The sequence below is a fragment of the Pithys albifrons genome, chromosome 26 (assembly GCF_047495875.1).
Source record: "Pithys albifrons albifrons isolate INPA30051 chromosome 26, PitAlb_v1, whole genome shotgun sequence".
NCBI classification, from domain to species: Eukaryota; Metazoa; Chordata; class Aves; order Passeriformes; family Thamnophilidae; genus Pithys; species Pithys albifrons.
This window is the reverse complement of record NC_092483.1, coordinates 3,557,005-3,845,362: the sequence shown is the minus strand read 5'-3', so window position 1 is coordinate 3,845,362 and position 288,358 is coordinate 3,557,005. Positions and strand designations below refer to the sequence as shown.

General features: G+C 44.3%; 1 protein-coding gene and 1 long non-coding RNA gene across 17 annotated transcripts; one reads left to right on the top strand and one right to left on the bottom strand.

Annotated features, from left to right (window-relative positions):
- Positions 1-52,028: 52,028 nt before the first annotated feature.
- LOC139683011 (uncharacterized) lies at positions 52,029-80,313 on the bottom strand. Of its 7 annotated transcripts, none has more exons than XR_011699713.1 (5): positions 80,071-80,313; positions 78,374-78,476; positions 56,753-56,881; positions 56,213-56,407; positions 52,029-55,430 (listed from the first exon to the last, which is right to left on the bottom strand). It is a non-coding gene; the product is annotated as an uncharacterized lncRNA (long non-coding RNA). The 7 variants fall into 7 exon arrangements; XR_011699716.1 differs by lacking the exon at positions 78,374-78,476 and having other exon boundaries at positions 52,033-54,033; positions 55,191-55,430; XR_011699712.1 differs by lacking the exon at positions 78,374-78,476 and having other exon boundaries at positions 52,033-54,020; positions 55,191-55,430.
- Positions 80,314-80,561: 248 nt separating this feature from the next.
- Positions 80,562-284,053, top strand: LOC139683048 (zinc finger SWIM domain-containing protein 6). 10 transcript variants are annotated; one of them, XM_071577788.1, is made up of 15 exons: positions 91,738-98,314; positions 111,236-115,238; positions 165,438-165,794; positions 182,540-182,688; positions 183,211-183,361; positions 227,128-227,307; positions 228,840-229,016; positions 229,295-229,441; positions 237,851-237,997; positions 240,827-241,087; positions 244,219-244,354; positions 249,036-249,193; positions 249,692-249,855; positions 277,937-278,018; positions 281,534-284,053. In XM_071577788.1, exons 2-15 carry the CDS (start codon positions 115,229-115,231, stop codon positions 282,394-282,396), a joined length of 2,982 nt encoding a protein of 993 aa, XP_071433889.1. In that variant the 5' UTR covers positions 91,738-98,314; positions 111,236-115,228; the 3' UTR covers positions 282,397-284,053. The 10 variants fall into 10 exon arrangements, with proteins under 10 accessions (XP_071433882.1, XP_071433883.1, XP_071433889.1 ...); XM_071577787.1 differs by having other exon boundaries at positions 111,194-115,238; XM_071577790.1 differs by lacking the exon at positions 91,738-98,314 and adding an exon at positions 134,770-134,796 and having other exon boundaries at positions 107,645-111,375.
- Positions 284,054-288,358: the final 4,305 nt, after the last annotated feature.

The following is a 288,358-nucleotide window of genomic DNA, read 5'->3' as shown; positions in this document are numbered from 1 at the left end:
TTCCAGTGTTCTGGGTCACTGCCCCATGTTTATGTCTTCTTCTGATACCTTTCAATCTTGTACCTTGAACAACAGACTAAACAGCTAAGGAATTTTAGCTCCCTGTTCTGGAGCAGGGGTAGCGATAGAAAGACATTAAACTTAAGCTGCTAAAATATTAACCCACTAAAAGTCTACTTTGCTAGATCTACTGTGTTCCTAAAATCTATAAAATGTGAAAATCAAAAAATCAAAAATCCTTCCTGCATCACCATCCTTCACACAAGTACAGCAGAGACCTGATGAGCTGGTTTTGGACTTTGCTGAACGCCTAAAAGAAGCCATCTGTAGGCAGATTCAAGTCCAAGAGGCTCAAGATGCCTTATTCCTAAAACTAGCTGGAGAACAAGCAAACAGTGAATGCAGGAAAATTCTCAGGACCCTAAGAGACCCCACTCCCATGGACATGTTTAAAGCATGTTGTGATGTCACCCCACAAACCTCACTCGCACCATACCTAGTAGAGGCACAGACAAGCATGACATCACACCTAGTGGATGTACAGACAAACATGACAGATAGGCTGGTAGAATCCCAGGCACACCTTGCAGATAGAATAGCAGAATCACAAGCTAACCTTGCCTGTCAAATAACCCAAGCCTTGGTGGCCGAGAGATCAACAGAGACTTTATGCTATAATTGTAAACAACCAGGGTACTGCAGAAAGGAGTGTCCTTTATTGCAAAAGAAGGCCCCTACTATTCCGCCAAGCCTGTGCCCCAGGTGTAGGAAAGGGCTGCATTGGGCTAAGGACTGTAGATCTCTCCTGGATAAAGACGGGAGGCCTCTATCCCCAAGGTTGAGACCTTTCTCTGCTAGGTCCTCTCCCAGGTTTGCCCCTAAACACTCAGCTAATTCGGGAAACTGGGAACAGAGCGCGAGGGGCAGAGTGAAGACAGAAGAGGTCCCCCAAGCCAGCCGCCTACTCCCACCAATCCCAGAGGGAAACCCCGAACAAGTGTCTTTAGGGTGGACCTGGCACCTCCCCAGACAATAATCCTGGAAAATGATGAATACCAACCTGTACTGTTAACACCTGTTACTGATCTGCAAAACCTGCAGGGAGAGTGTATTATTACAGGAACTTCAACATCTAATGACATGGGACTGACTGTTGTTCCACAGCAGGTTACCTTGTACTACCTCAAGGCTATCCAAGTGGTGGTAAAAGCCCATTTTCCACCCCTGCAAGTGACTGAGCAGTTACCTATTGCCCAAATTACTGCAGCAAATGCTGTGACAACAAAGGACACGCCAGGTGACAGCCTTATCGTGCAGTGGTCCCAAATGATTATGCATCAGAGACCGATGTTAACATGTGATGTTTTCTTTCCTAATTCAAAGGACTCTATTTCTGTCAAAGGTTTATTGGACACAAGTGCAGACGCTACCATTTTCTCCAAGAAGGACTGGCCAGCAGAGTGGAACGCCACAAGGACACTTGCTAACATCCATGGGGTAGGAGGGGAACAGTCTCCCCTCCAGAGTGTTTTCATTTTGCTGGTAGAAGGTCCTGAGGGGAGGGTAGCCTCTATCAGGCAATATATTCCTGACATTCCTATCACTCTTTGGGGGAGAGATGCCATTGGAGAATGGGGAATGCAGCTAACTACTTCAAATTTATAGCTAGGGCCACTGAAGAGCCGTGATCTCCTCCACTTACCTGGCTTTCCAACAAGCCTATCTGGATACCACACTGGCCCTTAAGAGGAGAAAAACTGCAGCAAGATAATTTACTAGTCTCTGAGCAGTTGGCAAAAAAGCGCATTGTACGCTTAGACAGTCCCTGGAACTTTCCCATATTTACCATCAGGAAATCAAATAGGAAGTGCAGATTACTGCATGACCTGAGGGAAATTAACAAGATTATAGAGCCCATGGGAGCTTTACAGCCTGGCCTTCCATCGCCTAACCTGATACCATCTGACTGGCCTATCATAATCATAGACATCAAAGACTTTTTTTAACATCCCTTTGCATCCTCAAGATTCTCGCAGTTTTGCATTTACAGTCCCCTCGGTCAATGCTGCTGAACCATCATGACGCTACCACTGGACTGTCCTTCCCCAGGGCATGAGGAACAGCCCCTCCATATGTCAGCATGTAATCGCAGACATCCTCTCTCCTATCTGTAAGAGACATCCAAACTCTGTCCTGTACCATTACACGGATGATATTTTGGCCGAAGCAGAGACTGAGGACTCCCTGTCACAAATACACCATGAGGTAAAGACTGTTCTGTTGCAGCACGGCCTGGAGATTGCACCAGGAAAGGAGCAGACGACAGCGCCCTGGAAATATCTGGGCTTTAAGACAGACTGTAAGGAAATCAGGCCACAAATCGTGATGCTGCCTACAGACATTGAGACTTTAAATGACCTACAATCTTTATTAGGAGTGATCAACTGGGTCAGACCAATACTTGGACTAACCACTGACACCCTGAGGCCATTATTTTAACTCCTCAGGGGTGATTCCAGCCTAACTTCTTCCAGGAAATTAACACCAGAAGCGACAGCTGTCCTGGAAGAAATAAACCAAAGACTGACCAATTGCCAGAGCAGGAGGATAGTGGGAAACCTGCCTGTTGCACTAGTCATTGTCAGGGGAGAGAGACAGCCCTACAGAGTAATTGGGCAGGTAGACACTGAGCACAAAGAGTTTTTGCTGTGGGAATGGGTCTTTCTGAGTTTCCAATTCTCTAAGTCCATCACAACTCAGCCCGAGATGGTTTCTAAAGTCTGACATAAAGGTGGAGTGAGACTTTGGGAACTCTTGGGAAGAGACCCTGAAACCATCTACATTCCACTGTCTAAAACTCAGTTGACACAGTTACAGACTAACTCCTTTGACTTTCAGATTGCTATTTCAGATTTTACAGGACAGTTGCTGATTCATCTCACCGCCATTCTTTTTCTACAGTTTCTATCTCTGTCTCAGCCCAGGCTGAAAAACAACTATTCACCTGTTCCACTCGCTAATGCTCAAACTGTTTTTACAGATGGGTTGGGTGGGACGCACCGTGCGGTGGTGGCCTGGGAAAAGGAAAAAGAGTGGGTGTATGTTGGAATTTCATATGGTATTTCACCTAAAAAGCAAGCTATATGCTGAACTGCCTATGTAAATTAGTGTAATGTAGCTTTAAGAACTAATTAAGGACATCAGAAATGGCTGCTGCCAACTTTCTCAGCAGATGCATATAATTAGCCAATTACAAGAAGTTTTGTAATGTAAACAGCATTGTTAGCCAATAATCAGTGCCAAAGTGTCAAGCAGCCGCAGAAGAATACAGTTTTAAAGGTGTATATAAGTGTGTGTGTGTATGAATAAAGTGGCCTGTTGCTGCTAACTCCTGTGGAGTCATCTCTCAGGTCCAAAAACCTGTCTCCCTTGGTTACAGGTGTATGATGTTCATGTGGTGGAAGGGTCCTCTCAAATAACTGAACTCTCTGCAGTGCTGAGAGCATTTCTGCTGTTCCCTGGGCCCCTTGATATCATTTCAGACTCAGTATATGTGGTTGGTGTGGTCCATAGAATAGAAAATTCCTATCTAAAAGACATTTCTAACCAGCAGCTATTCCAGTTATTTAAGCAGTAGTTATACACAATTAACAACTGCACACACCCATTTCACATTATCCATATCAGGTCACACACCTCATTATCAGGGCCCATAGCAGAAGGCAATCACATTGCAGATCAGGTTTCTAGTGCTGACATACAGGCACATACATTTAGAGTCCCCAATAACCTGGAAAAAGCTAAGCTCTCGCACAGCTTCTTCCACCAGAATGCCAAGTCACTCAAAAAGATCTTTAAACTCACCTTCACACAAGCCAGGGCTATCATTTCTTCCTGTCCTGACTGTCAGAGAGTCACCCCTATACCATCAGAGGGAGTGAACCCCAGAGGAATCCACCCACTGGACCTTTGACAGTCAGATGTCACACATTCTGCCCCTTTTGGGACACTTAAATACATCCATGTTTCCATAGACACCTGCTCAGGAGCAATGGTAGCCACAGCACATATTGGAGAAAAGACCCAGGATGCCAAGAGACATTTCTTAACAGCTATATCAATCCTGGGCATTCCTGAGACCATCAAAACAGACAATGAGGCCGCATATACACCTGCAGCCATGAAGGAGTTCTTCAACTTATGGGGAATTTTCCATGTAACTGGGATTCCTCATTCTCCAACTGGTCAGGCAATAATGGAGTGAGCACATCTATTGCTCAAGAACAGGCTAGTAAAACAGCAAAGCACTACTGCTGGCCTTTCCCCACAAGAGAAGTTAAACAAAGCTCTCTATGTGCTGAACTTCTTAAACAGGTTAGAACAGGACACTTCACCAATCCAGAGACATTTTCAGGGCCCTAACAACATCATAGATGAAAAGGCAACTGTAACCTATAAAGGCCCCATAACCGGAGATCGGGTTGGTCCTGTCCCACTCATCACCTGGAGGAGGGGACATGCTTGTGTCTCCACAGGAACTGGCCCAAAGTGGATCCAGTCCAGATACATCCGGATACATTATGGAGAGTGTATCGAGACAAGGAAAGGAAAAACCATTCAGGATGAGGGAATTTCGTCGCCATCATTCTGATCCTTTTCTTGGCACAGTCCACCACTGACCAAAAACTTCAGCCTGCAGATTCCCCAACACTTCCACTGTGGGCATTACTTCCGTATCAGAATGTGTGGCTGTGCTGGTTTAAAGGTGAACCAGCAGGGAAAATGAACTTACCACGAGAGAGATTATAAGTCAGAGGCTAAAATTTAATAATAATATTACAATAAATAGACTGACACAAAGAGAAAATGCTTTCAACTCACAAAACCTAGCAGTATAACCCAGTGTCCTGGGGCACAAACCCAAAGGGGTTTGTTAGCCCTTATGCTGAGACCCGCGTGGCTCCCCCCAAGTCCAAAGCAAAAAGAAGTGAGAAACCTGTTGGTGCAGGTGAGGGCTGTAGTCTGGTCAAGAGTGGCAGTCATAGTCTGGGCGAGAGCGGTGATCTCCTCCTGTCGAGGTCCTGCTGCTACTCTGGATCCGACAAGAAGTTCCTGAGGTCTTCTTACCCACCACTTATGTACCCTCAGGGAGCACCCAGTCCCTCCCCCTGGGCGGGGACTCACACAATGGGTGATTAACTCTGGGAGCCAAGGGGGTATTGTTGAACTGTTGATGGCCCATTAGCAGCTCCGCCCCCTCAGGCTTGGTGTAAAGGTGCTAATGACTCCCTGGGCAGCTGCTGCTAATGGTCCATTGTCCCTGGGGAATGAATAGAGGGGGTAGAATACACAGCTTTGATCACCCCCACACAGTGTTAACTGGTCTCTCCTGCTGAACTAGGACATTATCCACACCTTTTTCTGCACCATCTAGTCATTCCCAAATTTAATCCCTTTTTTACCTATATATACATATATATATATATATATATACATATATACAATGAAACATTACAAGCATTATTAACTGGTCTCTCCTGCTGAACTAGGACAGTGGCAAAACCTGGCTTAGTCCCTAAACCTTGATACTGTTTGTCTTTCCACTGTTGATCCTTCCAGTCCTTTCAGGACCTGTATTATACGGATCCCTTGGATATCCACAGAATGGGGTGGGTTTAAGCACTAGTATACACCTTGGTGTGATGATCCTGACCGATAAAACAATCCCATCATTGACTGCTTTACACGTGCTCCGAGAGTTCCATCTGTTAAAAAGGTATTTGGCTATCAGTGGCAGCGGACTGAAGAATTGGAAATAATAGGTTCCGGTGTCTCCCCATTCTGTTTTTCTTTTGTTGATACAAGGGAACACAATCCTGCACAGCTTTTTGATGTCACCTCAGGGAGCATATTCCAAATTTGATTTCTGGTGCAGGAATGAAATTACTTTCCAAATTAATTCCCCTGCTAACACAGTTACCCTCCCTAAGGGAGTGTTTCTGATTTGTGGCTTCCGTGTTTGGAAAACCATCCCCAGACTGGCCATCGGTGGACCTTGCACCTTTGGAAAGCTGACCTTCTATAGTCCCAACAATTTAACTGCCTCTCTCCCAGCAGGCCTCCCCAAAAAATTAGTGAAAATGAGTGCCAGCCCTGAAAGAATCCAAAAGACCTTAAGAACTGAAAAGCCATTATACCCTCAGCAGAAGGAACTCCTTAGGGTTAGAAGGCAATGGCAAAGTTTGTCTCCTTCCCTTCAGATCACAGGGAAGGACTTGCCTGCAGCTTACCCAGTTGAGACAACACAGTCTGTTCCAAACCAGCTTGCTCCACCACTGGCCACTGCCTTGCAGCACCCCCTGCAAAAATGCAACACCTGCATGATTTCATCACAGAGTGTAACACCAACACGCATTTTAAAAATACTCCGGGCAGTGTAAGGCCCCCTACAGGTGGCGCTACCCAGGCCCTTGATCTGTTAACAAAAATGGTGTGCATGTTAGCAAATGAGGCTAATTCCACCAGCGCTTCCTTGGAAACATTGCTAGTAGACACACAACAAAATAGCAAGGCCACCTTCCAAAACAGAGCTGCTGTTGACTTGCTCTTATTGGTAAATAGCCACAGTTGCCAAAACTTTGAAGGTTTGTGCTGCCTCAATTTTTCAGATCATCTTACATCTATCCAATCCCAGATTAACTACCTATACTCTCTGGTCCAAGAGATCCACGAGGATGACATTTTCAGCTGGTTACCCCTCAGGGGCTTTTCTGAAAAGCTGATGTTGTTAAGCTTTTTTATGTTACTGTTCCTTGCCTGTGTCTCTCCCAGCGTGGCAGGTTATATTTGAGCATGCAGGTCAGCTGGAGAATATGCTGCTATAGAAAATAAAAAATGGGGAGATATAGATATACCTTCCCTTGACGACGGGGAAGAAACAGAGGCAGAGGTTTAAGGTTTAGTTTGCACTGTTCTAACCTGGTTCTGTTAGTTTATGTTCAGTTCTCTGAGGGTTTTTCCAACCCCCCCCCCCGGTGAGGTCCCATCCCGGTGTTGCCACGGCGATGCCGAGGGACCCTACCGCACATGTGCGAAGAATACCCGGTCCCGGCTGGGCCCAGGAGAGCCCCCTCTGGGGGAGCTCCCCGCCGTCCGCGAGTGCGGGCGGGGACGGCTGACAGCGGCGCCCCCAGGAGATGCCGCCGCCCCTGGGAACGGCGGGAGCATCCCGATGGCGGTGCCATACAATGCCGCTGCCGCATAAAAGATCAGCATGAGCCCCAGCGGGCTTTGCGCGGGTCGCAGAGCCCCTGGGGCCCCCAGCGGCAGGTCGTGCGGTGTAGCGTGAGCTCTGGCTAGGCTGGTACCGGCCCTCGGGGCCCTCCGCCATGAAGTGCCGGCGCCAGGCTGAGCAGCGCAGGTCCCGGCCAGACAGAGATATGGCATTCACAGCTGGCCAGCAGAGGCGGGTTGCAACCACCATGACCACACGGTCGCCACACGGTTTCATCCCTTCTGCCGGTTCTGATCTCCCACCCCTGATCCAACCCTCAGGTGCCTTGTTATTGGTTGTATTACGTTATTGACTGTTTCATTATCAAACCTGTTTCAAGTTTACACCCCTTTGCCAAGCCACTCCCTTATCCTTACCCTTAAATCCAGTCCCCCACCGAAAATAAATGCTTTTGGCGTATCCACCACCTCTGCGTATGTCTGGATTATTCTGGGAGCAGTCCCCTACCCGGTCCCGAAATTCCCTCACTCATTTTTTAAATTATGTACCTAATGCCTTCAAATTCAGCTAACACTGCTTTTTGCTTCAAACATCTAAAAAAGTGTAGTCATCAGAAGACAAGCTTCTGTCATATGTTTCCCCACCAATTAAAAGGAAGACGCGTTACAGTGAAAATTGTTCATAGTCTGAAGTCCACAAAAGTACATAAAAGCGAACTTTCGCTTGAAGTGTTAAATTTTTATGCTAAATACTTTTCAACTATCAGTCTTGCATTCTTCTACTGCACTCCTTTTTATAATAGCATTTGTTCTGAAGAAACAATGCCTTTTTCATACTAGAGTTAAATTTATTTTCAATTACTAAGTATTTTTTATTATTTCTTGATCTAAAACTGTTGTCTTTCATTTTTCCCTTTTGATTATTACATTGTTTTCTGCACCTAAAATAGAAAATGTGAATATAAAGTTTTTCAAGTTCAAAAAAGTTGCAAAACACATTATGATTTTGTATTTTTTAAAAAAAAATTAGTTTTTACCTTTTTTATTGACTGTACCTTTTAAATACTGACTTTTTCATAGATTGCCTCAAGTTGGTTTTTTGTTTAAATAAGTAATCACCGTATGTAGACAAATCCAAAAAGTGACCTTGTTAATTGTGCTCTACGCTACTTAAATACATGTTAATATGTATGTAATAGTTTTTACTAAGTTTGCAATAACCATGCCAAGTTTTTTTTATAGATCTAAAATCAGCAAATATCAAATGATACCTATCCCCTTTGCCATAAACAAGAAAAAAAGAGGGAGTCAGGAGTTATCTCAGATCTATAAGAATGTTTATGAACAAGTTATGTAATTTTTGAATTTTTAAAGCTGAACATGAGAAAGAGATATGTTTATGTTTTATAGAATTTCTGTTAAAGTTGTTTCCTCATCAAAACAGCAATTCAGAGACCAAAGAAAAGTGGAGCTACATGAAAGATGAAAAGAGAATGCGAATTTCTCAAACACAGCAAACCAACATTCAAAAAATCTGTATGTGTGTGCATGTGATTGCATGAATGGAGGCTGGCCTGTAAATGTATGAAAATATGTTTCAGAAATATTGGGTGTATGAACTTGTGAAATTGTGACGCACCTTACCTGATACACAACCACTGTGGAGACATGGCTAGCTGAAAAGGGACATGTAGGTATGGAACAGTTAGATATTTCTGGTACACGGACCACAGAAATGTAGAAGTTAGCACATCCATTGTGCAGATGAAGCAGAACCAACTATCAGAAATCACCAACGGTTAAGAACAGGATCTTAAACAATGAAGCAGGATCTGTGAGCAGACAAGTCTTCTCCAAGTTAAGCAATGTTTAACCATAGGTTGCATACCTTTGTTATCCAATCAGGGGCTTAGAATTATATTATGTATAGCTTAATTATCATATGCATGAAGTAATTATCATTATGACATAAAAGAGCTTGTTGCTTGATAATAAATCGAAGCTTGCTGATTCTCATATTGAGTGTCTCATGCTTCCCGCGTCGCGACAAATGGTGCCCGAACAGGGACCCCTTTGAGGCACGACTGGGGTCTCCTGACACGGTCCGACGTAGTACCTGGCCGGTCTCGACTCGCAGCACGAGAGGTGAAAAAGCAGGACTTTGCGCTCTGAACGACCTCACTGGGGGGTTCAGCCGGCAGATGCCGCCGACACCTGCAAGGGCTGCAACGGCTATTACAGTTCAGGTAATGGAAAGGCAAGCGGTGTCTGATCTCCTTCGATGCTTTTTAGAAAAGCGGGGAGTTACTAGTTTAGATATGAAAAAGGAACTTTCGGGCTTACTTGCTTACGGGTTTACTTTGGGTTTCTTTAAAGATCCCAATACTGTTTTTGATGAAAGTGAGTGGAGAAGTTATGGTGATAAACTTTGGGAACAGTCTTTAGATGATAACAAAAATGCTAAAAAGTTTGGCAAACCATGGCGAGCAGTATTTCATGTCCTGCAGCAACATCAGGTTGAACAAAAGGTTGCTAAAGAGGCGGCTAAGCATTTAGATTCTCCTGTCCAATCCTCCCCTAGCGTCCCCCTGCCCCCTTCTACTAATACTGTTTTTGTTCCTGCTGAGCTCATTACTCCCTGCGTGCCTCCCTCTGCCCCCCCGCTGCCTCCGTCCACACCCCCCCCCCCCCGCCTTCTCCCCCTCCTGACTTCTCTGCTAAAAACCCCTTCCGCCCACCTTCTGTTCAGTCTCTCCCTCCAGAAAGGGGTGATGATTTGTTCCCTCCAATGGATGAATTAACTGTCATGTCTAATACTAGTTGCAATCTTTGGAAAAAAATAGCTAGAGAAGCTATGAGTGCTAGTGATTTAGAAGCTGCAGAAGACATTACGCGGCTCACTAATCTTGCTTTTCCTGTGCTTTATATGCCTAATGCAAACGGGGGAGCTGCCCTAGCAACGGTTTCTAACTTAGATTGGAAACTTTTAACACAGTTGCAAGCTACTGTAACTGAAAGTGGCATTCAAGGGGAACCCACTAAACAAATCTTAAATTATATTTGGAGTGGTAATCTTTTGCTCCCTGTTGATGTTAAACAAATTACAAATTTAATTCTTTCGCCTCACCAGCAGATATTGTTCCATCAATATTGGTCTCAATTGTGTGCTGAATCTGTTAATACAGTAAGACAACAGGGTAACCCCTTGCGAAATGTCACCCTTGATGAGCTTTTGGGGCAAAATCAGTTTTCCACGGGAGATACACAAGCCGCTTTGGGTCCTGATAAAATCAAAGAATCCATGCGCTTAGCTAAATTAGCCCTAGAAAAAATTAAAGCACCAGGCTCTTCGCCCTCTTTTATGAATATCAAGCAGGGGCAGGATGAGCCATTTGGCACATTTGTTGATCGCTTATCCACAGCTATTAAAGCTGCTGGAATATCGGAAGATGCACAACCAGGGTGGCTCCGACAATGTGTTTTACAGAATAGTAACAAAATTACAAGAAATGTCATTATTTCTTTGCCAGGGAATTGGGCCATTGAAGATTTATTAGAACGAATGTTACAAATACCTCAAGGTCCAAATGCCATGCTTGTTGAAGCTATCCAAAGATTGGGGAAGGGTTTAGAGGAACAGGCTAAAGTTGCCAGTAACCAAGTTTTAGCTACTAGTAGTCAGGTTTTAGCTGCTCTTGCTCCCTTGCAGGCGGCATCACGGTCTGCCGCTGCACTAAACAATAAGAATCCCCTTCGCCGCTGTTTTCGTTGTGGCAAAAATGGTCACATACGGCGTAACTGTCAAGCGGGACCAGTGTGGTGTTCAACATGCCAATCTGATACTCACACTGCCTCTGCCTGCCGAAAGGGTTCGGGAAACGAGAAGTCCAGCGCGAAGGGGCCCCGCGCAATGACACAAAATGCGACCCCAAGCCCACCCCTCAATTCATGCCGGCAACAATTCCCAGTGCCTCAGCAAATACAAATGGGTCAACAAATGCTTGCCAACCAGCTACCAGAGGGAGCCTCGGGGTGGACTTGGCAACAGCAATAGACTGTACATTACTTGACTCGCGACCTTATAAAATTCCAAGCCAAACAAAAGGACCGCCGTATATTAACAACCAGCCTGTGGGAGCCCTACTTATTGGAAGATCGTCTTCTACGATAGCAGGACTTAATGTTTTAGTAGGACTAATAGATGCTGACTATACAGGGGTAATTCAAATCATGGTCAGTACTTTGTTTCCGCCTATTCATATTCCAGCTAACTCTTGCATTGCGCAGCTTGTTCCCTTGCCGCAGCTACTGCCACCAGATCCAGCTTTACCATCGCGAGGAGAAGCAAGCTTTGGCTCTACAGGAGCGGCAGCTTTGCTGACAGTCGAGCTATCTAAAAGACCTCGGAAAAACATCATTGTGGTATGGGACTCAAGGGTTTTACAATTAACTGCCTTGCTTGACACAGGTGCCGACGTTAGTATCATTAGCACCACCAAATGGCCTGTTAATTGGCCCTTAATAACTGCGGATGCGCCGGTTGCTGGAGTCGGTGGGTTAACAGTAGTGAAAGTCGCCTTTAGTTTCTGTTACAACGGATGGCATGACAGTTAATGCTTGTTTTTCTATTCTCCCCCTCCCCGATGGAGTTTTTGCTGTTATTGGCAGAGATATCTTAGCTCAGATGGGAATAGTACTGACGAACGAGCACCCTTTATCATGACGGCCATTGCATGGACTTTCCCGATCCAGCTGCGATGGAAAACAGATCAGCACGTCTGGATTGAGCAGTGGCCGTTACGCAGGGAAAGTCTCATACAAGCACATCAGCTAGTTGAAGAACAGCTGAGACAAGGACATCTGCAACTTTCTGTGAGTCCTTGGAACACACCAATTTTTGTTATTAAAAAGAAACTTTCTGAGAAGTATCGATTGCTGCACGATTTGCGTGCAATCAATCTACAAATGCATTCCATGGGAGCCTTACAGCCAGGGCTACCCAATCCAGCAATGCTGCCCGTTCATTGGCATTTATTGGTTATTGATTTAAAAGACTGTTTTTTCAATATACCCCTCCATGATGAGGACAAACAGCGTTTTGCCTTTACTTTGCCAGCCATTAATAAAGAAAAGCCTACCCAAAGGTATGAATGGACAGTCCTCCCACAAGGGATGAAAAACTCCCCCACTATATGTCAGATATATGTTGATTCTGCCTTACAGCCAATACGTCAGAAATGGCCTGATGTTGTCATCTACCATTACATGGATGATATTCTTTGTGGGAGTAAAACCCCCTTTTCTGAGGCTCAAAAGCAAGAACTTGTGTCCCATCTCAAAAGGGCGGGATTAAATATTGCTGCAGATAAAATTCAAGAATCAAGCCCATGGAAATATTTGGGGTGGGTCATCACTGATACCTTTATCGCCCCACAAAGGTTAACGATTGACATAAACATTAAAACTTTGCATGATGCACACCACTTATTAGGTGATTTACAATGGCTGCGACCTGTTGTCGGTATCCCAAATGAAAAATTAGATCCCTTACGCTCTCTCCTAAAAGGAACAGATCCTGCCTCGCCTGTGCACCTGACACCCCAGCATCGTCAAATTCTTCACGAATTAACAAACTTTATTTCCTCCAGAACTGTGTCTCGTCGTTTAGAAAATGTCCCTATCTCTCTCACCTTCATGATGGGAGAAGAATTTCTTATGGGAGCCGTCACACAACGAAAACCCGATACAGGAGAATTTGTGGTACTGGAATGGCTCACTACACCACTGCAGCCTAAGACAACGATTCAACAAAAGATTTCTGCCTTAGCAGACCTCATTAAAAAGGGAAGAATTAGACTGTTACAAATAACAGGACAGGAGCCCTATGAAATACATGTTCCAATTTCAAAGGTTGATTTAGAATGGTACCTATTTCACTCTACTCAGCTACAAAAAGCCTTATTGACTGTAACATCACCAATAATTTTAAAACCTTTGCCTTCTATAGTTATGTCCTGGATGATTAATGAAAAATGGATTGAGCTCCCCAAAAAATCTGATAAACCTTTACATCATGCTTTAACAGTCTTTACCGATGCCGGTAGATGGACAAGAAAAGCAGCTGCCACCTGGAAGGAGAATGACGAATGGCGCTATCACCTCCTAGAAGCACAGCCCGGAGACACTCTGCAAACACTGGAGCTTTTAGCTGTTGTGTGGACATTAGCGCATTGGGTTTCACAACCGCTTAATATTGTCACTGACTCTCTTTATGTTGTAGGTGTAGCAAACCGCATAGAAGATTCCACTATTAAAGATGTCAAAAATCCACGATTAGGGCAGCTGTTGCGACAGTTGCGTGCCGCTATAGCACAACGCCAGGCCAGATATGCAGTATTGCACATAAGGAGTCATCAGTGGGAAATAGGGCTTGGAGAGGGTAATGCCAGAGCTGATCAGTTAGTTTCTACTGCTATTCAAGCTCCTCTCTCTCCCTTTATCCAAGCCAGGGAAACACATGCAATTTTTCACCAAAATGCCAAAGGTCTTGCTCACATGTTTGGTATTCCCTTAGATGAAGCGAGAGCAATAGTAAAAGCTTGTCCCACCTGTTGTCAAATAAACTCCGGTATAGGGTTAGGAGTAGGAGTTAACCCTAAAGGTTTGCAAGCGAATGAACTTTGGCAGATGGATGTCACTCATTTTGCGCCTTTTGGGAAGCTTAAATATTTGCATGTTACAATTGATACTTATAGTCATGCTATTTGGGCTACTCCTCAGTCCGGGGAAAAGGCTAATGATGTCAAGCAACATCTGACACAAACATTTGCGGTATTGGGAGTACCAAAAACCATTAAGACCGATAATGGTCCAGCTTATATTAGCAAAGAAATCGCCTCCTTTTTTCAATTGTGGAATGTTAAACACATTACAGGAATACCGCATTCACCTACAGGACAGGCAGTAATAGAAAGAGCCAATAAAACGCTGAAAGATTATCTTAATAAATTCCAAGACATAAAAAATGTGCGTTTGCGATTGGCCAAGGCATTATTTGTTTTGAATCACCTTTGTGTTTTTGCAGATCATAAGGACCCCCCCCTTGTTAGACACTATCAGGGAGATCCCTCTGAACACCTTCCAGAGATGTGGGTCACCTACAGAAACCCTAAGACAGGCATTTGGGAAGGCCCGGCACAAGTTGTGTATATCGGTCGAGGCTATTTTTGTGTCCCCACTCCAACAGGTACACTTTGGGTGCCCGCTCGCTGGGTTAAGCTGGTGAATGTACGCCCTCAGGACCCTACAAGAGACACAAGCCCTCAGAGACCATGAACAACTCGTGTTTCTTCGCCTGAAGATAAGGCTGACACCCATCTTGCTGTCGGTGGAGAGGTATCTGTGGAGACCCTTAAAGGATTGTAGGAGTTTGAGAGATCTCTCTGAAGTGTTCTCTTATCTAGCATTTTTTGAAAAGAGAGGACCTTCCTATTGCCCCTGTTTAAGCTGTAACAATCCAAATTGTGCAGCTTGGTTATTGTTTTACTGTGGAGGCTGTAAGCAGAAAAATTGGGTTCATCAATCTACATTACAATTATTTTGGTGTCAAAATTCTGATTTTTATTGGCACTCCCGTACCCCCCTTCAAGCTTTAGCTCAAGATTTAAATATTTCTGCTGCAGATTTTCAGATCACAGACGCACAAATTGCGTATGAATCAATAGAACAGGAAGAAATTGCATTTACCTGTTGGCAAGTAACACATAACGTAGAAAAGGTTTTAGCCCAGACTAATAGTGCTGTGCTAGATGTCTTTTGTGGAAGACATGTTAACATTCCCTTTCTTTGGACTATTTGTCCCAAAAAGTTTAAGCGTATTTGTCGGCGTTTTCGTCGCACTTTGGATAGCCCGGACTGAGGAGAACCCCGCAGTACACGACATTAATCCACGCTCTAATTTGTGGGTAACCTGGGCCAATCAATCGGGACAAACTGATTTTTGTATCTCCCTCGCTCAGGTAGGAGACCCTTTTCGAACTTGTTTAATTGGCTATCCCTATGTCCATTGGCCTGACTTTAAAGGCTATGGTCCTGATGCCTCCTCCTGCCTTAAAAAATATCGTGCTTGGCAGATGCTTCCAAATCAGGAAGGGTCATGTATGGCGAGCAATACATTCCCTCATCACCTCAATGCCTTTTGCTTGTCTGAACTAGTAGTAGCTTTAAATATTTCACTGCCCTTACCAGCACAAGAGTTAGAAATTTGGGGTTCCTTTCCACCTGTGTATGGCACTCCTGAAAATCTCACCTCCTATCCTAATTGCTCCAACCTTCACCCAGATGCACAAATACTCTATCCTAATGGAACCGGATCTTTGTACTTTGGAGATCCCCTAGAGGTTTACTATGCCAAACCGGGAGCGAGATTTTTTGCTAACTATCAGAATCTTACAGGTAACAGTGCTCATTGGAATGTTTCCATATACATGGGTGCTTCTCTTCTTGGTGGAGGAGTTATAGGAGGAAAAAAGCTGCCTCCTGGATATTTCCTCATCTGTGGTGATCGAGCCTGGCCTGCTATACCCCGGAGACCGGCGGGAGGACCCTGTTACATTGGAAGGCTTGCGATGTTTGCCCCCAGCATGAGACACCTTTTCCATCATCCCCACCGTCGTGTTACCAGAGCTCTAAAGGACTTGTCACCTGACTGTAAGGATCATGTTAATTTGGGGACTATTGCAGGAACTGTGGCTCTATCCTTTTTTATTCCAGGAGCAATGGCAGCATCAAATTGGAGGAAAATAAAAAATCTTGCTTGTTGGGCAGTGAAAGAATTTAACACCACTTCAGACATATTATCAGGCTTAGCTACAGATGTTGATTCGCTAAGACATGCTGTTTTGCAAAATCGTGCCGCTATTGATTTTTTGTTGCTTGCACGGGGACATGGTTGTGCTGAATTTGAAGGGATGTGTTGCATGAATTTGTCTGATCACTCAGTTAGTATCCATAAGCAAAATACTACCTTAAAAGAAATGATTCACCATGTTAAGGAAGGAACTTCAAGTTTTGATAACTGGTTAAAGGGTTTGGGATTATCAGGATGGCTTTTAGATTTATGTAAACAAGGATTTATTTGTTTAATTGCTGTTTTTGTGTGTTTAATGATCTTAGGATGCTTGTTTAGTTGTTTTAAGCAGATGCTTTTAAAAACTTTTAGTCAAACTTGGTTAGTGCAAAAAAATACGGGGGGAATTGTGGAGACATGGCTAGCTGAAAAGGGACATGTAGGTATGGAACAGTTAGATATTTCTGGTACACGGACCACAGAAATGTAGAAGTTAGCACATCCATTGTGCAGACGAAGCAGAACCAACTATCAGAAATCACCAACGGTTAAGAACAGGATCTTAAACAATGAAGCAGGATCTGTGAGCAGACAAGTCGTCTCCAAGTTAAGCAATGTTTAACCATAGGTTGCATACCTTTGTTATCCAATCAGGGGCTTAGAATTATATTATGTATAGCTTAATTATCATATGCATGAAGTAATTATCATTATGACATAAAAGAGCTTGTTGCTTGATAATAAATCGAAGCTTGCTGATTCTCATATTGAGTGTCTCATGCTTCCCGCGTCGCGACAAACCACTACTTAATATACCCCTCAAAAAAGGGTCAAAATGAACATAGCCCTGAACTAATTAAAACCATTCGTTTGCAGAAATATGTAGCTTCAATTAAAAGTTTTCAAGAAATGTTAAATATGAACCCTTGCATTAAACAAGTTGCTTATAGTAATATCATTCAAAATTTTTGTCCTTTTCTGTTTTGTTCCTTATGTTCCTTGTGTGTTTTCCTGTATCCCACAAATAATTGATCAAAATTTTTCTTGAGTTTTCATTTTACAAAAACAAATTTAAAAGGGTGAATTGTTGGGATTCAAAACTGAAAAACACCAAGACCCAAGAAGCCTTCCCAGATGATAAGACTTAATCTATCTTGCAGACATCACTTATCTCCTATCTTTTGCATTTAAAAAGAACTGTAGGGTGTGTGTCCCTTGCTCTGTACCAAGACCTGTTTTGCAATATTCTTTGTTCCCCTCTGCCTTGTGTTCCTGAATAATGGATTAGCTTTACATATCTGCTCTCCTCAGGATAAACAAACAGTAATCCCTTAGTTAGCCTGGATCCTCCCCTGTTTAACATATCCTAGCCCTTATACCTTTAAATTGCATGTTGCTGTTCAATAAAGTATTCCAGTTTCTACCCCCATATCTGGGATTGAGTATTTTTTGACCCTCTCAGAGGCTGGATAGTTATGAGTGGCAGGGTGTGTGGGATAGTATGGGCAAGTGCTGAGGGCATTTGGCAGCTCCAGTGTTTAGGAACTTCACCCCTGAACAAGTGCAGAATCCAGAAAAACTAGTAATATATTTGGAAAAATTATGTTGTTGTCCTGGTAATTCTAGAGACACAAATCATTGCAACGTGCTGGGGCCTGGCCCTGTTCAACAGTGCTCAGTGCCCTCAGGGGAAAAGAAGGTCTCTGGACCTGACAACATAATGATAGGCATTATGGCTACTCCAACCCCCATGACAGACATTGCAACTACTCCAATCCCGGTAACAGGCACTGCAGTGGAACCAGAGAACCAACCTGTGCCAGTATTAGTTGCCCCTATACCCAAGAAGAAATGGACATGAAAGACATGAGCAGACATGGGACAGGAGCACAGGTAGTAACTGCTTCAGTTCCTGTGCTAGCCAGGATGAATGAGGAGATAAATGAGGAGAGGCATAGGAAAGCCCAATTTACTAATAGGTGGCTTAGGGACTGGTGCTACCGTCAAAATTTTGGGTTTTTTTGATCATGGAGCAAACTTTACATTCCCTAGTCTCCTCAGACCAGATGGGCTTCATCTATCTAGGAAGAGCAAAAAAGCTGGTAAAGGATCTAGAGAGTAAGTCATATGAGGAATGGCTGAGGGAGCTGGGATTGTTTAGCCTGGAGAAAAGGAGGCTCAGGGGAGACCTTATCACTCTCTATAACTACCTAAAAGGAGGTTGTAGCAAGGTGAGCGTCAGCCTCTTCTCCTAAGTAACTAGCGACAGGACAAGAGGAAATGTCCTCAAGCTGCACCAGGGAAGGTTCAGGTTTGCCATTGGAAAGAATTTCTTCATTGAAAGGGTGGTCAGGCTTTGGAATGGGCTGCCCAGGGTGGTGGTGGAGTCATTCATGATTCCTGGAGGTGTTCAAGAAAAGACTGAATGTGGCACTTTATGCTATGGTTTAATTGACATGGTGGTGTTTGGTCAAAGATTGGACTTGATGATGTTGGAGGTGTTTTCCAACCTTAAGGATTCTTTGATTATATGAGTATCATTGCTATTATATTTTACCTTGTTTTAATTATTAAACTGTTCTTATCTCAACCCACAAGTTTTACTTTTTTTCCTGATTCTCCTCTCCACCCTACTGGCGGTAGGAGGTGAGGGAGTGAGTGATCCACTGTGTGGTACTTAGTTGCCAGCTAGGGTTAAACCACAGCACTCTCTTCTAGCTCAGCCAAGCTTATGGCCTTTGCCAAGAGAATGTTGTCTTTTGGATCTCCCAGCAAAGTTGATGTCAGGAACTATGATAGTCTCTGTTCAACTTTAATTTTTTATAAAATACAGGATACAATCCCAGTTACTCAGAAACAAGGACTTTAATACTCTAGTAAGTGCTAGTCTCCTGGCAGCTGAGTATCAGATATTAAAATATCTAGACTCAGAGACATACCAGGGAATTATTTTTTCTGATTAATTAAAGTAGCAGCTGCTTTTCATTAAAGAGTTTTCAGATGCAGATCCTCAGATGGTATAAATTATCATTGAAGTCAACTGGAACTATGATAATTTACACCAGATAAGAATCTGAGCTATCATGGGAAATACAGCCTCACTACAGGAATATTCTTCTCTGGGGACACCCCCTTGTCGCGGGGGAGAAGCTTACATGCCCTCATGATGTTGTGTGCTATGACAGCGGTGGTATGTGCCTCCAGTTGGGTCTCCCATGCCAGACAGGTCTCAGCTGAAGGATCAGACAAAGTTTGTCCATGGGCAGGATAGGCTCGCTAGCCCTCTGGAAAGCATCTAATTCCAAAAGCATCTAATTCCAAAACCTGGGCAGATGGAGCTTGCTCAGCCCTGTAAGGCTATCTATCTAAGAGAAGGATACTCTAACCAAACCTACATCCTGAGGTATTCGCTGTCACCATCCAAGCTCGCTAGGCCCTGGCAGATGAACCTTAGGAGTAAAGGGTAGGGCCAGTTCCGCGCGCGCTGTGCCTCACCTAAAAAATCCATTGTGCAGGCTCAAAGGGTTCACCCACATTGCAAAGCCCTGTAGCAACAGGCGAGGGTTGAAATGGCAGGTGATAGGAAGCAGCTGGAAGCCGCAGACCCAACCCTGCATGCAGGCGGTTCAGGATATTGGTCATTCGAGACTTGATCCCAGAGATGACAGTCTCTTGCGGCAGCATCCTGAATGACCAAGTAACCTTTTCTAATGACAGCACTGCTTGCTCCACAGGGAGAGGGGCCTAGAAAAGGTGGCCTAAACAAAGCTTATCTCCACACCCGGTTGGATAACTGCGGCCAACCGTCATCTTCTGATGCAGTCAAAAAAAAGCAAAGTCAAAGAGATTTCAAAGGCATACACCTGCCTCCAAAGGTGTGTTCAAATTGACACCCGCGTGTTGGAACATCAGAACCACGCTTCATATTGCGGATAGTGGACGTCCTGAGCATTGTTCTGCTCTAATTGCCCACGAACTGTCACGACTCAACATCGACGTTGCTGCTCTCAGTGAAGTTCATCTTCATGAGGAAGGCAGCCTTAAAGAACATGGTGCCGGCTACACACTCTACTGGTCAGGAAAACACAAAACCAAAAGACACCTTTCAGGAGTTGGCTTCATGATTAAAAACTCCATTGCCTCCAAACTTGAAAATTTGCCGACAGGTCATTTTGATTGCATTATCTCCTTATGCCTCCCACTACACAACAAGCAACATGTTGTCCTTTTTAGTGTATATGCCCCAACTCTCCAAGCTGACCCAGCGGAAAAAGACAAATTCTACACCGACCTGCGCTGCCTCACCCAAAAGGTTCCTGTAGATGATAAGATCATACTCCTTGGTGACTTCAATGCCAGAGTAGGTAAGACCTCTGAAGCCTGGAAAGGAGTACTGGTGTTATGGGTTTAGCACAGTAGGCCTAAATTTAGGCTTTAAAGTTCAGACCAGGCCTGGGATTGTCAGCTGACTTGAGCTGAGCTAGGCTAGCTAACAGCTGACTTCTTCTAGCCAATAATATTGTATTCCATACCATATTACATCATCTCAAAAAGGGTAAAATCCAGTGTGTGGGAGTGGCTTGTTCAGTTCCACCATGGCTGCACTAGAAGAAGAATGTGCCACAGCTCTTCTACAATGCTAGGCCCCTGCTCCTGCTGCCACTACTTGCATTTTGTTTGAGTTCAGGGAAGTAGAAATATTTTGTTGTTATATTTTCTCTTTCTTGCAAGGTGTCTTTTTGAGTGCTTATGAATCTAGAGTAATGGGCTTTGTATTAACTGGGGAGTGGGAGGTTATTTCTTGTTATACTATACATAACTTGTGTAAGTGTGTGTTATATTGTAATTTTCTCTTAATTTTCTCTTTTCTGTATAAATACATATAGTTAGTTCCAGCATAAACCTAGTTTAGAGGTTTTGTTTTTTCCCTCTCCCCCCTCTTCCCTTTTCACTCTGTCTTGGACAGTTGGTGTTTTGCCAGCTGAACTCAAGACAACTGGGTAAGCATGGTGTTGGAAACTGCAATGACAACGGACACCTCCTGCTAGAGCTTTGTGCAGAACAGCAGCTCACCATCACCAACACTATCTTTCAACAGAAAGACAGCCTGAAGACAACCTGGATGCATCCTCAATCCAAGCACTGGCACCTCATTGACTATGTCTTAGTGCAACAGAGAAATGTTCACAATGTCCGTCATACCTGAGTGATGCCTAGTGCAGAATGTCAAACAGACCATTGCCTTGTGCGCTGCAAACTTAACCTCCACTTCAAGCCCAAACGTAAGAGAGGCGGCATTCCAAGGAGAAGGCTCCAAATTAACAATCTTCAAACAGCTACAGTGAGAGACAGCTTTCAGGTAAACCTTCAAACTAGACTTAAAGATAATCCCATAGATCCCTCTCCTGAAGCACTTTGGCAACATATTAAAAATTGCATCCTGCAGTCCTCTGAAGAATCCTTAGGATTCTCCTCCAAGAAAAACAAAGACTGGTGTGATGAAAACAATCAAGAGAACCAGGAATTGTTGAAGAAGAAGAGAACTGCTCACCAAGCACAAATTGCTCAGCCATCTTGCCATGTAAGAAAAGCCACCTTTCGTCTTGCATGCAGTAAGCTCCAACAGAAACTTCGAGACATCCAGAACAAATGATGGCTCAACCTAGCAGAAAAGACGCAATTATGTGCAGATTTGGGTGATGTCTTGGTTTGAGATAAGCAACTGCCAACCCCCCCAAGCACAGAGAGAAAAGCCTCCCTCCTAACACCAGGGAAAGGGAGGAAAAGAGAGGGGAAAGAAAAAAAACACTTCAAACTGCATTTATACTAAATCTACATATATTTTTCACAGAAAGAAAGAGACAATTAGAAGAGAGTACAAATATACACTCACACAAGTCTGCAACAAGTTCCCCACCTCAACTTCTTAAAGAACACACAAATTCTACTGTCCTAACTACACATTACTTAAGAAGAAGCTTATTCCCCAGGGAGACAAACCCAAGCAGAAAGGAGAGAACCAGAACAACACATTTTACTTTCCTGAGGTACCCTGTGAGCCAGTGGTGGGCCTGGTCCTTTCCATCCCCCCTGGGACAGCATCGTGAGTCCTCCCAAGAGGAGGGCTGAGAAGCGACTGGCTTAACCACTCCCACACTGGTTCCTACTTCCCTGGAGATGATGTCATAATGTGGTATGGAATACAAAATTACTGGCTAGAAGAGATCAGCTGTTAGCTCAGCCCAGCTCAAGTCAGCTGACAGCTTCGGCCTAGTCCACACTTCAGAGCCTAAATCTAGGCCCACCTAGGTGAACCCATAACAGGTGACCAAAGAGGATTCTATGAGGCCCTGAAAGCAGTGTATGAATCCACACACCAGGTTCAAAGCCCCCTACTCAGTGCAGATGGTCAAATGCTTCTCACAGATAAAACCTCCATCCTGAACCGATGGTCTGAACATTTTCAGACTCTCTTCAGTGCCAACCGTGTAGTCCAAGGCTCAGCAATTCAGCACATTACACAACAATTGGTGAAAAATGAATTGGATATAGCCCCTACTATGGGAGAGACACTTAAGGCCATACAGCGGGTGAAAACTGGCAAGGCAGCTGGGGTTGATGCAATTCCACCCAAAGTCTGGAAGCATGGAGGTCAAGCACTCCATGCTAAATTTCATGAGCTTGTTGTGCATTGCTGGGAGCAAGGCGAAATACCATAAGATCTCCGTAATGCAGTCATCATTACCTTGTACAAGAAGGAGAAAAATCAGACTGCTCAAATTACCGAGGTATTACTTTTCTCTCCATTGCTGGTAAAATCCTTGCAAGAATACTTCTGAACAGATTAGTATCTGCTATTGCAGAAGAACTTCTACCTGAAAGCCAGTGTGGTTTCAGAGCCAATAGGAGCACCACAGACATGGTATTTGTTCTCAGGCAACTGCAAGAGAAGTGTAGGGAACAGAACAAAGGTCTCTATGTAACCTTTGTTGTCCTCACCAAAGCTTTTGCACTGTGAGCAGAAAAGTCCTGTGGCAGATCTTGGAACCTCGATGAAGAAAACGGCATCTACATCCGATATTGTACCGATGGAAGCTTATTCAACCTAAGGTGACTGAAGGCCCACACCAAGACCCTGAATCACCTTATCCGTGAGCTGCTTTTTGCTGATGATGCCGCCCTCGTTGCTCACACAGAAGCAGCTCTGCAGCGCTTAATATCCTGCTTTGCAGAGGCTGTGGAGCTTTTTGGGCTGGAAGTCAGCTTGAAGAAGACAGAATTTCTCTACCAACCTGCACCATCATCCCCACATCACCATAGGCGAGTCAGAGCTTCAGTCAGTCCAGCAGTTCACCTATCTGGAAAGTATCATTTCCTCTGAAACAGGCATTTGGCTTTAAAGAGTTAACTGAGAAACTGTGAAGCTCATGTGAGTGGTACTACCAGTCTTATCTTAATACCGGATAAATTGTACTACCCTAGAAATGTGTCAAAATGTATTTAAAACATCCTTTTAGTCACAGATTGACAAGATGTTCACTTAAGGAGGACATGAATCAGAAAACTCCCTGATGTCAACTACCATGAGTCAAGAGAACAAAGAAAGTTGAAAAGTTCAAAGTGAAGAAGATGAGTAAGAAGCCCCGTAGTGAGGCCGAAGGCACCGGAACCACCCTACAAAGTATCCCCTAAAAGATTCTAGAAAGACTCCTCCTCTAACTCCGCCTTAGCCCCACCTGCTATGAATATGCCTGTAAAATGTTGTCACCCCATCCTAATACTGTATAAATTCCCCCAAATTCCTACCAAAAGTTGGAAGTGAACTTTTAGCAGTACCCACTGTCTCACTTCCCCTGCGCAGCAAATAAATACCTTCTGCTAAAAGATAAAAACTTTCTCTTAGCAGCATTTATTTTGGCCTTTTCTCGGCATCACCTCAGACAGGAAGATTGATAAAGAGATAGACAACAGGCTAGCAAAGGCACAGAGCCTTCGGAAAACTCCATAAAAGAGTCTGGTCCAATAAACACCTGAAGAAAAGTGCAAAGATCAGTGTCTACAAAGCCATTGTACTGTCTACTTTTTTATATGATTCTGAATCATGGGTCATCTACTGCCACCACCTGCAGCTCCATGAATGCTTTCATCAGCACTGCCTCCATACAATCCTAAACATCCACTGGTCTGATTATGTGACTAATGTGTCTGGTTTTGAACAGGCAGAGGTCACCAGTATTGATGCCATGCTGATGAGAACGCAGCTGCACTGGGCAAGGCACATCTCCAGGATGGAGGATCACAGCTTCCCAAAGATTGTGCTCTATTGTGAACTCGCCACCGGCTGCCGCATGAAAGGAGCCCCAAAGAAGAGATACAAGGACTGCCTGAAACAATACCTCTGCCTTGGCCATATTGACTGCCATTAATGGTCTACTCTGGCCTCCAATCGGGATTCATGGAGACACACCATTCATGACGCTGGTGCTTGCTTTGAGAACGCATGCAGAATCAGTCTCGAGGAGAAAAGACAACGCAGAAAGAACCGTTCCTCGCCAATATCGCCTAAGGAGACGATCTGCTGTGCCTTTTGCGACCGGACTTGCCTATTCCGCATTGGCCTTTTTAGCCACCAGAACACTTGCAGCAAGCATGGGTAATGCCCTTCCCAAATCTTCATTTGTGAAGCCTAGCCGTGATGATAGGAATATTAAATGAGAAATGCTGCATAGTTTCTTTTAATGCAAAGACAGAAAGTAAAACAGGAGAAAGGAGAATGGAGAAGGTTTTGCCTCCTTTCCCCACTGCCACAGACCAAAACATGTTTCTTCAGATGCCTATGAGAAAGTGGGAAATGACAGTCAAGGATATTTGTGCATAAACCAGCAAATGCTGTGCTGAGTGCACGTGAGAAGTTGCTTTGCAAAGTCTCACCTTATATCTTTGATGCAAGACAAAATATATGTTGTGGTTTAATCCCAGCCAGACACTAAATCCACACAGCTGCTCACTCACTCCCCAGCCCCTCCAGTGGGGAGGAGAATCAGAAAAAAGTAAAGCTTGTGGGTTAAATATGAAAACTTTAATAATTGAAAAAAAGTAAAATCTAATAATACTAATGATAATAATAACAACAATAATAATTGTAATAGAAAAGAGAGGACTAAACCCCAAAGCCAACAAGTGATGCACAATACAATTGCTCACCACTCACTGATCAAAGTCTAGTCTGTGAGCGGCTCATCCCAGCCAACTCGCTCGTTTATATACTCAGCATGATGTTCTATTGTACGGAATATCATAGAATCATAGAATGGCTTGGGTTGGAAGGGATCTTAAAGAGCATCTAGTTCCAACACCCACACCATGGGCAGAGGACACCTTCCACAAGATCATGTTGCTCAGGGCCCCATCCAACCTGGCCATGAACAATTCCAGGGATGGGGGCATCCAAAACATCCCTGGGCAACCTGTTCCAGTGCCTCACCACCCTCACAGTAAAAAATTTCTGACTAACATCAAATCTAAATCTCTCCTCTTTAAAACTGTTCACTCTTGTCCTATCACTTTCTGCCCATGTAAAAAGTTGTTCTCCCTCTTTCTTATAAACCCCCTTTAAATACTGGAAGGCTGCAATGAGGTCTTGCCAGAGCCTTCTCCAGGATGAACAATTCCAGGTCTCTCAGTCTGTCTTCATAAGAGAGGTGCTCTATCCCTCTGATCATCTTTGTGGCCCCCCTCTGGATCTGCCATAACAGGACCATGTCTTTCTTGTGCTGAGGACCCCAGAGCTGGATGTATTACTTCAGATGGCGTCTCATGAGGGCAGACCAGAGGGCAAAGAATCACCTCCCTCGACCTGCTGGCCACACCTTTTTTGATGTAGCCCAGGATGCAATTGGCCTTCTGGGCTGCAAGTGCACACTGTTGGCTCGCATTCAGCTTTTCATCCACCAGAACTCCCAAGTCCTTTTCCACAAGGCCACTGTGAGAGTCTGGATTTGTATCTCATTGGGTTGTTTGATTGTTGTGTCAAATCAACCATCTTGTCTCTGTGCGTGTGTGGAGGGAGTGAGCAGTGGGCCAGGCCTGTCCACATGGAAAGGCCTGCAGCCAACATGGCAGACTGCATGGAGCACACGTGGTATGGGAGCCATGTGGCTGGCATGTCAATCAAATAAGGCCCGCCTGGTAGCCTACCCACACCATGCCCCCTGGAGCCTCTGATTGGCTATGGCATTCCTCACTTTGGCTAGGAGGGCAGTGAGTGGTCAGTGAATCAGATGTCTTGCCTGGGAGGTGTGGCCACACTTGCCAGGGCATATAAATAGAGGTGTAAAGGGCCTCCATTTTTGTCTTGCCTTTTCTCTTGGAACTTGCCAATATGTGATCTCTGGTGGTAGCTATACAAGTCTTTATTATAGCCTCTTTCTCTCTCCTTTCTTTACTCCTTTCTTTCCGTGATCTCTTCTGGGTAACTTAAAAACCAATGGGTTGTATTTTACTTAAGTTGTGGTTGTTGTGTGCTTTGTGTCATCTGCAAACTTGCTGAGGATGTACTCAATCTCACTGTCTATGTCACTGATAAAGATATTAAAGAACTCTGGTACCAAGACAGAGCCCTGAGGGACATCACTCATCACTGGCCTCCACCTGGACATAGAGCCATTAACCACAACTCTCTGGCTGCATCCATACACCCAATTCCTTATCCACTGAAGAGTCTACCCTTCAAATCCATATCTCTGCAATTTAGAGATAAGAATGCTTTGTAGGATCATGTTGAAGGCCTTAAAGAAGTTTAGGCAGATGACATCAGTCAGTCTTTCCTTTGTAGTCACTCCATCATAGAAGGCCACCAGATTAGTCTGGCACAATTTTTCCTTTGTGAAGTCATGCTGGCTGTCTCCGATCACTTCTTTGTCTTGTATATGCCTTAACATTGCCTTCAAGAGGATATGTTTAATCATTTTCCAAGGCACAGAGGTGAGGCTCAACAGTCTGTAGTCCCCAGGTTCTTCTTTTCTCCCCTTTTAAAAAATGGGAGCGATGGTTCCCTTTTTCCAGTTACCGGGGACTTTGCCTGACCACCATGACTTTTAAAATATCATGGAGAATGTCTTGGTAGCCACATCAGCCAGTTCCCTCAAGACCCTGGGATACATCTCAACAAGCCCCATAGGCTTGTGGCTATTCAGTTTCATCAAGTGGTCCTGAGCCTTCTCTTTGCTTACAATAGTGTCCTAGTTGAGCAGGTGGGACCAGTTTATCACTGTGTGGCTGTGACCAAAGGTGTGTATTCTACACCCTCTATTCATTTCCTATGAATTATTAACAATGGACCATTTTCAGCAGCTGCCCAGGGCACACCTGACCCCTCAGGGTGTAAACTGGGTGTTAAAGAAGCCTGTGAGATAAGAGCTGTGATATCTCCCCTCCAGGAAGTTGTTAGCACCTCCACACCCAGCCTGAGGGGATGTGTCTGCTAATGGGCCAGCAACAATTCCAAAATACCCCATGACTCACAGAGTTAGATCACCCATTGTGGAACTCCCCGCCCTGGGGGAGGTACTGGATGTTCCCACCTGAAACAGAGGGTATATAAACTTGGGGTTTGAAGACCTCTGGGACTATTCATTGGATCCAGAGGAGGAGCAGAACCGCGACAGGACTGCGACCGTCATCTGTATCAACAGGTTTTCCCCTTCCTTTTATTTTGGACTCAGAGGAACCATGTGGGGCTCAGCACAGGGGCTAACGAATGCCATTCTGTTTGTGCTCCAGGGTGCTGGGTTATACTACTGGGTTTTGTGGGTTTGTCACATGAAAGGGAGGAGTGAGACAGAAATTCAAAGATTTCTAGTCTTAACTGTATTAATAAAAGTTATTAGCTGTAAACACTTCTAGACAATCAGAGCCTTATGTCCCCAACACTGTCTGTCAACTAACGGACAGCCCACAGGTTGGAAGGGTTTTTGACCTCTAATATGAAGCCATACTTAAGCCAGAAAAGAACTTTTCCCACAACCGCTCCCGAAATAACATTTATTAATACAAATATGTGACAGTTATTGTGGGTTCCGCTTTGCCGGTGATAAGGTTCAGCTGCAAGATTGTATTTAATTGATAATAAAAGACCCCAAAAGAAACCAGCACAAAACACATTCTACAGAGACAAACACACTAAACTCAAGTTACAATACAGCAATGTATCCCATTTTCACAACAGACAGAAACTAGCAACAAAGAACTACTCACTAAAACCACAGCCACCTAAAACACTTATCTGTATGTATGTATGGCCAAACTTCGCGAACGAAGATTTGGGAAGGGCTGTCCCCACGTGGGTGTGCCCTTCCAGCCTGTGCAGTGGATTTTAGGTGAGGCTCAGCGTGCGCAGAACTGGCCCCACCGTTTAAGTCCTGAGGTTCATCTGCCACGGCCGAGCGAGCTTGGACGGTGCCAGTGAAGTCCTCAGGACTAGAACCTACAGCACCCGGCATTTCCTAGGAGGTCTCCCATCCAAGTACTAATCCGGGGCTGACCCTGCTTAGCTTCCGAGATCTGACGGGATCGGATGTCAGGGAGGCATTTAACTGCCCGTAAAACACTTATCTAGACACTCTCTCAATAACATAGGACAATAAAATATCTTGCACACCACTCTAACACAAAACAAAAGGAAAGAACAGAACTGTTTCTTATCAACACACATGTTAAAAAAGAAACTGCGCTTTGAAAGTAAAGCAAGTTACTGTAGTTGCAAAACAGAACTGGTCGTATAAAGTAAGAATAGCAAAAAGCAATAATCAATATAAAGTAGCAAAGTGTGAAGCAAGTTACTGTAGTTAGTATTAAGGCAGCAAAACACAGTCAGGAAAGAAGATGCTTATAAAGCAAGAATCAAAGTAGCTGTTAGCATAAGATGTAAGATAGAATGTATAAAGGAATTTAAGCTTTGTAAGAAAGTAAAGTTAAGAAAGTAAAGTGTAGAAAAATAGAAAGCACATGGTCTTCTCACCCCTACATTGTTCCAGGAGGTAAGAGGAGACAGGACAAGCTGCAGCAGTTACCCTCACAGAGTCATGGCATTTTCCCCTCTCTGCTGGAGTTTAAACTCCACACTTTTTATACCTTTTTTTTCCTTCATGTGGTTTTGTGACTAATAGTCAATCTATTGGGGGGGTGATGCAGATGCTTGAGGGGAGGTGGCTCCTAGAGTGGTTATAGAAGATATCGCAAAGGGGGGCCATGTCATTCCTTAAACAACACTCCACCCTATGTTAATCTTATCAGTTTGAAAGCCTTTGTCCTTGGTCAGGAGCATCCCTCCAGGGGGCTGAGACATCTCCCTCAACCCATCAGGCCTTATCAGGGGCCATCACCCCACAGGGTTAAAACCAATTTCTCTTTGTGTCATTGTATTTATTGTATTATTTTTATTAAATTTTAACTCTGACTTATAATCTCTTTTGTGTTGAGTTCAGTTCTCCTGCTGGTTTACCTTTAAACCAGCACAAATGGGAGGGACTTTGCTCCCCCAACCCCCATCTAGAGGTTCAGAGACTTGAGAGAAGGGGGAAGCCTGACTGACAGTGAAGACTGAGGTAAAGAACTCATTGAATACCTCAGCCTTCTCCATATCTGTTGTCACCAGTTCTCTCTTGTCGTTTATCACAGTGGTATACTCTCCTTGTCCTTTCTTTTTTGATCTTTGTACTTATAGAATACCTTCTTATTATTCATCACATCCCTTGCCAAGTCCTGTTCTGCAGCGTTGTAGGGAGAGGGGCCAGTCCCCGCGTCAGGGAGCACAAAGACGAGAGTTTTCACTCAGGGAGACATGAGGCGAGAACCTTTGTTACAAAGTTACAAAGCATTTTATATGTTCAGGCAACCAAGGGACAGGACACAGAGCTGTCCCGCTTGGCCACCTCAGCCCTGCCCCCAGCCCCTCCGCTACCTCCCCAGCAGCGCAGGGGTGAGGGAGGGCCGGGGCTGCCACAGCCCCGGGGCCCCCCAACCCTGGGAGATAGAGAGGACAGGCAGGGCATGGCCAGCTGCCCTGCCTGAAAGCGATACACAGCTTTTTCAGGTCTTAGATAACTCTTCGGCACTGCAGCCTGGTGTATCTCCACAATTCTTCCTTTTTTTGTTTTTTAAGGACACAAAAAACCCTGAGCAGTGTTCCTGGACTAATTGGTGCAAATTTTGAAATTTAGAATAGGGGCATGCTGCTGAGCCGAAGGGTGAGTGGTGTCTTGCACATTTTATCATTATTATGGGTGGATTAATGTTTAGGGCAGGAATTATTTTTGCAGGGTTGTACAAGCTCAATTGACCAAAGGTGCAATGTCCTCTGACCGCACGTTTTAGGAATTGATTTCCGTATCTGAAAATCGCAGCTAAGAAACATCCCCCCCCTTTTTTTTTTTTCATGGAAAATATTGCTCTTGGAATACAGTTTATTCTTGAGGGGACTACGGGATTAGAATTATGCATGTTTTGAGTGGGTTACAGGGGTCTGTAACTGAAAGGCACAAGGAATCAGTTTTTAAGGATTTAGCCAGGGGAAAGCATAAGTTTCTACTATTAGCTATGACTAAATTTGAAAGCAGAGGTGAGGAAGAAGGCTGTGATGATGTGACGACAGGATGGATCAGGATGATGGAGATGATCATGATGATGGTTTGGTGTTGTGATGAAGGTTCACTAGGCATGACAGAACCCACTTTGGACCAGAACCTGTCGAGACACAAACATGCCCTCTCCCCCAGGTGATGAGGGGAACAGGGCCAACCCATTCACCTGTTATAACATCTTTGTAGGTAACCTTGGCATCAGTACTGACTTGGTTTTGGTGTACCTTAAAGTGTCTTTATATAGGTGATGTGTCTTGATCTAATCTGCTAAAAAATTAATGACATATAATGCTTTATTTAATTTTTCCTGTGGTGTGAGTCCAATTGTAGTGTTTTGCTGCTTGGTTAGCATGTTTTTAAGTGTTCTATGGGCACGGTCTACCACTGCTTGACCAGTGGGAGAGTGTGGGATCCCTGTGACATGGGAGATACCCCACATGTTGAAGAATTCTTTTAAAGACTGGGAAGTGTAGGAAGGCCCGTTATCTGTTTTTATCTTTTTGGGGATGCCCAGAATGGATATTTCTTCTAAAAGATGTCTCTTGACATCTCAGGCCTTCTCCCCAGCGTATGCTGTTGCTACAGTAGCAGCTGAACATATGTCTATGGATACGGGAATGTATTTTAATTTCCCAAATGGTGAATAGTGTGCTTTGTCTGTTTGCCACATATCAAGTGGCTTAATACCACGTGGGTTTACCCCCTCAGATGGTAGAGGAGTGAATCTCTGGCAGTCAGGACATGCAGAAATAATTGCTTTTGCTTGAGCCATTGTGAGGTGGAATTCTTTTTTGAGAAATTTTGCGTTTTGGTGGAAGAAGCTGTGTGACAGCTTTGCCTTTTTGAAATTGTTAGGGACTACTGCAGTTTGTGCAAGGTGTTCTGTATTTGCTATTTGGTCTGCCATACGATTTCCTGGGAGAGTTGTATGAGAACAAATATGGATTATGTGGAATCTGTGTTTATGATGGCTAATCTCAAACAGTAGCATTCTGAACATATGGGCCAATTGTAATTTAGAGATATCTTTTAGATATGAATTTTCAATGTGTCGGACAATGCCCATGACATAGGCCGAATCAGAAACAATGTTCAAAGGCTCTGGAAGTAACCAAAATGCTCTTATGACTGCAGAGAGCTCTGCTATCTGAGAGGAACCTGTTACCTTGTGTGTGTCATATACCCATTTTCCTGCTTTTAACTAGGTGGCGACTGCATTAGATGTTTTTCCAGAACCATCTGTGAACACAGTTCTAGCATTTGTTAGTGGTACCGGTGAAAAGTTGTATGTTAGTTCTGGTTGGGTGAGGGCTAGCATCTGCAAAAAAGGAACAGAGGGAAGGTGAACAGAACTGACCACTGTAATCTGCAATAGCTAATTGAAAATCAGAGCTGTGGATCTGCAATTGGGTTAGTTCAACAGTAGACAGTGGAACATAAATAACATCTGGATGCTTTCCTGAGAGCACCCATAGTCGCAATCTGCCTTTATGGCAAATTTTGGAGAGCATCTCAGGATAGGTAGTGATGGATTTAGAAAACTGGAAGCTTGAAAACACCCATTCCCATAACAGAAAGTCTTTGGGTTTTTATGTCTAATTATCCTATTACAGCATAGGGCTGGTTGACACCTTTTAAAATTACTAGCACCACTTGTAAACCAAACACTTTTCTTCTACTTTGGCAGGAAGTCAATTTTTGGTTTATCTCTTCTAGAACCTCCTGAGCCTTTGGTGTAAGATGTCGAGGGAAGTTTAAGTCAGCCTCTCCTTTTAGGAGTTGGAAAAGGGGTTCTAGTGTGTCTGTGGTTATACCCAGGATGGGCCTAACCCAATTTATTAAACCCAAGAGGGACTGTAAGTCATTTAAGGTGTGGATTTTGCTGGGTAAAGCAACAGTCTGAGGCTGGATGGTGGTAGTGTTAATTTTAAATCCAAGGTATTTCCGTGGAACAGTCACTTGTTCTTTTCCTGGTGCGATTTCAAGGCCGTGTGTGGAGAGTGCAGCTTTCACAGATATGTGTACTTGTGTGAGAGGTTCTTCGGATTCAGCAGCCGGGAGAATGTCATCCATAAAGAGGTATACGATGGTCATTGGGAACTGCTGGCGGACAGGTGACAACATATCTGCGATGATTGGCTGGCACACGGATGGGCTGTTTCTCATTCCTTGGGGAAGAACGGTCCAGTGGAAGCGACGAGAAGGTTCTTCTGCGTTGATGGAAGGCATGGTGAAGGCAAACCTGCGAGAGTCTCTAGGGTTTAAAGCGATGTTAAAGAAACAGTCTTTGATGTCAATGACAACAATAGGCCAGTGGGAGGGTATCATTGCTGGTGAAGGAAGTCCTGGCTGGAGAGCTCCCATTGGCTCTATTATTTTGTTAAGTTCTCTTCAGTCATGCAGCAGTCTTCACTTTCCATTGGATTTCCGTGTTGTGAAAATGGGAAAGTTTCAAGGACTGTCTATTTTTACGAGATGTCCTTTGGCGAGTTGTTCGTCTACTAGCAAGTTTATTTGTTTCAATTTCTCTCCCTTGAGAGGCCACTGGGGGACCCAAATACCTTTATCAGAAAGCCATGTAAGGGTGGGAGACTGTGGCGTGCCAGTGGCCATTAGACTAAATTTGATGTGGTTAGATGGACTCCCCATTGTCCTAGAATATCCCTTCCCCACAGGGTCCTGGGTATATTAAGGACATGGGGCTTGGTAGATGCAGCTTTACCTTCTGGCCCCTCGATTAGCAAGGTGCTTTGGAGCGGTGACTGGGCTCCTCCCACCCCTTTGATGTTGATGCAGGGCTCGGTGGTTTCCCATTCCTTTGGCCAGTCCTTTTCTGCAAAGATCCTCAGGTCTGCTCTGGTATCTAGAAGACCTTTAACTCGAATGGAGTGGTTAGTGTTGGGAAAAAACACAGCACAGGTTAGCATTGGCCTTTCAAGTAAAATGGATTGTGACCACTGAACCAAGGGCATTGAGTCCAGAGTGTTGTCTGTAGCAGGATCAATAGGAGTTAGAGTAGCAATAGGTGTCTCTTCATCAAGCTCTAGTGGTGGAAAGAGAGCTTTCACTGTTATCTCTATGGCTTTTGGGTTGTCAACAGTGTTTGAGGAATAACAGCCAATGCAGCATCATTTGAAGCAGCAGTCCCTGTTAGAATGTAGTTTCCTGCTGGTATGGGCAGACTGTCTTTTGATGTCAGGAGAACTGTTTGGAGACTGTCATTGTCTATTATGACTTTGATCAGAAATGCCAAGTCCATCCTAGGGACACCTGTTCGTTCTGGGTCTCCCTCTGGGACTGCTGGAAGCAACTGGGTGTGATTTACTTGCAGAGCATTTTTTATCATTGAACTACCCTTTGCGCTCTGCTCCGTTTCCCTGCAGTGAAAGCAATTTTTGGGCTGCTTTGGGTGAAAGAGGCTTCCCCTCCAGATCGAATAGCAATCTGCATTCACTCACCCAGTGGAGCCCCTTGCGACAACGAGGACATAAACTAGGTGGTGTTGCAGGTGTTTTCTTTTTTAGCTCTGGGCAATCCTTTTTGAAATGTCCAGTCTGTTTACACTGGTGGCAGGCAGTGTCTTTTTGTTGCTGTTGCACATCCATATCCTCTGTTATCAGGGATTTGGTGTATGTATGTGACCCTATGTTTTTGCATGCTTTGACTATATCCATTGAAGTTGGATCTTTCAGGGTTTTTAATATTGCTTGACAATCATCATTGGCTTGCTCCACTGCTAGTTTTAAAAACAGTGCTTGTGGCTGTTTAATTTGCTTTGAAATAGCATCTTTCAGCCTCTCTGCAAAGTCTATAAATGGCTCTGTAGGTTTTTGTTGGATTTGAGTAAAGGAAGGTGAGGCTTCAGACACCTCCGCAATGGTTTGAATCGCTTCAAAGGCCAAATTCTTTGTTATTTCTAATGCATTTAAAGGAATTCTTGTTTGTGCCAAATTGGAAATATATGGTCCAACTCCAAACAGTTTGTTAAAAGTGTCCAGTACTGGCATGCCAGTGGTGGAGAAGGTAAGCTCAGCTTGTTTTTGAATCAATCTTTGCCATTAGTCTTTAAATAGTGAAGCGTGAATGTGTGTGAAACATGTGTGAGCTATTGTCTTTATGTCATTTGGTGTGAATGTGTATGCTGAGAAAAGTGACTTTAAAATACTAAGGACATAAGGGGATTGCAAACCATAATCAGAAACTGCTTTTTTCACATCTTTCAGAACAGGGAATGCCTTAACGACATGTAAATTTTCCTTGACTGTGTTTTGTTGCCTGGCATTATACAAGGGATAAGCTTGCAGGGAGGTGCCCCTAGGTGGTATAGCAGGGGGGTACCGCGCCACCTAGCGGCGCGACAGGATGACTGCAGTTCGGTGGTATTACGCAACCAGCCATGTTCCCGAGCGGCTCTGCAGAAATGCCACTGAGAGTCACTGCAGGAGGGAAAACTTCTCCCGGTGACCCAGCAGGGTACACCACGCCTGTGGGTGGTGCCGCATGGGGGACCGCTCCGCCCTGTGATGTGACGGGATATGCCATGCTCCCGGGCGGTGCAGGGGGCTCCACGGCTACACCCCCCCGATGCAGTGGGATGCACTGCATCAGTGGATGCCACCCCAGGAGGGGCTGCGGCACCCAGTGGGGTGGTGGGGTAAACGAAGCTGCTCAGTGGTGGTGCGAGAGATGCCGCGCCTTCTGGCTGTACAGCGAGATAAGCGCTGCCGTCTGGTGACGTAACCTGTGGGCGTGCGATTTGAATCCTTTGTGTGGGGTAGGGAGGAGATGAGTTTGCCATGTGGCTGCAGCCATCTTGGGTGGGGTGGGGGGTACCGGGAGTGCCTTTGTCTGTGTGTGATGAGAGTGTTGGAAATGTATTTTCTTTCCCTAATTCTGTTCCCGTCGTTTTTTGCGCGCTACAATCGGAATTCTGATCCCTCCCTCCCTCACATGCATACGTTTTGTTTCATTTTCTTCTAATGAGTTCAGAATAATTCTCCAAGCTAGTATCGCCTGAGATGCTAGAAAATCGCTATTTTGTATAGCTCCCCAAAGTTTTTTTCCCAGCTCGTCCCATTCCGTATATGTTATTTTGTTAGGAATGGCATATTTGTTGGCAAAAATCCATTTTGTAAGGGCTTTAAGAGATTCTTTGTCTATGGGGTGTCTGTGGATATATATGATTGCTTTTAGCCGTTTATAAGTTTCTCTGTGGCGTTTGGAGGGCAGCGCTCAAATTTTTTTCAGGGTTTTTTTTTGTTTGGTTTTCAAGGCTGGGGTGAGGGAAAATAAGGAGGGGGGTCTGCGCAGCTACTGCCTACCTTTTCCTTGGTAGGTTTATCCAACTCGCTGAGCTGCGGATGCTGCACTGAATGAGAAGGTCCACACTTCTCACTTGAGCCAGGAAATCGGGAGAAAAATCTACATGGTAGAAATTCTGCGTGGGTCTGAATTCCATTGGGCGTCCAATTCTGCAACGTTGGGGGGAGAGGGGCCGGTCCCCGCCAGTCCTTACATCAGGGAGCACAGAGATGAGAGGTTTCACTCAGGGAGACATGAGGTGAGAACCTTTATTACAAAGTTACAAAGCATTTTATATGTTCAGGCAACCAAGGGACAGGACACAGAGCTGTCCCGCTTGGCCACTTCAGCCCCACCCCCAGTCCCCCCGCTGCCACCCCAGCAGCGTGGGGGCGAGGGAGGGCTGTGGCCACCCCGGCCCCGGGGCCCCCCGACACCAGGAGACAGGACAGGCAGGGCACGGCCAGCTGCCCTGCCTGAAAGCAATACACAGCTTTTTCAGGTCTTAGATAACTCTTCAGCTCTGCAGCCTGGTGTATCTCCACAGTGTTACATCTATGCCTTGGCTTTCCTGATCCTATCGCTACACATCCAAACTGTATCCGTGTATTCTTCCCAGGACATATGTCCCTGCCCCCACTGGCTGTGAATTTCCTTCTTGCTCCTCAGTTTGAGGAGCAGATCCTTGTCCAGCCATGCTGGTTTCCAGCCTTCTTGCTTGATTTCCTACACATGGGAATGGAAAGCTCTTGTGCTCTAAGAAAAGTGGCCTTAAAGAGTTGCCAGCTCTGGTCAGCTCCTCTGTCCCTAAGGACAGTTTCCCAGGGGATCTCCTCCACTGATTATTTAAACAGCTCTAAGTTCACCCTTCTAAAGTTCAGAATCCTGACTTTGCTCTTTGCCAAGCCCATGTTCCTTGAGATCAGGAACTCCATCAGGGCATGGTTGCCACAGCCAGAGCTGCCTCCGGTCTTAACCTTTTTAATGAGTTCATCTGCATTGGTGAGCACCAGGTCTGGTAATGCCTGACCTCTGGTTGGTTTGTCTAATACCTGAACCAGGAAGTTATCTTCAACGCACTCCAGGAATCTCCTAGATTGCTTACAGCCAGATGTATTGCTTCCCCAGCAGATGTCCAGGTGGTTGAAATCCCCCATCAGGATGAGAGTTTGTGAGATCAATGCTTCCTGTAGCTAAAGCAAGGAGGCCTCATCAACAGGCTCTCCCAATCAGGGGGCCTGTAGTAGGCCCCAACTACAATGTGTCCTTTATTGCTCTCAACCTGTTCATAGCTGTTTCTCTGGTGCAGCTGTTCACAATCTATCAACTTCTTTACATACAGGGCAACACTCCCATCCCTCTTTCCCAGTCTATCTCCTCTGAAAAGCTTGTAGCCCTTGATTGTAGTGCTCCAGTTGTGTCATTCATCCCACTACATTTCCATGACACCAATTAGGCCATGGTTTGTTAATTGCACCAGGGCTTCCAACTCCTCTTGCTTGTTACCCATGCTATGTGCAGTGGTGTAGAGGCACTTCAGCTGACCTCATCAGGTTTTCCAAGAAGCCCTCCCTATAGAATCATAGAATCATAGAATCGATTGGGTTGGAAAAGACCTCCGAGATCATCGAGTCCAACCCTTGGTCCAACTCTAGTCCATTTACTAGATCATGGCACTCAGCGCCACGTCCAATCTGCGTTTAAAAATCTCTAGGGATGGTGAATCCACCACCTCTCTGGGCAGCCCATTCCAATGCCTGATTACTCTCTCTGTAAAGAATTTTTTTCTGATATCCAACTTAAATTTCCCCTGGCAGTGCTTAAGCCCGTACCCCCTTGTCCTATTGCTGACTGTCTGGGAGAAGAGACCAGCCCCCACCTGGCTATAACTTCCCTTCAGGTAGTTATAGACAGTGATGAGGTCACCTCTGAGCCTCCTCTTCTCCAGACTAAACAACCCCAGCTCCCTCAGCCTCTCCCCATAGGGCTTGTGCTCCAGTCCCTTCACCAGCCTTGTTGCTCTTCTCTGGACTCGCTCCAGCACCTCAATATCCTTTCTGAACTGAGGGGCCCAGAACTGAACACAATACTCAAGGTGTGGCCTCACCAACACAGAGTACAGGGGAAGGATCACTTCCCTGGTCCTGCTGGCCACACTATTTTTGATACAGGACAGAATCCCATTGCCCTTCTTGGCCACCTGGGCACACTGTTGGCTCATGTTGCGCTTCCTGTCAATTAGTACCCCCACGTCCCTTTCTGCCTGGCTGCTTTCCAGCCACTCTGTGCCCAGCCAGTAGCGCTGCAGGGGGTTGTTGTGGCTAAAGTGCAGGACCCGGCATTTGGCCCTATTGAACTTCATCCCATTGGAATCAGCCCATCTCTCAAGTCTATCCAGATCCCTCTGCAGAGCCCTCCTGCCTTCCAGCAGGTCGACACTCCCTCCCAACTTGGTGTCATCAGCAAATTTGCTGATGATGGACTCAATCCCCTCATCTAAATCATCAATAAAGATGTTAAACAGGACTGGACCCAACACAGACCCCTGGGGAACACCACTGGTGACTGGCCGCCAGCTGGATGCAGCTCCGTTCACCAGCACTCTCTGTGCCCGACCCTCCAGCCAGCTCCTAATCCAGGAGAGGGTACACTTGTCCAGGCCATGGGCTACCAGCTTTTCCAGGAGTATATTATGGGAGACAGTGTCAAAGGCCTTGCTGAAGTCCAGATAGACCACATCCACAGCTTTCCCCTCATCCACCAGGTGGGTCACCTGATCGTAAAAAGAGATCAGGTTGGTCAGACAGGACCTGCTCCTCCTAAACCCATGCTGGCTGGGTCTAATCCCTTGTCCACCCTGAAGGTGCTCTGTGATTGCACTCAGGATGATCTGCTCCATAACCCTGCCAGGGACGGAGGTCAGGCTGACAGGCCTGTAGTTGCCAGGGTCCTGCTTGCAGCCCTTTTTATGGATTGGGGTGACATTGGCCAACCTCCAGTCATCTGAGACCTCCCCAGAGAACCAGGACTGTTGGAAGATGATGGAGAGCAGCTTGGCAAGCTCTTCTGCCAGCTCCCTCATCACCCTGGGATGGATCCCATCTGGTCCCATAGACTTGTGAGGATCCAGCTGGCTCAGTAAGTCAGTAACTATATCCTCCTGGAATACAGGAGGGCTATTCAGGTCCCTCTCCCTGTCTACCAGCTCCAGAGGGCAGTTGTCTTGAGGGCCACCTGTCTTACTGGTGAAAACTGAGGCAAAGTAGGTGTTAAGTACCTCAGCCTTCTCCTCATCTTCCTTAACTATATTTCCCTCCAAGTCCAACAGAGAATGGAGGCTTTCCTTGCCCCTCCTTTTGTTATTAATATATTTATAAAAGGACTTTTTTTATCCCTAACTGAAATAGCCAAATTTACTTCAAATTCCACTTTTCTTTCCCTAATTTTTTTTTGCATGACCCAGCTCTATCTGTAAATTCTTCATAAGTAGCCAGCCCTTTTTTCCATAGTCTGTAAACTTTCTTTTTATCCCTGATTTCTTTCAGAATCTCCCTATTTAACTAAGCTGGCTGTCTTCCCCTCTGGCTGGCCTTTCGGCACACTGGTATAACCTGTTGCTGTGCACTCAAAATTTCCTTCTTAAAACATGTCCAATCCTCCTGGACACCCTTGCTGTTAAGGGTTGTTTCCCAGGGTATGCTCTGAATCAGTTTTTTGAATAGGCCAAAATCTGCTCTCTGGAAGTCCAGAGTAGAGGTTTTAATGGTGGCTCTCCTTACATCCCTGAGGATTGAAAATTCTATTATTTCATGGTCACTATGCCCCAGGTGGCCTCCAACCACTACATCATCTACCAGCCCCTCTCTCTTTGTAAACAATAGGTCTAGCAGGGCCTTACCCCTGGTAGGCTCATTTACCAGTTGATGAAGGAAATTGTCCTCTATACACTCCAGGAACCTCCTTGACTGCCTCTTCTCTGTAGTATGAAGCTCCCAGCAGATATCTGGCAGGTTAAAGTCACCCACAAGAACAAGGGCTGGAGATTTTGAGACATCCACCAGCTGCTTGTAGAACAATTCCTCTCCTTCATTACCCTGGTTGGGTGGTCTGTTATAGACACCCACGAGGGTGTCAGCCTTGTTGGCCTTGCCCCTGATTCTGGCCCACAGGCACTCAACCTTGTCACTGCTGACCTCAACTTCAACAGAGTCATGAGACTCTCTAACATATAAAGCCACCCCTCCACCTCTCCTTCCCTGCCTGTCCTTTCTGAAGAGCTTGTAGCCCCCCATAGCAGCACTCCAGTCGTGTGAGTCATCCCACCACATTTCTGTGACAGCAACTATGTCATAGTTTTCCTGTTGCACTATGGCTTCCAGCTCCTCTTGTTTGTTTCCCATACTGAGTGCATTGGTGTACATGCACTTCAGCTGGGCCATTGATTTCATTCTCAACTCGGGCTCTACGCCCTTAGGCTTATCTCTGGAGAGCCCAGTTGCTGTCCCTTCCCCCTTCAAACCTAGTTTAAAGCCCTCCTAACCAACCCTGCCAACTTATGGGCTACAGTTCTTTTGCCCTTCCTAGATAAATGAAGCCCATCTGCTTTGATGAGATTGGGCAACACAGAGTTTGCGCCATGATCAAAACACCCAAAATTCTGATGATAGCACCATCCCCTAAGCCACCTATTGGTAAGCTGGGCTTTCCTAAACCTCTCCTCATTCATCCCGGCTAGCACAGGAACTGAGGCAATTACTACCTGTGCTCCTGTCCCATGAAGTGATCAGGTCAGTGCCTTGAAATCTTTTTTAATTACCCTGGTACTCCTTTTATTAATGTCATCACTTCCAACCTGGACAACCAACAGCGGATAATAGTCTGAGGGTTGGATAAGCTTAGGAAGTCTTTTGGTAATATCCCTCACCCTGGCCCTGGGAAGGCAGCAAACTTCCCTGTGGGATGGGTCTGGCCGACATAGAGGGCCCTCAGTTCCCCTCAGAAGGGAGTCACCGATTACAACAACCCTTCTCTTTTTTCCTCTTACCTGTAGTTGTAACCCGTCCGGTAGACTGGGGGTAACCAGAAGACCTTGTAGACAGATCTTCCTCCAGACTGTCCGAGTCCAGGGCCATATACCTGTTTTTTAAGGGCACCCTGGCAGGTGAAAGGGGTCGAGAGGGGGTGTTTTTGCCTCTACGACCAGGCACCTGTTTCCATTCGTCCCCATCCATATGGTCCGTTCTGTCTGCCTGATGGCAGGAGGAGCTGGGCTTCACCACCTCCTGCTGGGCTTCCTTAGGAGTCAAAAGGGTGTGACTCCATCAGTCAATTTCCCTTTCACTCTCCCTTATGTTTCTGAGCCTGTCCACCTCTTCCTTTAGCTCTGCCACCAGACACAGCAAATTGTTCACCTGCTCACATCGTATGCAGGTGCTTCTCACACTGTCCTCTGGTAGCAGTTCCAGGCTCAAACAGTCTATGCAGCCAGAGGCCTGAGTGGCTGCATCCTTTTTAGAGGGTTCTGTCTGTATTGACACCCCTCTACTGGTAACAGGAGCAACAGCTTTCATTTTTTTGGGAGGCATGACTGCCTTGAGCTATGGGGAAAGGTAGAAAAGAGAAACAAACAAACAAAAAAAAAAAAAGGCCGCAGAAATACCTGACTGTGTGAACTGCCGTGCAAACTGCCGTGCCACGCCCTCACTGACGTGCCACGCCCCTGTTTGCCCGCTCCTGTTCGCTGCGCTCCTGTTCGCTGCGCTCCAGGTCGCTTGCGCTCCCTAGAGATGTTTTTAAAGCCTTCTCACTCTCCTGCTAACGAGGAAGCCACACCTCCAACTCGCCTCTGAGTTGCCTGCTGATAGCTGAAGGAGCAGCAAACAAAGCCTTGCAGGAAATGCCACAACAACCCCATGCAGCGCTACAAGCTGGGCACAGAGTGGCTGGAGAGCAGCCAGGCAGAAAGGGACCTGGGGGTACTAATTGATAGGAAGCTCAACATGAGCCAATGGGATCCTGTCCTATACCAAAAATAGTGTGGCTAGCAGGACCAGGAAAGTGATCCTTCCCCTGTACTCTATGTTGGTGAGGCCACACCTTGAGTATTGTGTTCATTTCTGGGCCCAGAGAGGTGGTGGATTCACCTTCCCTGGAGGTTCTTAAACTGAGATTGGACATGGCACTGAGTGCCATGATCTAGTAAACGGACTGGAGTTGGACCAAGGGTTGGACTTGATGATCTCAGAGGTCTTTTCCAACTCAGTTTATTCTATGATTCTATGATTACGTCAGCCTTCTCATCCCTTGCTACCAGTTTGCCAGTTGTGTTAATGAGGGGAGGGTACACCTTCTTGGACCTTCCTTTTCTGGTTAACATACCTGTAGAAGCCCTTCTTGTTATCTTTGCATCCCTTGCTGAGTTCAGCTCCACACATGCCTTGACCTTCCCTCTTTCCCCTTTGAGAAAGGTGAATCTAATCTGATGCCAGCACACCTGGTGCTGTGAAGGCCATCCCATCATCAAAAATCATGAAATCGTGGCAGTGACATCAGCCGCAGAGCCATGTGTTAATAGACCTGGGTCTATTTGTTTCTTCCTACGTTGCTGCCTGCAACTGGAAGGACAGAGGAAAAAAGTTACCTGTGCACCAGATTACCTCATCAACCATCCCAAGGCCCTGAAGCCTCTTTTGATCACCTTTGAACTACATGTTGCAGCTTCATTGCCACCCACATTGAAGAGCAGTAATTGGTAATAGTCCAAGGGCAGTACTATTCTAGGAAGTTTCCTAGTGAAGTCCTTAATCCAGGCTCCAGGGAGGCAGCAGCATTCCCTAAGAGGAGGGTCTGTCCAGCATACTGGACCCGCTGTTCCCTTCAGAAGGGAGTCACCTACAACTATAACCCATCTTTTTTGCCTTGTGGAGGTGGTTGCGATACAGGTGCTAGGCCTTTCTGACCTTAGCAACAACTCAGGTGTAGATGGACCATTGTTCACATCATACATTGACTGGCCTTTCACATCCAAACCCTTATATCTGTTGTACAGAGGCACCTGGGATTACAAGGTGGGCAAGGAGGGGGCTCACCTGTGTTGTAGTTTGGGATTATTATGTAAATTCTCTCCCCTGCCACTTAACTGCCCAGGCCAGCGGTTAACAAAAGAAGCAGTTAACTGTTGATCGCTGGGGTGGGGGCAGGTTTGTCTCTTTTGGTTTTTTTTTTTTTTTTGGATATTCTCCCCAGTCTTGGCTCGGCGGAACGGGGGAGTGGGGGCTCGAAGGAGGCAGGCTGCCCTGCTGGTTACTGCTGGGGTTTTCCTGGCTGTTTTGCCGCTGCCTACTTCGGACTACTTTTTCGTGCCGTGCTGCTGCTGCTGCCTTCCTTGGATTTGCTGCTGGTTGCTCGTATCTTTCTGCTTCTTGGATGGGGAACACAGGGGGAAGAGACTGAGTCCATCTGAAAGCTCACTGCTCATCTGTCTCGCTGGAGAGGGACTGAAACTCACTCTGCAGCCAGCCGGGCTGTGATATGAACACTTGAGTATAACCTTTCCTCCCGGAGAAAAAAACCTGCTGGGTTTTGTTGTTGCTTTTTTTTGGTTTTTTTTCCTCTCTTGTGGTGTTGGGGAAGTGGGTTGCACTAGTCTGTTTACATATATATATATATATATATATCAGTTATCCTTCTTGTATTAAAATTCCTTTTCTTAAATTTGATAAAGAGTGGTGTGATTATCGTGGAGGAGGCCCCTCCCCTGCTTGTGGGTAAAACATTTTGGTTTTTTCCCCTCAAACCGAGACAACCTGCCATCCCAAGAATGGACTTGCCTCTGTTCCCTCCTTTCCTTTAAGCTGCTGCCTTCAGCCTGGTGGGAGGAGGATACAGAATCCCCTTGATCTTGTTTTTTTTTTTCTGGTGGCTGTTCCTGTTTCTGTCTCAGGAAGGGCAGAGCATGGTTCCACCAGTTTCTTTCTCAGACTAATATGAGCAAAGAGATTGCAGTTTCATTTCCAAGTTGCCAGTTTAGGGGACACCATCCCTTTCAAGAAATGCTCAAACTTAGCAAACAACTTTTCACTCCTAGGACCATCATTGCAGACAAGGCAAAAGATTCTGAGCAAAGGGACAAAGTTACCTTCTTCCCCTTAGCAGATATGGTGACTGTGACTCATGAGTACCAGATGGAGGTTGTCACCAAAGCATCCATTAGCGGGATAGGAAACTGCAAGTTCTGTAAGGCCCAGTGCTGTTTTAGGAGGATTTTCCTGATGCTAGAAACAGTTCAGGGTGGATCCAATTTCCCTGGCCATTTAGAGGGTGGAGTTAACAAAGGACTGGGTTTATAAACTCATCCTTGAAATCTTACATTAGTTCTACCCTTGTTTTCCTCAGTTCTTCCACTCCTAACACATATCCTAGTGATTTCTTATTTTCTTTTTAAAGAAAAGATCTCTAGCTTTGCTAGAGAACTACAAAAGCAGACTTTTAACTGCAGCCAATGAACTTTTGTTTTAAAAAAGTGTGCTGGTTTAAAGGTAAACCGTCAGGAGAAATGAACCCAACACAAAAGAGATTATAAATCATAGTTACAATTTAATAAAAATATTACAATAAATGCAATGACACAAAGAGAAATTGGTTTTAACCCACAAAACCCAGAAGTATAACCCAGCACCCCGGAACACAAACAGAATGGTGTTCTTTGAGTCCAAAGTAAAAGGAAGGGAAAAAACCTGTTGATGCAGATCATGGTCGCAGTTTGGTCGAGACTGGTGGTCTCCTCCTGTCAAGGTTCTGGTCCTCCTCTGGATCCAATGAGTGGTTCCAGAAGTCCCAAAACCCCAAGATCCAGGTGGGAGCACTCAGTACCTCCCTCAGGGCAAGGAGTTCCACAATGGGTGATTTAACTCTGTGAGTCATGGGGTGTTTTTGGAATCATTGATGGCCCATTAGCAGAGAGGGTGTGGAGGTGGTAATGACTCCCCAGAGGGGAGTTATCACAGCTCCTATCTCACAGGCTTATTTATCACCCAGCTTACATCCTGAGGGGTCAGGTGTGCCCTGGGCAGCTGCTGCAAAATGATCCATTTTTAACAGTTCATGAGAAATTATGTAGAGGGTGGAGAATACACAGTTTTGGTCACACCCACACAGTGGTAAACTGGTCCAAGCTTGCTGAACTAGGACAAAAAGAAAACCCAAAACCTTTATGCTTGCAGAGATAAACTGAAAGGTCAGAGTAGAGTGTAAACTCAGTACTAGTTGTCCAAGTGTGCATATAAAGAGCTTTGGTGCCTGTGCTGCTGCCCTGAGCACAGTGAGAACTGGACAGCATCTGTCAGAATTACTGAAACCACAGAAGGACAAGGTCATTTTTGTGCTGGCTGTAACAAAGCTCTGAGAAGCACATTAAAGTTACTAACTGTGAAGCAGTTCTGACTTACAGTACTGGAGAGATTCTTCCTTCTTAGATTGGGGGAGCAGTAATATAGCATCAGATCTTCACTACAAGTGGATGAATTCAGAGGCTCCATTGAGACCTGTTCCTTCCCAGATGCTTAATTTTTTTTGAACCACTAAAAAATATGTATTTTACATAAACACACCAAAATAGTTTTCTCTTCCTCCTGCTTGTGGATCACAACATCTGCAGGATGACAGACGATGATATCTGCCTACAGCCACAGTCAGCCTGACATAGTATCTCCTAGAGCATTTGAACCACACCACACACAGTGTCTTTACCTGTTCCTTCTGACAGACCCCAATACAGCCCAGCAGAGGACAGTGTCTAGCCATAAGACAGTTGTCCCATGAGTCCTGCCTAATTTATTGAAGGAAAGAAGCATGAATAAGTACTAAGTATCAAGGGATCCATTCCTTTCCATTAGCAAAACTGACAAGTTCTTGCAACTCATTAAGAGTTGCACAGAAAAGGCTCAAAGCACTAACTTTACAGAAATATAAGAATACACTCTAGTACTATTATTCCAAGTGGAGAAGTGCAGCAGAGGCATATCTCTCAGCTCATCTTAATCCCTGGAGCACAGTAGAGGAAAAGGAAGAATGTTCTCCCTTTCTATTCAGAACAACTTCAAAAGCTGGGTGTTGTTTAGGAACAGACCAGTAGAAAAAAGAATTAAAACCCTGCTCCAGGAAATGGATTCCAACAAAACCTTTGAAGCTACTACTCAGAACAGAGCAGTACAGTTTTACTGTAACTAAGTTTTACTTAGTTAAACCCAACCCACAAAAATACCATCACCTTTAAATGGCACTTTGCTTAAGGATGAAATTGACACTGAATACTGCTATACAGATACAAATAGAAGATGGAATTTGGGGAGAAGAGGGGAAGAAAAAAATTCAAAACAACTCCCCAGAATGTTATACCTTCACACTGGGTCTTCATTAATTATTCCTCAGTGCATAGTCCTCTTTGACTAAATGAAGCTTAACCAGATGGCACAGCATCATTTTTCTGCCATAAACTCAGTCTCTAATTTCATTTAATTGCTACATTATACAGAAGCATCTATATTTAGATCACTACCTTGTAAGTTTTTCTTTGATACAACCCAAGAAAAAAGTAGTCTGTAAGTACTGACTGTGTTTCAGCCACAGCAAAGCTAAAGGTAGGTTTGTAATATTTTTGAATGCTTGTAAACTAAGAATTTAAGAACCAGTAGGAATCAAAGTTTAAATGGACTGTTAAGAAAAAAAAATCTTGAAGTCCAGCTCCATTTCCACAGCTTGCTAAATGCAATCACTGGTGACTGAGAGGAAGTAGACATTGTACCCAAGCTTTTTAAAACAGGAATGATTTGTGTTGTTTAGCTATCTCTGCATTTTCTCTGCCCTTATACTTTCTGCAGGTTCTCTATTATAATTTATAAAGGCAGAGTTCACAGAAGACTGGCAAGTATCTGAAGCAACTGATGGCCAGTTAGGTATACATTACTCTTCCTTGCACTGCTGTCTTAGCTGCACTGGTAGAGACGAGTGCACCAGAACAACAAGGTATCCTACTGATTTGCGGAAAGAAGACTCTATATCCAGTAAGGTTATAGAGAGGTACGTTTATTCCAGGCCCCGGGTGCATGGGGGATATTTCCTCCAAAAACATGCACATTTGGTCAAGTTAACAACTGGTTTATATGCAAGTAAGTTATACATATTTATTATTTCTTCATGCATAAACATTATTTTCTTAGAGAAGGCAAGGTTATTATAATGAGTTTCAAGAACTGATTTCCATTTTCTCCGCCTCGTGCCACTCCTTCCTGCGCCTGCACCTTTCCTTCTGGTAATTCAGGGCAGGGGTCTTTGGGGATGAAATCAGCACTCTTCCTCCTGTGAACTTTTTACCTTTTGCTCAAAACTGCTTCGAACCGGACTTGTTGGCAACTGTAACTGGTCTAATGGGTGAATTTCTCTACTTATCTTGTTCTTTTGACATATCTTCTGATTTATCTTCGTTTCATAGGGTGTCTTGGCTGTTTTAATTAGTCCAAGAGGCACTGGGGCCTCTTGGTATGGCATTGTTCTTTTATTACGGGGACCTTAAAGGGTTCCCCTTTTGCTCCAATTACACATAATTTCTCCGAGGATGGTGAACACTCCCAGAGAACTTGTTGGACAGTTGATCTTTCTGCCCCGGAGTCTACTAGAAACTCCACTTCTTCTTGCTGGGGACCTAATTTTAATTTTATCAAGGGCTCTGATTCTTTTGGGGTCCCCAGCACATAGAGCCCCTGACCCCTCTAATCTTCTTCAAAGGCCTGCTCATCATGTATGCGTTTCCTGCAGGTCCTTATCAGATGCCCCTTCTTTTTGCAATAAAAACATTCAATATCTTTCAAGTCCTTTTGCTCTTTTTGGTCTCTCTTGTCATTTCCATGTACTCGTTGGGGTATCCTACCCTTTTTACCATTACTAATTTCACGTTGCCCTTCTTTAACCACTGCAACTAAAATTCTTGCTTGCTTCCTTTGACTTTCTTCATCTCACCTCACATAAACCTTCTGAGCCTCCTGCAAAAGTTCATCTAATCCCTTCTCTTGCCAATCATCTACTTTCTCTAACTTCCTTCGTATGTCTACCCAGGACTTGGCCACAAACTGGGTCTTTAATAAGGCTTGTGTGCTGGTTTAAAGGTGAACCAGCAGGGGAAATGAACTCACCATGAGAGATATTGTAAGTCAGAGCTAAAATTTAATAATAATATTACAATAACAACACTGACACACAAGGAAAATTGCTTTCAACTCACAAAACCCCAGCAGTATAACCCAGTGTCCTGGGGCACAAACCCAAGGGGGTTTGTTTGCCCTTGTGCTGAGACCCCTGTGGTTCCCCCAAGTCCAGAGCAAAAGGAAAAGAAAAACCTGTTGGTGCAGGCGAGGGCTGTGGTCTGGGCGAGAGCGGGGATCTCCTCCTGTCAAGGTCCTGCTGCTGCTCTGGATCCGACGAGAGGTTCCCGAGGTCTTCTTACCCACCACTTATGTACCCTCAGGGAGCACTCAGTCCCTCCCCCTGGGCGGGGACTCACACAATGGGTGATTAACTCTGGGAGCCAGGGGGTGTTGAGCTGTTGATGGCCCATTAGCAGCTCCGCCCCCCTCAGGCTGGGTGTGAAGGTGATAATGGCTCCCTGGGCAGCTGCTGCTAATGGCCCATTGTCCTTGGGGAATGAATAGAGGGGGTGGAATACACAGGTTTGATCACCCCCACACAGGGTTAGCTGGTCCCTCCAGCTGAACTAGGACAGCTTGTCCTACCGGGGTCTCTGGGTCTAAACCAGAATAAAGCTGTAAGCTTTTTCTTAGTCTTGCTAACCATTCTGTGGGGCTTTCATCTTTCTTTTGGTGTTCACTAAAAGCATTGTTAATGTTTTGTCCTCTGGGGACGATTTCTCTAATACCTTGAACAATAATATCCCTCAGATCTGCCATATGTGTCCGATCTCCTGGGTCTTGATTATTCCAGTTAGGCCGCTGTAAAGGCCATTTAGTGCCTGCGGCTGGGCCATTTTGATGTCTTATATCCCAATTTCTCATTCCAGCCCTTCGAATAATTTCTCTTTCTTCTACTGTGAATAATATTCTTAAAATAGATTGTATTTCATCCCACGTGTATAAAATGGGACCCAGGAATTGGTCTAACCTTTCGGACACAACAAGTGGGTCTTCCAACAAATTTCCCATTTCTTTTTTAAATTCTCTTACGTCCCCTGAATTTAAGGGAATTGACACAAATCCCACCCCTGGTTGGGGACCTCCCATAGCTATTTCCCTTAAGGGCTATAATTTATTCTCTGATCACCCCTTCTTCCCAGTCTGACTCCTAGTAACTCTTCTAGCTGGTCCCGGAGACTGTGATGGTGAGGATGTTGGGGAATCCTCAGAGTCTGTTAAAGGATCTGGCTGAGGAGCAGTAGGTACTGCAATGGGTGCAGAGGGTGGAGCGGGGACAGGAGGGACATAGGGAGGAGGGGATAGCAGGAGTTCCTCAATTTTCAAATTCTTTTTCTTAGTTTCCTTTTTCTCTTTAAGTGGATATAGATATGTCTCGGTTTCTGATTTTACCCATAAGCTTGCATACTCACTTTCTTCAGGATCAAAAGGTTCTTTGTTTTTAACATAATTATTTAATGCGTTACATAGGCAGTCTTCAAATGTCCCAAATATGGGCCAATAAAGACTGTCTCCTCGGATTTGTCTACCTCCCCATACCTTCAAACAATAATTTACCATCTTTTCTCTACTCTTTCCCTGGTTAGAGGGCCAACTATCCCAACAGGTCATCATGAACCCTAAGGGGCTATCAGGGGGTATATCCGGGAGCCTTACTTCAAACCCTCCTATGGGATCAGAAAATTTACTCTTTTTCTGTCCCATCTTCTAAAGTGCCTTCACACACACACACTCGTTTCCTCTCATTCGTGGCCCATGCCTTCACAGGCAATGAGAACTGCACTACATAGAGAGTCCGCATTCACTTGGTTCTGTAAGAACCTCCCATTCACTGCACTCCAGGAAACCCTTCCCCAACCGAACAGAATCGCACAATACTTACTCGTCCTTGGGTCTCTTGTTTGGGCAGTGTGCACCAGGATTACGGGGTTGTTTATGGCTGCTTTCGTTGCTCCTTCTACTTGCCCTCTAGGTTCGGGTGTCCAGAGTCTTGTCCCGTAGAATCTGCGTCCAGGACCGTCTGTTGGGATGACAGGAGCGCTCTTCCTGTCGATGATCCCACGTCCAAGGCCTTTGGATCCGAGTCACGGCACCAGAATTGTTATAGGCACCTAGGCGTTGGCTAGAATATCAGCGTTTATTTTATTTAATAAGGATAAAATAAGTAATATTATTTATTAAGAAAAAAAGAACAAACAGAAATTGATTTTAATAAGTGATATCAGTGTCCAGCTCTGTAAGCCCCAGCCTCAGTGATTTCATCTTTTTGTGAAGGCAAGAGAGGAGCAATACAGTGCTTGCAGCGTGGCAGAACACTGAACGACCTAGGAGACCAGCTCCCAAAAGGTTCATCCTGGACCTGGGCCAAAACTTCGCTTATATTCACTTTTCTGGCATAGGCCACGCCCCCTTGCGCAGACGCAGTTCATGTATTTCGCAAGAGTTGTGCAACCTATTGCTCTTTTGCGCATGCCCAGTTCCTGTATTTCGTAAGAGTTACGCAAACTGTGTCCCTTCTGCACATTTTCAGTTCTGTGGCGCAACATTCTGCGTTGTGTAAGATTGAGGTATTGCGCAATAGTTGCTGTCCAGCGGTCGCTGGGCTGGTCTCGTGACCTTCCATTTGGCAAGCTGGAGATGGTGGTAATGGAGCTTCCAAGACGGCCAGGCTACTCCAAGCAGGGGTCTGGTCACAGCACTGCGGTGGTGGTTCACCCTGATGCGGCCGTGGGGCTGAGGTGGCTCTGGGAGGGACGTGGTGGCGGCAGCAGACGTCCTGAAGCAGCGTGGGCACGGCGACCACTCTAGGCGGTGGCTGGCCAGTGGCGGGCTCGGCGGGAGACCGGAATTTTATTTATTAAAAACGGGGGAGAACTGACAGGGCTGCTGTGAGACTGTGCAGGTTTGGGGAAACGGTGAACCGGAGCGTGGACAGCCCGGGATGGGGAGAGCGGACGCGGCGCCAGTTCCATGTAAGGGAGGAGGGCGGTTGGGGGGAAGCCAGGATGGACCGGGGTGGGGAGGAGGACGGGGACCGGGGGCTCAACAGAAGTTTTTTGGCCTGTGGGGCTTTGGTGCGGCACAGAGCTGCGCTGGGGCTGTGCAGGGCCGGGGCCACGCGGGCTTGGGGAGGACCGGCATGGCTTGGCAGCCAAGGGCAGAGCCGGGCCGGCACAAGCCGGTGGCTGGCACGAGCAGCCTTGGGGCTGGGGTCAGCAGCAGCGGCGGCGCCGGCTGGGGCGAGAAACCGGGACGGACCGGGGTGGGGAGGGGGAAGGGGACCAGCGGGGCCAGCAAAACCGGGCTGGGGGTTTACGGGATTTTGTTCCCAGTGGGGTGGCATTGAGGTGGGAATGGGGTTATGGAGTGTGGAAGGGTGCTTTAGCCGGCGTGGGGTCGCACAGATCTGGTGCAGGGACCGTTTGGGGAGATGGTGGGCAGCATGGGTTTGGAGAAGGGCTTTGCCGGATTTGGGGAGACCAGCAGGACCGAGACAGAGCACAGGGCCGGGGGGGGTTGTCCGGGCGCTGGCTTGGGAAGGGGGGAAAGGGCACTATAGCGAAATTCACGTTGGAGGGTGGGGGAGGCTCGATAAGGGAAAAACTGGGGGGGGAGAAGGGGGTAAGCGCCGGGCTGAGAGATACCAAAACCAGGATGGACTGGGTTAGGGTTAGGGTTAGGGAGAGGGGGACACGGGAATGCAGACTCCAGAGATCCAAGCCGGAGGCAGGCTCTCCCATCCCCCTGCGGTGGGGCTCTGGCAAGCTGCGGTTTCAGTTCTTTTGTTCTGTTGCCGTAAAAGTCTGTAAAAAAGACTCCAAGCCAAGTTTTGTAGGAGATAAGATAATGGGCAGGCACTTTAATGAGCAACTCCGCTCATCCAGGAATACATAGATGCGCGCACGCCTGCAAGCTCTAAGTTCTATAGCTTTTATAATATAACCTATCTAATCACTACTGTTCACATGTCCAGTTCTACTTCTGTCTTTTCCCAGTTCCTACCCGTTGAATTGGGGCTGGGGTCGTTGGGACCCTTTGTCTTCATCTACCTCTTCTTCTTCAGCACACAAAGGTTCTTTGGACGCTCTCCAGGGCTTCGGGTCACACTGCTCCATGTTTATGTTCTCTCTGATATTCTTTAATCTGGTACCTTGAGAAAGAGACTAATTAGCTGGCAGATCTTAGCTGCCTGTTCTGGAACAGGGGTAGAGATAGGAGGACTTTATACAATAAGCTGCTAAATATTAATTCACTAAAATCTACAGCATTACATCTACTGTGTTCCTAAAATCTACGAAATATGAAAATTGAAAAATCAAAAAAACACTTCGGCATCAAGTCCCCCCTTTTAGAAACGGACAAAACTCAAAATTTTGTTCGCTTCTACTTTCCATACTTGAAATTGTACTTAAGAGATGACCAGCATTTGCAACATTTGATCATGCAATAAGCAATTATGCAAACACTAACTACATATATCACTAACAAAAACAGCTGTTTTATCCAGGTCCAGTTCGGCAACCATGACGTGAGCTTGTGGAAAACATCGTCCAGGCCTAATGAGACATTATCAAGGGTTACCTGATGCAGAATTTTGGTTTGCTTCCGAATTGCAGCCAGATCTTTCTCAATTCCTCCACTTTGGTCTATGTAGGAACAACAACTAGTGTTAATGACTTTACACACGCCTCCCTGTGAGGCTAGTATCAAATTCAGGGCCATTCTATTTTGCAAAACTACACAAGACAAACTGTGGACCTCTTCTTTTAAAGCTGTAATAGCATCTGTGGTTTTATCTTGGAGGTTTTTGAGGATAGCTGAGATGTTGACAACTGCTTTCTCTAATTCACTTACTCCCAGGGATGGAATTGCAGCCCTGACTATGCTGTGGAAAAGTGTGGGATGATCTATAAGGGGATTATTGGTTCTCTTTACCCTTCTGGGATAGATTCTTCCCCACTCCTCTTGTTCATCAATTTGGTCAAGGATTGTTATGTTTGGTATCACAGCTCCTAAGGTACAGACCCTGTCTTTATTGAGGGGTAAAACTTTCCAGGCTTCATTTTCGCAGATCCAGTACCACCCTGAGCCCTGTTTAGGGACTATTCTCCAGGGTCGTGCAGCCATTTTTATTACCATTATTGGGGTTAACCCTTTGGTAGCTGTGCTGCTGTCACAATAGGTAGGAAGGGTGACATTTCCGGTAACATTAATAAACAGACAGGGAAGAGTCTGATCGTCTTGACTGAGAATTACATTGCTATGGGGTATTGAATAATAGGCTCTCTCAACTAGTTTCCATGTCCCTGGGACTCCGAAAGTCTCACCAAAGTTTGTCTCGTTCATTAGAATGCCAATTAGGGGCCAATCACTTTATCATCAATCGCTGGCATTTGTGTACAAATCCAGCAGTCAGTTTTGTGAAGGATTTTAGACACATTTTGCACCAGGGTCACATGTAAATTTTGATTCCACACTCGCATCATAGTTACTGACTGTACAGACCACATGTACAGAAGAAGCAGTCTAAGCCGCATCATCGTCATCAGTGTCCGGTTCTGCTTTGTCAATTGTCTCAGGAATCGATGCTTTCTTCACTCTGGAGTAATGGAACCAGGGTCCTTTCCCAGCAACTTTAACTGCAGTAAAAGAAGTCAGCAGGACTTGGAAAGGTTCTTTCCAATTAGCTCGCAGTGCATTGTTGTCCCACCATTTGACGTAGACTCAGTCTCCGGGCTGGAACTGATGAGCAGGTGTGTCTAGTCCGATTGGTCTGGATAGCTCAACAAACTTCTGGAGTTTCTGTAAAGTAGAGCTTAAAGCCATTAAATACTTTTGTAAATCAACTTTCCCTTTTATGTGAATGTCCCCCGGGAGGTGCGGAGCTTGGTATGGTCTCCCATACAGTATTTCATAAGGGCTTAAGTTATCCTTCCGCCTTGGTTGTATACGAATTCTCAGGAGAGCCAGAGGCAGAGCTTGAACCCATGACATGGATGTCTCTTGACAAATTTTACTGATTTGCATTTTGAGGGTACCATTCATGCGTTCAACTTTGCCACTCGCCTGAGGCTTGTAGGGGGTATGCAAGTCCCAAACAATTCCGAGGGTGCGACACACCTCCTTAACTATGGTTGCAATGAAATGTGTCCCTCTGTCTGATGACATTCCCAGAGGAACTCCAAATCTTGGAATTATGTGGTTAAGTAGAGCTTTTACCACTTCCCTTGCTGTGTTTGTGCGACAGGGGTATGCCTCAGGCCATTCACTGAATGTGTCAACTAGTACCAGTATGTATTTGTACTCTTCCCTGGGTGGTAACTCAGCAAAATCTATTTGCCAATAATCTCCAGGAAAGTCTCCAGCCTTTGTTACCCCTAGCACCACTCTCTTAGTTGTGTCAGGATTATTTTGCCTGCAAATTTCACATTTGCTAATAATGGATTGCACGACCTCGGTCATGCCTGTCCCTATGATTACCTTTTTTAAGTGCTTTAGAAGGTTTTCACCTCCCCAGTGTGTAGCTTCATGTTCCTCCAGAGCTATTTCTCTAAGGATTGGGGCTCTAACTATGACCTGTCCTGTGGGTGTAACCGCTTATCCACTTTCTTTAATTTCTGCATTAAGGGACTTAATTAACTGCTGGTCTTTTTCATGGTATTTTGGGGTAAATCCTGTCAAGTCAATTTCCTTTTGTGGTATTACTGGCAGGATGCCTTTTTCTGCAGCCCTTTTTGCTGCTTGATCAGCAAAATGATTTCCCAATTCAGGGGCTGTTTTCCCCTTTTGGTGAGCTCTGCAATGAATGATAGACACCTTTTCTGGTTTCCAAATGCTTTGCAGAAGTGCATTAATTTGGTCTGCGTGTTTGATTCCACCGCCCTGAGCAGTTAACAGGCCTCTCTCCTTCCAGATTGCTCCATGGGCATGAACCACGCTGAAAGCATATTTAGAGTCTGTCCAGATATTTACCTTCTTTCTTTCGCTTAGTTCCAGGGCTCGCGTTAATGCAATTAGTTCTGCTTTCTGGGATGATACATCTGCTGGTAAGGCTTTTTCTTCAATCACCTCATCTTTCGTTGTGACGGCATATCCTGTCAAACGCTTATCATCCTGCATGAAGCTGCTCCCATCTGTGTACAGCTCCCAGTCTGGATCCTCAAGGGGTGTGTCCTTCAGGTCTGGTCTGCTGGCGTAGACCTCCTCCAGTGTCTGTAAGCAATCATGTTTAGGCACACTGTCAGTTAGAGTTGAGGACAGAAACATGGCAGGATTTACATTGGATGTTGTTTTCAGGGTAACATCATCCTGTTCCAACAACACAGCTTGGTACTTGAGCATTCTGCTAGGGGACAACCAGTGACCCCCCTTTTGCTCAAGCACTGCCTGAACTTCATGGGTTACATACACGACAATGCATTGTCCCAGGGTGAGTTTCCGAGCTTCTTGGGTCAGGAGAACAGTAGCAGCCACAGCTCGCAAACATCCTGGCCATCCCTGGCTCACATTGTCTAGCTGTTTGGAGAAGTAAGCCACAGCCCTGCGCTGGCATCCTAGGGTCTGTGACAGTACCCCCAGGGCAACACCCTGTTGCTCATGTGTGAACAGTTCAAAAGGTTTGGTTAAGTCTGGCAGTCCCAGTGCTGGAGCTGACATCAAGGATTGTTTCAGCTGTTTAAATGCAGCTCTAGTTTCATCTGTCCATTCCACGACTCCTCCCCGGGCTGCCTTCAGTGCTCCCATATAGGGGTTTGACTAATAGTCCATAATTAGCCACCCAAAGTCTGCACCATCCTGCCATGCCCAGGAAAGCCTGCATCTCTCGGACGGTGTGGGGCTCTGGGAGACGGCAGATGGCTTCTTTTCTGTCTGCACTGAGCCGTCGATGTCCCTTGTATATTTCCAGCCCCAGGCAGATGACTAGTTCCTCTGCAATTTGTGCTTTCCCTTTTGAGACTTTATATCCATTTAGACCCAAAAAATTTAAGACTTACAGTGAATCTGATGCATTCATCCTGGCTTCTCGTGCCTAGCATCAGATCATCAGATCATCGGATTCCCTCTGGCTCCTTCCTTCTCCATTCCTCCAGCTCCTTTCCTAGTTGGTTCCCGAATAGCGTTGGGCTGTTCTTATAGCCTTGGGGTAGAACTGTTCAGGTGAGTTGGGTCTTTCTTCCTGTTCCAAGGTTCTGCCATTCAAAAGCAAAGAGCTCTTGGCTATCTTTATGCACAGGAATACAGAAGAAGGCATCCTTGAGATCAAGCAGAGTAAACCACCCTAAATCATCAGTTAATGTGGTGAGCAGGGTATATGGGTTGGCCACTACAGGGTGTATGTCCTCTGTTATTCTGTTAATTGCCCTTAGATCCTGCACTAAATGATAGCTCTTGGAATCGGCCTTTTTCACAGGCAGGATAGGGGTATTATATTTGGATTCACATTCTAGTAATAGCTTAAATTTTAGAAACTTTTCAATTAGGGGTGCTAATCCTTTCAAGTTCTCTAGGCTCAAAGGGTATTGTTTTTGTCTTACCGGTGATGCTCCTGGCTTGAGAGTGATGCTTACTGGTTCTACTTGCCTGGATCTTCCAGGGTAATCAGTGGCCCATAATAAGGGGATGACAGCATCCTCTACCTCTGCTGGGATCTCCTCGTGGCTTTCCTGTATGAAAAAGGTAGCTGCTTCAATATATTTAGTATCAGGAATTATGACTTTTATTTTCCCCCCTTTGCAGAATTTAATCTCAGCCTCCAATTTCTCTAACAAATCTCTGCCTAGTAAAGGCTTGGGAGAGTTTGGCATATAAAGAAATTGATGAGTTACCCAGTGCTTGCCTAATTTAAACTTCAGAGGCTTAAAGAAAGGCCTGGTTTCACTTACCCTGGTAGCACCAACCACAGTTATAGAATCATGACTGTTTCCCTTCCAAGGGGTTTAACACAGAATAAGCTGCACCTGTATCAACCAAGAATTCAACTTCTTCTTCCCCCAGCTTAGCTATAACCAGAGGTTCTGCTGGGGTAGTAACCTCAGGTCTGCTTCATGCATTCTGACTCACAGTCAGCTGCGGGGCTGGAGGGGGAAGAGGAGGGTTTTCATCCTTTCTCCGGTCTGGGCAATCCCTTCTCCAGTGCCCCTTCTTTCTACAGTAGGAACACCTATCATATTGGCAATGATGTTTACACTCCTTATGTTGGGTATTGTGTTTACGACGCTCCTGGCAGTTACAGTGTCCATGACCGTCATCTTCCTCCTCCAATTCTAGCACCTTTGTTTTACCCTTTTGTTCTCTATTCCGGTATACCACCCAAGCTATATCCAGCAACTCACTAATATCCTTTTTGTCCTTTGCTTTCTGCAGTTTCCTCCTTATGTCATCTGCAGACTGGCCTATGAACAAATTAACCAAATTCTTTTTCCCTGTGTCTGATTCTGAGTCTATATCTGTGTATTTGTTTATGACATCTTTCAGCCTATTCAAGAAATCAGTAGGAGACTCATTTTTGTCCTGTTTTACTTCATACAGTTTAGCCCAATTCACTGCTTTTGGGATAGCATGTCTGAACCCATAAACCACATACTCCTGGTATCGTGTCAGTGCTTCCCTCTGTGCTGGAACATTAGGATCCCATTTTGGATCCATTGGGGGAAATATCTGCAGAACTTCCCTCAAAATCTGCCCAGCTGCCCTCAGCAGCTGAATTCTAGGTCTTGCTGCCCTCTTGACCATTTCTTTCTCTGTGCTATCTAGTAGGGTGTCCATCATACCTTCAAGGTTGAACCAATCCAGGTCTTGGGTCTTTATTGCCCTTTCTACATAATTAGCAACCTTATCGGGATTGTCTCTATATGACCCCACTGAAGCCTTCCACTGCTGCAGCTCTACCAGTGAAAAAGGAGTTTTTATATACATAGGACCTTGGTTTCCCATAGCCTGCCTTAAAGGAGCTTCTAGCACAAGCTTTTCCTTCCCTTTTCTTGTTCTCCTAGCTATGGGATCTGGATCTGATAAGGCAGTCAGCAATCTCTTCCCTACTTTCTTAGTGGTCGCCACAGAAGCTTTCACTTTCGGTCTTACTACGGGAGCTTCCTCCTCCTCTGAGCTATCCGATTCATCACCTGAAGGCTCCACGTCTGATTCCTTATTCCTGGGGAACAAAAGTGGGGGGAGGCTTCCCCTCCTCTGTTCCCTTGCTCTCTGTTGCTGTGAGCTTGAAGCAGGAAATTCCCCCGCTGCCCCCCTGCCTCTGCTCCGCGGCTCTGTATGCCAAGGCGGAGCAGTGGGGACAACCCCGCCTCCACTGTACCCACCTGGGTACAGATATAAACTATACGGGTAAGGAATGGGAGGTGTTAAGGGGAAGGAGGCGTGCCTGGCCCTGCCCTAAAAGGCAGGATCGAAAGCTCCTATGTTGTATGGGGAGGGTCTCTCCATTTTGGGTGCCACCCCAACTTCTCCTGCAGCTCCTCCCACCACACCATCGCTCGCACTGAAGTCTATGAGATCAGCTGGTCCTGCCGGCATTGCCGTCCCTGGGGGGTCAAGCACAGCCCCTCCAGGTCTATGATCTCCCCTTCCCACGGGCTGATCCGTTCTAGCCGTGAGATGTGTTCCAGCCTGAGCCCCTGCCCCGGCTCCGGCCGCTCCTATGGCTCCTGTTGCTATGGTAACCGCGCCTGGCTGATCGAATGCCCCGGCTTTCCCCGCCGTGCCTGGCCGCAAAGCTGCAGCCCCATCAATCGCTTGCAGAGCATCAGCTCCGCTTCCACCAGCCTGCCCGCTCTGTGCCGCCAGCTCTCCCGGTGTCGGTAAGGGGACAAGTAACTCCCCGTCTCCAGCAGCCACCCCTGCTGCTGCTCCACCAGGTCCCGCTGGCACCCCTGGGCTGGGAACTGCTGCTCCAGCAGCCCCTGCCCCCATGCTGGGACCAGACCTAGCAGCCACCGCTGCTCCCACCCCGGGACCGGATCCAGTAGCCCCTCTGGCTGCTCCAACTTTCAAGTTTGGAGCAATTAAGAGGTCCCAATCTTTTTCCTTAGGGATATAAACCTGGCTAATATCCTCTTTCTTGCTTTTTCCATGCCATTTCCCCTTTGCCTTTCCCAGAACAAACACAGGCTCTCCTGAGTCCCCAGCTGGGGAGTCAGCCTTGGAATTACCCTTCTCATACTCTCTCATCCATTCTGGATGGGACAAAAAGGCCAAAAACAACTCAGCATACTTCACTTCATTCCATCTTTCCTCTGTATGCAAGATCGAAATTAGCTGTAACACATTCTCTAGCACAAAAGACCCAGTTTTGGGCCAAACCTTTCCCCCATGCTTACAATGGAGTGGCCACATATTAAGACAGAGCCTACACAGTTCCTGTTTCTTCAAAGATGTTTCAGAACCAGTAAGAGGACTCCAGTGATCTAAAACCAAGCCTAAAGGGGAATCTTTTGGTATCTCTTCCACTGAACTCTGGACACAGCCCATAGTGATTCTTTTACCAACACCACCACCAATGCCTCAGGCTAAACCAGACAGCTTTGACTCCAGAGTTTACAAGAGGCGTCCCTCCTGCTGTTGTTACAGTAAAATCAAAAGTGAGCAATTCAGATCTATAGAAAAACCTTGTGAGATTGAGCTATCAGCCAGAAGCAGGAAGGAGCTCAGCTGCTGCTGGCTGATAGGGAGGAGGTTACTCCCCAAGAATTCACATAGTAGGAATTCACAGGACTCTGCAGGGGCACGAAAACAGCCAGGATGAAATAATATAAACATGGGACTTGTGAGAGATAGGCTTTAACCAATTGAAGTATCTGGCATGGTGGTGTGTTAACTCTTTTAGCCAATAAGCTGTAGTCCTAACCCTATATCAACTGTGTGCTTTGTGTAATAAAAGGTCTTCACTATAAACTTCATAAGCTTGTTGGTGAGTCCAGTTCCTCCGCCGTTTATAAATTGTTTACTTTAACTGGCGCCCTAATACGGCTGATACCCTCGGACATGAGGAAGATAATTCCCTCGGATGGCTGCACTTCCCTAGCCCTGCACCCTGAAGAAGAAGCAGTAGGACACGAGGATGAGGCGGAGAAGTTTCCAACCGAGAGGGACCACTGCCCCGGTGGTCAAGCAGGACCGCTGTGCCCCGCGGAGCCTGAGGCAGAAAAAACGCGTCATGGAGCGACAGGAAAAGTCGTCCGGAAGATCTTGCTCAAAAATTCAGGTGGGCAAGCGGTTGGGGAAGAGATGGGGATAAGCTCTTCCGTTTATATACTTTCTAAGAAAGGGATTTGCCATAATTTTTGGACTTTAAAGTAGTTTTGAAAGTGGGCACAAGATGGAGACTTTTTTCCCGGTGTTACGGCGTTTAACCTGTTTACGTGGGAAACTCAGAGATAGGAAGAAACTTGCAAGGGATGTGTTGCGGGACATTAGAACCGAAGGGACTGCCGTGGTTTTCCGCGCTGGCCGCGATCGGCTCTCGATCCCGCCGCCCCCCCCCCTTCCCCGCTGCGAGCTGACCTGGGGGACACCTTTGGAGGTCGCGCGCAGGCTCTGGCGGACGCCTCGCCTCTCCCCCTGCTCCCGCAGGCTCTTGCTGTGGCTCCGTTGTGGCTCCGGCTGCGAGGGCACTGCCGCCCCGCCCCGCGTCCCGCCGCCTCTTCTCGCTTTTGCCGCCTCCACCCCCTCCAGCCCTGGCAGCCATTGCGCGGGTCCAGCTCCCGCCGCGTTCAGGGAACGCTGCACTCCCCGCCACTCCTGCTCGCCACCCCTACTCCCCGCCGCCCTGCGAGGAGTCCCGGAATCGGGACAAGACAGAAAGCGCGACACGGGAACTGGGAGGAGAGCTGTGCTTGCAAAAACAGAAAGCCCCGTATTCCAGCTTTTCGATCCTGAGAGAATTTTTGCTGTGAAATTTGAAAATGGCGCTGCCACTCTGAGATGGGAGGGGCCAGCCCCCCCCTCTTATGGGGAGGGAGGCGGGTCCCTTGGACATGTCACCGTGGACAGGCGGAGCTTTGCATACGACATCAGCTCCTTGCACAGACCCCTGGGTAATGTAGTCTCGCAAAGGACTCTGGTTGTTGTGGTTCCAGCATACCCCTGACAGTCTGCAAGCCTGTCAGTTGACCAGAAAGCAGCTTGAGTGACCTTGCTTTAACAAACATCAGCCCAGCTTGCCTTTGAGACAACGGGACACAGGCACCTGATTCCCTGTGTCACAGCCTTACAATACATCATGCACAGACAAAATGCAGCATCTTTCTCCAGCAATTCGGAGCGCAACAGAGAAGCCTAGGAGAGATCTGTTGAACTGATTTCTCTGTTAATTTTGGCTTTTGTTAAATGGTTATAGAGTGTTCTAAGCTTTTAATAATTTGGAGAAAAGTTTCTATTTTTGTCTCCACAGGTTGAGGTCAGCGATGGATAAGAACAGCCAGGTTCCTCTGACTGAATCAAGATCAGTTAGCTGAACATCTGAGTGACTGATTAAAGCTTTTAATTTGATCCTTCGGATTCAAACTTCATAACACCTGATAGTAATTGATGTGTTTCCATTTGTTAGTATTAGGCATTTTCAAAAAGCTCTTTTTAGGAGTGCCAAAATGAATTACAACACATAATGGTTTTAGTTCTATAGCATTAAATTGGTTAGGATATGTTCTTTTAAATACAAGAATGCATATTTACCACAAGTAACACTAGAACTGCAAGACTTGGAAGTGTTAAGATCTGTTTTTATGAATATAAGACTTAATGCAACATAACAAGTTTATAGAAATATTGTTGTGTGGTGTTGTTCTATTTCTGTTAAGGTTTCTTAAGTTTCTTGATGCATCGATGACAATGCCTGCAAGAATGTTTTTTCATTTGTTACAGATAATGATGTTAAGCAGATAGGATAAAGTTTCTTCTTTTGTTAAGATAGTTAAGTTGTTAAGCTAATAGAATATTATTTTTAATTTGTTAAGAAAATAAGGATTTTAGGTAAAATCGAATAGTGTTTTTAATTTGTTAATAAATTAAGATGTTAAGCAGAATAAGTTAAGATTTAAAGTGTTAATTGAGTTAGCACAGTAATGTTAATTTGGTTAAGGTTTAAGTCATTAGAATAAGGTTGCATTTATAGCTTTTAAGTGTATTGTCAATTAGTACTTTCACTACAAATTCTAAAAATAAAAAAGGGGAGAAAACTATGGAAAAAGCAAAAAGAGAAAAAGAAAGATGATAATAAATAATTTGATGGATCCCCCCAAAAAAATCAGGGGAGAACACTAGTGACATTAACATCAGAAAAAGAATAAAGTAGTAGAAGTGACAGAACTGCAAGTAAAAACCAAGTCAAGATCAACAAATGATAAATGAAGTTAGCAAAACAAATTGCTCTAAAAATGACTTACAGATTTTTTTTTGGTGAATTTTTTGATGGTGACAATTGTGCTGCAGTTAACATCAGCTAAGGGCCCATGCTGAAGTGCTGCTGTTATCAGATGGAGTAGCCTTTTCCTAAAAGCCCATGCTGAAGTGCTATTGCTATTTTTGTGGCACAATTACAAAGAATTGTCAAGACGCCAGGATGTGTGTGTGTATCTATTCTCTGATGTCTGAAATGACTGATGAATGCATCTTTAAAGACCAAAAAACCAGCTGTAGAATGTAGATGCCTTGTCTTACCACTGATTTAAATATGCATTAGGCATGCATTATTGCAAAATAAAGTAGTTGCTTTTAATTTTCTTTGCTTTCAGCACAGCTTTTAGCTCAAGGCCTTAGTTTTGAGGAATTTGATGGATGTGCTGCATGAATTTGTCAGATCAGTGTCTTTTCATGCAGATTTAAGATAGCTAAAAGACTATATGAAAAAGCTAATGGTAACATCATCTGCTTTTGATATTTGGTTGAAAAGGCTAAGATTTAATGGTTGGTTATTCAATTTTCTGAAAGAAGGCCTAACAATTGTGTTGCAGCCCTGTAAGGTGGTCCTCCAGACCCACCTGAAACAGGGCTGCAACATCTTGTTTTAATCACTGTACTTGTTTTAGTTCTATTGCTTTGCCTATTGTAGTGTGTTGTAGACATACTTCACAAGTCAATGCTATAAATCTGAATTGCTCAAAATAAAGAAAGGGGATTTGTTGTTACAGTAAAATCAAAAGTGAGCAATTCAGATCTATAGAAAAACCCTGTGAGACTGAGCTATCAGCCAGAAGCAGCAAGGAGCTCAGCTGCTGCTGGCTTATAGGGAGGAGGTTACTCCCCAAGAATTCACATAGTAGGAATTCACAGGACTCTGCAGGGACACGAAAACAGCCAGGATGAAATAATATAAACATGGGACTTGTGAGAGATAGGCTTTAACCAATTGGAGTATCTGTCGTGGTGGTGTGTTAATTCTTTTAGCCAATAAGCTGTAGTCCTAACCCTATATCAACTGTGTGCTTTGTGTAATAAAAGGTCTTCACTATAAACTTCAAAAGCTTGTTGGCAAAGTCCAGTTTCTCCGCCGTTTATAAATTGTTTACTTTATCCTGCAGCCGGCCTCCCAGCCTGATACCCTCCTGCAAATGCTGCGTGGTTTGCCCTTCCCGAGGCTCAAGGGAAAACCCCATCACTCCCAGGCGAAATCCCTCGCCCTCCCAGGCCAGGAAACTGGCAAGGCCTAAGGCCAGTTCTCCCTCCCGGCCCGTCCGTATTCCTACCAGGGGCAAAAATCCCCCCTTTCCGTAGCCAAATGCCACAGAAACCCAAAGTAACTGCCCGTTATCTCACCTCTGTGGTCCGGACCAGGAATTTGAAGCGAATCAGGTCCTGTTTCCACCTTCTGGGCAGCCAAACTGTTGCCGTAAAAGTCTGTAAAAAAGACTCCAAGCCAAGTTTTGTAGGAGATAAGATAATGGGCAGGCACTTTAATGAGCAACTCCGCTCATCCAGGAATACATAGATGCGCGCACGCCTGCAAGCTCTAAGTTCTATAGCTTTTATAATATAACCTATCTAATCACTACTGTCCACGTGTCCAGTTCCACCTCTGTCCCCTCCCAGTTCCCACCCCTGTTGAATTGGGGCTGGGGTCGTTGGGACCCTCTGTCTTCATCCACCTCCTCTTCTTCAGCACACAAAGGTTCTTTGGACGCTCTCCAGGGCTTCGGGTCACACTACTCCATGTTTATGTTCTCTCTGATATTCTTTAATCTGGTACCTTGAGAAAGAGACTAAACAGCTGGCAGATCTTAGCTGCCTGTTCTGGAACAGGGGTAGAGATAGGAGGACTTTATCCTATAAGCTGCTAAATATTAATTCACTAAAATCTACAGCATTACATCTACTGTGTTCCTAAAATCTACAAAATATGAAAATTGAAATCAAAAAACCCCTTCGGCATCAGTTCGATAATCAGTTTCTTATCTCTGGGGCTCCTGCAAAAGAAGCCTGTCCCGTGCTGGGTTTCAACAGATTTTTAAACATACATATACTTCTACATTCAAATAAAAATCATCAAATTCAATTTCAATTTGAGTTTAGGAAATTAATAAATTTCATCTATCACAGCATCTTCAAGGACAGGTCTGTACCTTGTGATTTTTGCTGTATGTTATAGAGTGAATTTTATAATAACTACTAAGGAAATTCTATGATAGGTGTATCAAATAATAACATTATCATGTAATAAGCATAAGTCCCCCCAATCACTACAGATATGCACTGCATCTCTAGCACATAGAACGGAGCTTCAGTTTTTAGCATATTAAGCTTGTAAGTACAGCTCCCTCACCATCACAAATAAATCTGGTCTCAGACTTCTTGAAATGGGAGAAAGAGGGTCCTTTTTGTTTGTGGGGGTTTTGTTTGTTTGGGTTTTTTGAGTTTTTTTTGGTTTGGTTTTGGTGTTTTGGTTTTTTGTCTGTTTTCTTTTGGCTTTAAAGCCATTTTACCAGCACTTAACATACTGGAAAATGCACTTCTGAGAATTTTTACTATACGTTGTTGTTATAGTTTCAAAATCTTTCATGGATTTTTTTTTGTCCCTTACCAACACAGCGGTTTGGGGGTTGGGAGCCAGAACGAGGTAGCTTGTTGGAGCTCAGTTCTCTCTCTGCCTGCTGGAGCCAGTTAGCTGTCTAAAGCGTAAAGAAAGCAGTAGCTAATAGCTTTGCATTCCAAAGTGATAGCAGGGGAGAGGAGTGGGGAAAGGGTTTTTTTCTGGGACTTCACTTTTTTTTTCCCCTGGCTTGGGAAGTGGTCAGAGAGAGGTTTCCCCGTGCTCATTTTCTGCTGGTGCCCCATGCCTTTGTTTTCCATCTGCTTGGGTGCCCAGCCACTGCTTTGCTGGGCTAGCAGCAGCAGTGGGAGGGGTCCTGGCTCACCCCCAACTCCCCACGTCCTGTGCTGTTTTCCTGTGAGGACAGCCACCACTGCCTGGATTCGCTCCGGACTCATTGAGGGCCAGCGCCATCTGCAGAGGAGTTTCAAATCCCCCAACATGTTTGGACAAAAGACGGTGAGAGGTCCTTGCGCTACCCATGGGAAGGGGCCCAGCCCGTCTCTGTGGCCACCATTCCTATGGGAGCTTTGGAATTGGCACCACTCCCTCGGCTGTGCCTTTGCCTTGCCAGAGCCCAACAGTGCTCTCTGCTGACTGTGAGTCACTGCAGTTTCTCCTTCACTGGAGCCCAACAGCGCCCCCAGTGGCCGTGAGTGAGTCACTGCAGCCTCTGCCTCCCGAGGCACGACAGCGCTCCCTGCTGTTTGTAGATATAACTACACCAAAGGGGCAAAGATGGGACTTGATTGTTTGAAAGTTTGGTTATGGTGTTGCTGTTTGTTCTGTTCTGTTTTGGGTTATATATATATATTAGTAAAGAACTGTTATTTTCCTTTTCTACATTTTGTGCCTGAAGCCTTTTAATTTCAAAATAATAATAATACCTTGGAGGGAGGAGTTTTTTTCTTTTCTATCCCAGGAAGGCTCCTCTTCCCCTTAGCAGACATTTTTGTCTTGTTAAATGTAGACAGTTATCTTTCTTTGTCATAGGTGAATATCTGGGTAAGCAGTGTCTTTTGTTCCTTACATTAGTGGATTGATGCCAGTCTTCACACAGAGTTTCTGCCTGAGAATTACTATGCTGCCTGGCATGGCAAAGTAGCTGTTTGGTCTAATGCAAGGAAGCCTAAAGTAAAATGGAGTTTAAAGGAAGGAAGCCAGTGAAGATAAAAAGATTTGTTAGTGTATCCACAAGAAGGCAGTCCAATGATGTTACCATTTAGACTACCAGTCTACTTCACTTTCTGTACATTATACATGCCGAGGTGTTCATGATAGTAGATCAGTCTAGCATTTTGCAACTGGTAAACTTGAGAAAAAATAGCTAGAAGAAAGTTATTTTAAAACATGAAGTTTTCATCAAATTTGCTTTTATTTTTACATTAGGAAAAATAGTAATTTAAAAATAAAGTTTAGAAAAGCTTGTGAGAGTAATAAGATTATTTTTACTTTGAAAATCTGATTCTTCTAAATCAGTTAAACATGTTTAATTTTAAGAATTTCACGATATCATTTTACTTGTAACAGTGATGTTTTTATCCCTAGTAACTTACTAGTGAGCTAAACTGTCCCAACAGATATCCTAACACAAGGCTCCGTATAAGGAAGAAATAATTCATTCCCAGAGTCTATTTTCAATAAATGTAAACTGAATGTGCTCATTCCTTGAGAAAATGCAGAACAACATTAATTCACACAGCTATGGGACTCTGGCACACACAGTGCCCTCTCCTTCAGTCCATCTCAGAAGGATTTCATACCTCAAGTATCAAGCCACAAAAAGGCAGAGGACACAAATGAATGTCAAGAATTAGAATGTTTGTATCTTTTCATTAATAAAGAATACTCGTAAAGCACACCTGGTATTTTAAGTACATTTTCCTAAATGCTTTTAGATTCTAGCCTGACTCGAGTTTCAGAATCATCATGGAATTTAATTAGAATAAAAACCTGCACTTTGAAATGGCTCATTCACCACTGCTGCTGGTTTATTTTCACTTTAACAGAGAGACTCTAAAGAGCTGGCAATATTTATCCTAGAGTATTTGGTTTAAAAGGCTACTAAAAGGCAAACATTTTATTTTGAAGTCCTTAAATTAAAAATAATTTCTGAACATAACAAATGAAACTATTTAAGAAAACATTGTAAAACCAAAGATATTGACCAAGCACATTATTTTCTTCATTGACTAATCTTAAGACTATAACTTCATCAACACATCACTATTATCCATTTTTCCTCTATTTAAATTTCCAGAGTCACGACACTGCAAAGTGTAGTAATATTCCCTACCTTTACCTACAGCAGTGTTTTTCAAAATTTCAAATGATAAATCACAGCAGACATTTGGAATCTGTAAAACCTATAGCTTTCTTATAAGAACTGCTTTGTTATCTAAAAAAGTAAAGGAACAGGTTAAAAAGTACTCATTTTAGCATTTTAAAATCAGCTGTTTCAGTAGGCCCATCAGTCACTTTGTATTTGATTATTTTAGTGCCACCACCCCAAATAACTGTTCTTGGTTTTTTCTTAAAGCTCTAAGAGCCCTCTGATCTCCCTTTCTGAGTTTCTTCCTCTTCATATCTGACCCCCTACTCTTCCAGCACATGAATCTGGCCTCTTGTTCGGCTTAAATGCCATGTCTCCTCTTAATGGTTGTTTGTTGTTCTTGTTCTCATATTTCCAGATAATTTTTACCACCAGGGTGACTTGTGTTGGCCATCATTAGGTTATCTGCAATCCATTCTTCTGCATTTAGACCATTGTTTGTTTCATAGAAAAACAACTGCACAGCTGTATATGATCTTTCTTTTAAATCACCATAACTGGTAGAATGCTGAAGTCCTGCATGTATTACTGAAATGAGAAAAAAATGCCTGCAAGTGGCCTAATGCTTTGAAACATTATTAAGAATGAATTTCACCAAGTGGTGGTCAAGTATTTTTCCAAGTAGCTCACAGAATAGGCTTCTATTATGTGCAGGAAGTTAACCAAGTGTGTTAGGTTGAGCTGGCAAAATGCCAACTGCCTAATACAGATTCTCCCTCCCCCCACTGAGAAAAGGGAGGAAAAAAATCAACTTAAAACAGGTTTATATATTTATACATAAAAGTAGACTACAATACAACACACACCTACACAAGTTAGATATAACAAAAAATTCTTTCACCTCCCCATCAAATAAATCCCAACATTCTAGCTATAAATCACCCAAGAAAACTCAATCCCCTGAGGGACAGACCCAAGCAGAGAGAAAGACTAATAATAAACATTTTACTCTCCTAAGATACCATAGCAGTAAGCAGCAAGCAGCAGTGGAGCCTGGTCCAAGAAAACAAAACAATATGTCCTTCCCAGACAAGAAGCCATGAAGGAACTGAACTAAGCCCCTCCTACACCTGCTTTTATATTTGAGACGATGTCAGAATATGGTATGGCATACTATTGGCCAGTAGAAGTCAGATGTCAGCTGGCCTGACACAGCTCGAGTCAGCTGATAATCTAAGGCCTACTCTGAAAACTAAAGGCCTAGCTAAACCCATAATATCAAGTCAAGGTTGCTGCTTTGCAGCCATTCCTTTCTGCAAAGCTCTGGAATAGAGACCTCCCAAAACCATGAGGAAGAAAAAGAAGAAATGAATGCTCAGCTCAGCAAGGTCTTTGCACAAGAATATCCATTGAAAGATAAAACTAACTATAAATTTCAATACAGTTCAGGTATGTGTGAGACTGAAATGTTAATGGTTAACAACTCAAAACAATTGCTCATTTGTGGAGGCAGTAGGGTCCTTTCCTGAGGCCAGGTTTGCACCCGAGGAGAAGGTGAATTTTTGGGTGTGTGGTGGCAAAGCCTCTGGTCCACATAAGACAGAGGGGGTGAATACCTACCACCAGAGGTTACAAGCTGGGCTTTAAACCAGATAAGAGGCAGAGTCTGTGGAGACAGGATGGTGCTTTTTATCATGCCAATTGTCCTCCCTTACACACATACAGACACATCCCCTCCCCCTGGGGAAAGTCACATTCACACAGGACATTCACATACACATGTAAGCCTGAGGGTATTCATCTCTTCTGATGGGACATAACTGGCTCAACTATGCTGACATGAGAAGCAGCTGTCATGTCTTAGAAGAGGCTGATGCCGAAAGGGTTTTTGTTCTGATTTTCACATTTTGTAGATTTTAGGAACACAGTAGTTGTAGATTTTTAGAGGGTTAATATTTCTAAAAGTTTAAGTTTAATGCCTTTCTATCACTACCCCGTCCCAGAACAGGGAGCTCAAATTCCTTTAGTTAATTAATCTTGTTTAGACTCCTTTCCAAGGTAAAGAGCTGAAGGATATCAGAAGGCCTACAGAAGGAAACATAAACATAGGTCAGAGTGACCCAAAAGCCAGAATCGGATGAACTCCAAGAGACCTTTGTGTGCCTGAGGAAGAAGAGTTGATGAAGACAGAGGGTCTTGACGACCCCAGACCCAATTCCAAGGGGTGGAACAGGGGTGGGACTGGGGCTGGACTGAGAAATGTGTAAAGCAATGATTGGAAGGATCTTATTATAAAAGCCATGGAAACAAGAACTGAGACACATGCATGTCATCCTGTATTCCTGTGGGCTGTAGGCCCTCTGTTATTAAAGGACCTTTACTTTTTATCTTACCCTACACTAACGTGTGTTGCAGCCCCTGATTCAGGTGGGTCTGGAGGACCACATTACAAGTTTCATTTTCCCCTTAAAAGGACATGTTTCCAGCCTCAACCAATTGGAGTCAGACCACCGCACCTGGGGCGGGGTCACTTGAGGTCATATATACCTGTGTTTTTGAATAAACTTGGGATTTGCTTGAACATCACATTGGTGTGTGCAGTCTCACTAGAGCTTGGTCGGCAACAAACGTGGCTCGAAGTCCTGTTTTTGGGGGGGAAGGGTCATTCACGGCATCAAGGCCATCACAGTCACAATATTCTGAGGTGGAAGGCACCACAAGGATCATTGAGTCCAACTCTTAAATGAATGGCCCGTATAGGGATCAAACTCTCAACCTTGGTGTAAACCATCAAAGACTACTGAAGCACCCCCAGACTCATTTCTGAGGCCTTCTGCCAGAGGACTTAAAGCTCGTCCCCAGGGGAGGTATCTGGGCCTTCCCACCTAGCCTGAGCATACATTAACCCATCAGACTCTGTTTTACAGGCTTCCCCCACTCCCGACCACTCTTCGACCATCACTTCGACCAACAGACATTGAAATTGCAACAATCAGGTCTTGTCATAGGATCATTGGTGGTGTTACCTTTCTACTCTTATCCTTTCTTTCTCTTTCTTCCTTTCTTTTCCCTTATACATTTTCTTTATATGCTTTTATATTGCTATATTACTATAGATAATAATGACCAAAACAGCTACATGTCTTCCACTGATGCTTAAAATCTGCTCTTAAAAGAAATCCTCCAAGACTCAATTTATGAGTTTTAGCAGGCAGCACTCCTTTTATTATGTCGTATGCATGAGAATCTAATTTCTTCAAAAACGTGAATACAGTTACAAAAGCCTCCTACTTTTATTTAGTTACCTAATTAACAATTCAAAGCATTGCCTAATACTGTTACACCCACTTCCAAAACTGTCCATCCCACAGTACCCCCTTCACCCCACCCCTGACATGCCTTCCAAATTTGAGTCAGAGGTCTCAATGACCCTTATCTTTACTTTGTCTTCCTCATCATCTCTGGCTTTCTTGGAAAAATTTCAAGGTTTCTGGGTCCTCTATGGGTAGTTAGAATCATAGAATCGATTGAGTTGGAAAAGACCTCCGAGATCATCAAGTCCAACCCTTGGTCCAACTCCAGTCCATTTACTAGATGATGGCACTCAGTGCCACATCCAATCTGTGTTTAAAAATCTCCAGGGATGGTGAATCCACCACCTCTCTAGGCAGCCCATTCCAATGCCTGATTACTCTCTCTGTAAAGAATTTTTTTCTGATATCCAGCTTAAATTTCCCCTGGCAGAGCTTAAGCCCGTGCCCCCTTGTCCTATCGCTGAGTGCCTGGGAGAAGAGACCAACCCCCACCTGGCTATAACTTCCCTTCAGGTAGTTATAGACAGTGATGAGGTCACCTCTGAGCCTCCTCTTCTCCAGGCTAAACAACCCCAGCTCCCTCAGCCTCTCCCCATAGGACTTATGCTCCAGTCCCTTCACCAGCCTTGTTGCTCTTCTCTGGACCCGCTCCAGCACCTCAATATCCTTTCTGAACTGAGGGGCCCAGAACTGAACACAATACTCAAGGTGTGGCATCACCAACGCAGAATACAGGGGAAAGATCAATTCCCTGGTCTTGCTGGCCACACTATTTTTGATACAGGCCAGGATCCCATTGGCCTTCTTGGCCACCTGGGCACACGGTTGGCTCATGTTGAGCTTCCTGTCAATTAGTACCCCAAGGTTCCTTTCTGCCTGGCTGCTCTCCAGCCACTCTGTGCCCAGCCTGTAGCGCTGTATGGGGTTGTTGTGGCCAAAGTGCAGGACCCGGCACTTGGCCTTATTGAACTTCATCCCATTGGAATCAACCCATCTCTCAAGTCTATCCAGATCCCTCTGCAGCGCCCTCCTGCCTTCCAGCAGGTCGACACTCCCTGCCAACTTGGTGTCATCTGCAAACTTGCTGCTGATGGACTCAATCCCCTCATCTAAATCAATAAAAATGTGAAACAGGACTGGACCCAACACTGACCCCTGGGGAACACCACTAGTGACTGGTCACCAGCTGGACACTGCCCCGTTCACCAGCACTCTCTGGGACCAGTCCTCCAGCCAGCTCCTAACCCAGCAGAGGGTACACTTGTCCAAGCCATGGGCTACCAGCTTTTCCAGCAGTATATTAAGGGAGACAGTGTCAAAGGCCTTGCTTAAGTCTAGATAGACCACATCCACAGCCTTCCCCTCATCCACTAGGTGGGTCACCTGATCGTAAAAGGAGATCAGGTTGGTCAGACAGGACCTGGCCCTCCTAAACCCATGCTGGCTGGGTCTAATCCCTTGTCCATCCTGAAGGTGCTGTGTGATTGCACTCAGGATGATCTGCTCCATAACCCTGCCAGGCACGGAGGTCAGGCTGACAGGCCTGTAGTTGCCAGGGTCAGCCTTACAGCCCTTTTTGTGGATTGGGGTGACATTCACTAACCTCCAATCATCTGGGACCTCCCCAGAGAGCCAGGACTGTTGGAAGATGATGGAGAGCGGCTTGGCAAGCTCTTCTGCCAGCTCCCTCATCACCCTGGGATGGATCCCATCTGGTCCCATAGACTTGTTAGGATCCAACTGGCTCTGTCAGTAACTATATCCTCCTGGAATACAGGAGGGCTATTCAGCTCCCTCTCTCTGTTTTCCAGCTCCAGAAGCCAGTGGTCTTGAGGGCCACCTTACTGCTAAAAACTGAGGCAAAGTAGGTGTTAAGTACCTCAGCCTTCTCCTCATCTTCCTTAACTATATTTCCCTCCAAGTCCAACAGAGAATGGAGGTTTTCCTTGCCCCTCCTTTTGTTATTAATGTATTTATAGAAGGACTTTTTGTTATCCCTAACTGAATTAGCCAAATTAACTTCAAATTGCACTTTTCTTTCCCTAATTTTTTTCCTGCATGACCTAGCTATCTTCGTAAATTCTTCAAAGTAGTCAGCCCTTTTTTCCACAGTCTGTAAACTTTCTTTTTATCCCTGATTTCTTTCAGAATCTCCCTATTTAACTAAGCTGGCTGTCTTCCCCTCTGGCTGGCCTTTCGGCACACTGGTATAACCTGTTGCTGTGCACTCAAAATTTCCTTCTTAAAACATGTCCAATCCTCCTGGACACCCTTGCTGTTAAGGGTTGTTTCCCAGGGTATGCTCTGAATCAGTTTTTTGAATAGGCAAAAAATCTGCCCTCTGGAAGTCCAGCGTAGAGGTTTTAATGATGGCTCTTCTTACATCCCTGAGGATTGAAAATTCTATTATTTCATGGTCACTATGCCCCAGGCGGCCTCCAACCACTACATCATCCACCAGCCCCTCTCTGTTTGTAAACAGTAGGTCTAGTGGGGCCTTACCCCGGTAGGCTCATTTACCAGTTGATGAAGGTAATTGTCCTCTGTACACTCCAGGAACCTCCTAGACTGCCTCTTCTCTGCAGTATTTAGCTCCCAGCAGATATCTGGCAGGTTAAAGTCACCCACAAGAACAAGGGCTGAAGATTTTGAGACATCCTTCAGGTGCTTGTAGAATAATTCGTCTCCTTCATCATCCTGGTTGGGCGGTCTGTAACAGACACCCACAAGGGTGTCAGCCTTGTTGGCCTTCCCCCTGATTCTGGCCCACAGGCACTCAACCTTGTCACTGCTGACCTCAATCTACAGAGTCAAGAGACTCTCTAACATATAAAGCCACCCCTCCACCTCTCCTTCCCTGCCTGTCCTTTCTGAAGAGCTTGTAGCCCCCCATAGCAGCACTCCAGTCATGTGAGTCATCCCTCCATGTTTCTGTGACAGCAACTATGTCATAGTTTTCCTGTTGCACTATGGCTTCCAGCTCCTCTTGTTTGTTTCCCATACTGAGTGCATTGGTGTACATGCACTTCAGCTGGGCCACTGATTTTATTATCAACTCGGGCTCTACAGTCTTATGGGCTACAGTTCTTTTGCCCTTCCTAGATAAATGAAGCCCATCTGGTTTGAGGAGACTAGGCAACATGGAGTTTGCCCCATGATCAAAAACCCCAAAATTCTGACGATAGCACCATCCCCTAAGCCACCTATTGGTAAGCTGGGCTTTCCTAAACCTCTCCTCCTTTATCCCAGCTAGCACAGGAACTGAGGCAATTACTACCTGTGCTCCTGTCCCATGAAGTGACCGGGTCAGTGCCTTAAAATCTTTTTTAATTATTCTGGTACTCCTTTTATTGATGTCATCATTGCCAACCTAGACAACCAACAGCGGGTAATAGTCTGAGGGTTGAACAAGCTTAGGAAGTCTTTTGGTAATATCCCTCACCCTGGCCCTGGGAAGGCAGTAAACTTCCCTGTGGGATGGGTCTGGCTGACATATAGGGCCCTCAGTTCCCCTCAAAAGGGAGTCACCAATTACAACAACCCTTCTCTTTTTCCTCTTATCTGTGGTTGTAACCCGTCCAGTAGACTGGGGCTAACCAGAAGTTATTGTAGACAGATCTTCTCCTGACTGTCCTCTATCAGACTGTCCGAGTCCAGGGCCATATACCTGTTTTTTAAGGGCACCCCGGTAGGTGAAAGGGGTCGAGAGGGGGTGTTTTTGCCTCTACGACCAGGCACCTCTTTCCATTCCTCCCCACCCATATGATCTGTTCTAGCTGCCTGATGGCAGGAGGGGTTGGGCTTCACCACCTCCTGCTGGGCTTCCTTAGGGTTTGAAAGGGTGTGACTCCACCAGTCAATTTCCCTTTCACTCTCCCTTATGTTTCTGAGCCTTTCCATCTCTTCCTTTAGCTCTGCCACCAGACACAGCAAATCGTTCACCTGCTCACATCGTATGCAGGTGCTTCTCACACTGTCCTCTGGTAGCAGTTCCAGGCTCAAACAGTCTATGCAGCCAGAGGCCTGAGTGGCTGCATCCTTTTTAGAGGGTTCTGTCTGTATTGACACCCCTCTACTGGTAACAGGAGCAACAGCTTTCATTTTTTTGGGAGGCATGACTGCCTTGAGTTGTGGGGAAAGGTAAAAAAGAAAAAAAAAAGCCGCAAAAATACCTAGGCTTATGCCCTGTCTGTTCTCCCTGCTTGTGCAAACTGACGTGCCACGCCCTCACTGCCATGCCATGCCACGCCCCTGTTCGCCACACTCCAGGTCGCTAGTGCTTCCTAGAGATGTTTTTAAACCCTTCTCAATCTGCTAACGAGCAAGCCACACCTCTAATTCACCTCTGAGTCACCTGCTGACAGTTGAAGGAGCAGCAAACAAAGCCTGGCAGGAAATGCCAGGAAAGATGTCCTAGTTTTGACTAGGACATATCAAAGGATGTGCCTGTTATGTTCTAGATACACCCTTTACAAACAAGATGTTCTCTGCTTTGGTAAACAAATCTCTATCTATTGAAATCCTTGACGAGAAATATTAAAGAATATTTGAAAAATTTGGTACAAGGGGTGGTGGTTAGTTACAAGTCCTTATTCTAAAGTGCTAAAAGAGTTATACTAAAATCTATATCATCTAGATTTTAAGGTATCACCACTGCAACCAAAATGTTCTAAAATAAACCCTCTATATATATATTTACAAACACCAAACATTCAGTGTCATTCCACTCTATTCTGCCCCAAGGGACCTATTAACTAGAACCTGGGTTACCTACACCTTCTGGGGCAGGTCGTAACAGTATGGCTTTAACACATTTTAGTTTATTCTCCGGAATTAACACATCTTTCCACTTGCTTTCACAAAGTTAAAAGAACTCAAGGGGCAATACTAGCAGAACAAAGGAACTTCAGACTCATTATGGAGCTAAACCAATGCAGAGGGAGCCTAAGGAGAAGGATACCTGGTATTTATGACTGAATTTCAAGAGCAAAGATGCCATTACTTCTTCACATACTCCCTAGCCCATAAATGAAAAATGCTTTGAGAATATCCTGTATAGCTATTAATATTCTTATTTAACAGGAAGTAGATAGTCCTGCCGAGTAGTTTTAGTGGGTTGACCCTGACTGGACACCAGGTACCCACTAAAGCCACTCTCTCCCTCCCCTCTGCAACTGGAGAGAGGGGAGAAAAAAACAACAACAAAGGATTCATGAGTTAAGAGCTGGGAGAGGGCACTTACTGATCGCCATCATGGGCAAGAGACTCAAAGTGGTGATATAATATTTATTACTAACGGGAGCAGAGCAAAAGAGTGAGAAGTAAAATAATCTTAAAAACACCTTCCCCCCACTCCTCCTTCCTTCCAACTTCTATCTCCTCCCCCCCAGCAGTTCAGGGAGATGGAGAATGGGGGTTACAGTCAGTTGTTTCTATTGCTGCTCAGGGTGAGGAGTCTTTCCTCTGCTTCCCATGGGGTCCCTCCCACAGGAGATAGTCCTTCATAAACCTCTCTAGCATGAGTTCATCCCACAGGCAACAGTTCTTCACAAAACTGCTGTCCTGTGGGTCATTTCTCCATGGGGTACAGCCCTTCATGAACAAGTTGCTTCAGTGTGGGTCCCCCACAGGGCCACAAGTCCTACTAGGGAAAAACCTGCTCCAGTGTGGGCTCCTCTCTCCATGGGTCGTAGGTCCCTGCCAGGACCCTGCTCCATCATGAGCCTCCCATGGGATCATGGCTTTCTTCGTGTATTCACCCGCTCCGGCGTGGGCTCCTCCATGAGCTGCAGGTGGATCTCTGCATCCCAATGGTCCTCCATGGGCTGTAGGGGGACAGCCTGATCCACCATGGTCTTCACCACAGGCTGCAGGGGCCTCAGCTCTGGTACCAGGAGCACTTGCTCCCCCTCCTGCACTGGCCTTGGTGTCTATGTTGTTGTTCACATGTTCTCACTGCTCTTCCCTTGCTGCAATTTTCAACTGTGCAATAGCTTTCTTTCTGTTCTGTTCTTAAATATGTTATCACGAAGGCATTACTATGATTCCTGATTGGCTCGGCCTTGGCCAGCGGCAGGAAGCCCATCCTGGAGCCGGCTGGCATTGGCTCCACCAGACATAGGGGAAGCTTCGGACAAAAGCCACTCCTGTAGCACCCTCGCTACCCAAAACCTGGCCGCAGAAACCACATACAGTAGGAGATGGATGAAAAAGGTGAATCTATGGGCTTTTCCACCTGCTTTTATTTGGGATTTCTTAAGTGAATTTGATAGTTTCTGCCCAGATTTGAAATGACAGAAGAATAACTAAGTAGAGATAACTTCTGCTTATCATGGAAGTTCTATTTTTCATTGGCACATCTCCACTTTTCTAATTTGTCAATTTTCATTATAAAGCTTCTTTACTATGACAGGAAGAATTCTTCCAGTGGCATTAGTGCGTTATCTTTATTGCAGCAGGCGGCTAAGACCTGGTAAAGAATAGCCATTACTCAACTTAGAAGACCATTTTTTACTGACTTACTAGACACTTGTGTAAGACCCCAGGCTTGCACTCCAAGCTCATTGAAGGGGTTTTTCCTTAAAAATATACAAGGCTCCAAAAATTCACCTGCCAAATTTATTAAAAGGGCCTTCAGTTCTTTTATACCTTAAGAGGGCACAAGGGAGAAGATGTTACACACATTTTCTCAGGAGGTAAAATAACACGCTTTTACTGGCAAACTTTAGAACATAAGGGAAATTTAACCAAATTAAACATTTAACCAAAATAAAGCATTCTACAAAGCATTGACTTAACGCATGCTAACCCATACAACTTAGCAAAATCCAACCTGTCTGGTTTTAAGTTACCCAAAATATCAAGAAAGGAGATTAGGAGAAGTAAAGAAAGAGAGAGAAAAAAGAGAATTATAGCTACCACCTGGAGTACCGTGCAAGTCTAGCTTCCATATGTCCAGATGGTAGGATCCAACCACATGGAGACCACATGTTTCTGATTTTTATCTGCTCTAGCCCCCTGTGGCCACTCCCCTCCCAGGCAGGACTTCTGGCCCACTGGCCATTATGGGGCTCCAGGGTGGAGTGAGGGGCAATACTCACAGTGTGTTGGCCAATCTGAGGCTAGTTTAGGGGCATCAGGGGGTGTGGTATGGAGGAGTGCTCCTGGGCTGCTTTTGACTGACAGCTGCTCTGGGCCTGCCCAAGGAGGCTCCAAGGGGCTGGGGTATGGAACAGGACACCATCTCACCTTTGTGAAATTCAACCTGTTCCTCCCACACACAAACACTTGAGTTGGTCCAAGCCAATAATTAATATAATAATCCAGTGTCTCACAACTTGTTTAAAACAGAAACACCGCTAGAAGAACATTGAAGAAAAATTATTAACAGAGTGATAGTGTGAAAATTAAATATCATTTTCCTTTGCTCTTGTACACATGCAATCATGAAGTTCTCATTTTTTACCTTCTACATATTCCATTTATTTGCTCTCAGAAATACTGAAATCAATACCATATTAATAGCAAAATAAAGTACCTCATCCTTGTCTCTTGTCTGTAGTAGTCAGGCTCCCAAATACCTCCAAAAGTTTGTTGGAATCAAGGATATAAATCCAGTAGATCACTTGTAAAATATATGCCTATAATGATGATTATGCAAGTTAATATCCTAGCAAGGTATCTGTGAATTTATGAAACTGGCACCTCAAGAGTAACTGTTTTGTGCGGTCTATACCTAGAAGCACAAGCATCAGTTTATACTCATTTCCTGGTCAGAAGGTAACTCTCATGATCCCAAAGAAAAAACACCTTGTAGTATATACAGAAAATGAACTATGCAGAACACAGTTTAGTCCCTGCACGTAGACTGCAGTTTAAACTCCTTGACTAAAAACCATTAGCCATTTTCTTAGTATAAGCAACTAACAGCAGAAAAAGGAAAAAAAAAGTTCTATACCTAAATGTAAAAAGATTCTCTACCTGTGAAATTACAAATAAATGGTACTGTCTATGAGCTTAGTATTATATTAAAAAGCAAATACTTGCATATCTTAAACCATCTTCAGGTTTTCTGCTGATCTTTTATTAAAAACCACTCAGCAAGTCTTATACAGTTCACAGAATTTCCCATCCATTTTTAAGGGAAAACAGTTTCTGCAAAGCTCTTCAATCACCTGTTAAAAAAATAAACTATTGGTGCAGTCTGTTTTTGGTGGAAACAAAAGTAGATATTAAGTTTCAAGTCAACTTGTTGTTATTGGTACTTCTTAGATAATTACACCTGACATTCTTTCCTGATTTCCCTGATGGAACCATCTCCCGACTATGCATCTCCCAGATGAACAATTGCATTGCATCATGGAAAATGTAGTCTAGCTGGGTAAAGTAGCCTGTGTGAATGAAGCAACTAGACACTCAAATCACGGCTTCTGCATCATATACTATCAAGTGCTGTTCATTGTTAAATTCAAGCAATATGAGTAAGTTTTTTCAACTGTAATTTGCTATGCAGGATTCTTATATCCTCAGCCTGCTACTGTGGCTCATCAGCATTTTGTTTCTTTTTTAAATTTTTTTTTTCAGGAAGGCCATTTGATTTGAGGATTTAGTACGATCCCATATGTCGGTATGTTTTCTAAATGAATACTGAAAATAAAAAGAATCCTTGTCACTTCACGCTCTGCAGCAAATGAGAACATTATGCACCACATCGTTTGCAAAAAGTTAACCGGGACAGATGGCCAACACTAGCCTTTTTATAGATCTTTTCGACACCAAGGCAAACACAACGCGTTAATTGCGTTCAGTTTACTCACTGCAGGTCGTGGCACGGAGCCCTTCATCTTGGGCTACCAGAGCGGTTCCAAGCTGGACCACCTGTGAAGCCAGTCGGCTGCGTGGAGCTCGCACCAGGCCACAACCAACCCGCACGCAAACGCGTCCAGAGCGTGCGCGCGACGAGCAAGCCAACACCCCATGGGACGGGGGCTCACCCTGCGGACCAATGGCCGTAGATACCGTAGTGCCTCTAATAGAATGGAAATTTGGGTCGCGCCTCACTGAGCCACCTCAAGGACTTGTTGCGGGAACACGTGGGTTCAACCATCCCAGATCCTGCCCCAGCACCCCGACGACACCACCACGCAGGCTTCGCTCATGTCAACCCGCCTCTGACGCAGGAGCCCAAGCCAGGCCACTCGACCCCACGCGGAGCCTCCCACAGGCACTTTCTACCTGCCGTCCAAAGCGCCTCAGCCGCTTCCCAGCAGCCCTCAACTGCCGCGGAGCTCCAGCGAAAGGCGGGCGTCGCTCTGTTTCCCCGGGCGAGGCGCTAAGGGCCGGCCAGCCCCCACCTTTTCGCAGGCGAGAGTGGCCACCTCAGCCGTTACTGTACTTTCCAGCTACCACAATCCTCCTAACCCGCCTCCATCACGTTTCCTAGCGGAGGTGACTGGGCTGAAGCCGCAGCAGCCCCGCCCCCGCGTTCCATTCCTTACATGGTGTCAGAGAGAGCATGCGCACACCATCCCACGGAACTAGCCGTCTTCGGGCTGTTCCATTTATGTTTATGGGGCCGATTTGCATAAGGCCCCGCACCCCACTGGGGGCGAGGCAGCTGGCACCGCCCCTCACGGCCATGTAAGAGAAGAGGGGGCGTGATCCAAGGGGTGGCTCACGGCCTTCCTTGTGCCGTTTATAGGATATATCCACTTCCGCCATCTGCTTAGAAGCAGTGCGATCATGGCGGAGCGTCGTCAACTCCCTTTTCCCGCTAAGCGTCTCTGCTGCAGACCTGGTTATAGTTTGGCATGCAGGCCGGGCCAGCGGGTGGGCGGCACTCAACTCGGCAGTGGGGCGCTCTGCGCCGGACCCTCCTCCGCAGCTGCTACTGTAGCCGCTGCCGCCTCCGCTTCCCTGGGGCTACTACCGCTCGGCAAGACCCATAGCCCCGAGTCCCTGCTGGACATCGCGGCTCGCAAGGTGGCGGAGAAGTGGCCCTTCCAGCAGGTGGAGGAGCGGTTCGAACGGATCCCGGAGCCGGTGCAGCGCAGGATTGTCTACTGGTCTTTTCCCCGCAGCGAGAGAGAGATCTGCATGTACTCCTCCTTCAACACTGGCGCCGAGGATCTCGCCACCGCCCCCCGGGGAGCTACCGCCGATACCGCGCCTGGCGGGAGCGCGGACACCGCCGCCGTCGACGAGAATCGCCTGCCCTTTCGCAGGGGCATCGCTCTGCTAGATGGTGGCTGTGTCGATAACGTCCTGCAAGTCGGTGAGTTACCGGCCGGGACTGCGTTGCGGAGTCGGGCCGCGGCCACCTGGGCAGGGTGCTGTAGGTCTCCACAGCCGCGGGTCATTCGCCTACTATCGGGGGAGCCGCCTCTCTTCCTGTACGGCCTAGGGGCCAGAGCCACCCCACCTCCTTGGCGCGTGCGGCTGGGGACCTCCCCCAGCCCCCCTTCCGCGGTACAGCCTGCACTCAGGCTGTAATTCGGGCCGGGCAACTTCCTCTGCCAGTCTCCTCCTCCTCACGTTCAGAATACGGAATAACTCTTTCGCTCTGCTCCGTGACGTATCCACGGCGCCCGCCGCCAACGGTCGGCCTGGTCTCCGACAGAGGAGCCGAGCACGCTGCCCCTCGCCTGTCCTTTTAACTTTCCCGACGCGTTGTGTCCGCTCCCTGAAATCCAGAGTGTGTAATCCCGTTTGGTTCTGCTCCCTCCCAACTCCCCACATTTGGCAATCCGGGTCATCACCATACCCCGAGCCACAATGGCAAGGAGATGCCTCCTCCCCCCCCCCCCCCCCCCATCCCCGCTTCGGGACCGCTGGTGGAAGTGAATCAGCAGAAGGCGGACGACAGGGGGAGAGGGCGTGATGCGCCGCGGTCCAAAATAAAGAATTCAAAGAGGGTGCGGTGTGGGGGAAGCTGCAAACACAGGCATTTCTAGGACGGCGGCAAGCCAGAGGGTGGAGGCGCGATCTGCCCAGGTCCCACCGCTGGGGGGAGAGGGGGGTGGATAGATGTGATGGCGGGGAGCTGCTGCAGCTCTGGCGCTGAGGAGCTCACGAAGGAGACGAACCCCACTCCGTGACGAGGGGGAGGTGAGGAGAAAAGCGCTGCGCTTTCTTCTGGAACAATACTTCCCTCCCCCCTTCCGCTGCTGCTCCCGCACCCAGCGGCCGCCTCCTGCCACTGTTCTTCCCCCTCTGTTGGCTGGCGCTCCTGGTTAACTCCTCCCTACCTCTGTTAAAAGGGCACTGGAGGTTGGTACTTTCTGTCCCGACGGGGGAGGTACTGCCTGTGTGTGAACTGCTACCCCCACCCGCAAGCAGGCCCCGTTGGGGTGGTGGTACTTCTGTGGGGAAGGGGTTTATGGCTTCCCCGGGAAACTTCCGCGGGGGGTGCTGCGCTTACGCGCTATGCGGCCAGGGCGCATTGCTGTGCGGCGGTGCCTCGCGGAGGAGGAGGCGGCGGCGGCGGCGACGACTGGACACTTTGTTCTCACTTGCGTGTTTGCGTTCTTACCAGTTTTCTGCACCCCCGCAACCCCCTCCCCCGAAATGGGAAACCGGACAAAAGAGTCTATTGCTTCTCACTGCTGGCTCGACAATCGGGGGAGGGCGGGACGGCGGCTCCACACGGCCGGTCATTCTGTCCCGCCGTGAGCTGGGCTGGACCGGCTTCTGGCGGTGGCTCGGCTTGGCTGCGACTGCTGCTCGCCTTTTCTTCGCAGCGCCATGTGGGGCTGAGCCGTGCCGAGTTGTGGCGGCAGCCCTGGTCCCGGTGCTGCGGCTCGGGTTCGGACGGTGCTGGGCTCTCCCTCGGCCTTGTCTGCAGCGGATTTAACTTCGCGGGCATCCTGCAAACTTGCCTTCTACTTTCTGAAGGAAAGCTCTGTTGCTGTTCCTGGGTTAAGCACCTTCTGCCTAGATGGAGTTCAGCTTTAGACGCGGGGGGTTTTTTGTTGTTTTTTTTTTTTGTTTGTTTTATTTCATTTTTTCTCATTCTTAAGAGTTTTCAAAGAATTTAAGGGTTTAAAAAATAAGTTTAATCTTTTGGCTTTCTTTTTTTCAAAGGTCTGAGGTGCATCTGTGGTTCCTCAGGACTGGCAAAACCAGAAGTAGGGCCTTTTTAGTTTGATTGGCAGTGCTGAGACTTTTTTTTTTCCTCTTGCTTGCACTTGATTGTCTTTGCAAGCCGTGTAGAATGACAGGAGTGCACGTAGGGAGGGGTTTTTTTGGTTGAATTCATTTAATCTAGGAATTCACTGTGAAAATAAAGCCAAGGGATGATAAATCAAAGATGAAGTCTTTTCTAGGACACCCGGTGTGAATTTGGCTTTGCTTGCCTTCAGTAGTGGAATAGACCTCAATGAGTAGTTGTGAAAGAAAAAAAAATAATTTTTTTCTATAGCTTCAAGAGGGTTTGGCAAGGGTCAATGCGAAGAAAGAAAATATGCATAAATATGACTGAAGTGTTGACTGATGCTTCTGGACTCCTTAACTGCATTCTAAACAAATGGTATACCTACTGCTGAAAATACTTTTGGTTGGATTTGGTTTTGGTTTTTTTGTTTGTTTGGTTGGTTTGTTTGGGTTTTTAAATTTTTTGTTTGTTTACCTTATATGAGCCTATTTTGGAGGGCTGCACAAAAATAGTGGAAGCTGGTGATACGAAACATGTAAATTATATTGTCAAGGTCATTGCCCAAATGCTTCAAACACTGATAGGCATGGGACGTCGTTCCTGCTGTATTTAGCATTGGTGCAGCGTCACCTCTGGTACTGTTCTGGGCCCCACAATTTAAGAAGGATGGGAAGGTTGTTGAATTGCCCCCAGAGGAGGGCAACAAAGCTGATGAAGGGGCTGGAAGGTGTGTCCTGTGAGGAGCGACTGAGGACTCTGGGTTTGTCTAGTTTGGAGTAAAGGAGGCTGAGGGGCGACCTCATGGCTCTCTACAGCTTCTTGAGGAGGGGAAGTGGAGAAGGAGATGCTGAGCTCTTCTCCCTGGGATCGAGCGATAGGACGCATGGGAACAGTTCAAAGCTGCACCAGAGGAAGTTCAGACTGGACCTGAGCAAGCATTTTTTTACAGAGAGGGTGGTCAAACACTGGAACAAGCTTCCTAGAGAGGTGGTCGATGCCATAAGCCTGTCAGTGTTTAAGAGGCATTTGGACAATGCCCCCAATAACATGCTTTAACTTTTGGTCAGCCCTGAATTGGTAAGGACTAGAGTTTTTCATTTTTTAGGGAGAAATGAATTGTAAATCACTTCCTCTCCTAGTTTTTAAAACAAGGAGTCTTCTTTTATAGAAAAGTTTATATTGAGTTGACCTAACAAAACTTTTCATTGTTTGTTTTGGATCAGTTTTCATGTTTCTCACATTTCATTTTCCCCCTAAATTCAACGCTTTTTTTGCTCCCAAGAAATCAAAGTTTGCTTTCAGTTTAGGAAAGTGATTCCATCTCTGTATATGATCAGATGTTTTGGTATGTAGCAATTCTTGAATTTGAGCTACTTGTCATGCCAACAACTGATGCATTCGTGCTTTCTCTGCACTCTTGAGAGGAACAGTTAATTTAAAGCAAAATCCATGAGGGTAGGCTGAAACAATTTAAAAGTTGGCATTGGACAAATTGGTTTCCTTAAAAATCAGAAACTAGTTGCAATGTTTTGCCATGTAATTTGTTTTTTTCTGATGAACCTGTTAGATTGCCCAACACTAGAGCAGGTTTTGTCTCCTTGAAATTCCAGTTTTTCCTTTTGGTTTACTATCTAAAACTACCTATGTAAAAACCTTCTCTTAGCTGAATATGTATGCAGCTCTTGACATGGTTTCATAACGTTCTGTGACCTGTATCACTAGAGATATTGGCTGGTACTGTATGCTGGTTTGCATTCTCCTTCTAGCTACACACCAATGATGATTTATGTGATGCCCTTGTGATACATTACCATGCTGTCTCCTGATGAGGTAGCAATATGCATTCAGTCTTTGTTGCCTTAGCCCAACTAATGAAGACAAGAATGTCTAGAAAACTATCTTAAAATAGGGTTTTTTTCTGACTTAATTCTGCAAATGTGTAAACAGACTGGAGGAGTGTAGCTTTTTAATAGTAACTAAAGTATAGAGAATTCTTTTATGGTCAAGTGAGAACTGGTAAGAGGCCTGCTGTAGGAGCTGAGCAGTCATACAGGATACTTTAATGAATTGTGTCAAATCAGAAATAGACTGAAGTGTCTCCTAATGTGGGATTTTTAACCAATGCTTGTCATAGTTGTAGCGGACAAAGGGTACAGGGTCACAGGTGTCACACACAAAACTAATTTATTAATCTACAGGTCACACACCAAAAGCACCACAATCTACAAGTTACTCTCTATATAAAACTTGATTCCCTCCCCCGGTCACTTCTCATAGGTCTACGGCTGTGTCCATGCACTCTGCCACAGCTTCTAATCGGATATCACGTGCTCTCCACATGTAAGTTAGTTTCATGAGAAATTATCAAAACACATCCCGTTCCCACAGCTTGCTTTCTTCTCAGCTTCTTTCTTATCTCTTGTTGTTCCAACTATTCCAGCAGTTTTCTCACAGCTCTTTTTTATCTCTTGCTGCCCCATATTTCATCCAGACTAAAACCACCTGCAGTCTCAATCCCCACAAATGCTTTTTATTAAACCCTTTGGAAAAATGAAAAAATAACTGTAAAAGAGGGGAAACTAACTTCATTTGAGGTATGTTTTAAGATAGTTGTCATGTGCACCATCACATTCTTTAAAAAGGAGAGCTTCATTTTTTTAATTCTCTTTATTCCTTGCTGCAAGTTTATATTTGAGAGTCTTGAAATATCTGGAGATTTTTGCTTTGGAAATGGATGGACAATGACTGTGAAGGTCTGCTGTTAATTGGAAGGATGCAGTAAAACTTCTCAGTAAGCTTAAATTCACAGTAGCAGAACTAGCTGATCAGATAAATGAGAAGTTAATTTACTGAATTAATGTGCTAAAATTTCAGGTGATTTACCTTTTTTCCTGCTTTATTTAACAATCTGCCTGTTTACATAAGTCATCTTGCATTGTTAATTGGTGTCAGACCTTTAATAAATTAAAAAATTGTCAGAAAAATAAGAGGGGGAAATGACATGATAGAAAGAAATTTCCCAGAAGTGAGCATTAATTAATATATATCCATTTTTTGGTTTTTTTTTACAAAGTTATTTGCGTTCAAATGACCATAAAAGGCTGGGAAAATCAAATGTTACGTAGTTGTATGACTTTTCAGAAGTGGCACTGTACACATGCTAAGTTTAACTGCTAGCTGGTTATTGACATCTGGGTAGTAGTGCAGGAACTGTGCAGCTGACTACTGTGTTTAATTTATAATGACTAATGAAATAAAAAACATGTAACCATTGAGGCACTTAAAATTCAATCAAGTGTGAGACAAATTTACAAGTTGTAATACAATAGAGAGGATCAAGTTTGCATGTATTCTAATTATTTTTGTATTTTTAAACTTGTGTTAAAAGCAAGATTTTGGGTTAAAGGCTTTTATTGTTACTGTCTCTCTTGGGTTTGTTTCCTCATGCTGAAAGTTTCATTCTTTTATACTAGTGGCTTATATTCTCTCTGCATACTAATGTTCAGCTATGTGTGCAAGCCATAGTGGCAGCACAAACTCTTCAGAAAATTGGCTTCTAGCTTACCCTTGTCAAGAGCAGCTGGTGTGCCTTATTAATATTTAAGTTTTACATTCAGTGTTGATATTTTGACTGGCCTAAAGCTCATAGAGCATCAATCCACATTCAGTCATTAATTCTGGTATTGATAGTGCATTTATGGTAAGTATAATTAAATGTAGATAGTATGGTCTTCAGGATTTCATATGCTTAGGGGCTGGTAATTTTTGCCACTTACCTGCAGTTTTGGCCATAAAAGGATGGCAGATAAAATGACTGTCAAAAATTCATTGATAAAACATCTACAAATAATCTTCTGGAAAACATGAGCTAGTCAGCCAAGTTTTGTGAAGAGCTTTACAGTAAGCTATTGATTACTTGCACAGTAGTTGCCTCAATGAAGCACTTAGTTTTCCTTTCATATTTGAGGAAAACAGTACACTGCTTTGGGAGGGTGACAAAACAGTTAGTGAAACTCATTTGCATATTTACAAGGGTGGCCTCTGTGACCACATTAAGCGTGACTTGTGCTTCAAGACAATGCTGCTGAGTCGACTGATTTCTGAAAGTTCAAGAACAGGGAAAAAACAATTAATTTAGACTATTGATATATTAGCTAAAGGAAGGAAACTTGGAATGTTTTTATTCTGAAATACTGTGCTATGACCAGTGACAACTGGCTGTACTGCTGCTGTTGTACATGCAAAATGAGTCTTACTTCCTTCATTGATTTAGGTTGTAAACTGAAACCTTGCACACTGACTACAATTAGTTTCTTGGGGATAAAATATCAGTTCATTGTATTTTTATCTGGATTTAGTGTAGCTATATTATATAAAGCATGAAACTTCAATTTTGCTTCTTCTAGATCAGAGGGATGAGGATGGCAAAATGTGTAACTTTTTAAGCTTGTTATTGAAGATGTGATATGTAAGAGAGCTGTCATGCAGCTTTCTTGGTCAAATCTAAATGCATGAATTTATAGAGGTGGCTTCAGCTAAATGGGCTACTAATGCATGAATGGTAGGCAGTGACTATGCAATGGGACTTGCTGTAACAGATACATTGGCAGTCTGATGGGATGAGGAAGCTGAGAATAACTTGTTTAGTCCTACTTTTAGAAGCAGCATACCACTTAGTTTTACTGTCAGTTTTCAGTGATCAAACTTTACATTGTCATGTATTCTGTCAATAATTTAAAGACTTACTTTCTAGGTAGTTATGTAGATGATAATGTAAGTGGCTGTTTGGTGGTAAGAGTGAAGAAGTGTTTAGGATTAAACGAGTTTGGCTCATATGATAAGATATACTTGAAGAGAAGAGAGAGTAAAATGCTGAGTCAACTTTTATAGATGACAGGCTGAGAACTGGGTAAGTGGTGAGGCCTGAGATAAGGTAGACATCAAAGAGCTCAGTAGATTCCTGAAGAGGTGTATTTAAGGAGGATATAGTCTGAATGACTGCTCCCTCTACATGGTCTGCTTTCATTGGCTATTAGTGAAGGCATGGAAGCTGATTGTTTAATTTGTAAGAAATTAAGCTTTCAAAATGGAAAGGAGGTTGGCAAACTGTAATTTAGTTGTCCTGTAGCCTTTGAAATTGTAAAATGCATTTAAAGTTATGAAGTGGGTGTTTTCTTGCTCTTTTTAAACCTTATGTCCCAATTAAAATTTTATAAATATTTCCTTTTGTGTCAGATGCATCCTGTTTTTCAGAAAGCGCCAACTTTCTATTTAATTGAAGGGTATTTGTTGAACTGTACTTTATCAGAAGCAGAAGCTAATTCTGTTGGGTCATGGCTGAGACTTCATCATTACACTGGTAAAACAGAGCCATTGACTTAATTTTGTGCAACTGTTTGAAACAGATTTATGCATAGAGTTAAATGTGCATTGATAAGATCATAATGGAATTTCTTTTATTATAAGGTATAGTCAAATAATGTCTTAATTCTCATCAACATGCAATAAATGGCTTAATTTTAAAAGAGCAGTAGTGAATATTTGTGATATGTAGACTTGAGAAAAACTGAGAGGTTTTTTTTTTCAAGGCTATATGTTGTGCTAAACTGGGAATAAGAATGGGGGGAGTTCAATGTTAGCCTGGATAAGTGGAAAAAGATGTGAATCTTGAACATGTACTTCAGTGAATCATGCCTGTTATGAGGTCCATTTCCCCCTCTCTCCTTGAATAACAAAATAAAGTTAAGTAAAGATGATTATTGAAAAACATTTACTGAAAGGAGGAAATGTAGGAAGATGTGCAATGAGACACAGCTGTGATTTTTTAGGAAGTAAAAGGAGAGTCACAAAAGACAGTAAAGATCAAAAGTTCTGAGAGAGGAATTGTCAATTTATAGAAGCGCTGAAAGGTAAAGGAATATAAATCCTGAAGCATTTCCAGAAAAGCTTTCTACTGGGGACCTTGGCAAGAACCATCCCAGTGTGATGCACTGCACTGGAACCAGCAAAGGCTTAATAGTAGAGTAGCATTCCAGGCAAGTACCTCAGTGTACTCAATTATTTGGCAATGGGAGTGAGAAATTGAGGTGGGGCAGAGGATGTTATGATATAACACAAGCACATCAGGCAGAAGTTACATGTGTGAATGAGGTGGAGGAGTCAGCAGCATGAATGTAAAAAGAAGTCTGTATATTAGCCTAGCATACATGTAGCTTTATTGGTGGGTAGGGTGTTATCTGTAGCTGCGTTTTGGGCCAGGTAGCTTGGAAGGGATAGCATTGCATGTGACCTTGGTAAGGAAATGAATGTTCTGAACCTGAGGATGGGGGAGTAGGGTGTGATGGAATAAGCACATCCACCTATATTTCAGTTCCTGCCATCTGATGCTGTTTTGAAGTGCAGTGGGAAAGGTACATTTGCAGTGTGGGCTGGCGGTGGGACTACTGCTGAGGTAGCCCGCAATTTAATCTTCCATCAGTAGCTGGGTACAAGTAGTGTAAGTTGCTAGCAACATGTTAAGCATAGGTTGGAGGGACCTTTGACAGGCTCATCCCCCACAGAGCTCAGTGCTATTACACCCTGCTCTCAGAACTGAGCAACTCCTCTTTTATGCGCAAAAGCACTACCAGGCCTTTGTTCAGTTTGCTTTCCTTTGGAAATAAATATATTTGTGAGCAGGAGGCTAGCAATTGTGAGGTTTGCTAGCAATATGTGCTCTGGATGTCTAATTGCAGTGTCCAGCAAGGTGGTTACAACTCTGTAGCTGACATGGGCATGCTGGTGCAGTGATATATAGGTACTAGGAGCTGGTGTTATGATGAAAGGGCCTCCATTAACTTGAGCTGTGCATGTCAGCTGTTCAGAAACTACTGTGTGAATTGCTGGGGAGTAACCTCCTCCCTACCACCTAGCAGCAGCTGTGCTCCTTGCTGCTTCTTAGCTCATAGCTACCCCAGTTCTCACAGGGTCTGTATAGGTCTGAATTGCTCACCCCTGAATTTTCTGTACCTACAAGTAACCTTAGGTTGCCTGACAAATATAAATTACGTAAAGCTTTAATTTGAGAGAAGTTGAAATTGTATTTCCAGTTATAATTTAGCAGTGTGATCACTCTTCCCCCTCCCTTTTCTAGCACATTCCTTGTTGACCAAGCCTGCTGCTCTGAGAAAAGCCATTGATACAGCAGCACAGTGTGGTTGTAACACTTTCTTATGAGTGGGAGTCCTCCAGGAGCCCATTTCAGCAAGCTTGCTCCCTCTTGTCATTTGGTGAATTCCTCCAAGGATGGATTATGAAACAGGCTTAAAAAATGTTTTCCACTGTAAAATACTCTAGTCATGAATATTCTAAATAATACTGATAGCGAAAATGCCACCAAAAAAGAACTGCTAAGAGAAAGTTTTGTATTCCGTTAGCAGCAGGTATTTATTTATGTGCAGGGAAGTGAGGCAGTTAACGCTACACAACTCACTTCAAAGCACAAGTGCCAAAGCACATTAATTTATACATTTGAATCTAAGTGATTACAATATTTTCTCATACCTTATGCATGTGTGTTAAAGGTTCAAAGACAGGAAGGTGATGTTGGGAGGAGTCCCTCAGAGAATTTTTCTCACCTTACCAACACAAAGGTTTGGGCTTGGAGTGCCAGGACTGAGGACAAAAGATGGCTGATGACTTTCAGATTCCAGCTGAATGGTGGGATGGAGGTGAGAAAACAGAACCCCAGCACCTGGAGGTGGGGAGAGGTTTTTTTCCCTGTGTGCTGGCTTGACTTTTGGGCTTTTCTTTGGGCAGCTGCAGTAAAAGAGCCACTGCTTGCTGGTGAAGAGCTCTTTTTCTGGTTCTGCTCTTTGCTTTTCCTCTTCCATCTCTGGACACCCTGAGCTTCGGAGAGAGAGGGAGAGAGACTGAGAGAGTGAGAGTCACAGCTGCTTCGGGACACGCTGCAGACCCTTTTTTTTTCCTTCCTGGGGACCGACTTAGACTGCAAGGAAATTCCTGGGAATTATCACCATTCCTCCACTCCCAGCTTTTCCTTCTTCTTTTTGAACAAAGGACAAGGAGAGAGAGAGAGAGAGTCCATGTGAGTGTTCACCCCTTATCTCTGCTTTGCTGAGAATTCACCTCGCAGCCAGACGAGGTGTGACACTGACACTGTCCATAAATATAACTGCACCAAGAGGAACCTACTGTTTGAAGGTTGTTCTCTTTTGCTTTTACATTCGGTGATGGGGGAGTAGTTTGCTCTGGTCTGTTTACAGTTATATCTATATCTACATATATAGATATAGTGGTTAAGAACAGTTATCCTTCTTATATATATTTTCTAGTTAAAATTCCTTTTTCTTAAATTTAATCAAGAGTGACATGATTATTGAGGAGGAATCCTCTTCTCTGGTCTTTACTAAATATTTTGGTTTTCCCTCAGACTAAGACATTCTTCGGCGCCCAATGTGGGGCAGTTGAATCCAGAAGGATAACTCTTCTTGTGCCACCACGTGTGTATTGAGTTTAGGGTCCATCTGGATCATCCTGTATAATATATTGGCTTTTTGTTGGTACAAATTCATGCCAAAAGGAGTGGCAGGTTTAAGTCTTATCAACAAATCAATGAGTAAAACTCAAATAGCTGCAATTATTAGTGAGTTCTTACTTTGGATTTATGGTGCTATGAATTCAATGCCTGTGGGTGTCATTTGGATGGTGTTCTCAAGGCTGTATTCCTGCCCTAACCTAAATTGTTACCTCTGGGGATTTAGTGATAATATTACTGACCCTTGGGAAGGAACACAGGGGAGTGTTTTCTCCCAACCCTTGGTCTACTCCCCCTTCAGGTTTCCTACAATGGCTTTTGAGATGTTTAAATTCTCACTAGATGCCAGAAATTGTTTGTTCTTTATGGTTTGTCTGCAAGGTTGTATCACTGTGGCCTACCTTATGTTTGAAGGTAGGGACAGGGCTTTTCAAGAATGCATTCAGAAGTCCAGCCCAGCGCAGGAGGAAAAGGAAGAATGTTGCAAACCAGGGCCTAGAGGGACTACACACACCAATGTGATGTTCAAGCAAATCCCAAGTTTATTCAAAAACACAGGTTTATATGACCTCAAGTGACCCCGCCCCAGGTGCGGTGGTCTGACTCCAATTGGTTGAAGCTGGGAACATGTCCTTTTAAGGTGAAAACGAAACCTGTAATGTGGTCCTCCAGACCCACCTGAATCAGGGCTGCAACATCTCCCCCTTTTGTTTCAAAGAACAAAGCAAAAATGCAAACAACATAATACACATCATGCATATTGCAACTTGAACAGAAAGGCTGAAAATTTTGAAAATTGAGAAATAACATTTTGAAAATCTCAAATTTTGCTAATTCAAGACTTAACAGGGTATTTGCAGGTTACACATCCCTACCTCCCCCTCTCTTTTCAAAATAGACTTTTGGAAGGAGGTACAGTAACCTTTGTAAACTCACACAAACTAATACATGACTAAGACATGTATGTTTGGAATTTGAAAACTTACAACTAGTGCAAAACAAGAATTTTATTAAATTTTGTGCAAAGTGTCCAAGAGTGCAGAGTGACTTAACTTAGTAAAGAAGCAAATTCAGTCCAGCTGAACTAAATCTCCTTATGTTCAAGGTCCATTCTCAGAACTTCTGTGTGGCCATCACAGAGGTCTGAGAATGAAGCTTTGACTTTTAGTCCTTATACAATCCTGGTAAAGCAGTAAACAAGTGTGAATTTACAGAGGAAATTCACAAAGGCTAAACATAACTACTTACATTCTGCAGAAAATGTTCAGCAGCTGAGGGGACAGGTGTCCTTATCCCTACAGCCTGCTGGGCAACTTGGCAGTGCAATAAGCTCAAAACTGCACTTTAACTGAAAGTTAACAGAATTTTAAAATACAGGCTAAACAACATGCTAACTTGAACTGGACTGTTCTTGTTTGATTGGACAGTTAATGACTAGTCCTGCAAATAAGAACAATCAAACAAATCATAATAACAACTAGGATCAATACTCCTTGAATCAGTGCTGCTTCTTGCCAGGTTATTAGGCTTAGGGAATGAACCCATTTCTTTAAAGGAGAAATGTTAACTGTTAGCTTGTCAGAATTATTTTTCACTGCTTGTACTTCTTTGGAGTGTTTGCTTAGTTCTGTGGAACATATTCCTTTAAACTCATCACATTGGTAACCATGAATCATCAACAAGAATCTTAGGGCTTCTCTGTTTTGTAATACTGCTTGTTCTATCCTATCAGCGTCTGTTGAGAAATCATTAAGCATTTTGGCAATGATGTTTAGTTGTTCCTGCACCCAGTAGTTAAGCATTTGCACTAAACGTAATGCTCTGTCTACACCAACTGGGGAAAAAACTGATGCTAGCAAATTTCCTGTATCACTCCAATGTTCTATGGTGTTTTCCTCAGCTTGAGGACTAGACCACTTAACATGCTCTTGTATTGATTGTGTAAATTTGGTCAGCTGGCCTAAGTAACAAGGTCCACTTTTTACCTGGGCAGGTATTCCAGGCCATGCTCTATTACCACAAATTAAGAAATATCCAGGAGGCAGCGCTCTTCTCTGGTTACCTTTTGTGTGAACCAATCTTGTTTTGGGGTAACTTGTATTTTGTGAACCAATAACATTCCAACACCAACTGCTATTGGTGTAACTCTTATTATGAGGAGTGACATCTGTGCTTCCCACAGGAAAATATTGCTGTGACCAGTGTTTGTTTGACCATTCAGATACACTGGAATGCACAGGGTGAAATTCAACACATGACTCATTTCCAGGGAGAGCTCCTGCTAACTTTAGCTCTTGCGGATCTCTCTCTAAGGAAGTATTCAATTGCCATATGATGTCTGCTATGGTTTCTCCAGTACCACTGCAGGACACTTTTGCTTCCTCAATACCAAAAGGAATAAAATCTTTGATGTTATGATAAGGTATTCCTATAAGGCACACTTTGTTTGGTTCTCCTGCTTTAACCATGTTATCTGAGCAGAAATTTTTTAGATTTGCTTGTTGAGAAAGCATTATCCATACATTTTGATTAGTAACAGCAACAAGAGAAGTTACAAATGCAAGAGATACACTTAGATACTCTCTGGATTTAACTACCCTTTGAATTATGGTGGCTAGATGCTTTTCATCTGGCTTCACCATAGCTGTGAAGGCTTCTGAAATGGTCTTTTGAGTTACCAGAGGCTTCCCTGTTCTAGGAAGGTTAGAAAAGGGAGCTAAAGCAGCATTTTTGGATCTTTCAAATCCCTTTTTTACTACATCGTGATTCCCAGCTCCCCCCAGGATGTCCCAAACAGAGGCTTCTTTTTCTTTTAGTGCCATGCTTTTAAACAGCTGTGATGTTGCTCTCCATTCTGGGATGCAGCTGGTGGGTGTGGCTGTTGGTGATGGACACTGCAGGTACCAGGTTGCCGGCGCAGGGCAAGTCCCTACAGGCGCGGGGGGTTCCGGTGCCTGTGTTGGCAGCTGCAGGCAGCGCGAGGCTATCGGGGAGAGGGTCCCCGCTGGTGCTGCAGAGCTTGTCTCCTGCGCGACCGGTGCTGTGGGAACTCGCTCTCGGGACACTTGCATTAGGGAGGGCTCCGGTGGCTCCGCTCCACTGGGGAGGAGTCTCTCCCCTCTCCATGACGCGGTCGATCCACGCAGGAGGTGGTGGGGGTGGCACGGGAACTGATCCGCCCCCGGCCCCTGCGGGCTGCGGCGGACCCGCGCCTGGCGCACGCGCTGTGATTGGCAGGCAGTAGGGAGGGGGCTTGGGCGATCCTGGCGCCTCGTGGTAAGGGCGCACAATTCCTTTGTTTGATTTCGCGGGCTTTGCCATCACGTGGTCTCTTTGTTTTCCTGGCCACGCGGTTATGGCGGGCGGCTGTAACCCTGCTGAACTGTCTGCCTTGGCCGCCTCTTGTCGCAACGGAGCGACTCCGACGTACCCGCGGGGCGGCGGGGAGCGCGGCGGCGAGGCGACCCCAGCCCTGAGGTACCCGCAGGGCATTGGCGGCAGCGGCGGCGGTGGCGGAGCCGGCGCCGAAGGTGGATGGACAGGGAGAGAGAAACTCCATGGGGTTTGTCCCCCCCTCCACATGTCTCTCTCGGCTGAGGGCATTCCCCATCGCGCCTTCTCGGAGTTAGGATTTAAATAAAAGTCACTCACGGTTTGGTTTTCTGCGGCGTGTCTCGTGGGGTTCCAAGGTTGCTGCTGAGGTCCGGCCGCTTCTACAGCGGCAGCCGGTGGTCTCATTTGCTGTGCATAGGCTGTTTCTTGGTAGTTGTAAGGCAGTGCAAAGACGACTTCTTGGCTTTTTGCGGCGACGAACGGCGTGGAAAAGCTTTGATTCCATGGTTGCTGTGATTCTGTCGGGTTTTCCGGAGCGGGAGCGGGCGGTGCCGCGTGTGGGTACCACGGCGGGGGTCCCGCAGGCGGCACGGGCGGAGAGGGGTACCGCGGCGGCGTTTCTGCGAGCGGCGGTGCCCACGGCGGTGCAGAAGGATGTTCAGGGGGAAAATCGCCCTGCAGAAACTGACTTTTTTCCCTTCTCTCCGGTAGCTCGAGGTTTTTACGGGCTCGTTCTACCTCTAACAGCATTTTCCTGACAGGTGCATATGACGAAATGTGCGGCAGAAATTCTTCGGGTGCAGTTTGCACTAAATTCCACAAATCTGCCCCAATTTTATCACACAATTCTATGGAAAGCGTGGAATTGGCATCTGTTAGGTGCCTTTGAGTGAAACACCAATCCAAAAATTCCTGTAAGGCTTGCCTTTCAATGTTTGTTTTTGTAACATGAGCTAGTTTTTCAAATTTATCAAGGAATAAGTTTGTTTTAGTTGAGTTGGAATTTCCCATGTTTCTTTAACTCACCGGTTCGAAGGTCGTGGTTCCTTCAGTCCACGTTCTTCCAGCAGCTCTCAAGGCCACTACACAAAACTCCCAAGTTTACGGGAGACAGAAGCTCTCGGCGGCTTCTCCACAAAGCACCCAAAAAAACTGGGGCATAGCAGCTCTCAGGGGCCACTTCTTAAGGTTCTAGGCAGGTCTGCAGGTGGGTTTCATGTTCTGAGACACGTCGGGTTCACCATTGTTGCAAACCAGGGCCTAGAGGGACTGCACACACCAATGTGATGTTCAAGCAAATCCCAAGTTTATTCAAAAACACAGGTATATATGACCTCAAGTGACCCCGCCCCAGGTGCGGTGGTCTGACTCCAACTGGTTGAGGCTGGAAACATGTCCTTTTAAGGGGAAAACGAAACCTGTAATGTGGTCCTCCAGACCCACCTGAATCAAGGCTGCAACAAAGAAAGTCAGACCCCTGATGTCACAGTGAAAGGAGAAAAGGAAGAGAGTAAAACCCGTGGTGTCACAGTGATGCAGGACGGGGCTAAACCAGAAGGACAGTCCAAGCCTATGGAAGTTTTCCCTATCCAGAAAAGGAAATATAAGACCAAATCAGTCCATTCAGTGGATGATGAGGGGGTAGCGGCACCTTCACAGCCAGCAGATCCAGAGCCAGAGATCATCACCGAGTCATTTTCATTTGATAACCTCAGTGGTTTGCGGAAAGACATTGTTGGACCCACGGGCGAGCCCATCCTGACTTGGTTGATCCGAGTTTGGGGCCTTATGGGTGAAACCTTACAATTGAATGGTTCTGAAACCAGGTTTTTGAGGGTTCTGGCCCAGGATGTGGCTATTGAACAGGTGTTTGTAAAGGAATTAAAGCCCCTTTCACTCTGGGCATGACTTCTAACGAGTATAAGAGAGAAGTTTGTTTATAGAGAAATCCTGCAGGAACATCACATTAAGAAGACTTGGAAGACCATGGAAGAAGGAATTCTACGTCTGAAAGAAATGGCACTGTTAGAAGTGCTTTTTGGAAGGGGTGGGCAAACCAGTAATGACCCTGAGAAGGTCAGATGCACATCACAGATGTGGTGGACCCTTTCACACCAGGGGCCAGCTGAATACACCAATTTCCTGGCATTCATGTATAGGGAAGAGAACCAAGAAACAGTGGGCTCTATAGCAAATAATCTCTGGATATATGAAGGCATGACCCACAGCCCACTACAGGCCCGTGTTTCTGCTGTAGAGACATTGGTTGAGAGTCTCAAGATGCTGCCTGCAGAGGTAAAAGTGATTAGAGTGGAAATTAGGGAAATTCTCCAAGTGGCACCAGTGTGATTCAGAACCTCTGAAGTCAGTGCCAGATGCCCCCAACCAGAGGAAGCAGACAGACCTCACAAACCGAGATGTGGTCAAACATGGAGAAGACATGGGACGGTGGGATGGGAAACCCACCCAAGCCCTTGCAGCCTGAGTACAAGAACTGAAGGAGAATGGAAGAAGGGCAGTAAGTGCAGTCCCAGTTTCCCATGGGCAAGAATCTGACCCAATGGAGGGCACCTCCCAGATGTATTCATCAAGAAAAAGCTCTGACTGCTAAGACCAAGACCAGTGTTAGGGGGGCCCTGCCTCTAGCCAGGTAGAGGCATGAGACAACTGTGTCTATTGGACTGTGTGGATTCAATGGCCTGGCACGTCAGATCCACAAAAGTGTAAAGCTTTGGTTGATACTGGCGCTCAATGCACATTAATGCCATCAAGACGTGTGGGCTCAGAAACCATTTCTATTTCTGGGGTGACGGGGATCTCAAGAGTTGACTGTGCTAGAAGCTGAAGTGAGCTTGACAGGGAGAGATTGGCAGAAACACCCCATTGTGACTGGTCCAGCCGCCCCATATATCCTGGGCATTGACTATCTCAGGAATGAATATTTTAAGGACCCAAAGGGGCATAGATAGGCTTTTGGAATAGCCACGGTAAAGACAGAAGGGATTGAACAGTTGAACTCATTGCCAGGTCTCTCAGAGAGTCCTTCTGCTGTTGGACTGTTGAAAGTTGAGGAACAGCAGGTGCCAATTGCCACCACAACAGTGCACCGTCGGCAATACCGAATGAACCGTGATGCTGTGATTACAATCCATAAAATGATCTGTGAACTGGAGAGCCAAGGGGTGGTCAGCAAGACCTGCTCACCCTTTAACAGCCCCATCTGGCCTGTTTGTAAGTCTGATGGAGAATGGAGATTGACTGTGGACTATCGTGGCAGAATGAAGAAGAGGAGGTGACACACGCGGAAGAAGCTCCACCATACAGTCAATTGCCAAAAGAGGAAATACGCTACCCCATTTTCACTGATGGCTCCTGTCGCATTGTAGGGACTAACCGCAAATGGAAAGCAGCTGTATGGAGTCCCACCCGACAAGTTGCAGAAGTTACTGTAGTGGAAGGTGAGTCAAGTCAGTTTACAAAGCTCAGAGCCGTCTAGTTGGCCCTGGACATTCCTGAACAAGAGAGGTTAATTACATTTATCATGGTGTTTACACAGACTAATTTTGCAGGCTTTCACCAAATAAGTGTGGGATGGAAAAATAAATCTTTCAGAATTTATTGAAATGTTTATGTTTTGGAGGTTTTCTTCCATTATAAACACAGAAACTATTTGCCACCTTTCATTTTCTGCCAGTAGTAATAGGTTTTCCATATATCCACAGCTGTTCATCATGTGAACAATCTGACAAAAGCTCAGGCTTTCAGGGGTAAGGTGAGCTGGCCTCTGGGTGGAACAAAGACATTCAGTGGGTGAAAAAGGATTTTTTTTCTCCAGAAGCGCAAGTTTAAAGGCAGCTGGCAACATGAGTTCAAATCAAAACCACATCTGTAAATTTAATTCTCCTGATTGTGGTGTTACTGAAGTGTAAGAATTTATTTTTACCTTATTGTCTTTAAGGATGTTGACATTTAGCAAATAAAATTGTATACTATTGCTTTTTGGGTTGTAAAAAAGTGTTTTAATGCACCGAGAATAATCCTTTTAAAATAGAGGGAAGGACAAATTATGTGATTTGTCTTGTTGAGGAATTGGGGGTCACTAGGGTTAAACGAGATTAATTAAACTCTAGAGCTCTTGGCTTTTCCTGAATTTGGCATTATGTGGTAGTGTTATGGAAATACTCATTGAAACAAGCAACCTCTTCTGTTTGTAAACCAGTATCTTGATATGCTTGCTTTTGTAATATTCCTTCCACAGCCATTGAACCTCTTATTTTGCATATGTGTTATTACTTAGATATACTTAAAGGAATGCTTCTTATTTTCCCCTTAATTGGCCAAAGCAAACAGCTCTGGTTTAGGCACATCCCGCAGCAAAGCAGGGGATTGCAGGTGATCACAGCAAACAGGGCAACGTTCTAGAGGCAAGGCAACCCCAGGAGAGCACTGAGACCCATGTGGAGCTGGCAGCTTGCCCTAGATTGGCTGCCTCAGCATGGGCAGGGCCAGGAGTGACTTCTTCCACTCTCATAAGGAGCCCCTAGGGAGGAGGAGCGACCAGGGTGTGGCACAACAATAGGAGGCCTTTCCACTAGGTGAGTGGGAGAATTGAAGTACATGCAACCCAGCAACTGGGCACTAGTCTGTGACCATCTGGGAGCATCTAGCAGAGGCAGTGGACAGACATGTAGTGGGCTGACCTGGTGTGCTGGTTTGAAGGTGAACCAGCAGGGGAAATGAACTCACCACGAGAGAGATTATAAGTCAGAGCTAAAATTTAATAATAATATTACAATAACAACACTGATACACAAAGGAAATTGCTTTCAACTCACAATACCCCAGCAGTATAACCCAGTGTCCTGGGGCACAAACCCAAGGGGGTTTGTTTGCCCTTCTGCTGAGACCCCTGTGGCTCCCCCAAGTCCAGAGCAAAAGGAAAAGGAAAACCTGTTGGTGCAGGCGAGGGCTGTGGTCTGGGCGAGAGCGGTGATCTCCTGCTGTCGAGGTCCTGCTGCTGCTCTGGATCCGACGAGAAGGTCCTGAGGTCTTCCTACCCACCACTTATGTACCCTCAGGGAGCACTCAGTCCCTCCCCCTGGGCGGGGACTCACACAATGGGTGATTAACTCTGGGAGCCAGGGGTTGTTGAGCTGTTGATGGCCCATTAGCAGCTCCGCCCCCCTCAGGCTGGGTGTGAAGTGATAATGGCTCCCTGGGCAGCTGCTGCTAATGGCCCATTGTCCTTGGGGAATGAATAGAGGGGGTGGAATACACAGGTTTGATCACCACCACACAGGGTTAGCTGGTCCCTCCAGCTGAACTAGGACATTATCCACCCCTTATTCCACTCCATCTAGTCATTCCCAAATTAACCCCGTTTTTACCTATACATATATATACACATGTATACAATGAAACATTACAAACTCTTCTCGCTCAAAATTAGGTCCCCTTGTGGTACACAACGTGTTTCTCCATCTTTTTGCATTACCCACCAAGTGCAACCAGGTCCTTGAGCAAAGACAATCCCTCGGGTGGGTTTGCCTTTGTTTGAGGTGGGACTAACCCAAACAGTCTTTCCTAACATACCTCTCATATGGACCACAGGGACTTTATCTCCATCTACAGTATTCAAGAGTTCTGATTGGGCAGGGCCAGCTCGATTGATGGAGCCCCGGGTGTTGACCAACCAGGTGGCCTTTGCCAAATGCAGCTCCCAGTGTTTGAAAGTTCCCCCACCCAACGCCTTCAAGGTTGTTTTCAGCAGTCCATTACACCGCTCAACTTTCCCGGCAGCTGGAGCATGGTAGGGGATATGATACACCCACTCAATGCCGTGCTCTCTGGCCCAGGTGTCTATGAGGCTGTTCTTGAAGTGGGTGCCGTTGTCAGACTCTATTCTTTCTGGTGTGCCGTGTCTCCACAGGACTTGTTTCTCAAGGCCCAGGATGGTATTCCGGGCAGTGGCGTGAGATACGGGGTATGTCTCCAGCCATCCAGTGGTTGCCTCTACCATGGTCAGCACGTAGCGCTTGCCTTGGCGTGTTTGGGGAAGTGTGATGTAGTCAACTTGCCAGGCTTCCCCATACCTGTATTTCGACCACCGTCCACCATACCATAGAGGCTTCACCCGCTTGGCCTGCTTGATGGCAGCACATGTGTCACAGTCATGGATAACCTGTGAGACACTGTCCATAGTTAGATCCACCCCTCGGTCACGAGCCCATCTGTATGTTGCATCTCTGCCTTGATGACCAGAAGCATCATGGGCCCATCGGGCTAGAAACAATTCACCTTTATGCTGCCAATCCAGATCTACCTGAGAGACTTCAATCCTGGCAGCTCGATCCACCTGCTTGTTGTTACGATGCTCCTCATTAGCCCGGCTCTTGGGTACATGAGCATCTACGTGACGGACCTTCACACTCAGCTTCTCTACCCGGGCAGCGATGTCCTGCCACATCTCAGCCGCCCAGATGGGTTTCCCTTTGCGCTGCCAGCCGGCCTTTCTCCAGCGCTCCAGCCATCCCCACAGAGCATTGGCCACCATCCACGAGTCAGTGTAAAGGTAGAGTCTTGGCCACTTCTCTCGTTCGGCGATATCCAAAGCCAGCTGAACAGCTTTCAGCTCTGCAACCTGACTTGATCCACCTTGTCCTTCAGTTGCTTCTGCAACTCGACGTGTAGGACTCCATACAGCTGCTTTCCATTTCCGGCTTGTCCCTACAATGCGGCAGGAGCCATCTGTGAAGAGAGCATATCGCTTCTCCTCTTCTGGTAGCTGGTTATATGGTGGGGCCTCCTCAGCTCGTGTCACCTGCTCCTCTTCTTCTTCAGAGGACAATCCGAAACTCTCACCTTCCGGCCAGTTGGTGATGATTTCCAAAATCCCAGGGCGATTAGGATTCCCTATCCGGGTTCGCTGTGTGATCAGAGCGATCCACTTACTCCATGTGGCATCAGTGGCGTGATGGGTAGAAGGAGCTTTTCCTTTGAACATCCAGCCCAACACTGGTAGTCGGGGTGCCAGGATGAGCTGTGCCTCAGTGCCAATCACTTCTGAGGCAGCTCGAACTCCTTCATACGCTGCCAGGATCTCTTTCTCAGTTGGGGTGTAGCTGGCCTCAGATCCTTTGTATCCCCGGCTCCAGAATCCCAGCGGTCGTCCTCGAGTCTCCCCAGGTACTTTCTGCCAGAGGCTCCAGGATGGGCCATTCTCCCCGGCTGCAGTGTAGAGCACATTCTTCACATCCTGTCCTGTCCTGACTGGCCCAAGGGCTACTGCATGGGTAATCTCCTGTTTAATCTGCTCAAAGGCTTGTTGTTGTTCAGGGCCCCACTGGAAATCATTTTTCTTCCGTGTCACAAGGTAGAGAGGGCTTACAATCTGACTGTACTCAGGGATATGCATCCTCCAAAAGCCCACGGCGCCTAGGAAAGCCTGAGTTTCCTTCTTGCTGGTCGGTGGGGACATAGCTGCTATTTTGTTGATCACCTCTGTTGGAATCTGACGACGCCCGTCTTGCCACTTCACTCCTAGGAACTGAATTTCCTGAGCAGGTCCCTTGACCTTACTTCGTTTAATGGCAAAACCAGCTCTTAGGAGAATCTGGATTATCTTCTTTCCTTTCTCATAAACCTCCCCTGCTGTGTTCCCCCATACAATGATGTCATCGATGTACTGTAGATGTTCTGGAGCCTCACCCTTTTCCAATGCAGTCTGGATCAGTCCATGGCAAATGGTGGGACTGTGTTTCCACCCCTGGGGCAGTCGATTCCAGGTGTACTGCACCCCCTTCCAGGTGAAAGCAAACTGCGGCCTGCACTCTGCTGCCAACGGAATGGAGAAAAAGGCATTGGCAATGTCGATGGTGGCATACCACTTGGCTGCCTTGGACTCCAGCTCATACTGAAGCTCCAGCATGTCCGGCACAGCGGCACTCAGGGGGGGTGTGACCTCATTGAGGCCACGGTAATCCACCGTCAGCCTCCACTCTCCACTGGACTTTCGTACTGGCCATATGGGGCTATTAAAGGGTGAGTGAGTCTTGCTGACCACCCCTTGGCTCTCCAGCTCACGAATCATCTTGTGTATGGGGGTCACAGAGTCTCGGTCAGTGCGGTATTGCCGACGGTGCACTGTGGCTGTGGCCAGCGGTACCAATTGTTCTTCAACTTTCAGCAGTCCTACAGCGGAAGGGTCCTCTGAGAGGCCAGGCAAGGTGCTCAGCTGTCTGATTTCCTCTGTCTCCACAGCAGCTATGCCAAAGGCCCAACGCAGTCCCTTTGGGTCTTTGAAATATCCATTCCTTAGGTAGTCTATGCCAAGGATACATGGGGCTTCTGGACCAGTCACAATGGGGTGTCTATGCCATTCCTTGCCAGTCAAGCTGACTTCAGCTTCCAGTACAGTCAGCTGTTGGGATCCCCCTGTTACCCCAGAAATAGAGGTGGATTCTGCCCCGACGTATCCTGATGGCATCAACGTGCATTGTGCGCCAGTGTCCACTAAAGCTTTGTATTTCTGTGGGTCTGATGAGCCAGGCCACCGAATCCACACAGTCCAATAAACCCGATTGTCCCTCTCCTCTACCTGGCTAGAGGCAGGGCCCCCCTAGTTCTGGTCATGGTATTCACTGCGCTCTCCCTGTGAATATGACCGGGAGGTTCCTTCAAGAGGATCGGGCATAACATCATCATTCCTATACTGTCTGGAGCCTTGCCCACGAGAGACCGGAGCAGCCTTCAACCTTGAAGAATTGCCTGTGTTAGTTGTGCCTCTTTGCAATTCACGTACCCGAGCTGCTAAGGAAGAGGTGGGTTTCCCATCCCACTTCCTCATATCTTCTCCATGCTCATGGAGGTAAAACCACAGATTGCCGCGTGGAGTGTACCCTTTCTCCTTAGCTGGGAGACGCCTGCTTCTGATGGCGGAGACTCTTGTTTGTTCTGGAGAGATATGGAAGAGTCCTTCCTTAATCTTCTCTTCCAGTTCAGCCAGTTTTGTTTCCACAGCTGAGACATGGGCTCGTAATGGAGCAGTGACAGTGTCTTCATAAATCCTGAGTTTGCTGACCAGTGCACCCACCTTGTCTTCTCCCTCTCTCCACTGCAATGTTGCAAGGTAGCGAGAATACATTTCTGGCCCAAGTCGTGCAAATTTTAACCACATCTGGGATGTGCACTGGACACCATCTGGACTTTTAGGGAATCTCTCATCCTCTGAAAAGATTATCTCCAGTACGGCTAATTCCCTTAAGCACCGGATACCTTGTTCCATCGTGTTCCACTGTCCTTGCTGTACGTGGAGGTCCTCCTTACAAAGATATCTCTCCCTCACGCTTGACAACAGTCGCCGCCAGAGGCTGAGAGTTTCCTGTCTCTTTCCAATGCCCTGATCAATGACAACATCTCGAGACAGGGATCCCAGCTGCCTTGCCTCACTCCCATCTAGAATTGTATCATTGGCTGCAGCATCCCAGATTCGAAGTAGCCAGGTCAAGATGGACTCATTTGCCTGTCGTGTGAACTCTCTCCGGAGCTCACGCAGCTCTCCCAGGGATAGGGACCGGGTGATTATTTCTGGCTCCATTTCTTCTGCTTGAGATGAAGGTCCTGACTCTTCCTCGTCATGCACTATACGAACTGATTTGGTCTTTGATTTTCTTTTCTGGACAGGGGCAACTGCTATCGGTTTCTGTTGTCCTTCTGGCTCCTCCATGGTTTGCGTGGACATGGTGCTGGTTGATGTATCTCTCTTCCTCTCTGGCTCAGTCATGGTCTGGGTGGACATGGCGCTAGTTGATGTATCTCTCTTCCTCTCTGGCTCAGTCATGGTCTGGGTGGACATGGCGCTAGTTGATGTATCTCTCTTCCTCTCTGGCTCAGTCATGGTCTGGGTGGACATGGCGCTAGTTGATGTATCTCTCTTCCTCTCTGGCTCAGTCATGGTCTGGGTGGACATGGCGCTAGTTGATGTATCTCTCTTCCTCTCTGGCTCAGTCATGGTCTGGGTGGACATGGCGCTAGTTGATGTATCTCTCTTCCTCTCTGGCTCAGTCATGGTCTGGGTGGACATGGTGCTGGTGGGTTTGCTCCTTTTCTCCTCCTCCTGATGATGCTGTACCACACCAAGCAGTGTGCGGTAGGCAGTGGCCAGGGCCCAGCAGGTTGCTGTGAGCTGCACATCTCTGGGACTACCAGAGCATCTTCCTTTCACATAGCTTAGCATTTTGGCAGGGTCCTGCAGTTGTTCCGGGGTGAATTTCCAGATCATTTGAGGAGAGAAGGTCTCCAAATACTGGCCCATATCTTCCCACTTCCCGTGCCACTCAACATCATCCGCTCCCAGGGCAGGCCTCCAGCAAGTCTCCTTAGAGAGCCCAGTTCTGACCCTAAACATGGTGTATACAGTACAGAGGAGACAAAGCAACACTAACAGCAGGATTATGCTGTCCCTAACATCAAAAGGAAGCTCAATATTTTCAATGATTGTTGTAGCAGAGGTGAAAAGGTGGAAGTAACCATCTCCGCCTGTTTTCCCCACAGTCTGGGTGCTATTTTTAATGAGACCCCAGAGGTAACAACCCAAACCAGGACAGGCAGACCAGACTGAATATACATTCACAATGAAATTCATTGCTTCTGATGTTATGACAACATAAACATAGTATATTAATAAAGCAATTTTGATCCTTCTCCCTGGTATTAAAGAGAGCATCAAAACAGGCACATGGTTCCCCATGTGTCGAAATATGAACAGGCCCAGATACACCATCCACATGAATACATCAAGCAACATGGTAGTCAGGGAGTTTCTGTACCCAAATACACAAAATGAAATTGTAGTTCTGACTTCTCTCTCGTGCCCCACGTTGGGCGCCAAAAGATGTGCTGGTTTGAAGGTGAACCAGCAGGGGAAATGAACTCACCACGAGAGAGATTATAAGTCAGAGCTAAAATTTAATAATAATATTACAATAACAACACTGATACACAAAGGAAATTGCTTTCAACTCACAATACCCCAGCAGTATAACCCAGTGTCCTGGGGCACAAACCCAAGGGGGTTTGTTTGCCCTTCTGCTGAGACCCCTGTGGCTCCCCCAAGTCCAGAGCAAAAGGAAAAGGAAAACCTGTTGGTGCAGGCGAGGGCTGTGGTCTGGGCGAGAGCGGTGATCTCCTGCTGTCGAGGTCCTGCTGCTGCTCTGGATCCGACGAGAAGGTCCTGAGGTCTTCCTACCCACCACTTATGTACCCTCAGGGAGCACTCAGTCCCTCCCCCTGGGCGGGGACTCACACAATGGGTGATTAACTCTGGGAGCCAGGGGTTGTTGAGCTGTTGATGGCCCATTAGCAGCTCCGCCCCCCTCAGGCTGGGTGTGAAGTGATAATGGCTCCCTGGGCAGCTGCTGCTAATGGCCCATTGTCCTTGGGGAATGAATAGAGGGGGTGGAATACACAGGTTTGATCACCACCACACAGGGTTAGCTGGTCCCTCCAGCTGAACTAGGACACCTGGCAAAATGCTAAATACCAATTACAGGGTCATAGAGGCCCCTTCCACCCCTGAGGTAAAGGGAGGAAAAAAAACCTGAAAAACTGGAACTTAAAATGTCAAGGTTTTTATATTTACACAGAAGAGAGAAAAGTAAAAGCCAAATGCAATATAACACATATATACAAAGGTAAAAAGAAACAACAATAACTCCCCACTCTCACCGAACACAAATTGCACCACCCCATCCACAAAACACCCCAAAAAGACCTTTCCCGAGAAACACCCAGCAAGGAAAAGGGAGAGATTAACAATAACATTGTTTACTTCCCCAAACCAAAACAGCTGCAAAGTAGCAGCAAGGTGGCAGTGAGGCCTGGTCTCCTGGAACTACAGGTCTCTCAGCTGGTATGAAATATCTCTTTGGTTGCTTAAGTCAGGTGATAAACCTGTCCCTTCATATCTGCGTAGCACTCTCAGGGCCTACTAAACTGAGGCCTACCAAAACTAAGGCCTAACTAAAACTACCACGGCACAGAGAGTCCCCTTCATCCTCAGTTTTACTAGCGTATGCTCCCTCAAGTGTGATTTTGACACATCACAGTGCTCATTCCCCCATAGCTGCTGGAGTTACTGCACTAGCTGTGTCAGAGGCTTCCACTCAGACAGACCTTCTGATAGTAGATGTAGCTCTCCAGGTCTCAGGTTGCTGGGAGTGCCTGATGCCTCTCCATGAGGCTGGGGCTGACAGTCATCCCTTCTGCAGAAGGTGTGTTGTTGTTGACAAGCTGTGCTGCCAGGTCAAGGAATTATGGGAGGAAGTAAAGCTGGCTGTGCAGCATTCGTGAGAATGAGTGAGAGATTGATAGGGTATTCTCAGAGACCCTACAGTCTCAGGAGTCTCAAACCTCCATTGCAGTGGAGAGGCAGGTGGGCTCAGAACCATATCAAGCAGTAAGTCAAAGGTCTGTTGAACATGAAAGATGGAAGTTGGTCACTGTCTGTACTAGGAGGAAGGTTCTTCCTCCTCCTGAAAACTTAGAGTTGAGAAATGGGTTTAGTACCTTATACATCACAGATGAGGCCCTGGAACTGGAAAGATAGACAACTGATGAGGTGGATGGAGGGTTTGCCTAGAACAAGACAGCCTACTCCATGCATCATGACCACCTCTTTTAAGAAAAAAAAGAAGGGTAGTTGTCTTGGGTGACTCCCTTCTGAGGGGAAGGGAGGGCTTAATATGCTGAATGGACCCAACCCACAGGGAAGTGTGCTGCCTTCTTGAGGTCTGGGTAAGGGACATTACTAGAAAGTTCTCTAGTACAGCCCTCTGATTATTATCTGCTATTGATTCTTCATGTTGGCAGTGACAAGACAGGAAAGAGAAATCCAAGGGTGATCAAAAGGAATTTCAAGGCCTTAGGGTGATTTGTTGAAGGATCAGGACCACAGGTAGTGTTTTCCTCTATCCTTCCAGTAGCAGGGAAGAATAACGAAAAAAAGAGGCAGACCCATCAGATCAACATGTGACTCCAAGGCTGGCGTCATGGGCAGAATTTTGGGGTTTTTGACTATGTTTATAAAACACCAGGTCTAATGACGCCTGAGGGGATGTACCTTTCTGAGAGTGGGAAAAGGGGTTTTGTGCAGGAATTAGCAGAGCTGATTGATAGAGCTTTGAACTAGATTGGAAGAGGGGAATGGACAAAACCAGACTTGCTGGTGATAAGCAATGGGATAGCATGCCAAAATTTGAGGGACTGCATGCTATTGAGATCCCTCAGTCTGCTCCATGAGGTGTCAGCTACAATGAACCACACTTGAAATGTTTCCATACCAATGCATACAGCATGAGGAACAAGTAAGAGGAGCTTGAAGCCTTGGCCCAATCCCAGTGATGTGGCATCATTGACATAAGTGAAACCTGGTGAGATGAGTCCTGTGACTGGAGTGCCATGTTGAATGGTTACAGGCTTTTCAGGAGGGATAGGCAGGGCAGGAAAGATGAGGTGGTGGTGGTATACTGTGCAATGAAGGGACTGGAATCTATGGAGCTTGCATTTGGCAATGGCATGGTTGAAAGCCTTTGGGTAAGGATTAAGGGAGAAACAGTTATTTGTGGTGATGCCAAAACGGGCACGGAACCAAAAGAACTGCTTAGAGACAATTTATCTTTAAGCAGCAAAGGTATTTATTTTCCAACATTGGGGGCTAGCCAGTTTGCACTGGAGAACTAGCTCCCCTGTTTCAGAGAAAAGCAGGGTAATTTATACAGTTTTTATACAAAGTTACAACATCTTAACATACATATTCATATAATTTCTACATTTAATTGTCATATTCATAATAGGTAGGGTTTAGGTGGAGGCTGAGACAGAGTTTTCTTGGACCTTCTTTTGGCAGGGTTGTCAGGGGGTCATTCTGGCCTTCCACCTCACTTTTGGGGTCTTTTGCTCCTCTTCTTTGCTTTGAACTTGACTCAGGTGCTGACACTTGTAAAACTTTTGACTCATGTCCTCCTTATCTTCTGTGAATGTCCGCTTTATCTTATTTATGATTACTGGAGTGCTTGGAGTATATTCTTATCATCTATTTAGTCAGGACAGAACAAGTTATCAAAGGTTCACACAGTACTTTGCAGAGCAAGGCACTAACATTATCTCAGTTAACTTTTTAAGGCCTTGTTCTTGTTTCAGTGGATGTTATTGTGGGAGTCTACTATAGGCCACCCAGCCAGGACAATGACACCAAAGAATTATTCCTTAAGAAACTAAAGGACACCTCTAAATCAACCACCCTTGTTCTTATGGGGGACTTCAGCTTGCTGGATGTTAACTGGGAACACCATACAGCTGGTACAAACAGGTACAGAAGATTTTTAAAACACCTGGATGACAACTTCTTGGCAGCCAATGGCAACCTCTTGGCAGCCAATCAGGCAAGTAAGAGGTGTTGCCAGGACCATTGGCAGGTGATTTGAACAGCTCTAGGGAGCACAGTAAACAGGAGCTTGGCACATCAGTGGAGGCATGGTACTGCACTGCAGTTTGCACTGCAGTTTGCGCAGGCAGCGAGTAACCAGGAAGGGTGTAGCCACCCTCCTGGCTTCTGGTGGTGGGTTGCATGATAGGTCTGGATGTGGTAGTGTTTTTTTGTTTGTGGGTTTTTGTTTGTTTTTTTTCTCCCTCCACCTCCACTAGATCAAGCAATGGTTTACAAATGGTCAAAAGCCATTGCTGCTGCTGCCAGCAGGAGTGTGCTAACCCAGACAGAACCCCCCAAGAAGGATGTAGCTGTCCAGGTCACTGGCTGCAAGGGAGTGCATGAGCCTGGTGTTAGTACCGGAGGACACTGCAAAAGACACCTGCATATGGTGTGAACAGGTGAATGGTCTGCTCTGTCTAGTGGCAGAGCTTAAGGAAGAAGTGGAAAGGCTAAGGAGTATTAGGGAGAGTGAAAGGGAAATATACTGGTGGAATTATACCCTTCCAACCCTGAGAAAAGCTCAGTAGGAGTTGGAGATGCCCTGTCCCTCTTGCCATCAGGCAGAAGGAGGAGACCTAGTAGATCGGGGGAAATGGAAATGGGTCTGTGATCATGGAGGTAAAAGAATCTCTTCCTGACTCCCATCGCCTTCCCAGGTGCCCTTACAGAATAGGTATGAGGCCCTGGATCTAGAGGGTTAGGCAGATGACACTCAAGAAAAAAAATCTGTCTGGAAGGTCTTCCAGTTGCACTCCATCAGACGGATCACAACCTCAGGTATTAAGAAGAAAAAAAGGATAGTTGTAGTGGGTGACTCCCTTCTGAAGGGAACTGAGGGCCCTCCCTATATGCCGACCAGACCCATCCCACAGGGAAATCTTCTGCCTCCCTGGGGCCCAGGTAAGGAATATCACCAGGAAACTCCCTGAACTAATTCAGCCCTCTGATTATTACCCACTGTTCGTAGTCCAGGTTTACAGTGATGAGGTTGATAAGAGGGGTACTACTGAAACGTGGTGGGATGACTGGAATGCTGCAATGGCTGGCTCCACACTCTTCAGAAGAGACAGGTGAGGTATGAGAGGTGGAGGGGTAGCTCTATATATTAGGGAGTCTCTTAAATCTATAGAACTTGAGGTTAGTGATGATAAGGTTGAATGCCTATGGGTGAGAATCAGTGGGAAGGCCAACATCCTGGTGGGTGTCTTTAATAGAGGTGGATGAATTATTGTACAAGTAGCTGGTGGATGTTTCAAGATTGCCAGCCCTTGTTCTTGTGGGAGACTTTAACCTGCTGGAAGTCTGCTGGGAATTGAAACAGGCATTCGGCTTTAAAGAGTTAACTGAGAAACTGTGACACTCACATTCCATGTGACTGGTACTACCAGCCTTATCTAAATACCAGATAAATTGTTCTACCCTAGAAATGTGTCAAAATGTACTTAAAATATCCTTGTAGTCACAGATTGATAAGAGGTTCACTTAAGGAGGACATGAATCAGAAAACTCCCTGATGTCAACCACTGTGAGTCAAGAGAACAAAGAAAGTTGAAAAGTTCAAAGTGAAGAAGATGAGTAAGAAGACCCCCTAGCATGGCCAAAGGCACAGGAACGACCCCAAAATATGTCCCCTAAAAGAAGATTCTAGCAAGACTCCTCCTCTAACTCCGCCTCAACCCCACCTGTTATGAATAAGCATGTAAAATGTTGTCACCCCATCCTAATACTGTATAAAATCCCCCAAATTCCTACCAAAAGTTGGAAGTGAACTTTCAACAGTACCCACTGCCTCACTTCCCCTGCGCAGCAAATAAATACTTTCTCCTAAAAGATAAAAACTTTCTCTTAGCAGCATTCATTTTGGTCTTTTGTTGGCATCCTTTGGCACCACCAGATGGAACCTCTCCATCGCTGACGCTCCCAGGTGGGACAGCGGGACCTTCTGGGCGCCCAGGCAGATTTTGCTTGGTAAGGCTCCCCTATCCCGACTTGGATCTTAAGCAGTGATGGACGTGGCCAACCGCATTTAAAAAGGTATTTATTGTTTTCTGTTTTATTTTGTATAATCTGTTTAGCCTGGTTTTGTAATCTGTTAATCCATAAGTCGATGAAGTGACGGTTTCTCGCAGGTCTTTCCAGAGGGACAAAATCCCAACTATTACCTGTATTAGAGGAAATATGGTATTTCCTCCTGTTGTCTGCATTAAGAGGAATGTGTTTCCTCCTGTTTTAAGTGCTTCTCTGTATTAAGAGGAATATGGTTCCTCCTTTTTAGAAGTGCTTCTGTGAAAATTGCTGCTGCTTTGTGCTCTGCTTTGCCTTGTTGATTATATGCTGTGTTGAAAGTGTTTCTCCGTGTACTCTGTGTTCTGTTCTGTCTTGTGTGATGTTTGGTCTGGTCTTATTTTGTCTGCTGCATACCTGTTGCCTTGTCTACTATAAACAAGCATTGACTGATGAGATAAAGAAACCTAGCTCATAAATAAGAAAAAGGAGAAAAAAGAAAATATTGTGGGGAAAAAGAAAAAAAGGAAAAAAGACAAAATTGTTAAAAAAAAACAGAGAGAAAAAAATCTCAAGTAAGTTCAGTCAGAAACAGATGAGATAAAGAACTTCTGTCTTGTTGGAATTGGATCAGAACTTTGTTTAAAACAAAACAAATTGGTCGTGCAATTCCTACTTCTAACAAAGAAGTTGATTCAATAGCTGAGTACAAACTGAGCTTAGAAAGAGAGCGAGCCAGAACTGAGTGTGAATTTGAAATCTATATACACCGAGTAGCAGAATTGTTAAGAAAAGGTTGATGAAAAAATGCTATACGAAATAAGTTTAATACAGCTAAAGTGGCATTTTAATCCAGAAAGTGGGTGGCACCTAATTAACATGGGTTATGATAAAGATTAACGGGTGGTGATATTGAGAAATTAACTGTGAACACTCATCACCTTTTGAGACCACAGATAAAAATCTGTCCACTCTGTGATTGCTCACTATATGTAATTGCAAGGTGTAACTATTGTAATATATATATCCCTGGATTAGATGGTGAGCTAAAAATATTTTTAAGCCAAACCTTATATTTATGGTGTACTCATTGTTTTTCTAATCAAATGTTATAAGAAGTCAAGTGGGCTGAATATTTTTGTGAAAGAACACAGAGATTGATATTTGTTCAAATACATCCAGATCTGTTATAATCTAAGAGAGACATCTTGTGGATTTTTGTGGTAATACACATTTGCTGTATATATATATATATATGAATCTGTACAAACCTTACAGTGAATTGTGAGAAGCATACATCCATTACAAATCCTACTGACGTGGTAAACGAAAAACCATTTTTTTTAAATCAGAGACCCCGTTAAAAGTTTAAATTAAAGGAAAATAACCCATCTCTACAATGGGGGCCAATGTAAGTGAAGAAATAAATACTAAAACTCCCCTGGGATGTATATTAAAACATTGGAAAGGCCTAGGAGGGTCCCCAGGCAAAAATCTGAATAAAAAGACACTCATTAAATATTGTAAAAACCTATGGACTTTGTACATCCTACAAGATGGAGAAAAATGGCCAGCTGATGGTTCTATTAGCTATAATACTCTCAAACAGCTTATGCTTTTCCTTAAGAAGGAAAGAAAATGGGATGAAATTATGTATGCTGACATGTTTTTTACCTTACGTAATAAGCATGAGTGGCTGCAAAGTTGTAATATAAATACTTCCCCACCGGAACCTTTAGTGCTGGCATTAGAACGAGGACAGAAAAATAAGGCAAAAGATCAAGGTTGCTCTCCGAAAGCAACATATTCATCAAAATTATATGAAATAAAGCAAGACAGAGAAGAAACTCCGACAGACTTTTAAAACAGGCTAAGAGAAGCTGTATGCAAATATACAACTCTAGATCCTGAAACAGAGCAAGGGAAAATACTGTTAATTCCTTTGTTTATCGGTCAGTCCTGGGATGATATTAGAATAGAGTTGCAAAAAGTGACAGGATCAGAGTGTAACGATCTAGATAAGTTGTTAAATAAAGCATGGGTAGCATACAAAAATAGGTATAAAGAAAAAGAAAACAAAAAAATAACTAATGCAATAGTGGCTGTTGTAAATGAAAAAGAAAAACAGAATTTCAGAGGTCATCGAAAAAGCCAAACACCGCGCAGAAGAAGCAGCCTGCCAAATCAGCAAACAGGATTAAGGCAAAATCAGTGTGCATACTGCAATACGGAAGGACACTGGAAACAAAACTGCCCTGATAAAGACTAAAACCAAGAAGCAGCTGTCATTGCATACCAGAACACTGAGTAACAGAAATCAGTTGGTCTTTCCTTAGTGGACTCGCTGATTAAAATTAAGCTAGAAGAAAAAACCTAGACTCTTAACTAATAACTAGAACTACTTCTTCTGTTCTTTTCTTAATCAAAGTATTGTTACCTAAAAGTGATAAATGTATTCATAGCCCATGGCCAACCATAAAAGCTCATTGTCTGAAAACCCCTCGGATTTGTATTTATCAAATCCACCTAAGCCTTTACTAAATAGAGACTTGATAAAATTTAAAAGGCAAAATTTAATTCAAATGAAGTGAAATTGAATTTAAAGTAAGTAATTGCTCTACACTTAGCCTTGAGCTGTGCAACTGACACGCCAGGCAAGTCAAAACAGGTAACCCTATTCAAATAGAGCTGCAATCAAGTCCAAAACAATACCCACTAAGACTAAAAGAAAAAATCTAGTCTAGTTCACAGTGTTATATTTAAAAGATGCATTTTTCTGTCTTCCCTTCGCACAGGAAAGTTAAAGTATTTGCATTTGAATAAAAGTCAGTTGTTAGCAAAGAAAAATTGCAATTAACCTTGATGAAGTTACCTCAAGGTTTTAAAACTCCCCACAGTTTTTGGCAGTCGATTAGCTAAAGAATTAAAACAATAACAGCAAACCACTGGGAGTTGACATTCTTCTACAGTGAAACAATTTGTTAATAACAATGATCAAGTTTTCCAACAGAAAGACCAACTGGTGCAGAAGAAAAGTGCTGTACCTTGGATACGAAATCTCCAGAGATCAATCCCCCTTGAAAACAGCAAGAAAAAAAGCATTTGTCAGATGCCAAGACCACAAACAGTAAGAGAACTTTGAACTTTTCTATAAATCTATCAGCACTGACTTATTGCAAAGCCACTGTATGACCTATTGAAAGTCAACAGAGACTGTAGTATTTAAAACCCCGAAGGTAAAAAGGCCTTCAAACTACTGAAGCAGAGACTCAGAGAAGCTCCTGCGTTGGGTTTGCCTGATGTAACTAAGCCTTTCTGGCTATTCTCTCATAAAAGACCTGTAGCCTACTTCTCTAAGCAATTAGATGAAGTAAGCAAAGGATGGCCCAGTTGCTTACAGACAGTGGCAGTGGTAATCATAAACATCGGAGAAGCCAGAAAATTCACGCTAGGACAGAAAATGACTGTGCTAGTCTCTCATACAGTGGCGGCAGTGCTGGAACAGAAAAGAAACCATTGGCTGTCACCCTCTAGGTTCCTGAAGTATCAGGCAATTCTAGCCGAATCCGATGATGTAACTATTCAAGTGCCTAATATAGCCAACCCAGCTTCATTCCTAGAAAGAAAAACTTCAGGTGAACCTGTTACTCATGACTGCCTAGAAACCATCGAAGCAGTATTTTCCAGTTGCCCAGACCTTAAAGAAGAACCCATACTAGATGCAGAGAACTGGCTCACCAATGGGAGCAGCTTCATGAAGCAAGGCGCAAGAATGGCTGGGTATGCAGTCACCACAACAGAACAAGTGATTGAATCAAAACCCCTGCCTACCGGAACTTCAGCCCAGAAAGCAGAACTGACAGCTCTCATCTGAGCTCTAGAAATGGCAAAAGGTAAGCCCATTAATATCTGGACAGACTCTAAATATGCCTTTGTAATTGTACGTGCTCATGGAGCAATCTGGAAAGAAACAAGACTTCTAACTGCACAAGAAAAATGTAAAATATGCTGAAGAAATCCTACGACTACTAGAAGCTGTCAAACTCCCATCACAGGTGGCTATAACGCACTGCTGGGGACACCTAAGAGGTAACACTCTTCCAGAGGTAAGAAACAGAAAAGCCAATGCAGAAGCTAAATTAGCTGCTGCAAGTAGCAAAAAGTTGTAAGCAGCAGCTCTAATACCAGAAAAAGTAAATACAGATAAACAAGCAAATTATAAAAATAGACTACTAAAAGTAAATAGAGTCAGTTAAAAACAAGACAAAATTACCAGAAAAGTTAGTTTAGCATTTCATAAAGATAAGCACAGCAAAAACCTATTAAGAATTAGACCCAATGTACCAGCATTTAAAGTTTAGTAGCAAAGCCAAATTTGTTCACAGCGTTAAAACAAACCACATCTTAAGTGAAGTGTGTTTTCCAAATACTAAAACAAAAGTACAGCATAGAACTATAAACAGAAAGCAATTTCTAAGAGAAATCTGGCAAATTGATTTTTCCGAACTCCCAAGAAAGGGGAGTTACCGTTGTTTATCAGTTTTGACAGACACATTTTCTGAGTGGCCTGAGGCATTCCCTTGCAGAACAAAAATATAATGAAAAGCAGTTAAAGTACTGTTAAATAAAATCATACCGCATTCTGAAAGTCCCCGAAGGTATATTCTCAAACAGATAAACTAATTTCTGTGCACAAATTGTACAAGCAATACGTAAAGCATTACAGATTAATTGGCAGCTACATGCCCCATGTAGCGAACCACAGAATTCAACCCAGCAGAGAAGAGTCAGTTTCGGAGGTTCTTGGAGTGTGTGGATAGCTTCTTATCATAGTTGGTAAGTGACCCTACCAGGGGTGGGGCCCCGCTAGACCTGCTGTTTACAAACAGAGAGGGCCTGGTGATAGATGTGGTGGTTGGAGGCTGTCTGAGGTGCAATGACCATGAAATGATAGTTTTCAATACTCAGTTATTGGGATCACCCTTTGTCGGGGTAATCTAGATTAGTTTTGCAGTGGTCAGAGGAGGCAGAGACAACTCAGGCTGCAGTGTGATCAGAAGGCTCACTGAAGACAAAGGACTTTATTTTTAGTAACAGCTTCACTTTTATCTACTCCTGTATATAACATGCCAGTACACTATTGGTCAGTAATTCACCTAACATACATGGAAAGATTCTACTGGTTACAAGGCATCCACATTCTACAGGTAGCTCTCTGGTCCTTAAGGATGCATTCATTAATCACTTCAGACCTTAGGACATCCATACACACACTGTCACCCCGACACTCAGTAAAACAAGGAGACGCATCAACAAAACCTCTACCCTGGACTTCCGGAGGGCAGATTTCGGCCTATTCAGGATGCTGATTCAGAGAATACCTTGGGAAACAGCCCTTAAAACAAAGGATTTCAGGAAGAATGGACATACTTTAAGAAAACAATCTTGAAGGCGCAGGAGCAGGCTGTCTCCATGTGCCAGAAGATGAGCTGGCAGGGAAGAAGACCAGCCTGTCTGGACAGGGAGCTTTTGCAGGAACTCAGGGAAAAAAAGAGTGTTTATCACCTTTAGAAAAAGGGGCAGGCAACTCAGGAAGTGTTTAAGGATGTCAGTAGGTCATGCAGAAAGACAATTAGAAAGGTAAAAGCACAATTTTAACTTAATCTGGCCAGTACTGTAAAGTACAATAAAAAGCATTTTTATAAATACATTAATAGCAAAAGAAGGGGCAATGAAAACCTCCATTCTTTATTGGATGCAGGGGGAATATAGTTACCAAAGATGAGGAAACGGTTGAGGTACTTAATGCCTTTGTTTCCTTAGTTTTCAATAATAAGACAAGTCGTCCTCAGGACAACTGGCTTCCTGAGCTAGTAGACAGGGATGGGGAGTCGAGTAGCCCCCCTGTAATCTAGGAAGAAGCAGTTAGTGACCATCTGAGCTACTTAGATGCTCACAAGTGTATGGGACCAGATGGGATCCCTCCTAGGGTGATGAGGGAGCTGGTGGAGGAGTTCGCCAAGCTGCTCTCCATCATTTATCATCAGTCCTGGCTAACCAGGGAGGTCCCAGATGACTGGTAGTTGGCCAATGTGACACCCATCCATAAGAAGGGCTGGAAGGAGGATCCAGGAAACTACAGGTCTGTCAGCCTGACTTTGGTACCTGGCAAGGTTATGGAACAGATCATCTTGAGTGTGATCACTGGGTACCTACAGGACGATCAGGGGATCAGACCCATCCAGCATGGATTTAGAAGAGGCAGGTCCTGCCTGACCAACCTGATCTCCTTTTATGACCAGGTGACCCACCTGGTGGATGAGGTGAAGGCTGTGGATGTAGTCTACCCAGACTTCAGCAAAGCCTTTCACACCATCTCCCATAGCATACTCCTGGAAAAGCTGACAGACCACAGCTTGGAAAGGTACACTCTTCACTGGGTTATGAACTGGATGGATGGCTGGGCCCAGAGAGTGGTGGTGAGCGGTGCTGCATCCAGTTGGCGACCAGTCACTAGTGGCGTCCCCCAGGGATCAGTGTTGGGCCCAGTCCTGTTTAATATCTTTATTGATGATCTGAATGAGCGTATTGAGTCCACCATTATCAAATTTGCAGATGGCACCAAGTTGGGGGTATGTGTCGATCTTCTGGAGAGTAGGAGGGCTCTGCAGAGGGACCTGGACAGCCTGGATAGATGGGATGAGTTCAATGGTATGAGGTTCAACACAACCAAGTCCCAGGTCCTGCACTTTGACTACAATAACCCTATGCAGCGCTGCAGGCTGGGGACAGAGTGGCTGGAGAGCAGCCAGGCAAAAACAGACCTGGGTCTACTAGTTGACAGCAGGCTGAACATGAGCCAGCAGTGTGCCCAGGTGGCCAAAAAGGCCAATGGGATCCTGGTCTGTATCAGGAACAGCGTGGCCAGCAGGATTAATGAAGCAATTCTTCCCCTGTACTCAGCACTGGTGAGGCCACACCTCAAGTAGTGTGTTAAGTTTTGGGCCCCTCAATTTAGGAAGGATGTTGAGATGCTGGAGCATGTCCAGGGCAACTAGGCTGGTGAAGGGACTGGAGCACAAGCTTTATGAGCAGTGGCTGAGGGAGGTGAGGTTGTCTAGCCTGGAGAGGAGGAGGCTCAAGGGAGACCTTATCGCTCTCTACAACTATCTGAAAGGAGGTCATAGCAAGGTGGTGGTCAGTCTCTTCTCCCAGGCAACTAGCAATAGGACAAGAGGATGCAGTCTTAAGCTGCACCAGGAGAGGTCTAGGTTAGACATGAGGAAGAAGTTCTTCACAGAAAGGGTGATTAGACACTGAAATGGGCTTCCTAGGGAGGTGGTGAAGTCACCATCCCTGGCGATGTTTAAGGAAAGACTGGATGTGGCACTTAGTGCCATGGTCTGGTTGACAAGGTTGGGCTCGATGATCTCAAAGGTCTTTTCTAACCTTAATGATTCTGTGATTCGTGGTACAGATGCTAAGGGAGCCAACTAGAAAAGGTGCCTTCCTTGATTTGTTGCTTGTTTACAGAGAGGGGCTTGTGACTGAAGTGGTAATTGGTGGCCATCTTGGCCACAGTGACTGTGAAACACTGGTGTTTGAAATCTCTGGTGACAGAAGGAAAACCTCACCCCTGGATGTGAGGAGAGCAGATTTCAAGTGGCTCAGTGAATGAGCTAGTAAGGTCCCCTGAGAAAATGTTGTTGAAGGTGCTGGGTAACTCAGGGCTGGTCACTCCTAAGAGCACAGGAGCAGGCAATTCCAAAATGTTGCAAGTCAAGCAGATGAGGCAGAAGGTCAGCTTGGCCAAGCAGGGATCTTCTGGAGCTAAGGCAAAACAGGAAAGTGTATGGGCAGTAGAAGCAAGGTCAGGTGACATGGGAGGAATACCGAGATGTTGCTCGCCACTGTAGGGAGAAAATTCATGCGGCCAAACCTCAATTAGAGCTGGAGCTGGGCAGTACTGTAGGGGAGGCAGTGCAGAAATAACATTAACTTATTACAGGATGAGGATGGTCATCTCACAAACAGGGACATAAAGAAGTCAGAGATGTTTAAGGGTAGTAGTGGGTTCACCTTGGTTGGATGCCAGATGCCCACCAAGACATTTTATCACTCCCCTTCCCAGATGGACAAGGGAAAGAGAATAAGATGGAAAATGGCCCATGGGTTGAGATAAGGCACTTTACTAAAGCAAAAATGAAAGTTTGTGTGTGCAAAAGCAAAGCAGAAAATAATAAGGTTTATTCTCTACTTCCCCGTCAGTGAGCAATGTCTGGCCACTTCCCACGAAGCAGGGCTTTCAGCATAATGTAATGGTTTCTCAGCAGGCAGACATTGTAAACAACTAATGCCCCCCTTCCTCCTCCTTAGCTTTTATATCTGAGCTGATACCATACGAGATGGAATATCCCTTTGGTTAGTTTGGGTCAGCTGGCCTGGTTGTGTCCCTTCCCAGTATCTTGCCCTTGATTGGGGAAGGAATGTTACAGTACTGGTGCTGGGCTCAGCAGCAGCCAAAACACTGGTGTGTTATGAACATCTTTCTAGCTACCAATGCAAATCACAGCACTGTGAGGGCTGTTATGGGGAAATGAACTCAGCCAGACCCAATACACTTTTATTGCCTTTGTCTTCAACATTGATGATGGGCTAAGGGAGTCCCAGAACCCTGAGCTGGAGGACCATGACTGTGAGAATTATCAACTCCCAGTCAACCCTGAACTTGTGTGGGATCTGCTGCTCCAGTTGGATCCCTATAACTATGGGGCCTGATGGGTCTCATCCAAAAATACTGAAGTGCTGGCTGATGTCATTGCAAGGCCTCTCTCAATCATTTTTAAATGCTCTTGGGAATCTGGAGAGGTCCCAGTTGGCTGGAAGCTGGCAAACATCCCAGTTTTCAAGGAATGCAAGAAGGATGACCCTGGAAACTACGGGCATGTCAGTCTCAATTCAGTGACTGATAAAATTATGGAGTAGATTTTTCATGGCTTCATGAGGGGAAAGTCCTGCTTGTCAAATTTAATTTCCTTTTTCGACAAGGTAACCCACCTAGTTGATCAGAAAAACCCTGTTGATTTAATCTTTTGGACTTCAGTAAAGCTTTTGATACTGTTTCTCCCAGGATACTTCTGGACAAACTGTCCAGCACACAGCTGGATAAATACATCTTGTGATGGGTGAGCAACTGGCTGATGGGTCAGGTGCAAAGGGTTATAGTGAATAGGGTAACATCAGGCTGGTGACCAATCACTAGTGGGGTTCTGCAGGGATCCTTCTTGGGCCCTGTGCTCTTCAAAATCTTCATAAATGACTTGGACACAGCACTGGAAGGGATACTAAGCAAGTTTGCCAGCGATACTAAATTGGGAGGAGCTGCTGACTCCTTTGGAGGCAGAAGGGCCCTGCAGAGAGACCTGGACAAAATAGAGGGCTGGGCAATCACCAACCGCATGAAGTTTAACAAGGGGAAGTGGTAGATTCTGCACCTGGGATGGGCAACCCTGGATATATGCACAGACTGGGGAATGAGAGGCTGGAAAGCAGCGCTGTGGCAAGGGACCTGGGGATCCTGGTCAATGGCAAGGTGAATATGAGTCAGCAGTGCCCTGGCAGCCAGGAGGGCCAACCATACCCTGGGGTGCATCAGGCACAGCATCACCAGGCAGTCAAGGGAGGTGATTGCCCCACTCTATTCTGTGCTGGTATGGCCTGACCTTGAATACTGTGTGCAGTTTTGGATGCTACAATATAAGAACGAACTAGAGCTATTAGAGAGTGTCCAAAGGAGGGCCATGAAGGTGGTGAAGGGCCTAGAGGGAAAGCCATATGAGGAGCATCTGAGGTCACTTGGTCTGTTCAGCCTGGAGGAGAGGAGACTGAGGGGAGACCTCATTGCAGTCTTCAACTTGCTCACAAAGGAAAGTGGAGGGGCAGGCACTCTGATGACCAGTGATAGGACCTGAGGGAATGGCATGAAGCTGTGTCAGGGGAGGTTTAGGTTAGATATTAGGAAAAGGTGCTTCACCCAGAAGGTGGTTTGGCACTGAAATAGGCTCCTCAGGGAAGTGGTCACAGCACCAGGCCTGCCAGAGTTCAAGAAGCATTTGGACAATGCTCTTAGGCACATAGTGTGACTCTTGGGGTTGTGCTGTGCAGGGCCAGGAATTGGACTTCAATGATCCTTGTGGGTCCCTTCCAACTCAGGATATTCTATGATTGTTTTTGTATGTATCTAAACAATTGCAGCAAACCCTTGATCTAGCTCTGTGACTGCTTTAACTCTTGAGTTGTTTGTTTACTCTGCTATTTAACCCTAAAACTCAGTAGCAATGTTCTGAGAACTTTCTTAAGGAAAAATGCATGTTCTGCTTGGATAGGAAGCTGATACTGGTGTGTGTGACTAGGTTGGGGGAAGTTTGTGCTTGCAGAAACCAAATCCAGTTCTCCAGACACAAATAACAACTTCAGTACAACAGCATAATAAGAAAGCAGCCTAATTGCACTTTACAGGCTAAATGACATATAGAAAGTAAACTCTTGCACAAACGGAGTACGGCAATGTTGCAAAATTCATCTTGTTCATTTGCTGAGAATAAATTTATTTCGATGAGGAAAACAAAAGGGTTTATTACAGCCTTCATAATTGGCAAACAGATCTTTTTGTACTTCAGTTTATAGACTACCAGTTTGTGAGTCTACCAGTCTAAACCCAACAGTAGAAACTACTTCTTTAATTTAAAAAGCATTTTTAATGTTATGTGCTACCTTTTTAAAAGTGCCTGTGTTGAGAAATATACCTTGTGTGCAAGCTGCAGTGTAAGCTGAAAATTGTGCCATGGATGGCAGATGTCCTTTTGCCTAACAAAGGGCAAGCAGACCTGTGACGCCAGCTGGTGAATCACCCACAGACCCTGCAGAAGCCAATGAACAACGAGAAGACCACAGACCCAAAATCATCATTGGAACTGGTACATAGGTTGTAAGGGTACAAAAGCCCAGGGATTCCTTTGTTTGGAGTCCCTCCCTGGAGGCACCAGCTTGAGCTGTTCCTATTGCTGTACCACACAATTGTTAAATTAATTTTTTCCCCTGAAATCAGATGCCTGACATGCTGCTGCGAGAAACCTAGGGTATAGAAATTTCTTTAATGGATGCTATTAAACACTTTGGGAGGCTTCCTGGAGAAAGGTATTGGCTTAGTTGAGTTGCATGATCACAAACAGAATAATATTTCCGTGTTTAACATTTCGTTTGGAGCTTTAACTGGTACTAAACATTGAAAATAATAATAATTAAATTCACTGAGTATAATAAATTATTATACTCATTCAAGTACATTTTTTAAAATTATTTTTCAGTTCTGTACTGGTCATAAAATCTTACAAAATAATGCAGTTATAAGTTTTATGTCTTGCATGTAGTAGACATTCAACTCAGATACAGCAGAGTTGAGTGCTTAGACTGCTTTCACAAAGGATAAGATGCAATGTGTTCATTGAAGAATAGAAAGCAATTTAAAATTGGTTGAGGCCACCTTATTTTCTAAGCTCTTTGTACCATTTTTAAATTACTCTGATTTGCAATTATTCAACTGTATTGTCCATAAAGAGTAAGAGATGCTCAGGTTTTAGGATTCTTTTCTTAAAGTGCTGTTCCAGGGAGGGTTCGGAGGGATGCCAAAACTGAGACCAAAACACTGCTGAAAGCTTAACAAAACAATATTTTATTAAAAGAGATGGCAAAGTAAATGGGAACCTGAGAGAGAGAGAGAGAGAAAGGAGGGAAATAAGCCCTATGTATAACACCCCCGCTCACCCAGGTGTTATGAGATTGTCTTACCGACCCCAGAATGCCCAGTCTCCCCAGAGCAGAAGCTGCATCCTCAAAGTGTCTGCAGGCTCACAAGTTAGCAGATGTCCCCACCAGAGACAACATTGTCCTTCATGTGAAGCGAGCAAACTCAGAGCATGAGCCATCTGCTTTTTATCCAATTTGCCAGTGATGTCTTACCTGGGCAGGTGTGGCCAGCACTGCCCAGCCAGAGGTCTTGTTATGTAAGTGGTACTCCTTCTGTGCATATGTATGGGCATTGGAATTTCCCCGTGCTTGTGTGTTATAATCCAGAGGGTCTTTATTAAATGGGTCTGGGGGCTTACTTCATCAGCCTCCTCTTCACTTTCTCCTTCAAATGCCCTTGAAGTGCTATCAGGCAATAGCGAGGGCCCAATTAATTTTAGTTTATACAAAATGCTGCCTTCAAGGATGAAGCTCTTGCTTATCAGCGCTTGTTTTCCCATAACTTGGCAGGAAACGAATAAACTCTCAACAGGTGGCTGGCCAAAGCACAGTCCAAAAGTATTAGCATCCAATTAAGCCCAGATACAAGTGTGTAGTACATATTTGAAAACTGTTGTTAGAATACTTCAATGACTTTCTATGTTGTCCTGGTTTCAGCTAGGATAGAGTTAATTTCTTCTCAGTAGCTGATACAGTGCTGTGTTTTGGATTCAGTATGAGAATAACGTTGATAACACAGTGATGTTTTGGTTGTTGCTGAGCAGTGCTTACCCTGAGTCAAGGGCTTTTCAGTGTCTCATGCTCTGCCAGTGAGGAGCAGCACAAGAAGCTACGAGGGAGCATGGCCAGGGCAGCTGCCCCAAACTGGCCAAACGGATATTCCACACCATAGAATGTCATGCCCAGTATATAAAGTGAGCATGTGGTAAGCAGTTGTATTGTGCATCACTTCTCCTTCTTGGGTTTTATCTCCCCCACTTTTTTATTACTATTATCATCATCATCATCATCAATCCTCATCTTTTACTTTCTTTCAATTATTAAACTGTTCTTCTCTCAACTCACGAGTTCTATTTTCTTTTCTTCCCTGATTTTCCTCCTCATCCTATTGCAGGGAGGATGTGGGGAAGTGAGTGTCTGCGTGGTTCTTAGTTACCAGCTAGGGTTAAACCACAACAGGGATTTTTTTGTGCCCAACACGGGGTGGGGGTGGGCACAAAGGGTTGAGATAATGACAGATCTGACCAGAGAGTGTCATAGAGCTATCAAAGCACAGCCTACTAAATACTCAAAGATAGAGTGGATTATAGAATTCAAAATGTTCTTCTGTATTAGAAAGAAAGTTGAGCTCACTGACGTAGAATGATCATGGATGGGAAACATTGCTTGCCCCCCACTGTAAAAGAAAAGCTGTTAAAAATCTTCGAGTTCGCTATAAAATCACGGCAGCTAAAACACAGTCAATCTCCATTCTCCATCAGACTTACGCACAGGCCAGATGGGGCTGTTGAAGGGTGAGTGGGTTTTGCTGACCACCCAAGCCCTTGCAGCCTGAGTACAAGAACTGAAGGAGAATGGAAGAAGGGCAGTAAGTGCAGTCCCAGTTTCCCATGGGCAAGAATCTGACCCACTGGAGGGCACCTCCCAGATGTATTCATCGAGAAAAAGCTCTGACCGCTAAGACCAAGACCAGTGTTAGGGGGGCCCTGCCTCTAGCCAGGTAGAAGCATGAGACAACCGTGTCTATTGGTCAGTTTTTTTCCTCTTTACAGCTTTTGATTGTATTTGTTTTGTTTTTGTTTTGTTCTTTCTTATTCCTGTTCCTCTTCCATTTTTATTTTTCTCCTGGGGGTCTCCTGATTGTGTGTACAAATTGTATATGTAGTTGTAAATGTTAAAATATATATATATATATATTCTGATTTGGTTCAGTTTCTTTTGAGTTTTCAGTTTCTTTTGAGTTTTCGGTTTCTTTTCAGTTTTTTTTTCCTTTGCTGGAAAGAGTGGGGGAAAAAGGGGGAAGGCAGTTTGAGCTTGGCAGGGGTGGGCCAGGTTAAACTGAGACACTAAATTGGAGGCACCGCTGGGATATTCTTCAGGTGTTTTGGTTCGCTTTGGAAAACAATTCCTTGGAATACAACCATACTCAGGCTACAACTTGTAAACAATCTATTGTTTACAGAACAGTGTCCAGGAACGCTGCCAGAGTCCAGGAGAACTGCCAACTAAAGTTTTGTTTACAAAACAATTACCGGGAAAGCAGCCAAGAGAACTTTGTTGATATAAACAAGGGTTTTTGTTTGGGAACATGGGAGAGAGGATAAAGGTAAACAATGAATAGGGCAGTTTCTACCTTTTTTAGCAACTACCTCAGGGGTACCAGAAGGGGTCCTAACCATGACCCGGAAGTTGGCATTGCACCACAGTGCACCACAGCCTTTTATGGTGAAAAGTCTCCTGTTAAGAGTCATTCTACCTATTTACGTACTGTTGTTGGCAATACTTGTTCCCGTTCTGGGGTATCCCTGTCTTGGTTTGAGGGGAAAACCAAAATGTTTACCAAAAAGCAGAGAGGATTCCTCCACAACAATCACATCACTTAAGAAAAGGAGCTTTAATTAGAAAATGGATATAAAAAGGATAACTGTTCTTAACTACTATATATATACATATATATGTAGCTATAGATATAACTGTAAACAGACCAGAGCAAACTACTCCCCCAGCACCAAAACTAAAAACAAAAGAGAACAACCCCCAAAACAGTAGGTTCCTCCTGGAACAGTTATATTTATGGACAGTGTCAGTGTCACACCTTGGCTAGCTGCGAGGTGAATTCTCAGTCTTTTCCCAGCAAGGCAGAGACAAACGGTGCTCTCTTTGACCTTTGTCCAAAACAAAGAAGGAAAAGCTGAGAGTGAAGGGATGATGATAGTTCCTAGGAAAGCAGATGTGACTCCTCTCCTCCTCTCTTGGGTCGCTACTGTGGTGGGGCGGGCAGCCGCGACACTGTGGGCGATGGTGAAACTGGGGCGGTGACTGGGGCCCCAAATGCCGAACAGGTAGCAACAGCAGTGGCAGGAAAAAAACTAGCTTACTCCACAGTAGCAGCAAGGAGCAGGAGAAACGACTTCTCTCCCACAGCACCACACACAGCCAGAGCTGTGTGATGTCCCCAAGAACAAAAAAGAGACAGTGCAAACCCGTTCCCCACCACACTTTCCACCAGTCTGCCCCCACCCAAAACGATCAAAAAGGAGTTGGTAGCAGTTAACTACTTCTTTTGTTAACTAATGGCATGGGGAGTTAGTGGCAGGGAGAGAATTTTTCCTTTAACATCCTCAAAACTACAGCATTATCCACCCCAAATTCTCTTCCATGCCAATACTTTACATCAAACTTAAACTTTTCAAATATATAAATGTTTACAGATACAGTAGTATGAGTCGTTTACCCAGAGATAAGGTTCCCTTGAGGTATACATCGTGTCTCTCCATCTTCCTGCATCACCCATCAACCTGAGAGATAATGTCCATAGTTAAATCCACCCCCCGGTCTCATGCCCATTTATAAGTGGCATCTCTGCCCTGACGGCCTGAGGCATCATGGGCCCATCGAGCCAGGAACAGCTCTCCCTTGTGCTGCCAGTCCAGATCTGTCTGTGATACTTTCACTTGTGCAGCTCGGTTTGCCTGTTGGTTGTTGGAATGTTCCTCATTGGCTCGATTTTTGGGCAGGTGTGCATCTATGTGGTGGACTCTCACGATCAGCTTCTCTACTCGGATGACGATGTCTTGCCATATATTGGCAGCCCAGATGGGTTTCCCTCTGCATTTCCAATTGGCTTTCATCCATCGGTCTAACCATCACCAGAGAGCATTGGCCATCATCCATGAGTCAGTGTAGAGGTAAAGCTTTGGCCATTTCTCTCGTTCGGCAATGTTCAGGGCCAAGTGGACAGCTTTGAGCTCTGCAAACTGACTTGACCCACCTTCTCCTTCAGTAGCTTCTGCCGCTTGTCAGGTGGGACTCCATACAGCTGCTTTCCATTTGCGATCAGTCCCTACAATGCAACAGGAGCCATCAGTGAAAAGGGCGTAGTGTATTTCCTCTTTTGGCAATTGATTGCATGGTGGAGCTTCTTCCGCACGTGTCACCTGCTCTTCTTCCTCTTCATCTGCTAGACCAAAATTCTCACCTTCAGGCCAGTTCGTGATGATTTCCAGGATCCCAGGGCGATTTGGTTTTCCCATACGGGCATGCTGCGTGGTCAGGGCAATCCCCTTGCTCCAGGTAGCATTAGTGGCATGATGTGTAGAGGCAGCCTGTCCTGCCAACACCCACTTCAGCACTGGTAGTTGGGGTGCCAGAAGGAGCTGTGCTTCCGTGCCAATCACCTCTGAGGCAGCTTGAACTCCTTCATAGGCGGCTAGGATCTCTTTCTCTGTTGGGGTATATCTGGCTTCGAATCCTCTGTAGCCTCAGCTTCAAAATCCAAATGGTCGGCCTCGAGTCTCACCAGGCACCTTCTGCCAAAGGCTCGAGGACAGGCCATTATTCCTGGCAGTGGAGTAGAGCATGTTCTGTATGTCTGGTCCTGTCCTGACTGGCCCAAGGGCTACAGCATGAGCAATCTCCTGCTTGATCTGGTCAAAGGCTTGTTGCTGTTCAGGGCCCCAGTGGAAATCATTCTTCTTATGGATTACCAAGTAGAGAGGGCTTACGATCTGACTGTATGCTGGGATATGCATCCTCCAGAAACCTATGGCACCCAGGAAGGCTTGTGTTGCTTTTTGTTTGTGGGAGGAGACATTGCTGTGATCTTATTGATGACTTCCGTCGGAATCTGATGGCGTACATCCTGCCACTTCACTCCCAGGAACTGGATCTCTCGGGCTGGTCCCTTAACCTTACTCCGTTTGATGGCAAAGCCAGCTCCCAGAAGGATCTGGATGACTTTCTTTCCTTTTTTAAAAACCTCTTCTGCTGTGTCCCCCCACACAATGATGTCATCAATGTACTGCAGGTGTTCTGGAGCCTTACCCTTTTCCAGTGCAGTCTGGATCAGTCCATGACAGATGGTGGGACTGTGTTTCCACCCCTGGGGCAGTCGGTTCCGGGTGTACTGCACGCCCCTCCAGGTGAAGGCAAACTGTGGCCTGCACTCTGGTGCCAGAGGAATGGAGAAGAACGCATTAGCAATGTCAATAGTGGCATACCACTTTGCTGCCTTGGACTCCAGCTCATACTGGAGCTCCAGCATGTCCGGCACAGCGGCACTCAGTGGTGGGGTAACTTCATTCAAGCCACGATAGTCCACAGTCAATCTCCATTCTCCATCAGACTTACGTACAGGCCAGATGAGGCTGTTAAAGGGTGAGCAGGTCTTGCTGACCACCCCTTGGCTCTCCAGTTCACAGATCATTTTAAGGATTGTAATCACAGCATCACGATTCATTTGGTATTGCCGACGGTGCACTGTTGTGGTGGCAATTGGCACCTGCTGTTCCTCAACTTTCAACAGTCCAACAGCAGAAGGACTCTCTAAAAGACCTGGCAATGAGTTCAACTGTTCAATCCCTTCTGTCTCTACTGTGGCTATTCCAAAAGCCCATCTATTTCCCTTTGGGTCCTTAAAATATTCATTCCTGAGATAGTCAATGCCCAGGATACATGGGGCGGCTGGACCAGTCACAATGGGGTGTTTCTGCCAATCTCTCCCTGTCAAGCTCACTTCAGCTTCTAGCACAGTCAACTCTTGAGATCCCCCTGTCACCCCAGAAATAGAAATGGTTTCTGAGCCCACACGTCTTGATGGCATTAATGTGCATTGAGCGCCAGTATCAACCAAAGCTTTACACTTTTGTGGATCTGACGTGCCAGGCCATTGAATCCACACAGTCCAATAGACACGGTTGTCTCATGCCTCTACCTGGCTAGAGGCAGGGCCCCCCTAACACTGGTCTTGGTCTTAGCGGTCAGAGCTTTTTCTTGATGAATACATCTGGGAGGTGCCCTCCATTGGGTCAGATTCTTGCCCATGGGAAACTGGGACTGCACTTACTGCCCTTCTTCCATTCTCCTTCAGTTCTTGTACTCAGGCTGCAAGGGCTTGGGTGGGTTTCCCATCCCACCGTCCCATGTCTTCTCCATGTTTGACCACATCTCGGTTTGTGAGGTCTGTCTGCTTCCTCTGGTTGGGGGCATCTGGCACTGACTTCAGAGGTTCTGATTCACACTGGTGCCACTTGGAGAATTTCCCTAATTTCCACTCTAATCACTTTTACCTCTGCAGGCAGCATCTTGAGACTCTCAACCAATGTCTCTACAGCAGAAACACGGGCCTGTAGTGGGCTGTGGGTCATGCCTTCATATATCCAGAGATTATTTGCTATAGAGCCCACTGTTTCTTGGTTCTCTTCCCTATACATGAATGCCAGGAAATTGGTGTATTCAGCTGGCCCCTGGTGTGAAAGGGTCCACCACATCTGTGATGTGCACCTGACCTTCTCAGGGTCATTACTGGTTTGCCCGCCCCTTCCAAAATGCACTTCTAACAGTGCCATTTCTTTCAGACGTAGAATTCCTTCTTCCATGGTCTTCCAAGTCTTCTTAATGTGATGTTCCTGCAGGATTTCTCTATAAACAAACTTCTCTCTTATACTCATTAGAAGTGATGCCCAGAGTGAAAGGGGCTTTGATTCCCTCACGAACACCTGTTCAATACCCGCATCCTGGGCCAGAGCCCCCAAAAACCTGGCTTCAGCACCATCCAATTGTAAGGTTTCACCCATAAGGCCCCAAACTCAGATCAACCAAGTCAGGATGGGCTCGCCCGTGGGTCCAACAATGTCTTTCCGCAAACCACGGAGGTTATCAAATGACAATGACTCGGTGATGATCTCTGGCTCTGGGTCTACTGGCTGTGAAGGTGCTGCTACTCCCTCATCATCCACTGGACGGACTGATTTGGTCTTATATTTCCTTTTCTGGATAGGGGCAACTTCCATAGGCTTGGACTGTCCTCCTGGTTTAGCCCCGTCCTGCGTCACTGTGACATCAGGTGGTTTACCCTCTTCCTTTTCCCTCTTCATTGTGACGTCAGTGGTTTAACTCTCTTTTCCTTTTTCCCCCTTCACTATGACGTTGGGGGTTTGACTCTCTTCCTTTCCTCCCTGCACTGGGCTGGACTTCTGAATTCATTCTTGAAAAACCCTGTCCCTACCTTCAAACATGAGGTATGCCATCATGATACAAACTTGAATAGAAACCATAATGAGCAAACTATCTCTGGCATCTAGTAGCAAACCTGAAGGGGGAGTGGACCAAGGGTTGGGAGAAAACACTCCCCTGTGTTCCTTCCCAAGGGTCAGTAATATTATCACTAAATCCCCAGAGGTAACAATTTAGGTTAGGGCAGGAATACAGCCTTGAGAACACCATCCAAATGACACCCACAGGCATTGAATTCATAGCACCATAAATCCAAAGTAAGAACTCACTAATAATTGCAGCTATTTGAGTTTTACTCATTGATTTGTTGATAAGACTTAAACCTGCCACTCCTTTTGGCATGAATTTGTACCAACAAAAAGCCAATATATTATACAGGATGGTCCAGATGGACCCTAAACTCACTACACACATGGTGGCACAAGAACAGTTATCCTTCTTTGTTCAGAAGCCACCCCACGTTGGGCTCCAAAGAATGTTTTTGTTTGAGGTTAAAAACCAAAAGGTTTACCAAAAAGCAGAGGAGAGTATTCCTCCTCAATAATCATGTCACTCTTGATTAAATTTAAGAAAAGGAGCTTTAATTAGAAAATGGATATAAGAAGGATAACTGTTCCTAACTACTATATATATATATAAATATATGCAGACATAGATATAACTGTAAACAGACCAGAGCAAATTACTTCCCGAGCACCAAAAGTAAAAAACCGGAAGAGAACAACCCCCAGAACGGTAGATACCTCCTGGAAAAGTTATATTTATGGACAGTGTCAGTGTCACACCTTGGCTAGCTGCAGGGTGAATTCTCAGTCTTTTCCCAGCAAAGCCGAGACGAGCGGTGAGCACTCAGATGAATTCTCTCTCTCTCTTTGTCCTTTGTCCCAAACGAAGAAGGAAAGGTGGAAGTGGAGGGATGATTATAGTTCCGAGGAAAACAGCTGTGACTCCTCTCTCCGGTTGCTGCTGCGGCGGGGGTGGGCGGGCCGCGACACTGTCGGCCACGGTGAAAGCTGGAACGGCGACCGGGGCCCCAATGCTGAACCAGGAGAACAGACGTGGCAAGGAAAAAGAAGAAGGAGCTCGCTAAACAGCAGCAGCAGTGAAAAGCAGGAGAACGGAATCTCTCCCACAGCAGCACACACATAGCTCCCGCGTTCAGCCCGAGCTAAAATGGAAATGTCCCCAGAAACAAAAGAGACAGAGCAAACCCGTTTGTTGCCACACCTTCTTCCAGTCTGCCCCCCACCCAAACGATCAAGGAGGAATTGGTAGCGGTTAACTACTTCTTTTGTTAACTAATGGAATGGGGAGTTAGTGCCAGGGAGAGAATTTTTTTCCCTTTAACATCCCTAAGCTACAACAGTGCCCTTTCAATTCGCTGTATCAGAACTTTGCCACGGCCGAGGATTCGGTTTTCGGCGGAATTCGACCTGGCACCCGCTGCCGCCAATGCTCTGCGTTCAGAGCCCCTGTATCGCCTCCGCTTGGTGCCTGCCGTCTGTGTGTGGTAGGGGGACATTCCCGGCGTTGTGCTGCTCACATGGGCTCGCTTGCTGCTGTGGGGACAGGCTGTCCCAAGCCAGCAGGAACGGGTCTCACCGCACGCTGCTTTACAGGCTCGCTGCACGCTCGGCGTGGCAGGGGTCATTCTTACTGCTCGTTTCTGCTGCATGGACACCATGCTGGCCGCCCATGGCCCTCCCGGCCCTCCGCCGCCTGGATCCCACAAATCCTCACTAGGGTCCCAGGCCAGTAGGGACTTTAGGGGTGTTTGGCAATAGCAGTGCATAGGGGCCGCCGCTATCCTGGCGTTCCTTTCCTTCAGGCAGTTGCACTGCGTGTAACGGCAGCACAGGAAAGCAGCCTACTTGTTTGCTATAGTGACAGCGTCCCACAGCAGTAAGTTTTGCAAAGAAATATCCTCTAGATGGTTCTGCTGGGTCCATAAAACTAAGTTTTGCAATGGCAGATCTTCTATTTCTGAGCCGTGCAGGCACTTCAAGATTAAATAAGCGTAGTTTTGTGTGGGGGTGACAGTGTGTGTGTGGATCTCTTAAGGTCTGAGGTGATTGATGAGTGCATCCTTATGGACCAGAGAGGCACCTGTAGAATGTGGATGCCTTGTAACCAGTAGAATCTTTCCATGTATGTTAGGTGAACTACTGACCAATAGTGTACTGGCATGTTATATACAGGAGTAGATAAAAGTGAAGCTGTTGCTAAAAATAAAGTCTTTTGTCTTTGGTGAGCCTTCTGATCACACTGCAGCCTGAGTGTCTCTGCCTCCTCGACCACCGCTAAGCTAATCTACATTTCCCCAATAAAGGGTGACCCCCACAGTTTTGATCAAAGATATTTGAACCCCCATTTCCGCTACTTGTTACATTTCAAAGTCTATTTTTAAAATAATCGATTCTAGTTCATAGCAGCTCACTTCCCGTCCAGCCGCAGTGTGACAATTCTTCATGCACGTTCTGTCTTCCTAGTTCTGCCATGCACTCTTACCGGGATAGGAAGAGCTGCTGTCTTATCAATGCCGATGGCTCTCTTCTGTGGACTTCTAAATTTTAGAAGCCTGGCCCCTCCGCCTCACGTTTCGGCTCCATTTGTAAAGGTCTATAGATTAATCGATCACAGATATGGGGTAGAAACTGGAATATTTTATTTAACACACAATATGCAATTTAAGAGTCTCGGGGGCAGGACATGTTAATGAGGAGGACGGGCATGTTAATCAGGGGAAGGCTTATGTTAAACTAGGGAATTACATAGTTTTCTGCTAGGTTGCACAATTGGTTAATATTTTCTATAACAGGGATTTACATAGGGGAAAGAAAACAAAGGGTTTCAACATGGTTTGATAACATCATCCTAAAGTCAATTTTTATCTTGGAGCCGGAGACATGCTAATCCTCATGGTGGAATGTTGGTACAGAATAATCAAAGGTGAGCAATTCTGATCTATATAGACCCTGTGAGACTGAAAGCAGCTAAGAATAATCAAGGCCACAGCTGCTGCGGTCACGTGGGGGAGAGGTCGCTCCCTAGGAGTTCTTAGCAACTCCCCAGAGGTTTCTCATGAGAGTTCCTCGGGTTTCCCACAGTACTCCGGAGGTATAACTGAAAACAGTCAGGATGAGTTCACCAAAACACTGGACTTGTGAGATATGGATTATAACCTATTAGAGTTTGCAGTTAGATGGTGTGAGGTTCAATTTAGCCAATAGAACGTAGCAATGTGCAGTGTGCAATAAACTGTGTGCAGTGTGTAATAAATGGCATTCGCTTGATCACACTGGTCTGATGTGTGGTGTCCTTTTAACCGTGTTATTTATTGTTTACTTTAGTGGAACATCAACAGGCCTTGTGAGGGACATTGGTTTTCAAGTGATAAGATTTGTCTCAACCTCTGTTGCCCAAAGTTTGCTGCTTAAGCCTATTAAGCTCTTCACTGCAGTAAGATGAGTTTCAGCCCCAACAGTTTTGTGATAGTTTCCTTTTTCTCTGTCAAATGATAGTTGTGCTTCTTGGCTTGACAGTAAAAACTAGAATAGTTATATGCTGCTTTTTTTTTTGGGTGGGGGGGGTGGAGGTCCTCGGTCTAATAGCTTAGGTACTGTAAAACCTGGTCTTGGAGGTCAAACCACAGCATGTTGAATTCCAGTAACTTGCTTAATAAATCTAAATGACAAATAAAATTATGTTTAGTTGTATAATTTTCCCTCCTTCCTTAGATTGCATTTGTTCCCTTGATTGTGCAGTTCTGGTTTTTTTTCTGTTTCCCCCTGCCTTTCCAAAGTTTTCACTATCTCAGATTGTGTTATCTGGAAAATTTTGATGTTCTGGATGTGAGACACTAATTTAAGAACAGAAAAGTCTTATGCTGCATTTTATTGTTCAACTCCATGCATGTTAATAGAGGCCTGTATAATGTATTACATGCTAAAACACTATTTAGAATCTGTTGAATAGTCAGAATAACTATAGCTTGTTAAAGGTCTGGGTACTGCAGGTTAGAGATAAATATTCCTAAGAATTTCTTGATGGCCAAATAGAAAGGCTCTCCCTTTCTAGGAGTTTTAGTTCTATTTTTCATTTGGTACAAGTGCAGCACTGATTTATTTTTTTCCCTTTCCCTTTTTAAACTAAGAAAATTATTCTACAGCTAGTAGTGGAAATGGGAGTGGCAGTTTCCTCTTTTAGGACAAGTGTAATGCTTATTGATGGAAGGTCAGTTTAGTTTCAAAACTATACTGGCTTGTGTTTTTGCATAGTTTAAACTTCAACTGTTTGAGTGCAATCTTAAATTACTCAATCAGTTAAATATTTTATGTTGTTGAAATTACCTAAATATCTTTTACTTTGGGTTTTCCTGTGTTTCAGACATCCTGTGCTGGGTTTTCCCAAACTGTAAGTATGGCTATGGAAATCCAAACACTCTTTTCAGGAAGTAGTTATTTTCTAATATTTTATAAATCTCTTGCCAAGTTTATATCAGTGATTACTGTCTTCTTCCTTTGTATGATTTTATCCACTTCCCAGTAAATGGTGTCATGGTTTCAGCTGGAATAGTGTTCATTTTCTTCTCAGTAGCTGGCACAGTGTTTTGGATTTAGTACGAGAATAATGCTGATAACACACTGATGCTTTGGTTGTTGCTGAGCAGTGCTTACCCTAAGTCAAGGACTTTTCAGTGACTCATGCTCTGCCAGTGAGGAGCTACACAAGAAGCTGGGAGGGAGAATGGCCAGGACAGATGACCCGAACTGGCCATAGAATGTCATGTCCAGTATATAAACTGGGGGAGTTAACTGGAAGGGTCCGATTGTGTTTTGGGAACTGGCTGGGCATCAGTCAGTGGGTGATGAGCGTATTGTGCATCACTTGCTTTTCTTGGGTTTTATTCCCCTCTCTCTCTTTTTAATTGCTATAATTATTATATTTTCCTTTGTTTCAATTATTAAATTGTTCTTATCTCAACCCACAAGTTTTACTTTTGATTCCCCTCCCCATTCACCCAGGGCTGTGGGCAGGGAGTGAGCAAGCAGCTTCATGGTGCTTAGTTGCCATGTGAGCTTAAACCACAAGAAATGGAAAAAGTGCGTGCATTGCACCAGTTGAAGGTAAAAAGAGCAAACTGAAGGAGGGAACTTCAAAACAAAAAAATTTGATTAGAAATGGGTTCTTCCCCTCTTTCTCTCCCTTAAAAATGAGCATGTCTTGCTGGAAGTTTTCTTCAGATTATTAAATTTCTGTTATCTCCTTTTGGTGGAGACAGATGATTCTTAATTAAGGGTAAGCCGTTTGCTGTAGACATGTAATATGGAAAATTTCACCTCTTAGCAATAAGAATGTAAATAGCAATTGTAACAACTTACCATATTTTATTTGTTTGACATGCAAGGCATCTTTGAAGTTACTTAAAATAACTGATAGTCTTTAAGTATTTACTTTTGTGAATGTACAAGCAGCCTATTTCTTGCTGTATTGCTTTAAGGATATTTTAATGAAAGCAGGAGGTTTAATCTGGGTTTATTTAGTTTAGTTGCTCTTCTTCACTTGCAGTCACTTTCCCATTCATTATATTTATACTTGTACTGTAGTAACTAAGCATAATTTCTCCCTGCAAATGTTGTGATGTGATTGCAAAGTTCACCAGCAGAATGAAGGTTTGTTTATTAAAATTTAAATGTAGATTAGTAATACTCTTAACCTTTTGTTTCCAGCCTTTGTTATGGCTGGATGTAAGCTTGAATGTGATGCCTGCCTGTGTTTATATTCCATTCTAAACATTTTAGTATACACTAGCTGGACTGTTTTGGCAGCATGACTAGTTAAAAGCTCAATTATTTGACAGTAGTTCCACCTCTAGCAACTTTCTTGAGTATTAATTATCCTCTTTTCCTTACCTTTCATTTTGAATTTACTTCCAGTTTCTCTTTAGTGCCAGTGTAGACTTGATGATTCCCACTTCACAGTTTTGCTTCAGTGAGATGCAGTATGAGGGTCCCAGCTGGTGTCCCTCAGCTCATATAGCTTATTAAGTCTCCCTCAAAAGTTTGGGGCTTACCATATTCCATGCCTGTAGTGGGTTGACCTTGGCTGGCTGCCAGGTGTCCACCAAGCCACTCTTATCTTCCTCAGTTGGACAGGGGGAGAAAAATATAATAAAAGGGTCATGGGTCAAGATAAGGGCAGGGAGAGATCACTGATAACTGTCACTGGCAAAACAGACTTGACTCGGGGAAAATTAATTTAATTTATTACCAGTCAAAATCAGGGTAGGATAATTAGAAATAAAACCAAAATTAAAGCACCTTCCCCCCACCCCTCCCTTCTTCCTGGGCTTAACTTCACTCATGATTTTTCTACCTATTTTGTATTTTGTTTACTGCTGCTCTTACGATACATTGTACTAAGAGAGAAGCTGTTAAACTCTTAGCATAAAGGAACAAAGTTTGTTTTAAATGGATATCCTTTGAAAGACAAATACCATTTGATTGCATACCTGATAGAGAGTGGCCTGCAGCCATGGATTGCTAGTCTTCTTGACCTGACAGGAGTTGATCAGCACTCACACTTCTAGCAAATGCTTGGCATTGTGTAAAGTCTTTAATTGAAGAGATGTGTTGTCTTCTGCTTTTTGAGCCCTAATCATCATTTGCCATAGCATCCTAGATCACAACTTGAAGATTGCTTTTCTAGAGGTAAAGTTCTATGTTACTGCTGTCTGGAAGGTGGATGGGTTTTTTTTTTTTGGTGGTGGGTTTTTTTTTTTTGGAGGGGGGTTACATATCTCTTATTTACACTGACTTTTTGATTTTTTTGCTTTGCCCACAAAGCTAATGCTGAAAATACCTAACGTGGAGTTGATTATATCCTTATTAAAGAGTTGGAGTGCAGACAACTTTCAGGTTTTTCAGAGATGTGATCTGAGGCTGTGAGCAGTGCTGGTGAGAACATAATTCTGTAGTTCTTATGGCGTTCCTATAAAGTCGGTTGGAAGTTGTTTAGTCACAGAGATAGCAGTGAAACTTTGACGGACCCTTGAAGCCATGCTCATGGGGAGCATGTTTTGTTCAATGTCTCCACTTGCAGACAGCAAGAGCTACTGCAGTCTGCATCTGTCTTTAAACAGCCCACATCTTATGTCTGTTGGGGAGGGGAAGGTATTTTGCTGTGTTATTTGCTGATTGAATGGCCTTTCCTTCTCTTCAGGAAAGTGTAGTCTGGATGGATGTATCCCATCCACAGTCATCCATGACCCCTGCTTGGACCACAATGTTAAGTTGTTGCTTTTGAGCAGCAGAGATGTGATACAGACCCATCATGTATTTTGGCTTGAGGGATTGGTGGAGGCCTTTGTCTAATGAACATAATTAGGTGAGCAGTTCTTGGACTTAAAGGTTTAGTTTGCTAAAGGAAGTCCTGGAAGATTTTTTTCTTTAAAGGCAACTGTTGAATTCATACTGTTGGGACAAAAAACATTTGTGGTACAAGTCACTAGTGCTGGCACCATTACAGCATGCACGTTCTTGGATGTGTGTCAGCAGTAGTGAACTTTCAAGTTCTCTCTTACATTCAAAAGCCTCAAAATATCAAATCCTGCCAACTGCCTTTACGAACATGGAATCTGGGCAGTTTTTTGTGACTGTTCCTCTGTAAGTTTAGGGTGCAGTGATAATGCCAAATTTATTCTAGGTGGCAGTGCTCTCAAAGCACTAGCTATTTTATACCCTGTGTGTTCATTACATGCAGTAAAGATCTTATGTACTGCTTGTGTTAACTATCTTTCTTCCCACCTCCCCTTATTACCTTTGTGCCAGCATATATTTAAGGTACTAAGGGTAAGTATTTTCCATGTTAGATCAGTGTTCTATATGGTTTATAAATAGGCTGTTAAAAATTAGCTTCAGGCTAAGTGGTGGCATGCAAATTTTTGACTTCATAATAATTTCCAAGTGTGTTGTTGATCTGTTTTTAGAGGGTTCCAATGTTCAGAAGAATTGAATGTAGGATACCACTTTGCCATCTTAAAGGAAAATCACTTCTTCAAAGACAAAATTTGAATGAGGCAAACATGGTGTCATGTGAAAAGGAGGGGCAGACATGCAAAGATTTCTTGTCCCACCTGTATTAATATAAAGTTATTAGCTATAAGCGTCCTTGGAACAATCATCATCACGGCTAGGCTTCGCGAACGAAGATTTGAGAAGAGCACTACCCACGCTTGCTGCAAGCGTGCTGGTGGCTAAAAAGGCCGATACGGGATAGGCAGGTCCGGTCACAAAAGGCACAGCGGAACATCTCCCTAGGTGACATTGGCAAGGAACGGTTCTTTCTGCATTGTCTTTTCTCCTCAAGACTGACTCTCCATGCATTCTCAAAGGAAGCAGCAGCGTCGTCAATGGTGTGTCTCCATGAATCCCGATTGGAGGCCAGAGTGGACCACTGGTGGCAGTCAATATGGCCAATGCTGAGGTGTTGTTTCAGGGAGTCCTTGTATCTCTTCTTCGGGGCTCCTCTCTTGCGGCAGCCGGTGGCAAGTTCACCATAGAGCACAATCTTCGGAAGGCGGTGATCCTCCATCCTGGAGACATGCCCTGCCCAGCGCAGCTGCGTTCTCATCAGCATGGCCTCGATACTGCTGACCCCTGCCTGTTCAAGAACAGACACATTGGTCACGTAATCAGACCAGTGGATGTTTAGGATCGAACGGAGGCAGCGCTGATAGAAGCGTTCGAGAACCCGCAGGTGGTGGCGATAGATGACCCAGGATTCAGAACCATATGAAAGAGTAGACAGTACAGTGGATCTGTAGACACTAATCTTTGTACTTTTCTTCAGGTGTTTATTGGACCAGACTCTTTTATGGAGTTTTCCGAAGGCTCTGTATGCCTTTGCCAGCCTGTTGTCTATCTCTTTGTCAATCTTACCCTCTGAGGAAATGATACTTCCCAGATAGGTGAACTGCTGATTTGACTTAAGCTCTGAATTGCCTATGGTGATGTGAGGATTATGGAAGACTTCTTGAGGTGCAGGTTGGTAGAGAACTTCCGTCTTCTTCAGGCTGACTTCAAGCCCAAAAAGCTCAGCAGCCTCTGCAAAGCAGGATGTTAAGCGCTGCAGAGCTGCTTCTGTGTGAGCAACGAGGGCAGCATCATCAGCAAAAAGCAGCTCACGAACAAGGTGATTCAGGGTCTTGGTGTGGGCCTTCAGTCGCCTTAGGTTGAATAGGCTTCCATCGGTACGATATCGGATGTAGATGCCGTTTTCTTCATCGAGGTCTGCTGTGGCTCTTTGGAGCATCATGCTGAAGAAGATTGTGAATAGAGTTGGTGCAAGAACACAACCTTGTTTCACACCATTGGTTATTGGAAAGGGCTCACAGAGTGCATCGCCATATCTGACTTGTCCACGCTGATCCTCATGTAGCAGGATGATCATTTTGAGGAACTTGGGGGGACATCCTAAACGTTCCAAGATCTGCCACAGGCCTTTTCTGCTTACAGTGTCAAGCTTTGGTGAGGTCAACAAAGGTTACATAGAGACCTTTGTTCTGTTCCCTACAGTTCTCTTGCAGTTGTCTGAGAACAAACACCATGTCTGTGGTGCTCCTATTGGCTCTGAAACCACACTGGCTTTCAGGTAGAAGATCTTTTGCAATAGTGGGTACTAATCTGTTCAGAAGTATTCTTGCAAGGATTTTACCAGCAATGGAGAGCAAAGTAATACCTCGGTAATTTGAGCAGTCTGATTTTTCTCCTTTCTTCTTTACAGGGTGATAATGACTGCGTCACGGAGATCTGATGGTAGTTCGCCTTGTTCCCAGCAACGCACAACAAGCTCGTGGAATTTGGCATGGAGTGCTTGACCTCCATGCTTCCAGATTTCAGGTGGAATTCCATCAACCCCAGCTGCCTTGCCAGGTTTCACCTGTTGTATGGCCTTAAGTGTCTCTCCCATAGTAGGGGCTGCATCCAATTCATGTTTCACTGGTTGTTGTGTAATGTGCTGAATTGCTGAGCCTTGGGCTACACGGTTGGCACTGAAGAGAGTCTGAAAGTGCTCAGACCATCGGTTCAGGATGGAGGTTTTATCTGTTAGAAGCATTTGACCATCTGCACTGAGTAGGGGGCTTTGAACCTGGTGTGTGGGCCCGTACACTGCTTTCAGGGCCTCATAGAATCCTCTTTGGTCACCCAAATCTGCGCATAGTTGTGTCTTTTCTGCTAGGTTGATCCACCATTTGTTCTGGATGTCTCGAAGTTTCTGTTGGAGCTTGCTGCATGCAAGACGAAAGGCGGCTTTTTTTCTATGGCAAGATGGCTGAGCAAGGTGTGGTTGGTGAGCAGTTCTCTTCTTCTTCAGCAATTCCTGGATCTCTTGATTGTTTTCATCAAACCAGTCTTTGTTTTTCTTGGAGGAGAACCCTAGGGACTCTTCAGAGGACTGCAGGATGCAACTTTTAATATGTTGCCAAAGCGCTTCAGGAGAGGGATCTATGGGATTGAGTCTAGTTTGAAGGTTTCCCTGAAAGCTGTCTCTCACTGTGGCTGTTTGAAGATTGCTGACTTGGAGCCTCCGCCTTGGAATGCCGCCTCTCTTAGGTTTGGGCTTGAAGTGGAGGTTAAGTTTGCAGCGCACAAGGCGTTGGTCTGTTTGACATTCTGCACTCGGCATCACTCGAGTATGACGGACATCACTGACATTTCTCTGTTGTACTAAGATATAGTCAATGAGGTGCCAGTGCTTGGATCGAGGATGCATCCAGGTTGTCTTCAGGCTGTCTTTCTGTTGAAAGTTAGTGTTGGTGATGGTGAGCTGCTGTTCTGCGCAAAACTCTAGGAGGAGGCGTCCGTTGTCGTTGCAGTTTCCAACGCCATGCTTGCTCAGGACTCCTTTCCAGGCTTCAGAATTCTTACCTACTCTGGCGTTGAAGTCACCAAGGATTATGATCTTATCATCTGCAGGAACATTTTGGGTGAGGCCGCGCAGGTCTGTGTAGAATTTGTCTTTTTCCGCTGGGTCAGCTTGGAGAGTTGGGGCATATACGCTAAAAAGAACAACATGTTGCTTGTTGTGTAGAGGGAGGTGTAAGGACATAATGCGATCGGAATGACCTGTCAGCAGATTTTCAAGTTTGGAGGCAATGGAGTTTTTAATCATGAAGACAACTCCTGAAAGGTGTCTTTTGGTTTTGGGTTTGCCTGACCAGTAGAGTGTATAGCCAGCACCATGTTCTTTAAGGCTGCCTTCCTCATGAAGACGAACTTCACTGAGAGCAGCAATGTCAATGTTGAGCCGTGACAGTTCGTGGGCAATTAGAGCAGAACAACACTCAGGACATCCACTATCTCCAGTATCAAGCATGGTTCTGATGTTCCAACATGCAAGTGTTAGTTTGAGCACACCTTTGCAGGCAGGTGTATGCCTTTGAAATCTCTTTGTTTCTGTTTGACCGCATGGAAGATGACGGTTGGCCGCGGTTATCCAACCGGGTGTGGAGATGAGCTTTGTTTAGGCCACCTTTGCTAGGCCCCTCTCCGTGTGGAGCAAGCAGTGCTGTCCCTAGAAAAGGCTGCTTGGTCATTCAGGATGCTGCCGCAAGAGACTGTCATCTCCAGGGTCAACTCTCTAATGACCCATATCCTGAACTGCCTGCATGCAGGGTTGGGGCTGCGGCTTCCAGCTGCTTCCTATCACCTGCCGTTTTCGACCCTCACCTGTCGCTACAGGGCTTTGCAATGTGGGTGAACCCTTCAAGCCTGCGCAATGGATTTTTTAGGTGAGGCACAGCGTGCGCAGAACTGGCCCCACCCTTTACTCCTAAGGTTCATCTGCCACGGCCTAGCGAGCTTGGACGGTGACAGCGAATACCTCAGGACGTAGGTTTGGTTAGAGTATCCTTCTCTTAGATGGATGGCCTTACAGGGCTAAACGAGCTCCATCTGCCCGGGTTTGGGGTTGGAGTTGTCCTTCTCCTAGGATGGTTGCCAGACGGCTTGCGAGCCCATCCTGCCCGTGGACACACTTTGTCTGACCCTTCAGCTGAGACCTGTCTGGCATGGGAGACCCTACCGGCGGCACAAACCACCTCCAGCATAGCTCTCAACCTCATGAGGGCACGCAAGCTTCTCCCCCGCGACAAGGGGGTGTCCCCGGAGAAGTTGGAACAATCAAAGCTCTATGAACCCAGCACTGCCTGTTTAACAATGGACAGAACACAGGCTGGAAAGGTTTTCAACCTTCCTGTGAGGACCACACTTAAGCCAGGGAGAACTTATTAGCTATAAGCGTCTCCAGAAAATCAAAGTCTTATGAACTCAACACTGCCTGTCAAACAATGGACAGCACACAGGTTGGAAGGGTCTTTGACCTCTGCTATGAGACCACACTTAATAGCTAGGGAGAACTTTCTCTATGAAGATATTAGCTATAAGCGTCCTAGAACATGAAGTCTTACGAACCCAACACTGCCTGTCAAACAATGGACAGCACACAGGTTGGAAAGGTCTTTGACTCTGCTGTGAGGATCACACTTAATAGCAAGAAAAGAACTTTCTCCACAGCAGCTCCCAAAATAACTTTTATTAATACAAGTATGTGACAGTTATTGTGGGTTTTGTGTTGCCGGTGTTAACATTTAGCTGTGTGATTGTATTTAATTGATGACCAAAAACCCCAAAAGAAACCAGCATAAAACACATTCTACAGAGACAAGCACACCAAACTTAAGTTTCAATACAGCAGTGTACCCCCTCCATGACAGACTTAACTAACAACAGAAAACTACTAAGCAGAAACACAACAACCTAAAACACAAATCTAGAACCCCCCTCAGTAACACAGAGCAACAAAATGACCTGCACACTACCTTCTCTGTAACACAAAGCAAAAGGAAAGAACTGAGCTGCTTCTCATCAACACACATGTTGAAATGAAACTGCACACTGGAAAGGAACACAACAACTAATATAAAGTAAGATATATACCTAGTAAGTTGCAAAGTGTAAAGCAAGTTATTGTTATTACTATTAAAGTAGCAAAACACAGTTAGTAAACTAGGTGCCTTTAGAGTAGAGATATATCCTAGTGAAATTAGCATCAAAGTAGATGTGAGGTAAAAGTGAAAGCATATTATAAGGGCATAAGGTACTTTATAAGGTGTAACGTAACAGGCATAGCATAAGATATAGGATAGAATATATAAAATAATAGGCGTTGTAAGAGAGTAAAGTATAAAATATAGAGTATAGAGAGTACATGGTTTTCTCACCCCTACATTGTCCAAAGAGGTGGAAGGAGACAGGGCAGCTGCTCTCAGCTACCCTCACAGAGACGATGGCATTTCTCCCCAGTTTTTGCTCGCGCTCAATTGCTTTTATACCTTTTTATTTTTCTATTAGGTGGTTTGGGTGGCTTTAGTCAATAATTTGTTTTGGGGTGATAGACAGCATAGGTCTGAAGGGCTCCCTGTATTCCTAGAAGATATGGCAAAGGAGGGCCATGTCATCTTCACAACACTCCACCCTTTGTTAATCTTATCAGTCTGGCTTAAGCACTTTTGGAAAGCCACTGGGATGTCTTTGTCCTCTGACAGTGGTTCTGGGAGCACCCCTCCAGGGGGCTGAGGCGTTTTCTCTCAACTCATCAAGAGTTTATCAGGGCTATCACCCCACACATGGTTTAGACTTTTGCTTATTGGGGGGTAGAAAGGAATGCAAGCACTGATCTAAGTTATGAAAATATAGCTAATGATCACAGTTGAGAGCTATTTGTATAAGCATTTTTTCTTGTTGATTGGTAGACAAGATGAAGCAGAGGTGTTTTCCCACTTTACGCAGTTATGATGTGTTTACCAAGTAATATAGTAGTCTGAATAAATCTCAGCTTGCAGGTCTGCAAGTTAATTTAAATGACTCTTAAAGATGGAGGGTATGATCCTGATTGCCAACTTTAAGTTACATAGGAGGAAGTTACCTACATAGATCTTGCTCACTGAAGATTCTCTAGCACTTGAAATAAGCTCTTCCTTTTTTTTTCTTGTCTATAAGTAACCTCATCTGCTGGTCCTTTTCTTCTGGGAACATAAGACAGCTATTTTTTGTTTGTTTTTAAAATAGGACTGTAAAGGTGATTTTGTAAAGTACTTCAAAAAAGGTCAGTGGATAAATATTAAAGAACACTTCCAAATACAGTTGATAACACATTTTCTAATTTTAAGATAATGTGTACCTAGCAGATGAGAAATGCATGGTGCTCTCAAAAGGTACATGGCAGAAAACTATTGAAAGGCACTGGGGTTTTTTAAGCTTTAGGGTATTTCTGTAATCCAGTTCTGATCTTTTTGTATTTTCTTTAAAGAATAAACATTGCCCAGTATTAAGCTATGGTTGCATTTCAATCAAAGCTTTCAATTGCAAGTGTGAACTTAAACTGATTATTTTTATTATCATTAGAATTCTTGACAGCAAAGATACATTTTCAGGTTTGGATTTCTATTAATAAATTTTGTTAAAGTATTATTATTGTATGTTTATAAGTGTTAAGGAAACTTTCCTATCTGACCATTCAGGAGACTCCAATAGTCACACTCACATCACCCAAGATTTTAACTGCTGGGACCAAAGCCCTTTCACAGTGGGATGCTACAGTGAGCCAACAGATGCCCTGTTTGACTCCCTACACACCCCACATTCACATAGTCAGACAAGGTTTCCTTACTGGCTCCACCCCAGGTTTCCCATAGCAGTGTCAGACCTCTGGTTCCTTTAAGTAATTTAATCATGGTGCACTGACACAATAACAGCTCGAGCTGGTACCTCCTGGGAGGGACTCCAAACAAATGAATCCCTGGACTTTTATTACAGTCTATGCACCCGTTCCAATGGTGATTTTTGGGTCTGGAGTCTTCTCATTGTTCATCGGCTTCTGCAGGGTCTCTGGGTGATTGACTGGCCAGTGCCCACAGGTCTGCTTGCCCTTTGTTAGGCAAAGGATTGGTGCCTGTTCAGGGCTCCTTGCCTGGGGTTCCAACCATTTCCCCCACCCAGGGCACAACCCGCAGCTTGTACTGCACCTGCAAACCAAGCTACTGGCCCTAGGTGTATTCCTCAACAATAAGAATAGTTTGCTATTCTTCAAGCTGGTAATGTGTTTGTTTTGATGTCATGTTATTGGAATTTTTGAACAGAGTCATGGTTTAACCCCAGCTGACAACCAGGCAGAAGATTGCTCACCACCTACCCCCTGATGGGGAGGAGAAATAGTAAAAAAAGTAAACCTCATGGGTTAAATTAAATCTATCCCAGCTGAAACCAGGACAGTATCCACCCATTATTCCATACCATTTGTCATGCCAGGTCCCATACTTTGCAATATCCCATCACCTTTCCCGTCTTTTCATAAATATACCCACAGATAGCTTTCCCTTAGTCTATGTGGACCATCCCTATAAAAGTCCACTGAGTTCATTTAGTGCATGGCCTTAGGCAGGAAAGATGGTGTGTGGTGTTGTTGCATGTTGAAAGCAGTTCTGATTCAATCACTACTGTGCTTATCCATTTTCATCAAAGTTCATCTTTCATTAATGTGGAGATTGAAAGGAATTTGGGTTCAGATCCCTAAATCCAGAATGGTGGAGACAGGTGTTGCAAGGTGTTCAGCGTCGTGATGGGCATATAGCTGCTATAGAAGTGATGATATGCAGTATTACATAGCAATTAACATCATACGATTTAACTCAGTAACTATTCTCACCCTGCAGCAGTTCACACAGGAAGGGTGTTGAGGCAGTGCCAGCTCAAGCAGTTAGCTCAGTTGGTGGTCATTGCCCTTGCTGAGGGAGCTCAAGTATGGTGTCCACTTGGACACAAGTTGCTTCCTCTCCGCACACCAGAAAGCATGTGGTAACCCAGATGGAGCTCCCATGAAAGCATGCATGGGTCCAGGTCTCAGGCTGCAGGGAGTGCCAGAGCCTGGTGCTGCTCTCAGAAGGCAGCAGAGAGAACAGCTGTGTGAGGCGCGATCAGGTGGACGATCTGCTCAGCCTGGTGGTAGAACTGAGAAATGAAGTAGGAAAACTAAGAAGTATTAGGGACTCTAAGGAAAAGATTAACTGGTGGAGCTGCACGCTACCATGCTTTAGACAAATGCACTTGCCATCTACTTCACAAGAAGAAATGGATCCCCACCTCTCACCATCAGGCAGAAGGAGGGGACCTTAGAGGCAAAGGGGAGTGGAAATGGGTTTCTGGCAGGCAGTTCTCCTCCTGACCTACCTTACCTTCCCAGGTGCCCTTATGAGGCCCTGGAATCTGAGCACCAAGGAAATGAGAATGTGGATGAAGGTTCTTCCAGGATGGAGGCATCACCCAGGGCAGAGCAACCTATCCCCTGCATCATGACCTCCTCAATTAAGAAAAAAAGAAGGGTAGTTGCTGTTGGTGACTCCCTTTTGAGAGGAATGGAGGGCCCGACATGCCAACCAGACCCAACCCATAGGGAACTGTGCTGCCTCCCTGGTGCCCAGGTAAGGGACATGACCAAGAAACTTCCCAGCCTGGTATAGTCCACTGACTATTACCCACCACGGGTTTTCCAGATAGGCAGCAATGAGGTCCCAACAAGAAGGCTGCAGACAATCTAGAGGGACCCTGGGGCCTAAGGACAACTGGTCAAGGTAACTGGAGCACTAGTTGTGTTCTCTTCTGTCCTGTCAGTTGCAGGGAATGATGGGGCAAGAAACAGGAAAATCATGCAGATGAATACCTGGCTTCAGGACTGATGTTACCAGCAGAATTTGGGGGTTTTGATCATGGTTCAGTTTACATGACGCTCAGCCTGCTGGTAACAGATGGGGTCCACCTGTCTCAAAGGGGAAAAAGGATCTTAGCTCAGGAGTTATCAGGGCTTGTTGAGAGCTTTAAACTAGATTTGAAAGGGGATGGGGACAAAGTCAGGCTCAACAGAAATAAGGTGTGGGAAGGGGAGAGCTATAGTGACCACCCAAGTAGCAAAAGGAGGTTTAAGGGGGAATAACTCCTGTAAGTACAAGCAGTCAAAGACAAAACTACAAGACAGGACTATGGGGCATCCCCTTGCACCCCTACTGGGATATTGACACACTCAAATACCTCTATATAGTGCCTGTAGAGCAACGCACGCAGTATGGGGAACAAACAGGAGGAACTAGAGATCTGTGTGCAGTCACAGGGCTTTGATCTCATTGCGAATACGGAGACGTGGTGGGATAGCTCACAACTGGAATGTTGTCACGAAGGGCTACTCGCTGTTTAGGAGACACAGACCAGGAAGACGCGATCAGGGAGTTGCCCTCTATGTGAGGCTACACTTGGAATGTATCGAGTTCTGTCTTGGGGTAGACGACAAGTGAGTCGAGAGCTTACGGGTTAGGATAAAAGGGCAGACTAGTAAGGGTGACACTGTTGTGGGTGTTTGGTAAAGGCCGCCTGAGAAGGAGGAAGAAGTGGATGAGGCCTTCTACAGGCAAATAGAAGCAGCCTCATAGTCACAGGCCCTGTTTCTTGTGGGGGACTTTAACTACCCTGACATCTGCTGGAGAAGCTACAGAACAAAGTACAAACAGTCCAGGAGGTTCCTGGAAAGCATTGATGACAACTTCTTATCACAGGTAGTGGAGGATCCCACAAGGAATGGTGTGCTGCTTGACCTAATACTAACAAACAGGGAAGGCCTTGTTGGAGATGTGAAGGTCGGGGGCAGCCTTGGCTGTAGTGACCATAAGATTGTGGAGTTCAGTATTGGGTGAGGAGGAAGCAGGGCAGCAAGTAAGATTGTAACCATGGACTTCAGGAGAGCTAACATTAGCCTCTTCAGGGATCTTCCTGGAAGAATCCCATGGCAACAGGCCCTGCAAGGAAGGTTTATATTCAAGGGTCCTTTCCTCCAGGCTCAACAACAATGCATCCCAATGAGCAAGAAATCAGGCAAAGGGGGCAAGAAACCTGCATGCATGAATATTGAACTCGTCATTCATTACTCAAGCAAAACCAGGAAACATACAGGAGGTGGAAGCAGGGTCAGGCCACTTGGAATGAATAGAGAGAGGTTGTCAGAGTAAGTAGAAATGAGACAGGAAGGCCAAGGCCCATCTGGAATTAAATCTGGCCAAGGCTGTCAAGGATAACAAAAAGGGCTTCTTCAAATACATCAATAGCAAAAAGAAAGTAAAGGATAATGTGGGCACATTAATAAATGGAGATGGGGCCCTGGTAACAGAGGACGCAGAGAAGGCAGAGGTACTGAATGCCTTCTTTGCATCAGTCTTCACTGACAAGACCAGCTCTCAGGGATCTCTGACCCAGGAGATCAGGAAAAAGGAATGTTGGAAGGAAGACTTTCCCTTGGTCAAGGATGATTGGGTCAGAGAACACCTAGGCAAACTTGACACCCACAAGTCCATGAGCCCTGACGTGATGGGCGGACACCATAGTGAGGCCACCCACAATGATCTTTGAAAGGTCATGGAGATCAGGAGAGGTGCCCAAGGCCTGGAAGAAAGCAAATGTTATCTCAGTCTTCAAAAAGGGCAAGAAGGAGATCCCAGGGAACTACTGGCCAGTCAGCCTCACCTCAATCCCTGGAAAGGTGATGGAGTGCCTCATTCTGGAGGCCATTTTTAACCACATGGATGACAAGAAGGTAATCAGGAGTAGTCAGCATGGATTCACTAAAGGAAAATCATGCTTGACCAACCTGATTGCCTTCTATGGTGAAAGAATTATCTGGATGGATGAGGGTAGAGCAGTGGATATTGTCTACCTGGACTTCAGCAAGGCTTTGAACACTTTCTCTCACAACATCCTCATAGGCAAGCTCAGGAAGTGTGGACTGGATGAGTGGACAGTGAGGTGGGTTGAGAACTGGCTGACTGGCCTGAGGGCTACTGCATGAACTATTTCATGCTTGATTTGTTCTAAGGCTTGTCATTGCTCAGGTCCCCATTGCAAATCATTCTTCCAGGTCACTTGATAGCGAAGACTGACAATCAGACTGTAATTTGGAATGTGCATTCTCCAAAATTCCACAATGCTTGTGGTTCGTTCTTACTAGTTGGTGGAGACATCACTATTATCTTTTTAATCACATCCATTGGCATCTGATGATGTCCATCTTGCCATTTTATTACTAAAAACTGGATCTCCTGTCCAGGTCTATTGACCTTACTTTGTTTTATGGCAAAATGACTTTCAGAAGGATTTGGACAATTTTCTTCCCTCTCTCAAAAATTTCTTCTTCTGTATTGCCCCACACAATGATGTCATCAACATGTTGCAGGTTTTCCAGAGCTTCACCCTGTTCTAGTGTGGTCTGGATCAGTCCATTGCAGATAGTAGGGCTGTGTTTCCACCCCCAGGGCAGTTGATTCCAAGTGAAAGCAAACTGTGGCCTGCACTCTGCTGCTAGAGAGATTGAGAAAAACGCATTGGCAATATCAACTGTGGCACCACTGGGCTACCTTTGATTTGTATTGAAGTTCCAGTATATCCGGCACAGCAGCACTCAGTGGTAGTGTGACTTCGTTCAGGGCCATGATAGTCTATTGTTGGCCTCCATTCTCCATCAGACTTTCTCACTGGCCATAAGGGACTAGTAAAGGGTGAGTGGATCGTGCTGGTCACTCCTTGGCTCACCAGTTGACGAACCAGCTTATGTATGGAGATCACGGAGCCTCAGTTTATGCAATATTGCCTCCAGTGCACCGTTGTGGTAGTGATCGGCACCTGCTGTTCTTCAACCTTCAGCAACCCCACAGCAGAAGGGTTCTCTGAGAGACTGGGCAAAGTAGACAGCTGCTTAATTTCCCCCATCTCCAAGACAGCTATACTGAAAGCCTGCCAGTACCCTTTGGGGTCCTTGAAATACCCTCTCCTGAGATAGTCTATCCCAAGGATGCACAGAGCCTCTGGGCCAGTCCCAATGGGGTGCTTTTGCCACTCATTCCCAGCCAGGCTGATTTCAGCCTCCAATACAGTCAGCTGTTGGGATCCTCTTGTCAATTCAGAAATACAGATGGGTTCTGTCCCTGCATAGCTTGATGGCATTAGGATACACTGTGCACCAGTATCTGCTAGAAACTTGTACTCCTGTGAGGCTGAGGTGCCAGGCCATCAGATCCACACAGTCCAGTAAACCTGGTTGTCCCTTTCCTGTACCTGGCTGGAGGCAGGACACCTCTAGTCCTGGTCATATGATTCTCCACTTACTTCTTGTAGAAGCAGATTAGACTTCCTTTCCATAGAACTGGAAGTAAAATCATCCGTTCTGCTTGGGAAACTGCTCAGTGGAGACTGGAGTGGGAGTTTTCCCAGAGGAACCCCCATTTCTGATTGTTTTTCCTTGCAATTCATGTACCTGTGCCCCTAGGGTTGAGGTAGGTTTTCCATCCCACTTCCTCATGTCTTGTCCATGGTCCCGCAGGTAAAACCACAGGGTACCTCATGGCATGTATCTTCTATATCCTCCCTTTTGAGTGAAAGGATGCTTCCTGTTAATAGCTGAGATGTGGATCTGTACATGTAGGGAGTAGTACATATCCTCTTTGAATTGCTGGAACTCCTGGTACAGTTTTTCCACAGCCAAGATAAGGGAGTCAGAGGGATTGTCTTCGTATTCCTGGAATTGGTGAGCCATTTCATCCACTGTTGTGGTGCATTGTCTTTCCAGCTCATTGTTGCCAATGGGTTGGTGTGCGACGATGGTGCATTCCATTCTGCCACGTGGGTAGTAAGCACTGGACTTCGTCTGCATCTGTGGGTGACTGCTGTTGCTCCAGTCAAAAAAATCATCTGTAGCGTGGCTAATTCACTCAGGTACTGGATACCTTTTTCTACTGCAGTCTGCTTGTCTGGGTGACATATAGCATCTTCCTTGAACAAATGCCTCTCCTTCATTCTTGACAGGAGTCACCTCCAGAGGTTGACTCATGTCCCTCTTCCAATTGCCTTGTCAATGCCTGCTTCCCTAGAAAGTGATCCCAGCTGCTTGGCTTCCCTATCCTGTAATTCCAAACTGCTGGGCCTGTTACCCCAGCATCGGAACAACCAGGTGATAATGTGCTCACCTGGATGATGGCTGAAATATTTTTGTATCTCCTGCAGCTTGCTCAAGGATAACGATCAAGCAGTTATCTCTTTGTCTTGTTCTGCCTCTTCCTCCTGTTCCTGTGATGGCCCTTCTTCATCCTCCTTTACTAAACAAGATGCCTTTTGTTGTCCATTTCTTCTTGTGTATAGGGGTGACTGATACAAGCACAGGTTTGCCCACCTCTTCAGCTCCATTACCCATTGCTGGGATCTGACTGTTTGTAGTGCTTGTTGCCAGGGTTTGAGCAGCCACAATGCTTGACATCAGAATTTTAGTTGCCACAGTGCTTGTAGTGGGGATGAAAGCAGCCACAACACCTGTCTCCAGAGTTTGAGTGGCCACATAGTTCTTGTCACTGGAGTTTGAGTAGCTGCGGTGCCTGTTGCTGGAGTTTGAGTCCCTCTCCTCCTCCTTTGAGCTGCAGTGCTTGTCATGGTGGTTGGGGTGACTACAGATGGTTCCTTAACCCTAAACAAGACCTGAACCATATGCAGCAACATGCTGATTCCTACCAAAAGGGCCAGGATGGTTTCAAGGTTATTCAAAGGATATGCAAAACCTTTAAAATTCTCAAACACTACTGTTGCCAGCCTGGAGGAGAAGGAAGCTGTCGGAAGGAAAGAAAGAAATACAGAAATGAGATGTTGGAATATGTTTCTCCCATAAGTTGGCTCTCCAAGGAAAAAAAAAGACAAAAGGTCTAATTATTAATAGCTCCCACTAAATAACTCCCAAAGTACAGAGGCAATGGCAATGCTGAGTACACATACCAGATTAGGTTCATGACCAGCAATTCTATCATATCATAAGCCACTACTGCAAAGAAAAACAGAATGGTAACCTTAGCCCAGGCCTCATGGAGGATAAACAACAACACAGAGAACACATATAGCAAGAACACCAGTGAGCTCACATGCAGGAACACTCATGGGAACTCTGAGAGCAAACAAAACAACATTGTGACCAGCAACTATTAAACTAATAGAATAAATGCTTATAACAATTTTGTTTTCACACACTCTGGTCAGATCTGTCATTATCTCGAATGTCATGGGTTCACCTAGGTGGGCCTAGATTTGGGCTCTGAAGTCTGGACTAGGTCAAAGCTGTCAGCTGACTTGAGCTGGGCTGAGCTAACAGCTGACCTCTTCTAGCCAGTAATTTTGTATTCCATACCACATTATGACATCATCTCCAGGAAAGTAGGAACCAGTGTGGGAGTGGTTAAGGCAGTCGCTTCTCAGCCCTCCTCTTGGGAGGACGCACGATGCTGTCCCAGGGGGGATGGAGAGGACCAGGCCCACCACTGGCTCACAGGGTACTTCAGGAAAGTAAAATGTGTTGTTCTGAGTCTCTCCTTTCTGTTTGAGTTTGTCTCCCTGGGGAATAAGCTTCTTCTTAAGTAATGTGTAGTTAAGATAGTAGAGTTTGTGTGTTCGTTAACAAGTGAGGAATTTGTTGTGTGTTGCAGACTTGTGTGAGTGTATATTTGTACTCTCTTCTATAAGAATAGAATAAGAATAGTTTAATAACTGAAACCAAATAAAATATAATAATAATAATTATAATTATTGTAATTAAAAGGAGATAGGGAGAGGAATAAAACCCAAGAGAAACAAGTGATGTACAATATAATTGCTCCCCACCTGCTGACTGATGTGCAGCCCATCCCTGAGCAGTGATCTGTGGCTGTTGGCCAACTCCACCAAGTTTATATACTGAAGATTATGTTCTATGGTATGGAATATCCCTTTGGCCAGTCCAGGTCAGCTGTCCTGGCTGTGCTCCCTCCCAGATCCTCAAAGTAATTTTTCAGTTAAAGTTCACTTCATAATACATTGCTGTATTTTTGACTAAATAAATGGATGCAGCTCCCCTTGAATGAGAGGGTTTTTTCTTTGATTGCTTTTTACACTTGAGAATTTTGAATTATTTTTATAATTTCCCTGAGTTACAGCAATGTGAAATCTCAGCATGAAATTTCTCTCCCTCACAGCATTTTACATGGCTGCTTGTTATGATTAGGTTTTGCTCATTTTGGTCACTGTCTTTGAAAGTATAGCTTCAGACTTGGGTAGATTGAGGAAGATGCTTTGTAACATAGGGTGACAGTAGAAACTAATTAAGTTTGTGAAATGCTATTGTTAATGCTTATTTAGTGCAGTAAATTTGCTGCTTATGCTGTTGAATTAGTGGACCTTCTATTTCAAAATTTGCTTTTGACTTGAGTAACTGAAAGACAACCTGCTGGGGTTTCCCTGCATTCCACTGTCATTTCTCCTCTTTAGTGCCTTCCAGTTTAAAGGTTCTTTTGTTTTAAATTATTTCTTTTCTATGATAAAACTCAGAAGGATGTCTGAAGCATATATACTTGGGCTGGCAAATACTACATTGTTGTAATGTGAAGTTCCACCTGAACATGCAGAACTTCTTTACTGTGCACTGGAACAGATTGTCCAGAGAGACTGGGGAGTCTCCCTCACTGGAGATATTCAAAACCCACCTGGATGCAATCCTGTGCAATGTGCTCTAGGTGAACCTGCTTTAGCAAGGGGGATTGGACCAGACGAACTCCCAGAGGTCCCTTCCAACCCCAGACATTCTGTGATTCTGTGAATTTTTGTTTATCGGGCATCTTTATGGTCCCAGATTTACTTGTATGCTGTCAAACATATTTTGGCAAACTTAATTTGCAGTGACTTAATGCTTTCCTCCTGATGGCACTTTTGGCACAGTTTGTTTCCAGAAGTACATCAGCTGAAAAAGCTATTTTTTGCCTTTTAATCGTTTTCATGCCATATTTGTTTCTGAGGTGTTCAGCATAAACAAAATAACTTTGCATGAATGTTTGATATGTTGTCTTAATCCTCTAACTGCTTTTCTAAATGTATTTTTATAGAATGCAAAGCTTCTGCACATTGAAAATGTGCTGGTTTGAAAACAGTGAAACATTTTGAACTGCAGCAGCTGAAGGGCAAAGGTGAAACATGCTTGCTCCATAAATAGAAGTAAACCTGTGCTTTTCTGCCTGCAAATCTTTTATTGTCTTTAGATAATAACAAACAAGCTTTTTATTTTAAAGGCTGAAAGACTAGAATTCTTGGTTGTTGGGGTTATTTTGAGTGGAGAAATACTGCCAATAAAGGTTTGTAACTTTGAATAAAAGCGGAATTTTCCCTTTGAAGGCAAATACATATTTCAAGTGAGGGCTTGCAGCTTTTAGCTGAAGATATTTTTTTTGTTCCTTTGGATCTTAGTGAAATGTCATTATCTTTGAGTCCCCATGCAGGTGATTCATTTTGCCTTTTTTCCAGAACTATGTAACATCTCTCTTTTTGGCAGGCTATAAATTACTGCTAGTGAAAGCTTTCTAGCAAAGCACAGTGCATCAATTTTTTTTTCCTGCTACAAGCTTTTGATATTTTGGTTGCAGAACATTAGATGATTAGGTTAAGATTAAGGTTATGCTTGCAGAATAGGAACAGTCCTTCCTGTTCAGTACTCTGCAGTGTTGTGGGGTAGTGGAGAAGGCAGCATTTGATCATAGAATCATAGAAAGGTTTGGTTTGGTAGGGACCTTAAAGATCATCCAGTTCCAACCCCCCCTGCCATGGGCAGGGATGCCACCCACTAGACCAGGTTGCTCAGAGCCCCATCCAACCCAGCCTTGAATACTTCCAGGGATGGGGCATCCACAACTTCTCTGGACAGTATGTTCCAGTGCCTCACTACTCTTAATAAAGAATTTCTTCCTGACATCTAATCTAAATCTCTGCTCTTTTAGTTTAAAACCATTCCACCTTGCCCTATTGCTATCTGTCCATGTAAAAAGTTGCTCTCCCTCTTTTTCATAAGACCCCTCTAAGTACTGGAAGGCCACAATGAGGTCTCCCTGGAGCCTTCTCTTCTCCAGGCTGAACAGCCTCAATTCTCTCAGCCAGTCTTCATAGGAGAGGTACTTCAGCCCTTGGATCATTTTCATAATCCTCCTCTGGACCCACTCCAACACCTTGTGCTGGGGGCCCCAAACCTGAATGCAGTACTCCAGGTGGGGTCTCAAGAGGACAAAGTAGAGGGAGAGAATTGATGTCTGGTAGGTTAAATTTTAAGAGTCCAGCTGTTCACTCACTCCCCCACCAGTGGATCAGAGAGAGAACTGTAAGATTAAAAAGCTATAAAATTAATGGGTTGAGATAAAGACAGTTTAATAGGGAAAGCAAAAGCCATGCACACAAGCAAAGCAAACCAAGGAATTAATTCACTGCTTTCCATGGGCAGGCATGTGTTCAGCCATCTCCAGGAGAGCAGGGCCCCATCACATGTAGCGGTTACTTCAGAAGTGTCCTAGTTTATGGGAAACCAAAGTGTTTTACCAAGACTAGAGGAGGGGACTCCTCCTCAATAACCACTTCACCTCTTATTAAATTTAAAAAGAACTTTAATTAGAAAATGTATATAAGAAAAATAACTGTTCTTAACTACTATATATATACATATATAGTAGATATAGATATAACTGTAAACAGACCAGAGCCAACTACTCCCCCAGCACCAAAAAAATCAACCCCCAAAACCTGTAATTTCCTCCTTGTGCAATTATATTTACAGACAGCAGACATCAGTGTTGCACCTCAGCTGCTCAGGAGGTGAATTCTCAGTCTTTTCCCAGCGAGGCAGAGACAAGGGGGGTGTACAACTCATGTGGGGCAGAATGGAGCCTTTTCTATGAGGAAGAACACTCTCTCCTTGTCCTTTGTTCAAAGAAGAAAATGCTGGAAGTTGAGGGGTGGTGGTAGTTCACAGAAATCTCCTTGCAGTCAAAGTCGGTCCCCAGGAAAAAAAGGTCTGCAGCATATCCCAAAGCAGCTGTGACCCTCCTCTCCTCTCTCTTTCTCTCAAGCTCAGGGTGCCCAGAGATGGAGAGGGGAAGGCAAAGAGCAGAGCCAGAAGGAACTCTTGCCAGCTCAGCAAATGGTGGCTTTTAGTCACAGCAGCTGCCCAAAATTCCAGTGAAGCCAGCACTCAGAAAAAGCCTCTCCCCCTCCCAGGTGCTGGGAGTCTGTTCCTCACCTCTGCCCCACCGTTAAGTTGGAATCTAGAGTCGCCAACCACTCCTTTGTTCTCAGTCCTGGCACTTCAACTCCCAAAACCTTTCTGTTGGTAGGGAGAGAAAAATTCCCTGAAGGACCCCTTCCCCCACCACCTTTCTTTGTTTGAACCTTTAACAAGAAGATAAACACCATCACTCAAAATGTCCTCCCCACTCACTCCTTTCCCCCCCCCACTTTATATACTAAGCATGATGTCATGTGATATGGAATATTCCTTTGGTCAGTTGGGGTCAGCTGTCCCAGCTGTGTTTCTTCCCAACTTTCGAACCCCCAGCCCCCTCATTGGTAATGTGGCATGAGAAGTAGAAAACGCCTTGACTCTGTGTAAGCCCTATATTATCAACCATGTGTTCAGTACAAATCCAAAACACAGTCCCATACCAGCCACTGTTAAGAAAATTAACTCTATCCCAGCCAAAACCAGGACAACATGTTGAAAGCTTTTTAAAGGTTGCATTTAGTATCAACAGATTCTTTAAATACACTAATAGAAAAAGAAGAGGAAAGTGTTTCAGCATAATTACCAGGCATAGTACTTCACTGCACCATTGTTAATACAGAGCTTCTGCATTTTAGCCTGCAAGGGCAGATGATTATTTTGTTTAAATTCTCTGTAACTTAAGTGTGAGTGTATTTGGTTTGTGTGGCAAGGTTTTGGTAGCAGGGGAGCTACAGGGGTGACTTCTGTGAGAAGCTGCTAGAAGCTTCTCTTACATCTGACAGAGCCAATGCCAGCTTGCTCCAAGATGGACCTTCTGCTGGCCGAAGCCAAGCCCATCAGCAACGGTGGTAGCACCTCTGGGATAACATATTTAGGAAAGGAAAAGAAGTTATTGCGTGAAGGAATTGGAGCCAGAGAAGAGAGGTGTGAGAATATGTGAGAGCAACAACTGCAGACACAAAGGTCAGTGAAGAAGGAGGAGGAAGAGGAAGAGGAAGAGGAGGAGGAGGAGGAGCTCTAGGAGTCAGAGCAGAGATTCCCTTGAAGCTCGTGATGAAGACCATAGAATCATAGAATCATAGAATTGATTGGGTTCGAAAAGACCTCCGAGATAATCAAGTCCAACCCTTGGTCCAACTCCAGTCCATTTTCTAGATCATGGCACTCAGTGCCACGTCCAATCTTAGTTTAAAAACCGCCAGGGTCGGAGAATCCACCACCTCTCTGGGCAGGCCATTCCAATACCTGATTACTCTCTGGAAAGAATTTTTTTTCTGATCTCCAGCTTAAATTTCCCCTGGCAGAGCTTGAGCCTGTGCCCCCTTGTCCTATTGCTGACTGCCTGGGAGAAGAGACCGACCCCCACCTGGATATAACTTCCCTTCAGGTAGTTAGACAGTGATGAGGTCACCCCTGAGCCTCCTCTTCTCCAGACTAAACAACCCCAGCCCCCTCAGCCTCTCCCCATAGGACTTATGCTCCAGTCCCTTTACCAGCCTTGTTGCTCTTCTCTGGACCTGCTCCAGCACCTCAGTATCTTTCCTGAACTGAGGGGCCCAGAACTGAACATAATACTCAAGGTGTGGCCTCACCAACACAGAGTACAGGGGAAGGATCACTTCCCTGGTCCTGCTGACCATGCTATTTTTGATACAGGCCAGGATCCCATTGGCCTTCTTAGCCACCTGGGCACACTGTTGGCTCATGTTGAGCTTCCTGTCAATTAGTACCCCCAGATCCCTTTCTGCCTGGCTGCTCTCCAGCCACTCTGTGCCCAGCCTGTAGCGCTGCATGGGGTTGTTGTGCCCAAAGTGCAGGACCCGGCACTTGGCCATATTGAACTTTATCCCATTGGAATCAGCCCACCTCTCAAGTCTATCCAGATCCCTCTGCAGAGCCCTCCTGCCTTCCAGCAGTTCGACACTCCCTCCCAACTTGGTGTCATCTGCAAACTTGCTGATGATGGTCTCATTCTCCTCATCTAAATCATCAATAAAGATGTGAAACAGGACTGGACCCAACACTGACCCCTGGGGAACACCACTAGTGACCGGCCGCCAGCTGGATGCAGCTCCATTCACCAGCACTCTCTGGGCCCAGCCCTCCAGCCAGCTCCTAACCCAGCAGAGGGTACACTTGTCCAGGCCATGGGCTACCAGCTTTTCCAGGAGTATATTATGGGAGACAGTGTCAAAGGCCTTGCTGAAGTCCAGATAGACCACATTCACAACTTTACCCTCATCCACCAGGTGGGTCACCTGATCGTAAAAGGAGATCAGGTTGGTCAGACAGGACCTGGCCCTCCTAAACCCATGCTGGCTGGGTTTAATCCCTTGTCCATCCTGAAGGTGTTGTGTGATTGCATTCAGGATGATCTGCTCCATAACCCTGCCAGGCACGGAGGTCAGGCTGACAGGCCTGTAGTTGCCAGGGTCAGCCTTGCAGCCCTTTTTGTGCATTGGGGTTACATTTGCCAACTTCCAGTCATCTGGGACCTCCCCAGTGAGCCAGGACTGTTGGAAGATGATGGAGAGCGGCTTGGCAAGCTCTTCTGCCAGCTCCCTCATCACCCTGGGATGGATCCTGTCTGATCCCATAGACTTATAAGGATTCAGCTGTCTCAGTAAGTCGCTATTTCCTCCTGGAATATAGGGGGGCTATTCAGCTTCCTCTCTCTGTCTACCAGCTCCAGACACCAGTTGTCTTGAGGGCCACCTGTCTTACTGGTGAAAACTGAGGCAAAGTAGGTGTTAAGTACCTCAGCCTTCTCCTCATCTTTGTTAACTATATTTCCCTCCAAGTCCAACAGAGAATGGAGGTTTTCCTTGCCCCTCCTTTTGTTATTAATGTATTTATAGATGGACTTTTTGTTATCCCTAATGTCATCACTCCAAATGTCCCACCCTCACTCCTTCTTCTCCCCTACTTTATATACTGAGCATGATGTCATATGGTCTGGAATATCCCTTTGGTCAGTTGGGATCAGCTCTCCCATCTCTGTCTCCTCCCAGCTTCCCATGCACCCCCATCCCCCTTGACAGCATGGCAGTATGAAAAGCAGAAAAGGCCTTGGCTCTGTGTAAGCCCTGCTAAGCAATAACAAAACCATCTCTGTGATACCAGCCCTGTTTCAGCACAAACCCAAAACACAGCACCATACCAGTCACTGTGAAGAAAATTAACTCTACCCCATTTAGAAGCAGGAAATCATTATATGGTCGTGCTTCTTAAGTACAAACCACCTCCTCAGACAATGCTCCAAAATCTCTGCCTTCTGGGCACTCCATGATCTCTTCCAGGATTCCCAGGCAATTGGCTTTCCCCAGTTGAGCTTGTTGTGTAATCAACACTACCCACTTCCTCCATGTAGCGTTGGTTGTGTGATGTGTTAAAGCGGATGTTTCCTTTGAACATGCAGTGCAACACAGGTAATTGCCATGCCAGGAGGAAACATGCTTCTGTCTCAACAACTTTTGAGCTGACTCAAATCCCCTCATAGGCTGCTAATATCTCCTTTTCAGTTGGAGTGTAGTGGGCTTCTGATCCTCGATAACCCCAGCTCCAAAACCCTAATGGTCGACTTCAGGTTTCTCCTGGTGTTCTTTGCCACACGTTCCAGGTGAGACCACACTCCTCAGCTGCAGTGTAGAAGATATTTTGCACAGCTGGTCCTGTCCAAACAGGCCCAAGAGCTACCACACAAGCTATTTCCTCTTTGACCTGCTCAAAGGCCTGTTGTTGCTCAAGGCCCCACTCAAAATGGTTCGTGTTTAGGGTCACTCAATAGAGGGAGCTCACAAGCTGACTATAACCTAGAATTTGCATCCTCCAGAACCCCACAAGGCCTAGAAAAGCTTGTGTTTCCTTCCTATTAGCTGGTGTAGGTATAGCTGCTATCTTGTTGACCACAACCATAGGCACATGATGGTGTCCATCCTGTCATTTTATTCCCAAGAACTGAATCTCCTGTGCAGGTCCATTGAACTTGCTTTTCTTTATGGCAAAACCAGTTTTCAGAAGAACCTGAATTATTCTTTTTCCCTTCTGAAACACTTCTTCTGCCTTATTGTCCCATACAAGGATGTTGTTGATGTATTGTAGATGTTCAGGGGCATCACTCTATTCCAGTACAGTTTGGATTAGTCCCTGACAGATGATAGATCTGTGTTTCCACCCCTGGGGTAGTTGATTCCAGGTGTATTTGACACCCCTCCACATGAAAGCAAACTGTGGTCTGCGCTCTGCTGCCAAAGGAATTGAGAAAATGCATTGGCAATGTCAGTCAGGAAACCACCTGGCTGCCTTTGACTCCAGTTCGTATTGGAGTTCCAGCATGTTTGGTACAGCAGCATTCAGTGGTGATGTCACCATTCAGGCCACGATAGAATACTTTTAACCTCCATCCTCCATCACACTTTTGTACTGGAAATATGGGACTGTTAAAAGGCGAGTGAGTCTTGTCAAACACTCCTGGGCTCTCTAGTTGTGAATCAGCTCATGGATGGGAGCCAGGGAGTCTCAGTTTGTGTACTATTGCCACTGGTGGACTCACCTGGTAGCAATTGGCACCTGCTGTTCTCCAACTTGCAGGAATCCCATGATGAAGGGATCTTCTGAGAGGCCAGGCAGGGTTGGATAATTGTTTGATCTTTTCTATATTCACAGTGGCTATACCAAAACCCCATCAGTACCCAGTTGGATCCTTGAAGTACCCCCTCCTGAGGTAGTTGATGCCAAGGATACAAGGGGCCTCTGGGCCAGTCACAATGGGGTGCTTTTCCCACTTGTCCCCTTTTAAACTCACTTCAGCCTCTAATACAGACAACTCTTGGCATCTCTCTGTCGCTCCAGAGATCCAGATAGGTTCTGCATTTCTATGCTTTGATGGCATCAATGTGCACTGTGCACCAGTATCTACTAAAGCTTTATACTTCTATGGATCTGGTGTGCCAGGCCATTGAATCCACACAGTCCAGTATGCCCGGTCATCCCTTTCCTCCTCTTGGCCAAAGACAGGAACCCTTTATTCCTGTTCCTGGTCAGAGTATTCACTATCTGACTCTTGCAGTGCCAGCCCAGAAGTCCCCTCACCAGGATCAAGGGAGGTGTTTTTAGTCCTTCTATGTCTGGGAGATTGCTGATTGCCTTCTTGTGTCTCTCTACAGCAACTACACTAAAAGCCTTCTTGGATGGCCCCTTAACAGCTCTCTTCCCTCTCAATTCATGTACACAGGCTTCCAGCCTAAAGGTGGGGTCACAATCCGCTTCCTCATATCTTCCCTCTGGTCATGCAGAAAGAACCAGAGTTCACCACATGGCCTGGGCCTGAGGCTTCCTTTCCCTCTGACCAGGGCAGATCTTTTGGGCTGTCCCTAAGAGCTGAGTAGCTGGCCTGTAAGGATGTGGAAGTACACAGAGTTTCTTCTCTGTTTCAGAGGCAACAGCATGTCACCTCTACAGCTGGTGTATCCATTTGTGGGTAATACAATGCTACCAAGCTGTTGAAATATGATGCAGAGGCGCTTTGAATCACCTTCCTCCACATGGCTTGTGTGCAAGGGACATTTTTGCATGTTATCATTTTTTTAGACCATCGTAGATGACTTCCAGCACTGCTAATTCTCTCAAGTACTGGATACCTTCATCTGCAGTGGTCCACTTTCTTGGGGAGTTCACAAGATCTTCCTTAAATGGAGACCTTGCCCTCACACTGTAGAGGAGCCATCTGCAGAGACAGCAAATTGCTGCCTCTTTTCCAGCTCCTCTTTCCCAATCTCTACCAAGGGATCCCAGCTGTTGGGCTTCATGACCTTCCAATTGCTGACTATCAGCCCCATTATCCCAGCATCAAAGCAGCCAGGTAGGAATCCACTCACCTGGCTGGTGGTTGTAATCTTTTTATAAGTCTCGAAGTAATGATGAGGTCAGGGACTGGGTAACTTTGGTTTCCTGTTTGAATTGTGTCACTCCTTTCTTCAATTTCTTTGTTAAAGGACTGGCTTCTTGATCAGACCCTTCCTTTCCTGATTCTCTTTGCTCTTGTTCTTGCTCTTGTTCTTGTTTTTCTTTTTCTCTACTGGGACAATTACTGTAGTTGTTATGGTTTGAGTCCCTATCTCGGCCTCTCAGCCATAGTGTCCTCCATTGCAGTTTGGGTTCCTGCCTCAACCACAGTCCTCTGAGAGTACTGAATTGTGACTCGATAGGCACAGGCAGGCCCCAGTACAGGGCGAGAGGCTGCTGGTTTTCATTGGGGTAGACAAGGCACCCTTCCATCAGGTGACCCATTAGTTTGCCAGGGTTAATTACCCGTTCAGGTAATGAGAGGTGTCAACCACCCTAGGAACATGCCTAAATCCTTCCACATGCTCTACCACCCAGGAACTGGACACATCAGGACATATTCCAATATATCCTCACCTAAAGTTTGTTTTCTCTTACACCAGGATAACACCAGATTCCATGAACTTCATAGTGTGCCAACAGTATTGATAGTATTAAACAGCTCATATAAGGGTGAACAAGGACCACGGGGGCCTGCATTATAAAACCATCCACATGAATCCCAGGTAGGGAGAGGGAGATATATTCTCCCATCCTCTCAGCAAGATAGCTCTCCCAGCAGAACAAGGTCATCAATGGAAGGGTAAAGCACAGAGACATTATTTGTATTAACATGTTCCCAAACTCGGCAAAATATAGAGATTAGCAGTGCAGCTGACAAACTCTGTGTCCCCCACAAGAGCTTGATACTCAAAAACTACTATTACTATAGCATGCTTAATATATAACTGCTATTGTCTTGCCACACATTGGGCGCCAAAAAGGACTGTGGTGGGTTGACCTTGGCTGGACACCAGGTTCCCAGCAAGCCACTCTATCACTCCCCCTTCTCTGATGGACAGGGAACAGAAAATAAGATGGAAAACAACTCAGGTTGAGATAAGGCAGTTTACTAAAGCAAAGGTTTGTGCACACACAAGCAAAGGGAAAAAAAATTAATTTTATTCTCTACTTCCCATCATCAAGCGATGTCCGGCCACTTCCCAGGAAGCAGGGCTTCAGCATGTGTAGCAGTTGCTCTAGAAGGCAAATGTTGTAAATAAATAATGCCTCTCCTTCCTCCTCCTTCCCTTAGCTTTTATATCTGAGCTGACGTCATATGGTATGGGATATCCCTTTGGTCAGTTTGGGTCAGCTGGCCTAGTTGTGTCCCATCCCAGGATCTTGCCCACCCTCAGCCTACTAATGGGAGTCAGAATGTTGGAGAGACAGCACTGATGCTTTGCCAGTGCTGCTCAGCAGTAGCCAAAACATTGGTGTGTTATCAACACCTTTCTACTTGCCAATGCAAAGCACAGCACTGTGAGGGCTGCTATGGGGAAAACAAACTCCATCTCAGCTAGGCAAAATACAGCTACTTAGTGAGAGCAGGAAGGAGTGGGATCAGGCCCTTTCTGAGTATTCAAGTGTTAGGTATTTCCTCAGGTCATAGATGAGAGAGTTTTTTGCATGCTTCATAGGAAAGTGATATTTTAAAAAAGATATTTCCCATACAATTTCTTTGAGATCACCAATACATCTCTCATTTACTGGAAATTAACCTGAAATAGAACTGGATAATTTTTAACAAACCTTCTTTTTTGGAGAGAGGGCATTCATGGCAGCATGCTATGATTACTTAAAAACCAAAGAGAAAGGCAGAGGGAGGATACTGCTTCCTACAACACGCTTTTCTTGAAATACAAGAATACTCAATCAGTTTTGGTCTTTGAGAGAGTGGGGCTTTATATTATTTCCATTATAAATAGTCAATGTATGACATCTTACTTGTAATATCCAGTCTAGATTTTATGTGTGCAGTCTGTTCAAATTTAATACTGATACAGCATGTGTAATTTGTTTGGATTGCTTTGTATCTATACCTCTGACTTAATGCTTGAACCAAAATCAATGTCATGTTTACATAAAATCCCAAAGAAACTTACAGTTTCTGCAGTGGTAAAGTATTGAGAGCCAATGTTGAGAAAACAGAGATGGGTTTAGGTCTGATCTTCAGAGAATAGAGTCTGAAACCTTGGTTCAACAGGGTGTTTTTCGGAGTAGTGGATGAAGTGAAAATCTTTCTTATGGTATATCATACCTTCTTACAATATAAGATAACCCAGGTCTTTTACCTTGTGCTTTATCATGCCAAGTGGAAATACACACTTCTGAAACAGTGCATATGCGTCTCATTCAATATTATAAATCTGATATCCTGTGTATTGGTAACTGCAGCAGTTTCCATCTCCAAAGAGCTACACAAACATAGATGCCCTACCAAATTGCTTGGGTTGAAGGTGAGCTTTAGCATTAGCTCAGTGAGGGGAGAGATGAAAGCAATGAGGTTAAGTGACTTGTGTCAGTAAAACAGTGGCAGAGTTGAGATTAGGGCCAGGGTTTGTGCTACTAGAGTGCACTACTTTCCTCTTACTTTTTGAGAGAATGGTTAAATTTGCTGGTAGGTGCAGGCTGTCTGGTGTGAGGTTTGTAAAATTGCTGCCAGCTTACTGAACTACTGGGAGTTTCACATTGGTCTTAATTATATGCAACTCTGCTTCTGCAGCTATCATTTACCAAATAACTTTTTCTTACTATCAAACTTTTATGAATGTTGTGATGGGATGGCAAAGAGGGCTTGTAAACTAGCTCCTTTTGATTTTATAAAGACAGGGTTCATCATATTTGTAATTAAATCAAGTTCTTTAAGTGATATTATTTCTCAGAAATAGATGATGACTTTTACTTGATTAATGAAAGGGTATTGATAATGAGATATGGTATTTTATTTCATAATGTAAGACTTCCTTTTTTTCCCTTCACAGGTTTCCACTTGAGTGGCACAGTGACAGACCCTGCAATGCAATCGGAACCAGAAACTCTTTGCAATGTAGCTATCAGCTTTGATCGTTGCAAGATTACCTCAGTGACCTGTAGCTGTGGAAACAAGGACATATTTTACTGTGCCCATGTTGTGGCCCTCTCTTTATACCGGATCCGCAAGCCAGATCAGGTCAAACTGCATCTTCCCATTTCAGAGACACTCTTTCAAATGAACAGAGATCAACTACAGAAATTTGTACAGTATTTGATCACAGTGCACCATACAGAAGTTTTGCCAACTGCTCAGAAATTAGCAGATGAAATTCTTTCTCAGAATTCAGAAATCAATCAAGTCCATGGTAAGTTTGATACTTGTTCTTCCTTTTGTTTCATTCCCCCTCTGGTTTTTGAGCTCTTTTTTTTTGTGGCACTCAGGAGTATGACCTCCTGAGGTCCCTTCCAACCTGAATTACTTTGTGATTTTTATGGTGTTTACATTATGGTGTTGCGGTCAGTTTATCACACTTTGTTTCTGCTGCTGCTTCCTCCTCAGAGGGAGGACTCCTCACACTCTTGCCCTGCTCCAGTGTGGGGTCACTCCCACAAGAAACGGTTCTCCATAAACTTCTCCAATGTGATGACTTCTCACAAGCTACAGTTCTTCAAGAACTGCTCCAGTGTAGGACCCTTCCACAGGCTTCAGGAACAGATTGCTCCAGCATGAGTCCTCCACAGGGTCACAGTTCCTGACACCAGGCTTACTCCAACATAGGCTACTCTATCCACAGGGTCACAGGTCCTGCCAAGAGCCTACTCCACCACGGGCTTCCCATGGCGTCACAGCCTCCTTCAGGCACATTCACCTGCTCTGGCATAGGGTCCTCCACAGACTGTAGATGGATCGCTGCTCCACCATGGATCTCCATGGGCTGCAGGAGGACAGCCTGCTTCACCACAGGCTGCAGGGGAATCCGCTTTGGTGCCTGGAGCACCTCCTCACCCTCCTTCTTCACTGACCTTGGTGTCTGCAGAGTTGTTCCTCTCGCATATTCTCACTCCTCTCTTCTCTGCCCACAATTGCTTCTGTGCAATAACTTCTTTCCCTTTCTTAAATATGTTATCCTAGAGGTGCTATCACTTTCACTGATGGGCTCGGCCTTGGGCAGCAGTGGATCCATCTTGGAGCTGCCTGGCATTGACATAGGGGAAGCTTCTATCAGCCTCTCACTCCTGTATCTCCCCTGCTACCAAAACCTTGCTACAAAAACCCAATACACCCATAGAAGTTGCTGTGGAAAAAATTAATTCTCAGTCAAAACCATCACACCAGTCCTTTCTTTACATTTTCTCTTATTAGCACTGGCTACTTCACAGCAGTGGCTGTTTTCCTTTGATGCTGTGCACTACTGAACAGTTGTTATATTTTACCCAAGAGGTCTGAAATTAAATACAAGATGAAGTGCCTTATGGCTAAACTTTGAATCATTTGGGGAATCAAAAGCATAATATTTTGTAATAACTAATTTTATCAGCTTTGTTTCTATACAATTACTGCTTAGAATAATTCTGAACACACTAAGTTTATAGAATCAGTTACTGTTCTGTTGTGAAGCAATGTACAGCATTACTGGTTTCTAGCATGGACTATTCAATCTTTGCATAGTACACATGCTTTTTTGTTGTAATTGTTTTCCCATATCCTCTTGATGCTGCCATGAGGTGACATTTAATAAAAATTAATTAATCTACATTTCACTTGTATACCTAAATTCATAAGATTTTTGTAAAATTAAGTTCAAAACTTTGGTATAGCTGAGTAAATAATGTGGCATAGTTTCATTTGAAGATTTAAAGTACACTTGTGATACTTCAGAAATAACGACCAGGGAAGCAGTTTACATTTGTCCTGGGTTTAGTTAGGCCTAAATTTAGGATTTCGATTTTAGAGTAGGCCTTGGATTATCAGCTGACTCGAGCTAGGTCAGGCCAGCTGACAGCTGACTTCTACTGGCCAATGGTATTCCATACCATATTCTGACATCATCTCAAGTATAAAAAGAATGGGGAGGAGGAGCTTCTCTCTCTCCTGATCGTGGCTGGAGTGGAGACAGAACACTCCTGCTGCTCTGCTAGTTAGGCCCCAGCACTGCCGCTTGCTACTATGTTGTCTACGGGGAAGTAAATGTTTATTCTTAGTTTTCTCTCTGCTTGGGTCTGTCCCTTGGGAGGTTGAGTTCTTTTAGGTAATTTTGTAGCCAAAATAGTAAGATTTGTGTACGGAGGAGTTCAGTTTTCTGTTAGGTGGGAAGGTGAAAGAATTATTTGTTATATCTAACTAGTTGTGCTGGTTTAAAGGCAAACCAGCAGGGGAAATGAACTCACCACGAGAGAGATTATAAGTCAGAGCTAAAATTTAATAATAATATTACAATAACAACACTGACACACAAGGGAAATTGCTTTCAACTCACAAAACCCCAGCAGTATAACCCAGTGTCCTGGGGCACAAACCCAAGGGGGTTTGTTAGCCCTTGTGCTAAGACCCCTGTGGCTCCCCCAAGTCCAGAGCAAAAGGAAATGAAAAAAACCCTGTTGGTGCAGGCGAGGGCTGTAGTCTGGGTGAGAGCAGCGATCTCCTCCTGTCAAGGTCCTGCTGCTCCTCTGGATCCGACGAGAAGTTCCCGAGGTCTTACCCACCACTTATGTACCCTCAGGGAGCACCCAGTCCCTCCCCCTGGGCGGGTACTCACACAATGAGTGATTAACTCTGGAGCCACGGGGTATTGTTGAACTGTTGATGGCCCATTAGCAGCTCCGCCCCCTCAGGCTGGGTGTGAAGGTGATAATGACTCCCTGGGCAGCTGCTGCTAATGGCCCACTGTCCTTGGGGAATGAATAGAGGGGGTAGAATACACAGCTTTGATCACCCCCACACAGTGTTAGCTGGTCCCTCCTGCTGAACTAGGACACTAGTGTAGGTGTGTGTTATATTGAAGTTTACTTTTAAATTTCCCTTTTTTGTGTAAATATCTAAACCAGTTTTCTGTTTCAAGTTTCAGGTTTTTTTTCTTTCCCTTTTCCCTGGGGGGGCAGGATTCTGACTTTGTGTTTGAGTAGTTGGCATTTTGCCAGCTCAACTGAACACAACATTGAAGATGATACATTCTGCCATTATATTTTAAAAAATTTAGAATCATAGAATCAAATAATCATTAAGACTGGAAAAGACCCCTGAGATCATCAAGTCCAGCCTTTGACCAATATCAACCTTGTCAACTAGACCATGTCTCTAAGTGCCACGCCCAGTCATTTCTTGAACACCTCCAGGGATGGTGATTCCACGACCTCCCTGGGCAGCCCCTTCCAATTTTTAACCACTTTCTGGCACAGCTTGAGGCTACATCCTTTTGTACTATCGAAAGTTGCCTGGGAGAAGAGACTGACCCCCACCTTGCTACAACCTCCTTTCAGGTAGCTGTAGAGAGCGAGAAGGTCACCCCTGAGCCTCCTTTTCTCCAGGCTAAACAACCCCAGCTCCCTCAGCCACTCCTCATATGACTTATTCTCTAGTCCCTTCCCCAGCTTCATTGCCCTTCTCTGGACATGCTCCAGCACCTCAAGGTCTGTCTTGTAGTGAGGGGCCAGAACTGGACACAGGACTCAAGATGCAGCCACACCAGTGATGAGTACAGAGGGACAATCACTTCCCTGGACCTGCTGGCCACACTATTTCTGATACAAGCCATGATGCCATTGTCCTTCTTGGCCACCTGGGCACACTGCTGGCTCGTGTTCAGCTGCTGTCAACCAACACCCCCAGGTCCTTTTCCATTGGGCCTTGTGCTGGTTTAAGGGTGAACCAGCAGGGGAAATGAACTCACCACGAGAGAGATTATAAGTCAGAGCTAAAATTTAATAATAATATTACAATAACAACACTGACACACAAGGGAAATTGCTTTCAACTCACAAAACCCCAGCAGTATATCCCAGTGTCCTGGGGCACAAACCCAAGGGGGTTTGTTTGCCCTTGTGCTGAGACCCCTGTGGTTCCCCCAAGTCCAGAACAAAAGAAAAAGAAAAACCTGTTGGTGCAGGCGAGGGCTGTGGTCTGGGCGAGAGCGGTGATCTCCTCCTGTCAAGGTCCTGCTGCTGCTCTGGATCCGACGAGAGGTTCCCGAGGTCTTCTTACCCACCACTTATGTACCCTCAGGGAGCACCCAGTCCCTCCCCCTGGGCGGGGACTCACACAATGGGTGATTAACTCTGGGAGCCAGGGGGTGTTGAGCTGTTGATGGCCCATTAGCAGCTCCGCCCCCCTCAGGCTGGGTGTGAAGGTGATAATGGCTCCCTGGGCAGCTGCTGCTAATGGCCCATTGACCTTGGGGAATGAATAGAGGGGGTAGAATACACAGCTTTGATCACCCCCACACAGGGTTAGCTGGTCCCTCCTGCTGAACTAGGACATTATCCACCCCCTATTCTACTCCATCTAGTCATTCCCAAATTAATCCCCTTTTTACCTATACATATATATATACACATATATGCAATGAAACATTACAAACTCTTCTTGCTCAAAATTAGGTCCGCTTGTGGTACACAACGTGTTTCTCCATCTTTTTGCATTACCCACCAAGTGCAACCAGGTCCTTGAGCAAAGACAATCCCTCGGATGAGTTTGCCTTTGTTTGAGGTGGGACTAACCCAAACAGTCTTTCCTAACATACCTCTCATATGGACCACAGGGACTTTATCTCCATCTACAGTATTCAAGAGTTCTGATTGGGCAGGGCCAGCTCGATTGATGGAGCCCCGGGTGTTGACCAACCAGGTGGCCTTTGCCAAATGCAGCTCCCAGTGTTTGAAAGTTCCCCCACCCAACGCCTTCAAGGTTGTTTTCAGCAGTCCATTACATCGCTCAACTTTCCCAGCAGCTGGAGCATGGTAGGGGATATGATACACCCACTCAATGCCATGCTCTCTGGCCCAGGTGTCTATGAGGCTGTTCTTGAAGTGGGTGCCGTTGTCAAACTCTATTCTCTCTGGGGTGCCGTGTCTCCACAGGACTTGTTTTTCAAGGCCCAGGATGGTATTCCGGGCAGTGGCGTGAATTACGGGGTATGTCTCCAGCCATCCAGTGGTTGCCTCTACCATGGTCAGCACATAGCGCTTGCCTTGGCGTGTTTGGGGAAGTGTGATGTAGTCAACTTGCCAGGCTTCTCCATACCTGTATTTCAACCACGGTCCACCATACCATAGAGGCTTCACCCGCTTGGCCTGCTTGATGGCAGCACATGTGTCACAGTCATGGATAACCTGTGAGACACTGTCCATGGTTAGATCCACCCCTCGGTCACGAGCCCATCTGTATGTCGCATCTCTGCCTTGATGACCAGAGGCATCATGGGCCCATCGAGCTAGAAACAATTCTCCCTTATGCTGCCAATCCAGATCTACCTGAGAGACTTCAATCCTGGCAGCTGGATCCACCTGCTTGTTGTTACGATGCTCCTCATTAGCCCGGCTCTTGGGTACATGAGCATCTACGTGACGGACCTTCACACTCAGCTTCTCTACCCAGGCAGCGATGTCCTGCCACATCTCAGCCGCCCAGATGGGTTTCCCTTTGCGCTGCCAGCCGGCCTTTCTCCAGCGCTCCAGCCATCCCCACAGAGCATTGGCCACCATCCACGAGTCAGTGTAAAGGTAGAGTCTTGGCCACTTCTCTCGTTCAGCGATATCCAAAGCCAGCTGAACAGCTTTCAGCTCTGCAACCTGACTTGATCCACCTTGTCCTTCAGTCGCTTCTGCAACTCGACGTGTAGGACTCCATACAGCTGCTTTCCATTTCCGGCTTGTCCCTACAATGCGGCAAGAGCCATCTGTGAAGAGAGCATATCGCTTCTCCTCTTCTGGTAGCTGGTTATATGGTGGGGCCTCCTCAGCTCGTGTCACCTGCTCCTCTTCTCCTTCAGAGGACAATACGAAACTCTCACCTTCCGGCCAGTTGGTGATGATTTCCAAAATCCCAGGGCGATTAGGATTCCCTATCCGGGTTCGCTGCGTGATCAGAGCGATCCACTTACTCCATGTGGCATCAGTGGCGTGATGGGTAGAAGGAGCTTTTCCTTTGAACATCCATCCCAACACTGGTAGTCGGGGTGCCAGGATGAGCTGTGCCTCAGTGCCAATCACTTCTGAGGCAGCTCGAACTCCTTCATAAGCTGCCAGGATCTCTTTCTCAGTTGGGGTGTAGCTGGCCTCAGATCCTTTGTATCCCCGACTCCAGAATCCCAGCGGTCGTCCTTGAGTCTCCTCAGGTACTTTCTGCCAGAGGCTCCAGGATGGGCCATTCTCCCCGGCTGCAGTGTAGAGCACATTCTTCACATCCTGTCCTGTCCTGACTGGCCCAAGAGCTACTGCATGGGTAATCTCCTGTTTAATCTGCTCAAAGGCTTGTTGTTGTTCAGGGCCCCACTGGAAATCATTTTTCTTCCGTGTCACAAGGTAGAGAGGGCTTACAATCTGACTGTACTCAGGGATATGCATCCTCCAAAAGCCCACGGCACCCAGGAAAGCCTGAGTTTCCTTCTTGCTGGTCGGTGGGGACATAGCTGCTATTTTGTTGATCACCTCTGTTGGAATCTGACGACGCCCGTCTTGCCACTTCACTCCTAGGAACTGAATTTCCTGAGCAGGTCCCTTGACCTTACTTCGTTTAATGGCAAAACCAGCTCTTAGGAGAATCTGGATTATCTTCTTTCCTTTCTCAAAAACCTCCCCTGCTGTGTTCCCCCATACAATGATGTCATCGATGTACTGTAGATGTTCTGGAGCCTCACCCTTTTCCAATGCAGTCTGGATCAGTCCATGGCAAATGGTGGGACTGTGTTTCCACCCCTGGGGCAGTCGATTCCAGGTGTACTGCACCCCCTTCCAGGTGAAAGCGAACTGCGGCCTGCGCTCTGCTGCCAACGGAATGGAGAAAAAGGCATTGGCAATGTCGATGGTGGCATACCACTTGGCTGCCTTGGACTCCAGCTCATACTGAAGCTCCAGCATGTCCGGCACAGCGGCACTCAGGGGGGTGTGACCTCATTGAGACCACGGTAATCCACCGTCAGCCTCCACTCTCCACTGGACTTTCGTACTGGCCATATGGGGCTATTAAAGGCTGAGTGAGTCTTGCTGACCACCCCTTGGCTCTCCAGCTCACGAATCATCTTGTGTATGGGGGTCACAGAGTCTCGGTCAGTGCGGTATTGCCGACGGTGCACTGTGGCTGTGGCCAGCGGTACCAATTGTTCTTCAACTTTCAGCATTCCCACAGCAGAAGGGTCCTCTGAGAGGCCAGGCAAGGTGCTCAGCTGTCTGATTTCCTCTGTCTCCACAGCAGCTATGCCAAAGGCCCAACGCAGTCCCTTTGGGTCTTTGAAATATCCATTCCTCAGGTAGTCTATGCCAAGGATACATGGGGCTTCTGGACCAGTCACAATGGGGTGTCTATGCCATTCCTTCCCTGTCAAGCTGACTTCAGCTTCCAGTACAGTCAGCTGTTGGGATCCCCCTGTCACCCCAGAAATAGAGATGGATTCTGCCCTGACGTATCCTGATGGCATCAACGTGCATTGTGCACCAGTGTCCACTAAAGCTTTGTATTTCTGTGGGTCTGATGAGCCAGGCCACCGAATCCACACAGTCCAATAAACCCGATTGTCCCTCTCCTCTACCTGGCTAGAGGCAGGGCCCCCCTAGTTCTGGTCATGGTATTCACTGCGCTCTCCCTGTGAATATGACCGGGAGGTTCCTTCAAGAGGATCGGGCATAACATCATCATTCCTATACTGTCTGGAGCCTTGCCCACGAGAGATTGGGGCAGCCTTCAACCTTGAAGAATTCCCTGTGTTGGTTGTGCCTCTTTGCAATTCACGTACCCGAGCTGCTAAGGAAGAGGTGGGTTTCCCATCCCACTTCCTCATATCTTCTCCATGCTCATGGAGGTAAAACCACAGATTGCCGCGTGGAGTGTACCCTTTCTCCTTAGCTGGAAGACGCCTGCTTCTGATGGCAGAGACTCTCGTTTGTTCTGGAGAGATATGGAAGAGTCCTTCCTTAATCTTCTCTTCCAGTTCAGCCAGTTTTGTTTCCACAGCTGAGACGTGGGCTCGTAATGGAGCAGTGACAGTGTCTTCATAAATCCTGAGTTTGCTGACCAGTGCACCCACCTTGTCTTCTCCCTCTCTCCACTGCAATGTTGCAAGGTAGCGAGAATACATTTCTGGCCCAAGTCGTGCAAGTTTTAACCACATCTGGGATGTGCACTGGACACCATCTGGACTTTTAGGGAATCTCTCATCTTCTGAAAAGATTATCTCCAGTACGGCTAATTCCTTTAAGCACCGGATACCTTGTTCCATCGTGTTCCACTGTCCTTGCTGTACGTGGAGGTCGTCCTTACAAAGATACCTCTCCCTCACGCTTGACAACAGTCGCCGCCAGAGGCTGAGAGTTTCCTGTCTCTTTCCAATGCCCTGATCAATGACAACATCTCGAGACAGGGATCCCAGCTGCCTTGCCTCACTCCCATCTAGAATTGTATCATTGGCTGCAGCATCCCAGATTCGAAGTAGCCAGGTCAAGATGGACTCATTTGCCTGTCGTGTGAACTCTCTCCGGAGCTCACGCAGCTCTCCCAGGGATAGGGACCGGGTGATTATTTCTGGCTCCATTTCTTCTGCTTGAGATGAAGGTCCTGACTCTTCCTCGTCATGCACTATACGAACTGATTTGGTCTTTGATTTTCTTTTCTGGACAGGGGCAACTGCTATCGGTTTCTGTTGTCCTTCTGGCTCCTCCATGGTTTGTGTGGACATGGTGCTGGTTGATTTGTTTCCCTTTCTCTCTGGCTCAGCTGTGGTTTGTGTGGGCATGGTGCTGGTTGATGTATCTCTCTTCCTCTCTGGCTCAGTCGTCTGGGTGGACATGGTGCTAGTTGATGTATCTCTCTTCATCTCTGGCTCAGCCGTGGTTTGGGTGGACATGGTGCCTGTGGATTTGCTCCTTTTCTCCTCCTCCTGATGATGCTGTACTACACCAAGCAGTGTGCGGTAGGCAGTGGCCAGGGCCCAGCAGGTTGCTGTGAGCTGCACATCTCTGGGACTACCAGAGCATCTTCCTTTCACATAGCTTAGCATTTTGGCAGGGTCCTGCAGTTGTTCTGGGGTGAATTTCCAGATCATTTGAGGAGAGAAGGTCTCCAAATACTGGCCCATATCTTCCCACTTCCCGTGCCACTCAACATCATCCGCTCCCAGGGCAGGCCTCCAGCAAGTCTCCTTAGAAAGCCCAGTTCTGACCCTGAACATGGTGTATACAGTACAGAGGAGACAAAGCAACACTAACAGCACTAACAGTAAGATTATGCTGTCCCTAACATCAAAAGGAAGCTCAATATTTTCAATGATTGTTGTAGCAGAGGTGAAAAGGTGGAAGTAACCATCTCCGCCTGTTTTCCCCACAGTCTGGGTGCTATTTTTAATGAGACCCCAGAGGTAACAACCCAAACCAGGACAGGCAGACCAGACTGAATATACATTCAGAATGAAATTCATTGCTTCTGATGTTATGACAACATAAACATAGTATATTAATAAAGCAATTTTGATCCTTCTCACTGGTATTAAAGAGAGCATCAAAATAGGCACATGGTTCCCCATGTGTCAAAATATGAACAGGCCCAGATACACCATCCACATGAATACATCAAGCAACATGGTAGTCAGGGAGTTTCTGTATCCAAATACACAAAATGAAATTGTAATTCTGACTTCTCTCTCGTGGCCCCACGTTGGGCGCCAAAAGATGTGCTGGTTTAAGGGTGAACCAGCAGGGGAAATGAACTCACCACGAGAGAGATTATAAGTCAGAGCTAAAATTTAATAATAATATTACAATAACAACACTGACACACAAGGGAAATTGCTTTCAACTCACAAAACCCCAGCAGTATAACCCAGTGTCCTGGGGCACAAACCCAAGGGGGTTTGTTTGCCCTTGTGCTGAGACCCCTGTGGTTCCCCCAAGTCCAGAGCGAAGGAAAAGAAAAACCTGTTGGTGCAGGCGAGGGCTGTGGTCTGGGCGAGAGCGGTGATCTCCTCCTGTCAAGGTCCTGCTGCTGCTCTGGATCCGACGAGAAGTTCCCAAGGTCTTCTTACCCACCACTTATGTACCCTCAGGGAGCACCCAGTCCCTCCCCCTGGGCGGGGACTCACACAATGGGTGATTAACTCTGGGAGCCAGGGGGTGTTGAGCTGTTGATGGCCCATTAGCAGCTCCGCCCCCCTCAGGCTGGGTGTGAAGGTGATAATGGCTCCCTGGGCAGCTGCTGCTAATGGCCCATTGACCTTGGGGAATGAATAGAGGGGGTAGAATACACAGCTTTGATCACCCCCACACAGGGTTAGCTGGTCCCTCCTGCTGAACTAGGATAGGCCTCTTTGCAGACATTCTTCCCCTAGCCTCTAGCGCTGCATGGGGTTGTTGTGACCCAAGTGCAGGACCTGGCACTTCGACCTATTGAACCTTATTTTGTCTTATTGAATTTACTGTTGTACCCTGAGTAGTTTGTAATATAGGCTATTCTTACCTGATTTTAGTCAAACCCCCTTGCTTTGCTTCTATTTACTTTTCAAAATTAAGTTCTTTATATATGACACCAGTTCTTGAATGCAGTTGCTCATTTTAAAAGTAGTTTCTTTTCAAATTGCTATGTAATATTCAAAGTGCTTAATTTTTTTAAATGCTGCTGCTTCTTATAACTTGGGAGTTGGTTATATTTAACATGTAACCTGTTATGACTATAAATATAAAAAGCTGCTACCCTGTTTTCAAAATGTATTTTGGTGTTCAGTGTTACAAAAAATTGTGCACAGTATTCCTGCTTTTATTACTAAGACTGGAATTTAGTAATTTTAGTAAAGGAGCATTAGTATGTATGTATGGCTGTCTCTATGTACTAAGTATAAATACTTTATTTATTGCATTTAACTGTAAGTGTATGACATAAAACCTATTTCAAAAACCAGTGATGATAGAAGTTAATAAAGCCAGAGGTCAGAGATTTGGAGATTTAATATATTAGTGTCTATAAACTGACACAGTTTGATTACAGGTTTCAATATTAAGTATACAGTGCTTTTCTCTTTCACAGTTCAAACAGGAACTCATTTATCCTCCTAGCACTCCTCTAAAGCGCCTAAGTAATACTTACCTTCAGTTTACAAGTGGGGAAAGGAATTTGTTCTTGGTACAAAACTGCATTGCAGCAATTAAATTCAGGGCTGCCCATGTTCTTCTCCAGTCAAACTGTTCCTCTTGTGAAGACTTGTGCTTGTTCAGGGCTGCACTGCACCCCAAGCGAGACTGCTGCCTTTGGGTTGACCATGCAGATCTACTTGCCAGCTATTGCTAGGACTTCATTTCACAGCTCCTAAGGGAGCTCCCTTCTTCAGTCCTGTTGCTTGTTCAGATAGTTCTGGTCCCATATCTTCAGAAGAAAAGCAGCAGTGTAGAAAATCCTCTATGTTGCTCAAGAGTGATGTGTGTGCTAGTGGGAGAGGAAGCAGATTAGGTTGATCGGTGTTCACCTTGTTGAAGAATACACCTAGGGCAGTGCAAGCTGCAGGTTGTGCCCTGGGTGGGGGAAATGGTTGGAGCCACAGGCAGGGAGCCCTGAACAGGCACCAATCCTTTGCACAGCAAAGGACAAGCAGACCTGCAGAACCGGCCAGTCAATCACCCAGAGACCCTGCAGAAACCAATGAACAATTAGAAGACTCCAGACCCAAAATCACTATTGGAATGGGTGCATAGACTGAAAAACTATCTCAACCTCATAGGTTTTTGATTAAAGTTTATTATATGATAAAAGCAATTTCGGCATGCCGGGTGTGACGGACGCAAGCATTGCTCGCCATTGCACCCTGAACACAGTGTAACTTCAACATTTTTTTAGTCTCTACATACATATTCATTCGACTCGTGCATAAACATTCTAAGTACATTGTTAAGCAGTTTAACATACACCACTATAGCTAAGTCACTTTTACAACCCTAGTGATAACCCCACAATAAATTCTGCTCCCTTTCGATGTGGGAAAGTTTAACTCTTCAACTTTTGTGTTACAATTCATGTGGTCCTTGACAAAGTTATAGGAGCTAAAGTGATTTAACACTATCCTGTTTATCTTTCCATGTGGATGTAAGTTGGAATTTTTGTTTAATTGGCTGTCCATATGTTTCTTCTCATGTTATTATAGGAGCTCCAATAACTCATTCGTTTTACTGACACAAATCATATTCATACTTCTCACAGGTGGTAACCCCTAGTATCTCCCCTGGGGTGAAAAGTTTTACAATGGATGATGTCATGGGACATGTCATGAGTCTCTGACAGCTTCTAAGAAGTTACAGCTGACTATTATGTCAGCATCAATCATGGTCCATCATCTAAGATGAATAGCCCAGGCTAGGTGTGAATGCTCCCCGGAGGGGTTTTCACAGCAGAGTCATCATATAAGGGAGGACATTGACATGATAAAGAATGATTATCCCACCTCACAGGATTTGCCTCTATCAGCCTCTTCCCTTATCTGGAAATCCAGTTTGTAGCTTCAGGTATGCACACCCTTCTGTACCTGGGATAGTTGGACAATGGCACTCCCTTATCTTATCTGAAGGTCCTTTCAAAGTAGGCATATTCAGGAAGGGGTGGGCTTTTTTGGATGAGCAGCTGTTTCTTTGCAGTTTGACAGAAGTCTTTTGGTGATCTTAACAATGTTTAAGCCATTAACCATTTCAGTCTCAGACAGTGTCTTAAGCTTTTACAGTCTTCTTACCCAGTGGCATTAAAATAAGGCTGTGTCTTGGTTTGAGGGGAAAAAACCAAAATGTTTACCCGCAAGCAGGAGAGGGGCCTCCTCCACGATAATCACACCACTCTTTATCAAATTTAAGAAAAGGAATTTTAATACAAGAAGGATAACTGATATATATATATATATATATATATATATATATATATATATATATGTAAACAGACTAGTGCAACCCACTTCCCCAACACCACAAGAGAAAGAAAAAAAAAGCAAACAACAAAAACCCAGCAGGTTTTCCTCCAGGAGGAAAGTTATACTTAAGCAGTGTCAAATGTCACAGTCCGGCTGGCTGCGGAGTGAGTTCCCAGTAATTCCCAGTCCCTCTCCAGCGAGACAGATGAGTGGTTAGCTCTCAGATGAACTCTGTGTCTCTTGTCCCAGATGAAGGAAAAAGAAAGCTGAAAGTGGGGAACCACCACGTGTCCTGCAAAAGCAGCTGCACACCTCTCTCTCTCTCGGGTCACTGCCCCGGCCAGGGCGGGCAGGCTGAGACGGTGCAGGCGGTGGTCAGTGCAGGCGGTGGTCAGACTGCAACAGAGGCCGGGATCCCAGATGCAGGAATCAGCAGAAACAGCAACCGCGAGGAGAAAAAACCAGATGATACTGCAAGATGATACTGCAAACCTGGGTCTGTTCAACAGTTCCACTGCTTCATCTCATGTGGCCTGATTTCCCTTTTTATCTAGTTGTTTGCAACTGAAGATTTATCACCATGCATTACATGTAGCTGACTGAATTTAAAATCCCTTAAAACTAACATAGTAAAGATGGAAGCACTAACAGAAGAGCAAGTTTCTCTCTCATACACAGAATCACAGAATATGCCGAGCTGGAAGGGATCCACAAGGATCATTGAGTCCAACTCCTAGCCCTGCACAGGACCATCCCTAAGAGTAACACCATGGGCCTGAGAGCATTGTCCAAACATTTCTTGAACTCTGTCAAGCTTGGTGCTGTGACCACTTCCCTGGGGAGTCTGTTCCAGTGCCCAACCACCTGTTATGAACGACCAACCAAATAGCCAATCATTCGGTATAAAGGGTAGTTTAATTTTATAAATAATGAAAGCTGTAGAGTAAACAGCGCAGCACTGGGTACACTGGGAGTCTCTTCTCCATCAGTGACACCCATTTGAGCTCGCAGGCTCCTTTTTATACAGTCAAAGCAGGTTTATTTTTAACCAGTTCCAATAAATTATTTTCTTCTTTCTTCTCTTTGAGATCCTTTAATCTGATTCTGCATGTTGCTTCTCAGTGGTCATGGGGCTGGGTTCTTCTTTGGTGTGATTCTTAACTTAAAATTTAACTAGAGACATCATGGCTAGGCTTCGCGAACGAAGATTTGGGAAGGGCACTACCCACGCTTGCTGCAAGCGTGCTGGTGGCTAAAAAGGCCGATACGGGATAGGCAGGTCCGGTCACAAAAGGCACAGCGGAACGTCTCTTTAGGTGATATTGGTGAGGAACGATTCTTTCTGCGTTGTCTTTTTTCCTCGAAACTGACTCTGCATGCATACTCAAAAGAAGCAGCAGTGTCTTGAATGGTGTGTCTCCATGAATCCCGTTTGGAGGCCAGAGTGGACCATTGATGGCAGTCAATATGGCCAAGGCTGAGGTGTTGTTTCAGGGAGTCCTTGTATCTCTTCTTCGGGGCTCCTCTCTTGCAGCAACTGGTGGCGAGTTCACCATAGAGCACAATCTTCAGGAGGCGGTGATCCTCCATCCTGGAGATGTGCCCTGCCCAGCGCAGCTGCGTTCTCACACATCAAGCTACACAGAATGTCTCATTATGTTCTTGACATGAATTAAATTGATATTTATCACACACCCTCTGTGTGAAGAACCTTTTTCTAAGACAACTTCAGGCCATTCCCTCAGGTCCTGTCACTGGTCACCACAGAGAAACCATCAGTGTCTACCCCTCCTCTTCCCCTCATGAGGAAGTTGTAGACTGCAATGAGGTCTCCCCTCAGTCTCCTCCAGGTTTTCTACCATCTTGGGCTTGATTCCCATCTTCTAAGACTCATATGGCTACTGTGGAAAGCAGAAGAGTTCTTTCACATCTTCAAAGACATAATTACTTAATGATCTAAAAAAAATATGGACAACAGTTTAGTGTTCACAGCTGTAGGCTCTCATGTTGGAGGCAGTTTAGGAAGTTGCTGAGCTGGAAGACACTTTTTTACTCTCTTAGGAAGTAGTAGACAAGACTGAGAAAAATATCTCTGTCGCGTTTAGAAAGACAGCAAAACTCTATGAAACAAAGTTAGTGAAAATGTAATATTTATTCACAGATTTGTGGGTGCTTCAGTCCTCTAGGCCCTGAAGACACACCACTAGTTTAAAATACTTGCTTTTTGTAGTTTTCTGTGGTTACATAAACTTTTCCATATTCATGAAATTGTTGGTTCAACCTTAAAAGGTCAACTGTACTTTGTGGACTGGGGAGGAGGTGTGTGTCAACTTTCTTTCAATTGATCATGATGTACCCCCCTGGACAGATTGGGACAGACAGGGGAGGACAGGACCCTCTGTATGTAGATAAGATCCTGAAGATACCACTGTACACAAAGGGTTCTTAGGAGGTCATTGTGTTGGATACATTATCTTTTCCCCTATCAGTGACAGGAGATATTCCCTGGCCTCAGGGCCAGACAGAGCCATTTACCTTACAAATTCACATTTGGCCTACAGAAAGAAAAATTCTTTGTTGATGATAGCCACCCCTTCCCCCCTCCCTTGCCCTTTTGCTTAATTTATTTTCTTGTAATAAAACCGTGTTATGCATTTCTCACAAGACATCCCTCTGACCCTCTAAATCTTCCGGTTGTATTTTCATTGAATAAAGATTCAAGCATTCTCTGCAACCACTTAAGATTCAGCTACATGGCAGAGCTCCAATTGTGAAATAAAGGCTTAAATCAATAGAATCAGTGTTTCTGTACATCTGAAGAGTTGTAGCTATCTTTACTTTTCATGTTCTCAGGACTTCTTTGAAAGCAAGTTTTTACAAATCTGACTATGTAACTTTCCTTCCCTGCCAGTAGCCTTCTTTTAGTATTGGCTAGAAAGGTAAAGTGATAGACTATGTTATGCAATTCAGTTTCTAACATCATCTCAAAACCTAACAGAGATAGAGATTACAGAGTTGGGACAAGCCCATAATCAAAATGTCAAGTTAACTTAAGTCTTGCACATGCTTAAAATGCCTTACATCTGAGTATGGTGATGCAATACCATGAGTCGTTTCCCTGACAGTCTAGATAAGTGCTTTTCAACCTTTTCAGTTAAATACTTTTTAAAAAATATACAGTGAAGGTGCAGGCTTCTTCAGAAATATGTAGATTGTTAGATGCTGCAAGAACGTTTTTTATTTTTGTCAGCCTCTAGAAAAGGCTGCAAATGGAAAATCACTGATCTCAACTGCAAAATTTGAGTTTGAGCATCCTGTGGCCAAAAGCACTGCCTGATGTAAATCCAGTCACATCAGTTGGCACTATGCTAATTCAGGTAGTGTTGCTCTGAACTGACTCTATGTTGATGACATTGCCTATGTAAAAATGCTTCTTCAGAAGCACCACAATCTTACACACATGTAACTTATTTATTGTATTAATCCCTTTAGTACTTAAAGACTTTGGTTTTGTTTGGGGATTATTTTTTATTCTTTATTCTTTGTTTAGCTTTGCAGAGCCATCACAGCTTAAAGGCACTGAAGTGATTATTTTCTTCATGTTCATCAATAGCAGTGCTCATTAGCAGTAACTTAAACCTGAGCAAGATTGCTGAAGGTACAGAAATTATACAGATGTTCTGGGGAGAGTGGTTTTAACATTGCAGTTGTTGAGATATTATGTAAAGTGTAATTTTCTTTGTAAAAACATTCTAGAATAACTGCTGAGGTGGGAGGAAAAACTCACCTTGATTTTAATGTTTTACTATAATATTGTTTATTTTAGTACCTTTGCATAGGCTGTAATTTCTAAGTGCTTAAGACTACTGAGGAGAAATTTAGGTCTATTTTAAAGAACTTTAGATTAAAGTCAAAACATCCAAAATGGGACAATACACAAATCCAAAAAACCTTTCCAGTACTCCTTTTCCCTGGACCCACAAACCTTTCTTCTTTATACAGAACATAACAATTTATCTTCTTGCTGTTTCCAGGTGCTCCTGACCCAACAGCAGGTGCTAGCATAGATGATGAAAACTGCTGGCATTTGGATGAGGAACAGGTCCAAGAACAGGTTAAACTATTCCTCTCCCATGGTGGATACCATGGATCAGGAAAGCAGCTCAATTTACTTTTTGCAAAGGTATGTTGAGTACTCAAATTTTCCTCTTTTCTCTCCCCCCACTCTTCCATTCAGTCTGTACTTGTTCAAGTCTTACTCAAAGTCCTGTTGTTTTAAAAGAAGACAAAGCCCTGGGAACATGATGGCAAGTTAATAATGCAATGGAACACAATCTGGTATGTCTTGAGATTAGTTTAAGGATATGAAGTAACATTTCAACTGTCTGCAGCTTTGCTGTTCTCTTCCTTCCTAACCTCAAAATGTTGGAGAAACCTTTAGAAATTATGGGTTTGCAGCAGTTTGCATAATACACCTGTGGATTACTTGTGGAAGAAGTGTGTTTGAGGAATTACAATGGGATGCTAAAACTAAAAATTGTTAAAAATGGGCAGACAATTTTTTCTACTTAAAAATTTCAAATCAGATATACCAATTATATTTCTTATTTAACAGAGGTGGAATGTTTAACACTGCAGCATATTGTCTGTACTGTGGTTAGTTTTGGGTTTTTTTCAGGTTTGTATTAAAAGACTCATTTCCTAGGTGCGAGAGATGCTAAAGATGAGAGATTCAAATGGAGCTCGCATGTTGACGTTGATAACAGAACAGTTCATGGCTGACCCTCATCTGTCGCTTTGGACACAACAAGGAACTGCAATGACTGACAAGTATAGGCAGCTCTGGGATGAACTGGGTAAATGCATAGACTTCAAAATCATTTAGGTGTTCATGTGTATAATGAAGAAGCAATTACATATTTGGGATGTAAACTTTATTGTGGTACTAGGTAAAGCAAGTTAGAGTTTTCTTCAGGTTTACTTGTTCAGATGAGGTTGGGTGAAATTGAATTTCTGATCTATATGAGAAAATTAGAGTTGGAGGAAAGCGTGGTATTAAACAAGTATGACTGCAACAGTTTATAAGTACCTGATGATCTATAAAAAGAATAAAGCAAAAAGTAGAAATGCAGCTACACAACTGAGGGTACGTATAGAAGCCACTAGAGCTAAACTGGAAAGTTTAAGAAAGAAATTGATTCACAACCAGAGAGAAGTGGAAGGCAAATATAAAAGATTCATTAAGAGTATGAGAAGATAGCAACAAAGGAAAGCAGAAGTCCACTACTGAGTAGGAAAAGAAATCAAGTAATAGAGGGCTATAACAATTAATACTGCTTTACAGGAAAGGTCAGTTGTGACCAGATACGACTTGTACAATGGAGAGAAGAACACAGGCTGAAATGGGAAAGGAATTATTTAACCGGGTAAAGTAAAAAAACACTTGTATTAAAGTGTTCAAGAAACTCCCTGAGACAGTTTTGAGCTGCTGCTTCAGAAGTTCTTAAAATCTATAGGAATTTGTACTAGGGAAGGGAAGTTAAAAACAACTTGAAGGTAAACATCACCAATATTTTAAAGGTGGGTCGGTGAGTGGAAAAAATAAAATAAGTAACCACCAGCATTGTTTTCCTATATGTAAGGTACTAGAACAAACCACTAACCAGTTGGTATGTAAGAATATAGAAAATAAAAGCGATGAAAGACAACCTGAATTATTTTTAAAACAGTAGTAAGTCTAATTTGTTTCCCTAAAAGATAATTCACTGAGTTTATGAGTGAAGGAATTAATGTGTATATCTTAGCTGTAGTAAGGTTTTGGATGCTGTCTTGGAGGCTTTCTTAAAGCAAATTGAGGTGCAGCCTAAATGGAATTGCTTTGTGATTCATGGATCTTGAAGTAGTTACTTGTGCTGTCATTCAATCTGGAAAGACACTCCAAGTCTAGACTTGCAGAAGTCTATTGACATGTGTTCTGGTCAATATTGCTATTCCTGACTTATGTGGCATGGGAAATTAAAATAAATATATATACATATAAAAACAATTCAACAAAAAAACCAAACAAAATCCCCAAACCAACTAAACAAAACCCAACAAAAAACCCAAACAACTCAAAACTTAGTGAAGACACCCCTTAGGACAATATGTAAACACTGCAGAGAACAAAGCCAAACCACATAATGCTCTTGGTACATTTTAAAGGTCCAAAATCAAGCTAAATGTTGCATTAAGGGTATAGAAATTTAGCAGAAAATAAAGCTCCTTTGGTTCCAGCTGGTCTTCAGAGATCAGAGGGACTGGGTGCAGCTGGGCTTAATTTCTGATTAGAACCATTACAATTCCTAGTCAATTTAATTCCTTCAGTCCCACATAAGTTGCATTAAGCCAATGCTTAGATTTGTCCAGTAAAATTATATAACATCATTCAATTCTGGAATGCTGTCAACTGGGGTGTGAAAAATTACTCCAGTACCCATCCACCACAGTTCCGGCTGTCAGGTGTTGCCATTGGTTTTCTGATTCCCTTTTGATCTGTTCCAACAGAGCCAGGGAAAGAGGTTGTTTCCTCCAAAGGGGTCAAAGTGTTAATAGTCCCAGCATATGTTGGTGTTGCCAGCCCTCTATTAATAAGTCAGTAGACCGTGTTCCATCACTGCTAACCCACGTGGTCTGCCCCATGAGGGTATACTTAGTTCTGAATGAATTATATCAGACTCGGTATCACTGTTAGTCAAATGGGACCAAGTGTCATTGAGTGGGGTGATATAGTTTTGACAAATACAACCTAATGTAAGAGCTCAAACTGCTGGGCCCAATGTCTGAATTTCAGTTTCATTGGTGTTGCAATTATAAACTCTGGTACAATTCCAATTATGATATTTCAGGCTGTTTGAGCAAGAAACATTAAAATTGGTTTCCAGAATATTGGTCTGTATGAGGTCATCTGGTAAACCAGTTGTTCCTTCCCAATCAATGCACCAGTTGGTAGGTTGCATATAATGCCAGTCACCACATTGTGGCCCTCCCCACATCCTTGGAATATGCATTGCCCATAATGTATCAGTACATGTATCCTCAGGAGGAAGATAAATTGTCTCAATTGTGTCACTATTAGAGAAATAGGGAGAGAATATATTTATGTTTATATACTTGTGGAAGCCTATTAAAAGTGTATTGAATCCCTCTCCATGTAAAGGCAAACTGTGCTTTATCCTGTTCAAGGAGGGGAATCATGAAAAACATGTCCTTAACATTTAGAACAGCCATCCAAGCATGAACAGCCCCCAGTATCAGTGTCACTATCTCAGCAATATTTGAAACTGCAGCAGTTAAAGGTGCAGTATTAGCAGTTAACTGCCAGTGCCAGGTCGGGGTTTTTACTGGCCACATCAGTGAATTATAAAGTGAATGAGTCCTTTTAATGATGCCTCTTTTTTTCCAAATCTGTGACTGCCTCATCAGTCCCTATAAATGCTGTTGTTGGCAGGGGGTACTGTTTTACATTAGTAATTTCAGAAAGCAGCAATGGTATTGATGCCTCTAATAGACTGATAACATTTTCAGAGCCTGAATCATCCCACATTCTTTCAGATTATGCTTTATCCCCAGCTACCCAATACCTTCCACTGAGAAACTCCACAGAGTTCCATCTGGGAGTTTCCAGGTCTGTCCATAAAGTAAATCAATCCCTAAAAGTTTTGTTTGGGCAGCCCCCACAACACTTCAACCTTAGTAAATAATTTTTCCCCTGGAAGCCAGATGGAAATTTTTGCTGTGGTACATTCCTTTATTACACCATCAATTCCAGTAAATTTAAGTTTACCATCACTGGGTATAATTCTCAAAATATTTGCTGTTTCCTTTGTAATTACTGACATTTGGGGCCCTGTGTCAATTAGAAATTCAACCATAATCTGACTGGAATACCAATAGAAGCTTCAGAGTATTTTCCTTGGAGCCACTGTACTGGTAAGATCCACCAAGCAGACTCAGGAGTCCTAACAGCAGTTATCTGATACATCCCATCCAGCATCCATAATTCACTATTTCCTGCACAGATTCACTCCAGGTAGCTAAACACATCATCTGCCCCTGGCCCCCAGAGCTGTGGCATTTTGGACATGAACCTCACACATTCCATCCTGAAATTTTGCTACAGAAGTCTTGAGACTGTCTGGAAGACCCTGAATAAGAGGGATTGATCTGGCCGGATTGATAGGGGCTAACATGGGAGACCTTCTAAGCCTATTCCTCTCATACATAGCTTGTATACAAGCTGCTTTCTGCACAGAAGTCATGAGATCAGAGAATCAGTAGTTTTAATAATTGGTGAATCTCCCCTATCCTGCATATCTATTTCTCCTGCCCAGTATACCACCTGTGCAGTTAAAGAATAATCATAATCTCCAGGAGTGGTGGTTAAAAACACTCCTGGACCCCAATAGCCTTCCACTTCTTCCTCACTCAATAAAATTTGATCCCCCCGATCAGAGAGAATCACCACATATATTATGGTCTTGGAGAAGGTGTTTGGCTCATTAACAGTTCTATTTTTTTCTTGCAGATATTTTTCCCATTTTTCTGCTGCAGCCAATTCAGTTTTCAAATTTCCAGTTTCCACCATAAGAAAAACTATGCAAATTTCCATTTTTTTTCTAATTCCTTTTTCAAAGGTCAGTAATGCTATTAGCAGATTGTTTTCAGACTGAATCACTGAATATTCCACACTTGGAATTTTTTTGGAAAGCAAGGATTCTTTAGCCTCTTCTTGTGCATAGGATAGACAAGCACCTAATACAGCACAGATAATTCCTTTTCCTTTTCCAGCTTTTAGTTTCTGTTCTGTTAGACACTGCTCAATACGCATTATCATAACTTTACAAAACTTTTAGTCCAGTCTTTCCCAGCTTGTGAAGATGCACACTTATATTTCTGTAGCAGTTTTTCCATGGCAATTCTGCTGACTACGCACATTTTCTGTTGCGTTAAGGGTATAAAAATTTGGCAGAAAATAACCCCCCCTTGCACTCCAGCTGGTCCTCAGAGATCAGAGGGTCTGGGTGCATCTGGACTTAATTCCTGATTATAACCAATTTGGCACTACAAGTCTGGTCAAGTTCAATAAGAACTTTCACGAGCACAATGCACAAATAGCAGGATTTATCAATCCAGTACTCTAAGTCAGGTTGCTTGTGGGCTTTCTGACCCTTGCTGAGCCAGTCTAGGCAGTTTCCTTGAAGCTGCTACCTTGGCTTTTCTAATTCAGTTTTATTTATTTGAACTATCTTTCCTCCTATAACCGGTCTTACTCTTTCTATTCTTCACTAGATTTGCAAAACTCCTCCAAAAGTGTTTCTCATCATAGGTGTCTGGTCAGTGTGCACTTCTCTTGTTTAAAGTAGTCTAATACTGTTCTAAATTAGAGATACAGGTTGTAGGATTCCATTTAGAGTTTAAATATAAATACACAATGGAATTGGTTTTCTAAGAGTTTTATGAAGAAGAGGGGAGATGGAAAAAAATTAAAAAATAAGCCCTTTTTCGCTTTGTTTTCCCACTTCCTATTCTGTGAGTGATTTTGCAGACATAGGTGACATCAGTATAGTTACCTGTTCCTACTAAGAAAGACAAATGAGATAATAATCAACAGACTTTAGATAACCAATTCTGAAGCTGTTAAAAAGAAACTGGTTTGTGCAATGCAACACTAGTTCATGAAACTCATCATCAGGTGGTGTTGTGTTAAGGGTATAGGAATTTAGTAGTAAATAAAGCCCCTTGCATTCCAGTTGGTCCTCAGAGATCAGAAGGGCTGGGTGTGTCTGGGCCTAATTTCTGATTAGAACCAATTCAACACTATAAGTCTGGTTGAGTTCAATGGAAACTTGCACATGCACAGATGCACAAGTAATGCAATTTACCAACCCAGTACTCTAGGTCTGGTTGCATTCAATAAGGACTTACACGACCCAGATTCACAAATAGCACAGTTTATTGAAGCAACAGGAAAGCAAATTCAGGACTGCCAGTGATAAGTGCACTAACTACAGTGTTAATAGGTGTTGCTACAGAAAGTATAGGAACAGTGATCTAATAGATAGATAGATAGATAGATAGATAGATAGATAGATAGATAGATAGATACAAATGAATATTCCTGCCTCTGTTCCAATGCAGTTCACAGACTCACAGATACAATTAGGTTGGAAAAGACCTCTGAGATCATTGAGTCCAACCTATGACCTAACACCGCCATGCCAACTAGACCATGGCACTAAGTGCCATGTCCAGTCTTTTCTTAAACACCTCCAGGGATGGTGACTCCACTACCTCCCTGGGCAGCCCATTCCAATGTTTAACCACTCTTTCTGTGAAAAAATTCTTCATAATATCCAACCTAAACGTCCCCTGGCAACAGCCACTCCCTGTTGTCCTGTTGCTAGCTGCCTGGGAGAAGAGGGCGATCCCCACCTGACTACAACCTCCATTCAGGTAGTCTTAGAAAGTGAGGCCACCCCTGAGCCTCCTTTTCTCCAGGCTAAATAACCCCAGCTCCTTCAGCCTCTCCTCATAGGACTTACTCTCTAGACCCTTCACCAGCTTTGTTGCCCTTCTCTGGACATGCTCCAGCACCTCAATGTCTGTCTTGTAGTGAGGGGCCAGAACTGGACACAGTACTCGAGGTGTGGCCTCACCAGTGCCCAGTACAGGGGAAGGATCACTTCCCTCGTCCTGCTGCCCACGCTATTTCTGATACAAGCCAGGATGCCATCAGCCTTGGCCACCTAGGCACATTGCTGGCTCATGTTCAGCCATCTGTTTACCAGCACCCCCAGGTCCTTTCCCATTGGGCTGCTTTCTACACACTCTTCCCCCAGCCTGTAGCACTGCATGGAGTTATTGTGGCCCAAGTATAGGACTCAGCACTTGGTCCTTTTGAACCTCATGCCACTGGTCTCAGCTCATCAATTGAGCCTGTCCAGATCCCTCTGCAGAGCCTTCCTACCCTCCAGCAAATCGACACTCCAACTCAACGTGGTGTCATCCACGAATTTGCTAATGGTAGCCTTGATCCCCTGTTGGAGGTACAGTCCCAGGTGGAGGAACAAAGCTCACCTAAAGGCGTCCCTTCAGGAGAGGAGGAGAGACACAGACCATCGACCAATCCCAAGCAGGCAGAGGTGTTTTCCCCCTCCAGCACTTTCTTCCTCAAAGTCCCCCTTTTATACTATAAATTTTTGGCCCATCCCAATGGGCATGTTATAGGTGGTGTTAGGTGACTTTGGTCATACATGTATGTGTTCGGTTGAGCTGGCAAAATGCCAACTACCCAAACACAGAATAAAAGTTCCCCTTGCTCCGCTGCGAAAAGGGGAAAAAAAACCCTGGAAAACTTAAAACAGGTTTATATATTTACAGAGAAAAGAGTAAATTAAAAGTAGACTCCAATATAACACACACCTATACAAGTTAGATATAACGACAATCCTCTACCTCCCACCGAAAACAGATCTCATCACTCCAGATCCATAAAGCACCCCAAAATGACACCTCTCAAAAGATCTCAACCTCCCCAGAAACAAACCCAAGCAGAGAGAAAACTAATAATAAACATTTTACTTCCCTAAGACAATATTTCCTGCTAGGGTTTGGCTGCTACTCCTCCTACTGTTATCAGGTAAGTCAGAGGTGGGGCTTGCTTGTTAGCAGGGAGTTGAGAAGGCTTTAAAAACATCGCTGAGGAGCACGAGCGAAGTGGAGCGCGGCGAACAGGAGCGGGCAAACAGGGGCATGGCTCATCAGTGAGGGCGTGGCACGTCAGTTTGCATGGCAGTTCCCACAGGCAGGGCGAGCAGACAGGGCACAAGCCTAGGTGTTTTGTGGGCTTTTTTTTTTCTTTTTTCCCCCACAACTCAAGGTAGTCATGGCTTCCAAAAAAATGAAAGCTGTTGCTGCTGTTACCAGTAGAGGTGTGTCAACACAGACAGAATCCTCTAAAAAGGATGCAGCCACTCAGGTCTCTGGATGCACAGACTGCTTGAGCCTGGAACTGCTACCGGAGGACAGCGTGAGAAGCACCTGCAGGCGATGTGAGCAGGTGAACGATTTGCAGTGTCTGGTGGCAGAGCTAAAGGAAGAGGTGGAAAGGGCTCAGAAGCATAAGGGAGAGTGAAAGGGAAATTGACTGGTGGAGTCACACCTTTTCGACTCCTAAGGAAGCCCAGCAGGAGGCAGTGAAGCCCTGCCCCTCCTGCCATCAGGCAGATAGAACAGATCGTATGGATGGGGAGGAATGGAAACAGGTGCCTGGTTGTAGAGGCAAAAAAAAAACCCTCTCGACCCCTTTCACCTACCGGGGTGCCCTTAAAAAACAGGTATATGGCCCTGGACTCGGACAGTCTGATGGAGGACAGTCAGGAGGAAGATCTCTCCACAAGGTCTTCTGGTTACCCCCAGTCTACCAGATGGATTACAACTACAGATACGAGGAAAAAGAGAAGGGTTGTTTTAATTGGTGACTCTCTTTTGAGGGGAACTGAGGGCCCTATATGTCAGCCAGACCCATCCCATAGGAAGGTTTGCTGCCTTCCTGGGGCCAGGGTGAGGGATATTACTAAGAGACTTCCTAAGCTAATTCAACCCTCAGACTATTACCCGCTGTTGGTTGTCCAGGCTGGAAGTGATGACATCAATGAAAGAAGTACCAGGGTAATTAAAAAAGATTTTAAGGCACTTCCCCGATCACTTCATGGGACAGGAACACAGGTAGTAATTGCCTCAGTTCCTGTGCTAGCTGGGATAAATGAGGAGAGGTATAGGAAAGCCCAGCTTACCAATTAGTGCCTTAGGGACTGGTGCTACCATCAAAATTTTGACTTTTTTGATCATGGGGCAAACTCCATGTTGCCTAGTCTTCTCAAACCAGATGGGCTTCATCTATCTAGGAAGGGCAAAAGAATTGTAGCCCATAAGTTGGCAGGGTTGGTTAGGAGGGCTTTAAACTAGGTTTGAAGGGGGAAGGGACTGAAACCGGGCTCTCCAGAGATAAGCCTAAGGGTGTAGAGCCTGAGTTAAGAGTGAAATCAATGTCCCAGCTGAAGTGCATGTACACCAGTGCACGCAGTATGGGAAACAAACAAGAGGAGCTGGAAGCCATAGTGCAGCAGGAAAACTATGACGTAGTTGCTATCACAGAAACATGGAGGGATGACTCACATGACTGGAGTGCTGCTATGGGGGGCTACAAGCTCTTCAGAAAGGACAGGCAGGGAAGGAGAGGTGGAGGGGTGGCTTTATATGTTAGAGAGTCTCTTGACTCTGTAGATTGAGGTCAGCAGTGACAAGGTTGAGTGCCTGTGGGCCAGAATCAGGGGGAAGGCCAACAAGGCTGACACCCTTGTGGGAGTCTGTTACAGACCGCCCAACCAGGATGATGAAGGAGACGAATTATTCTACAAGCACCTGAAGGATGTCTCAAAATCTTCAGCCGTTGTTCTTGTGGGTGACTTTAATCTGCCAGATATCTGCTGGGAGCTTAATACTGCAGAGAAGAGGCAGTCTATAGAGGATAATTTCCTTCATCGACTGGTAAATGAGCCTACTAGGGGTAAGGCCCCGCTAGAACTACTGTTTACAAAGAGACAGGGGCTGGTGGGAGATGTAATGGTTGGAGGCCGCCTCGGGCATAGCGACCATGAAATAATAGAATTTTCAGTCCTCAGGGATGTAAGGAGAGCCACCATTAAAACCTCTACACTGGACTTCCGGACGGCAGATTTTGGCCTATTCAAAAGACTAATTCAGAGCATACCCTGGGAAACAACCCTTAAAAACAAGGGGGTCCAGGAGGGATGAACATGTTTCAAGCAGGAAATTTTGAGTGCACAAGAACAGGCTATACCAGCGTGCCGAAAGGCCAGCCGGAGGGGAAGACGACTGGCTTGGTTAAATAGGGAGATTCTGAAAGAAATCAGGGATAAAAAGAAAGTTTACAGACTGTGGAAAAAAAGGGCTGGCTACTTATGAAGAATTTACGAAGAGAGCTAGGTCATGCAGGAAAAAAATTAGGGAAAGAAAAGTGCAATTTGAAATTAAGGCTAATTCAGTTTGAGATAACAAAAAGTCCTTCTATAAATACATTAATAACAAAAGGAGGGGCAAGGAAAACCTCCATTCTCTGTTGGACTTGGAGCAAAATATAGTTAACAAAGATGAGGAGAAGGCTGAGGTACTTAACACCTACTTTGCCTCAGTTTTTAGCAGTAAGACAGGTGGTCCTCAAGACCACTGGCCTCTGGAGCTGGTAGACAGAAAGAGGGAGCTGAATAGCCCTCCTGTATTCCAGGAGGATATAGTTAGTGACTTACTGAGCCAGCTGGATCCTAACAAGTCTATGGGACCAGATGGGATCCATCCCAGGGTGATGAGGGAGCTGGCAGAAGAGCTTGCCAAGCCGCTCTCCATCATCTTCCAACAGTCCTGGCTCACTGGGGAGGTCCCAGATGACTGGAAGTTGGCAAATGTAACCCCAATGCACAAAAAGGGCTGCAAGGCTGACCCTGGCAACTACAGGCCTGTCAGCCTGACCTCCGTGCCTGGCAGGGTTATGGAGCAGTTCATCCTGAATGCAATCACACAACACCTTCAGGATGGACAAGGGATTAAACCCAGCCAGCATGGGTTTAGGAGGGGCAGGTCCTGTCTGACCAACCTGATCTCCTTTTACGATCAGGTGACCCACCTAGTGGATATGGGGAAGGCTGTGGATGTGGTCTATCTGGACTTCAGTAAGGCCTTTGACACTGTCTCCCATAATATACTCCTGGAAAAGCTGGTAGCCCATGGCTTGGACAAGTGTACCCTCTGCTGGGTTAGGAGCTGGCTAGAGGGCCGGTCCCAGAGAGTGCTGGTGAATGGAGCTGCATCCAGCTGGCGGCCGGTCACTAGTGGTGTTCCCCAGGGGTCAGTGTTGGGTCCAGTCCTGCTTCACATCTTTATTGATGATTTAGATGAGGGGATTGAGTCTATCATCAGCCAGTTTGCAGATGACACCAAGTTGGGAGGGAGTGTCGACCTGCTGGAAGGCAGGAGGGCTCTGCAGAGGGATCTGGATAGACTTGAGAGATGGGCTGATTCCAGTGGGATGAAGTTCAATAAGGCCAAATGCCATGTCCTGCACTTTGGCCACAACAACCCCATGCAGCGCTACAGACTGGGGACAGAGTGGCTGGAGAGCAGCCAGGCAGAAAGGGACCTGGGGGTACTAACTGACAGGAAGCTGAACATGAGCCAACAGTGTGCCCAGGTGCCCAAGAAGGCCAATGGGATCCTGTCCTGTATCAAAAATAGTGTGGCTAGCAGGACCAGAGAAGTGATCTTTCCCCTGTACTCAGCACTTGTGAGGCCACACCTTGAGTATTGTGTTCAGTTCTGGGCCCCTCAGTTCAGGAAAGATATTGAGGTGCTGGAGCCAGTCCAGAGAAGAGCAACAAGGCTGGTGAAGGGACTGGAGCATAAGTCCTATGGGGAGAGGCTGAGGGAGCTGGGGTTGTTTAGCCTAGAGAAGAGGAGGCTTAGAGGTGACCTCATCACTTCCTATAGCTACCTGAAGGGAAGTAAGTTATAGCCAGGTGGGGATTGGTGTCTTCTCCCAGGCAGTCAGCAATAGGACAAGGAGGCACGGGCTCAAGCTCTGCCAGGGAAATTGGAGTTGGATATTCAGAAAATATTCTTTACAGAGAGCAATCAGGCATTGGAATGGCCTGCCTAGAGAGGGGGTGGATTCACCATCCCTGGTGGTTTTTAAACTGAGATTGGACGTGGCACTGAGTGCCATGATCTGGTAAACAGACTGGAGTTAGAGCAAGGGTTGGACTTCATGATCTCAGAGGTCTTTTCCAACCCAATCGATTCAATGATTCTATGATTCTATGGTGGTAAGCCAGCGCTCGGCGTAGTCCTTCCGTCCGTCCCGGGATGGCACAGTGCATCCTACCAGGACCACAGCCATGAAGTAACTGGCTAGGCAGCTCCTACATCCACTTTTATACTTGAGATGACATCAGAATATGGTATGGAATACCTTTGGCCAGTAGAAGTCAGCTGTCAGCTGGCCTAACCTAGCTTGAGTCAGCTGATAATCTAAGGCCTACTCTGAAAACTAAAGCCTAAATTTAGGCCTAGCTAAACCCATAACAATATATTACATGTGTGTGCTGGCTTAAAGGCAAAGTGGCAGGAGAAATGAACCCAACTGAAGAGAGATTTCAAGTGAGAGTTACTGTTTACTAAAAAGGTTACAATAAATACAGTGATAGAGAGACCAACTTGTTTTAACCTACAAAAACACGTGTATAACCCAGCACCCTGGGGCAAAAACACAGTGGTGTTCGTTAGCCCCTGTTCTGAGCACCGCGTTGTCCCCCTGAGTGCAAAGTAAAAGAAAAGGAAAAATCTATTGGTGAGGATGATGGTTGCAGTCCTGTTGAGGTTCTGGTCCTCCTCTGGATTGAACGAGTGGTACCAAAAGTCCCAAAACACAAAGATTATATATGCTCAGGTTCAGCTGGGAATGCCCAGTACCTCCCCCAGGGCCAGGAGTTTCACGATGAGTGATTTAACTTTTGAGTCATGGGATATTTCTGGAATCTTTCATGGCTAATTAGCAGAAATGACCCCTCAGGCTGGGCGTGAAGGTGCTAATGCTTCCCCAGAGGGGAGTTATCACAGCTGAGTCATTGATGTGAAGACAGAAACACTCCTCTGTCTTGCAGGGTTCTCTAACACCCAGCTTATAGCCTGAGGTGTCAGGTGTGCCCTGAGCAGCTGCTCTGAATGATCTGTTATTAACAGTTTGTCAGACTGTAGAATGCACAGTTTTGTTTATACCCACATAGTGGTATACTAGTTGGTGGCCCTGTAACTAGGACTATGTCTGATGCTCTTCCTCATTTTCATTCCCAGGAATGTGAAAGATATGATGTAAATGGGGCTTAATGAGGGTCTCAGTTACCTATGGTCAGAATTTATAGTTGACAAGAGGTACAATAAACACTTTTTTCCTTCTCCATGTGCTGAGGCATCAGTAAAGGCTCTCTGACCTTCATCAGAGGGTCTTTGTGTGCATCCTTATCTCCTTAACAGACCAGAATTACAACAAGGCTTGTTTTTCACAGTGAAGGGGGAGTGAGGTTAATGGCTGGTACAGAGACATGGGTGCTCTTCTGTGCCTCACTGAAATGGCATTGGGCCATGAGGCCTCCACTTTACTCCTGACATCATTCAGTTGTTAGGCCTTGTTTGAGTCAGGTGCAAGATAAGCAAGGGGCCCAGTTCATGTTTTTCTCAACCAGCCTCATAATTTTTTCACCAACTTAAAGCAATGCTGTGCAATTCTTATCATTTACCACACTAAATGATATTAAATCCAAGCAAGAATAACATGCTTCATTTGGAAAGGAAAAGTCAAAAGCAAAACTTAAATTTTCCACTGTTAAAAGTTAAAGATGAAAATGATTGATTGCATGTTGTCTGGTAGGGCTAAGACTGGATATAACCTGTTTAGCATAAATTATGTTCATTCAAAATGAAGCATTAGACTAAATAAAGCACTGGTTGTAGTTTATATAATAGAATTTTGTGATGGAAAGCCTTAATATCAGAGCAGGCAAAGCTCTGTCTGAGAGTGTAGATATAATTACTTAACCTTCAAGCATACCAATCTTCTCAGTATGTAACTATTATGATACCTCAGCTTGCTGGGGAATAATGCTTTCTGACAAGTTGGACACGTAGACAGCAAAATTGTATCCCACCATACTGAAAACCAGAGCATCTCATGCTTCATTGCCATTGTTTATGCAGGCTGGTAGGTGGTGGGAGAGGTAGAAATGTGATCTCCATCTGTTACTTGTAGCAGTGTTACTACATACTGACAATAAACATAAGAGGTTTTGTTAAATTTTTAGTGGCTCCCCTTCTGGGTTCATCAGTCCCATACTGATGTCATTTTCCTGACAGCACCTATCTGAAGGTAGAATCTCTATCCCTGCAGCAACAAACAATCAATATTTGAGATTAATCTAATTGATTCGTTTACCTCTGTTTAATCAGAATTATAGTTGCCGCTCCCAAAAAGCTGCAGTGCAGCCTCCAGCCCCACCACTACTTCAGCTGCTGTATTTGCAATCTGAGGCAGACCTTGTTGTTTCAGTCCTGAACTGCTCTGCCCCCTCTAACAGTATCAAAATATGTACCATGGTTTCAATTGCAAATATATTTCAATCACTTCAAGTGTACAGTTGGCTAAATGTAGAACTTAACTTGGTTCTTCCACCTCCAGCTTGTGTTTATGTTACTAACCTGTCCATTCCTTCCCCACACAAGTAGGATTCCTTTCACTGGTGCTTAGAAAGTTTCCTGTAAAATTCTGTTAATTGGATGAATCTCTCCAACTTGAATCCTAGCTTGTGTGAAAATTAGAAGGTGCTGCCATGTTTTTGCTAGGATTTCACTTTGAGTTTCAATCTCGTTAATCACATTTCTTTATTAAGGTGAAACATGCATGTGAATTTGCAAAAGTTGAAGGAGGTTTTAAGTTGAAGGGAGACTAGAGTTAGTTATGATAGAAAACTACAGAAGGAAGAGCAGGATGTCCCTGATGACCCTTGATCTCTGCCAGTAGTAGAATTGGGTTTAAGGGGGCAATGGTATCACTATGTTCTAAAGTGATGTTGGTTTCCTATCTTGTCATCTTCTAAGATATTGGAGAAATATCAATAAAGGGAGTGGGACAGGTCTTTACATATTCAATTTTTTGTATTATCTGTTCAGAGTAATTGGTAGTGGCATATATGTATATATTTTTTAATGCTTTATCTATTATTTATTTCACAGATAGGTAACATTGTAGTTATAGAGATTTTTAGGACATATAAAGTATGTAAATATAGATCCTGCTTAATAAAGTCTGTCTTGCTTGCACTTGTATGATGTCTGCCAACAGCTAGGCATGTGGCCACTCTGTCAGTTCTATTTTGGCATAGGTTTTTAAGCATACTTAAATAATTTTGGCTTTGCTCCTTGACTGGGTCACTTGAGCCTTCATTAGAACTTAACTGATGCTTCCTGCCTGCCATTGTGCATTGGCTAAGGATACTGGAAGGACACTTTGGGCTCTGATCAGAGTTTCTGCTGAAGTTTATGGTAAATTGTGTTGACTCCAGTAGAAGTCATATTGGGTCAGTCAGTTAACCTTCTTTGTACTCTAGAGGGGAAAAAATGGTCCATGGAATCTTACTACAGCAGTAATTCATTAATAGCCATCCATCAAAAATTAGGTAAAAGTTTCTTGTTCTCGATGAAAATGAAAAAATTTTCTTAATAAAAGGGTAAAATTTGACTTTGTGCCCAGCCCAGGGATCATGATGGCTGCAAGCCTCTGCTTCACAATTAAATGTTGAGCACTACCAGATGCCAGATTTTGAGAAGAAACTGAGTTTTGTTGGCAAATGGGATCTGCAAGTTAATTGGTGTTTTCTGCAAGCTTCTGGCTGTGAAATGAAATTGGAAGCCCTTTGGCCACATGGATAAAACAGGACCTGAATACAAATGTCACATCACCATCAGGGCCCACTGGGAAACAATAGTGTTCCCACTGATGCTGTGAGTCAACCCAAAAACAGGACTCCGAGCCAAGTTAATGTGGGATAAGATAAAAAGGTACATTCTTTAATGTCCAGGCTTAGGGCTTTTTGGAATACATGATGGCATCTCTGTGCCCCCCCCCCGAACACTGATTTCCATGGTTTTTATAATATTGCCCACCCAATCATTACTTTACACATTTCTCAGTCCAGCCCCAGTCCCACCCCTGTGCCATCCCCCAGGATTTGGGTCTGGGGGGTCGTTGAGACCCTCTGTCTTCATCAGTTCCTCTTCCTCAGGCTTTGGAGTTCTTCCAGTGTTCTTAGACTCAAGGTTGTTGGCTTATGTTTGGTCTTGTTCTGCAGGCCTTTCTGATAGTGTTCAACTCTTGTACCTTGAAAAGAGCCTAAACAGCTAAAAGAATTTGAGGTACTAATCTGTGGTAGGGGTTAGGATATATAAACAATGAACTTAAGCTGTTACAAATATGAACACTACATTTGCTACAGTTACTGTGTACCTAAAATCTATAAAAATGAAAAATCAGAAACCCCTTCGGCATCATTCCCCCCTTTTAGAAACAGACAAAACTCAAAAATTTTGTCTAGGTTCTACTACTTAAGCTTAGCATTACACTAAAAAGATAAACAAAAACTTTGGCAGAAAATTTTATAGCTAGCTATTATGCAAAACACTAATGATAACATAAGTAAACAGTTGGTTTAGGTTCAGTAACCATGAAGTAGGTTCATGGAGACATTTTCAGGAGTTACTTATTTTGAATACTACATGAGACAAACTCTGGACTTTTCTTGTGAAGCTGCAATAGCATCTGAGGTCTGATTTTGGATGATTTTAATGACAGTGTTTTTCAATTGACTTACTTTTAGAGATGGGATCTCCAGGTCTCTGGGATTTCCATAGGACTCTCTAAAGTTTGTCTAATTTATCAAAATGCCAATTAGGGCCAATTGCATTTCTCATCATCAATTGCTGGGATCTGAATACAAATCCAGCAGTTAGTTTTTTGAAGGATTTTAGATATGTGACATGCAAGTTCTGAATCCAAATTTCAGCTGAATTTGTAATACAAATTTAACAATAATTTTGGTGTTTTGGCTAAAGCCAAATGCAACTGCAAATTTTGGTTCCAAACTTAATTCATGGTTAGTAGCAATGCAAACAACACATACAAAAAGTAATTTTAAAAAGTAATAGTTTCTGTTGGTTCCCCTTGTTCTAGGGGCAGAGGACTTTTGTCCTGTAATAAGTCCAGGAAAACAGTCTGTTTTGTTGCTCAGGATGACATCAGGTTGTTAATCTTCGAAGTGGTCTTGGAATGTGAATTACAGCGGTACAGTTCTGTCCTTTTGACTATGGTGTAGTTAGTTGACAGTACTTGAGATGACTCTTTCCAGTTAGCATGCAGGAGTCAGTGTCTCATTTTTCAACAGTTCTCAGTTTGGAACAGGAATGTCCAATTTCATGGGCTTCTGCAGTTTCTGCAAAGTAAAATGAAATCTAGACTAATAGCTTTGCAAACCAAATTTCTTTTATGTGAATATGAGGAATCAATGAAACTGTTGTCTCTCTGCCTTAGATATAGGCAAGGCTCAAGTACATAATGTGTCTCATGTCTCATATTTCTTGACAAATTTTGCTTATTTGAGTTTTAGGAGTGTGCAATTTTGCAAATCTTAGGTAATTTTGAAGGAATCTCAAATTTCAGAATTCTCGCATTTTGACAGTATAAAAGGGATTCATCTTTTATAACATGAAGCGGTTGACTGCTAGCCACAAATGCATGGGCCAATCAGGAGCTTTCCACAGGCAAGGTGTGTCTGGAGTTTTTGCAACACCAAACAACATCTTGGCACGACTAATTGCTCCTCACAGAGTGCTTGCATTCTCTGAGTATATTTCAGGCCTCATCAAGGACAAGCCATCCTGCCACAGCTTGCCCCTGGCTATAGTCAGTCCTCTCCACCTCACGGAGCGACTGTACAGGAGTCTCTTCCCTCTGTGTATAAAAGCATTTTCACTGCCAAATTGTATATGTTTACGTTAATATGTTAAATAACAATCGCATCTGCACTTATTGTGAGCCATAGTATGGGTTTCTAAAAGAACATTTCGCTGAAAGAAATCCAAGAGACATAAGAGTATGAAAGTATTCAGGACATGACTGAAATTCACTTAATTAGGCTAAAATAGGTTACAAGCATTACTTGAACAACTTAAACAAGCTATTCAGCTATGATATTATGATGTTACCAGTTCATCTTAAAGATTGTAGGCCAGATGTTAGCCAGTGTTCATGAGAGAGTCCACTAAATCAGTCTTTCAGCTGCACTGTTGTGACTCAGTTACTTGCTTTGCTTGTAACACAGGACACACAGAACTTGTTTTCTTCTGTGAGGCTCAGTGCTTCACACACTGTAACAGACACTAGATGATAAGACATTAGAGACAAATTTAAGATAAACAAATTTGAGGTTACAATCACACAGACCCTGTGTAGAATTTTCAAACCAGATTTAGAGAAATCTTTTACACGCAACAGCAATCAAAGAGGAGACATGCTTGCTTTACACAATGCTTGCACAACAATGTTTTTATCAACTTTGCTCTTAGTTTGGATTCTTGAGAGGCATGTCCTTCAGGTCTGGTGGTGACTTCTTTGATTGTCTGCAAATAATCATATTCTAACAGCAGATGGTTAGTTCACATTAAAGGCAAAAATACATAGGTGGCAACTATTGATTGCTTTTTGCACGAGTATGACACTGGTCCTAGTTCTCAGCAGCCTCAGAGCTATGCTGAGACAGACATGTTATGAGCTGGAGCAAACTCAGAACACAGGGACCAACACAGAAAGTCATTTGGTTTCACTTTGCCAATTTGGTTCAGTGTGTCAGATGTTGAGGCTTCTCTAAAAGTAAAAATAAGAAAATATAAGCACAGACAGAATTTTTATACCTTAGTGAATTACACTTAAGTTAGTGTTTTAGCATTCATCTACATTGGAATGAACTGCATCTGTTCAGGCAGCTTGTAGCATAGCTAATGTTTGACTCTTCTCGCCCTCCCCTCCTGATCTTGGTAAGAGGGGTAAGGGGCAAAGGCTGCAAATGCCCTCGGAGGGGGTGGAGGGACCCGCCCCCCTTTTTGCAGTTAGCAATTTTGCACATCTAGGCGAGGCAGTCGAGATGACCAGACTGCCTGCTTGATCATGGTGTCCTGCATATCAGGATGAGATGTCCACATCCCGTGCTTGCTAGGCAAGGAAGGTGCGGACTATTAGCAACAGGGTTATTGGGGAAAAGGTTGCCTACGGTCCCCCCCCCCCGTCAGTCAGGACAAGGTCTCCATTGCAGGTGCTGTTCCTGCTCTTAGCTGCTGAACGGCTTCTCCCGCAAACCCTGCCGCACTTGGCTCTCCTTTGCCGGCTTCACTCGCTGCTCCAAGGGGAGCAGCGCTGACCGGAATTAATTCTACGGTCCTGGGGCGACCTGCCCCTGGATGTCCTTGCACGACAGCCATGCCAAGCTCTGCTTCTCTAGGATGGACTGCTGGCGCTACACATGCGCTTATCCCATGTGCCCTGGGGAAAGCTGATGCTGTCACTGGGCACTTTGTCACTCCGACGGGGGTGGACCTGCACGGGATTGGGGGTCCTGGACAGTGTTCTAGTTCTTCTCCTCCCCAAAAGCTACTCATGCTTTGTTTACAAGGAGTTTCAATAGCAACATTCTCTGTTCCACCTCTAGTGAGGGGGCACAAGGAAAACTTCTTTTTCTTTGCTTTCCTAGGAGGAGGCAAAGATGAAGATGCCTTCCTCCCGCCGGGCCCACTCCGGCTCAGCTTTGCTCTTAGCTCTGCATTATAAAGGTGACACAAAGCCTCCTCTTCAACCACAGACAAAAGGCAAACTAGCACTGATTTTTCTTTCTCTCCACTACGAACAGGGGAAGGGAAAGCAGGAAGGAGACCATGTCTCTCTGCTCCTCTGCTTTTTGCAATCTTGGGGTCAGACGCAGCTCTCACCACCCTGCCTCTCTGCACAGGACACGCTGGCTGCCGGGCAGGGGCGGAGCTGGCCACCCCGCTTGTCCCTGTCTTTGCATAGTTGCGAATGGCAGAGGCAGGAGATGGGGGAAGGGACGGTGCTGTCTCCCCCTCCCCACCTTTCCCCGCGGTCTCGGTGCTGGCTGCCGCTTGCATTTTTCTTCCTTCCGGTATAGGGAAACTTGGATGCTGGGCAGAGGCACTGTTCTTATCAGGGACTGTTTCGGGGATGGTGCTATCGGTGGAAGAGGCACCTCTCTCTCTTTCACCTTTACTCACACCCTGTGCAGCACTTCCTGCCTCTGTTTCATCTCTCAGTGCTTCTCCCGCAGTCTCCGCTAAAGCCTCCTTCGCCCCCCTTTCAGCCACTGCAACTGTTGAGGGGGCAGCTCTCAGCAGCGGGGGGGCTCAGCACAGAGGAGCAGCCCACAGCCAAGCGAGACTGATCCTGCTCTGGCTGCAGCTGCCTCTCGGTCACAAGCACCTCTAAGATTTCTAAAACTCGCAAGATCTTGTACTGCAGCTGGCCTCGGGCCATGGTGAAATGGGGCCCGGTGTTGATCTCCATCAAATCTCTGCCCAAGACAGTGGAGATGTCATAGACATCATCAGCTGTCAGCTGTAACGGGCACTTCTCCAGAGCCTTCTCTGGGCTACACTCCATATCTTCCATTCTTAAGGATTTAAACCCGTGGTACTCAAGACTACTAACAGGTTTTACAACTTCAGGCGAGGGCAGACTATTTCAAGGTGAAGGGGCATCCCCTCCCCGACTTCCTCCCAGCTGTACTCAGCCAGGAAAACCTCTTGAGGTACCGCAGTGACAGATTCCACTGCCCCTGCCCTGCCTTTTCCAAAGTCACAGGGGACCATGTGTCCCTCAACCAGGCAAAACACCTGTTTACCCTACAGGCTGAGGAAATTTCCTAGTATTTCACTAGTACTTTGCCCTACTGTGGGCTGCTTTTTAACTGTTGGAACAGCCTGATGTTCTACTTTGAGTTCACATTTGCTGATATTTTTACATTTTCCGAGTTAGTGATATATTTTTGTGCTAAAATTTATAACTAAAATATCATTTTACAAGGTCATTCATGCAGAGAAATAGCACAATATATTTCCTGAAGGATCATGCCTAAATTTTTATTAGTACTACTTTGCTCCGCATCTAAAACTTAATTCTAAATGTTGAGTTTAGGCAAGGAATCATTCTAGATCAATTAAGAGAGATCTAATTACCATTCTGACATGAGCAAACTAATGATTGAGTGTTAAATAATGCTTTTCTGATTTGGAAACCACCCTGAATTTTTTTATGATAAAATTTTATATTCATATCTGGAAAATACCAAGTTAGATTCTTTTAACCTTAACTAAATTAAGCTATTGTCCATCTATATTTCTCTCTCAGGCATTCCTTTCCTTTGCAATTAGAGAGACAAACTTGCATGAATGGGACATGTCAGCTGTTCTAAACAGATTATCGCTGCTTAGTACTTAAGGGAAAGAAAAAAAAGAACAAAACCAGCTAGGATGGTTGCCAGTATGCCCCTACAGAAATTCCTTTCTGATGCCAGATTTGGTGAGTACTTCATGGCTGCCATAGAAAAGAACCACTAAAGTTAACCATTCATTACAGGTTTTGTTTTCTAATTACATTTTTCTGGATCTATATACTTAGTGTAATCCCATTTTAGGATCCACTATGCAGTAGAAACAGTCACTTTTCCCTATATTTTACAGTCTTTCAAAAATGGTACAGTGAGGCTCTAATTTTGAAATTTAAGTGCCAAGCTTATGTCCATATTTACTTGATTTCTTTGGGTATCTGAAGTTCTAATTGAATCATGTTCTATTTTAAAGCTAAGGAGAGTACAAATGGCCTGCACCTTCAAATTTCAGAGTTTAGATTAATCAATTGCATATATTACATTTCTGGCCTTGAACTGAAAGCTGTAGGAATGCATCATGCTTTGCACCATTTCCATTGATCTTTCATTGTGGGACTTATGGGTGGAGTGATATCTTCCACATGCTTGTGTCTATAATTGTGTCATATCCAGTAGACTGTCTTTGCTTAATTGATAATCTTTTCCTCATTGTTGGTTTTCTTCGTCTTAGCTGCCATGGTGTGGTTGCCATACAATTGCAAAACATGCTTGCCTTCAGTTCATGTACTTAAGGTAACATGTCTTGCCCAGAATAAGCTTTTAATATATGACAGTGTATTTGAGCAATTTATGCTATTGGAGGCACTAAATTTACAGTACTTCTAAGTTCGCATCACAAGATAGTAATGCCTGAGATATGGATGACAATTTGAAGAAATTGCTGTCAAGGCCCTGGAGTTTCTCAATTGTTGCCAAATACATTTCTCTGGTGAATGAAGCCAGGCTGCCATTGTGTAAACATGGGTTCTGTCCTTTTTTTTTTTTTTGAGGATCATTTCCTTCTTCCTTCATTACAAACAGTAGGAGATTATTAGTATATGTCATAATGGTATTTGAAATTGAGGGTATATGAGGCCGGAGTATGACAATAAGTGGCAGCTGTTTTCAACGATGGTATTCTTTCCTGTGGTCAAACTGCATTTATTGAGTCTGATGAATAATGGTTCCACACCCATCCACCATTTTACCTTCGGATGTAGCAATCCTCTACCAATTTAACCCTTTCCCTACAAAATTTCTCTTCTTCTATGAAACCCTTTAGTCAAATGGTAGTGTCCACTTCTCTGCAGACACCCCCTTAGGAGAAGCTTGCGTGCCCTCATGAGGTTGAGGTTGCATGCTATGCTGGCAGTGGTATGTGCCTCTGGTAGGGTCTCCCATGCCAGACAGGTCTCAGCTGAAGGATCAGACGAAGTGTGTCCATGGGCAGGATGGGCTCGCTAGTCCCCCGGCAACCATCCCAGAAGAAGGACAGCTCTAACTCCAAAACCCGGGCAGATGGAGATCGCTTAGCCCTGTAAGGCTATCTATCTAAGAGAAGGATACTCTAACCAAACCTACGTCCTGAAGGTATTCACTGTCACCGTCCAAGCTTGCTAGGCCCTGGCAGATGAACCTTAGAAGTAAAGGATGGGGCCAGTTCCATGCGCGGTGTGCCTCACCTGGTATGTAACAAGGTTACATTCTTGCACCAACTCTATTCACAATCTTCTTCAGCATGATGCTCCAAAGAGCCACAGCAGACCTCGATTAAGAAAATGGCATCTACATCCAATATCGTACTGATGGAAGCCTATTCAACCTAAGGCGACTGAAGGCCCACACTAAGACCCTAAATCACCTTGTTCATGAGCTGCTTTTTGCTGACGATGCCACCCTCGTTGCTCACACAGAAGCAGCTCTGCAGCGCTTAACATCCTGTTTTGCAGAGGCTACTGAGGTTTTAGGGCTGGAAGTCAGCTTGAAGAAGACAGAAGTTCTCTACCAACCTGCACCTCAGGAAGTCTTCCATCATCCCCACATCACCATAGGCGAATCAGAGCTTAAGTCAAATCAGCAGTTCACTTATCTGGGAAGTATCATTTCCTCTGACAGTAAGATCGACAAAGAGATAGACAACAGGCTAGCAAAAGCATACAGAGCCTTCGGAAAACTCCACAAAAGAGTCTGGTCCAATAAACACCTGAAGAAAAGTACAGAGATCAGTGTCTACAGAGCCATTGTACTGTCTACTCTTTTATATGGGTCTGAATCCTGGGTCATCTACTACCACCACCTGCGGGTCCTCGAATGTTTCCATCAACGCTGCCTCCGTTCAATCCTAAACATCCACTGGACTGATTACGTGACTAATGTGTCTGTTCTTGAAAGTGCAGGGGCCACCAGTATTGAGGCCATGCTGATAAGAACGCAGCTGCGCTGGGCAGGGCACATCTCCAGGATGGAGAATCACCGCCTCCCAAAGATTTTGCTCTATGGTGAACTTGTCACAGGCTGCCGCAAGAGAGGAGCCACAAAGAGAAGATACAAGGACTCCCTGAAACAATACCTCAGCCTTGGCCATATTGACTGCCATCAGTGGTCCACTCTGGCCTCCAAACGGGATTCATGGAGACACACCATTCATGACGCTGGTGCTTCCTTTGAGAATGCACACAGAATCAGTCTCGAGGAGAAAAGACAATGTAGAAAGAACTGTTCCTCGCCAGTATCGCCAAAGGAGACTTTCCGCTGTGCCTTTTGTGACTGGACTTGCCTATCCCTCATCAGCCTTTTTAGCTACCAGCACGCTTGCAGCAAGCGTGGGGAGTGCCCTTCCGAAATCTTCATTCGTGAAGCCCAGCCATGATGATGATGATGATGATGATGATGATGATGATGATGATGATGATGAAGAGTGTCCACAAAGATGCAGCAGTTTTAAAAAATAATTGAAAAAAGCCTTAACCCAGTACAACAAGCTAATGCAAAATGTCAGAATTGCTGTGTTAGTTGCTTTTTTTGTTGTGCTAAACACTGAAAATGTGGGAAGATGGGAGCAGTAGCTTTTTGTTACTTGACATGCAGATCGTAGCATGTAGCTGATGAAAGAATAGAATCTCAAAATGTAAATACCTGTTTCCTTTCAGCTGAATACAAGTGTGCTTTTAACCCTTGGAGCAGAGATAGGCAGAGAGAAAGAAATTTAAGGAATTGCACACTATTTTTGTCCCTGGATTACACCACCCCTTCTAATGCACATTCAAATTTTATTGTGCAGAAGGGCAATGATTCCCTGTTACCATCAGTCCTGCAGGTAATCTATTGCATTAATCAGCTAGGTAATGCGAAATGCATAGGGAGTGATTATACTGTCATACACAATACAATCACCATGAAGTCTTTTGGTGATCTTAACAATGCTTGAACCATTAACCATTTCAGTCTTTGACACTTAAAAGACTGGTGTCATAGGTGGAATTTTGGTTTTTTTAATCATGGGGCGGTTTATACAGCACCAGGCTTCTGGAGACAGATGGAGTTTGCCTGTCTAAAAGGGGCAAAAGTATTCTAGCTCATGAGTTGGCAGGGCTAACAGAGAGGATATTAAACTAGGTTTGAAGGGGGAAGGGGATGAAAGCAGGCTCGCTAGAGATGAGCCTGGGTATGGTATGCCAGTGTTGGGGGTGAAATCTTTAGTCCAGCTGAAGTGCATCTACACCAAAGCACACAGTATGGGTAACAAACAGGAGGAGCTGGAAGTCATGGTGCAGCAGGAATTTTATGACTGTCTCGGTTTGAGGGGAAAAACCAAAATGTTTTACCCACAAGCAGGGGAGGGGCCTCCTCCACAATAATCACACCACTCTTTATCAAATTTAAGAAAAGGAATTTTAATACAAGAAGGATAACTGCTATATATATATATATATATGTAAACAGACTAGTGCAACCCACTTCCCCAACACCATAAGAGAAAAAAAAAAAAAACAACAACAAAACCCAGCAGGTTTTCCTCCGGGAGAAAAGGTTATACTTAAGTGTCCTTGTCACAGCCTGGCTGGCTGCAGAGTGAGTTTCAGTCCCTCTCCAGCGAAACAGACGAGCAGTGGGCTTTCAGATGGACTCAGTCTCTTCCCCCTGTGTTCCCCGTCCAAGAAGCAGAAAGGTACGAGCAACCAGCAGCAAATCCAAGGCAGGCAGCAGCACGGCAGGAAAAGGTGGTCCGAAGTAGGCAGCGGCAAGACAGCCAGGGAAAAACCCCAGCAGTAACCAGCAGGGCAGCCTGCCTCCTTGGAGTCCCCACTCCCCCCCTTCCGCCGAGCCAAGACTGAGGAGAATATCCAAAAAAAAAAAAAAACCAAAAGAGACAAACCTGCCCCCACCCCAGCGATCACAGTTAACTGCTTCTTTTGTTAACCGCTGGCCTGGGCAGTTAAGTGGCAGGGGAGAGAATTTACATAATAATCCCAAACTACAACAATGACGTAGTTGCCATCACAGAAACATGACTTGCAGGACTGGAGTGCTGTTGTTAAGGAATACATATAGTGCAGGTAGCTCGGGATGCAGCTGCAGTGCAGGCTGCAGATTGAGTTCTGGATGGTGGGAACTCCAGGCAAGAGACTGGCGCCAACCCTTTGCACAACAAAGGTCACCAGGGACCTGTGGTCCTGGCCAGGGGACCAGACACTGAGTGACACAGCAGTAACCAGGACTCAGACTGTGAGGGTATAAAAGCCCAGAGGTTGCTTTGTTCAGGGTCCCTCCTCAGAGGCACCCAGCTTGTGCTGTTATTCAGTTATTTAGCTATTGCACCAAAATTAAACTATTTGATTGACCTGAACATCTGAGACTCTGCTATGGGAAACCTGGGGTTGAGCCAGTAAGGAAAACTTGTCTGACTGTGTGAGTGTGGGGGCTGTAGCTGCAAAGGGGCCCCTGTCCAGGCTCGGTTCATGTGAGTGTTACTGTCAGAGTGGCTCCTAGATGGTCAGACAGGGAAGTTTCCTTAACACTGCAATGGATGGCGACAAAGTCTTCAGAAGGGACAGGAGAAGAGAGGCGGTGGGGTGCCTCTGTACATTAGGGAGTGTTTTGACTGTCTAGAGGTCAAAGACAGTGATGATAAGTTCAGGTGCCTATGAGAGAATCAGGGGGAAAGCTAATAAGGCAGATCTCCTGGTGGGAGTGTTATAGACCATCGAACCAGGATGAAGAGGAAGTATTCTATAAGCATCTGGCTGATGTTTCAGTCACTGGCCCTTGTTCTTGTGGGAGACTTTAACTTGCCATATGTCTGCTAGAAACTCAACACAGCAGAGAGGAGACAGTATAGGAGGTTCCTTGAGTGTGTGGAAGAGAACTTGATAGTGAAAACACCGCAAGAAAGAACTGCTAAGAGAAAATGTTGTATTCCATTAGCAGCAGGTATTTACTTTTGCACAGGGAAGCAAGGCAGCTAGCGCTGCACAGACTAACTTCCAAGCACAGATGTCAAAGCAGGCTAATTTATACATTTGAACCTAAGTGATTACAACATTTCTCATTGTTGTAGTTTGGGATTATTAAGTAAATTCTCTCCCCTGCCACTTAACTGCCCAGGCCAGCGGTTAACAAAAGAAGCAGTTAACTGTTGATCGCTGGGGTGGGGGCAGGTTTGTCTCTTTTGGGGTTTTTTTTGGATATTCTCCCCAGTCTTGGCTCGGCGGAACGGGGGAGTGGGGGCTCGAAGGAGGCAGGCTGCCCTGCTGGTTACTGCTGGGGTTTTCCTGGCTGTCTTGCCGCTGCCTACTCCGGACTACTTTTCGTGCCGCGCTGCTGCTGCTGCCTGCCTTGGATTTGCTGCTGGTTGCTCGTACCTTTCTGCTTCTTGGACGGGGAACACAGGGGGAAGAGACTGAGTCCATCTGAAAGCTCACTGCTCGTCTGTCTCGCTGGAGAGGGACTGAAACTCACTCTGCAGCCAGCCGGGCTGTGATATGAACACTTGAGCACTTGAGTATAACCTTTCCTCCCGGAGAAAAAAACCTGCTGGGTTTTGTTGTTGTTTTGTTTTTTTCGTTTTTTTTTTCCTCTCTTGTGGTGTTGGGGAAGTGGGTTGCACTAGTCTGTTTACATATATATATATATATATATATATATAGCAGTTATCCTTCTTGTATTAAAATTCCTTTTCTTAAATTTGATAAAGAGTGGTGTGATTATCGTGGAGGAGGCCCCTCCCCTGCTTGTGGGTAAAGCATTTTGGTTTTTTCCCCTCAAACCGAGACATTTCTTGGCGCCCAACGTGGGGCTTGTAAACAAAGAAGGATAACTGCTATTTTGTGGCACCATGTGGGTCTTGAGTTTAGGGTTCATCAGGACCATCCTGTATAATATATTGGCTTTTTGTTGGTACAAATTCATGCCAAAAGGAGGGGCAGGTTTAAGTCTTATCAACAAATCAATGAGTAAAACTCAAATAGCTGCAATTATTATTGAGTTCTTACTCTGGATTTATGGTGTCATGAATTCGATGCCTTTGGATGTCATGTGGGTGGTGTTCTCCAGACTGTTTTCCTGCCACAACCTAAGCTGCTACCTCTGGGGATTCAGTGATAATAGTACGGACCCTTGGGAAGGAACAAAGGGGAATTTTTTCTCCCAACCCTTTGTCCATTCCCCATTCAAGTCTGCTACAACAGCTTTTGAGATGTTTAAATTCTCCCTGGATGCCAGAGATATCTTGCTCTTTATGGTTTTTCTGCAAGGTTGTATCCCTGCGGCTTACAGAATGTTTGAAGGTAGGGCCAGGGTTTTTCGAGAACGCATTCAGAAGCCCAGCCCAGTGAAGGGGGAAAAGCAAGAGAATAAAACCCCTGATGCCACAGTGAAGGGGGAAAAAGAAGAGAATAAAACTCCTGACGTTACAGTGAAGAGGGAGAAGGAAGAGGGTAAAACCCCTGACGTTACAGTGATGCAGGATGGGGCTAAAAAAAGGGAAGAGGGTAAAGCCTCTGATGTTACAGTGATGCAGGACGAGGCTAAACCAGGAGGACAGGCCAAGCCTATGGAAGTTGCCCCTATCCAGAAAAGGAAATATTAAGACCAAATTAGACCATCCAGCGGACGATGAGGGGGCTGCTGCACCTCCACAGCAAGCAGACCCATAGCCTGAGATCATCACTGAGTCATTGTCATTTGATAATCTCCGTAGTTTGTGGAAAGACATTGCTCGACACCCGGGTGAGCCCATCCTGACTTGGTTGATTCGAGTTTGGGACCTTATGGGTGAAACCTTACAACTGGATGGTGCTGAAGCCAGGTTTTTGGGGGCTCTGGCCCAGGATGTGGCTATTGAACAGGTTTTCGTGAGGGAATCAAAGCCCCTTTCACTCTGGGCACGACTTCTAATGAGTGTAAGAGAGAAGTTTGTTTATAGAGAAATCCTGCAGGAACATCATATTAGGAAGACTTGGAAGACGATGGAAGAAGGAATTTTACGTCTGAGGGAGATGGCAATGATGGACGTGCTTTTTGGAAGGGGTGGGCAAACCAATAATGACCCTGACAAGGTCAGATGCACACCACATATGTGGTGGAACCTTTCACACTCGGGGCCAGCTGAATACACCGATTTCCTGGCATCCATGTATAGGGAAGAGAACCAAGAAACAGTGGGCGCTGTAGCAAATAAGCTCCGGATATATGAAGGCATGACCCACAGCCCAATGCAGGCCTGTATTTCTGCTGTAGAGACATTGGTTGAGAGTCTCAAGACGCTGCCTGCAGAGGTAAAAGCGATCAGAGAGGAAATTAGGGAAAGTCTCCAAGTGGCACCAGTGCGAATGAGAACCTCTGAAGTCAGAGCCAGACGCCCCCCAGCCAGAGGAAGTGGACAGACCTCACGAACTGAGATGTGGTACTTCCTGGCCAAACATGGAGAAGACATGGGACGGTGGGATGGGAAACCCACCCGTGCCCTTGCAGCCCGAGTACAAGAACTGAAGGAGAATGGAAAAAGGTCAGTGAAAGTAAGTGCAGTCCCAGTTTCCCACGGGCAAGAATCTGACCCACAGGAGGGCACCTCCCAGGTGTACTCATCGAGAAAAGGTTCTGACCGCTATGACCAGGATCAGTGTTAGAGGGGCCCTGCCTCTAGCCAGGTAGAGGCACGGGACAACCGTGTCTATTGGACTGTGTGGATTCGATGGCCTGGTACATCAGACCCACAAAAATATAAGGCTTTGGTTGATACTGGCGCTCAATGCACATTAATGCCATCAGGACATGTGGGCTCAGAAACTATTTCTATTTCTGGGGTGACAGGGGGATCTCAAGAGTTGACTGTGCTAGAAGCTGAAGTGAGCTTGACTGGGAGAGATTGGCAGAAACACCCCATTGTGACTGGTCCAGCCGCCCCATGTATCCTGGGCATTGACTACCTCAGGAATGGATATTTTAAGGACCCAAAGGGGCATAGATGGGCTTTTGGAATAGCCACTGTACAGACAGAAGGGATTGAACAATTGAACTCATTGCCAGGTCTCTCAGAAAGTCCTTCTGCTGTCGGACTGTTGAAAGTTGAGGAACAGCAAGTGCCAATTGCCACCACGACAGTGCACCGTCGGCAATACCAAACGAACCGCGATGCTGTGATCCCCATCCATAAGATGATCCGTGAACTGGAGAGCCAAGGGGTGGTCAGCAAAACCCACTCACCCTTCAACAGCCCCATCTGGCCTGTGCATAAGTCTGATGGAGAATGGAGACTGACTGTGGACTATCGTGGCTTGAATGAAGTTAACCCACCGCTGAGTGCCGCTGTGCCGGACATACTGGAGGTCCAGTATGAACTGGAGTCCAGGGCAGCAAAGTGGTATGCCACTATTGACATTGCTAATGCGTTCTTCTCCATTCCTCTGGCACCAGAGTGCAGGCCACAGTTTGCTTTTACGTGGAGGGGCGTGCAGTACACCTGGAACCGACTACCCCAGGGGTGGAAACACAGTCCCACCATCTGTCATGGACTGATCCAGACTGCACTGGAGAAGGGTGAGGCTCCAGAACACCTGCAATACATCGATGACATCATTGTGTGGGGGGACACAGCAGAAGAGGTTTTTCAGAAAGGAGAGAAAATCATCCAGATCCTTTTGGGAGCTGGCTTTGCCATCAAACGGAGTAAGGTTAAGGGACCAGCCCTAGAGATCCAGTTGCTGGGAGGGAAGTGGCAGGATGGACGCCGTCAGATTCCAACAGAAGTCATCAATAAGATCACAGCAATGTCTCCACCTACCAGCAAAAAGGAAACACAAGCCTTCCTGGGTGCCATAGGGTTCTGGAGGATGCATATCCCAGCATACAGTCAGATCGTAAGCCCTCTCTACTTGGTAACCCGTAAGAAGAATGATTTCCACTGGGGCCCTGAACAGCAACAAGCCTTTGACCAGATCAAGCATGAGATTGCTCAGGCTGTAGCCCTTGGACCAGTCAGGACAGGACCAGACATACAGAACATGCTCTACTCCGCCGCCGGGAATGTTGCCGTAGAAGTCTGTAAAAAAGACTCCGAGCCAAGTTTTGTAGGAGATAAGATAATGGGCAGGCACTTTAATGAGCAACCCCGCTCATCCGGGAATACATCGACGCGCGCGCCCGCAAGCTCTAAGTTCTATAGCTTTTATAATATAACCTATCCAATCACTACTGTCCACATGTCCAGTTCCACCTCTGTCCCCTCCCAGTTCCCACCCCCGTTGAATTGGGGCTGGGGTCGTTGGGACCCTCTGTCTTCATCCACCTCCTCTTCTTCAGCACACAAAGGTCTCTCGGACGCTCTCCAGGGCTTTGGGTCACACTGCTCCATGTTTATGTTCTCTTCTGATATGCTTTAATCAGGTACCTTGAGGAAGAGACTAAACAGCTGGCAGATCTTAGCTGCCTGTTCTGGAGCAGGGGTAGAGATAGAAGGACTTTGTGCTACAAGCTGCTAAATATTAATTCACTAAAATCTACAGCATTGCATCTACTGTGTCTCTAAAATCTACAAAATATGAAAATTGAAAAGTTAAAAAAAACCCTTTCGGCATCAGGAATAATGGCCTGTCTTGGAGCCTTTGGCAGAAGGTGCCTGGTGAGACTCGAGGCCGACCACTTGGATTCTGGAGCCGAGGCTACAGAGGATCTGAAGCCAACTATACCCCCACAGAGAAAGAGATCCTAGCCGCCTATGAAGGAGTTCAAGCCGCCTAAGAGGTGATTGGCACAGAAGCACAGCTGTTTCTTGCACCTCGACTACCAGTGCTGAAGTGGATGTTGTCAGGACAGGCTGCCTCTACACATCACGCCACTGATGCTACCTGGAGCAAGTGGATTGACCTGATTACGCAGCGCGCCTGTATAGGAAAATCAAATCGCCTTGGGATCCTGGAAATCATCACGAACTGGCCTGAAGGTGAAAATTTTGGTCTAGCAGATGAAGAGGAAGAGCAGGTGACACGTGCGGAAGAAGCTCCACCATACAATCAATTGCCAGAAGAAGAAATATGCTATGCCCTCTTCACCGATGGCTCCTGTCGCATTGTAGGGACTAATCGCAAATGGAAAGCAGCTGTATGGAGTCCCACCCGACAAGTGGCAGAAGCTACTGAAGGAGAAGGTGGGTCGAGACAGTTTGCAGAGCTCAAAGCCGTGCAGTTGGCCCTGGACATTGCTGAACGAGAGAAATGGCCAAAGCTTTACCTCTACACCGACTCATGGATGGTGGCCAATGCTCTCTGGGGATGGTTAGACCGATGGAAGAAAACCAATTGGAAACACAGAGGGAAATCCATCTGGGCTGCCGATATATGGCAAGATATTGCCACCCGAGTAGAGAAGCTGATTGTGAGAGTCCGCCACGTAGACGCACACGTGCCCAAAAATCGGGCCAATGAGGAACATCTCAACAACCAACAGGCAGACCGAGCTGCGCAAGTGAAAGTGTCACAGACAGATCTGGACTGGCAGCACAAGGGAGAGCTGTTCTTGGCTCGATGGGCCCATGATGCCTCGGGCCATCAGGGCAGAGATGCCACTTATAAATGGGCACGAGACCGAGGGGTGGATTTAACCATGGACATTATCTCTCAGGTTATCCACGACTGCGAGACATGTGCTGCCATTAAGCAGGCTAAGAGAGTGAAGCCCCTGTGGTATGGTGGGCGCTGGGATAAGTATAAGTACGGGGAGGCCTGGCAGGTTGACTACATCACACTGCCACAGACCCGCCAAGGCAAGCGCTATGTGCTCACCATGGTGGAAGCAACCACAGGGTGGCTGGAGACACACCCAGTGCCTCACGCCACTGCTCGGAACACCATCCTAGGCCTGGAAAAACAAGTGCTGTGGCGACATGGCACCCCAGAACGAATTGAGTCAGATAATGGAACTCATTTCAAGAACAGCTTAGTTGCTACCTGGGCGAGAGAACATGGCATTGAGTGGGTGCATCATATCCCCTACCATGCTCCAGCTGCCGGGAAAGTTGAGCGGTGTAATGGACTGTTGAAAACCACTTTGAAGGTGTTGGGTGGAGGGACTTTCAAAGACTGGGATCAACACTTAGCAAAGGCTACATGGCTAGTCAACACTAGAGGCTCTGTCAATCGAGCCGGTCCTGCCCAATCAGAACCCCTTCACACTGTAGATGGAGACAAAGTCCCTGTAATACACCTGAGAGGTATGCTAGGGAAAACAGTCTGGATCAACCCTGCCTCAGGCAAAGGCAAACCCATTCGTGGGGTTGTCTTTGCTCAAGGATCTGGTTCCACCTGGTGGGTGATGCAGGAAGATGGAGAGACACGATGTGTACCTCAAGGGGAACTTATCTCTGGGTAAACGACTCATATTACTGTATTTGTAAACACTTAATTATTTGAAAGAAAATTTAAGTTTAATGTAGAGTATCGGCATGGAAGAGAATTTAGGGGTGGATAATGTTGTAGTTTGGGATTATTATGTAAATTCTCTCCCCTGCCACTTAACTGCCCAGGCCAGCGGTTAACAAAAGAAGCAGTTAACTGTTGATCGCTGGGGTGGGGGCAGGTTTGTCTCTTTTGGGTTTTTTTGGATATTCTCCCCAGTCTTGGCTCGGCGGAACGGGGGAGTGGGGGCTCGAAGGAGGCAGGCTGCCCTGCTGGTTACTGCTGGGGTTTTCCTGGCTGTCTTGCCGCTGCCTACTCCGGACTACTTTTCGTGCCGCGCTGCTGCTGCTGCCTGCCTTGGATTTGCTGCTGGTTGCTCGTACCTTTCTGCTTCTTGGACGGGGAACACAGGGGGAAGAGACTGAGTCCATCTGAAAGCTCACTGCTCGTCTGTCTCGCTGGAGAGGGACTGAAACTCACTCTGCAGCCAGCCGGGCTGTGATATGAACACTTGAGTATAACCTTTCCTCCCGGAGAAAAAACCTGCTGGGTTTTGTTGTTGTTTTGTTTTTTTCGTTTTTTTTTTCCTCTCTTGTGGTGTTGGGGAAGTGGGTTGCACTAGTCTGTTTACATATATATATATATATATATCAGTTATCCTTCTTGTATTAAAATTCCTTTTCTTAAATTTGATAAAGAGTGGTGTGATTATCGTGGAGGAGGCCCCTCCCCTGCTTGTGGGTAAAACATTTTGGTTTTTTCCCCTCAAACCGAGACACTCATACATTATGCATGTGATTACAACATCTCATTACATATTGATGACAGGCAGAGTCTAGGCGGAGTTGGGGTGGCGTTCCTTCTGGCATCAATTTTGGGTAGAGGCTTTTCCGCTCTTCATCCCCAAAAATAAGGGTCTCAGTAGTCTTCCTCAGATTGACCTAGCATACTCCTTTTCATAAGTGGCCCAGCTAAATTCAGTTAAAAAAATCTTGGCTAGTTACCATTCTGCCCTATTCATATCTCTACTGCTACCTGATTTATAGCTTCTAGTCCATGGTACAGTGAACTCAGTGAAAGGTCCAAATCCAGGTAGAAAAAACAGAGCAGGCTTAGTGATAAGGGTTGAGCAAACAGGCCCGAGGATTTGGGGGGGGCCTTCTGGAAAATCGGGCCTTGCTTCTTCTCAGAACTTCCTGACATAGCTTGTAAATGAGCCTACCAGAGGTGGTGCCTTATTAGGCCTGCTGTTTACAGAGAAGGGCTGGTGCGAGATGTGGTGGTCAGAGGCAATCTTGGGCACAACAACCATGAAATTATTTTGATTCTTTGTGACGTAAGGAAGGGGATTAGCAAAACCTCAACCTTGTACTTCGGGAGGGCAGCCTGTTCAATACACTGGTTCAGAGCGTCCCTTGGGAAACAGTCCTTAATAACAAAGGGGCCCAGGAAGGCTGGAAATTCTTCAAGAAGGAAATTTTAAAGGAGAAGGAGCAGACGGTCACTATGTGCTGAAAGACAAGCTGGTGGGGCAGAAGTTCAGCCTGGCTTAACAGGGAGCTTTCACTGGAACTCAGGGCAAAAAAGAGGGTTTATGACCTTTGGAAGAAGGGACAGGCAAACTCAGAAAGAGTACAAGGATGTCATTAGGTCGAGAGAAAACTAGAAAAGAGAAAGCTCAGCTAAAACTATCTGGCCACTGCTGTGAAAGATAGTAAAAAGTGTTTTTATAAATACATCAACAACAACAGGAGAGCCAAGGAAAATCTCCATCTTTTATTGGTTGTGGGGGGGAACATTGTCACCAAGGATGAGGAAAAGACTGAGATACTTAATGCTTTCATTGCCTCAGTCTTCAACAGAAAGACTGGTTATCCTCTGGACAACCAGCTCCCTGAGCTACTAGACAGGGACAGGGGGCAGAATAGACACTCTGCAATCCAGGAGGATGTAGTTAGTGACCTGTTGAGCCACTTACACGTTCACAGGTCTATAGGACTGTAGGGGTGAGTGTAAGTGCATCCCTTAAGGAAAGCTGTTTTGGAGTTCTACCTTAAAGAGAACAGAGCTACCTAGAGTATGTGTGGTGGCTAAGAGACCAATGAGAGGCTGTGGTGTATGCAAGGTGAATTGGTTAACCAGTTATGTGATAGCATGTTGGATGTGAGGGTGCATAAAAGGTGTGGATATTACTGCGTGAGAGTTAGTCAGATCTAGATCTACTAGGATGTGAGATGATATAATAGGAACTAATAGGAACTAACTTCTACTATGAGCTATGAGAACTGTCTGTTAACCTATCTTGAATAAACTCTGAAGTTGTGAGTCTTCTGATCAAGCCTTCTGATGTCTGCTGTGCCTGAGCTCTTCTGACCATCAGTCCATAACCCAGCTCGGTATAAGGGGCTCCCCCTATATAGGACCAGATGGGATTCATCCTAGGGTGATGAGGGAGCTGGCAGAAGAGCTCACCAAGTCACTCTCCATCATTTATCATCAGTCCTGGACAACCAGGGAGATTCCAGATGACTGGAGGGTGGCCAATATGACACCTATCCACAAGAAAGGGCAGAAGGAGGATCTGGGGAACTATAGACCTGTCAGCCTGACCTTGGTACCCAGCAAGGTTATGGAACAGATTGAGTGTGAACACACAGCACATACAGGACAACCAGGGCATCAGGCCCAGCCAGCATGGGTTAAGGAAAGGCAGGTCCTGTTTGACTAACTTGATCTCCTTTTATGACCAGGTGACCCACCTAATGAATGAGGGAAAGGCTATGGATGTAGTCTCCCTGGATTTCAGTAAAGTCTTTGACACCGTCTCCCATGGCATTCTCCTGGAAAAGCTGGCAGCCCAGTGCTTGGACAGGTGGACTCTTCACTGGGTTAAAAAACTGGCTGGATGGCCAGCCCCAGAGAACAGTGGTGAATGGTGCCACATCCAGCTGGTGGCCATTCACCAGTGGTATTCCCCAGGGCTCAATATTGCTGGATCGATGGGCTGAGAACAATGGTATGAGGTTCAAACAGGCCAAGTGCTGAGTCCTGCACTTGAGTCACAACAACCCCATGCAGCGCTAGAGGCTGGGGGAAGAGTGTCTGCAAAGAGGCCCAATGGAAAAGGACCTGGGGGTGTTGGTTGACAGCAGCTGAACATGAGCCAGCAGTGTGCCCAGGTGGCCAAGAAGGCCAATGGCATCGTGGCTTGTATCAGAAATAGCGTGGGCAGCAGGACTAGGGAAGTGGCTGTCCCCTGTACTCAGCACTGGTGAGGGCACACCTTGAGTACTGTGTCCAGTTCTGGGGCCCTTCACTACAAAACAGGCATTGAGGTGCTGGAGCATGTCCAGAAAAAGGCAACAGAGCTGGTGAAGGGTCTAGAGAGTAAGTCCTATGAGGAGTGGCTGAGGGAGCTGGAGTTGTTTAGCCTGGAGAAAAGGAGGCTCAAGGGTGACCTTCTCATTTTCTACAACTACCTGAATGGAGGTTGTAGCCAAGTGGGAGTCAGTCTCTGCTTCCAGTCAGCCAGCGATAGGACAACAAGAAATGACTGTTGCCAGAGGAGGTTCAAGTTGAACATCAGGAAGAACTTCTTCACTGAAAGTGTGGTTATAACAGGAACTGTCCGGAAGGGAAACGGCTCCTCAGGAAACACACACACCAGGGTGGAGGGTAACACAAAAAGGCTTTATTTCCATGTGAGAGTAACTTTTAAGGGCTCAGTTAAGGGAGGGGCTTGGAAGGGGTGTAAACTTAGGAAGGATTGGGTAACACATCAGTCAGTAACCGTTAACATCCAATGAGAAGAGATCTGAGGCAGGGTTCAAGAACTCAGTAACAATAGGCTTGGGGGCAGGGCAAAACTGGATGACAGGCAGCCTGGAGGACCAATACAAGCTTAGGGATCAAGGCTGGATGGGTGGAAGTGCCGGGCACCCTTCTGCTCACGTGGTCACAGTGACGGGGCTCTAAAAATGGCCGCCTCGGCTTGGATCTGCCAGCAGGCTCCAAATGCTGCGGTCCCGGCACTTCGCCGCTCCCCTCCAATGCCCGCCGGCACCCGTGCCGCTTGCACAGGTGCGGTGGTATTCCTTGGTGGCAGCGGTTCGCCACCCGCGCCATTCCCATGGCACCAGTACTGCCCGTGCAGGCGCCCAGGGGTCGAGGTTGCCGCTCACTGAGGCAGCGGCAGGGTTCGGGTGGCTCCACTTGAGGATCGTGCTGGGCGGGACCAATCCATCCCGGGGGGGACGGTACTGGAGTTTCCTGGGGCCGGGGCTCATTAGGAAAACACTTCAGGGGGTTACACGGGGAAAGAGCAATGCGGAGGGATACAGAACTGTGAGGAGAAACTTGTGCAAAATCAGAAGGAACCACAGGGGGACACCCGGGGCAGGGAGGGAACATGGGGGATACAGGATCTGTGCTCAGGGGGCAGAAGGGGATATGAGTCCTTCGGAAGTTGCATCTCAGTGTATCCCAACATGGTTAAGCTTTGGAACAGGCTGCCTGGGGTGGTGGTGGAGTCACCAACCCTGAAGGTGTTTGAGAAATGACTGGACATGGCACTTTATGCTATGGTCTAGTTGACATGGTAGACATCAGTCAAAGGCGAGACTATGATCTCAGAGGTTTTTTCCTGCCTAAATGATTTTGTGTGATTCTTGTTGAGAATAGACCAGAACTTAGGTGCTTTGCCTATCTTCACTACTCCATAAAATCAACTGTTTAATTAGAGCACTCTCCAGTGGGACCTCTGATTATGCTTTTTTCTATTGGAGATCCCGCCATTTCTGGAGGAGTAAGGTGGATTTTGATTTTCCAGTCATTCTGAAGGCATTTGTCCTTCTTTTTAGAAGCAATACATATTGTACGCTACCTTTTTTGAGGTTTCCAAATGTCTGCCCCAGTGAAAGTGCATATGTGTTTAAAAACCAGATGCAAATCGCTTTAAAATCCTTTCCTGACACTTCTATTTTAAAGGAGTCATAGTTTCTGTTTCCTATTATGTTGGTACAGAAAAATCAAGAGTGAGCAATTCTGATCTATATAAGACCCTGTGAGACTGAAAGCAGCTGAGAATAACAAGGCCGCAGCTGCACCAGACCATTGGAGGAGTTAGCAACTCCCTGGAGGTTTCTCATGAGAACTCCTCAGGTTTCTCACAGCACACCAGAGATGTTCTTGAAAACAGTCAGGATAAGTTCACCAAAACATTGGACTTGTGAGATATGCTTTATAACCAATGGGGATTTGCAATTAGGTGGTGTGAGGTTCAATTTAGCCAATTGAACGTAGCTTTAACCCTATATGAACCGTGTGTAGTGTGTAATAAAGTGGGCATTCACTTGATCACAATGGTCTGTGTGTGGTGTCTGGTTCCTCCGACGTTTATTTATTGTTTACCTTACTATTATTGTTACTCTTCTGGCCCTTCCAATGCTGGAAAATTATGCTTTTGGAATAGAATTGATTAGGCTCAAATTGAGCACAGTGGCAAGTGTGCAGCAAGGGCTGAAGCCCATTTGTCTGTTTCACAAAGAGAATTATCTTGTTTACCTGGCTCCATTTTCTTTGAAATAACCAAATGTTACTAACCTTGTAGCTTTGGGGTTTTTAGTTTTTTTAAGAGGCATTCCAACCCAAACCATTCTATGACTATATGATTCTATGATTAATGGGAATAGCAAAGATATGTCAAACATGCATCAGTTTCTTGCATATTTTAATTTTGCAAATGAATGGATTGATCTTAGGTATATTAAAATAGTTCTAAGGCAAAGGCCAAGTTTCAGCCACTGATTACGCAGATATTGTAAATGAGGAAATGCTGACCCAAACCAGGGCTGTTACAGCAGTCCTGGCAAGATAACATAATATTTTTAGGTAAAGCGTATTTCTTGAGAAGACTACAATCAGTCTAACAGAATTGTATGCTGGAACTTCGGTCATGCTCAGTGTCCTAACCCCCACTAAAACTGTTTCCACCACCACCCTCCCATTTACTGTGACAAGAGTAAAATATGAAAATTGAGCAATGCTTAATCTCTTGGAAGAGTCTGTATACATTCCTTGCACTTTCTTTGGAATACATGTATACCCAAAATGTGTTGTTATTAATACACCTGCTTTTACAGTGACTAAATTCTTCTTCATGTTTTTCAATTTGCATGTTTAAATCGTGACCACCGTAAAGGCATGCTGTTCCTTTCTCCCTTGTGAATTCAGAGGCATGGACACCTACTGAGACATACAAAAGTACTGATGTTCCCTCTGTATGTAGAAGGCATGCATACATTGTGTATAAATAGTAATGTAACCTATCTCTTTGTGGTGTGAGATCCACTAAAGATGAATGACAATCATGCATTTTCAAAGAGGGCTATTTGAACAAAAGGTCTGTTTTGGCAAAGCTGTTTTTTTCCAGGTCTAAAGGATTAGTGATTTTTGAACCAAAATAGGCAATTCCTCACTGCACCATGACAGTTCTAATATTCATTCCCTTGTGAAATTAATATCAAATTGCAGTCACAGCCTGACTTGTCTTTCAGTTATCTTCTTGGGGGGTGGTATCCTGACTTCATCCCTCGGGTGGTCTTGAAGCGTCTTCATCACTGTTGGACTCATGCCTTTTCTTTGTTCAATGACATGACCTGTCAAACTTGTAAAATCTTGGCTTTAACTCTACAAAATCTTGGATCTTTACCATTTCATCCTATTGAATTGTCTAGCTTACTTTAATGTATGACTTCTAATCCATGGTACGCTGGTCTCTATAATTGCTAGACAGTGTGTACCATAACAAAATGACTCCAGCACATCATGCTATTCATGAGTTAAGCAGACTTGTTATGCAAAAAACATTTTGCAAAGCAGAATTAGAAATTTTACAAAACTAGGCGATTTTTTTGGCCTCTATTCTCTTTCAGGGGGAAATTTTGTATATGGGTTTGTCATATTTTACCACTGTGCTGTGAGGAGCTTCATGTTGGAAAGACATGGGTCACAGTCAATGGATCCATGCAGCGCTACAGGCTGGGCACAGAGTTGCTGGAGAGCAGCCAGGCAGAAAGGGACATGGGGGGTACTAACTGACAGGAAGCTCAACATGAGCCAACAGTGTGCCCAGGTGCCCAAGAAGGCCAATGGGATCCTGTCCTGTATCAAAAATAGTGTGGCTAGCAGGACCAGGGAGGTGATCTTTCCCCTGTACTCTGGGTTGGTGATGCCACACCTTGAGTATTGTGTTCAGTTCTGGGCCCCTCAGTACAGGAAAGATATTGAGGTGCTGGAGCAGGTCCAGAGAAGAGCAACAAGGCTGGTGAAGGGACTGGAGCATAAGTCCTATGGGGAGAGGCTGAGGGAGCTGGGGTTGTTTAGTCTGGAGAACAGGAGGCTCAGAGGTGACCTCATCACTGTCTATAACTACCTGAAGGGAAGTTAGAGCCAGGTGGGGGTTGGTCTCTTCTCCCAGGCACTCAGCAATAGGACAAGGGGGCACAGGCTCAAGCTCTGCCAGGGGAAATTTAAGTTGGATATCAGAAAAAAAAACTTTACAGAAAGAGTAATTAGGCATTGGAATGGCCTGCCTAGAGAGGTGGTGGATTCGCCATCCCTGGAGGTTTTTAAACTGAGATTGGATGTGGCACTGAGTGCCATGATCAAATAAATGGACTGGAGTTGGACCAAGGGTTGGACTTGATGATCTAGGAGATCTTTTCCAACCCAATCGATTCTATGATTCTATCTGCCATTTATTTTCCTATAAGCCTTATCTGTAGTATTGGGTGTTATAAGTGGTTTCCCCATATAGGAAACATTAGGCAGGAAATAGAGAATCCTTTGTTTAAGGCCAGTGTAAGCATTCAGGTTGGTGGTGACATTTAAGGGCCAGCTCAAGAGAGCTTCTATAGAGCAGCATCAGAGTGAAATAGGAAGAATATCCTCCAGGCTCCTTCCTTAAGTGGTTTGTGTGGGCTTTATTAGAAATACACTTGTCCTTATTCTTCATTTGCATAAAAATAGCATGGATTGCTGAGGCAATTGCTGCTAACAATGTAGTTATGTTTTACATAGTTTCCCTCTTTAAACTAAAGAAATTTTAAAAGGATTTTGGTACTTTGTAGTATCTCTTCCCTTTCCTGACTTATAGATGTACCACGTGCATAGTGGAGACTCTGAAGAAGGCAAGTGAATTCCTGTGCTTCTAGTGGTGTTTCTGAGATGCAGAAAAAGGCCACTCATTTTGGAGGGGCATGTTGTAATCAGTAGTGTGCCCTCCACCTTGCTGGATGATTTAAATACTTACTGCATGTGGTTAATTGTGCTGGTTTAAAGGTAAACCGGCAGAAGAAACAAACCCAACATGAGAGACTACGGGTCAGAGTTGCCATTTACTAAAAAGATTACAAAAAGTAAAATGATACAGAGAAAAATGGTTTTAACCCACAAAAACAGTTGTAAAACCCAGCACCCTCAGACACAAACAGAACAGTGTTCATTAGTCCCTGTGCGTGGTCCCACTGAGTTCAAAGTAAAAGGAAAAGAAACCTGTTGGTGCAGATGATGGTCGCAGTTCTGTCGAGAGTGGCAGTCACAGTCCTATTGAAGTTCTGGTCCTCCTCTGGATCCAATGAGTGGTACCAGAAGTCACAAAACCTGAAGGGCAAGGAGTTTCACAATGGGTGATTTAACTCTGTGAATCATGGGATATTTTTGGAATCTTTGATGGCCCATTAGCAGGCATGACCCCTCAGGCTGAGTGTTAAGGTGCTAATGCCTCCCCAGAGTGGAGTTATCACTGCTGAGTCATTAGTGAGAAGACAGGAACCCTATGTCACAGGGTTCTCTAACACCCAGCTTATAGCCTGCAGGGTCAGGTGTGCCCTGGGCAGGTGCTGCAAATAATCCATTATTAACAGTTCATCAGAAATGACATAAAGGGTGTAGAATACAGAGTTTTGGTTATACCCACATAAACTAATCCTCGCCCCTGTAACTAGGATATTAATATATTCTACTTTGCTTTTGCTTCAGTCTGAAACCACTGCAAATCTACTTAGAAAGTATTAAATTGGCTTTTTTTTTTTAGATGCTGAAAGGTATAGTGTCTCCTCAGTGCCCTAAAGTAATAATTCATTTTGAAAATAAAGAAGTAAGCCCAAGATAACTATTCTACAAGGCTTTCCAATATGCCTTATCTTCTGTTTTGTTATTCATGTTGCAAGAAATATAGTCCTTTGTCTAGGGCAGTGCTGAATGCATTGATGCATTCAGAAGAACCAGCTGCAATGCTATCCAGGGGGACCTAGACAAGCTTGAGAAGTGTGCCCATGTGAACCTCATGAGGTTCAAGAAGGTCAAGTGTGAGGTTTTGCACCTGGGTCGGGGTAACCCCTAGTATCAGTATAGGCTGATTGAGAGCAGCCCTGTAGAGAAGGACTTGGGGGTGCTGGTGAATGAGAGGTTGGACATGAGCCAGCAATGTGCATTTGCAGTCCAGAAAGCCAACTGTACTCTGGGCTGCATGAAGAATAGTGTGGGCAGTAGATTGAAGGAGGTGATTCTTCCCCTCTACTGCACTCTGGTGAGACCCCACCTGGAGTACTGCATCCAGCTCTGGGGTCCTCAGCATAAGAGGGACCTAGACCTGTTAGAGTGGGTCTAGAGGAGGGTCATGAGGATGATTAGAGAGCTGGAACACCTCTCCTATGAAGATAGGCTGAGAGAGTTGAGACTGTTCAACCTGAAGAAAAGTCTCCAGGGAGACCTTATAGCAGCCTTCCAGTACCTAAAGGGGGCTTATAAGAAAGATGGGGACAAACTTTTTTGTAGGGCCTGTAACAATAGGTTTTAAACTGAAAGAGGGTAGATATAAGGAAGAAGTTTTTTACAATGAGGGTGGTAAAACACTGGCACAGTTTGCCCAGAGAGGTGGTAGATGCCCCATCCTTGGAAACATTTAAGCTCAGGTTGGATAGGGCTTTGAGCAACCTTATCTAGTTGAGGATGTCCCTGTTTACTGCAGGACGGTTGGACTAGGTGATCTTTAAAGGTCCCTTCCAACCCAAACCATTCTATGATTCTATTCTATAATTTGACTCTCTTTGGGGAGTGAAGTGCATTGAACAGTGTGTCTAAATGAAGTAATATGATTTGATTTTAAAAGAAGTTTTTAAAAACAGTATTGGCTTTATTCACTCCCATGGCACTTAACCAAAACCCAACCAAAAAAACGTAAAAAACAACTCCCCCCAAAAATGCAAACAAAAGAACAACAAAACAGCGTGTTCTACTGTATGTAACTGCTGTGCATTAGTGTAGTGAATCTCTGGTGTTCTGCACTGTATCGTATCTTATTGTTCTGGTTTTCAGATTTCTTTGATATTACTTCCTCGTTCCATGTCGACCTGAACAGCAGAGGACTTGCAGTCTTAAGGATCAAGCTCTGTTTCCTGTGGCTCCTGTGCTGTGGCATACTGACATACTGAGTTATTTTAGGAATTAATGTAATGTGATGACCTGTGCTCTGGGTATCCATTTTGCATTCTTAGTTAGCAAAAGAATGATTGAATATCAGAATTCTAGTTTCTTGGAAAAACCAGCTGCATTTTTTTTTCCGCCTGTCATGAAGATTTCATAGTTTAATCATATTCTTGTAATTTTATTCTTCGGACCATCCTGTGCAGGGCCAGGAGTTGAACTTTGATGATCCTAGTGGGTCCCTTCCGACTCAGAATATTCTGTGATTCTGTGAAATCTCTTGTAGTGTACAAGGCACGTTTTTAATGAGCAAATGAACAGTACTTTCAGATGTCTTTATGCTTGTATCAAAGTTCACCCTGATGAAGAGACAGCTGATTTAGAGAAAAATGTTTCCATTTGAAAATTGTTGCTAAAGACTCTGATGTATTTATGCCTGCCCTGCTCTATAGTATCAGGGAACAGGTTCTAAAATGATAGTACATGTGAAATGTCAGTGCAAATTAGCTTTCCCTTTGAGCTCCATAAACAAAAAGAGTAAGACAAATTTTCTAGTGTAACCAAATTACTGAAGTAGGAGCAGCAAAAATATCTTATTCCTATTAGACTGCACAAAACCAGGGTTTACTGAATCTCTACTTCTGCTAAATTTCAAGTATGGAAGTATACATTTACAAAATGCATGGCTTACTAATGTACTTATTTCATTCCTGTAATGTAAAGCTGGAAGATAGATAGTTTTTGTACAAAAATTATAAGAAAAACTTGAGTAATTTCCTACTGTAACTTTATGTGAATTTTTGTTTGCCTTTGTCTGATGGGCCACACATTGTGAACGATGGCTTTCCTAATACAAAAGACCCATTTAATGGCTTTTAATTGAGAAGGTTGGCTTCATACAGTCTTTAAACTGCTTTGGATGGGCCACACCAGCTCCAAGATTCTGCATCAGGAATTCAGTCTGCCTGGTGTTAGGGATAACTGGGAAACAGGCAGTGTAGCCTTAGAGGGGAGAAAAAGTGTTACAAATAGAAGTTATCAATTAGCCATTGGCTGCTGCATTTTTAACAGAAAACCTAATTTATCAATTTTCTTTAAAATCAGGTGCTCTGTGGATGTGTATAGTATTAAATCCCCACTGCAAGTTGGAGCAGAAAGTCAGTTGGCTAAAACAGCTGAAAAAATGGAATGGTGTGGATGTTTGTCCCTGGGAAGATGGAAACCATGGAAACGAGCTGCCCAATTTAACCAATGCTTTGCCTCAGGGTGCAAATGCTAACCAAGGTGAGCTTAAATATATGCACTGACTGAAACATAATATAGCTTCTATCTTATATACTCGAGCCTTGTAGCAGAATATGGCAGTCTTTCCTGGGACAAGTAATTTTCTTGTTGGGGATTGGCCAGCAAAATTTATTCTCTCTAATACTATCCTTGCAGAAAGGATAAATAAGGTTTACTTTTGTGCTGGGGCTGCAATGTTTTCAAAGCAAGTTAGGTTTTCTAACTTTTCACTTGGTCCTTCTAAATACTTGTTGCATAAAAATTGGATGTCCCTGAAGTATGTAATGTAAAAGCCTGTTGTTTCTTTTCTTGACTATAATCTTATATAACTTCTGGTATTGGGGGGGGGGGTATTTTTGCAGTTACAAAGCCTTTGGTACTTGTTTAAAGGGAGATCTGTTGTGACTGTATTAACTGAGTGTGTGAGAAACTAAAGCAGCTATCTGTAGGATTTACTCTGTGTTGTGCAGTCTGCATTGACAGGTGTGTGGGGGTACAGAGGTAACGCTGCCTTCTTGGAGGAGATGTATCTTACTCGATATATGCTTTCCAATCTAAAATGTGATTATCAAACCCGACAGAAGCCTTCTTCAAGCAAAGATTGATACTTTGCTAATAACTGAGGAAGACGCAGGATATTTACCTGGGAAAAAACCCCTTATAATCATCAAATCCCTCAATATTTTGATACATATTTCATAAAAGTTAAAATTAAATGCTTGTGAAGGGTGATAGAGTTGGACTTAGATGGGTTTTTCCTTGTTTCTTTTTCTTGGAAGTTTACCTCTGAAGAAAATAGACTTGGTTCATTTTTAAATCTCACAGCAAGCTAGGGACACAAGTTCATTCAACATATAACTTCCTACAGAGGTGTTTGGCTTTCTGGATCTCATGATGTTCAACCCAACCTGGGCAGACTAGTGGCAACTCTGACATGACATTTCAACATTCATTGACACAGTGTCATGTCGACAGAGCACTTTTTCCATAGGAAGATGTCTAGTAAAGGATTGCCAGTCCCATGGCCCCAGTACCTTGCTTTCTTTGCAGTATTTGTATATGTTTATGACAAAAACTTATACAAGTGCTCAAAGTTTATGTCACTTCTCAAAGAGAACAAATAAAAATATTTCATGTGATGTTTATCTGTCACTCATCCTAGTAGCTCTGGGTCTGAGAAGGAGAGAAGTTGGGGATGTTTGAGTAGCTGTGTGCCATATACTTTCTATCTGTATGTGCTGTTTAATGTCCTTCATCTCTAGCTGTTCCCTTTGCAACATCCTATTTAGCATTAACCATGATGGTTTGTAGATCTCTCTGAATGCAAAGTGAATGGCACATACTTCGCCTGAGTTGTTGGGTTACAGGATGTGAAATGTCATCTGTGGTCTGCTCCTTGCAGAGTGGGTCATAGTAGACTGCTGTCAGTTAGGGGTTAGTGAATAGGCAGAAGCCTAGAATACTGTGAATGAGTGATTCACATATGAATGAGTAAAAGCTGATGCAGCTTTCTGAACTTGTGAAAATGACAGATTCATCAAACAGGCCACATCGGACAGTGTTCACTCGAGCCATAGAGGCATGTGATCTGCACTGGCAGGACAGCCACTTACAGCACATTATCAGCAGTGACCTATACACCGACTACTGTTACCATGACAACACCGAAAACTCACTCTTTGACTCTCAGGGGTGGCCCCTATGGCACGGTAAGTGGGTAAAACAGAAAGACGTTTCTGTGACTTGCTGCTTTGTTCAGTTTCCATGGCAATATTTTCGGAGGGTGGTGGGGAGCTGAATGAAAAGCCTGGAAAAAAGAACAGAGTCTCCCTTGAATTGTTGGCTCAGAAATAGTCCTTTAAATCTCTCTTGCATAGTTTTAAAAACAAATCAAAGAAAACAAAAAAGCCCTTTTGACTAACCTAGCAAAACAGGCCATTGCAGACATGGAAGCATTGCTATTCCTCAATTATTTTCTCCATTTTAGAACATGTTCCTACAGCCTGTGCGAGGGTGGATGCATTACGATCTCATGGATACCCACAAGAAGCACTGAGGCTAGCAATAGCTATTGTTAATACACTAAGAAGGCAGCAGCAGAAACAGCTGGAAATGTTCCAGGCTCAGAAGAAAGGTAAATGCGGGGAAGAGAGAAGGGCAAAGGACATGATAAGGTGACAATAACACCAGACTGAAATTTTGCATGAGAAAACTGCTTTTGAAACTAAAGCAGAAGAGGTGACTTTAACTCTTCAGTTCAAACAATCATAGTGGTAATGCCACATTCTGGATGTTGGAGGGTTTTTTATGCTGGATTGTGAGCTCTGCAGGGCAAGGGCTCTGTTCTGCCTTCTGCAATACGTCTAACATGATGGGGCCTTTATTCCAATCAGAGTTTTTGGTTACACAGTGTAAATATTCATCCTGTGTAATTAATAGGCTTTTAAACAGAAATTTGCTTTTGGAGTGTATTTAAAATAATTTTTTTCCTCTGATGTATAATTTAGCAGAGCTATATGTTTCTGAGGTGGAAGCCTAAAGTTGACTAGGCAAAGTCTGCACTACAAAAATTCTTCAAATTTGGCAGTTTCTTCCAAAAGTCTCTTATGATGCTTAAAACTTTAGTGGATTCACATCACTGGAAATGAGATTTTTGAGACACTGGCTTTATAAAACATTCTGTGATGTTCCTCTAAACACTACCCCTATTTTTTGAAGGAACATCCTAGCAAAAATAATCCTTCGCTGAACTTTGTCATAGGTTTGAAGAGGTAGTGAAGAAGAAAGGGATGACTTTGTAGTTAAAGAATGCATGTGAAAAATTGGAATTACATTCTCAGCTACTACAAGAACATGTTTCATTCAAATTTTATTTTAGACCTTTGTTTCTACTCTTAACTATGTGTATCCTCATGCATTCTAGGCAAAAATACCAGTGTGTAGTCATATGTGTGAAATTTTTAGGTGTATGTGCAGGTGTTTTCCCAGAAATGATTATTTAGAAATTGAAGACAAGGTAGACGCCTGACTGACAAAAAAAAAAAATTAGTTGGCAGTTCCTATGTGCCTCCATTTTACAATACCCAAGGAAGAAATTTTGAGCACTATTGTGGATCCTAGATTTTAAAAAAACTTAAAGCACTTTGCATTATTACTTGGGAGAATTTTTCTGAGTCTTTTTCTCATGTAATATATCTTTCCTTAACATGAAGTTTGTAGTTTCTATGTTGTTATTTACTGCTTTGGGGTTTTTTTCACTCTTATGCTGGGAATTTAAAAAATATTCTTTTAATAGTGCAAAATATGCTGGTCTTCTCTATAAGCAGATTAATTCTGCAGCTACCGTTTCAGTTCAGCAAACACCACATGCTTCTACTTAGCTTTCATTCATGTGACTGATCTGACACTCGTGGAACTAGTTCCATGATTTAAAGATAAATATCTATATGAATGGAGGACTGAAGCCTTTGTTTGGCATGACACAAGCGAAGCTCATAAATAGACAAAATAGATGAAATAGAATATGAGTGAGTCAGTAAACTGTTGCCTGATGCCTAAATTCCTGTGGAAATAGACACTCAGAAAAAATATTAATGGAGAAAGATAGATGGTATACCTTTATTGAAAGCTTTCAAGGTGCACACCCCAGGTCTGCGCACACACATGCACAGACCCACACTTGCACACAGACATGCACGCTGGCATGCACATAGACATGTGCACAGACATGTGCACAGACATGCGCACCCATGACCAGGGATGTCACTGCTTTTATAACTTCTCAAGCAATTAACATATGAGATATCTATAACCAACCATGATTCTCATTTCCCTCTGTGCCCCACCCATAGGGGTCCTCAGAACTGCCCCTTGGAGAAGTTACAGAACTTCTAGGCCGCCTTCTTGTGTTTTGTCTTCATGCTATCTACAGGTGGTTTCTTCCAAACATAAATGGCCTTGGCAGGGCATGAGAAAGCTCATGAATCTGTGAGAAAGAGCTTTAGTAACTCACCTAAGATGTGAACAACCTAGGAAAATCTATGTAAATTATATAATCTCAAAAATCTACCAAATATACTAAAATCCTTAGGCATCATTTCCCCCCTTTAGAGACTCGACAAAACTTATATTTTGTCCAGTCTCTACCACTTAACTTATTTAACTCTATACCATAAAGATAAACAACAACAACAGCATCAAATTATGCAGCTAGCTATTATGCAAAACACTGATGATAAACATAACTTAATATAAACAGTTGTTATATCCAGGTCCAATTTGGTAACCATGAAGTAAGTTTGCTGGAGATATTTCCAATGTCTAATGAGACATTTTTGAGCTACCTGATTTAGAATTCGAGTTTGTTTCCAAATCTCAGTCAAATTCATAATACAAATTCAACAATTACTTTTTATGATGTTTTTTACTAAAGTCAAATGCAAATTTTGGTTCCAAACTCATGCTTACCAACAATACAAGCAATACATACAGAAACAGTAATTTAAAACACATTTTTCTGTTTGTAACAGTCTCTGTTGTTGCTCTTGTCCCAGGAGCAGAGGCATCCTTAGCTTTGGAGTAGTAAGTCCAGGAAACATGCTATGCAAAAATCCAATCCATTTTGTTGCCTAAGATGACATCAAGTTGTTTATCTTCTAAGTGCTCCTGGAGTGTCAACCACAGGGGTACACCTCTGTCTCCTTGACTGTGGTGTGGGTGGTTAACAATACTTGAGATGACCTTTTTCTAGTTAGCATGCAGGGGTTAGTGTCCCATCATTCAACATAAATTCAGTCCTCAAGCTGGAACAGATGAACAGGAGTGTCCATTCTTATCGGTCGGGATAATAGGATGAGTCTCTGGAGTTCCTGCAAGGCAAAATCTAAACAATTTAATAATTTTGCAAACCAATTTTCTCTTACGTCAACATGAGGAATCATTGGAACTTATGTTGTCTCTCTGCCTTAGCTATAGGCAAGGCCTGAACTCATAATATAGATGTCTCTTGACAAATTTTACCTATTTGTGTTTTAGGAGTACTATTCATACTTCACTATTCACCTAAGGTCTATAAAAGAGTGTGCAATTTTGCAAATCCCAGGCAATTTTCAAAGGGATCTTGAATTTTAGAATTCTTGCATTTTGACTATATAAGAGGGATTCAGCTTTTATAATATGAAGTGGTTGACTGCCAGTCACAAATTTATGGGCCAGTTAGGAGCTTACCACAAGCAGGGTGTGTCTGGTGTTTGATGCAACATCAAACGACATCCTGGCACTACCAATTGCTCCCCACAGAGTGCTTCCATTCTCCAAACAGATTCCAGGCCTGATCGGGGACAGGCTATCCTGCCACAGTCTGTCCCTGACTGCAGTCAATCCGCTTCATCTCATGGAGTAGCTGTGCAGGAGCCTCTTGCCTCCATGTTATAAAAGCATCTTCATTAATACCAAAATGTATATGTGTATGTTAACACATTAAATCAGTCAGCATCAAATTAGCTACTAACAATGGCATCTTTATGTTAGCCATACATAGGTTTTTTTAAAAGACTGTTCTGTCTATTCTGCTGAAAGAAATTCAAGAGACATAAGAGCATGAAGAAAGTATCCAGAACATGATTGAAATTCACTTATCATTAAAACAAGGTACAAGTTAGACATTTAAAAAACTTAAACAAACCATCAAGCTATTGATGTTACCAGTTCATCTTAAAGATTGCAGGCTAGATGTGAGTCAATGTCCATGAGAGGGTGCACAAAATCAATTCTTCAGTTGCAGCGCTGTAAACCAGCTACCTTCTTGCTTTCTAACAAAGGACTCTTCTCCTGTGAGGCTTCTGTGGGCTTACACACTGTGACACTAGATAACAAAACATTTTAGAGACAAATTCAAAATAGACAAACTTGATCTCACAATCACATGAAATTTTGTGTGGACTCCCAAACCAGATCCAGATAAATCTCTTTCACAAGCTGCAGCAATCAGAGTCAAGACGTGGATGTTCTTCACAATGCTCACACAATGCTACAAAACTACTGGAACAAAACATATACAGAAATATGAATATTGCAAAACAACCAATGTAACAAAGCAATAGTAGTTTTCAATTCTTTTCCATATCATATTCCTTACGAACTACCTGTAAAAGAAAAAATTCCATTCAGACTTGTCTATAAGAGACTAATCAAACTTAACAATCAAGCTAACAATAAAACCTAGTAGATAATGAAAGTCAACTGAAATACAATAATCAGTATTATTCAAATTAGATTAGCCATCCATCCTTTTGGAGTCTTTTCAGTTCAGATACAATGATCTTTATCAGATCTGATCATGCTGTTTAAATGTCTTATCCCAATTTGGATTCTAATTCAAAGCCTGATCTTTATATACCATCTTTGGAAGTTACAGGCTGATCTAGAGCTATTCAATTTTGTCAGAGTGCTTTGGAGGGCTGGTAATTTTGTTTCACAATAATTCTTACAATGACAGGAGCTTTCTTTATTTTTCTCTAAGAGTTTGGAGCCACATTTGCTATTATAACCAAGGCCCTGCAGGATGATTGACTGATCCAGGTACAATTCTGCAAACACAAAGAATAGATCATTTAATATTATTCATATTTTATTCAATTCAATCTTATTTGCATGATCTTACTTCTTTGTTTTTCTTCTTTGAGTCCTGTTTACTCAGGAATTTTTATCACAGTCCAAAACTTCCTGTCTTGATGTATCAGATGTTAAGGTCTCTTGTCTTGATCACCATATTTGCAGCTGTAAATGCATGTTCTATCATTCATTTACCCTCTTTCACTAAGTTGTTTCCATTAATATGTTGCTTTCAGTCTCAGTTTTCCAGTAACACATCCTTCTAGTCCAGTCTGCTGCAAACAGTCCTGTTCTAATAGCAGATTGTTAGTTCACGTGAAGGACAAAAGAGGTACACACCTCTCTTTGCAAATGGAGTGGTTTGGGCGAACTACAGGTTTGGACTCCCCCCCAAACATACTGGGCCAGATGCAAATTGGACAGCTGCCACTTTTGCCAATTACAGGATGAATCGCAAGATAAGAACAGTATGCAGATACATAAACAAGTGAAAGAACAGAATTCACAAAGCGACTAGAGTCTTTTCGCCCTCAACTTTAGATCAGGGATAAACAAAAAATTTTCGCCCAACTCAACTCCCTGATCTGCCCCTCAGGGGACCTGCTCTGTCTGCCCAAATTTCCAATAGCTAGCTAAAACCTTAATAGGTTTAAAACTTTTCTATCTTACCTGCCGCACAAGTCACGAGTCCTTGAAGTTGCAGCTATGTACTCTCCCGGTCGATACAAAGGAATTCTCTTAGAAGTGCCGGCCGAAGAATCCCTTTTAGATGGAAGTTTCTTGATCGAGAGAAGCCAGCTTGTCAACTCCGATTTCCCCGCCGCTGCACCCAAACTGTTGCCTGATGCCTAAATTCCTGTGGAAATAGACACTCAGAAAAAATATTAATGGAGAAAGAGAGATGGTATACCTTTACTGAAAGCTTTCAAGGTCTGCGCACACACATGCCAGACATGCACGCTGACATGCACACAGACATGCACACCCGTGACCAGGGATGTCATGGCTTTCATAACTTCTCGAGCAATTAACATATGAGATATCTATAACCAACCATGATTCTCATTTCCTTCTGTGCCCCATCCATAGGGGTCCTCAGAACTGCCCCTTGGAGAAGTTACAGAACTTCTAGGCCGCCTTCTTGTGTTTTGTCTTCATGCTATCTACAGGTGGTTTCTTCCAAACATAAATGGCCTTGGCAGGGCATGAGAAAGCTCATGAATCTGTGAGAAAGAGCTTTAGTAACTCACCTAAGATGTGAACAACCTAGGAAAATCTATGTAAATTATATAATCTCAAAAATCTACCAAATATACTAAAATCCTTAGGCATCAAAACAGTCATTGCTATTAATCCTTTTTGGTAATATGTGCTTCTGCCTTTTGTTTTTAGAACATGCCATTTGTTTGTAAGAAAATTATTTACTACTTTGTATTTCGTATTACATATCAGTTTATTCTTAAGAAAAAAAGCCACTGAGTTCAACAGTGTGGCTGTGTTTCATTTTGTAGCTCTACATATTTAAATAGACAAGAAGCAAGCTTTTAAAGCTTTGTGATAATACTTATGATTACTCAGATGACACTGTGAACGAGAGAGCACAGAGGCAGGTACAAGTTAGTGTGTAATAAGCAAAGAAACAGATAGTCTGTAATGACTTGTATACAATTTTTAAATGGTCACTTGGGAATCAAGAAAGGCAAGAAGGACCTCGGAAACTACAGGTCTGTCAGTCTCACTTCAGTGCCTGGTAAAGTTATGGAGAAGATTATTCTGGGAGGTATTGAAAAACACCTGAAAGACAATGCAGTCATCGGTCACAGCCAGCACGGCTTCATGAAAGTCCTGCTTATCAAACCTGATTTCCTTTTATGACAAGGTAACCCACCTAGTTGATCAAAAGAAACCAGTTGATGTAATCTTTTTGAATTTCAGCAAAGCTTTTGATGCTGTCTCTCCCAGGATCCTTCTGGACAAACTGTCCAGCACACAACCGGATAAACACATCATGCAGTGGGTGAGCAATTGGCTCACAGGTTAAGCACAGAGGGTAATAGTGAATGGGCTAACATCAGGCTGGTGACCTGTCATTGGATGTGGTTCTGCAGGGCTCCATCTTAGGCCCTGTGCTCTTCAACATCTTCATAAATGACCTGGATGCAGGACTGGAAGGGATACTAAGCAAGTTTGCAGACAACACAAAACTGAGAGGAGCTATTGACTCCCTCAGAGGCAGGGAGGCCCCGCAGAGAGACCTGGACAAATTAGAGGACTGAGTAATCACCAATCATATGAAGTTTAATAAGGAGAAAGTGCTGGATTCTGCACCTGGGATGGGGCAACCCTGAATATATGGACAGACTGGAGAACGAGATGCTGGAAAGCAGCGCCACGGAAAGGGACCTAAGGGTCCTGGTCGACGGCAAGTTGAATATGAGTCAGCAGTGCCCTGACAGCCAGGAAGGACAACTGTGTCCTGGGATGTATCAGGCACAGCATCACCAGCCAGTCAAGGGAGGTGACTGTCCTGCTCCGCTCTACACTGGTACAGCCTCACCTTGAATATTGTGTGCAGTTTTGTCTTCAGCAATATAAGAAAGACATTAAGCTATTAGAGAGCGTCCAAAGGAGGGCAACGAAGATGGTGAAGGGCCTTGAGGGGAAGTCATATGAGGAGCAGCTGAGGTCACTTGTTCTGTTCAGCCTGGGGAAGAGGAGACTGAAGATAGACCTCATCGCAGTCTACAACTTCCTCATGAGGGGAAGAGGAAGGGTAGGCACTGATCTCTTCTTTCTAGTGACCAGTGACAGGACCTGAGGGAATGGCCTGAAGTTGTGTCAGGAGAGGTTTAGGTTGGATATTAGAAAGAGGTCCTTCACCCAGAGGGTGGTTGGGTACTGGAACAGGCTCCCCAGGGAAGTGGTCACAGCACCAAACCTGCCAGAGTTTAAGGAGCATTTGGACGATAGTCTCAAGCACATCATGTGACTCTTGGGGATGGTCCTGTGCAGGGCTAAGGGTTGGACTTTATGATCCGTGTGGGTCCCTTCCAACTCAGCATATTCTGTGCTAATGTGCCTGATCTCTCGTCATTCATTCATGTGTATGTGTCTAGAAGAAAAAGCTTGGGAGCTGAAGGGGAACTGCTGTCATAAGACTCTTAGTTAAAAAAGGGATTTGAGTAATCTCTCACTTCTTTTACCACAGCCACACTTCCTTCAATGCATTGTGCTAAACAATTTTTTCATGTTGTAACTGATTGATGGATGAGGGCTACAAAACAAAGTATCCATGAAGGTATTTGTTGACTGAAACTTAAGAATGACAAAAATACACTTAAAGGACAATTTTTTTCTTTTATAACCCCTTTAAACATTAGACCCTTTTTTTGGCTTTTTTTTTTTGAACTATCATTATAAGTTTATTGTTTCAATGAATATTTAGGTGCAATAAATTTATTTATTAAAACAGAACATTTCAGAATATTTTAATTTATTTCAGTGTCATCAGCTTCATTTAAAATTTGAAAATGGTACTGCATCTTTTGAGTGAGGAAACAGTTGTGATTATTTTACCAAAAAAAAGTCTTTGTTATAATTTTTCAGCAGACATTTTCACAAGTTACTCGTATCAGGTAAGAAATTTCAAAAGATACTGCTGTTGAAATTTTTGACCCATAATGTACTTTCCTAGTGCTCAAAATGTTTGGCCTTCATCCATTTTCTTTTTTTCCTTTTTTTAACATATTTACAAAGGGCAATAAATTCACACTGAGAAATACTATTTTCTCCTTCTAAGCAGAAGCTACTGGAAATACTTTGAATTCTGTGCTGAGAGCATTTTAATCAGTTTTACTTCTATAATTGTTTTGAGAGGTTAATATGCACTCCCTTTCCCTCCCTCCTCCTCCTTCCATCTTTTCTGTCACAGAACTTCTCCACAAAGGACTAATCTCGATAACAAATCTTGAAGGTTGGGTGGGACATCCTTTGGATCCAATTGGCACCCTCTTCAGTAGCCTGATTGAAGCCTGCAGGGTGGATGATGAGAGCTTCCATGGATCCTCAGACTTCATGGGTAAGGCCATGCAAAAGGAGCAATCTTCTCTAAGTCTTCAGTAACCAGAGGCATTTTTCTGTTACCTTTCCCAATTAACTTGAAAGCCAGTGTCTATAGCATAAGGACTCACATTTGCATTCCCTAAGAAAACATGAGGTAGAGAATGTTTAAAGTAAATTTTTGTTATAAGTTATATGAAAGCCTTCAAAAATTACCAGTTACTCATTCTTGAAGGCAATTCAATACTTTACGCTTGAAATAAAACTGAATAAGACTTTATAGCAGCAACCCTCTTTACATACATTACTCTGTCCTCTTTTTGAGAAATTACAGGAAATCACAGAATTGTTGAGGTTGGAAGGCTCCTCTGAAGATAGTCTAGTCCACCTACTCTAATCAGAGCAGGGTCACTGTAACAGGGTGAGTTCTACAGTTGCTGGAAAAGTGAAGCTGAACACCGCTGAGAGTTTAGAAAAACAGTATCTTTATTAACAGGAGTGACCGAATAGTGGGAACCCAAAGAGAAGGGAGAGACAGAAGGAGGGAGACTAAAGCAATAAGCCCAAACATGTAAGCACCCCACTCACCAAAGAGTTACTCACGTAAGGTTGTCTTACCAACTCAGGACACTCCCCTGAAGGCAAGGGCTACATCTTCTAGGCATTGGCAGACAGCAGGCATCCCTGCTGTCTTTTTTGGGAAAAAAACCACCAACACAAAGAGCACAAGCCCTCTCACCTTTTTTTGAGCCTGCTAGAGACGTCTACCTAGGGAGGTATGTCCACCGCCCCCCAGGAAGAGGTTGCAGACCCTGCTGCTCTCTCTCTCTCTCTTCCTCCTTGCTCTCCCCCTCTCAGCTCTCCTCCAAAAGCTGTCAACCAATAGGAGAGACTCAAGTAACTTTAGTTTATGCAAACTGTCTTCAAGGACAAAGCCTTCACTCTATCAGCTTTTGTTCCCTAGAACTTGGCAGGAAAAGGATAAATCTTTTCACAGATGGCATGAGCAAAAACACAGACTAAAATGTCAACACTTTCAATTCCTGATACAGTCACCTAGAGCAGATTGCCCAGGACTGTGTCCATTTGAGTTTTGTATAGCCCCAAGAATGAACACCATACAACCTCTCTGGGCAACCTCTTATAGTGTTTGACCATCCTCACAGTAAAGAAGTATTTTCTTTTGCTCAGATGGAATTTACTCTATTTCACTTTGTGCACATTGCCTCTTGTCCCATCACAGGATACCACTGAGAAGAGTCTGGCTCTTTCTTCTTTACGTTGTCACATCAGATATTTATATATTTTGGTAAGATCCTACTGAGCCTTTTCTTTTCCAGGCTAAACAATCCCAGACATCTCAATCTCTTATATGGGAGATGCTCCAGTCCTTTAATGATCTTTGTGGCCCCTCACTGAATCTGCTCCAGTAGGTCCATGGGGAGCCCAGTACTGAACATGGCACTCCAGGTGTGGGCTCACCAGTGCTGAGCAGAGGGGAAGGATCACCTCCCTCATCTGTTGGTGATGCTCCTCCTATGGGGTCCAGGATGTTATCTGACTTCTTAGCTACAACTGTACATAATATTTCAAATTGATGACAAAACACTTAAAATTTATAACATACATGGTCTATAAAGTACATGGTCTATAAAGGTTATGAATTGGAAAGTAGCATTGTAGTATTGATATATGATTTAGGACAGGATGTATACACCCATTTTAATTTAAATATTTGCTTTCCAGGAGCTTAACTGATTTATTCCTTATTCTCAGTCTCTTTCCACTTCTGTGGTAATTTCTTAGCACCTTCTGCATGGTCAGAAACTTGAGTCATTCCTCTACCTATAGATCCTTTATATGCACATCCCCAATCTTCTTCTTGGGGTTTTTCCTCAAAACTCATTTTGTTCAATTAGATTTTCTTCAATAAACTTCTAATCCCATATCCACCAATTCTGGAAGAATTCTTTGCAATTAAAAAACCCCAAAACAACCCCATAAAATAAAAGTAGTGTGTGTTGAAAAGCAAATTCCCCCTACACACACATATGCAATCTACCAAATGCATTTTGCTATCTCATTTGCTGCAACTGTCCATCTCCTTACATCTGTACATTGCAACTTTTTGTTCCAGAAGGAGACTATAAGCTGCTAGAGGTTGATATAGCATTTTGTCATATGGTGTATTGGTGAAGTGCCAAATGAATCAGTAGTACTCTTTAAAACAATTTATGGCTTGGTCTGTGTGGAATTTACAAGTAACCTTTACTAAAAGTAGCATTTCTAGTGTTAATAAAAGTCAGAAACATTATGCATGTTTATCATAAATGCAACTGTAACAAATAAAAACGCATGAAGAGAGCTCTAACAAACAGAATGCTTTAACGTTGTGGAGTTTCCAGGCCTACTGTATTTGCATAATCCTAATAGCCTCAACTGAAATCTATGCAGGTGTATAAGCACCTTCCCTTTCCATTTATACAACATCAAAGCTTTAAGGAGATACAGAAATGGGTGGGGAAAAAATTAAATAGATCTTCCAATTTTGGCCTTATTAACACAAATCTAGAGAAACTGCCTTTCTCCAAATCATGCAGTTCAAAATGAAAACTTTTATTTTTACTGGTGTTTCTTTCTAAAACCTAATTGTTTTGTGTATTTCTGCAATGTGAAATTGGATCAGGAAGTTTAGATTGGATGACTGGATATTGAGATTGCACTAGTAATTTAAGTAATTTTTAAAAATTAATATTGACAGAGGAAGCATTTGTAAATGTAGCATTATAGGCAGATTATGAATTTTAATGATTTCCTGATGTGTTGTTCTTTGTGTCGCCCTTTACAGAGAACATGGGGCAATGCAAATCTCTGGAGTACCAGCACCTGCCTGCACACAAGTTTTTAGAAGAAGGGGAATCTTATTTAACGCTAGCTGTGGAAGTTGCATTGATAGGGCTGGGACAGCAACGAATAATGCCAGATGGCTTGTATGCACAAGAGAAGGTTTGTCGAAATGAGGAGCAGCTAATTTCTAAGCTACAGGAAATTGAACTGGATGATACTCTGGTGATGATTTTTCGAAAACAAGCAGTCTTCCTATTAGAAGGTAGCTCAATGTAGATGCTAACTGCTTTTCTAAACTGTCTTCACTTACACAAATCCACTGAATTAGTATTCCAGTGGAAACTGCATTACATACTTATGATGTTTTTTGATGTAGAATTCCAGCAAAATTTTGTTTCCGATCTCTTATGAAAATCAAACATACTTCGGATATCACATGACTGTAGAGATAAGGCATCTACTGACCTACAAGCCTTTAGTTTTAATTTTTATTGCATTTTGTTCTTTAGATTTGTTCAGTATCCTAATTATATAACCCAGGGTCACAAATAATACAGACATCAGTTATCCTCAACAATTCTTAGGTAGTAAATTTCTAAATGTCATTTGTATCCTGAAAAAGGACTGTCAGCTTTGTAAATTCAGAAGATTTTTACCTCTTTTCCCAAGTGAAGAGCTCAGAAAATTCACTTAAATTTGCTGGGACAGAAAAATAGCATTTTCTTTGTAGCAATTTTTGTAGCAATTAGGAAGATTAATTGCCTCTGAAGTTTGTATCATACCTGAAAATTGAAATATATGGGCAAATATTGAGGGTTAAAGCCTTGTCTTGTAACTAAATTTTGATTAAGACAAATAACTTGTGTTTAGGAATTGCAATTGGGCATTGCAATAAAATCTGTACAAAAAAAGTGCATGCTTTTGCCTTAGCTTTTAAAAGGCTTGACATATAGCACTTAAGCCTCATGTTCAGAGAGTAGTCTTGTGGATTCTAAGGTTGTCATTCTAGTTTTTGGGGTTTCTTAAGTTGAGGAAAAAACTTTAAAGGAACGGGTTATCTAAAGGCATGGTCAAAGTTTTGAGTGCTTGATCAAGTGACGGTGAGGAGTTTGATAGTGCTCTAGGTAAGTTGTGAAGATTGTTACATAACAGTCAGGTTTTGCTTTCTTTTTGTAAGACATTTGTCTTTTAAAACTATTTCTTTAATGGAAGAGATGCATTATGTTATTTAGGGTTCTCAGCTTTGAGTCACTATTATTGCCCAGATCTTTTAAGACTTTGATATCTACATTTGAAACTGTAGAGGAGCTGCATCATAAGGAGAGTTTCCATTATGGTGTGGCTGTAACTGTTGCTTTATAGCCTTTGGAGAAGAACATCTTCTTGCTGGATCCAGCTATTCGCCACCATAGAGGGATCCGATTGATTATAAAATCAATTTGATGCATCTATTTACTGGTCAGGATGGTGTATGAGGAAAAGGCAGGATTTCTCCCAAGTATTCTCTGATACATCTAGTTTACTCCTTTGATCACTGATATTCTCTTTGTTTTCTTAGAGTAGTGATCGCAGCAGGAAACCTGCTAAAATAGCTACCGGCAAAATTGCTGTGGTGAGCAGTGTGCAACGATGGTCTTGCATTACTGTGTGCTGAGAAATTTGGCTTTTCTGCAATAGTTTCAGTTTACTCCAGGTTAGGCAGAAACTGACAGATCACACGGAGGAAAAACTGCAGTGATTTGAGATTGTAATCATATCAATTGTGGTTTCATAGTTGAAGTTCTGTAGATATAAAAATCCAGTATGAAGCTGATTTTTATGCTGTTAGTGCAGATTAATGCATGCTGTGTGTAGCTACCATGCGTGGGAAAGGAGAACATAAGACTGTGTTACAAGAACTGTTCTATTTTTTTGCTTGACTGCTAAGTTAATGGCAGAATATATTTTCATAGAAATACTTTGTCATGTATGCTTTGTGTCCTAACTGAGTTCTGAATGGACCACCAACTGGCAAACATACATGAAATGGCTTCTTTCACTGAAGCAATGCCAGCTAGTTTTTGAACTTTTCAACTTTAAATGATTGAGACACACTGTCACCTACTTAATCTTCATTGATGTTTCCATTGTGATTAGCCCCAACCTTCAGAAATGCCCACCTATGGAGCTCAGATTTTTTTTTACATGCCTATCTTTGCATTTTGTGCTAAGGCACCAGTTAAAAACATTGCTGAAACAGCTGTGCTGGTCCAACTTGTTACCATCTCTCTCTCATGGAGTTCATCGTCCCATGCAGCAGAAGTGGTTCAATAAATTTTGTGAGTATTCCTCATCTGCTTCAGTGAAGGGTCAGTCATGTTAGTTTGACCCACTGCTGGAAGCTATGACACATCTCACTGCAATAAAGAAGTGTGCTCACACAGTCATTTATCCATCCAAGTGTAGTGGGTTGGAATCTCTAGAAGAGGAAGTAGTAACTTCTAGGACTGCTGGCAGCTATTTGTGCAATAATTGTCCAATAATACTTCATGTAAGATTCTTATTCTAGCCACTGAAGTAAAAAACTGCTTGACACAATTTTCCTATTAATAGGAATAAGCCTTAAGGTTGCAGTAAAAATGTAAAAATGGAATTCTTATGCACTGTGAATATTCAGAACTCAGCAAGCAAATAGTTTCATGTAATTTTTTTAAATCATCATTTCTGTTGTCAGTCTTAACATTGCTGTTATGAAGTACTGCACTGAATGCAAGCAAAATCCATTACCCCAACAATAGGAATAGCTTCTCCACGACAAATACAATTTTTAAGACTGTATTGCTATAATAGACTAACAAAAGATCTGACCTAGTCTTCTCTGGAGACAAACTCCAAATCAAAGGGTTATTTAAATGCCTAATGTCATGTGAGACATTAATAGGAATCAGGTACTGCTGTAGTGATTAGTCCTGTAACTTCAGTTAAAGATACCTGGTTTTCCGCTGTAGCCACTTTTTCGTGTGGATTTGTGATAAAGCAATTATGCACCAACAGAGAGTGCATAGGAATTCATGTGCAGAATATAACTACACAAAGGCAAAGCTAGGATTATCACTTTCGACTTTTGCATACCATAGATTTTCTGAATGAGCCCCATGGAGCCCTGGGATCATTTGTATGTGCACTGGTAGTGTCCATAGTACTATGCAATTTACAGTGTGACTTGTTGTCTCGAAGAATAAATGGTATTTAATATACTTGTAATATGTTTAAAAAACATCAATGTAACTTTACCTTTTGTACAGCAAGCTGTGTCTGAATACCCCTTCTAACTCAAGGTATAGTGAATGTTTTGAAGGTCCAGAAGTTGATTTTTAACTGTCTGTAAAGACTGATATTCTCTTTTTCCCACAGCTGGACCATATAGTGGTTTAGGTGAAGCCATCCATCGAGAGAGTGTTCCAATGCACACATTTGCCAAGTATCTTTTCACTGCTCTCCTACCTCATGATGCTGAATTGGCATACAAAACTGCACTGAGAGCCATGCGGTATGTATTTACAAGTCATCTAGAAAGAATACAAGCAGCAGTTTGAAAAGTGGAAAAGGCTTGGTAATCAAGAAGCATTGTTCTCTTCAAGGAGAAATTACTTTGGTTGTGTCATTTGTAAAAGCAATCCATGTCTGTACTAACTACAATATAATAATTTATAAATATACAATTGGTGTTTATATACAACTATAAAACAGCATTCTATGTTACAAATCCTTCTATTTGGATGTGTGGTTTTGTGTTCAACAATGGTTTTAGCACATGTATATGTTCTCTTACTGGTGTGGTTGTGTGTGTGTATGATGCTAGTGGAGAGGAAATGAGGAAAAAGGCATCTAACCAGCAGTCTCGGGATCATCTGCTGCTTAGCTGCTTCCCTCCACTTTATATACTGAGTATGATGCCATATGGACTGGAATATCCCTTTGGTTAGTTGAGGTCACCTGTCCTGGCTGTGCCCACTCCCAACCTCCCATGCATCCCCAGCCCCCTTGTCAGTGTGGCAGTATGAAAAGCAGAAAAGACCTTAGCTCTAGCTAAGCACTGCTCAGCAATAACAAAAAACATCTCTGTATTATCAACACTGTTGAGCACAAATCCAAAGCACAGCCCCATACCAGCCACGTTGAAGAAAGTTAACTCTACCCCAGTTAAGATCACCAAAAGACTTCTGTCAAACTGCAAAGAAACAGCTGCTCATCCAACAAAGTCCACCCTTCCCTGAATATGTCTACTTTGAAAGGACCTTCAGATAAGATAAGGGAGTGCCATTGTCCAACTATCCCAGGTGCAGAAGGGTGTGCATACCTGAAGCTACAAATTGGATTTCCAGATAAGAAAAGAGGCTGATAGAGGCAAATCCTGTGAGGTGGGATAATCCTTTTTATCATGCCAATGTCCTCCCTTACATGGTAAATCTGCTGTGAAAATCCCTCCGGGGAGCATGGAAGAAATAAAATTCCCCACCCCAGAGGAGGTAGTAGGCATTCTCACCTGAGCCTGAGTGTATATAACTCATGAAAATCTTTGAGTTTTGGGGGAGACTTCCCCCACCCCTGACGGATCAAGACCATCACTTCAACAGGACTGCGACCACCACTTCAACCAACAGACGTTGAAACTGCAACTACTAAGTTTCATTGCTGGATCCGCAGGTGGTGACTATATATATCTTTCTACCTTTATCCTTTCTTTCTCTTCCTTTCCTTATACATTTCCTTAAGTGTTATTTTTATGCTTTAATATTGCTGTATTACTATAGATGATAACAACCAAAATGGCTATACACCTGTTTTCCTTTGAAACCAAATTTTTCTGAAATGTACCCTACATATATATATATATTTACAAACACTGATCATTCAGTGTCATTTCACTCTAATCCATTCCAAAGGGATTTATTAACAAGAACCTGGGTTACCCTCCCGTTCCTGGGGCAGGTTGTAACAATTCATAAGAACAAAACACCTACTATTAAGTCAGGCCAAAGATCTGCTTAGCCTGTTTGGGTTTTTTTGCCTTCAAGAGTGTCTAATAGTGGATGTTAGGGAAGGAATCTAAGAAATATGAAAAGTTACTTTGCATACTTGCTGCTTATGATAAGAATTTTAGAATTCGAATTTTTAAAAGATCAATTTTTAAGGTAGATTTGTGTCTTTGTATTTAATTTCAGTCATTACCTTAAAGTGTTTCTCAGACTGTGGGGAGTTTTCTTCCTTAAACTAAACTACTGAAACAAGATTGAAAGGCTAGAATAGACATCAGTAGCTTTGCACAGTGCACTGAATGCTTCAGTGAACGTGATGGCAGCATGCCATTCCTCTAGAAGAAGAATTTGGGCTTTCCCCAGAAACAAATCATAACCGAAAACTTCTTTTCAGGAAATTTCCTTTCTCAACTGGAAAAACAAGCAAGGCACTGAAAGATCCAAATCTCTAATTGATCATGGAGAATTCCAGCCATCTTTTGGCACGAAGCTGCCATCTTGGCCAAAGAAGTTACTTCTCAAAGAGGCCAGTATAAGAAAGAGTTATCTATTTATGTCTGGTAAAATTACAGAAGACATCAGCATAATCAGGGCTGTTCTCCATAGCTCTCTTGGCATCACTTTTAAGGCAGATGAGAGTTCAGCTTTTTTATGTTATTCATTTATTTATTTTTAATATTTTTTTTTATATTCGGCCTTCTTAAGAAATGTGGACTGCTATCTTAAACTGCAGTGACAACAGATGCAGACACTTTCTATTCCATGTCTGTCTATATTCTTTGACACTTCACAAAAATTCTTATAAAGAAGGTTGCTTACTTTTTCCATTTACCCCAAAGTGATAGATCAGTGTACAAAGCACTCCTGATACAAACCAAATGAAAAACTAACTAAACCTAAATGTTGTTTTGAGGAGAGAAAGAAGAAATCAAACATGAAGATTGAATGTCTGTCTCATGTTTGTGAGGTGGAATGGATCAGAAGAGGGAAATTTGAGCATCCCTTCCTTCATGACATGGGTAAAATATTTCCACATAGAAATCTGCATGGTTGCTCATGTCTTTAGAAGTGGACCATATTTCTTTCTTCACTTAGACATTTATCAAAGAAGTTAACTTCCCAAGATGACAGCTAATTGCTCTCTTGACATAAGTGTTTAGTGTCAGTCTACACAGGTCATTGACCCATGATGGCAACTCTGGAGTATTTTGCCTCTCTGCATTCAAAATCATCTGTTGCTATTTCTTTTTTTCTTAATCCTCTTTTAGTGCGTGGAACACTCAATGTGAAATCAATAGAATGTGAGACCATAAGGCCTTTTATTCATGCACCTCAGGTCTGCAAGGACAGAGTGTGCTATCCTTGATGGTCACTTCTGTCTACAGTTCTCTGCTTGCAACACTGAAACATGGAGTACAGTCTTGGAGAATGTGGACCTGCAGTGACCTAGTTGACTGCTCGCTTGGAATGTGAACTCTAATGTTTGGCTTAGTTTGACTGATTCCCTGTTAAGCCTGAATTTCAACCCAGACTTTGTGAGTCAGACTTCAGTAGTGATGTTTAATCACAAAGTAGCTTTGCTAAAACCTAGTTAAATAATTGTTGTTTGAAAGGGAAAAAAGTGAAGAATGCTAAATTTGCTTGTGCTTGTTATAATGTTCCCTAATTATTCCAAAATTGCATGAAAGCCACCAATTAACAACAGCATTTCTTTTTACAGCAAAGGAACATAGAAGCTGACAATGAAATTCAAAGTGACAAAATATTTTCCTTTCATGCTTTTTGTCTGTTTACTGTTACTCATAACCTAATAATGCTTTTTGCATTATGTCGTTAGGTTTTTTCCTGTTTGTTGAAATGCTTTAATAATGCATTTTTTCTCCCTCCCCTGTGCTTGGAAAAAAATCAGCTGGAGTATTCATATTTATTTTATTTTTACACTTATAAAGCTGTATAGAGGTGTCTCAGTAGTACTAGGGAAGAGATTTGACTCTTGATACAAAAAAAAAGGGAATTATTTTTTTTGTATTAACATGCACATTATTAGATATTTGTAGGCTAGAGTTTAAGGACTTTAAAAATCATTTCACATTTGAAATGCAAAATGTCTTTTTTGGTATGTCTGTATTTATTTCAAGGTCAAAAACTGAATGACTTGTTGAATATCCATCTCCCTTACTTTGAGCATAGGCAAGTGAGGAAAGCATATTCCAAATATTGGAAAGTACTTACATGTTCTCAATATGATGGAGAACTACTCCACTTTCCTTCCTGAGGACTGTGGTTCAAAGACTGAAACAAGGCAGGGGAACAAAACTTCAACTCTATGGATGATGCAGAAACTCTCTGCTGCCTTGGTTAATGGATGGCTGTTGTGATTTAACCCCATTCAGACATTGAGCCCCACACAGCCGCTTGCTCACTCCCCCACCAGTGGGACCAGGGAGAGAATCGGAAGGATAAAAGCCAGAAAACTCGTGGGTTGAGATAAAGACACTTTAATAGGGAAAGCAAAAGCCATGCACACAAGCAAAGCAAAACAAGGAATTCATTCACTGCTTCCCATGGGCAGGCAGATGTTCAGACACCTCCAGGAAAGCAGGGCCCCATCACATGTAATGGTTACTTGGGAAGACAAATGCCATCACTCAAAATGTCCATTCGCCTTCCTCCTTCTTCCCCCCACTTTATACACTCAGCATGATGTCATATGGTCTGGAATATCCCTTTGGTCAGTTGGTGTCGGCTGTCCCAGCTGTGTCTCCTCCCAACCTCCTAGGCACCTCCAGCTTCCTTGCCAGTGGGACAGTATGAAAAGTAGAAGAGGCCTTGGCTCTGTGTAAGCACAGCCCAGAAATAACAGAAGCATCTTTGTATTATCAGCCCTGTGTTCAGCACAAATCCAAAACACAGCTCCATACCAGACACTTTGAGGAAAATTCACCCTACCCCAGCCCAAACCACCTCAATTGCTTTATTGTCCTGGGAATTCCTGCAGATGCCCACTGATGTAGGCAAGTTTGGCAAATGGACTTTTAAGATTCCCCAAGAAGAGGAGTGGTTTTTCAATATCTTTATCCCCAAACCACACATTTAATAAACAAGGTCAAGTGTTCTTGCAGCTTTAGTTTTGCTTATGAATAACCTAATATAATAAGGATGTAATGAAAGAGGATTTCTTTCTTATTTCAGGTTGCGAGTATTGGAATCTACCACTCCTTTGGGAGATATGTCCCGTCCACATCACATTGCATCAGTTGTTCCAAACCGATATCCCCGTTGGTTTATCTTAAGTCACATCGAATCTCAGCAGTGTGAGCTGGCATCGACCATGCTAACAGCGGCCAAAGGTACATTGCTGTCAATTATGTACTCAACTAAGTGTATGCTTTGAATATTTCATGGAAGAAACAGATTGTGTTTAGGAATTCAAATTACAGTCTGACAGGAGCTTGAAAGGGAACAACAAGCTGAACTGACTTAAACCTGTCACTTAATTTTCTAGCAAAATGGGTAAACTAGATAGATGGTAGCCAGATGGGCTTGATTTGAGGCTGATGAGACAGCTTTTTGTTTATCTGACACACTATATAGACTGTGAAACCAGGAGTGGACAAATCACTTCTAAAATTCACAAATCAGAATAACTTTTGGCCATGAACTACACAAACACCACCAGGCACTAGAGGAGTTTGTGCTGTCTTGCATCTTTTGTTCATGTAACTTAATTATGGAAGGTTTATAAAAACCAAAATGTGTATAACGTTGTACTATTTCATAGCAATGGCAAGCTCAATTATAATACATTTCTGGATGTTTTGGAAGCTTGTTCTGTTTACACCTTGCAGGTGATGTTCAGAGGCTGGAAACAGTGTTAGAATCCATTCAGAAAAATATACACTCTTCATCTCACATCTTCAAACTTGCCCAGGATGCATTTAAAATAGCAACACTCATGGACACCTTGCCAGACATCACTCTTCTGAAAGTTTCTCTGGAGTTGGGCCTTCAGGTATTTCCCTCGTTCATTATTTCTACCGTAGAAGACAGGAATTTAACCCTGTGTTGGTAGGTACAGCTCTTTAAGTAACTGAGGAGCCTCTCAAAGACCCTCTTTGGGCTTTTTCTGGAATTTTTAGATTCTGTTTTCTTATGTAAAGCACAGTTGACTAGTAAACACAGACCAAAGGTCTGCACAGTCCCTTTGTGCTGTTTGAATGGAAGACAGAGCTTGGAGCAGCCGGTTGCAGGGTACTCCTGTGTTCAGGGGTGAGAAAGGACCAATGCAACGGGTTTGGGAGTATATGTAGGGATGGCTAGAGAGCCAGAAATCATAGTAGCATAGAATAGTTTGGGTTGGAAGTGACTTTTAAAGGTCATCTAGTCCAACCCTCCTGCAATGAGCAGGGACATCATCAACTAGATCAAGTTGCTCAGAGCCCTGTCAAACCTGACCTTGAACATTTCCAGGGATGGAGCATCTACCACCTCTCTGGGCAACTTGTGCCAGTGTTTTACCACTCTCATTGTAAAATACTTCTTCTTTATATCTAGTCTGAATCTACCCTCTTTTAGTTTTAAAGCCATTACCCCTTGTCCTATTGCTATAGGCCCTACTAAAAAGTCTGTCCCCATCTTTCTTATAGTCTCCCTTTAGGTACTGAAAGGCCAAAATGAGGTCTCCCCAGAGCCTTTTCTTTTCCAGGCTGAACAATCCCAACTCTCAGCATTTCCTCATAGGAGAGGTGTTTCATCCTTCTAATCATCTTCATGGCCCTCCTCTGGACTCACTTTTGCAGATTTTTCCATGGTCTTGAGAGGTTTCTTATTATTCCTCCCATTCTTCCCTTCCTTTTCCTCAAATGGTATTTGGTAGGTGCTTGTTGAATTACTAGAGAAAGCCAAGGTCAATCATAATGACCTGTTTCTAAGGCAGACTGTACTAACAGCAACCCTCTCACTTCTTTCATCAAATCCTGCACTCCACAAGCTGTGGGATGGTGTGCTGGTTTAAAAGAAAACTGGTGGGAGGCATGAACACCACTCAATTTCCTCCTTTCAATAGTGGAGGAAGAAATACCAAGAGAGATTACAAGTCGGAGTTACAATTTACTAAAGAAATTGCAATAAAATACAATGATGCAGAGGAACTGGTTTAACCAACAAAGGCAGAATATAACCTGGCCCCTAGGACAAAAACAAAATGGCATCAGTTACTGCACTGTGTGCCACTGAGTCTCCCTGGGGGCAAAGCAAAAAGAAAAAAACTGGGAAGTTATATCATCCGAATTAGGAATTACCTGCCTTTATGCCAACCTCTGGCAATGGCAGTGTGAGTGCAGGGTCTCTTGATGGGGGTAGCAAGTGGCAGCATGGTCCAGGGGTGGCTTATTCCCTTACCTGTGGATCTTGTGACAAGACTTGGTTGTTGCAATTTTGATGTTCTTTGCTCAAAGTGATGGTCGCAATCCTGTCAAATTGATGGTCGCAGTCTGAATCTACAGAGTTGTGGGGAAAAGCCCCCCCAACACAAGGTCCATCCTAGTTTATATTATGCCTAGGCTAGGTGGAAATACCTTGATACCTTCCCTAGGATAGGGAATGTTACACTGGATGATGTAATACTGGATCACAGGACATTTCAGGAGTCTGACATCTTTTAAGATGTTACAGCTGCCTGTTACATCAGCACAGTTGAGTCAGTTTTGGGCCATTATGGCCCATCAGCAGAGATGAATACTTTCAGGCTTCGTGTAAATGTTCTGGTGCTTCCTCAGCGGGGAGTTATAGTTGAGTCATTTGTTTAAGGAAAAAGAAACACTGCTCTGCCTTGCAAGATTTTGCCTCTTTCCTTATCTTGTTTAACACCCAGCTTGTAGCCTGAGGTGAGTCCATATCCTCAGCACCTGGGTGGCTACTGCAAGTGATCGATCATTAACAATTCATCAGAAATGATGTAGAGGGAATAGAATACACATATTGGTAACACCCACATAGTGCTAAACTCTGCCTCCTGTCCTTGTAACTAGGAGAGATGCTTATCTGTATCAGTCTCAGCTTGATGTGTGCAAGAACCTGAGATCAGTTTTTGGGCTCTTAGGAGATACTTTACAAGTTAAAAGGAGACATAAGTTTTTAGGTATCTGGAGTAATATTGCCTTACACTGATGAATCTTGGAGTTTGCACAATTCATTTCAACAAAAATAAATCTCTTCATCCCTCTCCAGGGAGTTCTTAAAACCGACAAAAAACACAAAAAAAAATGACAAAAATCATAAACCCATTTATTACTCTGCTTCAGTAAACAAAGATAGGTAAATACTTCTGGGGAGAGGATATTATCCCCATTGCTTCTCATGCCAAATGAAGCTACTATTTGCCTATTCTAGATTTTTAGAAGCTACAGTCAGAAAGCTGAGATTGTGTGCTTTGTTAGCCTTTTTTTTCTGAAGATTGCTGTGAAAATCTGCTCTTTTTTTTAAACTTCACATCACATGTTTCTGCCTTAAATGTTTCTTTACTTGAGAAAGATCCTTATGATTGACTTTAATGTCACCTCAAGCATTCACTATGTATCATTCAGTGGTAGCATCACACTTTGGATATCACTATGTTCATGGATACCTCTGTTGAATGATGGTGTCATCAGAATTTCTTTCTAGTGAAAGAAATATCATGAACCTGTACTTTCCCCTAAATCCAGCATTTGGAATAAACTGGTGTAGAACATGTCCACTGTCTGCCCCAAGCTTACTAAGGTGTTTTAAGAATCTTAAAGGTAGTTTGCTTTCTAGAAGGAAGATGCATAGAAGTTTTCTGGCAGTAACTCACAGCTGTATAGATTTCTACAGTAACATTTTTCCTGTAAAAGTCTTACAGTGTTGTCAGCACTGTCTTCAGTGGCCTACAGAGGCTTTTCCCTCTCCCGTCTCCTGACCTAATGGCAGTTAGATTGTCTATGTTCACTATCTAGTAGCTGACTGCCCTATAAAAGTTTCTCTCCTCACGTGGCAAATTGAACAGCAGTGTCCTCACCAAGACAACTTGTCATTGTTCAGCTGAGGAGGTGATACCAAAAAATTTCAGAACCCTGTCACTGAGATTTCTGTGACAAAAAAGCCTCTTATATTGTTCAAGATTTAGGAGCAATATTTGGACTCTTGGATTCTTTTTCCCTATTTCCAGTGGCAGCATATGTTATATGACTCAGCAGAAGGAAGGCATTTAAACTAGCTGTGGAAAGCATGGCCAAATGGGCATGGAGAATCTCAGGTGTATTCTGTCCTTCAGAATCTTACTGGCACAGATGCTGTGAGATCTGCAGGTACAGGAGGGGCTTCTGTTTCTCCATTTGCCTGTTGTATGCTACATCGACGCAAGTATTATCACACACATGCAGACAGGTACTGCTGGCAGAACTGCTGAGCAAGTTAATGCAGGTGATCACTTGATGCATATTTGGCAAGTGGTATCCTTTCCCTGAAAGTCTCTAAATAAATAAACCTCCTCCCAATGTGCATGGTGAAGAGGTTTCACATTGGTGCAGGACCTAATGGTTGATTGGCCATTTCTTGCATCTCTTATGGGTATTGAAATCCTCTGTTCCTCTAGAATAAGAAATTCTTATTAAAACCAAAAAAATCTATCAGGACAAATTCAAGGTTATTCTCTATAGATGAGAGCTTGACTTTCAGATAAGCTATGTAATTCCCAGGGGCAACTTCTCATTTTCTAACTTATTAACCTGTTGAGAAGCTCTCTTCAATTGTTAGCACAGATCTTGGATAGAACTTGGACAGATCTGAAACTTCCATTTAGGAAGAAGTGGCTCGAGAATATATTGAGCAGAAGTGAAATAGTTCTTTGGCTACATGGGCTACAGTACAAATTAACTTCAGCTCCTCCTTGGTCAAGACATCAGTATATGCTTTATTTGAAATTTTGGGGGATCAGTAAAGGACTCCTTTCTTAGTGCCCTCAGCTTGTCAGTAAAATCAAATGAAAAGAACCTAATTCCAAAATATTTCGGGTCAAGAAGCTAGATATAATACTGGGATTTGCTCCCCAGTTAGGACTGTCTACACTAGAACTCCTATTATGCCCACTATGCATGCTGAAGGGTCTTGTGACTGATGATCATTTTACAGACCACCACAGCAAGGGAAGTCATCAGAGAAGACTTTCAGAGAAAGCAGCACAGGTAGTATTTTCCTCTATCCTTTAATTAGCAGGTAAGAATACTGAAAGGAACAGGCAGATCCATCAGATCAACAGAAAGGTAGTTTGCTTTCCAGAAGGAAGATGCATAGAAGTTTTCTGGTAGTAGCTCACAGCTGGTTTTTTACCATAGGATGATTTATACAACACCTTTCTCAGAGGGGAAAGAGGGTTTTTGCATGGGAATTATCAGGGTTGGTCAATAGAGCTTTAAACCAGACTGGAAGGGGGAAAGGGGCAAAACCAGGCTTGCCAGTGATAAGCAATGGGATGGCATGCCAAAACTTAAAGGAACTGAGCGCTGGTGGGATCCTTCAGTCTGCTCCACAAGGTGTCAGCTACAATGAACCACACCTGAAATACCAGTGCATCCAGCATGAGGAACAAACAAAAGGAGCTCAAAGCTTTTGCCCAGTCCCAGAGATTTGGCATCATTGACATATGTGAAACCTGGTAGGATCAGTCTTGTGACTGGTGTGCCATGTTGGACATTTACAGGCTCTGCAGGAGGGATAGGCAGGGCAGGCAAGATGGGGGAGTAGCATACTGTGTAATGAAGGGGCTGGAGTGTATGGAGCTCGCAGTTGGCAATGGCACAGTTGAGAGTCTCTGGGTAAGGATTAAGGGGCAAACAAATAAAGCAAATGTTATCATGGGAGTCTACTATAGGCCAGCCATCCAGAACAATGATGCCGATGAATTATTCTTTAAGGAACTAAGGGACACCTCTAAATCAACTGCCCTTGTCCTTATGGGGGACTTCAACTTGCTAGATGTTGACTGGGAACACCACACAGCTGGTACAAACAGGTCCAGAAGATTGCTAAAACACCTGGATGACAACTTCATGGTACAGGTACTAAGGGAGCTGACTCGGAAAGGTGCCCTCCTTGATTTGTTGATTGTTAACAGAAAAGGGCCTTGTGAATCTAGTGATGATTGGTGGCCATCTTGGCCACAATGACCATGAAACAGATGTGTTCGAAATCTCTGGTGACAGAAGGAAAAGTGCCAGCAAAACTTCAACCCTGGACATGAGGAGACCAGACTTCAGGCTGCTCAGGGAACTAGCTAGCAAGGTCCCCTGGGAAAATACTTTTGAAGGTGCTGGGATCCATCAGGGCCGGTCACTTTTTAAGCATCACCTTCTAAGAGCACAGGAGTAGACAATTCCAAACTGTTGAAAGTCAATCAGGCGAGGCACAAGACTGACTTGGCTAATCAGGAATCTTTTTCTGGAGCTAAGGCAAAAAAAGAAACTTTATGCACCATGGCTGCAAGCTGGGTGTTAAAGAAGCCTGTGAGATAAGAGCTGGGATAACTCCCCTCCAGGAAGTCATTAGCACCTTCACACCCAGCCTGAGGGGTCATGTCTGCTAATGGGCCATCAACGATTCCAAAAAATACCCCATAACTCACAGAGTTAGATCACCCACTGTGGAACTCCCCGCCCTGGGGGAGGTACTGGGCATTCCCACTTGAACCAGAGGGTATATAATCTTGGGGTTTGGGAACTTCTGGGACCATTTGTTGGATTCGGAGGAGGACCAGAACCTTGACAGGACTGCGACCACCACTCTCAACCAGACTGCAACCCTCATCTGCACCAACAGGTTTTTCTTTGCCTTCTTTTTATTTGGACTCAGGGGAACCATGTGGGGCTCAGCACAGGAGCTAACGAACACCATTCTGTTTGTGCCCCAGGGGGCTGGGTTATACTTCTGGGTTTTGTGGGTTAAAACCAATTTCTCTTTGTATCACTGCATTTATTGTAATATTTTTATTAAATTGTAACTCTGACTTATAATCTCTTTTGTGTTGAGTTACTTTCTCCTGCCGGTTTACCTTTAAACCTGCCCAACGTGGGGCAGGAGAGAAAAGTCAGAATTACAATTTCATTTTAAACATTTGTGTATTTGGATACAGAAACTCCCTGATCACCATGCTGCTTGATGTATTCATGTCGATGTTGTATCTGAGCCTGTTCATATTTCAACATATGGGGAACTATTTGCCTATTTTGATGCTCTCTTTAATACCAGGGAGAAGGATCAAAATTGCTTTCAACCAGCACAGGGGGACAATAAAAAGAGCTTTTAAAAATATGTTAATAGCAAAAGGCAGTGCAGAAATAATATCAGCCCATTACAGGATGAGGAGGGTCACCTCACAAACAGGGAGATAGACAAGGAAGAGATGTTTAATGCTTTCTTTGCCTTTGTCTTCTACACTGATGATGGGCTAAGGGGGTCCCAGAGCCCTGAACTGGAGGACCATGGCTGTGAGAATGATCAACTCCCTGTCAACCCTGAAACTGCAGAATTTGCTGCTTCAGCTGGATCCCTATAAATCTATGGGGCCTTATGGGATTCATCCAAGAATCCTCAGAGCTGGCTGATCTCATCATAAGACCTCTCTCAATAATTTTTGAATGGTCTTGGGAATCTGGAGAGGTCCTAGCTGACTGGAAGCTGGCAAATGTTGTCCCAGTTTTCAAGGAGTGCAAGAAACCATCACAGATGACCCTGAAAACTAAAGGCCTGTCAGTCTCACTTCAGTGCCTGGTAAAATTATGGAGAAGATTATAATGGGAGGCACTGAAAAACACCTGAAGGACAACGCATTCATTGGTCACAGCCAGCATGGCTTCATGAGACGAAAGTCCTGCTTGTCAAATTTAATTTCCTTTTATGACAAGGTGACCCACCTAGTTGATCAAGGGAATCCAGTTGTTGCAATCTTTTGGGATTTCAGTAAAACTTACAATACTGTCTCTCTTAGGAGCCTTCCAGACAAACTGTCCAGCACACAGCTGGATAAACACATCATGTGACGAGTGAGCAACTGGCTCACGGGTTGGGCACAGAGGGTGACAGTGAATGGGGCAACATCAGACTGGCAACCTGTCACTAGTGGGATTCTGCAGGGCTCCATCTTAGGCCCTGTGCTCTTCAACATCTTCGTAAATTACTTGGAAGCAGGACTTGAAGGGATACTAAGCAAGTTTGCTGATGATGCTAAATTGGGAAAAACAGCTAACTCCCTTGAAAGCAGAGAGGCCCTGCAGAGAGACCTGGACAAATTAGAGGACTGGGGCAATCACCAACCATATGAAGTTTAACAAGGGGAAGTGTCGGATTCTGCACCTAGGATGGGGCAACCCTGGATGTACATACAGACTGAAGAAAGAGAGGCTGGAAAGCAGCGCTGTGGAAAGGGACAGAATCAGAATCTCAGAATAGTTGGAAGGGACCTCTAAATATCACCTAGTCCAACCCCCCTGCCAAAGCAGGGTCACCTAGTGCAGGTGACACAGGAATGCCCCCTGGTGGGTTTTGAATGTCTCCAGAGAAGGAGACTCCATGACCTCCCTGGGTAGCCTATTCCAGTACTCTGCCACCTTCAACGTAAAGAAGTTCTTCCTCATGTTGAGGTTGAACATCTTGTGTTTTAGTTTATGGCCTTTACTCCTTGTCCCATTGCTGGGCACCACTGAAAAGTCTGGTACCATCCTCTTGACACCTTCTTTTGAGATATTTATATGTATTGATGAGATCTCCCCTCAGTTTTCTCTTCTCCAGACTAAACAGGCCCAGATTCTGCAGTCTCTCCTCATAAGAGACCAGGACCTGAAGGGAAAAGGGTTGATGGCAAGTTGAATATGAGTGTGCCCTGGCAGCCAGGAGGGCCTGCCATGTCCTGGGGTGCATCAGGCACAGCATTGCCAACCGGTTGAGGGAGGTGATCATCCCACTCTACTCTGCACTGGTGTGGCCTCACCTTGAATACTGTGTGCAGTGTGGGGCACCACAGTATAAGAAAGATCTAAAGCTATTAGAATCGAAAAGAGGGCTACAAAGATGGTGAAGAATCAAGAGGGAAAAACATACAAGTAATGTCTGAGGTCACTTTGTTTGTTCACCCTGGAGAAGAGGAGACTGAGGGGAGACCTCGTTGCAATCTACAACTTCATGAGGGGATGCGAAGGGGCAGGCATTGATCTCTTCTTTCTGGTGACCAGTGACAGGACCTGAGGGAATGGTATGAAGCTGTGTCAGGGGAGGTTTAAGTTAGATATAAGGAAAAGGTTCTTCACCCAGATGGTGGTCGGGCACTGGGACAGGCTCCCCAGGGAAGTGGTCACAGCACCAAGCCTGCCAGAGTTCAAGAAGTGTTTGTACAACCGTCTCAGGCACATGGTGTGATTCTTGGAGCTCTCCTGTGCAGGGCTAAGGGTTGGACTTGATTCTTGTGGGTCCCTTCCAACTCCAGATATTCTATGATTCCATGATTCCATGTAGAAGTAGTCGTTCACACCTTTTTCTTTCTTTTTTTCTTTTCTTTTTTTTCCATCCTTTCTTCCCTCACCAATAGCAAAATTCAGTCAATAACCCTGCATTTTCTCTTGGATTCACTCTACCTGGGGGAAGATGAAAATTCTTCTTGGACGTTGGAAGAGTGTTAGCCTTCAATTTGTGTGTACATCGATACAGTAAGTCACAGTTGGCCCTCCTGGCTGCCAGGGCACACTGCTGGCTCACATTCAACTTGCCATCAACCAGGATCCCTAGGTCCTTTTCCACAGCACTGCTCTCCAGCCTTTCGTTCCGCAGTCTGCATGTATATCCAGGGTTGCCCTGTCCCAGGTGCAGAATCTGGCACTTGTCTTTTTTAAATTTCATATGGTTGGTGATTGCCCAGGCAATACCTGCAAGTGATATAAAATATGGGCACTGCAATCAGAGCTTATAGTCCTTTTCCTATGATTCTGATGGTTTTACGATGTAACTTCTTTGCAGAGACTTCTTGTTCAGAGAGTGAAATCATTACTATAACTTAATAATCAGAAAATCATAGAATGGCTTGGGTTGCAAAGGACCTTAAAGATCATCTAGTTCCAACCCCTCTGTCATGGACAGGGACAACTTCCATTAGACCAGGCTACTCAGAGCAACACTCCCAGGGACAGGACATCCACAACTTCTCTGGGCAACCTGTGCCAGTGCCTCTCCATCCTCACAGTCAAGAATTTTTTCCTAATGTCTAATCTAAAATTACTCTTAGTTTGAAGCAATTCCCCCTTGTCCCGTCACAACATGCTCTTGTAAAATGTCTCTCTTCAGCTTTCTTGTATGCTCCCTTCAGGTACTGGAAGGCCACACTCAGCCTTTCCTCATAGAAGAGGTGCTCCATGCATTTAATTGACTTGGTGGCCCTCCTCTGGACTCGCTCCAACAGGTCAATGTTCTTCCTGTGCTGGGGACCCAAGAGCTGGATGCAGTACTCCAAGTGGGGTCTCAAAATAGCAAAGTAAAGGGACAGGATCACCTCCCTTGACCTGTGGGCCACACTTCTTTTGATGCAGCCCAGGATACAATTGGCTGTCTGGGCTGAACATGCACATTGCTGACTCATGTCCAGCCTCTCATCCACCATCACCCCCAAATCCTTCTTCTTGGCAGGGCTGCTCTTAATCTATGCCTCAGCCTGTAATGATACCAGGGGTTGCCCCGATCCAGGTGCAGCACCTTGCACTTGGTATTTTTAAATCTCATGAGATTACCAAGGGCCCACTTTTTGAGCTTGTCCAGCCCCCTCTGGATGGCATCCCATCCTTCAGGTGTGTCAACTGCACCACTCAGCTTGGTGTAATCTGCAAACTTGCTGAGGGTGTACTTGATCCTTTTGTCTACGTCATTAATGAATATTTTAAATAACACTGGTCCCACTACGGACCCCTGAAGGACACCACTTGTCACTGATTTCTATCACAACTTAGAGTTGTTGACCACTACCCTCTGGGTATGACCATCCAACCAAACAGTCCACCCATTGAATCTATTTCCAACTTGAAGAGAAGGAGAGGAGATCATGTCAAAGGCTTTACAAAGATCAAGATAAATGACATCTGTAGCCCTTCCCTTGTCCACTGATGGAGTCCCTCCATCATAGAAGGCCACTAGGTTGGTCAGACAGGACTTGCCCTTGCCTTCTCCTCATCCGTTACCAGTTTTACAGCATTGTTTATTGGGGGGGTGTGACGTTCAGATCTGCTTAATTTTTTATGCAGACTGAACTACAAGTTCAAATCATTCTCTTGAGCAAAATTAAAACTCAAACAAGTCATCTGTAAATACCAAAAACTGATTTTTATTAATTGATTGCGACAGAGATGCAAAAGAAAAAGAGAAAAAATAAGAAAAGTTAGGAAAAATGCTTAAGATTATTTATAGAAGCAGAGAAAAGATACCACCATGAGAAACTACTTGAGTGCCTTATCGATGTAACTGAGAGGGAGGGGAAATGCAGATGCTCTCTCTGTTTCTGCCACGATGTTATCTCTTGGCTGCAAGAGGATGGTGAGTCTTTGAAATGCAAAATGCAGTTATTTCCCCTCAGGACCAGACTGGCTGGCTTCTGGAGTAGCTGCAAAAGAGGGTGCTTTATTTTAGCCTGTAAGAGAAAAATTCAGAGAAAATATATACCTCCACAGACAGTCACAGACTATTCAGGCTGCCAGGCAGTCTCGCTCTAGGCTGATGCTCTCTCTCCAGGCTGACAAGCAGTCTCTCTTTCGAGGCAGATGACGTCTGGTGGTGTTGGAAGAAAGGTAAGACGAGCTGAGAGGAGAGATCAGAAGAAGACTAGGCAAGGCGTCCTAGTTTCTCCTTGTCTCTTGTTCCTCCAACTTCTGAATTCATCTTCAGGTTTTTATAATGCTTTCCCAACCTCTACACATGTTTTTTGGCACGTAGTCAGGTCCAGATGTGGGAAACTGATCACAAAGGCAGGATTTTCTGGCAGGAAGTATTTCCTTGAGAAAGCTTTTCCACTAAAGCTGACATAGCAATGTTAGCAGAATGTATTGAGAGGCAGAAAACAATGGAGAAACATATTTTCAACTTGTTTACACGCTACAGGGGGTTACACCTTCTTTGGACTTCCTTTTCTGGCTGACATACCTGTAGAAGTGCTTTCTGTTATTCTTTGAGTCCCTTGCAAAGTTCATTTCCAGATTTGCCTTTGTCTTGGTTTAAAGACAAATGCTGGGGCTGAGACTTAAATAAATGAGCTCCCTCCCCTTTTATTAAAACCTCTCCCTTTTTTTTTCACCAATACAGAGAGACAAAATGTGAGGAGATATAAGGGAAAAAATAATGGTTTACTGACAAGAAATATAGCAACAACAAGAACAATACAAACAGAACAGTTCAAGTCAATAATAGAAATCACCTCTAGTCTTTCCCTTGCCCCACCCCCCCAAAAAAAAAATTCCAGGGACAAAAAGCAAAACCTAGGAAAAACTGTCCACAAAGAGTTATACTATTATGCTGCCCACTCTACATCACCTGGTCAGGCTCAGATCCTGACTGTAGCAGCGGTGTTAGTGTAGAGGCAGTGTTCCCTGCCTCGTGGCTGCCTCCGCCCCTGGTGTTGCCCCACTTGGCTCGGCTGGGGCTTGAGCTCTGGTGGCTCAGCTGAGCTGTGGAGCGGCAGTGGCGATCGGCTGTGCGACGGGCTCTCTCACTCCTCCTGCAATGGCAGTGCAGTCCCGTCTGTAAAAGCAGCTGCAAAGCCACAATTCTGGCTTTTGACAGCTACCAGTGGCTTGCTACAGTCCCAGAACAGCTTCGCCCTGTGCCAAAACCCTCTCTCTGACGTGGCAGCATCAGTGGGGGGCACGGTCCCAGGCATCTTGGCTCCCTGAAGGAGCATGGCAGCAGGGACTGCCAACTGCGCAGCATGTGCAGAGTTAGTTTCACTTTCATTTTCTCTCTGGCTGAGGCAGCCAGGGCCTCAGGCGGCTCCCTTTTGAAAGGTCCCAGCAGGGGTGCAAGAGAGGGTGCTGGTATAACCATGACTCCCAGGAGTGCCTCTGACAGACCATGTCTTTCCCTCTCTCTGCTTCCCCAGCAAGGAAATTGTGGTTCCAACAAGTTGGAGTGGGTTCTGCTTCTGACATGGCAGCGTCTTCCTCTTTCCCTCCCCACCTCCCTGACTCCAGCAAAGAAGGGGTGTCACAGGTTTGGCCTAGCTTTTTACCAAACCTGGACTGGCCCCCCTTCCCCCTCCCAGAAACTTTCCCAGCAAAGGAAAGAAAAAAAAACTGAAAAGAAACGAACTCAAAAGAAACTGAACTGAATAAAAAGAAGAAATTATAATTTCTAACATTTACAACCACACTGTATACACAGTACGTAGGATCTCACCCCCAGGGGAAAGGGAAAAGGGAAAAGGGGACTGATCAACCAGAAAATTGAGAAGAAAACAAAACCAAACCAAAAGAAACAAATGAATCAGACAAACACAATTAAAAAGCTCAAGGAAGGGGAACAAGCATGAAACAATCTCACCCAGGACAGGAGAACCACCAACAACCGGAGGGATCAGGCTCCAACACTTCCCACGAGCTCCCCGGCCAAGGAAGGAAAGCCCACAACCCCTCATCCCCTGCTACGTGGAAGACACGTGTGGAATACTTGTAACTTCCCTAGATACAATGGTTACTTAGGAAGCCATGGGTCAAACCATTACATTCTCCACCCCTTATTCCACACTGGTCTTTCCACGCAATCCTTGTATTCTTGCATTTGCTTATATCCTCCACATATATATATATATATATATATATAGTCCATATGTGGTCCTTCAAGGCAGATCAGCTTTAGTCCTTTGCCTTTTGGTTAGAGTCACAGTTCCAAGTTCAGGCCTGGTTCACAGTTTAGGGCTGCCTTATTCTGGGACATCATGGGATACCAGTAATGGCTTTGTTTGGGTCTTTCTCATCTGGTGCCTGGTTTCCTGCAAAACGCAACTCAAAGCACATAATTAGTTTTTCCCCAAGGCTAGATTGCCTTGGGGCACACACTGGATTTCACCATCTTTCCTCATTACCCACCAGGTGTTTCCGGACCTTTGAGCAAAAACAATCCCATGCATGGGTTTGTCTTGGCCCGAGGGAGGAGTAATCCAAACAGATTTCCCTAACATGCCTCTCAAGTGAATCGCTGGAACTTTGTCTCCATCTACCGTGTGGAGGGATTCTGCCTGGGCAGGACCAGCTCGATTGACAGAGCCTCTGGTGTTAACCAACCAGGTGGCCTTGGCCAAATGCTTATCCCAATTCTTGAAGGTTCCTTCACCTAGTGCCTTCAGAGTTGTTTTTAACAGTCCATTGCACCTTTCAACTTTTCCAGCAGCAGGTGCATGATATGGAATGATATACCCATTCAATACCATGCTCCCGTGCCCAAGTGGCCACTAGATTGTTCTTGAAATGAGTCCCATTATCTGACTCAATGCGATCTGGAGTGCCATGCCTCCACAGGACCTGTTTCTCAAGGCCCAATATAGTATTCCGGGCCGTTACATGTGGTACCGAATATGTCTCTAACCATCCAGTGGTCGCTTCAACCATGGTAAGCACATAGCGCTTACCTTGGCTAGTCTGTGGCAACGTGATGTAGTCAACCTGCCAGGCCTCTCTGTATTTATACTTGTCCCAGCGTCCACCATACCAGAGGGGCTTCAACCTTTTTGCCTGCTTAATGGCAGCACAGGTTTCACAATCGTGGATAACCTGGGAAATAGTGTCCATAGTTAAATCCACCCCTCGGTCTCGTGCCCATTTATAGGTTGTGTCCCGGCCTTGGTAACCTGAAGCATCATGGGCCCATTGAGCTAGGAACAATTCTCCCTTTTGCTGCCAGTCAAGGTCTACTTGCGACACCTCGATCTGTGCAGCTCGGTCTGCCTGTCTGTTATTATCTTGTTCCTCATTAGTTCGACCTTTGGGCACATGGGCATCTACATGGCAGACTCTCACGTTCAATTTCTTCACTTTGGCAGCAATGTCTTGCCACAGATCAGCAGCCCAGATGGGCTTCCCTCTATGCCTTCAATTCATTTTCTCTTACCGGTCTAGCCATCCCCAGAGAGCATTTGTTATCATCCATGAGTCGGTGTACAAGTAGAGCCTTGGCCATCCTTCTCTTTCTGCAATGTCTAGGGCCAATTGGACAGCTTTGAGTTCTGCGAACTGACTCGATTCGCCTTTCCCTTCAGTGGCTTCTGCCATCCGTTGGGTGGGATTCCACACAGCTGCTTTCCACTTCTGGCTCCTCCCTACGATACGGCAAGAACCATCGGTGAAAAGGGCGTAGCACGTCTCTTCATCTGGCAGCTGATTATATAGTGGAGCTTCTTCAGCTCGACTCACTGACTCTTTCTCTTCTTCATCTGCCAGGCTGAAGTTCCCACCTTCAGGCCAATTGGTTATAATTTCTAGAATTCCAGGGCGATTCGAGCTCCCAATTCGGACATGTTGTAATCAAAGCAATCTACTTGCTCCACGTGGCATCGGTGGCATGGTGTGTAGGGGGCACTTTTCCCTTAAAAATCCAGCTTAACACTGGTTGTCGAGGTGCCAGGAAAAGCTGGGCTTCAGTACCAATTACCTCTGAGGCTGCTCGTATGCCTTCATACGCCGCTAAAATCCCCTTCTCCATAGGGGTGTAATTGGCCTCAGAGCCTTTGTAGCTTCGGCTCCAGAAACCAAGTGGTCGCCCTCGTGTCTCACCAGGCACCTTTTGCCAAAGGCTCCAGGAGGGACCTTTATCTTCAGCTGTGGAATAAAGTACATTCTTCACATCTGGTCCCGTCCTGACTGGTCCAAGAGCCACGGCATGTGCGATTTCCTGTTTGATCTGCTTGAAAGCCTGTTGTTGTTCAGGGCCCCATTGGAAAATGTTCTTTTTACGGGTCACAAAATAGAGAGGGCTCACGATCTGGCTGTACTCTGGAATGTGCATTCGCCAGAAGCCTACGGCTCCCAGAAATGCTTGGGTCTCTTTCTTGTTAGTCGGTGGAGCCATTGCTACAATCTTATTGATGACGTCGGTTGGAATCTGGCGACGTCCATCTTGCCATTTCACCCCAAGGAACTGAATCTCTCTGGCAGGTCCCTTGACCTTGTTCTTTTTGATGGCAAAACCAGCTTTGAGGAGAATCTGAATAATCTTTCGTCCTTTTTCGAAGACTTCTTCTGCTGTGTCTCCCCAGTTAATACAAAGTGTATTACTCTAAATCTATAAGTACTCTAAAGGACACCCTGCAAGAAAGAGAAAGTATAACAACAAAATATTTCTACTTCCCTGAACTCAAACAAAATGCAAGCAGCAGCAGCCGGAGCAGGGCCTAGCATAGTAGATGAGCTGCCAGACGTCCTCCTCTTAGTGCAGCCATGATGGAACTGACCCAACACCTCCCACTGCTGCCCCATATCTTAAGTTTGCGTCATCTGGTATGAAATACTTCCTTGGTTACTCAGTCAGGTGAGAGCCGTCTCCCAATCCACATAGATTCTCTGAGCCTGCCAATTTGAGGCCTAGCTAAAATCACTACAAGGGGTTCATTCTTAAAGAAACAGTTCCTCCAAAACAATGTTGGAAAAAGGGAATAAAACACAAAACCTTCTTTAACTGTGACAGCCTTGGTCTTCCTCACTCCATCCCTACACAGCCATACTTCATCCCCATACTTTTCCCAGGTTACCTATCCTTGTTTCCACTGCCTGTGCATTTGCTTCTTTCCCTTTAGTTTGACCAGCAGTTCCCTACTCGGCCATGCTGGTCTCTTGCCTTCCTTGCTCAGTTTCTTGATCCTGGGGATTGTTAGCTCTTGTGCTCTATGGAAGACTTCCTTAAAGATCTGCCAGCTCTGTTCCACTCCTTTGTCCCTCAGGGCAGGGATCCCACTGACTATCTCACCGAAGAGTTGGAAGTTTCCTTTCCTAAATTTCAGAGGCCTAACTTTGCTCCTTACCTGACCCATATTCCTCAGGACTGCAAACTCCACCAATGTATGATCACTGCAGCCCAGACTGCCTCTAGTCTTGATGTCCACAATTCTCTGGCTTGCATTGGTGACCAATAGATCCAGTATCACATCCCCTCTGATAGGGCTGTCTATTATCTGACTCAAGAAGTTATCCTCCATGAATTCCAGGAGTCTCCTGGATTGCCTACAGTTTGCTGTGCTACTTTCCCAGCAGATGTTGGGGTAGTTGAAGTCCCCCAGCAGGATGAGAGCCTGTGAGCATGATGCCTCCCAAAGCTGAAACAAGAAGGCTTTGTCAATAGGCTCCCCTTGGTCAGGTGGCCTGTAGTAGACACTAACCATTAAGTTCCCTTTGTTGCCTCAGTCTCCGATTCTTACCCACAGGCTTTTGACCTGCTCATGGCTGTTCTTCAGAGACAGCTCTATAAAGGTCTAAAAACTACGTGATCCCAGATAGGAGGTAGAAACTGGAATACTTTATTGAACACGTGACATGCAATTTAAGGGTCTTGGAGGCAGGACATGCTAATAAGGAGGACGAGTTACGGTAACCTTTGTTAACTAGGGGATTACACAAGTTTCTGCTACAGTTACACAAGTGGCTAATATTTTCCGTAACCAGGATTTACATGGGGGGAAGAAAACAAAGGGTTTCAACGTGGTTTGAATAAATGGGCTTACCTTCAAGAGAGATTCTCCATTCCGGTATTAAGGCATTTTCTGTCTTTACCTCTAGTTTTGCAGCCTGTTTTGCTTCCCTGTCCGCGAGCCAATTGCCTCTTTCTGTATCCGAATCCCCTTTCTGATGTGCTTTGACATGGACTATTGCTACCTTTTTCAGAAGTTGTACTGCATCCAACAACTTTAAGATTTCTTCTGCATGTTTTATGTGTTGCCCTTGGGAGTTTAAGAGTCCTCTTTCTTTCTAGATTGCCCCATGTGCATGTACAACCCCAAATGCATATTTGGAGTCTGTGTAAATGTTCACGCAGCCATCCCGGGCTAATTCTAGTCCTCGGGTGAGGGCAATTATTTCTGCCTTTTAGGCTGAAGTGTCATGAGGCAAAGGACCAGACTTGAGTACCTGTTGTGTAGTGGTCACAGCATATCCAGCCAATCGCTTTCCATTCAGGACATAGCTGCTTCCATCTGTGAACCAGTCCTCTGCATCTTCCATGGGAGCTTCTTTGAGGTCAGGTCGACTGGAGTAGGTTGCTTCAATCGTTTCCAAGCAATCCTGAGAGACTTGCTCCCCGGTATTGTCACTAAGGAAAGATGCTGGATTGACAATATGTGTTGCTATAACGGTTACATCATCCTGTTCCACCAGTATAGCTTGATATTTCAGAAACCTCTAAGGGGACAGCCAGTGTCCACCCTTTGCTTCTAGTACTGCTGAAACTGTATGAGAGACCAATACAGTTATTTTCTGGCCTAATGTGAGTTTTTGTGCTTCTTGAATGTTAAGCACTACTGCTGCAACAGCTCTCAAACAGCTCGGCCACCCTTTGGCTGTTGTGTCGAGCTGCTTAGAAAAATAGGCTACTGGCCTTCTGCATGGACCCAAGTCCTGGGCTAGTATCCCCAAGGCTATCCCATGCCTCTCATGTGAAAACAAAAAGAATGGCTTACTTACATTTGGGAGTCCAAGCACTGGGGCTTCCATCAATGCCTTTTTCAGTTCTTTAAAGGCGTTTATTGATTCTGTGTCCCATTGAATTTGCTTCTCTCCTGTATTAATAAGTGCATACAATGGTTTGACAAGCAGTCCATAGTTATAGACCCAAAGCCTGCACCATCCAGTTGTTCCCAGAAAAGTTCACAGCTCTTTTAGGGTCTGAGGCCTGGGGGTTTGGCAGGTAGCTTCTTTTCGGGCTTGTCCTAAGGTCCTTTGGCCTTCACTAATTTAATATCCCAGGTAAATTACCTGCTGTTGAACTATCTGAACTTTCTTCTGGGATACTCGGTATCCTTGCAACCCTAAGAAGTTTAGCATACTTACAGTCCAGGCCACACATATTTCCTCAGTTTCCATGGCGAGCAACATGTCATCGACATATTGTAGAAAGCAGCCCTTACCAGGTGGCATTTCCCAAAGTTCCAGATCCTTGGCAAGCTGGTTACCAAATATGGTAGGATAGTTCTTGAAACCTTGAGGCAGCACTGTCCAGGTCAGTTGAGTTTTCCAGCCACTTTTACGACTTTCCCATTCAAAGGCAAATAATTTCTGGCTGGCATCATGGAGAGGGAGGCAAAAGAAGGCATTTTTCAAATCTAAAACAGTAAACCAAGCTAGTTCGGGGGTTAGTGCAGTAAGAAGTGTATATGGATTTGCTACTACTGGATAGAGGTCCTCTGTAATTTTATTTATTGCCCTGAGGTCTTGTACTAGCCAGTAAGATCCATCTGGCTTCCGGACAGGAAGTATGGGAGTATTATAACTATATTCACACTCTTTTAACAGTCCTAATTGTACAAACTTTTCTATAATTGGTTGAACTCCCAATTTGTCTTCTCTTTTTAAGGGATATTGTTTGACTCTCACTGGCTGCTGTCCTTTTAATTTGACTTCAACTGGTATTGCATTTTTTGCCCTCCCAGGTACATCTGCAGCCCATACCCCTGGATAAACTTGATCCATTATTATGCTGTCTATTTTCCCCCTGGAGGAGACAGTTGCCAGCATCAGGCTCATTACCTGGATATGTTGTTGATCGTTCACTTCAAGTGTGATTTCTCCTTTTTCAAATTTAATTATTGCTTGCAATTGTTCTAACAAGTCTCTTCCTAAAAGGGGTTTCGGGGAGATAGGCATATATAAGAATTTATGTATACCCACCTGTTTGCCCAATTTAAATTTTAGAGGTTTACAAAAGTATGCCTTTTCAGCTTGGCCTGTGGCTCCTTTTACTATTATGAACTCATTTTCTAGTGGCATTAATGCTTGATTTAAAACCAAATATGTGGCTCCCGTGTCTACTAAAAATTCCACTTCCTTTTGCTTGTCCCCTAGCTCCATTATAACCAGTGGATCAGCTAGGGATGACCCCCCTGGTCCCCATCAATCTTCCACACTTGCAACCACTTGCTTCTTTTTCTGCTTTCCTTTTTCCCTGTTCTCTTCTGGACACTCATTTTTCCAGTGACCTTTCTTTTCACAATTGACACATTGGTCTATTGCCAGTTTCTTCTGTGGCTTAAATGGGGTTTTTTCCCACCCTTTTCACTTACTACCAGCACTTGCTTAAGGTTCTTTTTAGATACTTCCTCTCTATTGCTAAACACTCTCCATGCTTCATCCAATAACACTTCCAAGTTCCTGCTCTCTACAGTTCGCAACTTTTGCAGCTTCCTCCTAATATCTCCAGTAGACTGCCCTAAGAACAAAGAAACTAATTGTTGAATTCCTACTTCTGATCCTGGATCTAAAGGGGTACTCCGCCGCATAACATCTCGTAACCTGTCTAGAAACTCTGATGGTGTTTCTGAGGGGCCTTGCCTAATTGCATACAGGTGATGCCTCCAGATCACGTTTCCCTGTGAACAGAGACACACTGAAGACAAGTTAATGGAGAAAGATATAGGGTTTTATTAGTAGAAGCTTCCATGTTCAAACCCAGGGGGGTTTGACCCCTAGGTCAGAAAGTTTCAGGGTTTTTATACCCCCTTTTAACATCTAATCAGGATTCTCATTTCTCTTTAATGCCCACCCAAAAGGCCTGTCATCCTGCCCCTTCTTCCTGGGGGGGGGCAGTTGGGCCTTCTCCTGTTGTTTGTCTCCTGTTATCTTGCAGGTGTCTGCTCAAAAAAACAGCTTGGCCTTGACAAGGCCTGAAAGCAGCTCCCAACTCGTGAGAAAGGCACTTAATATTCACACTTAAAATCAGAGTAACTCAGCAGAGACGATATGATTCTAAAACCTTCTAAAATTACATTAAATTCTTAGGCATCACAGGGCTGACCAATTAATAGTTTTGGGTATAGCTTTTTCCATCCCTTTGATTATCCACTCCTGGTATGCTTGAAGCCTTTCCCTATGGGCAGTTCTATTGGCTTCCCATCTCGGATCCTGCAAGGGGAACCAGTCCTTTATGTCTTCCCCCCTGGCTTTACAATGGTCTTCAGCCTGGTCTCCGGCTGCTTTTATAATTAATTGTTTTTCTGTTTCTGTGAAATACTCAAGGAGCAACTGCAGGTCTTGCCAGTCAGGAGACAGTTGTTTTATTATTACCTGGAAGTGTTTTGTCACACTCACAGGATCATTTCAATATTCTTTAGCTACCTTTTTCCAGGCTTCCAGATCACTGGTAGAAAAAGGTTCTTTAATCAATACAGCCTGTCCGTCAGGCCCTACTGCTTTTCTCAGGGGGGCCTGCATGACCATTACATCAGATTCCCCCTTGTTTGTGAAGCTATGGGGCTGCTGTTAGGTGTATCACTACTGTCTAAGCCCCTGTCTGTCTCCTGCCTTCAGGAAGGGGGGTGATGATATAAATCACACAAATCTGTCTCCTGTTCCTGGACACAGTGCATTTTGTCTTCTCTGGTACAATGGTGACCAATACTGCAGCTAGAGCAGCAGCGCTTTAAGTTTGTTCTGTCTTTTTTATTCTCTTTTTCTAGCGCCAGTACCATAGGACCTTGTGGGGGGTTTATTCCACAGTCCTTCTGCCACTCGGGGTGGTTTCTCAGGGTAAAAAACATGTCCGTATAAGCTGCTTCTTCCCATTTTCCTTCTCGCCTTAAAAATAACATTAATTGCAGTATGGTCTCATAGTCTACTGTCCTGTTTATTGGCCGCTTCACCCCATTTCCTAATTTATATAAAGGCCACCATTGGTTTGAGTATTTAATAAGTATTTTCTTCCTTTCTGTCCCACCTGTTCCTACTATATCTTTCCAATGGAACAGTATGCACCCCAGAGGACTCCATAACTTCACTGCTTTGTCTCTTTCCCATTTTAAAATTTTTCTTAGTTTTTACTCTTTTAACTCTTGTAAGAGCTTTCCACTTACTGCTTAAAGCTGTTCACGAGTTTCTACTTAGAATGCAAACACTACTTAGCACAACAGAAATGCGGCTTAACAAAACAGAAAGGCTGCCTTAACACAACAGATAAACTGCCTAATAAAGAAGTAAAGCCACAACTTTTACCTACAGAACAGAGAAACTACTTTTAACGCCTAATAAAGAAAGCAAGCTCCTTAAAACCACAACTTTTACCCACAGAACAGAGAAACCACTTTTAACAGAATGTGATGGGTTTGATCTAGGTTTCCTTAGTAACCAGCTGTAACTAGGAAAGTGGCCATTACGTAGCTTTTCCACACGTGTTTTTCCACGTAACAGGAGGGAGGAGTTTAGTTTTAGGTTTGCTGCTTCCAGAGAGGCGCGGGGAAGCAGAAGACAGCCTAGATGGAGATCTTTCTACTCTTGTTACAAAGTTTCAAACAGCAATGGAAGAAGAAGAGGAGAAGAAAAAGATTTACGCTTCAAAGTGCAACCTAATTCCAGTATCTTTCGGCTATTGGAATTTTATTGCAGGGCTTCTTTCTTAGCGAGAATCACATGCATATATAAGCCTATCTGTGTGTGTGGCTCGGCTTCGCGAACGAAGATTTGGGAAGGGCTGTCCCCACGTGGGTGGGCCCTTCCAGCCTGCGCAGTGGATTTTAGGTGAGGCACAGCGTGCGCAGAACTGGCCCCACCGTTTAAGTCCTGAGGTTCATCTGTCATGGCCGAGCGTGCTTGGACAGTGACAGTGAAGTCCTCAGGACTAGAACCTACAGCACCTGGCATTTCCCAGGAGGTCTCCCATCCAAGTACTAATCCGGGGCTGACCCTGCTTAGCTTCCGAGATCTGACGGGATCGGATGTCAGGGAGGCATTTAACTGCCTATAAGCCTATCTAAACAAGTAATTTTCAACATTTAACCAGTAACAAAACTTTTTATAAGCAAATACTAATCAGCACTGTTTCACACATTAACCATTTAACTTCTTTTTTGCAAACCTTTTTACACTTTTTTAACCAGTTTCTCCCTCTGAATTCCTGACATACATCTTTGTGTTCCCATGGAAATTATCTCTACTTGAGCAATAAAGAGGCTTACTTTTACCAACTAAATTTCACACTGCTGCTTATAGAAATCAAAACTTGTTTCATTCACAATTATTCATTTATACACAAAATTGACAGCCATCACACAAGGGGAAAACAAGCCATTTTTTACACAGACACACGAATATCAGTATTATTATAACCAGAGAGAGTATTGTAATTATTAGTGCTTCATTACTCCACATGTTACCTAGGCATTTATTTTATTCTTTTACTGGTTTTACACGGCCAGTTCCCTTTTACTGCGTGACCACGCACCCTTCCCATAGGCTGCCCACGACAGACGTCTCTTCGTGTTTTTCTGACAGCCTGGACCCAGCACAGGGCGTCCCCTTGTGACTTATGAGTCCCCTCAGTGACTTAAGTCCCCTTTTACAAAAAGAAATTTAAACGTACCTTATCCGCAGCCTTTGCGAGGTCCTTGTCCACCCCCCCGCAGTGAACAGCTGGGAGCAGAGCCCCCACCAAGAAAACTTCTCGGGGCGCACCTTGGGGTGTCTGTTCCTCAGTCGTCCTGCAGTCGGGTGGAGAGGTCTCCTGGCTGGCTCCTCGCCAAAATTGTTTTGCAGAATAAAAACCCTATAATCCAGTGAGGTTATAGTATAGAGTGGTACATTTATTCTGAGCCCAGGGCGCATGGGGATAATTCCTCCAAAACATGCGCACCTGGTTGAGCTAACAAAGGGTTTATATGCAAGTAAGTTATACATATTTATTTTTCTTTCATACATAAACATTGTTTTCTGAGAGAAGGGAGGGGTATTATAATGAGTCTCAAGAACTGATTTCCATTTTCTCCGCCTCATGTCACTCCTTCTTGCACTTTCGCTGTTCCTCCTGGTAATTTAGGGAGTGGTCTTTAGGAATGAAGTAAGATGTCTTCCTCCTGTGAACTTTTTACCTTTTGCTCAAAACTGGTTCAAACCAGTCTTGTTGGCAACTTTTGCTGGTCTAATTGGACTTATCTTGTTCTTTTGACATGTTTTCTGATTTATCATGGGGTATCCTAGCTGTTTTAATTGGCCTGGACCCCTTGGTATTGCACCTTCAAGGACAGTGAGTGAGTTTTGCTACATGTTACATGGAGAACTTCATATTACTAAGCAAATTCCATGATAAGTATAAAAGCATAAGTAAAATAAGAAAATAAGTATTATCATTAGTCCTAGGTAAATAAGCATAAACAAAATAGGCATAAACAAAATGAGTATAAGTAGAATAAGCATAAACAAAATAAGCATCGCAAGCTGTGCTGGTTTAAAGGTGAACCAGCAGGGGAAATGAACTCACCACAAGAGAGATTATAAGTCAGAGCTAAAATTTAATAATAATATTACAATAACAACACTGACACACAAGGGAAATTGCTTTCAACTCACAAAACCCCAGCAGTATAACCCAGTGTCCTGGGGCACAAACCCAAGGGGGTTTGTTTGCCCTTGTGCTGAGACCCCTGTGGTTCCCCCAAGTCCAGAGCAAAAGGAAAAGAAAAACCTGTTGGTGCAGGCAAGGGCTGTGGTCTGGGTGAGAGCGGTGATCTCCTCCTGTCAAGGTCCTGCTGCTGCTCTGGATCCAACGAGAGGTTCCCAAGGTCTTCTTACCCACCACTTATGTACCCTCAGGGAGCACTCAGTCCCTCCCCCTGGGCGGGGACTCACACAATGGGTGATTAACTCTGGGAGCCAGGGGGTGTTGAGCTGTTGATAGCCCATTAGCAGCTCAGCCCCCCTCAGGCTGGGTGTGAAGGTGATAATGGCTCCCTGGGCAGCTGCTGCTAATGGCCTATTGACCTTGGGGAATGAATAGAGGGGGTGGAATACACAGCTTTGATCACCACCACACAGGGTTAGCTGGTCCCTCCTGCTGAACTAGGACACAAGCCTTAAGTAAAATAAACAAAGCCCTCCCCTTCCCCTCCCCCCCATCAGTGTGGTTTCTTTCAAACAAAGAAAAATGCTCTTGTCATGTAGGAGAGCTTTAATTTGGCACTGATTTATCTAAATTTTACTTAATGCAATGTACAATTAGAAACACTAAATCAAAAACACAATACTATGCTTAGAAAGAAAAATTAATCTTTGAAAATTAGAAGAGAAAGTCCGCAGTCTGGTCCTGTCTTTTCCTTCTAGATTAATTAATTGCTGAGGAGATAAAAGGCTTTAGTTATTACTTGTATCAGTGTTTCTTAAGTTCAGTTATTGGTTTTGAGGTACTTATTTAGTAAAACGAACAAACAGGGAAAAAGCAGGAACAGTCTCTTAAGTTCATAAATACCATAAACTGTCTAGTGGATAAAACAGCAGGCTATTTTTTCTTTTTCTGGTCATTTATTCATGTCTTTTGAGTGCGAAGTTTGTTCCGTCCGGCATTTCAGCAGAGACTGTTTCTCGTTTGGTGCGGCCATGCTGGGGGGCTGGGCTCTCTACATCTGGGGCGTCTGCAAGCAGCTGCTCTGCTCTCAGCTCTGCAGGGTCCTAGCGCCGGTTGCGGCAACCCCAGGAGGGGGTGCCAAGGTGTTCTCGGAGCTTTCGCTGCTTCTGCATTTTTCTGGCTGCTTTGAGCTTTCGTGGCTGGTTCTGAACTCAGTGAGCAGGGGACGGCAGGGCGTTCTCTCACCCTGGACCGGCTCCAGGACCAGAACTGGGTCTGGAGCCAGTGGCAGCAGCAGCAGCAGTCTGTCGGTTTGTGCACTGGCAGAGCTGTAAAGCTCCAGCAAATTGCTGATTTCTGGTGTCTGTTGCTATGGTTTTGGCTGCTTCTGGCAGGCACTAGGTCTTTCTGAGTCAGCACGCATTGTTCCCGCGGCTTCTCAGCTCTGCTTTCTTTCCCCGTCTGTGTTGGTTTCTCTCTTTTCTCGAGTTCTTGACACAGGAAAGGTGTCTGAACTCAAAAAAACAGTCAATAGAAGGGTTAACACAAGCATCCAGCGGGGCAGCATATTGTTTATGTTTTATGTTCTCCATGTACTCAAAACATACATATAAACCAGTGGTGTTTATATAAACCAGGTCTGGGAATGCAGCCAAAGCTCCCGGGAAGCCTGCCTAGCTCCCAGGAAGCTTGCCAAGGTTCCCTGGTCGAACCAGGCAGAAACACCGATTGTGTTGTGGGTTGAAACCTTGACAAAATGCCAAGTATTCACCACAGCAATGCAGTCCTGAGGGACAAGGGAAAAAAACTTCAAACTTAAAACAGAACTGGTTTATTTACACAGAAAAGGGAAAATTAAAAGCAAAAAGCAATATAACACACACCCACAAAAGTTAGAGATAACAAATAATCCTTCACCTCCCACCAAAAACAGATCTCATCACTTCAGCACCCCAAATGACTCTTCCTGAGAAACATCCAGCAAGGAAAAGGGAGAAGCTAACCAAAAAATAGTTTACTTCCTGAGATAACATAGCAGTAAGCGGCGGTGAGGCCCAGTCCTTGTAGAACAACATAGCACATCCTCCTCAGACAAGTGGCCACGAAGAAAGAACCCTAAGCACCTCCCTACACTGTTTTTCTACTCAAGTTGACATCAGATGATATGAAATATCTCTTTGTTTGCTTAAGTCACGTGACACCTGTCCCTCCTAATCTATGTAGCACCTACTAAGGCCTACTCAAATTAAGGCCTAATCGAAGCCTAACTAAAATCAAAACTACCACAACACGTGACACACAATTTAAAAGTCTTGGGGGCAGGACATGTTAATAAGGAGGACGAGTTATGGTAACCTTTGTTAATGTCTTGGTTTTGTCCTGGCCTCCAGTTCGAGCCGCCGCCCTTCCCCCTCCTTCTCCCCCTGCTCCCCAAAGCAGGGAAAAGGAACGGGAAAAAAAAACTTGAAAGAAGCTGAGCCAAGTCAATATATAGATATATATATGTATATTCTCTAAATACCTACAATTATATGTATACAATTTGCACCCACAATAGGGAAAAGGGAAAGGGGAGGGGAAAAAGGAAGGGGAAAACAGGGGTGACAAGAAGAGACAGAACAAAAAAAAAACCCAATGGGTACGGAAGAACACCCCCGCCCACCCACCGAACAAACCAGTACGACACAATCCCACCACCACTCTTAGAAAAAAACTAGCTTTTTCCTCTCACGTGGCTGGGGGGGTCTCACGCTATTTCCCCGATCTCCTGCGTGGCTCTGATAAGGGACTGAGCAGCAGCAGCAAACTCTCTGCCCTCTTCCTTCACCAGAACCCGAAGTGAGACCAAACCCCTTATCTCCCCGTCTCTTATCCCGTGGGAGGGCAAAAGAATGGGTGGGGAATACCTAGGAGACAAGCCCGTCCCTAGTTACATCAGGTTACCAGGCAAAGGCCTGGGCCAAACTATTACAGTTAAGTAGGGGATTACACAAGTTTCTGCTACAGTTACACAAGTGGTTAATATTTTCCATAACCAGGATTTACATGGGGGGAAGAGAACAAAGGGTTTCAACATAGTTTGATAACATTGTCTCAAAAGTCTTTCCTTATCCTGCTGCAGGCTAATCAACAAGGTTGAACATCAACAGGCCTTGTCTGGTCTTTCAAGGGATGGATTTTGTTTCAGCTTCTGTTGACCAAGGTTTTCTGCTTAAGCCTTTTAAGCTCTTTTTCTGCTTATTGCTGAATTTCGATTTCTACACAGCTCCTCACATTCAATCCACCTCTTGTAGAGGGCAACTCCTCTGCCTCTCCTTCCTCCCCTGTCTCTTCTGAACAGCCTGTAGCCATCAATAGTCGCACTCCAGTCATGAGATTCATCCCACCTAGTTTCAGTAATGGCAACAAGGTCACATCTTTCTAGCAGCATGGTGGCTTCCAACTCCTCCTGTTTGTTGCCCATGCCATGTGCATTGGTGTAAAGACACCTCATCTGGGCTGCTGACTGTATCGCCTTCCCAGAGGAACACCCCTTAATTCCTTTGAGATAATTCTCTGGTGTTTCTCTGTTGGCTTCTGTTACCTCAGGAGTCCCTGGCTCCTCTCCATAAGACTGCAGTTGTGCTCCAGTGTGGCCAGCACATATCAGAGTCAGCGGCAGAGGACCCTTGATAGCACCCTGTCCCTGTAACCTTTGACTCTCATCCCACAGCTTCCCAGGGACAACCCTGATATTATCCTTCTCCCCCATCACATCTAGTTTAAAGCTCTGCCAATGAGCCCTGCTAGTTCCCAAGCAAAGACTCTCCTTCCTTGCTGAGAAAGTTGAGTCCCATTTGGTGCCAGCATGCCTGGTGCTGCGTAGGCCATTCCATTGTCAAAAACCTAAAATTATGGTGGTGATGCCAGCTGTGGAGCCATGTATTAATAGACTGGGCTCATCTGTTTCTTCCAATGTCTTTCCAAGTATAGAGAATATATCTGGAAGTGTGTATATATATATATCTTTGCAGGATAAACAGCCAGTCAAATCACAGTACACTCTGACTCCTGTCTGTATTGTTGAAGTCAATGACCAAAACATGCAGTTGGGGGAAAAATTAGGTTGGTTAGATTACCAAACAGGAGTTGACACCTTTCCACTTTAAAGACCTATATACATAGAGGAGACACAGTATAATTTAATTTGAGTAACTTATTATTGGGCTTTGTTGACGATTGGGGATGGGGGCTTTTTTGCGGGGTGGTGGGGTTTTTGTTTGGTTTTTGTTTGGTTTTTTCTTCTCCCCAAATAAAACAGACTTTCTCCTCTAACCTAGAAGAACCTGCAGTTGGAATTAATCTATGTATGCTCTTCTAGGATAGCTGAGCAATATTTATCAAGTCTTTTGATATATCAGCTAAAAAGAGGTAACAGCAGAGAGGGCAAGAGACTGACATTTTGAACCTCCATGTATTTTAGTAACTCAAATCCCTGATTTTTGGTATATTGTCTTGGTTTTACAATAGGATTAATTTGTATTTTGTTTCTGTTGTTTTAATAGGTGATGCGGATGACGCTGTCAACACTGAATTGGCGACGACGGGAAATGGTGAGGTGGTTGGTAACATGTGCAACAGAAATAGGTATGTTCTGAGATGCATCTTAAGGGCTCCTGCCTTTTTTCCGCTAATCTTAGAGGGCTTGATCATGTTTGTCAACTCTGAAAATATCTCCAACTTTCCGTTCATCTATAAAATTCCTTTGGTTAGAAGACAACAATTATGGCAATTAGTGGGTTTTTTGAGCATATAATAGAATAGGCACAGGCCAAGTGAGACAATAGTTGATTAATGCAGTGTTATTTACAGTGTTACCCTTCAAGATAGGGATGTCCATAACCCCGATTTCCCCTTGTCCCCTCCATGTTGGAGTTGGGTTTGAGGCTGCAGCAGAGAAAGGCTAGTGGTTATGGGATGTTACATTATGCTACAATTGTGCTTGTTCTGAAGGGTGAAGCTCCAAAAGACTGGTGAGAGCACTGTCTTGTCAGCTGTGGGGAAGATGAACCAAAAAACAGGTGAATTAAATGCTGAGGTTGCCTCCCACTGTGTGGCAGACAAGAGTTTATGAAGGTGTTCTCACTGCTTATTGTTTGCTTTCTCGGTTTTGGTTTTTTAAGCCCCTCCATAAATCCAAGCTTAGAGCATAATGCATCTTTGTTACAGGGCTACGACATTGTGCCGGCCTCTCGTCTGCACTGGAAAGCAAAACAAACACTAACACATCCATCCTTAACAACATAAGGTGAAAATAAGGTGGCAGAACTAGCACTATCCACTAACCACTAGGCTAGCAGTGAGAGAATAGTGCACCCAACAGAACATTATGTTCAGTTCTGGGCTTTGACATAAATTTCCTGTGTGTCTTGATGAGGTGTCCCTTAGCTTCTGTATTCCAGTTTACCATCTGCAAGATGAGGATACAGAATCTGAAAGTGAAGATGAGGGCATGAAAATCTGTGTAGCTGTACAAAATGAAAAAATCAGAAGCTGTGGTAGAGAGGACAATATAAGTACTATGATAAGGGAACAATTTTAATTCTCACTAAAGGTATTTTTGGAAAGTATGCTTCCCTATTGTATTTATTCTTTTTTCATACATCTGAGTTGAATTGTACTGCGTAGATGCTTCTTGAGTTTCAAAATTTTTGCTGCTGCTTGTTCTCTGGATTATTTTATTCTTTGATTTATGCTTAACTGGGGAATTAATGCTGTCAGTAGCATGTGAAAATACAGCTTGCCATTGTATCCTCTCAGTCAGAAAATGGTTTGTCTGCAAATTTTCATGCAATGCTCTTGCTTTATTACTTTTATATCTTTGCTAAAGTAATTATTACTGAAGCTATCTTGCATATATTAGTGCCTGGGTATTATTTTGTTCAGCTACATATTGGCAAATAAAATGCTGGTTTTAATGCTGCTTTAAATTAGTTTACATATTCTGAATTAATCATTCTATAAAGAAACTTTAATGTCACACAAAGTACTTTTGAGACTTAATCAAGTTGATAAAACAAGCAATCTGTTTATTTAAATGAAGATTTGGTATTTCCTGACTGCTGAATTTTTGCACGAGTGAAGAGGTGCACAGGAAACATTACAGTCCTACAGAGAAAAGGACCTCTGGGTGTGGTTGTGGTGGGTTGACCTTGGCTGGATGCCAGGTGCCCAAGCCACTCTATCACTCCCCTTCTCAGCTGGACAGGGGAAAGAAAATAAGATGGAAAACAACTCATAGGTTGAGATAAAGCAGTTTACTAAAGCAAAAGTGAAAGGTTATGCATGCTCAAGCAAAGCAAAAAACCCAAAGATTTTATTTTCTACTTCCCATCAGCAAGCAACATCCATCCACTTCTCGGGAAGCAGGGCTTCAGCACACTTAGTGGTTTGTTGTAAATAAAGAATAAATAAACAATGCCCCTCCTTCCTTCTTGTTTACTTAGCTTTTATATCTGAGCTGACACCATACGGTATGGAATATCCCTTTGGTTAGTTTGAGTCAGCTGGCCTAGTTGTGTCCCCTCCCAGGATCTTGCCCACCCCCAGACTACTGATGGGGGGTGGAATGTTGAGAGACAGCACTGATGCTGTGCCAGTGCTGCTCAGCAGTAGCCAATACACTGGTGTGTTATCAACACTTTTCTAGCTACCAATGCAAAGCACAGCACTGTGAGGTCTGCTATGGGAAAATAAACTCCATCTCAGCCAGACGCAATACAGTGGTTTAGGTGGGCTCACAGATCTGTGTAAACTGCCTCTAGCAATAATAAGACACTCTAGTTGGCTATAAGATTCAATTTATGGAACCCATTAGTCACTGTTTCCCCTTTCTTCCCCCCCACCACACACACATTCCAGGAATAAAGTGATACTAAGGAAAATATCTGTTTAGGATAGGATAATATCCGGTAGTGCATATCAAAAGAAGCATAACCAGCAGGTCAAGAGTGGTGATTCTGCCCCTTGTGAGACCCCACCTGGAGTACTGCATCCAGCTCTGGGGTCCCCAGCACAAGAAAGATGTGACCTGTTAGAGTGGATCCAGAGGAGAATCATGAAGGTGATCGAAGGAGTGGAGCACCTCTCCTATGAAGAAAGGCTGAGAGAATTGGGGTTGTTCAGCCTGGAAAAGAGAAAGCTCTGGGGAGACCTTATAGCAGACTTTCAGCACTTAAAGAGGGCATATAAGAAAGATGGGGACAAACTTTTTCACAGAACCTGTTATGATCAGACAAGGGGTAAGGACTTCAAATGGAAAGAGGGCAGATTTAGATTATTTATTAGGAAGAAATTCTTTTCTATGAGGGTGGTGAGGCACTGGCACAGGTTGCCCAGAGAAGTTGCAGATGTCCCATCCCTGGAAGTGTTCAAGGCCAGGTTGGATGGGGCCCTGAGCAACCTGGTCTAGTGGAAGGTGTCCCTGCCCATGGCAGGGGGTTTGGACCTAGATGATCTTTAAGGTCCCTTTCAACTGAAGCCATTCTATGATTCTATGATATTGCTCAGAGTATTTCCCTAATAAGAATCTTGATGTTCAGGTGCACATCAATTTGATACAAGATGTATCTGAAAAGCCTATTGGGAGAGGGTAGGGGTTAGGAGTTTTATTTTACTTTTTTTAAGTTGTGCTTAATATTAAATGCCATGGTGTTCTATTAAATGAGACATTTGGCATGCTTTCATATTCTTTTGTGCATGCGCTCTACCTTGAGATGTACATTAAGAAGATAAAATTGCCTTTTTAATGTTTGGTGTGAGGACTGCTTTTGAGTGATGTTATGAGACCAAATGAGCCAGAACTTGTTATCCAAATTGTCTTAGATAACAAGTAAAACAACTCAGTTGTCACACTGGGAGATAAAAGATTATCTTGCAGGCTTTTTTGTTATTATCTGTATTTCAGTGATTGTTACTGAGTTTGCACAGTTAACCTTTGTTTTAATGTGATTTTCCAACCATATTATCTGGTTTATCATTTCTTGATGAAGCTCATCTCCAACTTACTGGCAACCTCTTAGACTTTGAATACAATCTTTTGCTGAACATCTGTATCTGCTAGGTTTTGTCAGTTGGGCCTAATCCTTTCTTTGTCTCCCCAGGTGTTTATGCACTGGATAGTATAATGCAAAACTGGTTTACACTTTTCACTCCAACAGAAGCCACTAGTATTGTTGCTACAACAGTGATGTCCAACAGCACCATTGTCCGTCTGCATCTGGACTGCCATCAACAGGAGAAGCTGGCTGTCAGTGCTAGGACACTTGCTCTACAGTGTGCCATGAAGGATCCTCAAAACTGTGCCCTCTCTGCACTGACCTTATGTGAAAAGGATCACATAGCTTTTGAGACCGCTTACCAAATTGTTCTAGATGCTGCTACAACCAGCATGAGCTACTCACAGCTTTTCACTATAGCACGATACATGGAGCACCATGGTTACCCTATGCGGGCCTACAAGCTGGCCACTTTGGCCATGACACATCTCAACCTGAGTTACAATCAGGACACACACCCTGCCATTAACGATGTTCTCTGGGCATGTGCACTCAGCCACTCCCTTGGGAAAAATGAACTAGCAGCTATAATACCTCTGGTGGTTAAAAGTGTCAAGTGTGCAACAGTACTATCAGATATTTTGCGTAGGTGTACTTTGACCACTCCTGGCATGGTGGGACTCCATGGAAGGAGGAACTCTGGTAAGCTCATGTCACTGGACAAAGCCCCTTTACGGCAACTCTTGGATGCCACGATTGGAGCCTACATTAATACAACTCATTCACGTCTCACTCATATCAGCCCACGACACTATAGTGAGTTTATAGAGTTCCTCAGCAAGGCACGAGAGACCTTCTTAATGGCTCATGATGGACACATGCAGTTTACACAGTTTATTGATAACCTAAAACAAATCTATAAAGGCAAAAAGAAACTGATGATGTTGGTTCGTGAGCGGTTTGGTTAATGAAAATGAGTGAAGGGGGGGAGGTAGTTTGTTTTTACTTGAGCCTGCCTTTGTATCCTTTTGAACTTAAAGAAACAGAGCCACAATGGTATTATATGTGTATAGTTCTATTGAGTTTGAAAACTAAACTGTCATGTTGTGAAAGTTTGTGTGTTTAAATTTTTTTTCCTTTTTTCTGTTTTGTGTGAGAGAGAGGTTAAAAAAAGGTTTGGTTTACACTGAGTATATGTTGTCAAGTGGCAAAAGCCCACATCACTCTCCTGTTCTTTCTGTATATGTTCACAGCCTCAAAAACAAAACATATATTGCAATGGCTTTAGAAAACAAACAAAACACCTCCATCCCGTGATAAGTACCTCAAATGGATTCAGCTTTACTCCTATGTAACTTATCCTTATATTTCAGCATATTTAAACAAATCAACAAATGAAACACTAATAGTTAAAGGCTGACCATGTGGCTTTGCAGTGCTGTTCATCCAGAAGCATGGCACACAATGCTCGTGCATGTGGAAACTTAGCGACTGTCAACATACATTCTCAGGGATTTATCAAAATAAATTTTTAAAAGTGTGAGAACATTTATTGTACTGTATATATATTATAGTATATGTCTGAATATTGAAAAGATATAACTTTAATTTATAAAAAAATCAAATCTATGTAATGCAAAATACTTGAAGCTGCAGTAGCCTGGTTTTAAAGAAAACCTATCTGAAGGACTAAAGTGCGCCTTGCTTCAGGGTTGGCTCAGGTGGTGAACTATATGATGGGCATCTATGCAGAGCCGCCTTTTGGATTGCATGGTTGGAATGATACCTACTGTGGGAAATTATATATATATACATATATATATACACACACACATACATACATACACACATGCTTGTAACAGCCACTATAGTAAAGAGGGACAACAAAAAATACACAGCCAGAGCAGCAAGAATTGGGGTTTGTGCCTCCATCCTAGGAAACTTAAAGAAATATAATTTTTGACGCAAAATGCAAAATAATTTGCAAGATACATTATGCCTTTGCAGTGAGCTAATAATAAGATAACCTTTGTGCACAAATATATATATATCATATATATTCTGCATAGGCATTTTGATTTTGTGCAGGACAGAAAGTTGTGTAGGTATGACTGTTCTACTTTTCCATTCGTTTTTTGAATATATTTTATTTTCTCTAGAATTACTCAAACAAAAGCATCCTTCTATCTTGCCTTGTCTTAATGCTTTAAATTAACCAAACTACCAAACCGTTCATTATATTATTAAATACCAACTTTGATAACAGTATAGTGTCTTTGCTTCAGCTGATGGTTCTGTATCCTTGTGCTTTTTAAAACAGTTTTTATGTTTTGGTGCAGAAGTTGTCCAGTGTCTCTTGTTCCCTTCATTAGAAAACATGCTAGAGGTATGTTTGTAGGTATTTTTGTTTAGAAAACCTATTTCATGCTCTCCATTTTATTTATTATAATAGGTAAAAAGGTTGTACTTCATTACTCATGTAAACATGCTCATGAAGTTGAAAGTAATTAAGATTTGATACACTGATATCAATTTATTTATGTAACTAAATCACTGTTTTATAAACTTGTTACTGATCAACAAATTTTTTTTTGTTTTGATTAAAATTAGTTTTTTTAAAGTTGATTCTGCCTCCTTTATGGTGTCTGTTACTGGAGTTGAATTGTGTATGGATAGTTCACAGATCTTAAATACCCAGCTTGCAACTTTGGTGCCTTATGGTGATAAGCAATATGACCAAGAAGACCAGGAAAGAAATGTTTTGTTCTTCAAAAATCTTGATAAACAGTAATGTTCACAATTGCAACATCTCCTTTGCTCGTGAAAGAAGATCTGGTGTGTCAGAAGGACCAAATGCTGCCTGAAATTGAAGATGTGTGGTCTATACAATGAACCATAAGCCTTGACATATCGCTCTGGTGGGATGGAAGAGTGTGTGGAGGCATGTTCACACTCAATGGATTATTTGGGCAGCCATGAGAGTTGAGATGTGCAGCAGATATATACAAGGACAGTTCTTGCTGATCTTTGGCTTTTCTAAAGCATTTTGTGTATTCTGAACTGTGCAACTCACTCTACCCAGCATGGAGTTCTTGCTTGCCAACTGACAGCCAACATTTCTGCTTTTTTGGAGCCTTTGCTCTGTAAGATTTGTGGAAGTTTTCCAGCCCTCAGTGAATCATGCGATACAGAATGGTTGAAAATTGAAGTGGAGCTTTCTGCTTTACCAAGATCTTTATCATCTTAGGTATGTTATATGATGTCATATTTGACTACATTATCTGAATACTTTCTTTCTTAGTATCTTCAGCTGAAAACAAAATTATCATGCAACAAGCAAATATCAGAGATGCCAGTGTACCTATGAATTCTGACAGTGAGACTTCTCTCACTGCAAGATTAATGAGGAAAAGGTCTGAATCTTGGTACAACTTGCCATGTAAAATATGAGTCTTTACCAAGCCTTGCTAACAGCTGAGTTGTCCTGACCTGGTAGTACTAATGTTCTGTAGCTTCTGTGACTTCTATCCCTTCCAAGTATTGAAGTCTCATAACGTGTTTGCTTCATTAGTTTGTCCTAGATTAATTTTCTACTACACGCAATAAGGAATGAGAAGGATGCTCTATTCTGTAATAGGATTTGTGTGGATGTTGGGGCTTTTTTGCCTCTTACAAATAAATCACTATTATGGATATTGTGAATTATGTAGATTGCAAAACTGAAGGCTATTTGAAGACAAAGGCTTTAGAATTATATGTGATCTTGATGGTTGCCACTCGCTTTTGACAAGCACAATGGCTTATTCTCCTTTCAGAACTGATCAAAGTTTATTTGACTTGTTTTCATGACTGATTGAAATCTCTTATGTGTCCTCAGTGGTGCTGCATAGTGCAGTTCACACTATGTTAAAAGCTCTCATGGACCAACAGATGATTGTCCCATGTCTCTAACAAACATATCTAGATATGTACTGCTCTTGTTTTGTGGAGGAAGGAAGAGCCCAGGAAAGAGAGTTCATGAAAAAAAGTCTGAGGGATCTTTCAGCAAAAACTGATCAAATATTTCTAAAACTACAGATTTGAATTAATTTTGAAGCATAAGGAAGCCTAGTCAAAATATGTTTCATATACCTTATCTTCTTTTCAGAGCCAAATATTTGAGATATGTTGCCTAAAATCGGCTCCTAAAAGAAACTTCTAAGACTCAATTTGTGAGTTTTAGAAATCAGGCATTCTTTTATTACGACGTGCTGCATGGTCACAGCATGCTGGGTGCCCTGGGAATCAGTTTGCAAAAGTGCACACAGAGGTATCTAAAGTCAGGAGCCCTTGGAGTTCGGCGCAGAGTCAACGATGAGTCCTCATAGAGGTATGATCAATGCTCACTTTATTGTTTTCTAAACACTTTTATTTCATACTTCTTAAAGACACGTGAATAATACAAGCACACTATTGGCTAATAGCTAATGTCCATGCGCCTCACAACACGACCCGATTGGCCTCTGCCCCCAGTGCACGCGCCTAACATAACAATTCAATTGGTGCTTCCTTCCAAGCTATGCACCTCTGCGTCGCTGTCCCTGCCTGTTTCGCGGTCTCCTACATCTTGCTACCCCTTCGCTTTTGCTGTTTACCGCAAGTTTGTTTTCCTTTGAAACTGGCTCAAGGACGCAGTGGCCTTGCTATTTTCTGCATAGGCTGGGTTGTGCATACAGGCCTCTAGCAGCATGCCATGGCCTGTGCTGTTCAAATATTCCTCTACAAATCCCCCTCTTTCTTTTTGCACAACCCAGGCTTGGTTGATTGCTTGTAACAATAATCGTTTGACACTACCTAAAGCACAGCTAAGCACAAGCAAGCAGATTAAAATGGTAACTAAACACATAATACCTTGACTAAGTAAATCTTGTAGCCACCCGGTAATGCCCAACGATTCAAGCCAATCACTGAAGGGAGAAGTTGAAACTGTCAATTGTCGGAAACCTTCCTGCAGTTGCTCAAGGCTCTTATGTATAGATTGGGAATGATCAGAGAGATTCATACAACACATTCCTTCAAAGTCTTTGCATCCATGGCCTTGAGCTAACAGCAGGAAGTCTATGGCCGCCCTATTCTGCAAAACTGCATGCCTGATGCTATCTACATCAATGGTCAATTCTGAAAGGATTTTTGACATTATGTTTAGTTCCTTTGCCGTCCAACAAGCCAATTGTTGAATCAACCTTAAAGATTTCGCGGTGCCTATTCCAGATATTATTGATGTAATGATATTGATGGGAGTGTTCCAAAAGGTTACTTTGCTATCACACTTTGACCCAAGTTGGTATACTGATCATTTACTATGCAATGCCTTGGTGCGGTTCCATAAGGTATCGTTCAACATTTGAGATATGGTAGGTTTGAACAGAGTAAGTTTACCTAGATACCAAGGGCCTCCTACTGGATTACCAGGGATACCAGGCCATGCTCTATCTCCACAGATCACAAACAATCCTCTTGGTAAGGCTAGTCCTACAGTATTGTTTCCCCAAACGTCGGAGTACTGACATTTTGGAGGACAATAGCCATCTTCTTTAACCTCTTTATAGACGGAGGACCTCGGTGATACTGTCTGCGCAACTGACAGTCGAACGCTACCGGAAATTAATTGAGCGGCAATTTTTTCATTTCCTTTAAACAGCACAGCTCCAAAACTTGGGGGTGCTGATGCGATGAGATCTAACTCTTGTGGTTCCACTATAGTCTGGTTTAGTGCCATAATCAATGTGCCTTGACACCAAGCGGTGTAATTTTGTGCAGATATTGGTTTGGTGGCATTGGCCATGGTATTGTTCATTGTACACAATGTTTCATTCCTTACATATCCCTTAAACCATTCAGGGGCAAATGTTGGGACTCCTATTAAACATGTCCTAAACGGGTCTCCGGATGTTGACATAGAGAGACAAAAAGAATCTTCTCCAGTTTCGATAGCAATAGTAACCCAAATGTTGCTATTAGGCTCTAATTTTTGGAGGGTTGTGGCTGTACCGAGTCTAAGATCCACAACAAGCACATATGACAGAAACAATTGATGATTTCTTTGCTCATTGTACCTGCAACAAAGCCCACTTCAATGCAAATACTTGTTGAGCTTGCTCAGTCTTGGGAATCCCCAAAAGTTGCGAGATTAACTTCTTTAACTGGGATATTATAAGGAGTTCCAGCTACACCATAAAATTCAGACAGGCTGTCTCTGTAGCACTTTTCACAAAGGCTGCCCCGGTAGGCAATTGCTAATGTGTGACACGATTGCTTTACATTTACCACACTGTATCTGTAGCAGCAAACGCTCTTTACAGGCAGGACATACGTGATTACGCCATTTATGTATTTCTCTGTTTAATTCCCACACTTCACCGGATCCCCCATGTCTATAGTGTAACTGCACTGGGGCCTGCTCTGAATCTCTGCTTAGTCTTAGATAGTTTAGAGTAAACAGCACCTTACACAAGCAAGTTTGTGGATCAAGAATTTCTGACCCCTTCTGTTTCTGTAAATACATTTTAAGGGTTCTATTGGCACGCTCTACTATTGCTTGGCCTGTTGACAGGTGTGGAATGCCAGTTACATGTTTAACACCCCATGTAGTAAGGAATCTCTGAACCCACTCCTCTACAAAAGCAGGGGCGTTATCTGTCTTTATGGTTTGTGGCACTCCCATAATGGCAAAACAGTTTGTCAAGTGCCTAATGACATGTAGACCTTTCTCTCCTGTTGTAGCTGTTGCCCAAACCAGGCTAGAATAAGTGTCTATGGACACATGGACGTACTTGTGTTGCCCAAATTTAGGAACGTGTAACATCCATCTGCCATATTTCTTCTGCCTGTAGGCCTTGGGAATTCACTCCCATACCTAGACTGGGTCCAAATTGACAACACTGGGGGCAC

What these genes read in the sequence shown, in the direction of transcription:
- LOC139683048 (XM_071577781.1), top strand. Translation starts at nt 80,578, where the DNA reads ATGGCGGAGCGTCGTCAACTCCCTTTTCCCGCTAAGCGTCTCTGCTGC. An exon ending in AGAAATCAATCAAGTCCATG is followed by an intron (nt 165,795 to 182,539) that starts GTAAGTTTGATA and finishes TGCTGTTTCCAG; the next exon opens with GTGCTCCTGACCCAACAGCA. An exon ending in GGGGTGGCCCCTATGGCACG is followed by an intron (nt 229,017 to 229,294) that starts GTAAGTGGGTAA and finishes TCTCCATTTTAG; the next exon opens with AACATGTTCCTACAGCCTGT.